At 42.7% G+C, this 279,523-nt stretch overlaps 3 protein-coding genes across 5 annotated transcripts; 1 reads left to right on the forward strand and 2 right to left on the reverse strand.

The window, feature by feature from the left end:
• The first annotated feature begins 24,728 nt into the window (after positions 1-24,728).
• On the forward strand, positions 24,729-32,913 carry MFSD4B (major facilitator superfamily domain containing 4B). Its single transcript, XM_060238194.1, has 4 exons — positions 24,729-25,129; positions 26,295-26,463; positions 28,305-28,421; positions 31,203-32,913. The coding sequence occupies exons 1-4, from the start codon at positions 24,806-24,808 to the stop codon at positions 32,426-32,428; spliced, it is 1,836 nt and encodes a 611-aa protein (XP_060094177.1). The 5' UTR covers positions 24,729-24,805; the 3' UTR covers positions 32,429-32,913.
• A 9,504-nt stretch (positions 32,914-42,417) lies between these two features.
• On the reverse strand, positions 42,418-197,038 carry REV3L (REV3 like, DNA directed polymerase zeta catalytic subunit). The gene is made up of 32 exons (XM_060238202.1): positions 196,443-197,038; positions 164,070-164,259; positions 160,693-160,767; positions 157,790-157,950; positions 152,695-152,791; positions 143,103-143,197; positions 141,499-141,603; positions 136,840-136,924; positions 136,611-136,759; positions 132,181-132,306; positions 122,443-122,680; positions 118,978-119,114; positions 114,684-118,722; positions 113,104-114,020; positions 112,568-112,650; positions 110,964-111,089; positions 107,555-107,753; positions 104,595-104,706; positions 95,788-95,903; positions 94,329-94,447; positions 93,499-93,617; positions 76,178-76,319; positions 75,592-75,836; positions 74,759-74,867; positions 69,672-69,878; positions 67,547-67,656; positions 66,129-66,243; positions 53,483-53,620; positions 53,117-53,307; positions 51,533-51,779; positions 50,631-50,840; positions 42,418-43,494 (listed from the first exon to the last, which is right to left on the reverse strand). Exons 1-32 carry the CDS (start codon positions 196,579-196,581, stop codon positions 43,354-43,356), a joined length of 9,282 nt encoding a protein of 3,093 aa, XP_060094185.1. The 5' UTR covers positions 196,582-197,038; the 3' UTR covers positions 42,418-43,353.
• A 29,371-nt stretch (positions 197,039-226,409) lies between these two features.
• TRAF3IP2 (TRAF3 interacting protein 2) lies at positions 226,410-266,107 on the reverse strand. 3 transcript variants are annotated; one of them, XM_060238221.1, is made up of 11 exons: positions 265,914-266,107; positions 257,617-257,761; positions 256,165-256,218; positions 255,221-255,979; positions 248,893-249,082; positions 240,869-241,065; positions 239,248-239,336; positions 237,446-237,514; positions 231,151-231,267; positions 228,507-228,581; positions 226,410-227,014 (listed from the first exon to the last, which is right to left on the reverse strand). In XM_060238221.1, exons 3-11 carry the CDS (start codon positions 256,178-256,180, stop codon positions 226,868-226,870), a joined length of 1,659 nt encoding a protein of 552 aa, XP_060094204.1. In that variant the 5' UTR covers positions 256,181-256,218; positions 257,617-257,761; positions 265,914-266,107; the 3' UTR covers positions 226,410-226,867. The 3 variants fall into 3 exon arrangements, with proteins under 3 accessions (XP_060094204.1, XP_060094211.1, XP_060094218.1); XM_060238228.1 differs by lacking the exon at positions 257,617-257,761; XM_060238235.1 differs by lacking the exons at positions 256,165-256,218; positions 257,617-257,761.
• Between the last annotated feature and the right edge of the window lie 13,416 nt (positions 266,108-279,523).

Here is a 279,523-nt window from a genome sequence, read left to right on the forward strand (position 1 = left end):
CAGCAACAGGATGCTTTTTTTTTGGAGTTCCAATTGCTGCGACGGGAATCGGAAGTAGCCCTGAAGCAAGAGGTGCTGCGGAGCAACTGGTGGGGAATCGATGGCTTGTGCCAAAGCAAGGAGAAGTGTGGGGGTGGAGCAATTACTCCATATCTTCAACAGCTTAATTCTGCAATGGGCTTATCCATCTATATATCTTCACATTTTCAAGGTGGACATTGGGGAAATATTATAGTATGCTTCTTTGAATGTATTACAATGAAGTGCTTATTCATGTATGTATGTGTGTATGTGTATATATATATATATATATATATATATGGAAAGGAATATACTCCTCCCTCAAAGTCTATTCCTGTATCTTATTTTAGTACCTAGGTATTACATTTCAAGCACTTGTTTTTAATAAGCTGCCTGTAATGTTAAACCATATCTAATATGAATGGTTCAGTGAAATGAGTTTTTTTTTTTTAAATTGATATATTTCCATTTGGCCCACAGTACTGTAAAGTTAAATTTTAATTTCAATTCTAAGGGTATACTCAAGTTTACATTAAAATTATTCCGGTTTCAAGCCTAAACCGTGTATACAGGTCCTGCAGTAGCACAGCCCAAGGAAATAAGATAGTCTGGCTCTTTCTCTATCCTCCATGTGCACAGTAGCACATCTGAAGATGAAGGAATAGACTCAAGATAAATGCTGAGGCCAATATAGGAATATTCATATTTTGCTCATCTTTTCTCCTAGGGAACCTGTATTTTGGTAAATGCTCCATTACCTGTCTTTTTAAAATTATTTTTGTCCTGTGCACCTCTTTTTAAAATGCTTCCCTCATTATCTGTGGGGTAGAAGTAGCACCCTTTCTATTGCAAAAAGCTTCAGCTTCCACTCAGTGGTCTGAAAACATCCTGCCACAGGAGCTTTCAAAAGAGGAGCTTTCTAGCTCCTACTCAGTAAATACACAATCCACGTAGGTGTGTGAGACAGAAACATACCCTATGGATAGGGTTGCCAGTCATGATATGACAATCAGTGGGTGATGGGGGAAGGTAGATACTTACTGTGAAGGAGGGCAGTCTTCATTGCCACATGATGATGTGATTTCCAGTGTGACCTAGAAACACTCTCATTGCACTGGGGTGATGCTCTAGCACTTTCCTCAAAACTCTATGGAGTTTCTGGGAAAATGGCTAGTGTCACAGTGGTGTGATGCTGGTTCTTCTGGGTTGTACCAGAAGTGATGTCATTTTGTGGTGACAAAGATCTCTGCCAGTCCCTAATTGCTGGCTGGCTTCTGCCCCAGGCTGTAGCCACGGAGGGGAGGGGCTGTGGACCCTGCCTCTGACTTCCAGTCAGAGCCCCCCAACTCAGGGGCCCCAATCTGGGCCTATGCTCTCTGCCACTTTTGTGGCCTGTGCTATGGCCGCCTCCCTCCCCATGATTCAGATTGCATGGGAGGAGTGTGCAGAAGCAGCTTTGGCCTCCCCACACCATTTAAAAAGCCCACCAACCAGCTGATCAGCAGGCCCTTTAAATCATGCAGGGAAGCCAGTGACTGGTCCTGCTGCCCCCCTCCAAATTTTAATTGTGGGGGAGGGAGGGGGCTGCCCTCAGGTGAAGGTGGGGAGGGAGAAAGTTTTGGGCCAGCTGTAAGTTTCTGGCCAGCTGCAAGAAGCAGGAGGACTGGGCCTGCTAGCCCCACCTCTCTCTCTTTCCCCTCCTGCTCAACAAGCAGGAAAGGAAAGCAAGAAGGGACAATGATCTCTGCTTCTCACAGCCAGCTGGAGTTGTCTCCGACCAGCTGCAAGAAACAGGACCATTAGACTTGCTGGCCCACCTCTCTTTCAAGCAGGAGGGGAAAGCATAGGGTTGCCAGGTCTGTGTTGGAAAATACCTGGAGACTTTGGGGGTGGATCCAGGAGAGTGTGGAGTTTGGGGAGGGGAGGGACCTTAGCATGGTACAATGCCATAGAGTCCACCCTTCAGAGCAGCAATTTTCTCCAAGGGAGATGATCTCTGCCAGCTGGAGATCATCTGTAAAAGTGGGAGATCTCCAGGCCACATCCTAGTGGGAGATCTCCAGGCTGGCAACCCTAGGAAAGCAAGAGGCACAGGGTCTCCATGCTTCTGGCAGCCTGCCAGTAGCCAGAAGCAGTTAGGCCTGGTCTGCTGGCTCTGCCTTTTTAGTAGGGTTGCCAATCCCCAATCCCCAGTTTAGGGGGTCGTCAGAAAGCGGGGGGAGGGGAGGGAAATGTCTGCTGGGAACTCTATTATTCCCTATGGAGATTTATTCCCATAGAAAATCATGGAGAATTGATCTGTGGGTATCTGGGGCTCTGGGGGGGCTGTTTTTTGGGGTAGAGGCACCAAATTTTCAGTATAGCATCTAGTGACTCTCCCCAAAATACCTCCCAAGTTTCAAAAAGATTGGACCAGGGGGTCCAATTCTATGAGCCCCAACAGAAGGTGCCCTTATCCTTCATTATTTCCTATGGAAGGAAGGAATTGAAAAGGTGTGCCGTCCCTTTAAATGTGATGGCCAGAACTCCTTTTGGAGTTCAATTATGCTTGTCACAGCCTTGATCTTGGCTCCACACCTAATGTCTCCTGGCTCCACCCCCAAATTCCCCAGATATTTCTTGAATTGGACTTAGCAACCCTACTCTTTAGGTTGGGCTGTTTAAAACTTCAGGTGCCCCCTGAATTTTTAAAAAAGTTCCCCCCTACCTAAAAACTCCTGGCTACACCCCTGATCTGCCTGCTGATCAGACTAGGTCAGTGGACATCGGCAGCGATTACCAGGAATTTGCACACTATTAGTGAGCACCTGGTAAGCCTACTGTTGAAAGATCTTGTTTTGAGAAACAGTTGGGAGAGAAAGTGGCCTAGTCAACCCTATAAAGCAACAGTATGGTAAAAATGCAGAATGTTGGGTACAGTAACTTGGAAAATGTTTTGTTGAAAACCATTTAAAATTCATTGAGGCATTATAACATCTCTTTCATTTTTTCATATCTTCAGTAGTTAGTATCTTGTTCCTACTGTAATCCTAACATGGTTTACTTCATAAAAGAAATTATGCAGAAATATGATCTAGTAAAACAACATTTTTATTTGCATGGGAAAGAATCCTTGACATTCCCATTTGCAGAGCAGAAACAGCTGAAATATCTCAGCTACTCTGCCAGTTTGACAGAAGAAACTAAACAGATGCTTTTCACTGCTTGCCATAAAATATTAGAATCCTGTTTGGATTTAAAAATGAACAAGACATTAAAAGAGGCACAGGACTAAGGCTGGATTTATATTCAGGCAAAACGAGAATTGGCTTTGAATTTCTATATTTCAGTTTACTGGGTGAGATAGAAAAATAAACTATAAGAATCAGGAAACAAGAATACTAAACTTAGATTGATTCACATTAGTTTTGTAGCATGGCAACCACAGCAGGAAACAGGTGTGTGCTATTTGTTTGATATGATTCCCCATACTTTTGTGCCTGTTCTGTTTCACACAAATGGCATCCCAGTTTGAACTATGCCCATGCTACTCTGCCAACCATAACACAAAAAAACCAAACCAATCTTTGTAGCAGGCAATCTAGTTTAGGACATGTGTAGCTGAAGTGTTTAAACTGTTTAAGGGTAGCTGAAGTGTTTAAACTTGTGTTCTGACTACTGTAGTAATTAAATTCTTGCAAAAATAATCTGATTTTCAGACTTTGAAAATCTGCAGTATTAGGAACCTATTAAATTAATATGTAAATATTTTTGTTCATGGTGCTAAAATTATTACAATTTGAGCTTCAAATTAGTAATTTTTATGGATTTCCTAGGACAAAAGGTGATAACAAAGAGTAAGCAATCCATACTTGGTATAACAACATTTTTCTAAGCATATTTGTTCACATAGTTGTCCTCTTGTTTAGAGTGGGTGTTTCAATGTTATACTTTTATAGTGTAAAATCATTTGGATTGAAATCCTTTCTATTTCTATACTGAATTGTGGCTTCTCTGTGTTAAAGTTATGGTTTGTTTTGAATGATTATCTGAAAGTGATGGGGTGACAGCAGAATTTCAGCTAGCACAAATGATAACTTGAGCAATGGACTATTAAATTTATGGACAAGATCTTAATCAATTCTACATACTTTGCCAATTCTTATAATTTTTGAAAATCTTTAATCTCTGTTTGATCAATATTTAGAATGTTTTACAAAAGCTTTGTTAATTATAAAAATAATTGAGAATGCTTATATTTATATATTTATATTTAACTTCAATAAATGCATTATCTTGGGATAAAGTTTATATGTTAAAATTATACTTACTGAGAGAGTTGTGCATACAGAACACAAAGTAAACATATTAACCATGTCAGCCAATGCCCAATCGATTCTACAAATAAATACATAATAGCGTAGAACTTGTGTGACATTTGAGGGTAAAATATACTTTTTCAATGTAAAATTGTAATACTATGAAAAGCTTCAATTTATAAAACAGAAAATGAATAAAAAATAAACATGCAGCTTATTTTGTACCTCCTCTTTCTAAAGGCATTGTTTTATTTTATTTACAATATTTATATCCTGAGTTTCTGCCCTCATAAGGGCCACAAAAGTGGCTAACAATTTAAAACTGGGATATTGAATTCATTTGTTATGAGGGCCATATCTGACATAAATGAGACCTTGTCTGGCCAGATAATGTGTGTCATAAAATGTAATGCCAGGTAGCAGAGATATAAACTTTATAAAGGGCATAGACAAACACGATTAAATTAATTATTTTTAAACTTAAGATATGCTTAAAAAATTAGCACACTTGCAATATTTTGTTTAACAGTCTCTGATAACTGATACCTCTTGCTCTGAATTATTGCATCAAAAACTGGAGACAATGTCTGTGCTGTAGCAATCCTGAGTATGCTGTTCAGTTGTTCAAGTGTGTATCTGTGAGTTGCAAACCTACTTTTGTTTATTGATTTAGCAGGGCATAAATTTTCTTCTGACACTGATAAGTTGGTTTTCTTATTATCAGATATTGATCCATTTGTCACCTATAGTGTCTTTTTGCCTCGGCTGCAAAAAAAATTAGAGCCAAAATTGCCTTCTCAGATTATTTGGCTTTATTCTAGCTATCTATAATTTTATAGTATATTGATACTTACCACAAGTTGGCTTATCAGATTTATGAAGCTTTTTACTTAATAGTTTAGCTATTATCTTAGTATTATGGCATTTTAATATTTTAGAGACTTAAACATAACTGCTTTTAATTTAGTATTTTAGCAATGTACTTAAGGTTGTAATTGTTGCATTATAACATGCTTAACCAGTTATTCATATAGCACTACAGCAAACACAGAAAATGTTTTATTAAGTAAACTTACAGCAAGAGCAAGTATAATTTGGCAAGTGATTATTTCAGCAAACAGTTTAGTAAATCCAACTCCCAACAATTTCCAGTACCAGTCTGGCAAGTGCATTTGAAGTAGAAACAGGAATGCCCACTCTCTATTTGTGGCCACGTTGCTACTCTTTTATGTGTGGGGGTTACAACAGAGGAAACCGCAGGTTGAAACAACAACCAAAAACACTGCATAATAGTAATTTAAATTAGCACTTTTACATTCAACAATTGTGTTATTGTTTCACAAAAACTGAACAATTACACTATTATTTCACAGACCACTTACACTGAAATAAATTCCACAACCATAATCTCTATCACATATACAACATATTATATTCAATACATTGAATTGCAGTAATGATGCAGCAACATGCACCCTAGGTTTTAGTGCATGCTTCCATTGTGAAATCTTCCTCTCCCCGCAATGTAAAATGGAACTAACAACATTCAAAATGTCATTACAAAGAAATAATAACAAAATCCTAAACAATATATACATTACATGCAATTCACTCCGTGCTCCAGGCTACAGCTCACATACTTTTACAAGGTTCTATGTTTTCCAATGGCACACTCAGCTCTCAAAGTATTATCATGCAGCATGATTCCTTAAAATACACTGTAATTGTCAATGCCAAACACCCATGTACAATTAAAGATAACTCACATGTTTTGTCAGCCTTTTTCTTATGCAAGGATACAGAACAAAATTTTACTTGGACTTTTTATATAAACATTGACAGATCCAGAGTAGCATTTAAACCCACTGGGGCTGATGTCCAAAATTTATGAATAAAGAACACTTCTTTCTGCAGCAATATCTTAAGATGAATTTTCCTGACTGAAATGATGTCCTTTAAAAACATATACCACAGTGTATTGTATATCTTCATATGAATGATTAAACTCTGTATAATGTGTAACAATGGTGCTTCCTGCACACCCAGCCTAAAGCATGACCTATGTTCCAAGAAATGGACCCTAAGACTCCGCATGCTCAAACCAATGTAAAATTTATCACAAGGACATCTGAGGGCATATATTATTTTTTTAGTTTCACTCTCTTTGAGATCAGATGGCATAGGACAAAAGAATGGTAGTACCAATTCTTGTGTAAAATCAGAGCTTTTCCTTGGGGGGAATGCAGCAGAACAGTTTTGGAACCTTTTTGTGGAAACAAAATTATCAAAAAATGTTTAAAAGTTAATATGGCATCCATGTGTTTCTCCTTCATTTCCCTCTTGAGAGTTCCAGCATCTCTTTTTCCAGAAAAAAAAGAGTCCTAGTTAAAATAATAAGGGGACAACACCTTTGGCATAAAGGAAGGATCCATTCTGAGTAACACCGAGGCCTTGTGAAATATACACAATTTCTTCCTGGCCAATATAGCTCTTAATTCAGAAATCCTTGCAGAAGACATTTCTGCAAGAAAAAAAGACATCTTCTGAGAAGTAAAATTTAGATTCTGACCATCTGAAAGGCTCAAATGGTGGCTTGCTCAAGGCCTGTAACACTTTAGAAAGGTTCCCAGGAGGAAACCTATGCCTAATGCAAAGCACCAACTGCTTTGAGAAAATGCCTAATGTACCTATGAGAAGAAAAAATTAGTCTTTTGTGGTCCAACATAGTGGCCAGTGCTGCAACCTGTCATTTAAGGTATCTGGTCTTAGCACCTGATTTCAACCTTTGTGCAGAAAGGGAATTAGTTTTTGTAAGTAGGTTTCAGTGGATCCAGTTTTTTAGTACTGGCTCAGCTTTTGAACATCAGCCACATATGACTATAGAGACAACTGGAAGCAGGTTTTCTGGACTGCATCATGATGTCAAGTACTTAACCTGGAAGGCCTGATCTTTCCAAATCCACCCAATCTTTAAACTGTCAGCTGGAGTCAAATAAGGTCTGAGTGGTGAATTGATTCTTGCACAAGAAGAACCCATCTGCTTGGCAATCTCCACAGTGGAGCTACTGACCCCTTCACTACTTCTGAAGCCCAAAAAACTTATGCTAGAAGGGAGTTATGAAAATCACCACCACTGCCTCTTTTGACACCTTGTTCATGCCTCTGCTGATCAGCATGGTTGGAGGGAAGGCATACAGCCGCCCTAAGCCTGCCTTGGCGGGGAGGGTGGGATATAAATAAAAAATTATTATTTATTATTATTATTACAGCTGACCACTGGATCAATGGCAAGTGTGTGCATCCTTGTTCTCTGCCCTAGGATTACAGAAACTGGTTAGAAACCTGTTAACTTTATTTTTGTTCAATGTTGGAAAAAGAAACTAAGACAGATTTCGCACTACACTTGTTCCAGGTGGAGAGCCCTTTTGCTGCCAGGGCTTCTCTCAAATTGCCTTGGAGCTGTGAGTTGAAGTGCCGCTATTCCAAAGCAAGCAAGATCCTCTGACAAGCGGTTTCCCCTTGCTGCAGAATAGCGGCATGCCAACTCGCAGCTCTGGGGCAACTTGTGCAAAAATTGAGAGAAGCCCTGGTAGCAAAAGGGCTTTCCACCCGGACCAAGCGTAGTGCGAAATCGGTCTAAGTGTGATTTCGCCAGGAGATCTTTTTGTTTAGATTCCATTCTCCTGAATCTAAATCCTTCCCACTCAACCAGTTGGCTAGGAGGTTTGTAAGACCTTATAGGTGTTTCTCTTTCAGGCCTCCTTGCTGACTGATGTCAGGGCAGCTAACAACAAATAAAAGCAACATAAAATATTAAAAAACAAAATATACAATAAAATTATTTCCATACATTTTATAGTCATTAAAAGTCCAAGATGCATGTTGATGTTCTGGTTATTCTGATGTTTCTGATTTCAGTTATGAGATTGCCAGTCCTGTGGAACCTCCCCTTAACCATTGAAGGCAAGTTTTGAACAGTTTGGTCTTACAGGCCCTGTGGATGTGTGCCTTTGCCATAGTATTAGAATAACAGAATCACAGAGTTGGAAGGGGATCTCTAGGGCCATCTAGTCCAACCCCCTGCACAATGCAGGAAATTCATAAATACCACCACCCCCACTAAATTCACAGGATCCGCATTGCTGTCAGATGGCCATCCAGCCTCTGTTTAAAAACCTCCGAAGGAGAGCCCACCACCTCCCAAGGAAGCTTGTTCAGGAGCGGCACTGGGGGTTTTGCCGCCCCAGGTCACCCACATGGCTGTGCTCCCCCATGGGGGGGGCGGGGTCTGAGTAAGGCTGCACAGTTCCTTTCCTCCACCCTGCTGCCAGGTGGGGGGAAGGGGCCGCGGGACTGCCCTGCCTCACTGAAGCTGTTTCCCTTTACAAAGGAGGCAGCTTCAAGGCAAAGCTATGCCTCCTCCTTTCTTCTCCTGGCTGCCGGGTGGGGGGGAAGGGGCCGTGGGACTGCCCTGCCTCATGAAGCCACACCTCCTTCTTCCGACCGGCTGCCAGGCAGGGGAAAGGGGCTGTGGGACTGCCCTGCCTTACTCTGAAGCTGTTTCCCCTGCAGAGGAGGCAGCTTCAAGGCGATGCTGCGCCTCATTCCTTTGGCCAAAGCCATGCTTTCTCCTTCCTCTGGCCAGCTGCCGGGCAAGGGAAAGGGGCTGCGGGACTGCCCTGACTCACTCTGAAGCTGTTTCCCCTTGCAGGGGAGGCAGCTTCAAGGCGACACCACTCTCCTCCAAGCCCAGCTAAGAAGCTGGGCTCGGAGGACAGCACAAACTGGCGTGCAGTTATGCCGCTCTCAGCTTCTGGGGAAGCTGAGAGTGGTGGAGAGGACGCCCAAAGGCACCCTGTAGGTGAGGTGCCATCCAAGGCCACTGCCTACTTCACCAACTCCCATGCACTGCCTCTGAGCTTGTTCCACTGAGGGACTGCTCTGTCAGGAAGTTCTTCCCAATGTTGAGCTGGAAGCTCTTTTGATGTAATTTCAACCCATTGGTTCTGGTCCTACCTTTTGGGGCCACAGAAAACAATTCTGCACCATCCTCTATATGACTTCAAGTACTTTAGGTACCGTACTTTAAGATGGTGATCATATTACCTCTCAACCACCTCCTCTCCGGGCTAAACATGCCCAGCTCCTTCAATCTTTCTTCATAGGACTTGGTCTCCAGACCCCTTATCATCTTTGTTGTCCTCTGGATCCGTTCCAGCTTGTCCTACTTAAAATGTGATGCCCAAAACTGGACACAATACTCAGGTGAGGTCTAAGCAGAGCAGAGTAAAGTGATACCATCACTTCACGTGATCTGGACACTATACTTCTGCTGATACAGCCCAATCTTGCATTTGCCTTTTTAGCCACCGCATCACACTATTGACTCATGTTCAGCATATGGTTCACTAAGACCCCTAGATCCTTTTCTCACATACTACTGCCCAGACAGTATACTGCATATTTCAATTCACCCACCTTCCAAGCAGTTCTTCCCTTTTTGATGTTCAGGGCCAGCATTTCCAATACAATGCCTTACTCTTTGGGCTGGCATAATCTATGAGGGAGTTTACCAGGGTCCTGGTAGTTCTAATCGCCTACCTATGACCTGGATGATATCCTCTGCAGAGCCAAGGATGCAGTATACTTGTTCCTTGATAGGTTCTAGAAGGCAATCAGTGCTAGTCCGATTGCTGCAGGTTCCAGTCAGTTCATTTCTTCCAGTGAGCTCCATCTGCCTTGGCCAATCTGGTCCTAGCAGCATACTCCCTGACCTCTTCTGCTGTCATCTGTAATTACCATCAGGTAAGAAGGCTAGAGGGAACTGACTCCCCTTGTCAGATTGGGTCACGAAAACCACCAGCTTAATTATTACTTTGCGGGGGGGGGGGCAGTATCTTGATGTATTTGTGGTATTTTTTAACGTCCTTCTTGTAAGGAAGAAGAGTCTATTGTAAAAGGTCTACCATAGAAGTTGGCCCAAGGAACTAGATCTATGGATTCAATCATCAGCCTCAATACTGCTGACCAGCACATGAGGTTCTTCAACCTCTGCCAGATTTCTTTCACTATTTCCAACAATTTTACCTGCTTCTTTGCAGGTAGAAACACTTTGGTCATCCTCATCTGAATCCTAGCCCCTAAGTGGATTGTGTCCCTGAAGAATGTAAGATTACTTTAAAAAAAAAAAACATTGATCAGGCAGACATGTGCCTGAAGAGACAGCATAGTGGACTTTGTATCCTTGCTCACCTCATCTGCATACTTAGCTCTGCAGAGGATATCGTCCAGGTCGGTTCTAGACAAAGGCTAAATGCAGCAAGAGATTTCAGTGTAATTTTTATGTTTATATTAGTTTCATATTCAGTCTTCAAGTCAACACTGTTGATTTTCCTAATGAGATTCTGACACAGGTGAAAATAACACCCTTTGACCTCAGTGTGTGGAAAGGCAATCCTCACTGCATTCATAAAAGCCTTCTCAAAATCCACTAAAACCTTTTGAGGTGACAGATCTGGAATCAATTCCATTATTTCAAACATTCTTTTATAGGTGTCCATGTTTTTTTGAAGTAAAATGTAGATACATGGTGGATATGAATCATGCAGGTAAGCATCTCCAAAGTTTAAGGACATCACGTAATCATCCTGCTGAATACTCTTCAGAATGCATAGTGATTCCATCTGGAACTTGTACTTCTTTACCACCAGTTCAACTCTTTTTTATTTAGAATTTCTCTCTAGTTCCTGAATCTTTTTGGAACTACAAATAGGATGGAATTACCATGGAAATTATGTTCTAAGAACAATGGTTCCACTGCCTTTGTGTGCACTAAATGTTGAATATGTTGTGCCAAAAGAAAAGCGTCTCTGTTCTGTCTTGGGACGTGAGAAAGCACAGAAGCGATGGAGGGAGAGGTAAATTCTATCCTATGTCACTTCCAGATGATGGAGAATGCCCACTGATCAGTCATTTACTCCATCCAGATGTACGGAAACTTCTGGTCAACCCTCAACCATATAGTCAGGTGGTTTTGTTTTGTTGGTTTCTGTCCTATTTGTTAGGAGGGAACTGTCTCTGCTGGAATCTGGACCTATAGCTGAAAGGTGAAGGAGCCTCTAAAATCCTTTTCCACCCTTTTTAAAAAGTCGATAAATCTGAATTAGACAGTGGGTCCGCCTTCCAATGCTTTAGCCAGAGTATCCTACTAGCTACTATATTGGTGGCCTGTGTACTGGCACAGAACTGCATGGCCTCTTGGGATCTGTCTGCTGCAAAATATGCAGTCCTTTTAATCTTTAGGATGGATCTCATAAGTGACAAGGAGTCAGTGTCTGGCTCCTGAAGGAGTTTATCAACCCAAAGTATGACGGCCCTGGTAAAATTTGAGAGCACAGCCAGGGTGGGGCTCTAGTTGTCCCTTTTTTGCCACTTTCTTTTCCAGACTAGTAGTGGGGCCTTTCTTCATGGATTTTCTGTCTTCCATACCAATAAAGTAAGAGTCTGGAGCAGCAGGGCTATTGAAACTGGAGGGTCAACCTTGCTCTGAGGCAATACAATCTACACAAATTTACATTAGGATTTCCAGGTCTGTGTTGGAAAATACCTAGAAACTTCTGGGGGTGGATCTGGAAGAGGGGGGTTTGGGGAGGGGCCTCAGCATGGCACAATACCATAGAATCCACCCTCCAAAGCAGCTGCTTTCTCCAGGGGACTGTTGGTATGATAAATGCACACATCCCCAGAGGTCAGTGCTCGTTGGCATGTATTAGCTCCTGTTTCCTTGGATAACTGAGGTAATTCTAGAGCTAATTTTCTCCAAGGGAGCTGATTTCTGCCAGCTGGAGATCAGATGTAAAAGCGGGAGATCTCCAGGCTGGTAAGCCTAACTGCATAGTTCTGCACGGAGCAAGAGGAACCAGTTTGGATGTGTTCCCCCCTACTGAAGGAGAAATGTTTCTACAATTTTGAATTATATTCTATTTTATGGATTAGCAAATAACTGTTTGGGACCATTTATTACTTCAGTTCATAAACAAGTACATCCTGCCTCTTGGAACCAAAATACTAATCATTGCATCATATAACATTTTTCCTTATCAGTGGAATGTAATCTATTATAAGCAGTGGCTTGAATAGTTCCCAGCAGTAATTCTTATCAAAATTCATGCCTTCTTTACATATTCCTAGTTAAACATCTTTTGCTGGTAAAATAGTTATTAATTTTAACTGATCTTTATTAGGAAGAAACTGGGATCCAATCCATGAATATATAGAAACTCTATCTTAATTATTTGCTCGGATTACCAGCCACCTAAATCAGAGGTCCTTTTCTTTTAATTTGAATTATGTTTCTCTGTATGTTCTATATATTCTGCATGTTCTATGGCCGAGGACCTGCCTACCTTAGGAACCACCTCTCTCCACATGTTCCCCAGAGAGCACTGAGATCCAGCTCCCAAAGTCTTCTAAAAATCCCTGGACCAAAGGAGGCCAAACTGAAAGTAACGAGGCAGCAGGCCTTCTTGGTAATGGGTCCCCACTGGTGGAATCAGATACCGGAGGAGGTGCGAGCCCTGCGGGACTTTAACCAGTTCCGCAGGGCTTGCAAAACCACCCTCTTCCAACAAGCCTATAAGGAACCATGATATCTAGCCATCTGGATACACACCTTATTGAATGTAGCACCTTTAATTTATTGTAGTTTTAAAAAAATTTATGTAACTGTTTTAATTGTATTTATTAACTGTATTTTATAATTGACTTGTATAATAATCATGGTACATACCATGTCTTGTTAGCCACCCTGAGCCTGCTTCGGCGGGGAGGGCGGGATATAAATAAAATTTATTATTATTATTATTATTATTATTATTATTATTATTATTATTGTTGTTGTTGTTGTTGTTGTTGTTGTTATTATTATTATTATGTTCTATATTTATGTAGGAATGTGACAATGGAATTAGTTATTCTCTAGCACAGGCATATGCAACACAAAAACTATCAGTCAACTATAGTTCCTATATCATTTCACACAGACAGTCTGTAGAAGGGTTGTCAGGCCCCTGCCAGAGTGAAATCCCTGGCCTCTGGTTCTCTTTTCCCACCACCACTAGGAGCAACAGTGAGATAATGTATTAAAAATGCTAGGGTGGGGAATGGGGAAATGGGGGTGACTGTTGGCATGACGTTACGCGTACGTAATGGCAGTCCTCTCTAAGAATCACTGGAAACTTTATGTGTTTATCAGACTTTCCAGTGATTCTTAGAGAGGTGTGACATCATTTCCAGGTTTTCATATAAGTAATATCACACCAACAGCTACTCCCACAGATCCCTGCTCCTTCTTTTCCCACTGTCTATAGGGGCAAAATAAACAGGAGAACAGTAGTATCTGAGAAACCAACAAAACTTATTTAAGAAAATCAATCAATCTGCAGTGAGTGAGAAATCCCAGGACCTTGTTATGACCCCTGCAGGGGGTAAAGGTAGTAATGAACTTTTTTCATGAATTCTAGTTCAGTAGTTTCATGCTTGATTCTCATACTGAAGTTTATTTAGAGAAACTTTTTGATCTGTAACACAATGCCCAGGCTTGGAAGATTAAACTGCTCACAGATTTCTGAATATTGTGATATTTAATGTCAGTTGTATGTCTATTTATTCTTTTGTGTTGGGGTTGATCTGTTTGTTCAATGTACATAGTAGATGGGCACTGTGGATATGTGGTAGCATATATTGCATTGGAGGGTGAACCAGTGAATGAGCCCAAGATGATGTACCTGCTGGTACTAGGCTTTGTGATTATGCTGCATGAGTCTATCTGAGGGTAAAAATTGGCATCTAGGTTTATTGTGTGACGTGGTTCTTAAGTTAATGCCTCTTTTTGGTGATCCACTATTGTAGATGAGAACTTGTTTTAGATTACAGGGCTGTCTATATGCAAGAAAAGGCCTGCACCCAAGGCTTGTGAAAAGAAATATTATCTATGGTAGTTTGCAGGTCATTAATGATGTATTAGAGTGGTTTGAGCTATACTGGTTGTCACCTACACCTTGTAACAGGCAATTTCTGGGTACCATGCTTTGTCAGTATATTTCTTTATTTAATTGGATATGCATTATAATCGCAGGCAGGGCTGGCTCTAGGATATGTGGTAGCCTAGGTAGGCTGCCCCTCCACCCTTCTCCACAGTGCTGCCTCTCTCCTCAGTGACACCACGCCCCACCACCCACAAAGGGAGGGAGGAGAGATGGAGGTGGGGAAGGTGGCAGGAGAGTGGGAAAGCTAGCACAAGAATAAGAAAGCCAGTGTGAGAGCAGGGAAGGCAGCAGGAGAGTGCGGAAGGTGGCGTGAGAGCGAGAAAGCTGGACCGAGAGTGGGGAAACTGGCACAAAAGCGGGGAAGGTGGTGTGAGAGCGAGAAAGCTGGTGTGAGGGTGGAGGAACTGGTGCAAGAGTGGGGAAGCTGGTGTGAGAGCGGAGAAGGCGGTGCGAGTGCGAGAAAGGTGGCGGAATAGCGAGAAAGGTAGCAGGAGAGCGAGAAGGCCAGTGTGAGAGTGGGGAAGGCAGTGCAAAAGCAAGGAAGGCCTCTGTGAGTCAAGTGGGAGACGTCCAATTCGACACCCCCCAGGACCAGCACCCTAGGCAAATGTCTAATTAGCTACATCAGAGGTGTGTAGCCTAATATGCAAAGAGTTCCTGCTACAAATAAAGCCCTGGTGACCAGACAATGTATTTGTTACGTAGCCTAGTCAGGCTGATAGTGAGATGAAAGCTGTTAAAACTTGGTAGAATTTCTCAGCAGCTTACTGCTCATGTGTCCAGATGATGAAAATGTCATCTATCGATTTCAAGGAGAGGGATTAATGGTTAGTGCCTGAGGACCTAGTGCACTAACTCAGTCATGAAAACATACTATGGTGCCATTAATCTGAAGGTACAAGTGGTTGCCAGGTCTGAAATAATTGTGTGTGAAGAGGATGTGGAGAAGTCTGGTAGCATGGTCTACTGTGGTATTATTAGGGACTAGAAGTAAGGCTTGTGGGGGGAAATACAACAGGCTCTAGAAAGAAGCTCTGGGTGAGTGCCCCTACCCATGCTTGCTGTCTTCCCACCCACCCAAGTGAAGATATTCATTCCCCACCCAGCTCCAGGGAAATTGATGTCTGTCATCTGGAAAGCAGTTGTAATTCTGAGTGATCTCCAGCCCTCACCTGGAGACTGGCAACAGTGGTTCCCTGGGAGGAAATACCTGGTTTGGAGGGTGGAGTCTATGGCACTGTACCTGTCTCAGGGCCCACCCTTTCTCAAACCCACCCTCTCCACCCTCAAATCTCCAGGAATTTCCCAACCTGGAGTTGGCAACTGCTAAGTCACACTTGCTGTCATAGGGGCAGCTGCTGCTGAACAGGATCAAGCAGTCAGGCCTAGTTAAGTCATGCCGGTCAGGTGGCATCAAGTCACCCAGAGGGTGCTGCCAGGCCTAAGGTGGCCAACTTCCAGGTGGAGCCTAAAGATCTCCTGGAATCACAACTGAACTCCAGACAATAGCTCTCTCTCCATCTTGGATAAAATCACTGCTTTAGAGGGTGGACTGGTTCCACTCTATTCACCTGAGGCTCCTCCCTTTACCAACAGAAGTTGGTTGCCTAGCAACAGCCTCTGGCTAGGGGTGAGGCTGAGGGGAGAAGGGAGAGAGGGAGTGACAGGAAAGAGCAATGGCCTTAGAGGACCAGGCTTTGCCACCTAGTCACATTACAGTGGCGGCAGTTCTCTGGCTATTTCTGTGGCCTTTGGAGGCTGCATGTGCTGGGAGGCTGTCTGTGTGGGCTGTTGACAGGACAGCAGAGGTCTGCTGCTGGCAATGATTTTTGTGAGGCCAGCTAACAGAAGAGACGGCTAAGGGTCAAGGGTTGTGTCTACACAGATTTGTGTCTGTACAGTTATGGGTAATTCTTTCATAATTCTTTTTACTTCTTTTTGATACTCTTTAAGGGAATTAAAAAAAAAAGTGAATTAATTCCTTATGGCTTCTTCAGGGAATTCCAGAACATAATGTTTGTGGCTCATTCCTACCTCTTTCTGAGTGGGAGCTCCTACAGCCTGCCATGCCCACAGGGTCAGTGCTGGGCTTTTTGGCACCCTAGGCAAGATCCCCACCCCATCACCTCCCCTTCCACTGACAGCCTCCCCTGTGGCAGCTCCTGTGTAATGTACTGAATGACGAGACGTGTGGAAGGCAACATGCTTTATTTGCGAGTATACCACAAGGCAAGGCAACGTGGGCCAGGTCCCGATTATATACATACCCCGGAACAACCCTCAGTCTGGCCAGGTCCAATCCTGGCCAGTTAAACTTCCCGCCACAGATCTTGATTGGCGGAGCGTATTTGCGGAGCTACATCCGGGGACCAGTGAACTTCCACTGGTCACCTCCGTAGCGTCTGCTGTGTTGTAATTTCAGGACTGAAATGCAAGACATAACACTCCTCCCCCCCTAGTTCAAGACACAAAGTCTTTCAAGTAGGCTGGCGCCCTGCATTCCTGGGTCGACCTCCTTGGGGTTATTTGGGGAGTTGGAGCGGCTGCCGTGGCTGGAGGAGCGACTGGTTCCTCGTGGTGGGGTGACGCCGGAAAAGGGCTGTCCGTCGCCTGTTGCTCTTCCGGAATCTCCTCTCTGGGGGGGGGTGCTCCCTCCGTTGTGGTGCTCTTTCGTCCGCATAGTCGGTGCGGCTGGAATAGGCTGGGCAGCTTCCGGGGGTGTTGCTGTTAGTACTCCCCCACTTCCCGCTCCCCCGATCGCTGTCGGTTCTTCCTTAGGATCTGGCCCCCCTCCGACGAGACCTCATAGGAGAAGGACCCGGTGACCTGCAGCACCCGGGCGGCTAACCACTCCTGCCCGCTTGCAAAGTTCTTTGTGTATATCGGATCCCCTGGAAAGAATCCCCTAGTGGCTTCCCTGGTTTTGGGGGAACTGCGGAGGTCTATAGCCCGGTCAGGATGCAACCTGTCTAGCCTCGTGATCAACTTCCTCCCCATTAGTAACTCAGCAGGGCTTAACCCGGTGATGGGGTTGGGGGTAATTCTGTTATCAAATAGGAAGGCTGCCAGGCGGTTATCCCAATCTTCCTGTACAATGTGACCTAGGGCCTCTTTAGTGGTGTGCACCGTGCACTCTGCTTGGCCATTGGTGGCTGGATGGAAAGGGGCGGACCGAATGTGCTGGATGAGGTACCGATTCAAGAACTTCTGGAATTCCCGGGAGGTGAAAGCGGTCCCATTGTCTGTGATGAGGGTCTCGGGAATCCCATGAGTGCAAAAGACCCTTCGCAAGGCTCTGACCGCCGCCGCGGTGGAGGCTGAAGCTACGGGAATCACTTCCAACCACTTGGTGTATGCATCGACTAAGATAAAGAATAGTTGGCCCTGGTATGGCCCCGCAAAGTCTAGGTGTAACCAGGACCACGGCCTCCTGTTGGACTCCCAGTGGTGGATAGGGATGTGCAAAAAAAAAAATTCGGAATTACACGGATTCGGAAGTACACGGGGGGGGGGGGAATTCGGATTCCCCATGCACTACTGAATACCGTATTCGGAATAGCCGCATATACGGTAGATGCACGGCTATTACCGAATATACGGCCCTATTATACCCTATGGGCCATTGAAATCAATGGCAAATAGGGTATATTTGAAGCCGCCTGGAGGGGGGAGGGTTTGAGGGAGAGCCCCCAAATTTGCAGGGGACCTGCAGGGGACTCTCCCCTCCAACCCCCCCAAGTCCCAAAAAGATTGGGCCAGGGGATCCCATTCCAGGTGCACCCAAAGAGGGTGCCCCTATTCCATCATTATACCCTATGGGCCATTGAAATCAATGGCAAATAGGGTATAATTGAAGCCACCTGGAGGGGAGGGGGTTTGAGGGAGAGCCCCCAAATTTGCAGGGGACCTGAAGGGGACTCTCCCCTCCAACCCCCCCAAGTCCCAAAAAGATTGGGCCAGGGGGTCCCTGTCTTTGGGCTCCCCAAAAGGCCCATTGCCAACAATGATGGGGAAAGCCCAATTAGCCACTTCCTCCACTACAATTGCTGTGGGGAAAGTGGCTCTGGCCAGAGCGGGGTTTGAGGGAGAGGCCCCAAAACTGCAGGGCAGCTTCAGGGGACTCCCCAGCATGCAACCCCCCTGGCCCCAAAAGACAGCACCCATCTGTGGGCACCCCAAAAGGAACACTGCTCCCAATGGTGAGAAAAAACCAATTAGAGCCACTTCCTCACTGCAATTGTCATGGGAAGTGTGGCTCTGGGGAGCAGGAGGTTTTGAGGAGAGCCCCCCAAACTGCTGTGCAGCTTCAGGGCACTGTCCCACACAAAACCCACAAGGCCAAAAAAAAATTGGACCAGGGGGTCCAATTCCAGGGGCACCCAAAGCCAAACCTAACTTCACACCAGAGAATCTCTATAGGCCCCAAATGCACTACATCCCTCTATCTAATCTATGAACCCTGGGCCTGCAGGCCTGGCACCAATATAAACCCAGTTACCAACATCACTGCCACACAAAACACAATCTGCTCAAGGTCTGCTCTGCAGACCTGGCTGCAGCAAACCCAGATGCCAGCTCTCCAGCCCTGCCCCAAACAACACGGGGAGAGCTGGCCAACCACAAAAAGAGTAACAGCAGCAGCACAACACAGCACAGCAGCAACAAATCAAACACTGAATACTTTTAAAACAGTAAAAAATTAACTTTTAACAATACAGGAACTTTGCCACCCCCTCCCCCCCAAAAAAAACCTTCACCCTAACCCCAAGAAATCCAAGCCACCCAAATCAGGAGAAGTAAAAGGACACTGCACTTTTAAAAGTCCTCTCACTAAATTAAGATATGGGCAAATTGGCAAAACCCCCCCACCCCAGGCCCCCTCCCCAAGCAGAAACCCCCAAATAAGCTACCCCACCATCACCCAAATCTGGATAAGTAAAGGGACTCTAAGTCTTTAAAAAAAGTCCTTTTACCAACAATAAATAAAAACAAGAACCCAAGAGAGTGTCTTACCTTGTCTTCTCTAGTCCAGGGAAGTATGAGTGAGAGAGGCAGCAGCTTAAGTGAAGGGCCAGCCAGCCACTGCCAGCCCTTTGCACAATCTCTCACACACAGCATGGAGGAGTCAGCCAGGAAGGGAAGACTCCTTAGAAAGCCCTTCAAAGCATGCATTTGCAATGCATTTTGCAAATGCATGCTTTGGATTGGCTGCTGGGGCTCCTCTTCCCCCTCCCTGATCCCAGGGAGGTTAAGGCAGAGGCGGGAAGAAGCCACTAAAGGCGCCAAAGCAGCTCCTTTGAAGCTCCAGAAGCTAATTGCTGCCTTTTGAATTGACAGCTGTGTGCTTACGAATAGCTATTCGTAACTACACAGTGAGCCTATTCAGCTGCCGTATAATGGGCGCTTATGGAAGTCGGCTGCAGGCTATTCCGTATGCGGCCGAATCAGCACTGATTCGGCCGTAAATACGGCTCGGCCGAGCCGAATGCACATCCCTAGTGGTGGACAGGGGCACTGGGCGGATCAGGTCGGGACTCTTGGCAGGGTTGGCACCTTCGAACCCACCCTTCTATCTCCTCGTCCATCCCCGGCCACCATACATAGCTACGTGCCAGGGACTTCATGCGCACTATCCCCAGGTGTGTTTTGTGTAGGGCTTCCAGCACTTGCTTCCGCAATGGGGGGGGGGGGGAACCACCACCCTGCTACCCCAGAGAAGGCACCCCTTGTGCATGGACAGTTCTTCTCTGAGTGATGCGAATGCCCTGAATTCTGCGTCCAGTTTGCCCGTGGGCCACCCCCTTCCCACCCAGTCTAAAACGCGTGTGAGGATGTGGTCTCTACCCGTGGCCCCTAGCTACCTCGGCGGCGTGGAGGGGCCTCTGGTAGAGTCTCTATAAGCATCACATGGTGGGCGGGGGTGGGATCTGGGTCCATAGAGGGCAGCTTTGCCAGGGCAGTGAACCAGGGCATATGTGTACGAGTTGAGGAACTGGTTTCACCACAGAACGCGCTGTGACAGAATTTGCAGTGTCTGGCGGTCTGGGGTGAGGAGGCCCAGTAGCAGCTTATGGTCTGTGGCGATCATGAAACGCCTACCGTACAGGTAGTCGTTGAATTTATGCACACCCGCCACTATTGCCAAGGCCTCCTTGTCTATCTGGGCATAGTTGTGCTCCGCAGGGGTCAGGGTCCTTGAATAATAGGCCATGGGAACCTCCCTCTTGTCTGGGAGTTGGTGCCCCAGAACGGCGCCCACCCCGTACGGAGAAGCATCACAAGCCAGAATCACTGGTAAGGATTCGTCAAATGGTGGAGCACATCATTGGAAACTAGGAGGTCCTTGATTGCCTGAAAAGCGGCGGCCTGCTTCTTTTCCCAGACCCACGGGGTGTTTTTATTGAGGAGCCTATGAAGGGGTTCTGCAATGGTCACTTAGTGGGGCAAAAATGAATGATAAAAATTTAATAATCCCAAGAAACTTTGTAACTCCATCTTGCACGTGGGGGCCGGGGCGTGGACAATAGCCCTGGTCTTGTCGGCCGTTGGGTGGATTCCCACGTTGTCTACTGCAAACCCCAAGAACTCTACCCTTGACACCCCGAGGAAACACTTCTCCCGCTTTACTTTAAGTCCTGCCGCCTGGAAATGGCGGAGTACCTCATGCAGACGGCTGCTGAACTCCTCAGCATCTGGGGCGGCGATCAAAACGTCATCAAAAAACGGTTGCATTCCGGGGATCCCTTTGAGAAGAGCATCCATTATGCTCTGAAGAATCCCCGGAGCCACACTAACCCCAAATTGCAACCGCTGCACCCGAAAAGCTCCCCTGTGGGTCACAATGGTCTGGGCTTCTGCTGTCTCTGCGTCCACTGGGAGTTGCTGGTCCGCCTGGGCCAAGTCCAGTTTCCCAAAAACCTTAGAGCCTGCTAGGGCTGACAGTACGTGGCTGACCACCGGAACGGGGTATGGGTTGTCCTGAAGTGCCTTATTTATTGTAATCAGTGCATATGCGCACATCTCCATTCGGCTTCACTGGAGTGACTATGGGTGTTTCCCATGCAGCATAGAATACCGGTTCTAGCACTCCCTGGGTTGTGAGGCAGTCCAGCTCTGCTTCTGTTTTTGGTTTAAGAGCAAACGGAACTCACCTGGCCTTCAGCCTTATCGGTCTCACGTGGGGATCGAGGGGTAAGGTAATGGGAGGCCCCTTGTAGCACTCCAGGGACCCATCAAACACTTCCGGGAATTCCCAGCACACGTGCTCGAAATTTTGCGTTCGCATCTGCTGCACCCCCACTATTTGAATACCCAGCAGTCGAAACCAGGCCAGTCCCAGTAATGTGGTGAGCTGGCGTTTGACCACGAGAATGTCCAGCTTGCCCTTAAAGTTCTTAAACTCTACCCTTACAGTGGCCCAACCCAAAATCTGTACAGGGTTTTTTTGGAAGTCCCGCAGTATGAAGTCCGCTGGTCGCAGCCGGGGCCCGCCACGGGGACAAAGTTTTCTTAGAGACTCCTCTGAAATTATGGAGATGGAGGAGCCCTAATCCAGCTCCATCAGGCATGGAGCGCCCTCGATTAGGACTGACACCCTGACCTTATCGGGGGTGGTGAGGGGCAAGTTCATTACCTGCAGGCTAGTCGATGCGGTCGAGTAGGCATTGGTCGAGTCGTGGTTGGTGGACTGGTGTCTGCGGGTGGCCTTGGCCCGGCAAGCCCGCGCTATGTGGCCCATTCTTCCACAGTTTCTGCAGTCCACGTTGCGGTAGGGGCAGTCCCGGCGCTCCTGTGGATCTGCACAGCTGGCGCACTTGGTGTTGGCTGGTTTCTCTGTTGCTCGTGGCCGTGTGGGCGCTCTCGGCCCCATTCCTGGTTGGCGATGTAGCTGGTTTGCCTCCTCCTCCTCTGGGTTGCCCGGTGCTATCTCCTCCTGGTGGACAGCTTCCACTCGTGGGTTACTGTAAGGTTTGGTTGCTCTCTTGAATGCGGTGGCTTCGTTGAAGGCAAGATGGAGGGTGAGCTCTTCCTTTGCGAAGTGCTTTTGCTGCATCTTTCGTCTCGGAGGCCCCAGATGAAGCGATCCCTCAGGGCTTCATCCAGCTTGTCGAAGCTGCAGTTCCCTGCAATTTGGTGGAGGGCGGCCAGGTAGACGGCGGCTGTCTCTCCCGCCCCTTGATCCCTCTTGTGGAAGAGGAATTGGCAGGCGATGATGGAAGGCTGGGACAAGAAGTGCCCAGTCAGGAGTTGGACTATCTCCTCCTACTTTTTGTCCGTGATCTTCGCAGGGGCCGAGAGACCCTTTGCGATCTCGAATGTGGCCTCCCCGCAGACACTCAGGAGCACATCTCTCTTACGGCTGTCGTCTGTAATCATGTTCGCTCGTGGGTAGCAGTCGACCCGCTCTGTGTAGGTCTCCCACCTATCGGGTTTGGCAAGGTCGAACTCTGCAAGGTGGCCTATCGTCCCACTCGGGTTAGCCATGGCGGCAGCAGGTGCTTCCTTCCCCCTCGAATGCGTGCCTTCCTTGTCTCCGGCCAGATCAGCGAAGTCCCGCTTGGGGAGTTACCTGGCTAGAATCCCACCTTCGTCGCCACTGTAATGTACTGAGTGACGAGCCGTCTGGAAGGCAACATGCTTTATTAGCGAGTACATCACAGGGCAAGGCAACGCGGGCCGGGTCCCGATTATATACATACCCCAGAACAACCCTCAGTCTGGCCAGGTCCAATCCTGGCCAGTTAAACTTCCCGCCACAGATCTTGATAGGCGGAGCGTATTTGCGGAGCTACATCCGGGGACCAGTGGTCACCTCTGTAGCGTCCGCTGTGTTGTAATTTCGGGACTGAAATGCAAGACACAACATCCTGGCACTGCAGATGTCATCCAGTGTGCCTCCTCCCCTGGTTGCCAACGCCACTGCACTGGCAAGGGAGCCAAATGGGGCTGGGTGGATGGAGAGGCTGATTGTGCGCTCCCTTCCCCCCTTGCCCACCCTGGCCCAGGAAAGACAAACTCCCATGGAGCTGCAGTGATCCAGGAGCAGCTCTGGACTAGGATGTTCCTGCTGGGCAGCTCTTCAGGGCCCAGGGAGGCAGGGAGCCTGTACCAGGAAAGGTGCCACAGACCCATTGGCCCTTCTCCCATGTGGACGACGTGGGGCCGTTTGCATGCGCTCGGGAAGGTGCCCCCCCATCCCAGAAGCACCTGTTCCAGCGGACCAGCAGGCGTCTCACCAGCTGAGGTTGCTGCAGCTGCTGCTGGCCTGGAGGAGGAGGCGGCTGCTGCTGCCCAGCAGGAGCAACAGCAGCACAGCGGGCGGAAGGAGGCTGCAGGCATGGCTGGTGCCCTTTGTTTCTGCGGCACAGCAGGCCCGGCAACAAGGCCAGCTCCCTCCAGCTAGCTGTCGCCGTCACCCCCTGCCCTTCCCCCCACCGCCATGAATCACGTGCAGCCGCACCTGAGGACCGCTGCCCCAGGGCGACAGTCTAAGGTCTCCTAGCAGGTGCGCCAACCTTGCACGCCCATCTACTAAATAAATGCTTCTATACCGGTTGTTCACTTCCTGGCAGGCTCGTAGCTATGCCCCTGACTTCTGGCCAGGGGTCCCCTAACTCGGGGCCCCCAACCAGCCCCAGGGACTCCTGCCGCCTTTCTCGTGCTCCTGCAGCCCTTCTCGCCCTCCCACGCTATGCGAGTGGTGAGAAAGGGAGGGCTGCGGCCCCAAGAGCAGCTGGGAGGGAAGGCCGCGCAGCCAGTGTGAGAGCGGCTATGGGATGGGGCCAGTGAGTGTCCCCCCCCCCCCAAAAAAAATTAAGTGCCCCCTGACCTTCCAAATCCTGACTAGGAGGCTGCTTCCTGGATTCCGAGGCAGAGTGACAGAACACGTAGACATCTCTAGTGCTGCACTGCATGAGCTGTCTCGTGGCAGTTGGGCGAGATCCAGGCGCAACTGAAGTTACTGTTTCTCCACTCCCGCTCCATTCCCTGCCCCCTCTGAAGAAGTGAGCAGTGACTCACGAAAGCTCACACCCCACCACATTTTTTTTTAGTCGTTAAGGTGCTACTGGACTCTTGCTCTTTTCTACTGCTACAGACTAACAGGCTACATCTTGATTTCTCACCCCCGGTCAGGTTTTCAGCGGCTGCTTTCTGGCTGTGCCGAAACGTAACTATATAACGCTCCCCATCCGAAGCGACAATCGGGAAGGTAGCTTATATTTCCCTGCTGGGCCGTGAGATCGAAACAGTAACCTCATCCCCGCGTAACCAAGGCCGGCTTAACGAGGGAGGTTGCACACTGCCGTAGTCAGTCGCAAGGCCTTTCGGGGACTGTAGTCTTCATAGAGACCGTCTCTTCAGGCGGAAAGATGCCGTGGGCCGGCGAGTTGTAAGGTCAGGGGGCTGGGAGGAGTCATTGTGGCAGCTCCTCCGGTGGAGATGGCGGGGGCCTTAGAAAAGAAGAAGCGGGTGCGCTTCGCCCGCCTGGAAGAGGAGCGAGACGACGAGGAGGAGGAGGAGGAAGAGTTGGTGGCGGCGGCGGCGGCGGCGGCCTCTGCGAAGGCGCGGGGCTCAGGCGCAAGCTCTGTTAGGGAAGCCCTTCAGCCGGGGGTGATCGTGGCTGACAGGAGCGGCCGAAGAAGCTGGGCAGGAGGCGGTGGGCTCACCAAGCAGCAGCTCCCGGAAGCGGCGGTGGCGGCGGCTTCGGCTCGCGCGCTGAAATGGTGCATTTCAGCGGTTCTTTGTGCCGCTTTCCTAGGCCTGGTAAGGAGCCGGCAGGGTGACGCACGTGTCTCTGCCTGCACACAGGTGGAAGTGCCCCCGTCTGCTGTCCCTTCTTCCCATTTTGCCCGCTGCCATCTGCAGAGTGCAGCCGGGAGCGGCGAGCTGGCCCAGTCGCCTCTTAGCTGGGACTTGCTTCTTTCAGAAGCCTCGAAATGAAGCGATTGACTGTCAGCAGGTGTCCTGCCCACTCTGTAGATAGGAGGGAGCTACAGAACTTCTTTTCTCAAGTGGAATAATATGGGCGCCTCTCCTAAAATAAGACACTTTCACCCCTCCCTCCTCCTTGCAAAATCAAATGATGATCAAGTCTGAGACTGAAACGACTTTATGCACAGAAAACAACTAGGAGGTACTTTAGTGTGTGGCCTCTCCTTCCCGTCCAACTGCTTGAACCTTGAGAACGTGCTCTTGCTTGTATTGCTTTAGCTGCACTTCTCTCAAAATGTTTCATGACAAACTATTTTTGAGTGAATTGGCCTTGAAGATCACTTGGGCCTCCAGGGTGACTAGTTGGCCGTTATGTGAAATGGGGTGGTGGTTTGCGAGATGGTCCGCTAGTGTAATTTGACAGGGCTCTTCTTATATTCTCTCTTAAAACATCATCACCACTTGCTCAGGGATCCAGAAAGTGAATTAAACTAACAGAACTTTTGTACTCCTTAAGCAACACCCAAATTGCTGCAGAAAGTTAGAATGAAACTTTTAATCTGAGTATTTCCAATTTCTTTTTCAAAAGTGGTCTTAAATAGTGTATAGCAGAAAAAAGGAATATAATTTTCCTGGCTCTAGACAAATGTAGTCTAAAATGTATTTTTGATCATGATCATGAAAAGTGAAGAGATTCTCTGAGGTAAATAGAGATGTGGGAAGGAAGCAAGTTTTGAGAAAATATTTTACTATTGCCCCTCTCCTTTCCCAGATCTGCACCTACACAAAGAATAAGGCTTTGTTTTTTTCTAGCCAGTTTTGTCATTTGTTACACAGAGTGTAGTCCTGTATTGTCCCAGTTATTTCAGTAGGACTTGCTTTCGGTTAACTGGGATTCTAAGCTGCATATTGACTGCTGAGCTGTAGGTTGGTCTTTAAATCTTTAATAGTGACAGGTAAGTTGGATGTACCATAAATTGTAGTTTTATTTTTCCAGGGTATGGCCATTGCTGTCTTAGGCCCTACCTTTCAAGACCTGGCTACAAACGTCAACAGAAATGTTAGTCAAATATCTTACATCTTCGTGGGCCGTTCAGCGGGCTATTTTGGTGGTTCTCTGATTGGTGGGGTACTCTTTGACTATATGGATGCTCAGCTTCTCTTGGGTAAGTAGTACAAAGGAAAGTGCATGCCTCTTATATATGGTGATCTTCAATAGCTAGGGATATACTTACGCTCTTGGAAGCCAGCTTTACTACATTCCTATCTGGGATGCAAATGGGTGTTCTGTTGGAGAGTAATGCCACAGCCAAGGAAGTATTTCTTTTAATTTTTCTCCTCAATTCTCAGGTCTTTATAAAAACAGTCTCCTTTTCTAAGATTCATTCTTAATGTATAGTTGATACAGTACATTTTTGCTTAAGAGTTTTATGTATTCAAGCAGCTTTATTTAAACATGTACATTAGCTGGGGTCTAAATTGTTAGGTTTGGTTTTCTTCTTATGTCCTGTTGCTTGTTGACTCCCCTTTCACTAGCAGCTCTCTGCACATCCTGTGAGTATTAGGGTGGTTCTCTAGAGTAGCGTGAGTGGCTACTGCCAGAAGGACGGCCCCACCCGCATGTATAAGTGCTTTCCAGTTACACATAGAGGGGCTTGAGTCATGGTCATTGTAGGTTTATGATGTCAAATATACTGACAAAAGCAGCATTTTGTGTAGCTTTGTCATGTTAGTAGTGAGGCTGTTTATTTGTATATTGCCTTTCAACTAAAAGTTCCTGAAGTGGTTTACAACATATTAAATTCAACATAATTAATAAAAAACCCATTTAGATACAGTAAAAGTTCAGTTAAAGCTGCATAATCAATAAAACTGAAATCCATAAAATCAATGAAATATAATATTTTAATAGTGCTACTCCACCTGCATAAATGGCTATAAATCAGATTGCAACTTGTGACATTTCTGGTGTAGTGGTTAGAATGTTACACTAGGAACCCAAATAGCTGGGTCCAAACTCCTTTGGAATCATGATGCTTACTGGGTGATTTGGGTTAATTGTTCTGTGTCAGCCTCATCTGCTTCTCGGGGCTGTTGTGTCCTTAGGCAGGACTAAAGAGTCAGTACAATAAATTCCAACTGTATAGCACTATAATAAATTTTTTTAATCACCCTCATGTACAATATGTCTGTGTTATTATTCACATCATAATCATAATCATTACAGGAAATAATAACAATAATCAACACAGAGAGTATCTGTTGAGCTTCTACACTACATCCATAGGGCTGAATTCCAGTGCCCTACATGTGGAAAAAGTTCCAGTAGTACCAAAAACTGCAGTGAAGTCTATCCTCGAATGACAATGATGGGTCACACTACTCCCAGATCTAGCCAGTGTTTCCAGCCTTCTTCGGCAACAGAAATGTTTGAACTATTGCCAACTTTATTTTTGACTGGTGCCTTGTAATATTAATTCCCAGGCCTTGAATTCAGCAGGAGCTCACAGGAGTGCAGCTCCTGAACCTTTCTGACAGCTCCTCCTCCTTCTCCCCACCTACCTTGTCCATTGAGTAGTAGGTGCAGCTGCATAACAATCCCTGGAGTAGGAGAGCAGAAGCCAGCCAGCCACCAGGAGCTTTGCCACACCCCCAGCAGCCCCCATTAACCTCTGGAGAAGCACATGCCACCCTTTTCCCACTTATGTGATTTTGGGCAGCGGTTGGCTTGCTGGCCTTTTGACTGTGGAGGGGGGCAGCCAAAGAGAGCTTATGGTAATGAGCTCCACCATCTATTTTTCTACAAAATGACCCCTGCTAATTCCAGTTAATGTAATGATGTTTCAGGTTCTTTACTGTATTGGCTCTTAGACAGGGCTGGCAGGGTAAAAGCATGATGAAGTATAACATTGTTTTAGAAATTAAAATGAGACTTTTTAAAATTTAAAATGTGCAATGCCAAACTTTTGTGAGTTTTCCCCCTCTTAAACCTTTTTCTGCTTTGTAGGATTGTCTATGCTGGGTACAGCCTTAGGTCTTTGTGTCATTCCATGGTGTAAGAAAGCACTTTTGTTGACAGCAATGATGTCTGTCATTGGCTCTGCAATGGGAGTCCTAGATACAGGTAAAAACCCAGCTATCAGTGTACTACTACTGCATCTTTATATGTGCTGTTCGGTTTCTTAACTCTTCAGTTTTTAGGCACATTCTCTGCCCTGTCTCTTTCAAATGTAATGTGTACTTTGGGTCTGAGCAGATTTGTGTGCACCAAGAGATGCATTTCCAAATTAGCTGCATCTATTGAAGTGAAGAGGGTATCCTTTGCTAGTGGGAACTGGTTGCTTGGGAGTTGCCACTCCCTCCCACAATTGGATTGTTGAAAGAGGAAAGTCCTGTAGATGTATATTTGGTCTTCTGATTGGGAGAGCATTCTTTGCTTAGCTAGGAAGATGGCAGGTGAGAAATAAGAAACTTGAAGTTCTGAGCTGCATAAGAGTACAAATAGAGAAATGATCCAGAAATGGGGACAGAAGGGAAAATGGTTGGGAGAACACTCCAAACTATTTTTGTAGTGAACCTGGTTTTCTGGTAAAGGCAGAAGAAGCAGGTAAGGGACAGGAGAGCTCCCTGGCTGAATGCTGAAGCTGCTAAAGAGAGAATTTAGAATTTTGCTGGAAGAAAAACAAGCCAAGGCCTGAAATGGGAGGGGGAAGGGCAATATGTGGGGTAGATACAGGAATAACACTGTACAGGAAATGAACTTCCGAGAGTGAGAAGCAGGGATTGAGTATGGTGGTTGGCAGGGGCTAGAACTGTCAGGATTTGTAGTGGTCAGTGCTGCTAGGGTTGGCAGGTATTCCCTGGCCACCAGTGGGGCTGGTGTGTGTGGGGGTATAGTTGCTCATTCCAGGTTGGGAAACTTCTGGCGATTGAGGTGGAGCCTGGGAAGGACAGGGACCTTAATGGGGTACAGTACCACAGTGTCAATCCTCCAAAGCATCTTTTTCCTCTAGGGGAACTGCTGTCTCTGTAAGATGAGCTGTAATTCCTGGCACCCCTAAATGTTGCTATGCTGCCTTTTGGAGTGAGATGTGTAGGAAATGGCACTATGCGTCCCAGAATTTGGTAAAGAGAAGAAACTAAAAGGAGGATAATAAACAGCTCTCTGGGCGAGGAATTAGCAGTTCTGGTGTTACCGCATGTGGTTGAGAAGTATTTTGCTTGGGCCCATATGAATTAGGCTTGTTGGCCAATTGTGTTCAGATTTACTCTGGGACAGCAAAGTGTGAGAATGAAACCTCTTTTCAGTAGCATCTCACACCTGTTCTAAAGGAGCTGCAGGTTTAGGTTTTGGCATTCAAGGCTGTATGTGTAAGACACACAAGGCATTCTTCCTCAGGGATGTTAACTTTTCTTAGAAGGCTTGTGACAGGACATGGGGAATTATTCTAAGCTGATTTTGCCAGAGTTCAAATATTTTGAACAATAATTTAAAAGCTTTTAATGAAAGTATACTTTTCTCTGCAATTTTGTTATGTCGATTCATATTTCTCTTTACTTAGCAGATTGTTTGCTTTGGCTTGTTATTATGCCTTTGTGCCTAAAATGTGACCAGGGTGGATGTTTCACTCTGGCCTATTCTTCTGTCAACTCACGTCCTTTAATTATGGCAATGAACATTAACTATTATTATTTTGGTCTCCATGTGTGTTCAAGTACTGATCATCATGAACCAAAGACAGAATGTGATAGAGAAAGAGGCCACAAAATGGAGGACTAATGAACCCAGTTAATGCTGGAAAGGACACTAAGTAGAGTAAATATTGGAAGGTGGATGCCATGATGTTAGAGGAACCCACCAGGGACTGATAATATAAATATCATGTTGAATAGGTAGAAGCCCCTGAGAAGAAGCAGTGCCATGAGTGAGAGAGAGGGGAACATGATGGCATGAGCTCTGGGTTTTGTAAGGTAACCTACCACAGCATGTAGGACCTCATCATGGCTGTCTGAGAGCGGTGTTGGTGTTGAGTTTTAAGTTATCAATAGGAACTAGCAAGGCTTTTTTTGTAGCAGGAACTCCTTTGCATATTAGGCCACACACACTGATGTAGCCAATCCTCCTAGAGCTTACAGTAGGCCCTGTACTAAGAACCCTGTAAGCTCTTCGAGGATTGGCTACATCAGGGGTGTGTGACCTAATATGCAAAGGAGTTTCTGCTACAAAAAAAAGCCCTGGGAACTAGTAAGCCTACTGGAACAAAAGCTGGAAGTGACCTTCTGCCTAACAATGAATCTGCAGCTTTTCTGCAGCAAATGCAGTGCTTTCCATTGAAAGTGAGCTCTTTCCCAGTAGCACTTGGGACCAAGGAATAAGGGTACAATCTGTCAAAAAGCAGATGGGAGGGGGGATGCTATTTAAAAGTGCTTGTGTATTCATCCTGGCACTGTTCAGTACACACCCATTCTCCCTTTGGCTTGGTTGTGCAGTGTATGGTGCTTCAGTGGCTACCATCTTCCTCAGTGGCATTGTAACTCTGGAGGATTCAGTTCAGCAGAATGTAAAGAATAAATGGATGTAAGTATTGATGTTAGAAACCACCACATTCAGTTGCTGACCTAAGAGTAGCAGTGCTATTACAAAGGAGTTTCAAAAGAAGACTTGAAAGAGAGACTGTTGAATTGCAATTGATAATGAAGCTAGCTGCTAAAGAAAAAGAACTTATCCAGTGGCAGCTCCTTTTCTGTGTTTAACTGCTGTCTTCTCCAGCTTTCTGCATGTACTCCAGAACCTTCAGATTTTTTTTGAGCAGAGACAGCTCTTGTATAGTGGCATGTAGCTGGGATCTAAGAAACTATTCTATTTTTGAGAATTTGACCCTGCATCTTTTTCTTTCCTTTTCAGGTGGCAACGTTCTTGCCTTGGCCACATGGAAGGAGGAGGTTGGTCCTCATATGCAGGCTTTACACTTCAGTTTTGCCCTGGGTGCCTTTGTGGCTCCCATCCTGGCCAAGATGGCACTGAGTGGCTCTCCTACAGATTCTGAGGTCCATCTAAACAACAGTGCTGACAATCAGACTTCTTTGAATTCAAGTTCTTCTGATCTTTTGGGGCTGAAGCTGCATTTAAACATGAACTTTGTGTGGTCTTATGTTGTTATAGCCTTTTATCTCTTCATTGTTGCATTGATTTTCTTCATCTTATACTTGAAGAAAAGTTATATTCGAGACAGAACAAAAGTTTCTGTGCAGAAATACCGGTCTACCAAATATCATTATGCCCTCGTAATTCTGCTTTCCATATTTTTTTTCTGCTACGTAGGAGCAGAAGTAACCTATGGTTCCTATATTTTTACATATGCAAAAACCTTCATTAATATGAAAGAGAGTGAAGCTGCTGGTTTGAATTCTCTATTTTGGGGAGCTTTTGCAGCTTGCAGGGGACTGGCAATCTGTTGTGCCACATGCTTCTTCCCTGGAACTATGATCTTGCTGAGTATCACAGGCACTACAATATCCTCTTTGTTCCTGGCACTATTCAGTACACACCCATTCTCCCTTTGGTTTGGCTCTGCAGTGTATGGTGCTTCAATGGCTACCATCTTCCCCAGTGGCATTTCTTGGCTTGAACAGTATACCACCATTGAAGGGAAATCTGCATCCATGTTTGTGATTGGTGCTGCTATGGGGGAAATGTGCATTCCTGCAGTGGTTGGCTTCCTTCAAGGACACTTTTCTTCTTTCCCTGTTCTTATGTATGCTTCTTTGGGAGCAGCGGCCATGACAGCAGTACTGTTTCCTGTGATGTATAAATTAGCCACATCATCCATTGATGCTAAGCTAAATGATCCTGGAGACAGTGAAGTCCAGGAAGCCTTGTTGTCCAGTTCTCATCTTGAGGAAGATGAAGATGGCAGAGAATGGAATGAAGTAGACTTTGAAGTAATTGAGATGAATGACACTCTGAGGAACTCTGTCATAGAAACATCCAAGAAGATCCAAGGGGAGTCTTCAGCTGCCAGATCTGGCCACCCTTCTTTAGGAAACACAACATTAAATTCTTCTCCTATGACTGCTTTGAGCACCTCAAGACTAAAGAAGTCCAGTACAGACCAGGATAAAAATGATTAAGGTGGTCTTCTATAAAATGAGAATTTTAGTAGGAACTTTATTCTAAAATGTTTCAGCAAGTTAGTAGTTATTGTTAAACTTGCCAAATCCCAGTTAAGGTTCTTGGATGTGTGTGAAAGCAAGTACCAAAGAGTAATCATGCAGTGGAGGGCATTATGGTGAAATGCAGGGTTTTGCAATGTTTCCCAAATATCACATTGAAATGAAGAAACAGGAAACTTTGAAAAGATCACACTTGTCATTGTATAGGCAGTTTCATATGTGGAGCTTGTTGCAGGCTTTTTGATCTATGGCAACCAGAACAATCTTTACTTAGTAAGCATCACACCATAGTTTAAATCAGAATTGTGGCTATGATAACGTTTCAGAACATTGTGAATGGTGTTCCTAAGACACCGAGTGCCATTATTATCAAAATATACTTGCTGAGATTAATTTAGCTTGAACAACAGTCTCCAATAAAAAGTTCTCTTATTTTAAAAGTCCTTGGGGTTTGAAAAAACTGCTTCTGTTACCTTTCATCTTTTGAAACTTCTTGATTCTTGCTAATATAGGCCATTCCTGTTGTATGCAATGCTTGGAATCAATAGCATTATGGCTGAATTGCAAAGGTTGGTTGTTCTTTAGCCAAGGTTTATTAAAGTGGTACCTTCTGTGAGAGCAAGAGGGACCCATATGTATATAATTTCTCTTCTAAGGTGGGGGATACTTTTTTTTTTTCTTCAGCTGAACAGCTTTTACTTCCATATTATTTTCTTACTATCTGCCAGCACAGTGTGATAGCGCTATGCTAGGCTGTACTAGAAGAGAAGTGCCATAATTTAAATTGCTGCAGGGAAATGTCATGGCATTCTCTCTACAGGATACTGCTTTTACTGTCAGTTGTGCTGTGGTCAGGACACATTTTTGATAGAACATGCAGAATGTGAAAGTGTTTTTAAAAATGTAGAAGGATGAGGGTGTACTTCCACATGCCTGCACTCAGAACTATAATGCTAAAGTCAGGATCTTGTGCAGCAATTTCTGTCAGATAGCATAAGTTTCCACAAGCTTGTTTTTTATCTTTTGCAACAAGTGGGATTTTGTAAGTGAACAAGTTTTGGAGATGGAGAGCTACCTTGATGCCCTAGCACTAATAAGGAAAAAAACATGCTATTTAAAAGTGCTTGTGTATTCATTTATTCAAATGGATGTGATCCAAAGGGGTTTGCTGTGTTGAATTGGGAGCTCTTTGTCCTTGCTGTGGAACAGAAAACTTGCCTAAAATGCTAAGAGAAACTAGAGTTGATGCCAGTGGAGATATACTTGGCAACAGGTTGAGGGTGTGGATGTGCAGGGAGGTGAATTGCCCCTATGCAGATGTGCACTGTTGTTTCTTTAATCAGCAGCACTACTAGGTAAGTGACCTTAAGTTTAAGTGGCAAGATACTGTGGAACTTTGTTGAGACATATTGGAGGAACTGGGGGTTGTAAGATGAGCATTACTTTTTGCTGGAAAGTACTGTCAAATTAATATAAAGAACCTACCTCATAAGCATGTTGAAAATAGAGCAAAGTATTTTGGTATTAAAAAGCTGGTGAAAGATTCAACTTTTAAACAGGATAAATTTGTACAATTATATGATTAAAATGATAACATTTCACAGTGGCTGTAAAGAGCAATGTCTAAATACAGTAAAATTCAATTTATGTAACTTGTGAATTAATGTCTAGAATTTTAGAACTGATTCCTGAAGTACATCATGACTCTGGATTTGATGTATTGGAGCCTAGATTTGGTTTTGCTCACACAAGCAGCACTTTTCCTTTTGTGAGGTTGTTGCTGATCCTGTTGCCCCTCCCCACATATTGCCTCCTTTTCTCCCTAGGGTCTGCTATGAACCCCTCAGGTAAAGTATAGCAGGCTGCAATGTGAAAAGGGAGATAGGAAAGTTCTCTTCTGTGAGCCCTGCTTATAATATATAGTATCTGCCCCCCTCAATCCAAAGAGCTATTTTAGCAATCAGAACGCTGTAGCTATGCTCAGTGGAACTTCTCATTCTCCCTGCCTTTGAGTGGCAGATGCCAATATCATCACAAACTGATGTTCCTGTTCCAAAAGTTGGTTGCAGTGCAGCATGGGGAAACTCACTGAGAGTTCCTTCGGATATGTTGAATTAGTTGTTTGGATTCAGGCTGAAGTACTTTAGATGTGGCCGTTTAATTCAAGAGCATTTTAATTGAAAAGTTCTGATGGGAGTAAAACTAGGATCTTGATAGCTTAGTCATGTCACTACCAACTTAGCAATAACCTCAAGTTTTATACTGAGCTACTTGCATTGTTCATATCCTCGTTTTGAGGATTATTCTTCCTACATGGTATGTAAGTATAAATACTGCAACCACAAATTCTGTTCACCTTAGGAAATTTGTTTCTCTCTCCAGTGAAAATGAATTCCTGGTATTTGCACTTTCTTTTGTAACAACATAACTGTGGCAGGTCACAGCTCTGCACTTTGATTTGTGATGGTGTAATTTAATTGTAGGAAATGTGACTTGCCTTAAATGTAACAGCAGTTATTTGGGTGTAACGTGTATCTGTTTTTAGGGGTTTCTTCAGTAACATGGTAGCTTCATAATGTACCTGCAGATAGTGGTCATACGTGCTTGTGTTGACGGGGGCTGCAGGAAGAGTGATTTTCTTGAATAAAAAAAAATACTGCTGAGAACTTTATATGTTTAAAACATTTATTAGCTGTCTTCCATATGGAGCTCAAGGCAGCTTAAACATGGATAAAAACACATAAATATATTAAAAACAAAAACCACAATTTAAAACCACAACTCAGGGACTGCTAGTAAATTTAACCACTTTCGCCTAAAGGATCCCTTAATTGTCAGAGGGAAGTCTGTTCAAGTTTCATGAGGGAAGTATTAACCGTGGAAGTTAGTGAAATGTGTTTTAAAAGTCAATAATTTTTTTTACAAAAGTAATTTAACTGTGCCTTTGGTTTATAAATGTTCTTCATTATGGCAGAATGGGGGAGGCTGAAAACTAGGGGGACAATATTTAACTGCTGTGTAACTCAGATTGTTTGGGTAAATTAAAACAATGGTGGTTCCAGGTACAGCATTTTGCAGCCAATAACCTATTTACCAAGGCTTCCCTGTGTGGCAGTAACACTGCCTTAGAAGGCAAACAAGTTAAGGTGCAGTCTTTTGGGCCTGGTTGTGCTTTTAAGGAGTGGTGCTTTATCTTGTGAACACCCATATATTCCTGTCCAAAAAGGAATTAGTTACAAAAAGGCAACTCTTAAGTAAGCTTTACTGTAGTCATGCATGAAAGGAACAAGCATGAACAGATCAATGTGAATCCATTTGGAAATGAAGGGGAGGAGAAATTCCCATTCTGGCCTTCAGTTTCCCTTCTCTCTTGCTGTTTCCACTCCACCCCCCTCAGTTTCCCTCCCTCTGTCAATAATTCCACAGAGGTAGTAATCTTTGTCTGTAGTAGCAGAAGAAAGAAAGCAGAATTTATTTCAGCATAATCTTTGTTAGTCAGAGCTCACTTCATTATATGTGTAGATATATACAGCAATAGGCTCGGTTAGATATGTAGTGGTTGGGAATGGTGGATGTTTACAAAGAGGGGCTAATGTAAAACAAATACCAAATAAGAGAAAACAGGACTTACCTGTAACTTAGTCATTGATGTATCCTCTGTGCAGGCACATACTGGACTATGCGTGCACAGGCCAGCCATGAATAGAATTTTTTACTCCACTGTATCCAGGATGATGCCTCCCCCTAAAGCAATCACTTTGTTTTTTCTCCACCTAAACTGTCTGGAGGAACATAAGAAAAGCCCTGCTGGATCAGACCAATAGTCCATCTAGTCCAGCATCCTGTCACAGTGGCCAACCAGTCCCTCTGGATGGCCAACAACAGGCTGAGGCCTTCCCCTGATGTTGCCTCCTGGCTCTGGGATTCAGAGGCTCAGTGCCTCTCAGTGTGGAGGTTCCCCTCAACCACTACGGCTAGTAGCCATTTGTAGACTTGTCCTCCATGAATCAGTTTCATTGGATGCTCTCGAGCTCTAGTATTTTAGGAGAGAGAGAAAAATTTATCTGTGTCAACTCCATTCTATGCATAATTTTATAGACTATCATGTCCTCCTTTTAGTCATCTTTGTTTTTAAACTGAAAAGTTTCAGATTTTTCAGCCTTTCCTCATAGGGAAGGTGCTCCAGCCCCCTGATTATCTTGATTGCCTTCCTCTGCACTTTTCCCCAACCTTTTGAGATATGGGGACCAGAACTGTACACAGTATTTCAAATGGGCTCCACCACAGATCTATACAAGGGCATTACAGTATTGACCATTTCCTGTTCAGTCCCTTTCCTAATAATCACAAACATAGTTTGCCCTCTTCACTGCTATAGCACAGTACATTGACACTTTCAATTAGTTATCCTCTACGACCCCAAGATCTTTCCCCCCCTCGGGCTCAGCAAGTTCACACCCCATTAGCCTATACTTGAAGTTGGGATTTTTTCACTTTACATTTACATTGAACTCCATTTGCCACATTGTTGCCCACTCACCCAGTTTGTGGAGGTCTTCTTGGAGCTCTTCACAGTCAGCCTTGGGTTTCACTATCCTAGGAGCTGTGTCCCCTTCCTTCAGTTTGTGCACCATGAAACTCCAGTACAAACTCAAGGAAAACAAGAGAACTGTCAGTGGTGCAGGAGAGAGAAATTATGTGTCTGCACAGAAGACACTTTGTTTGAACAACAAGGTAAGTGCAACACTTTTCATCTCTGGTCTTTAGTGCAGTCCCAGATTGGTAGCCTAGCAAGCTACTCATCATAAGGAAGCAGGGTGATGCTCCCACTGGAGCAATGCCTGGAGAATGGCTTGATTGACCTGTGTGGTTCAGGGTCTTGCCCTGAGCCCTTTCCCTCTGCAATTGGAGCTGCTCAAGATTCCAGGCTAACAAAGTCCAGTCTATTTTGACTACAAGGGGTTGCTTCTTCAGAAAATCCACCCCTTCTAATCTAGGGTTCGATTCCAGGGGCAAAAGGCACTTGCAAATAATGATTTTCCGCACTTCAGTTTTCAATTAAAGTCCTACAAGAATTCATTACAAAAGAGAAATTAGATTTTAAAAAAACACAACTTCCATTGCGACAGACAGTAAGCCCTATGAGCAAACAGTCAAGTCATTAAAACTCCATACTGGCTTGGTGATTAGGGAGGAACATTCATTAAGCATCAGAGTCTTTAAGTCAGGCTGCGGGACAACGCCCCCGGAACAGACACAACAAAAGGAGCGTGTACAACTCAATAAATTCAAACAGTCAAATGTCCGAGGAGTGAAAATTGCTATTCTTACTCTTCCGCCAACAGCCTTCACCAACAAGAAGAGAAAACTTCCTCTAGCTTCCTCCTTTTGCTACCAGGCCCGGTGCATGGGAGTAGGTCATGTAGGTGGCTGCCGAGGGTGCTGCATGGCCTACATGCGCCCCCTCCCCACATACCAGCTAGTGCAGTTGTCTCTTTCCCCTGCCCAAAACTCAGGTAGAGGAAAGAGGCAGTTCAACCTCACCTTCAGGCTGCCTCCCCTGCAGGGAAGACACCCCAAGAGCGAGGACAGACCCCTGTGCTGGCAATTTTCCCTGCCTGAGATTCGGGTGGAGGAAAGAGGTGACTCAGCTTCGCTCTTGGGCTGCCTCCCCTGCAGGAAGAGGAGGCCCCATGCTGGCTCTTTCCCCCACCTGAGATTAGGGCAGGAAAAGGTGGCTCAGCCTCGTTCCTGTGCTGCCTCCTCTGCAGGAAAGGCAGCCTGAGAACGAAGAGGAGGCCCCGCACTGGCTCTTTCCCCTGCCCGAGACTCGAGCGGAGGAAAGAGGAGGCTTGGCAATTTGCATGGAGGGCTCCTCTCAAGGAGCTCTCTATGCAAATGGGGTGATCTGGCCCCACTTAGCCTTCCCACACTGTGGGATGGTTGGGTGTGTGTGTTTGCATAGAGTGCTGGGGTAAACGGTGCTGGGGGACCTCCCCACTGGAGGGGGGTGGAGCCTGCTGCTCTCCGCACTGGAGGGCGGAGCCTGCTGCCCTTCCAGGCTTTGCCGGGGTCTCCTGAGGCTTGGGAGGCCTCGGTAATGTCTGGGGTGTGTGTGTTTGACAGTGATGTCGTGATGTCACCAGCAAGCGCGTCATGCACAATAAATATGCTTGGAGGGGGCAGACTGCGATCTTCTGCCCCCTCCAAGCATATTTATCCGGGCCTGTTTGCTACACTGCTGCTAGTTGAGCTGTGGCTATTTAAACCACCCCGTAAAAAGCCTGCTGTGAAAACGTTGGCCGTTTTCGCACTTAGCGTTTGCTACCAATATTCCACGGAGGAATTCTGTCCGGACCATTTCCCTCGTTTTCGCACTATTGTCTCTTTTCCATGCAGCCCCGGTTCAAATCGTTTTCGCACTAGCATCAACTTGACTTCGATGCCCTGTCAATCATTTTTTTTTAAAGCGCAAGTCTAGTTGCGTTACTGCGTAACAACGAAACGTTGAGACGTCACCGCTGTTCCTCCCCCTTTTTTTCGCGGGCAAACCGCATCACCTTAGAGTCAAAAATGACTGATGCTTGCACAGTGGACTATCTTTACCTTTTACCTACCAAATTTCCAGCTTGCTCTAAAGATCTGGGCTAACAACATTTCCATACATGACCTTTGCACGTTTTCTTGCCTGAAAGCATAAGGCACAGTGTAAAGGTGTCCTGAGAAGACCAGATTGCTGCCTTGCAGATGTCCACCAATAGTTCTTTGTGATGGAATGCAGCCAAAGAACTCTGTGCTTTGGTGGAGTGCATGTATATCGCAAGGTGCAAGGCATACAAGTACTCATAACACAATTTTTATTGTGGATGTCATCCATCTTGACGGGTTGAGCAGACACAGATCTACCCTTTTCAGGACCAGAGTAACAGAGCCATGACAAGTGAATGTAGTACTCATACAGCTTGTGATGTGGGACAGGGAAGGAAAACAAGATGCACAATTTCCTGTATCAATTGAAATTTGGACACAACTTTCAGTGAAAACTGTGAACTAGGGTATAACAACTTTTTCATTAAATACCTTGAGAAAAGGAGGGTCCAGCCCTTCCTACCAGAGGTAATGCCTACCAGAAAAGTAACTGTGTTTAATAAAGCTAACGAGCAAAAAAGCATGTAGTTCAAACAACTTCAGCATCAGCTGAGAAAGCACTAAAGATAGCAGCCATCACATCTGCATTAAGTAGATATTTTAGGAACCTGTGTGAGAGCAAACAGAACTATCCACCAGGTTGTGGAAAGCAAATATAGCTGCTAGATGGACCTTGCCAAGGAGGTATCTAGTGCCCTTGCATTTAGAGAAAGCAAATAATCAAGGAGCAGGCGTGAGACAGGAGATAGCTCCTTTGACCTAATCCAAGACAGAAAGTGCTTATTAGAATAAGGGTATCATGTTGAGGGCTTCTTTGACTGAGTCAAGACTTCCCAAACTCATGTTAAAAAAATTAAGCTAGTAGGGGGGATTCCCTATGCTGTCTGGTTATATCATGATGCAAGAATGTAGCCCTGAAGATTCCATGCTTATGGAAAGTGAACATATTTCTCTTTCGCCAGCTGGTATAGCTATGAGAACCGGACCTGGTGGGGCCAAAAAGGTGTTACAAGGATACAATTCAAGTTGCCTGCCTGGTTCTTTCCCAGGACCTTCCCAGTGGGAAAGGTGGGAATGCATATAAAAAGGACCTCCTTCCAAGGAAATTAGACATCCCCTACTGAATGGGGGTTGCTGCTCACTACAAGATGAAAGGTTGGGGCCTTTGCCATCACTTGTGCAGTGAACAGGTCTATCTGTGATGTACCCAAATGTAAAAAAATGGAACACAAGTATTGGTCCCTTATGCACCATTTGTGATGAAAAAGTCTGCTGAACTTGTCTGCTCTTGTATTGAGATACCCTTCTGTACAAATAACTATGGGCCATATGATGGTAAAGTGCTGTGGTCCATGTGGTGAGAGCCTCTGAACATAAAGCCAGTGAACCAGTATTCTCTGGCTTGTTCACATAAAATGTAATGATATTGTCAGTCTATATCAATACCCTCTTTCTCTGCAAGGTACCTGTGAATGAGGTAAGCAGAGCTGGCGTGTCCATTAGGCAGCCTGAGGCAGCTGCCTGCAGTGCAGCCCTGAGGGGAGGGCACTGGTTAGCCCCTCCCACCTGCCCTTGTCTCTGAGGCGAGGGGAATTGTGAGCTCAGCGGCAACTGCCACAGGGCTTCCGGCCTCAGTGTGCATGCTCACTGCTCACTTACCGGTCACTCTGTCCCTCATCTCTGTGCTTCCAAATTACTCAGAGAAGATCAAGAAGGATCCTGAGTTAGGGAAGTGGGAAGCTTAGCCCATCCCTAACAAGCAGGGGTGGCCAAACAATGTAAGAGCCACATGCAATAAACATCAGATGGTTGAGGGCCGCTGGATGGATGGAAGGAAAATAGATGGGGAGAGAAGGATGGAAAGAAAATAACTTTAAATTGCCAACTGCTGGCTTGGCAAAATGATTTAATGAGACAAATGCCTTCTCCAAGCTGGCTGACAGGGCAATGGGGGCTTCGAGAGCTGCACAATATATGTAAAAGAGCCACATGTGGCTCCCAAGCCGCAGTTTGGCCACCCCTGCTAACAAGTCTGAGGGAAACAGTTTTTAAAAGACAGGGGTGATCCCTAGCTTGTGGTTAAAAAAGGAAATTGGAATTTATTTGTATGTTCCTGCCTTCACCAACAAACATCATGAGCAGCTGTACTTGTGTATTTATGCAGATACTGCCAAAAAAATCTCTCAAATTTTAAAGATTTGTCTGAATAACTGTTTGTGACAAATTATCTGGCATTTATTTGTATACAAAGTTACTTCATTCTTGTTGTCTGTTCACCTCATAAGTCCTACACCTGATTCCATACTATTTCTTCCCCATAAAGTGACAAATTATCTGGCATTTATTTGTATACAAAGTTACTTCATTCTTGTTGTCTGTTCACCTCATAAGTCCTACACCTGATTCCATACTATTTCTTCCCCATAAAGTTAAATAAAAGTTTGTTATTTTTGAACTACCATCAGCCTCTCATGTGCCATTTTCAAAACAGAACGATTTTAGTCTCTCCCTCAGCCTACCTGAGGGACCGTCTCTCCCCGTATGAACCCCAGAGAGCACTGAGGTCAGTAGGAAAGAACAGACTGACTACCCCTGGGCCAAGACAAATTAAACTACAGAATACTCGCTCTCGGGCCTTTTCGGCCGCAGCCCCACATCTCTGGAACCAACTCCCAGAGGAGGTGCGGGCCCTGCGGAACCTTGATCAGTTCCGCAGGGCCTGCAAGACCACCCTTTTTAAATTAGCTTATGAATAACTGAAAATCCGCCATCAGCATCAACTAGAAGAGTGTCAAGGATAGCGTCATAAAATGTTTTAGTTAATTGTTTTAATTCAGGCTTTTAAGGTTAGTTTAATGTTAATTTAATGTTTCTAGTGTAACTGTTTTATTGTTGGTGCACCATTGGTCACCGTATTGTTAGCCGCCCTGAGCCTGCTTCGGCGGGGGAGGGCGGGGTACAAATAAAATTTATTATTATTATTATTATTATTTCCTAGGCTGGGCCAACATATATCTAAATGCATTCAAATAACTGGGTAGGATAGCCAGAGAAAAATGAAGAAAAAGGGGCTGCTCAGATGAAAAAAGATAATGGGAAATCCCCCTGTGAGAGGGGGCAAAATCATAGTACTGCACAGACATAAGCTGTTCTCAAATATTATTACTGCCTGTGTATTTGGTCTCTGTGCAGGCAGCAATTCAACAGGGCTTTAGAAGATGCCATTCATTGTATGGTAGAAATCACTTGCTGAGCTTACAGCATGACTACTAACTGTAGTGACCAGCATACCTCTCACATTTACATTTACCATTTTATTTTATTCAATTTTACTATGGTTTCCATTAATTAAACAAAATGATTTCCAATTAAAAAAAAACTGCACCGTGACCACATAATTCCTTTTCTTTTTTTTACAGTTATACAAATGTTCTAAATACACATTTTGTCAAGATAATGGCAAATAAGATTTAACTGTACAGTACATAATGAAATATTAAGCATATTTAGAAGCAGTAGAAATGTCTATACAAAAGCAAAAATGGAATAAAGTTATTAAAGTATTGCAACAGTCCCACAGGTTTGTAACAAAAATGTCTTTGCACAGATCCTCACAATGCCCGATTAATAGCTAAAGCATGACAGTGATTTTTAGAAAGTATTTCAAAAATGCTACACGTACTACTGTTTGCACCGTCTGGTCAAAACAACAAATCTACTTGGAATCAAGCAAAACTTAAGAGGAAATACCCCATCCAACTTTAAAATTGTTTGTATAAAATTCATTGCACATTATTTTACTCAGTTTGAAAAGTAAAAAAGTGTATTTACAAAATATTCTGCAGTCAAAATTATAAAGTGAATTAAATACAAGTAACATGTCCTGATACTGACAGTCTGATAAAACACAATGGTATTTTTCCTAAGAAGTTTTCAGAACTTCTTTCTCAGAGGCCCATAAATGGATTTACAAGATGTTAACACAGCTATTTCAACATCTGCATTATAAAACAGTATGTTAAAAAGGCAGGAAAATGAAGATTGTACATCTTAAAAAAGAGAATTCACAATTAACAAATGTCTTAATTTACTTAGGGACAAACATTCATTATTCTTCAGAATAAACCATCAGTTAATGAAAATCCTGGACAAAATGAAATCGAAGGACCATGCATGATAGTCAAGAGTGGTAAACATTGAAAAAATAGCACCAGAAATCCTGTGAAAAAGGTAATCTAAAACTGGTCAAGTAGTTGGTGAAGATAGGATGCCTTAGATAATTCTCTGTTCACTCTGGACACCTTGAAAAGTATTGGACAGTTCAGAGAAACACATGGTATTTGTCGATCCAAGCAACCTGTACAGTTCTTGCATATCTAGAAGTGTATAAAATAAGGAAGTGTAAAATACATGCAAGTGGGTAACATTATCAAGTATAAGACTACAGCTGCATACTAATTTCTAAATACAGAACATTCTAAAAATAATTATGTAAGCATACTGTCTAAATTTTTGTAGCTTCCTTCCTAAGAAGTACAAAGTTCCATATGTTAGCATCCTTTCATTTACAGGCCAAGTTCTACTGAGAACTACTACAGTATTTCTCAAATCTCTAAACACAGTCTTATGACTATTTAGTGATACCCAATCTCTATGTTTAAGATGCAAATCACAGCAAGATGCCTCCTCAGGATAAGAAGTTGTATATACTGAGAACATGAATGCAATGGTGTATGTTATTTTAAAATAAACAGAAAACTGAACTTAAGCCAATGCACTTTCTACTTGGGAGATTCTGAACGCATCCCAATTGATGACTGATTTCTCTCCAGCTTTCTGCCTCACCAAAAGGTGGTAATTCCTCCTTCAGTTCAATTCTTCCACAACAAAATAAATCAAAGTAGCCCCTATGACTCTGAAAACTGTAGTGACAACTATAAAAACTAAAGAACTGTGAGTGATAACATCTTGTACTATGTAGGCAATATCATATTAATGAGTACAAGAGCAAACTCTAGAGCCTCTACGCTATCTGCTGATTCCCCAGCCTTCAGCTAAGAATAGGGCAGGGAGCTCTATTTACTTCAGAGTAGAACAAACACCCATGGCAAGTTCAGTGTTTCATTCTCACTTGGAGGACAGCATCCTTACTGAAGAGATGTCCAAATATAATAACTCATAACTCATCAGGTGAGATTCTATAGCTGCTCAAACAACTGATAAAGTGCTATTCCATCAGCTGGAGCATCTGAACCAAAAGCTACATTGGCTGAGGCGAAGGTATCCACCTTACAGCAAATGAACACCGAAGGTGACATCTGTGTTGCCACTCTACAGACGTCTTCAACTGGAGTGCTGAAGGCTGCTGAGGTGACTACTTTCTTTAACTGGGAGTATTGTGATACCTATTAATAGTACTCTGCCTTATACTGAGTAATATAACCATCTTTTAACCATTTGTTCAGTAATGACATAGAAACTTTCCCCCCGTCAGTGGGGTGAAATGCTGTGACTGTGACCTTCTGAAGGCTGCTATTCTTTTTATCTCCACCCTGTGAATTCTACACATATTCAGAGTGTACCACTCCCTCCCTTTCTCCTTAAGGTGCTGAGACCTGGGGCAAATCGAATGCAAATCCTTGACTGCAATGAAATAACAATTCACTTTTGGTTGTTTCTTTGTGGGGATGGGGAAAAAATCAGTGAATGGGATAGATGCATTTTGGAGATGGCATCTGCACACCCTGTCATCCCACCACTCACTGGTGCATTGGTACAAAAGTGCTGACTGAACAAGTGACTGCTGGGTCCCCCTGAAGTCTGACATTTTCCCCTTCCTCAACAGCTGAGTTATGGATGAGCTAGTGGGCCCTACAAACTGAGGCTGAAAAGAGCATGATGTTATGTGGAAGTTCCCTGTGCTGTGCTCCACCTAGGGGCTCCACCTTCCTCCATGAGGAAGCAGCCTTAGAAGGCAGAATCCATTCACAGTGCTACTTTATCTCTGTGGATGATGTGTAGTCTGAAGCAAACTGATGCTGCTGTCATTAGAAGAAAACATCTTCAGTGCTAAGAGGCTCAAAGGGAAGAACTGAGAATTCCATGATGAATACATCATGTTGGCTATAATGGTGGGTAGATTCAAAAGGGAGCCCCCCCCCTCAAATGGTTTGTGTGGGGTGAGAGAGCAGCATATCAATTGTCATGCCCACTACAGCTACCAGTTGCCTGCACAATGTATTTGGTTACAGACCCTGATTCAAGCATGACTACAAATGACAGCCACTATCTACATTGTACTGTAAATGTTTTGCACACAATAAGCACAACTCCTATGTAGCCCCTTTTAAAAAATTCTGCTTAATTTCCAGGTGGCCAGGTGACAAGTAGGTGCCTGTGACAACCTCCACAGAAATCTTGCAAAAACAGTTAACTGACAGAACTATGAGGCTGGAAAACAATGGCCTCCAGTTCCAGTAAGAGGTAGGGATGGACACAAACCAACTTACAAACCCCAGTTCAGCATGAACAAGGGGTTCTGGAGCCTGGTTCGTCCCTTGAACCTGCCCATGAACCTTCTCATAGAGGTTTGCGGGAGAGTTTGGAAGTGAGCTCTGAAGGAATTTAAATGGTGTCAGAGCCCACCACCCCAACCCAAGCTCCAAAGGCATTTAAATGCCTCCAGAGCCCACCTCTGGATCAGGCTGGCCCAACTGTGCTCTGGGAATGGCCTTGATGCTGAGAGTCGGGTGGCCTGACTTGACTGAGCACTCAGAGTGAGCTCTGAAGGCTTCTATAAGCTTTTAGAGCCCACTTCTGGGTGGGGCCTGCCCATATGTGGGCATATAAGGCCTATAAAAATCTTCAGAGCTCACTCTCAGAGCTCAGTTGAGTTGGGCCTCCTGACTCACCTGAGCTCCTGGAAGTGAGCTCTGAAGGCACTTAAATGCTTTCAGGGTTTCCATGAACTTCCTGAAGCATGAATCAATTTTGTGCCATGGAGAAGTTCATGCTTTGAGGTTTGTGAAAACCCCCAAAGCACAAACCTCCACTTTTCTGGTTCATGTCCATCCCTAGAAAGGGGTCATGCACATAAGAATTACTTTCTCTGGTTTGAGATTTTTAAGGAGATTCTGGGAGTCTACTAGAATCACCTGAGTATCCATAATGTAGACTCTTTCCTTTTTTGGTATTCCAAATCTGCATTATCTGCTTGAACAGAACTTGTCTCCTCTTGACTAACTGGAGACATAGCTGGTCAATTTGAACACTGTGCGATCTGGGGTTGGAGTACAGATGGCGCTCCACCCATTTTAGCAATCTGGTTGCCTCCCATTACCAGGATCTGGTTCTACTCTGTTGGCTGGGTCTTTTACTATGCTATTGTCAGTTTTTATCAAGACTTGTAGAAGTTGGGGGAAAGCAGACAGGAGATGAAATGTCTCTGGTTTGGGAGGACTCATCTCAAAGAGATGAAGGGTTAGCTGTTACTTTTCTACCGGGTAATGGATCAGAGTTGTCCACTGATATGGTGACAAACAGAATGGACTGCCTGCCAGAGTCTCGAGGTGGCAGGAGGAAGGTGGCGGGCCTAGCTTGCCTGGGAAATTATAGATGTTTGTACACAAATGCTAGAAGTGTTCAAAGTAAAATTGATGAGTTGGAATGTTTACTGTTGGGAGAAAACATAGACATTGTGGGAATTTCAGAAACTTGGTGGAATGAGGAGAATCAGTGGGACACGATGATTCCTGGATATAAGTTATATTGGAAGGATAAGGAGGGAAGGGTTGGAGGTAAGGTGACTCTGTATGTCAGAGAGGGCATATGGTCCAGTAAGACTGAGGTCAGAGAATTAGATTCCCTTCTAGAAATGCTTTGGGTTGAAATAGAGGGCCCAAAAGGAAATTTAACTATGGGAGTTTGTTATCGCCCACCAAATCAAAAGATAGAGGACGAATATAATATGATGGAAAGCTTAAAGATAGTAGCTAGATGTAAAAATTGTGTCGTCATAAGTGATTTTACCTACCTGCAGATTGTTTGGGTCAATATATGTTCTGGTTGAGAGAAAGAGATTGAGTTTCTAGATGCTCTCAATGACTGTGCTATGGAGCAGATGGTCTCTGAACCTACCAGGGGTGGGGCGATCCTGGATTTGGTCCTAAGTAATGCCCAAGACTTGGTGAGAAATGTAAAAATGATCGCACCGCTTGGGAGCAGTGACCATAACGTTATTGATTTCCCCATTTGTATAAACAGAGAGTTGCCCCAAAAGACCGGCACAACCACGTTTAACTTTAAAAGGGGTAAATTCTCAGATGAGGAGGCATGTGAAGAGGAAACTGAAAGGAAAGGTAAATACAGTCAAAACCCTTGGGGAAGCTTGGAGGCTATTTAAAACTACAATCCCAGAAGCTTAGATAAAATATATACCACAAGTTAGGAAAGGCACAAACAGGTATAAGAGAAGGCCTGCATGGTTAACAAACAAAGTAATGGAAGCTATAAAAGGTAAGAAGGACTCCTTTAAGCGGTGGAAAGCTAGTCCAAGTGAGACTAATAAAAAGGAACACAGGCAGTGGCAAATCAAATGCAAGACTGTGAACAGGCAGGCAAAAAGGGACTATGAGGAGCATATTGCAAAAAACATAAAGACCAACAATAAAAATTTCTTCAAATATATTAGAAGCAGGAAACCAGCCAGGGAGGCAGTGGGGCCCTTGGATGACCAAGGGATCAAAGGATTACTGAAGGAGGATAGGGAAATGGCTGAGAAGCTGAATGCATTTTTTGCCTCCGTCTTCACCGTGGAAGATGAGAAATGTTTGCCTGCTCCAGAACCACTTATATTGGAAGGAGTGTTGAAAGACCTGAGTCAGATTGAGGTGACAAGAGAGGAAGTCGTACAACTGATAGACGAATTAAAAACCAATAAGCCACCAGGTCCAGATGGCATACATCCAAGAGTTCTGAAAGAACTCAAAGTTGAACTTGTGGATCTTCTGACAAAAATATGTAATCTTTCATTGAAATCTGCCTCCGTTCCTGAGGACTGGAAGGTAGCAAATGTTACGTCCATCTTTAAAAAGAGTTCTATAGGAGATCCGGGAAATTACAGGCCAGTCAGTCTGACTTCAATACCGGGAAAGTTGGTAGAAACCATTATCAAGGACAGAATGAGTAGGCACATTGATGAACACGAGTTATTGAGGAAGACTCAGTATGGGTTCTGTAAGGGAAGATCTTGCCTCACTAACCTGTTACATTTCTTTGAGGGGGTGAACAAACATGTGGACAAAGGAGACCCGATAGATATTGTTTACCTTGACTTCCAGACAGCTTTTGATAAAGTTCCTCATCAAAGTCTCCTTAGTAAGCTCAAGAGTCATGGAGTAAAAGGACAGGTCCTCTTGTGGATCAAAAACTGGCTAATTAATAGGAAGCAGAGAGTGAGTATAAATGGGCAGTCTTCGCAGTGGAGGACGGTAAGCAGTGGAGTGCTGCAGGGCTCAGTACTGGGTCCCATGCTCTTTAACTTGTTCATAAATGATTTGGAGTTGAGAGTAAGCAGTGAAGTGGCCAAGTTTACAGATGACACTAAATTGTTCAGAGTTGTGAGAACCAGAGAGGATTGTGAGGAACTCCAAAGGGAGCTGTTGAGGCTGGGTGAGTGGGTGTCAACGTGGCAGATGAGGTTCAATGTGGCCAAGTGCAAAGTAATGCACATTGGGGCCAAGAATCCCAGCTACAAATACAAGTTGATGGGGTGTGAATGGGCAGAGACTGACCAGGAAAGAGATCTTGGGGTTGTGGTAGATAACTCACTGAAAATGTCAAGACAGTGTGCGATTGCAATAAAAAAGGCCAACGCCATGCTGGGAATTATTAGGAAGGGAATTGAAAACAAATCAGCCAGTATCATAATGCCAGTTTGGAGAGCCAGTTTGGTGTAGTGGTTAAGTGTGCGGACTCTTATCTGGGAGAACCGGGTTTGATTCCCCACTCCTCCACTTGCACCTGCTAGCATAGCCTTGGGTCAGCCATAGCTCTGGCAGAAGTTGTCCTTGAAAAGGCAGTTGCTGTGAGAGCCCTCTCCAGTCCCACCCACCTCACAGGGTGTTTGTTGTGGAGGAGGAAGGTAAAGGAGACTGTGAGCCGCTCTGAGACTCTTCGGAGTGGAGGGCGGGATATAAATCCAATATCTTCTTCTTCATCATAATGCCCCTGTATAAATCGATGGTGCGGTCTCATTTGGAATACTGTATGCAATTCTGGTCACCACACCTCAAAAAGGATATTATAGCATTGGAAAAAGTGCAGAAAAGGGCAACTAGAATGATTAAAGGGTTGGAACACTTTCCCTAAGAAGAAAGGTTAAAACCCTTGGGACTCTTTAGCTTGGAGAAATGTCGACTGTGGGGTGACATGATAGAGGTTTACAAGATTATGCATGGGATAGAGAAGGTAGGGAAAGAACTACTTTTCTCCCTTTCTCACAATACAAGAACTTGTGGACACTCAATGAAATTGCTGAGCAGTCGGATTAGAACGGATAAAAGGAGGTACTGCTTCACCCAAAGGGTGATTAACATGTGGAATTCACTGCCACAGGAGGTGGTGGCAGCTACAAGCATAGCCAGCTTCAAGAGCGGGTTAGATAAAAATATGGAGCAGAGGTCCATCAGCGGCTATTAGCCACAGTGTGTGTGTGTGTATATATATATATGTGTGTGTGTGTGTGTGTGTATTTTGGCCACTGTGTGACACAGAGTGTTGGACTGGATGGGCCATTGGCCTGATCCAACATGGCTTCTCTTATGTTCTTAAGTTAAATCCTGGAGAGGGAAGTTATTGCTTATCTGCTAAAAACAACTATAAAGGTACTATTTTTTAAAATCTCCTCTCTCTAGTAGGATATTACAAAAGGTCTGTCTGAATATTATTATTATTGTTAATAATCAAATGTATGAATCACCCAATTCCTGCTACTGCAGGACTCTGGTCAATATACAACATATATAGGGATACAGATCCTTGTTGAGTCTTCCCTTATAGGGAGAAACAGGTCTAGAAAAGGCCCTGCCACTCCCTTGCCTTTTACTAACAGAAACCAAAGGCCTGAAGGTTGTTATTGTGGTTGCCAAGCAACCCTCACAATGGGTACTGTAGAGGGCATTTGATCCTAAAACTACACGCGCTGCTTCTATTGTTTTAAAGTTTTTAAACACCACCCCCCCCCCCCAAAAAAAAATAGTGTATTTTTTTTAGATTACAGATTTTCCTGCAAACCTGGGGTTTTTCTTTTCTGTTCATGGCTTCAGCCTCTGGACTTCAGTATCTATATATGGGGCCATGTTGGGAATTAGATATATTGATAATAAACTACTACAAATAAAGAAGAAATTGCTGGGATTTGAAATATTTTACCCTCAGAAGATGTTAGTAATCCTCCAATCTTATTGTTTAGTAAAAGTGCTAGAGATCATGACTCTACTGTTTTTCTTCATACCTTGGTCAGGTGTTCATGTTTACGCTCCAGCTCTCGGATTTCTTGATTAAGAATCACCACTACATGCTGTGGCTGACTCCTACATTTACTGCAGATCCCATGCTGAGTCAGTTCATCACAAACTGGACAATGTAAAGTACTGAAATACTGGGAAATTGTTCCTTTACGGCTTTCTTGCTCACTATGCGAAGTAGTGGCAGCTTTCTGGATCTGTAGAAAAAAATTATATGGTAGAATACATCTGAACGATAGCTTTTTCTTACGCTAAAGAAATTTTAGCCAAGGTAGTTTATCAAATTTGACAATTCCCCAAATCACTATTTTCAGTGTTTTAGCAATGTATGTCATCAAGAAATACAAACCCTGCCCCCCGCAAATCTTACCCTTGACTTTTTTGAATATATTCTGCACATACCAAGAAGCCCACTGGCACAAAAACTTCTACATATCAAGGAAGGGAACAGCGGGTGCTTATAATGCTATTTAGGTGGCTCTACTCAACTTTGGACAAGGACAGGCACCTGGGATAGAGCTACACTGGTGTATTGATAGAGGGAGGAGACATGGGAAGCAGGCAAAATGGGTTAACCCATTCTGCAGAAATCTGCATGGGAAAGAAAGAAAGAAAGAAAGAAAGAAAGAAAGAAAGAAAGAAAGAAAGAAAGAAAGAAAGAAAGAAAGAAAGAAAGAAAGAAAGAAAGAAAGAAAGAAAGAAAGAAAGAAAGAAAGAAAGAAAGAAAGAAAGAAAGAGAAAGAAAGAAAGAAAGGCAGTCCTCCACTCCTCTAGATTCATGTGTCTGTGTATTTTAACTATTTTACAAAAGGTACCCATTTCAATTCTATCATGGCATATACTATCAGTTCTATCAGTCATGTACTGGACAACTGTTTCCTGTACTTACCCTGGGTAATTCATGATACCAGCTAAAAACATCGATGCCAACAAGTGACAAGATTCTAGCCAATGGAGGAAGAATTTGCTTGGTGATGTAGTAAGTTGCATTGAGCCTTAGATTAGAATCTTGCAGAACCTCAATGGGTCGTCTTACTAACTGTATGAGAGGTAATCCTGGAATGCCATACACAATGACATAAGGTACTCTTTCACCAACTCGTGGCTCAGACCGCCGGTCATATGCAAGCATCCTCCTATTTAGAGAGGGGAAAAATTAATCTTAGAATATATTTCTTACATATGAAGAGATGAACTGCATTCAAAGTTGGCCACATCTAAACACTTTATTATATCCTCTGTATTCAGAACAAGTTTACTATGAGCAGATACTGCATGTTGTCCAGTTTGAAGAATGCTTGCTGCTCTTCCTTATCATTGTTAACACAACTGATTTATGCTTTGAATGGTTTTAGGGGAAAACGGTCATTGTTACACTTAGCATTACTCTTTAGAGCTGGTTCCCAATAAACTTTTCCTACATGCAAATACCCAAATACAAAACATGTAAGCAATGAATGAAATATGAATTATCCCTGAATGTAATATAACAAAATGTAACAAATGTAATGAAAGTGGTGTATGTAACAAAAGTGGCAGCATATTAAGACACATGGATTCTTCATAATCCTACCATTACAATGCCCTGAAAATTCAGTTAGTTATGAAATCAACAGAGTTTCCTCATCATGCGGAAATTTAGAAAGAAGAATCAAAGCCTATTTGCAAAACAAATCTGAGAACAATTTAGCTCAAGTCTTACGTGAGTACACAGTATCCCACTGTACATCTAATATCTTTGTTCTCAGAGTATGTGTAAAATTTAAGCTACTGTCATAAATGGAAGCTTGATAAAAACAGAATTATATTTCTAACACACATAATCACAGTTTGATTATGGTCCAAATATGAAACCTCTAATAGTAGACCTATATGAAAAGCAGACCTATATCACTGATAATGTAAAGGTCCAAAAATAGCCTAACTACCAATCAAAGGAGAGGAAAATATCCAGAGGAAGAGAGTTCCCCCATGAAGGTTGAGAATGAGCCATTCCTATCATTATTCCCATTCCAAAAATTATGGTGATATGTGTTTCCCAAGTATATTTGCATTTTGGCTAGCTTCTTCAAGTCAAGTAATATAATTTTTCAAAGGTTCTCAGCATTTACCTGCAGCATTTAAGCTGGAAGTCCCATTTCTGTTGCCATATTATGATGAGTAGTATGATGAGTGGACAAAGCTGCAACTGGAATAATCCCTCTCCCCATTAGGTAGACTGAAAAATGTACAGGGTCCTTCTTAGTGTTGGCTAGTCACCTAGCCCAGTCAGAAAGCCTCTTGATTATGTTTTCCTGTCTACTCTCTTGCTGACAATAACTTTTTAATGCTTACTGTAAATAAGAGCATTTGACATCCTTAACTGAAGATGTCCTGCTTTAACAGGCATTAAACTCACTCTTGATAGTGACAGTGATCATAATAGTTATTTAATAGCATTAAAATCTTTCAGTGCTATTATGTGCCTTATTACCTTGTGATTTCTAGGGCTGGTACACAGGCTCCAGGTCTGTAAGCAGAGCTTCCTCTGTACTCTTTTGCAAAGATGAAGTCTTGCATGCTGGCTTTTCCTTCAAATAGTTTCATGCACTGATTTTGTACAAACTGCTTGATCTGACTTATATCTCGTGTTTCAAACAGTAGTTTAATAGAACGCTCAAGTATCTAAAAAGCAAACACAAAGTCTGACAATTCCTTTCTGGAAATAACTATTCAAAAAACAACTTAAGAATAAAATTTTGCCCTTCTGCATCCTGCAACGTGCATTTTTCCTCTGTGGAGGAGGTTCCCATGCAATCAATCAAGAATTAATTTAAACAAAATGCCCAAGTCATTTTACCTTGGAAACAGCAGGGCAAGAATCTCTTCTGACAGTTTCTATGCCTTTGGCATCAAATACTGGGTCCTTCTGGTCCAGTGTTTCATACATATAACCAACATATCTCTTCTTGGTTTGTAGAATGCATGGCAAATAAACCTGTAGGATTACAACACACTTAAGTTTGACTAGATATGAAGAAATGCAAGAAAAAAAGATTGTTTACTTATAACTGATGATCTTCAAGTGGTCATCTGTACAAATTCATGCATAGTGGGTAGTGCACCTGCGCTGGATCCCAAGTTGGAAAATTCTACAGCTAGTCTCAAGCCTTTTTGGCATGCTTTCTCTTCAGCTCTGGGGAGCAGGCTGCAACTACGCATGCCTGGAGCTGAGGAGACAGCATCCTTCCTCTCAGTTCCTTTGGACTGCTGCCGTTAACTCCCATAAACACCAGTTAAATGAATGAGAGATGCCAGAAATGGTGAAGGCTGAGCAGGCATGTGACTGCACAGATGACCATTCAAAGATCATCAGTTATATGTAAGCAACTTGTTTATCTTATTTGTGGTCTCTGTGCAGTCCCACACATGGATGATTAGTGAGCTAAGTAAAAAAAACAGCATGGAGGATGCTGACAAAGAGTGAATCAAATAATAAATAGGTATTTACCTTTACAGGTCTACCTGATTGAAAACAGGATGGAGATCAGTGGAAAATGGACTTCAAAACTGCCTGCCCAAAGGAAGTGTCCCCATGGGATCTCACATCAAGGGCATAGTGAATCACAAATGTTGAGAGGACCAAGAAGCAGGCATACAAATGTCCTCCAGGGAGACACCTCTGACTAAGGCAGCAGAAGCCAATACAGCATTGGTTGAGTGGGCTTGTAGGCAGGTAGGTATAGGTTTTTGACCAACTCATAACAGAGAGTAGTGGTAGCTGTCACCCATTCTGCCAGTCATTGAGGGGAAATTTTCTGTCCCTTCTTGGGTTCCCCATAAGTGATGAATAGCTGAATGTTGTGATGAAACACCTGAGTTCTGTTGAAATAAAATAGAAGCGCCCTGCAGACGCTGAAAGAGTGCAGTGCTTGCTGAGCTGCATCTTACAGGTGTGGATAAAACATTGGAAGTACCGTAGGTCACGAGAGTTAGAAGGCAGACATTACTTTTAGCAAAAAAGAGGAGTCAGGATGCAGTACAAACTTGTCAGAATGAAAAATAATGTATGGAGGATCAGCCCAAAGAGCACAAAAATCACTTCTGAGCTTAGCAGAGGTGATCATCACTAAGAAGATTGTCTACAAGTTCAGAAGGCGTAAATTAGTGGTTGCTAATAGCTCTAAGGGCTTTCCCAAGCTTTCTCATTAGTTTTTCCTAAGACCAGCAAAAGACTCCAGTCTGACAGGAATTTCTTTTGATGTGGGTTGAGCTTCATGAATCCCCTCAGAAAGGATTGGGTTGTCAATGGGAGAAAAGGGTTGTACCTTCAACTGGAACATGGTAGGCAGAAATAACTGACAGGTGAACTTTGAGGGAAGAGAAGCCTAAACCTGTTTCTTGAAGGGAGACAATATAAAATAAAACATCTGGCAATGGAGCCACCGTTGGAACTATGCTCCTAGAGGCAGCATACAAACAGAAACATTTTGCTCCATATGTCTGGCATATGGATGGTTTTCTGGCATTCAACAGTATATGTTGAACTTTCAGAGAGAAAATTGCCATGCTTTGAGTTTAAAGAATGCTGGGTTGTGGTGGACTGTTCTGTGTTGTTGGGCAGAGGAAGATGGAAGTACTTCCTGTTGGATAGGAGAAGCAAATGTGGAAACCACAAGGCCACAATAGGGTCACTTAGGATGCAATGTGTGTGGTCTTGAATAATTTTCCGAAGCACTCTCTGGGTCAGTTGGAAGGAAGGGAATATGTGGAATGGTCTTCCCCAAGTGAAGGAATGCATCCCCACAAGACATCCTGGAGCAGACCCCCTCATGAAGAAAATGCAGACTTTGGAATTCTCTACTGCAGCAAAAACACTGACTTCTGGTGACTGAAGGCTGAGAAAATTGGGTCCAAGAATAGTGGATTCAGGGACCATTTGTTGTTGGACACTGTGGCTGGGCAGGTCCACCTGAGTATTCTGGAAACCTGGAACATGCACAGCTAGGAGAAATATGTTGTGCTCTATGCACCAGTGCCAAAAAAAACATCACCCATGTACAAAGCTGTCTCAAAGTGGTCCCTCCTTGTTTGTTGGATTGGATGAACATATGGAGCAGAGGTCCATCAGTGGCTATTAGCCACATGGTATAGATGGAACTCTGTCTGGGGCACATGATGCTCTTTATTTTTGGAGCTTGAGGGGCAGTAGTGGGAGGTCTTTTAGTGTCCTGGTCCCACTGGGGGTCCTCCTGATAGCAGCTGGGGTTTTTTTGGCCACTGTGTGACAGAGTGTTGGACTGGATGGGCCACTGGCCTGATCCAACATGGCTTCTCTTATATTCTTATGTTAATGTCCGTGGCAACGCTGTCCGTGGCAACCTGTACTGTGTGGTACTGGAGTGCTGGGAGGAACATGGTAGGCAGAACATGGCATAGGAACATAAGAGAAGCCATGTTGGATCAGGCCAATGGTCCATCCAGTCCAACACTCTGTGTCACATGGTGGCAACCCCCCCGCCCAAGTGCCATCAGGAGGTTCACAAGTGGGGCTAGAAGCCCTTCCACTTTGCTCCCCACCCAAGCACCAAGAATACAGAGCATCACTGCTCCAGACAGTTCCAACAATATGCTGTGGCTAATAGCCACTGACGGACCTCTGCTTAATATGCTTATCCAATTCCCTCTTGAAGCTTAAGCTTGTAGCCGCCACCACCTCCTGTGGCAATGAATTCCACATGTTAATCACCCTTTGGGTGAAGAAGTACCTCCTTTTATCCATTCTAACTGCTCAGCAATTTCATTGAATGCCCATGACTTCTTGTATTGTGAGAAAGGGAGAAAGGTACTTCTTTCTCTACTTTCTCCATCCCATGCATAATCTTGTAAACCACTATCATGTCACCCCACAGTTGACGTTTTTCCAATCTAAAGAGCCCTAAGCGTTTTAACCTTTTTTCATAGGGAAAATGTTCCAAACCTTTAATCATTCTAGTTGCCCTTTTCTGCACTTTTTCCAATGCTATAATATCCTTTTTGAGGTGCGGTGACCAGAATTGTACACAGTATTCCAAATGAGACCGCACCATCGATTTATACAGGGGCGTTATGATACTGGCTGATTTGTTTTCAATTCCCTTCCTAATAATTCCCACCATGGCGTTGGCCTTTTTTATTTCAATCGCACACTGTCTTGACATTTTCAGTGAGTTATCTACCACGACCCCCAAATCTCTTTCCTGGTCAGTCTCTGCCCGTTCACACCCCATCAACTTGTATTTGTAGCTGGGATTTTTGGCTCCAATGTGCATTACTTTGCACTTGGCCACATTGAACCTCATCTGCCACGTTGACATCCACTCCCCCAGCCTCAACAGATCCCTTTGGAGTGCCTCACAATCCTCTCTGGTTCTCACCACCCTGAACAATTTAGTGTCATCTGCAGATTTAGCCACTTCACTGCTTACTCTCAAACTCCAAATCAATTACGAATAAGTTAAAGAGCATGGGACCCAGTACTGAGCCCTGAGGCACCCCACTGCTTACCATCTTCCACTGCGAAGATTGCCCATTTATACTCACTCTCTTTTTCTATTACTCCATGACTCTTGAGCTTATTAAGGAGCCTTTGATGAGGAACTTTATCAAAAGCTTTCTGGAAGTCAAGGTAAACAACATCACATGTTTGTTCACTCCCTCAAAGAAGTGTAACAGGTTAGTGAGGCAAGATCTTCTCTTACAGAACCCATGCTAAGTCTTCCTCAATAACTTGTGTTCATCAGAGTGCCTACTCATTCTGTCTTTGATAATGGTTTCTACCAACTTTCCCGGTATTGAAGTCAGACTGACTGGCCTGTAATATCCTGGATCTCCTCTGGAACCCTTTTTAAAGATGAGGGTGACATTTGCTATCCTCCTTCAGTAATCCTTTTACCCCTTGGTCATCCAAAGGGCCCCACTGCCTCCCTGGCTGGTTTCCTGCTTCTAATATATTTGAAGAAATTTTTATTGTTGGTATTTTTGTTTTTTGCAATATGCCCCTCATAGTCCCTTTTTGCCTGCCTGTTCACAGTCTTGCATTTGATTTGCCACAGCCTGTGTTCCCTTTTATTAATCTCACTTGGACTAGCTTTCCACCGCTTAAAGGAATCCTTCTTACCTTTTACAGCTTCCATAACTTTGCTTGTTAACCATGCAGGCTTTATCTCCTACCTGTTTGTGCCTTTCCTATCTTGTGGTATATATTTTATCTGAGTTCTAGGATTGTAGTTTTAAATAGCCACCAAGCTTCCCCAAGGGTTTTGACTGTATTTACCTTTCCTTTCAGTTTCCTCTACACATGCCTCGTCATCTCAGAGAATTTACCCCTTTTAAAGTTAAAAGTGGTCTTTTGGAGCAACTCCCTATTTATACAAATGGTGAAATCAATAACGTTATGGTCACTGCTCCCAAGAGATGCAATCACTTTTACATCTCTCACCAGATCTTGGGCATTACTTAGGACCAAATCCAGGATCGCCCCACCCCTGAGGTTCTGTGACCATCTGCTCCATAGCACAGTCATTGAGAGTGTCTAGAAACTCAATCTCTTTCTCCCGACCAGAACACATACTGGAGAGCAACTTGAGAGTTATGGAAATATCTTCTGTCAGATAATGCTGGGACCGGGCAACCAATGGCCAATCTATGTATGAATATATTGTGATCCCTTTGACCCTCAGAGATGCAGCCACTATTGCCATAAACTTCTTGAAGACTTGAGGCGCAGCCTGTCAGCGGACAGGCCAAAGGGAAGCACTTGATATTGGTAGTGCTGATCACCAAATTGTGAAGCCAAGCTACTGCTGTTGAGGCCAAATAGTTATGTGGAAAATGGAAATAAGCATCTTGCAGGTTGAGGGATGTTAGCCACACTGGGATCAAAGGGAGGATCTTTTGCAACATTATCATCTTGACTTTGGAGCGTCTGATATGACCTGGCGATTAGCCTTCCGTAGGGCCTGTAAGATGGAGCTTTCCCGCCAGGCTTTTAGTTGAGGCTGTGGGCGTCTATTTCTTGATCTGGTTGGCCTCCCCTGTTGACACTGTCATCTGTGCTATAAAATGAAATAATATCTGCCATCTTTATAGGATAACATCTTGTCGTGATGTGAGACAGCCAGGCTGGGCAATATTGTGATGATATGGAAATTTTCTGAATGCTGTTGAGTTGTCTATTCATAAAATGTTTTTATTGTATTTTATTGTTTTATTATATGTTGTGCTCCGCCCTGAGCCCTACAGGGAATGGGCAGAATAGAAATATACTAAAATAAATAAATAAAATAAATGACATAAATATAATAAAATAATAACAATTGAGAGATTATTATTAGTTATTACATTGGAGATCCATGATTGGATGCTTTCCTCTGTCCAGTTTCAGGAATGACGAAGTATTGAGAATAAAACCCCTTGTGATGGTAAGTCTGAGACACTTCCTCTATAGCATCCTTGGAGAGAAAGACCTTCTCTTTATCCAGTAGAAAGCAGGATGGAAGACTGGAAACAAAATTGAGAGTAGGGTAAATGCAAGCAAACTCTATGGTGTACCCCACCCAAATGACGGTGAGTACTCAATCAATTGGTAGTGATTGTGTCCCAGGTTGGAAGAAAGGGACAAAGCCTGGTGCCCATGGATGGAGTTGTGAGCATGGGTGTCTATGAGACAAAAAAGTCAAAGAGACTGCTTAGCTGACTGAGACACCCATTTGAAAGGTTGCTGATTTCTGTTGGTAGAAGTACTTGGAAGATGTTTGCTTCCTCTTCCAGTTCTCTGTTGGTGGAGGGGAGCGTTGGGCCTTCTGGTATGGAGTCTTCTATTGATGAGGTTTAAAACGTCACAGTGGGGGTTGCAAGATCCCAAAGTTCTTCACTTGCTTCTGGCTGTCATCAATGTTAGTCAACATTTTAATGTACTTATTCTAACTAATATATTACTTATACTGTATTTCTTATGCGTATTGTATTTAGCTCCAATTTTAATTCTAATGTGCTTTAAATAAGAATTTTTGACATGTGACTGATCTTTAATCATAATAAACCTTTGATTGGAAAAAAGTTAGTCACATCTTGTCCATGGTGGCATGAAACAGTCCATCACCATCAAAGGGCAAGTCTTCTATTTTTGCTTTCATGTCAGGCAACAGTGAAGTTGAGTGGAAGAAGAAGAAGATGATGATATTGGATTTATATCCCGCCCTCCACTTCGAAGAGTCTCAGAGCGGCTCACAATCTCCTTTACCTTCCTCCCCCACAACAGACACCCTGTGAGATGTGTGGGGCTGGAGAGGGTTCTCACAGCAGCTGTTCTTTCAAGGACAACCTCTGCCAGAGCTATGGCTGACTCAAGGCCATGCTAATAGGTGCAAGTGGAGGAGTGGGGAATCAAACCCGGTTCTCCCAGATAAGAGTCCACACGCTTAACCACTACACCAAACTGGAGTCAAGCATGTCACTGAAGGGCAATGGCTGTGGCCTCTTAAGTCTTAGAGGCACAGAAAACAGAATGCTTTATGGGATTAATCTGTTGTTTTGAAACATGGCAGATCTCCAAGGCAACAATGGAAGCTACTTGTTGAGTGGTTTCAGGGACATCTGGTAGAGTTGGGAGAAGTTGGCTTGTCAGGTGATGGCTATATGCCGACATGTAAGACATATAAGTCTACATTTTAGCACATAAGTAAATATACCTTGCATGCTAGATTGTCTACCTTCCAACCCTCTCGATGTGTTGGGGTTGAGTGATGAACTTGCTCGATCTTGTCTGATGAATGGACATTTACAGAATTTGAAGGCAGATGAAGAAGAGAGAAAACTGTTTTATTCTGGGCTTCTTGTTTTGCTGGATAAATATGGACACAATTGCATTTAGCTGCTGAAAGAATAGTTGCAGCAACGGTATAGGAATCATTTGAAACAAAAATAATAGTCTTGGCAGGACATTCATCTTTATCTTCACTATTCTTCCTAATAATGAAATTTGCATGTCTTGCCACTTCTCAAGGTCCACTTTAATCTCCTTTAATAGCGTGTCATAATTTTCAGTTTTCAACTTTCTTATCCCAGTCGTTATATAGATTCCTAGATACCTCACTTTTTTCATATCTGAAGCCCGATTTATTTTGTTCTTTTGTCATATTTTTTGCCAGAAACTTTGTTTTCTTATATTTTCAAACCAGTCATCTTACCATATTGTATCAGCTTTTCTTTGAGTTTATCAATTGAAGTAGTTGGATCTTCAAGTATAAAGAAGTCTAATATTACAGGACGTCAAAGAGTGAGGAGGTGTTGGACTGGCAGATGTATTACAAGGCCTGCACATTGGTGTAGGCGAGAGACTGGATTCAACTGACAAATAAAAGGCTCTTGGTTATAGAAGGAGCTGACCTCTCTAGAGGATTGCACTCGTACATCTGGTACCAGGCTCCTAAGAAAAATAGTGTGCTTCTTAGACATGAAATTAGAAAGGCTATCTATAGAACATTGCAATGGATCAGACCACAAATATACACAAAGGTGCCAAGGTGGATATCACTGGAAGAAGCACCGATACACCCAAATCTATTCAAATGGGATGAAATATATAATTATCAATCATTGTTAGAACAGCAGGGAAATGTGAAGATAGAAGAAAATCTGCAACTAGACTGGTGGACTAAGATGCAAATTCAATCAAGATATAAGAGAGATAAAGAACTTGGTTTTGGAAAAAAAATGAGCTAGATGAAATACTGACTGGTACTGATAAAATTAATAAAAATATATATAATTTATTATTAGGAATGAAAATGCAAGATGAAATTATTAAAGAAAGTATTGTGAAGTGGATGCAAAACATTGGGCATGTGATAGAGTTTACAGATTAGGAAAGATTATGGAAAATGACTATTAAAATGACCAATCATCCACCTTTAAAGAGAATATATATAAGATGCTGTAGAGATGGTATACTATCCCAGAAAAACTATCAAAGATATATGTGAACACTTCTAATAGATGCTGGAAATGTCAAAAGGCAGTTGGATTTTTCTACCATATGTGGTGGCAATGTGAAAAAGCAAAGAGATATTGGATCCAAATCCACAGTTGGTTACAAAAAATATTAAAAACAAACATAAAACATCTACCTGAATTATATCTATTGAACATATATCAAACCTCCGTATCTAAATTAATAGCTAGATTCTGAGTACACACAACTACAGTCACAAGTATTGTCTATGCAAGACATTGGAAATCACCAGAGATATCTAAGAAAAAAGAATTTGTTCAAAAGTTATTTGAAACAGCAGAAATGGACTTTCTTTCAGTGAAATTGAAGGAAGGAAATATATGAGAGTGTAAAAAAACCTGGCTGAAAAAGATATAATGAGATATAGTAGATAAGAATGTTGTAGGAACCAGAAATAAATGAAATAGGTCAAGGAAAAGTAATAAATGGGAATACTAATGATGTGACTTGTTGTAAATAACAGACTTTAACCCTTACTCTTCAGTTTATTGTTTATTAGTTTATTGTTTGTTTGTTTGTTTTAGTTGGTGTACATCTTTATTTTCTTTGTAATATATATGCTGGAAAATAAAAAAAATTGAATGCCAAGAAAAAAGAAAACTGGCATTTGATTGTTGAATCCTATACATGGCTTCATATTTTTTTTAAGAAGATGGCTTGTTCCAAAACTCCGAGATCTTTGAGGTAGAGTGGAAGAATCGCAGTGGTCAGAAAACATCTGATTGTACTAACTTATGTATGATGTTTGTAACCTGTATTTGTAAAGCTTCCGCCACACGGGTGATCAGTTCTAAATAAGACTTAGAGCCTTCATTGGGGAGAACAAACCCTGTCAGGTTATCACAGCCTCAAGAGTTCTTTATTATCCAGCTTCAAATGGTTGGATTCAATGTTCAATGGCTCTGATGTAGAGATCTGAACCTCTGATTGTTGACCACTGGTGCAGTGTTTGGTTTCAGGGAGGCTGGAGCTGAAGGTCTAGGAACTGTCACTTCTGATTCTGAAGTTCTTTAACTGGTTGTGAGTGACTCAAAAGTAAGTGTGGAGGGTCAGGTCAACACTTTGGGTGATGGCAATCATGCCTCAAACTTGAACTGTGAGTCTGCATAAGAGGAGTTGGGTGTCACGGGCTGGGGCGAAGCCCAGGGGCAGTCCAAGGCCGGTAGCTGGTGAGCAAAGAGGGTCCGATGTGCCAAAGCCAAATCACAGGTATCGCAGGTCAAGGGTTCAGAAGCCGAAGTCAGGGGTTCCAGAAGTCAAGCCAAAGTCAGGGAGTCCAGAAGCCAAAGTCAGAAGCCGAAGTGGATGCTAGAACGTCAGGTAAGTGACTAGTTGCTTCCACAAAGCCTTCTCCCAAAGCCCACAGCTATATAGCCCTCTGCTGTCTGTTGCTCATTTGGGCTAAGTGCTGACTCAGAGGGCGGCCAGGATCCTGCTAAGACTCACGCATCCTTACTCCTAGAAGAGCCAAGATCCTTTCAAAACTCAGGGCTCAGGAAGCATCCTGCTCGTGAGCATGCCTCCATCCTTCGATCCCTGAGGTGCTGGCGAAGGCGGTCACACACCCGAGCCACCCGAGAGGGCGAAGAAGGGGGGCTTGGGTCTTCTCCCGCAGGGGGCAGGGGCACTGGTGCAGGTGGCAGGGGCACAGTTTCTCCTGCAGGCTCAGCTTCTTCCACATGGTCCCCAGCACCCATGACATTGGGCTACAAAGTTGGTGCACAAAAACCAGCAATTCCAGGGAAAAGACCGGCTGCAATGGCAATGATGAGACCTGTAAGCATGAGCTTATAGAACACTAGAGTGTCTCAGGGGCAATCAATCATAAGGATCATAGGAACAGGCCTGAGCTGTGGCCTCAGTCTGTGCACTGAGGAAGACCTCGACATGAATCTGTAGTACTGATGGTAGGCATTGCGGCAATGTATGAAAGAAGGTGGCAACTGCTGGTGATTGAACCCATGGGATTGGGACCAACTACGAGACTGACAGGCCTGTTCCTGTTGAGGGAAAATCTCAAAGGAAACATTGAGTGTCACGCCAATCTCTTGATCTTGACAAGAAGGAGTGATCAGAAGCATTCCCATGGGAATGCACTTTGAGGTACTTTTGTATTTCGTGTGTACCTGCACCTGGAAGTCATGGTGACTTCTGGTGACTGGAGGATATTCAGAAGTGGCTGAATAAAGCCTGCCCCTGTCCTCCCGATTGATATTTCAAATACTGATATTTCAAAGAGGTCTCCCATCCAGGTATTTACCAGAGTAAACCCTGCTTAGATCTGATGAGATTCGGCTTGCCTGGGCTATCCAGGTCAGGGCAGGTGAGCACTGTTGAAAGGCAACTTTGTGCCATTGGGTTATGAGACAACACAATGACCATGGTTCGGCCCAGTGGAAGGTGCTTGGAAGCCACTGAGAGAAGTTTGGACTGTGCACTATTTTGTGCAGGGGCCACCGAAGCCTCAGTCAGTTGATAACAGGCAGTACAGCCGGGCGGGTGATCAGTGTAGAAGTAGATAGCTCAGTAATCAACAATAGTTCAACTGACTGATGTCAAGGCTAATACAGGTTTTGATTTCTTTGAGTTCAAGATGGTTGGAGACAAAATCAACAAGCTCTTAATGGGCTTATCTTTTTGTCTTTTTAGTGCAGAAGTGTCAGAATCTGCTGGCAGCCCAGAATCTTCTTTAGGAGGAGGTGGCGTTGAGTGATGAGAAGACTTTGGAGAGTGGAGTACTGACTTGATCAATTGAGTTGTCAATTGGAGCGGCTTGTTTTTGTGAAGCGTGTGCAATGAAGGCTAGTGTCAACTTGATGTTCTCCGCCCATCCCCCCCCCCCCAAAAAAAACCTGAGGTCATGTCTGTCTGTGGAAGGGAGCTTGTATTCACAACACTTTTTGAAAAATGTAGTACATTGCATACACCAATGCCCCACAGGAAAAGAGAAAGGAGGAGGGTGGAAATCAGGGAAGGAACAGAGTGAATGGTGAGGAAAAACTCCAAAGAGAAAAATGTGAAAAACAGTAGAAAAAGGGCCAACTGAGAGAAGCTCTGAGAAAGAGGTGAGATCAGCAAGGCAGCTGAAAAGGAACAGACAGGAGGGTGCTCTCTTCTCAGATTGAGGCATGCACAGTTGCAGCCTGCTCCTGAGAGCTGAAAAAAAAGTGCACCAAAAAGGCTTAAGGCTAGCTCTAGAATTTTCTGACTTGGGATCCAGTGCAATCACAGTATCCATGTGTGGGACTGCACAGAAACCATTAAGAAAATTAACATATGAACATATGAAGCTGCCTTATACTGAATCAGACCCTTGGTCCATCAAAGTCAGTATTGTCTTCTCAGACTGGCAGCGGCTCTCCAGGGTCTCAAGCTGAGGTTTTTCAAACCTATTTGCCTGGACCCTTTTTTGGAGATGCCAGGGATTGAACCTGGGACCTTCTGCTTCCCAAGCAGATGCTCTACCACTGAGCCACCGTGCCTCCCCAAATCTACAGGACTAAACATTTTTCTTGTTCTCACATTTCAGAAAATATTTTTAAAATATAAATAAGATACATTTGAACAGTAGTTAGCTTTCAGGACACTTTTGATTTAAAACTTAGGTCTTAAGCCGAAAAGCCAGGTGATGTTTCTTTCTGTATGCTCAGCTGGACATCTGAATATTGCATCTGTGCTGCGTATGCATATACATTGTCTTCAGTAATGACATGAAGGGAAATTCTGCTTGTCCAAAGTTATTGTGTGTATAGAGTGCCCACTGAGCTTTAAGGCAGTAATAAAAAGACTTCACTCTTGTTCTTTTTCTATTTGAAAAACCCAATAAGACTGAAAAAAACAATGTATGAAATAAAAAAACAAAGGAATAACAGAAAACAGAAGACAAACATTTGTTCATTTTTCTATAAAACAACCATGGTTGTTCAATAAAGATTTCGCCAGTCAAGGTGCCATTTAAATAAACAGAATAGATTACAAAAATCATAACAGGAATAATATGCAGCCCTAGGACAACATACAATTGGCAGAAGAGCTGAACTCTAACTTTAGAAATAAATTTATAAATCAATATACATTGAAATCAATCACAATAGTGTGACTACTGAAAATACATTAATGATGTTTAGCACATTCATGAAATAGGACTTCACTGCATCCATTTACCAATTTTTAAATAAAAGATAAGTCGTTTCTGAAGACATGTTCTTTGTAAGAGAGGACACTGAGACAGATATCTGCTTTAAAGAATTAATACCTTAATACTGCTTTTTAAAAATCTACTGCTATATATATCCATTATGTTCTCTCTGAAAACACATTAATATGTTGTAGTTGAGCAACAATATAAGAATTAATGCCTTACAAATAATGCCCAATTTCTGTATATTCCTAAAAAAATGCAGATTAAAAATACTAGCTTAGCCTTTTTGTGTAAAAATGCAAATTCTCTTACCTTCTCAAACTTCAGTTTTACTGGCTTAGGGTTGGTAGCTGTTACAGCTTCAGCAATTTCTTGACCAATCTTAAAAGACTGTTCCTTAGTAGCGCCTTTCAGAAGTACAAACATGCTGGAAAAAAAAGGCTGAAAAGTCAGAAATCTATTTCAAAAATTTCCCAGCCATTAAAGCTACAAATAATGAGGTCACATAAAATCATTGCTTTGATCTCTCTGCCTTTTGCAATTGTGGGTGACTACTCTCATAAAAAGATCATTTGCATATAACCATTCACAGCTTTTGTACGAGTGCTGATGACTGTGCGTTATGCTGACGCGAAAGCTCTCTTACAGCAGAGCCTGGCATCAAGTGACTGTTTTATTTAAGTGTCTGTTTTGTTCATATAGAACCATGTGAATGAGAGCATAATGTGCATTGCCTCAAAATGCTCAAGTGGCAGAAACTGCTTGAGAGTCATTCCTCTCTCTGTAAAAACCAGGACTATGCAACTGATAATTAGAAAATGCCAAAGGATAACTTTTAAAACATTTGAGGACCCTATCAATTTTAAATACAATTTGAACATTTGAAGGCCCTATCAATTGTTAACACAATTCAATTGTAAATTCAGGTCTTCTTCCCTCAAGCATTTCCACTGCAGGAAAAGTTAATTTTACCATCATTCAAAATGCAACAACTGACTGATAAAAAAATGTGTTTTCCTCCAAAATAAGCCATCTACTGCAATTTAAGTTTGGATTGTTGTTGCTTGAGAGTCCAAGAGAAAGACATATACCTTTTGAATAAGACAATTGTTTTAGAGAGAAGGGGAAATTCTTGCTCATCAATGTAAATAGCCAACCTCAAAGACTCAATAATGGTTATTACTTTCTGAAAGACAAGGAGGAATAGAAGAGAGGAAAAAACTTGATCTTCGACTTCTCCACAATCTGGCTTCCCGGCCCTGATTATTTCTCTTTCTCTAATGAAACCTCTGGGGTTAAAGAAACAGATTCTTCCTTTCCTTTCTACTGTATGTGTTGATTGATAGTGATTTAGACACTTGATACTGGTATGCTTAGGCTATCAGTGTATCTCCTCCAATCCTACCTAAGGGGAGGAAAAGAGATTCTGGATTGATTCAGAGTATGCGTTAATACTGGAGCACCAGAAAAAACTGCACAGCAGCAGCCACATGCCCCAAGCTGGTGACAGGGGGTACGAAAGAAGTCTATTACATAATTCTGTTTAGATGATGGGTAGCTGTATTAGTCTGCCTGGAACAGTAGGAAGGAGTAAGAGTCCAGCAGCACCTTAAAGACTAACAAAATTGGTGGTAGGGTATGAGCTACTGTGAGTCACTGCTCCCTTCTTCAGATACTTATAATGCTGTTTAATAAGTCTCCCAAATGAAAGTTTTTTTAAAAAAAATTACCTGTCTGTATCCCCATACACAACTCGTGCTCCCCATTTTTTTGTATCATTCACCAGTTTTATTGCACGCTCCAAAGTCTCTCTGGCTTTGTGAACAATACTGTCACCAATCTGTAGATTAAAGATAGAAAATAATGTTTACAAAAATTCTCTTTCTGGATTAATCATGAGTCTCCTGGGAGAAAGGCAAGCTAGAAATAACAAATAAATTTATGGTATTCCCGTAACAATCCACACAGAATTGTATCAACCAATCTGTATACATCTCATGGAATCTTCTGACTTTAAAAACCTGAACGTATTTTTTTTATCACACTCTTCCTTAAAGGAGTTTTTGATATTGTACCCTCCTCCATTTTATCATCACAAATTGTGATGCCTAAATTTAACAAGTAAGTTTCATGGCTATTCTTATATGTTTTATGGGTTTTACTGTAACCAGCCCTGAGCCTGCTTATGGGGGAGGGTGGAATAGAAATCTCAACAAACAAATGAAGATCTGAATATGGTCCTAGTCCAACACCATAACCCCCTAAACTACACTGGCTCTCCCTTCTATTAATTTATTTAAAACATTTTTGTCTTTCCTCCCTGATCAATTTCCATGGTAGAGAACATAATATTTTTTTTTAAAAAAATTGAGCAATTAAAAATACAACCATAAATAGAGGGGAAGAGAAACTAAACCAACCAAGCAAAAATCTCCAAAGGAAGTTTAGAATACTAGTAAGGGGCCAAAAGTTAAAAACAATTAAAAATATACCTAACACTATAAAATAATTCAATTAACAACACAAACAACACCAGAAGGAGGGCCAGTAATTGTTATTAATGAAACAAAGAAACAAAAAGCCTTTACCTGTTGGTGAAAGATATCAATAGAGGGAGACAGACAAATCCCCCTAGAGAGGGAGTTCTAAAGTTTTGGTGCCATTACTGAGAAGATCCTTTTTTGGATTGTCACCTATCTAGCTTCAGATAATGGGGAACCCAAAACAGGATCTCCAGAGTGTACAAGTAGGTTCATGCAGGAGACGAAGGGCCTTAAGGTATCTCAGTTCCAGGTCATACAAAGCTTTAAAGGTAAATACCAGCACCCTGAATTGAGCTGGAAGCCAGTGAAGATCGCACAAGACTAGTGTGATATGCTTCCTACAACCCACTCCAGTCACTCTGTCAGCAGCATTCAGCTTGTTAGCCTTCAACTGTTTCAAAACTGCTCATGCTTTCTACAGTCTCTCTGGAGTCTGCTGGTAGCCTGAGATAGATCCGAGTGTCATCTGCATATTGATGGCAACAGTCCAAATCTCTGGATGACTTCTCCCAGCGGCTTTACATAGAGGCTGAAAAGCATTAGGGACAAGATGGAATCTTGGGAAACACTGTAGGCCAAAGGCCAAGAGGAGCAGCAGTCTCACAGCAACACACTCTGAAAGCAACCCTCAAGGTAGGACCAGAACCACTGCACAACAGTGCCTCACTCTCAAAAGGTGATCCAGGAGGATAATATGATTGACAGTATTGAGAACTAACAAAAGGTCCAGGAGAATTAAGAGGGCCATACTCCCTGTTTATCTCCCAGCGCAAGCCATCCACCAAGACAACCAATATCATTTCAGTCTCATAAGCAGGCCTGAAACCAGACTGGACCTAAACGATCCGCTTCATTCAGGAATATCTGAAACTGGCCTTCAACCAGCTCGCTCAAGAAAGGTACATTTGAAACAAGACAGCAATTATTCAACTTTCCTAGGTCCAAAGTAGATTTCTTTAGGAGTGGCCACACACTCACAAAACACAACACTCCTTTCCTACATAAACTGAAGCTCAAATGAACAAAGGTCTTAAGTCTGCTGATGCACTCTGGGTACACTTAAAGTAGCCTGACAATACTGAACAATTTAAGTTAATGAACGAAAATAATTGTTTAGAATTTCTTTCCAAACAATTAACAAAATATACAGCTATTTCACCGTACAAGGAATTTAAAATCTTTAATAAAATGGCCTCCTCAGAATACTTTGAAGTGGGTTATTTTTGGTTGGCAAGTCTAAGAATTAGCAATTACATTACATTTAAATTGCTTTGTTTCCTTTCCCCTAAATCTTAGCATTTGAATTACTCACCTCTACGCATGGCATCCTTCCAGAAAAATTAGCAGCAGTATAACCGTAAGTGACATTAGATATAAGTTTAAGACCAAGCTGTCGTGCCTCAAGCATTCGAGTGATAGCTTTGTCATGCTTGTAAGTTTTCACTGACTGCTTCACCATTATTCTAGTCTTCAGAATTTCTTCTAGCATTCTTGGCAATACACCCTTTCTTACAGAAGGCTGCCACAAAAACATGGACAAAAACATTAGATACTTCCTTTCCTCTCGTTGGTTACACAATTACTGCTTACCATACAAATACAGCAAAAAGCTTTGAGCGTTTTCACACTGACCTTACTCGGGAGCGACGTCCCTCTTCACCGTGCAGCATCTGCGTGGATTTCGCACTAATTGCTCCGCAGAACCTGGAAGAGCCACAAAGTCCCGCGGCTTTTGCGTCGCAAATGTAAACTTGGCCAGTTTACATTTGCGATGCAAAAGCTGCGGGACTTTGCGGCTCTTCCGGGTTCTGCGGAGCAATTAGTGCGAAATCCACGCAGACGCTGCGCGGTGAAGAGGGACGTCGCTCCCGAATAAGGTCAGTGCGAAAATGCCCTTTGTTATCTGGCACTTAATTATCCAGATAACCAGCACAGCCCACAGGGCAAGCTCCTCTTCCTTAGCCACCACATGCCTATTGCTTACAGCTTGATGCACCTAGCTGTTGGACCTCTGACAACTGGTGCTGCTAACAAACATCAGAGTTGCCCTTTTGCCCCTCAGACTGCCTTGAGCTTTCAGGAGGTAGCAGACTCTGCTCCAGTGATGAAGTGTTCCAGCTCCAGTGACAAAGCATTTTGGAACAAGGGTGAATATAGCAGACAAGCAAAGAGAGGCTAAGTGGCATATATGTATGTGTGTGTGTATATACTCCCCCAAGTTTTAATATAAAATTCTATTAAGATAGGCTAAGTGAAAAGTTTTAAGATAGTAGGGAGGGCAAATAGTTAAAAAAATAACTCTAGGTACCAAAATGTTGTAATATCAGGGTTGTAGCTCCTCAGATGTGGTTTATTCAAGGGAATAAATTTTAGTTCTGTTCTAATTTTCTGGTCTAGTTCTAATTCTGTTCTAACTGCTCAAGCTACTCAGGTGTAGCTAATTTTAGTTTTAAACAAACTCAGAGGTTTTTCCGCAGCATGGGAAGGGTTTAACGGGGGTAAACAAAGAATGACGATTAAAACTGAGGTCACAGGGATAGCTTATGCTCTAATACAATTTTTAAACTTTATTACACCTATAGATTAAAGTACTAATCCCAGACACTAGGGATAGTGAGTTCACAAATAAGGCTAAACCTTAGACAGGTTTTTGTAGTAGAATGAGAAAAACAAAAAAACAAATTAAAGCAAACTGCAGCTAGATTAGGTTGATTAAGGAAATCACAGGAGTTCCTGACACCGTGCAATTTAGCAGTCATTGAATCACCGTAACTAACTGCCAATGGTTAGAAATTACGTCTAGAGTCCTTAGAGCCTTCTGATGGTGACAAATTACATGGACAGACAATGTTCATGTAATCCTAACTACCAATGCTTCCTCATGAAGCTGAGCACCACAGACTTAAGGCCTTAGCTCTATTCTTGAGTAAAAAGGCTCTCCCTGCATCCACATCCAGGCAGGATTTTTCCCAGGTCACCACTAAACCTAGTTGGGTGCAGGTGGAAACAATTAGTCAAACATGGTTCTTCAGGAAACCACAGCTGGGGGTGAATCATCTAAGTACGGGAAGATAACACAACCCTGTGTGGGCAAGTGAGCCACTACTATAGTCACACACTTGGTAAAAATCCTCAGTGCAGTAGCAAGGCTGAAGGGAGGGATGTGTGCTGAAACACCCCTGAGCCTTGCTGGAACCATAAGTACCTTATGTGAATGGTGGATAGCCACATGAAAGTAGGTGTCCTTCAGATTGAGCAAACCATACTCCAGGGGTAAGAAACTCAATGAAAAAAAGGGACATTCTAAACTTTGAAATATTTAAGAACTTGTTTAATTTTCTGATGTCAAGTATGGGCCTGTGCCTACCATGCATCTTATTAACAAGAAAAAAATCTAAAGTGGAAAGGATTGGAGCCCATACAGGACCCTCTCTACTATAGGCTTCCACACGAGTTCTGCTAATTATACCTGGAGCTCTGAGTAGGGATTATCTATCATGGTAAGGGCCAAGTGGGAGGGTGGGAGAGGAATTTTAACTTGCAACCATCACAAACTATGAACAAAACTCAATTGCCAGAACAAACAGAAAACCAAGCTTCTGCAAACTCTGCTAACCTATCCCTGTAATTAGGTACATATAACCACTGGAGCTGATAGTCAGAATTTTGCTGGGTGTTGATCCTGCTCCCTCTGGGGATTCTGCTGGCTGGATGTGGGCTGTGGGGTATGTATCTGCTTTGGAAAAGGGGAATGCTGGAAGGGGCAATGAGGATACAAATATGGCATTTGAGCCTGCTGTTGCCTTTGACCCCTATAGAAGGGGATAGTGAAGCCGTGTTGCCTCTGAGGGAAGTGCTGCATCTGGGCAGAGGCCGAAGAGAAGATACTCAATGATCTGGTCATTTGGCAAGTCTTCTTCATTGCTGACAGGAATTAGTGATTTCTGAGAAAAGGGTCAACTCTTTGACGGGAAGATCCTCGACTTTGCTGTGTGTCTCCAACAGGATGCACAACCAAAAGTTTCCAGAGGACTATGGCAGAGGCCATGAACTTGGCCTATATGCCTGCATTAATCTCGTTTAGAGAGCCGAATTGCCTCCAATTGAATAAGTTTGGCCACTGTCTTGGAGACATCAGGCAGCTTTTCTAAATATTGGGACAGGCTTTCTTAGAAGAAATTTTGGTAAACTTGCCTCCCCCCCGCCCCCGCGCATTTAATAACTTGGTAGTTTGCCATGCAGAAACTGAGGGCAGAAGCATAGAACTTTGGCACCAAGGTGTCAAGGTAATAACTTTCTCTGTCTCTGTCTGCCACATCTCTGATATGTCTGCATATCTTCTGTAACCAAAATGATGGAAGTGGATTGGTGGTCAGGAACTTGCTGGAGTCTTGCTTCACCCTGTAAAAGTTTTCAATCTTGTGAGGGGTTACTGGAGTCAAGGACGGTTTGTGCCAAATAGGCACTGTAAGGTCAGAGAGACCTTCCAGGATCAGGAATGCCACTATACCTGGGGAGTCAGAGTACAGAAAGCTCAAGATTCTGTCCTTTGGTCAGTTGTCCAAATTGGCAATATCTATTTTGAGGGCTTTCACCATCCTCAGCATTTGCTTTTGGTAAAGGTGAAGATCTTTGTTAGCAACACCAATGTCAGATCCCCAACTGTATCATCAGGTGATGGGTCTGAGGCTGTCAGGATGCCACTGACTCCTCTTCATCTGGCACATGTTATGGGAAACCAGAATAGGATCATGCTGGAATGAGCATCCATATACCCTCATGTATTGGAGTCATGTTCAGCTTCCAACTTCAGGGTTTATGATGCAGTAGGAATGGCACTGGGGAGTACAATGGAGGATCCGGTTCTGAAAGAACAAGCTGACTTGCAGGAATACTAAGTTAGTCCTTCTTAGCATATGAAAAAGGGCCTACCAAGGAGACTAGATGTGGTGATGGGGTGCATGAGGGTACCAAAATGATGTCCTGATCTTCAGTGGGCCGTTTCGAGAAACTTGTCCCATCCCAGTTTGGAAATGGAATTGGCCTCCTTGTACTTGGATTTTTAATGTTTCTTTGCCAGAGGTTCTGACTGGGAATGGGTTGGAGCCAATGCATCCAGCGATTGAGACCACATGTGCCTAGATTCCAATGCCATGGCTATTTAGGAGGCTCTTTTTGGAGGATTCAGAACCATCTTAATGGTTGGGCCTACAGGAACTGAGCAAACAGAGGGAGGTCTGGAGCAGGGCTCCAGGGCTGAAGCTGAGGTTGCACAATCCAAATTGGTGGGGTCTGAGCTTGGAATAGACTTGGAAGGAATCAAGGTGGATAACACCTTCTCCCAAAGTGCCACTTTAAGCCAGGACACTCTATCTGATTGAGCTTTAAGTGTGAAGTGCTGACAGTTGGGGCAAGCACTAACATGATGGGACTCTCCCAAGCACATGAGGCAGAGCTCATGTTTGTCACTGTGTCATCTTGGTCCCACAGCCTTGGTCTCCATGATGGGGCATCACAAGCAGCCAAAAGAGAAAAAAATCAGGGTATGCTAGTGGGATTTCACCTCCCTTAAAGGACTCCAGCTGGAGTCACCAAACATGTCCAAAAAGGATGAAAAATCTTTTGCAGGTCAAAAGGGCAAAGGCAGTGGAGCATGCTAGAGTGTTTTCTATACATACGGCAGCAAAAAAAGAAACTGAGGGAAAGGGGCACCCACCATTGCAGCATGTGATGCCCTGGTGGGAGAATCCACACACACATTGGCTTTGTAAGAAACACGGCCTCTCCTTTAGGAGTTTCTGGCTATAAGAAAATATGCCCACAGCTGACTTGCATAAGTGCAGTCCCAAATTGGGGTTGCACTGAAGACTGAAGATGAAAATCTCTCAAATATTTATCTTTCTTCCATTTTTTGTAATGTAGCTGCTTGTTTCCACCATTTTAAACAAGCACAGTCTTACGTTACATCTTTCCTCTCTTCAACTCGTAGTTTGTATTGGGACTCCCGAAAACATGAGTAATTTTTCCTGCTCTTACTATGATTTGGCTATGTGACAACATGACACAACCAATTCAAAGTAAAAGCAGACAATATTGGCTTCATTTGCAGTAGGTGTCAAGGAAAAGAGAGTGTGGCTGCTGGGAACTGGGCTGCAAAGTCAGGGTGTGGTTTCAGTTCAGCCTTAATTTAAATGTTATGACAACATGCTCTAAGATTAAAAGTAGACTGGAAGCTTCAACTGGTCCAGAATGTGGTAGCTCTTGCTGCCACTAATGGTTTAAAGTTTTTACATTATAATAAATGCAAATGTCAAAAGAATCAATAGAATGGAGGCAACAAAACCCAATGACTATTGCATCATTGCCAATGCAACATAACCATTCTTAATAAAGTATTACCTTGACAAAAGCGATTCCACTAGGTGATACTGTAATATCATGCCGAAGCTGATACAGTAAATCTGGAGTTATTCTCAGAGATGTGCAGCCAAATTTACATTCCTCATATCTACAAAATTAGAGGAAAATGAACAAACATGGAGTAACAATACATACCAACTGTTGAAATTCTACTGTAACACAGATCGGAATTCTTTCCATTGTATAATGCTGTTTAGATAAACTATAGCTATAAAATGAATATTTTACTTTCTCTGCATGCCTTCCTCATCCCAGCTGCATTGTTTAACACACTACAGCAATGATCCTGAGGCCACTTTGGGATTCTCACTCTCCCTTCCATTCCTCCCTCCCTCTTGAATACATCTAGGAAAACACTTTTGTGGCAAACTATAGACAGATGTTTTGTCCAAATCACAAATTATTAGTCTGTCCTCTGAACTTGGAACATAAACTGTAGTTAGAATCCTGGTCTGGGGAATAAAGAATAAACTAGTTTGGAATTCAGACAAAAAGGCAAACTATGACCTCTACAGAATAATTTAACTTCCTCGCTACAAATTAGGTGAGGGAAGAAAGGATTAGTACCTGACAAGTTCAACAATTCTCCAGGTTCATTCCCATAACAACAGCTGTTTATTGTAACATGTGAATCTCACTAGCCTCTCTCATGCTCCAGATCCAGTCTCAGAGTCTTCATTGTGGGGCTCTCTATGCCATCTATCATTTCCTTTTCTGGCTTGCCTGTCTCATCTCTCTTTTCAGTTCTATTCTCCTCCACATGAATAGATTATGGCTTGTAGTTTGATGTTAAGGTTTATATTATTACTTACTTTCCCAAGTTCTCAACATGTCCCAAGCATGTAGAATAACAGTAGTTGTATGCTATTATTATAGATGGATACAAAGACTGGAAGTCTAGTACGAGGACAGCATTACTGTAGAAACGAGACTCTGGCTCCATTATTAGAGGAATGCATAGTGGGGCTCTCATCTGAGCCCGCTGCTGAGCACTAGGAGTCACAGCAATGTAATTCATTGGTTTAGCAATGCGTAACATCATTGACTCTACACGGTACTACAAAAGAAAACAAGAACATGTAAGAATCACTGGTCAAACTTAAATGCTTCTTGTATTTTTCAGACACTGGGCTAAAACTGCTATAAATGTGATGTTGTTCAACCAGTAGCTCAGCCCTACTCAATAATAAAAGATGGATTTGTATCCAAGAGTGATGGCCTGTTACAGAGCTGTTCCTTCACATACAGATCTTGGCTACAATCCAAAAGAAAAGGGTATGACCCTTTTGGTCAGACAATCTTTTAAACAGATTAGAATCAAATTTACCAAACTTTCTCCTAAAAGTAAAAAGGGTCATTTAGTTATGTTGACTATTCAAAAAGTAATGAATAATTTACCTGTGATCCCCTTGTTAACACATGCAAGAACTGAATGCCAAACAGCCTTGCCATTTCACTTGTTCTGCCAATCAAGTCCAGTTGATCTAACAGCTGGAGATTCCCACGAACACGGCTAATGTAATAATCAACCAGTTTCCACCTTTAAATTTGAAGCAAAGGGGAAAAACCTTCAGAATCTGAAAACAAGAGATAGTCTCAAGCAGAACAAACTTTTCATTTTGAATTGCAGTACACAAGTGACGTCAATTCTTCCACTATCATTTCTAGAATGACTTCTAGCTTAAGTGGTAACTTAATTTTAAGACCTGTCATTTCAAGAAACAAGGGTCTGTGAAGTCAGCACACATTTCCTACTTGGATTCTAATTCCACTCTTTCTTGATGTGGCAGAATGGGAGAACACAATAATCTTCTTGGCCACTTTAGAAATTTGGAATATATTGCCATGGTAAACCAAACTTCGGGACTGCTGAAGTATAATATGCTTCCATTGTATGTGGGGAGACAAATGTCATTACAGGAGTTTTGAAGTAATGAACCATAAGTTCAAAGTTGTTTACATTGAATGACATTAATCAGGAGGCCTCTACCCTCTCAAATGGGATTGCATTGTATCATTAGAGTTTTCTTATAGATAGATATTTACTCTCCCACCAGCTTAAAAAGGTGACAAGGTGAATACATTATATATACTGATTTTTCTGCTATTATGAATAAATAGGAGACAGAAGTGTGTCTATGGTATGATCCTAATACTTTTAACTATGGATCTGTGAAGGATGAAGATTCCAAATGATCTTGATCAGACGCCAGTCTAGATCCCTGTCTCAAAACAGAACAGCCTTGTGTACCACTGAGTATATGGTCACTCCAGATGTTGTATGATTCTTGGAAAGGATTCTTTCACTTGGTCAATAAAACTCAAGTGAAGCAACTGGACAACGGGTAACTCTGCAAAATCTATGGTGGAATCTTTGGAGATTTCATCAACTATTTTCTTAGGTGAGGAAAAAGAGTACGTAAGCTTCAATTTTCCCTATCTTAAGGAGTCTCAAAATGGCTTATAATCTGCTTCTCTTTCTCTCCCCACAATAGGCACTTTGTGAGATAGGTGGGGCTGAGAGTTCTGAGAGAACTGTGGCTGCCCCAAAAGGTCACCCAGCAGGCTTAGTATGGAGATGTGGGGAACAGGGGTTTACATTCAAATCTACCTGAGTTGAAAATATAGCTAGAAAATACTTTATCAGTATTTTTCAGATATATTTGAGCATCCAAATGTATCCAGGTTTTGGGGGGATTTTTTAAAAAAATCCATCCCCACCCCCAAATCCTGGATATATTTGGGAATTACCAGGTAGATCCCAAAACAGCAGAGAGGCAGTAGCAGATTGGTCTCACTTCTTACCTTTGTTGGGCTTCTACTGCAGTTGGGCTTCTACAGTTGGGCTACCTTTGTTGGGCTTCTACTGCAGTCCCTTTAAAGTTTAAAGGGACTGCAGAAGACAGCCCAAGGATCAGCTGTGCAAAAGGGACTGGACTGTTCCCACTGGCTCGGCTTGGAGCTGGCTTCTTGTGCAGCCCTGTTTTAACTAGACTGTAGGAGAAGCCATTCCAGCCAGGACCTGCATGCCATGGGGAGAAATCTTCCTGCAGCAGTTCCTGGGGCCGGCTTTTCGTGCAGCACAGTTTAAACCAGACTGCAGCTGTCCCAGCCAGGATCTGTATGCCAAGAGAATCTTTCATACGGTTGGAAATTAGAAAGCTGATCTGACTGGGAACTAAATCTGAAATCTCAGTTTTTCAGATGTTACCTAGTAGATATAAAACTAGAATTCAGTATAGCCAAATGCAGAGACCTTTCTAAGAAAGACTTAGGTATGATATTATGGCCAAAACTAGAGCTAAAACTAGAATTTGGTATAGCCAAATGCAGAGACCTTTGTTTGGTGTAAGAAAGACAAGTGTGATATTATGGCCAAAACTTGGATATAAAGTCTCTCAAGCCCCGAGCCTGACATCTGCATGGTATGTCACTATGAATGAACATGTTTAGGAGAAGTGTTAGTATGGGATATTTATCTTTTTCCTATTCAGATTAATAAGGTTTTGACAAAATAAAAGTGTGCCACTAAAGCATTTAGGCTAGGGTCTCAAAATACTCTCAGTTCTGTAATCTGTAAAGAACTCTGGTTAGACTTCCCCTTCTGGAGGTGGTGCGTGGTCACAGTACAGAACTGTAGTATACATTTTAAATACAGGGAACATGCTTTGTGTATTCTGTGAGAAGAGGTACAGCTTGTGATTTGATAAACTGACTCAATTCTTGAGAATGTCAGATGTCTAAGAGCTGCAAAACATGCAAGGAAGAAAGGCAGGCAGACAACTAGATGGGGAGGGAAAGGTGGAAAGAAAGCTAATTTAATTTTAAATGCATTATTTAAGTCTGGCTTGGCTTGGAGAAGCGATTTAAAGAGAGAAATGACTTTTTCAAGCCAGCTGACAGGGCAGTGAGAGCTTTGAGAACCACACTATATGTGTGAAGGAGCCAAAGGTAATATTGAGGATAATGTCTATGTATTAGAGAAAGGTGCAATGGGAGCAAAATTAGTATTAAACAAAAAGCCTCACCACAGGTGTATCCACCAGCTACATAGGCGTTTGGGGCATGCAAGCTTTAACACCATAAACAAAACCTTGGCTATCTTAACAGGGGAAAAGGTTATGCCCTGTGATTCATATTTAGACTAATATACATAAGCAAGCTAAACCAAAAGCATATCCTTTGGCAAAGAAAAGTAACAGGATATCAACAAGGCCATTGCAATTAATTCATGCAGATGTAATCGGCCCATTTCCCCCTAGTGTGTCAAAGAATCGGTTTGGCCTAATTCTGGTTGATGATAAATGCCGTTTTGCCTGGGTCTATGCAATGAAAAACAAATCAGATGTGTTTAGTACATTCAAGTATTGGGCAAACAGGGTGCAAAAGCAGCTAAGTTGCAACATTGGTGCTTTACAGACGGACATGGGGGGTGGGATTTATTGGGCATCAATTTGAGTCCTGGTTGAGAGAACAAGGGATAGAGCATAGAATAGCCAACGTGTCAGTGCCATCTGAAAACGGAATAGCTGAAAGAAAAGGCGGCATATTACAGACTATGGTGCATGCTATGCTCAAAGACAGTGATTTGAAAATCTCATATTGGTGTGAGGCATTAAAAACCTCCTGTTTTGTAGTGAACAGACTGTGGACACAGGCCATAAATGATATTCCCTACAAAGCACTGTATGGCAAAAATCCCAGTCTAGAGTACCTAAGGATTTTTGGTACAAAAGCCTGGGTAAACATACCTGTAAACAAAAGGAAAAAAGGGTAGAACCAGAGCTAAAAAGTTATTGTTTCTTGGTTACCAAAATGGTATGAAGGCCTATCGGTTTGCAGATGAACATAATATGTTAAGTTTCAGTCGCTCTGTGAGGATCAGAATTGGCAGAGAGTTCATGCAAACGAAGTGCCTTCTACTGCACTTCTCTGTCTCAACAAGCAGAGGAGGGGGGTGTAACTATAAAACAAGAAGTGTCTTCACCAAAGGCAATTCAGAGGTCACAGTCCTCTGAGAATGCACAAAGTGCAGAACAGAAAATAAGGTGTCTGATAGATCTAATAAAGGAGTGCCTCCGGTACGGTACGGTTTTAGTGCTGCTATAAATCATGTGTACTTGAAAGAGCCGAGAGCTATGAGGAAGTACTAACCTTGGACTGGGAGGAACGGGAGGGATGGATGCTTGCAATGCAAAAGGAAGTTAACTCCCTAAGCGATAATAGAGTGTTCACACCTGCAACTCTACCAGCTGGTAAATCAGTCATTGGATGTAAATGGTTGTTCAAACTAAAATGACTGACAGATGGGTCCTTTCAGAAAAAGGCTAGGCTGGTTGCCAGGGGTTTTATGCAGCTGGAGGGCAGGGACTTTGATGAGAGTTTTGCCCCCACTGTACGAATAGAAACCCTAAAAGCAACATTGTGTAAAGCAGGGGTGAGTGGCATGGCAGTGCATCACTTTGATATCACCACCGCCTATCTAAATGCCACAATTAAAGAGGAATTGTATTTGCAACAAATCCCTGGGTTTCCTAATGCTATTGATCTACCAGTCCTAAGGATCAACAGAGCACTGTATGGTCTTAAACAGTCAGCAAACGAATGGAATAAGTGTTTGAGCAATGCACTGGAAAGTCTGGGTTTTACTCAAAGTGTGGCTGATCCTTGCTTATTCTGTCATAAAGTATATGAACAGGAATGTTATATTCTGTTTCATGTTGATGATCTGTGTTTGCTATGCAAAAGTACTAAGCAACTTGAGTGGTTTATTAGAGAAGCTCAAGCTCTGTTCAACATAAAACACCTGGGAGAGATACAACATTATCTCGGTATGGAGGTCACTAAAAGTGCTGAAGGTCATTTCCAGTTATGCCAGGAGGAAAAAATCCAGACTCTCTTAAAGGTATATGGGATGGCTGAGGCTAAAGTTGTACAGAGTCCTATGACAACTGGTTTCATTCAAGAAGAGGATGATACTGTGCCACAGAATAAAAGTATGTATCAATCCTTGGTGGGATCTCTGTTATATTTGGCATGCTGGACCAGGCCTGACATTTGCATGGCTGTACATCTACTGAGTCAAAAGTGTGCAGAGCCACGACAAACAGACTGGGTTGCAGCCAAATGTGTACTTAGGTACCTTAAAGGCACATCAGGGCACAAACTGGTAATGAGCACTAATAGTGAGCAGGTTTTGATGGCTTATTGTGACGCAAGTTGGGGGGAAAGACAGGATGGCAGGTCTACCTCTGGAAGTGCAATATTTATGTTTGGTGCTCTGATCATCTGGAAATCACTAAAGCAAACGCACATATCTATGAGCAGTTGCGAGGCAGAATCTTCTGCGATAAGAGATACTGTTATTCAGATTGAGTAGTTGAAACAGTTATTAAGTGATCTGGGAATAAAGAATTCAACACCTGTAAATGTGTACTGTGACAGTATGGCTGCCCAACATCTCGCCAATGATAGAGGAATAAAGAGCAGGCGCAAACATATTAACATCCGATACCAGAATGTAAGGGAGGCTGTTAATAAAGGTTTGGTAATTCTAAAGCAATGTACATCTTCTGAAAATGTTGCTGATGTGTTTACAAAAAATGTAACAATTGACAGGTTCCTGATGTTAAGGGAAATGTTAATGCTGATGGTCTGAGACCTGAGGAGGGGTGTCAGTATATCCAGTCTACAGGCCACAGCTAGATCTAGATGATTTAAATGACAGCTGAACAAGCTGGCATTGCTCCAGGTTGCATCAGCCAAGATGATGTAATAGGGTAGTGCTTAGTGACTCAGCACTAAGCTTATTGGGTACTGAATTGTATAAATGTACTATATGCTTGTGCTGAGTACAGTGTGTGTATAGTGGATGTGTTGGCGGAGCACTTTGTCAGTCTGTATAAATATTTTAAATAAGCTTTGTATATAGTTAGCTTAACAGCTACTGTGTACAGTCTTCCTTCTGCAACTCTCGAGAAGACCCCACACTAAGCGCAAACATAGAAGGCGGGATATAAATGTAAAGCAATAAATAAATTATAAATAAATCTCTGGTAAAGTTCAAAGCAGAATTATTTAGTAGTTTTAGTGCACTACATTGAATCTGAAAGATATGCCCAAACAACAAAGGCAGAAACAGTTGGCACTGTGCACTATGTGAGGGGGAAATGGCAGCTGTGCAGAGAGAATGCTGTGATACCAGCCTTAGAAAAAATCTGGTAATCACTGGCTTTGGGGAAAGAGACATGACTACAAAGGACTCATCCTTTCAAGGTGCTCCTGATATATGTATGAATCTTTTATCTAGGTAATTTTGCTGCTAGCTCTATAGAACTGATGAGAAAAACAATGAGAGAAGCATGCCACTTTCTCGCTGGCAGCAGTATCTCATCTTCTTAGAGGCAGTCTCCAGACAATTTCTGACATATAGGCTTGAAATCAGCAATGCACAAGCAGCACCAAACTTGCAGTGCTGCTTGTGCAAGATCTCGTGCAACACTTAGTACTTCCCTCCCAACGTATCACAGAACCCAGAAACTGGCTGGATAATATCAAGTGGAAATATAGGAAGGCTGACCTAGTCAAAGGCTACCACAGTCATTTTCTTGCATTTCCACCTGCACAAGAGCTATTTTTTTTTTATTTTTGTTAATTTGTATTCTGCTCTTTCCCACAAGCAGACTCAGGGCGGATAACAACAAAAGTTAAAACAATTAAAAACTACAAGCTAAAACCATAAAATACAAAGATAGCTATAGTGCATCTTGAAATTTTCCACTGAATACAACTCATACTCTGTTTCCAAATGGCCTAACAGCTCTATGGCATAGCAAGAGACAAGACCTGGAGAAAATGCACCTAGTCTATGAAAGCTTATACCAAAAATAGATCTATTAGCCGCCTTGTGGCACCTTAAAGACTCCTACTTCGAGATGATATTACATTTTTAAAAATGTTGAATCCATAAGCTACATTATATCAAAAGGTAAGTGACTTACAATATCACAGGTTGGACAGAACCACTACTTTATATTCAATGTGATTGTTTTATAAATCATTGTACTTTCACTCATAATTCCTGTTGCTAGTTTTTCCCTCCTTTATACCACCATCATATATTCTATGATGAATGGAATGAGCCCTGACTATGTCTTCTGTTAACAGAAAGTAGTGGAGGCAGGAAAGTTCAGATCCCCTGATGAAATGCTTTCCATGAAAAGAAATTCAACTTTGGAGCCAACCCAATACATTTAACTTCCCTGGATAATGAAATGGAACTGCAATTGTTTTAATTAATGCCTGATGTAAGAAAGAAGCAGAAAGGAGTCTACACCATAAACTTCTGTAATATTTAAACAGGGGCAGCATCAAGACTTAGTTTATATACTTCTTTTGTGGCATAGCTGTTATTAGTGTAGTCAGCTCCAATATTATTTAGGTAATGCCTTACGTGTAGAATCAAATGCATAATGTCTCACACTGTTCCACTTTTCTGAGTATGTTGAAGTGGCCATTGATCCAAATTACTTATGCAATGTCGAATTGGCTATACATTAATGATAACTACACTGCAAAGAAGAAGAAGAGGAGGAAGGTTTGGATTTATGCCCCACACTTCACTCAGAGTCTCAGAGTAGCTTACAATCACCTTCCCTTCCTCTCCCCACAACAGACACCATGTGATGTAGGTGGGGCTGAGAGAGCTCTTTTTGAGAACTGCTCTTGAGAGAACAGCTGTGAGAGAACTGTGACTGATCCAAGGTCACCTAGCAGCTGCATGTTGAGAAGTGGAGAATCAAACCTGTTTCTCCCAGATCAGAGCCCACACACTTAACCGCTACACCAAACTGGGTCTCAACATCAAAGACAACATCAATGTATCCAATTCTCAATATAGTCCCATCTGCATATATTTAAATGCAAGGACTAGGGCCATGTAGAGATAAGGGAGAGATTTCTGGAAATTTGGGAGACTCTCAGGTTTGGAGAAAAATATGAAAAAAGTAAAAAAGGAGGTTGTTTAATCCCCAAAATGCAGGAGCATTATCTATGATTTTGCCTTGGAAGATGAAAAGAGGAGAGCTGCTGCAGCAAGGGCACAACAGATGGTGATAGCACTGAAAATGGGCAGGGGAAGGTGGAAAAGCAAGAATCACCAGTGCCTCTGTACAGAGAAAAGTGGGGGGAGGGTGGGTGGTCAGGGAAGGCAGAGCAGCAGCCAGGCAAGTAGAGGGGTGGAAGGAGGGGGGTAAGCAAAGTTATCCCTCCTCCATAAGTTTCTCAGGGGTCCGTGTTTGTATGTGTTGGCAGGAGCCTGAGGGCAGATGGGAGAACAAGTGAAAGGGGCAAGGATGGGATTCCTCACCCACACTGTGAATGAACAAGCGTCTCCCCCATCATTTATATTTCAAGTGACTGATCTGAGAAAATGGATATGAATACTAATTATGTATCTAGTGTTGGAAATACGTATCTGTTTTGTATGTCCTTTGCAATGTTCTAAAGTTCCAGTCATTATAGGGTTAACACTGTGCCTGATTCCCTATTGTCTTCATGACCTGGGAAGAAGATACTGACTGCTGTCAATCAAGGTCTAGAAGTGGGAAAACCTGTTTTGTCTGTTTGGTCAGTTAGTTAAGTGACTTTCTTTGTTCAGGCAGAGAGTTCAAGAAGGAGGAGGAAGTGGTCTTCCATTAAGCACATGATCTTCTAGTGCAAGCATGTAGCTCTATGGTGTTTGTTATTTTCACCTCACAGTACCCTTTCCCTGTAGAAATAAATGTTTTTGCTTTTTCATGTTAAATGCCTCTCAATGATTATTTGATCCAGTGATCCATCACACTGTTAGAGATAAAGAAACAGAATTTCAAACAGAATTCCCTAACAAAATTGATAGCAGATGGTTCTTGGTTTTTACCATCAAGCCAATAGCTTATAGCATGGACTGTTTTTTGAACTCTAAATGACCAGATATGTTGGGCTGTGCTGATTCAGGCAAAGTCCACAAACTTTTAAATGACACTTGCGCTGAGGTAACTTTAATGGTGGCTAGATTTCTCCAACAGGCCATGGAAATACGTCAGAGAATGGTTCTGGAATGACCACATTTTATCTTTTAATTATTTAATTTGGCTAAACTCGACTCATATATTTTACTTATTTTATGTATTTTAGCTCCCTATGTACTTTATAATCTAGGATTTTATATTATTTATATTGCTATTTTACTGCTAAATCTGTTTTATGCCAATAAAGGCTTGCTATTTGCTATTAACGCTAAATGATTTTTTAAAATCTGGATCGCCTTTGAGAGCATTTAGAAAGCAAAAGGCAAAAAAGACAGGTTGCTTACCTGTAACTGTAGATCTTTGAGTGGTCATCTGTGCATTCACACTCATGGGATAGAGCGGCTGCGCCGATCCCCGAATCGGTACCTAAAAAGCCCGGGATTTTTTCGCGCTCGGCACCAACAGGCATGGGCAGGCGTCCCAATGCGCATACTCGCCGGTGCCAGAGCGAGGATCCCGCCAGTTCCTTCCTGACCGCTGGAAGCCCCTACTAGAGGGAGACCGTCAGCAGTGGGGAAGGAGGGTGGGTAGTGTGAATGCACAGATGACCACTCGAAGATCTACAGTTACAGGTAAGCAACCTGTCTATCTTCTTCGTGGTCTCTGTGCTTCACACTTATGGGAGATTAGCAAGCAAAACATACCTGGAGGCGGGAAGACGGTCAACCGGAAGAAACAGCTTGCAGCACCGCAGCTCCCAAACAAGTCCTCTGCTGAGCATGCACGTCCAGCGCGTAGTGCTTCATAAAGGCATGCGGAAAGGACAAGGTGTCAGTCTTGCAAACATCCATCAGGGAAACGCCTTTCAGGAACGCCACCGATGTCGCCATTGCTCTTGTAGAGTGTTCGCTAATAGACCCAGGTAACGGCTTCTTTGCCAACAAATAACACAGTTTAATAGTCTCAGTGAGCCATTTTGAAAGCCGCTGAGATGAGATCCTGGAACTTAACTTAGGAGCAGCATAAAAAACAAAAAGCTGCTGGTCCTTACAAAAACTCTTGAAGCGACTTAAATAAAACAATAAAGCACGCTTCACACCTAGAACATGCAACCTACGTTCCTCATCCGAGGAAGGTGTAGGATGAAAAGTGGGCAACCAAACTTCTCAGTTGCAGTGGAACTGAGAAACCACCTTGGGGAGAAAAGAAATATCAGCAGCTAACAACACTCCAGCCTCCTGAAAAACTAGATATGGGTAGTCACAACGCATAGCCGTGAGCTCCCCTGCACGGCGTGCTGATGTGATGGCTACCAAAAAAACAGTCTTCCAAGATAGAAGCTGTAACGAACATGTGGCCATTGGCTCAAAAAAACCTCGAGTCAGCCTGTCCAACACTAAAGTCAAATCGCACAACTATGGGGGTGATCTCGATGGAGGATAAAGCCTAAGCAAACCCTTCAAAAACCTCTTAGAATGAGGGTGTGCAAAACCTGAGTGCCCCTCAACTGGTTCATGGAATGCAGAAATTGCTGCCAAATAAACCTTGATGGAAGAAAAAACAAGGCCAGCATCCACCAGAGATAACAAAAACTCAAAAATTACCGACAATCCCACCCTTTGGGGTGAAACTGAGGGATCAACTAAGAACTGAAGAAACCTCCGCCACTTCCTATCATAGGAAGCGCTGGTAGAAAGTTTCCTGCTGTTCAAGAAAACATGTTGGATTCTGCTAGAGAACCCATAGGGTCGATGAACCATGCTGCCAGCTTCAGGTGGGGCACATTGTGATGGAGTACATGACCGTCCTGAGCTGACAGAAGGTCTGGTTCCGCCGGAAACTAGTAGAAGACCCCCCTCGCCAGTTGGAGCAGGATCGGGAACCAGTTCTGGCGAGGCCACCAAGGAGTCACCAGGATACAGCATGGTCTCTCTCTTGCGATCTTGTTGACCACCCTTGTCAGTAGTGGCAGAGATGGGAACAGATAAAGGAATCGACCTTCCCATGGAAACAGCAGACCGTCTCCCAACGACTCTGGATCTGAGCCCCCTCTGGAGCAAAACAGAGGACACGTCCGGTTTTCGGCTGTGGCAAAGACATCCACCTGAGGATACCCCCAGAGCTGAAACATGGGTTGAAGGAAGCGCCACTGTAACTCCCACCATGTGGGGGAAGCCACACCCCTGCTGAGGGAGTCTGCTTGCAAGTTGAGGACCCGTGGGAGTTGCGCTGCCTTCACAAAGATGTTGTGGTCCAGGCACTCCGATCACAGATCCAGCGCCAGCGCACAAAGCCGTCAAGAGACTGTCCCTCCCTGTCTGTTGATGTAACACAGGGCAGTGGTATTGTCTGTTAGCAGAGCAACAATCTTCCCCGCCACCATGGGGCGGAAAGACCGAAGAGCAAAATGAACTGCCAGCAATTTCAAGTAATTTATGCGGCAGTGAGTCAATTTCAAAGGCCAAGGACCCCCCCACACGCACAGATCGTCCATGTGGGCACCCCAACCCCATAAAGACGCATCTGTTGTGATAGTCACAGTTGGTGCAGGTAGATGGAAGGGAGCTCCCTGACAAATGTTGTCCTTTGACTTCCACCATTGCAGTGTTTGAAGTGTCACAGGTGGAATTACAAACCTCTTTCGAGGTGAGTCCCTTAACGGGCGAAACTGACGAAGAAACCAAAGCTGTAGGCCTCTCATCCTCAGCTTCGCAAAGAGCAGCACGCTTGTAGTCGCCGCCATCAGCCCCAGCATCCGCTGCAGCTGCTGCGCCGTGCCGCACTTTCGACTCTGCAGAAGTTCAACAAGGTTGGTAATGTCCATCGCTCTCTGCTGAGGCAGAAACGCGCGATGAAGGTTCGTATCCAGCAAAGCCCCTATGAACTGAACTGTCCTTGATGGAGTAAGGTGTGATTTCTCCAAATTGACCTGCAGACCCAAGGTGTCGAGAAGACGAAGAGTGATGGCAATGTGGGATAACAAACTCTCTTTCGACTCCGCCACAAGGAGCCAGTCGTCGATGTATGGAAAGATGACTATCCCTTGAAGCCGGAGATGGGCAGCCACAACGCTCATCATCTCGTGAACACCCAAGGTGCAGTGGACAGACCGAACGGAAGAGCCTTGAACTGGAAGTTCTGAGAACCAACTGCAAACCGAAGGAAATGTCTGAACGCAGGATAGATGTTGACGTGGAAGTATGCATCCTTGAGGTTCAGCGTTGCCATCCAATTCCCTTGGTTGATGAGGGGCAGAATTGTTTGCAGAGTGGACATTCTGAACTTCTGGTACAAAATGAATTTGTTCAGATTCTGAAGATCCATGATTGGTCTTAGACCCCCGTCCCGCTTGGGAACCAGGAAGTAACCAGAGTCGGGACCCTCTCTATGGCTTGTTTCTGTAAGAGGCTGCTCACCTCCACCAGCAGAAGTGGGGAAGGGGAAGTGGTAATTACCACAGATTGGTTCGGAATCTGAGCAAAACCTATTTTGTAGCATTCCGCTATGATGGAAAGCGCCCACCTGTCCATAGTGATGGACTCCCAGGCTGACAGGAATGGGCAGAGGCGGATAGATGAAGAGGAAGAGGGAATGGTGACGTGTGCTGCCAGAAAGTCAAAGGCCCTGCTTTTGAGGGCGAGTGCTCTTGGACTTGCCAGTGGTCTATGCTGAAGCATAACGGTTTCTGTTGATCCCCGTTTGGGGACCTACTCTCAGGTTGAGCAGAGCGAGGTCTCCACTGCTGTTCTGGGGAGAACTTTTGGTACGGCTTCTTTGCCCAAGGCTTGTGCCACTGTTTCTGTTTTGCAGCTCTGGAAGATGCCGGTATGCCCAGGTTCCTGGCAGTTTTTATATTTTTATCCATTTCCTGGAGCGCATTGTCGGTGGTAGAGCTGAACAGGCCTTCGCCCTCGAAGGGCAGATCTTCAACGAAGGCCCTAGTGTCCTGCTGGAGAGCCGTGGATCTGAGCCAGGAGTGGCGGCGGAGGCAGACGGCAGAAGTGATGGTCCTTGCTGAGACGTCAACCATGTGCTTTGCTGCAGCCAGTTGTTGTTTGGCTACAGCAAAGCCTTCCTTCTGCAACTTCTTTGCAGCCGACCTCTTCTCCTCACTCAGGGAAGACAGGAGAGGGGTAAGTTGTTCCCACACTGAGTATTGGTATAATAATAATAATTTTATTTGTATCCCGCCCTCCCCGCCAGGGCAGGCTCAGGGCGGCTCACAGCATAGGAATACAATATACAGCAACAGTTATAATTATAAAATCATCATTAAAACAATTTACAAGTTATATTAAAATTAACCTTATGGTGCTATAAACATTAGGTCTTCAGTAAGGTTCAGTAGCTAAAAACATCCAGCGGCACTTTCGTGGCTTGGCATTAGGTGAAGGCTATTTTGAAGAGGTAGGTCTTACAGGCCCTGTGGAATTGATCTAAACATCATATCTAGCCATGCAGGCGGCATAGTTAGATACCTTTACTCCCAGCGACCCAGCAGAGTAGAACTTCCTCCCGACCTTATCCAGCTTCTTTCCCTCCTTGTCTGGTGGAGAGGAGTGCGTCTTGTGGGCCTTCGACGAGGAGGAAATGACCACCGAATTGGGCTTTGGGTGTGTAAAGAGGAACTCAGCCCCAGACTCTTGGACACGGTACATATGGTCCAACCTTCTCGAAGACACGGGTGTAGAAGCAGGCTTCCCCCAGGGCTCCTTCACTGCCTGTAAGATGACCTTCGTCACTGGCAGGGCAACCGCTGTAGACGTATCCCGCTTTATGATGTCGAACACGGTAACGTCTACAATGGGTTGCGGCTGTGTCGCTGGAAGCGAGAGGGAGAGTGCCATCCTCTTCACCAGGTTCCCATACGACTTCAGATCCTCCGACAGTGAGATGGGGAGATCCTCAGCCGTATGAGACACTGGTGAAGGTTCCAAAGCCCGGTCCGGATTGTCGGTACCGACCTCTGAGTCCGATGATGAAGACTCTCTGCGTAGAGAATGTTCTGAGAGTGCCGGCGTTGACTCTCTGATGGGCAACCGGATCGACACCGACGACCGAGGTTGGACTTCCTCCACCACCACGCCGCGTCTGTCAGGCGGGACAGAGATCGATGCCGAAGGACGTCGTCTAGAGTGTCGAGACAGCTTGGACATATGGGATGCCTTGGACTGCTGGTCCCAGTCTGCGAACTCGCGAGGAGGGTACCATTGGTACAGTGGGTAGGGATAAGCGTAAGGAGGCCATTGGCGCTGCTCCCATGGTGGAAGCGGTGGGAAGCAACGAGCTACTGTAGTTGGTTCCAGAGCTCTCCGACCTCTCGCCTGATCCATCGGTGCCGAAGGCTCCCTTTGGCATCGACACCTCCACCTCCGAGACCGAGTCGCTCTCACTGCGACGCCTGGACCCTGAAGAGTGGGAGCGCTGAGTCAGGTTGATCTCTTGCTCCAATGCCGATAGGCGCAGCTGCAAAGCACTGTCTCTCGACACTGAAGGGCTACGACGCGGGGACGCCAAGATCTTTCTCGGTAGAGCTGTCAATGTTGAAGTGTTATGCGAAGGCGAAGGGGTGCAGGATGGTCTCTTCTTCTGCTTCTCCTTCAATTTCACCTTCTTCGGTGCAGATGATCGGGTCCCCGAGTCATCCCAACGCTTCTTAGCTGGGGTGTCCACTGACCCTTCAGAAGGCCGTTTCGTGGAACGCCCACGCTCGACTGGCATCTCGGTCCTGATCGGTGAAGCCTCAGCCAATGTGACCATCGGGGCCGCAACCTCACCCATTGGTACCGACGGGCCCGATGCCATCTTTTGAGGACAAAGTGCCGACTCAACCAAAGCCGCCAAAAGCCTCGCCGCTCGATTCTTACGAGGAAAACATGGGGGAAAAACCGAGCCACGAAGGGCAAGTCCAACAAACTTTTTTTTTTTAAACACTAACTATCTAACAACTAACTAACTACACTAAGAAAATAACAAACGGGCTATATACAACAGGAAAAAAGCAATCTAAGATTACTTTACCGACCGGGGACACGAAAGGAGATCCTCTCAGCGCAGTGGTCAGAAAGGAACTGGCGGGATCCTTGCTCTGGCGCCAGCGAGCATGCGCATTGGGACGCCTGTGCATGCCCGTAGGTGCCGAGCACGAAAAAATCCCGGGCTTTTTAGGTACTGATTTGGGGATCAACGCAGGCGCTCTATCCCATGAGTGTGACGCACAGAGACCACGAAGAACATGCTGCTATACTGTGCAGACAAGCCTCAATTTTAAAACGACGCCTTTTTTTTCTCTTGCCATTACTGAGAGTGTTCTGACTTAAATGAGCATTGAATTCAGATTGTCTCAATCTGGAAACGTTGCTACTTTTGTCTAAAAGCCTCAGATGTGCTAGAAAGATAATTTTTGGAGCTTTTTAACTTTTTTTCTGTAGATTACGTCCAAGACCTTGGAATAGCCTTGCTGCAACCACGCGCGCACATTCAGCTGCATTTTCTCTCCAGTGAGGAATTAACTCTGTCCTGCCTGATTGTTGTGAAAAATGTTGAGCCCAGAGAGAGGAGCCACTGGACCTTCTGTTTCCACGTCTTCAGGAACAGCTACTGAAAATCTTGGTTTTGGTACCGTGAGTAACCTACCAGTGATAGGATTTAGTACCCTGAAGTTAACTAAGAATAATTAACTAAGAATAATTTCATTCTGGCTCTTGCTCCTAACGCAAAGACCTGAGATTTATGGAGCTGAAAGAGTTTTGTCTGAAAATCCCCCTGAGAATGAGCAAGACAAATCAAATTTTAAATGGCTAGATGGTTTTGCAAAAACTCTCATTTTAGAATCTATTGAGGAATATGAAATTCCTGAATAGCACACTCTTAAAACTGTAAAACAAATGCTTGAATGCCTTAAAGATAACTATAACAAAACTCCCATAAGCACTAATCATGATTTAAAGGGCAAAATATTTGGTTTTCAAGTGCAAGAAGGGGAGAAGGTGAGTAAACGTCTGAAGGAACTTATGTGCATGCAATCCAGACTACAGGACCTTGGTGAGGCTATTGTAGAACAAGACTTAATCTCAACTATATTAAAAGCTCTACCAAACAGCTACAAGCCAATTAAGATGATTTTGAGACTGCAAAAGGATTTGAGTCTGGAAGGCCTGTTAAATGCTATCAAGGAGGAAGCAGCCTCCAGGTCTGGGGACAAGGACACTGAACTGTCTGATTCTATGTCTGCTTTAAACCTGAAACCACAGCATAGGAATAAGTCAAGAAGAGATATAATATGCCATAGATGTGGGCAAAAAGGCCGTATCGCAAGATATTGTAATAATTGTGATGCTTCTGCTGAACAAAGGAATAGCAATTTTAAATCACATGTTTCAAATGAGGGAACATGGGTGATATCTTGTGGCCATAAAAATAATAGCAGCCAGAAATTTTTAAAGCAGAAATTTTCCAAGCCACATGGTCAGGTGGGAACAAAGAAAAGAAGAGAGAAAGTACTATGCATGTTAATAATGTGAATTTTATTAGTGAAAGAGGAAGATTTTGGATTGATAGTGAAGAAGAAGATATTGGATTTATATCCCGCCCTCCACTCCGAAGAGTCTCAGAGCGGCTCACAATCTCCTTTACCTTCCTCCCCCACAACAGTCACCCTGTGAGGTGGGTGGGGCTGGAGAGGGCTCTCACAGCAGCTGCCCTGTCAAGGACAACCTCTGCCAGAGCTATGGCTGACCCAAGGCCATGCTAGCAGGTGCAAGTGGAGGAGTGGGGAATCAAACCCGGTTCTCCCAGATAAGAGTCCGCACACTTAACCACTACACCAAACTAGCTCTTCTAGCTCTTCCAAACTAGTGGATCTTCTATGTCGATATAAGGGCATGTTTTCAGAGTTGTCGATATAAGGGCATGTTTTCAGAGTTGGATGAAAATCAGAGACTTGAAATGATAGGTGCCAACCAGAAACCCTTGCAAGTTTGTGGTGTGGGTGAGATCAAAATGAAATTGCTTACCACTGATGGAGATTTAATGCCAATAAGACTGAAAAATGTAGCTTATGCATCTGAATCAATTGAGAATTTACTTTCAAGCCAAGTGCTTATAAGAAATAATTATGCTGTATATCTTGATAAAGGAGATGATGGTGAAATATGTGTCTGTTTTGTATGTCCTTTGCAATGTTCTAAAGTTCCAGTCATTAAAGGGTTAACACTGTGCCTGATTCCCTATTGTCTGCATGACCTGGGAAGAAGATTACTGACTGCCGTCAATCAAGGTCTAGAAGGAGGAAACCCTGTTTTGTCTGTTTGGTTAGTTAGTCAGGTGACTTCCTTTGTTCAGGCAGAGAGTTCAAGAAGGAGGAGGAAGTGGTCTTCCATTAAGCACAAGATCTTCTAGTGTAAGCATGTAGTTCTATAGTGTTTGTTATTTTCACCTCCCAGTACCCTTTTTCCTGTAGAAATAAATATGTTTTTGCTTTTTCATGTTAAATGCCTCTCAATGATTATTTGATCAAGGGATCCATCACGCTGTTTGAGATAAACAGAATTTCAAACAGAATTCCCTAACAGAAGACCTTAACCTTGCTTTAGGAACCAGTTCTAGTTGTTTTTAAATCCTGCTTATTAAATTGTCATCCCTGTTGATACATACAGACTAGATTTTGAACCAGAAAAATACTTTAAAATACTTGTAAGATATAATTACCTATGGATGTCTGACTTGTTGTCAAACCAATCAGACAAAATGCGAGAGGTAAACAGTGGAAAACGCTGGTGAAGTACATGGAAGCCAACATTTTCAAAGGTATAATTAGTTAGAGACACCTAGAATAAGAGCAGACATGATTTTGTGTGCAATAAAATATTTCAGTGAATATAAGAATCCCAATGCCTTCTTAATATTGAGTAAGGCAAAAAGAACAGTTGCATAAACTTGTAGGTCACAATCCACATTACAAATGTGCCGCTTTACATCTGATGATGTGGGGCTCTAGTCTACTGTCATAAACTGGTTAAAGTTTTAATGGTACAATCCTATGCATTGTTACTCCAGTCTAAACTCACTGAAATCAGCTGATTTAAACTGAAATAACTCTGCACACAATTGCATTGTATGCTACCATTATTACTACCAGTTGCAACAGAAATGTGTAAATAATGTATTTATGCTAATGAAAAATGAAGTTACAGTTGCAGATTGCAGGCACTAGTTTCGGTCAGGAAACAGAAAAGTTGGTTGATTGAAATATGTTAACACAGAAACACACTTTTCAAAAATGCAAAACTATGATTTTTCAAACCATTTAAAAAGATTTTACATCTCCTGTACTGACAAAATTTTGTAAGATTTTATGATAGAAGGGAGACAGAAAATTTGCAAATTACATGAATAAAAAATTGTTCTTCTGTTACTGAAAATATAAGGAAACAGTTAACAGCTATTTTGTCAGTATATACAAAGTGAAAGAAGTATAGATTTAGAATATTATAAAGCAGTTTCTTTACCATCTTCAATATAGTTTTGCTAGACTTTACCTCATTTCTCATAATTCTCCAAATATTTAAGATAATTCGTCCAACAACGTTTATTTCACTCATTGTATCAGACCCATATTCATCTTGCTCTGCAGCAAATCTATTTTCTTTTTTATCATCTAAAACATTAAAAGAATATTTTAATACCTCAATCAACATAACTTTAAAACTGAAATGTAAGATTAATCAAAAGAAAACAGCCATGCCAGGATATGTCCTGAAGGTACATGATGTAGTAACTGTGCTGAAGCTAAGCAAGCCTGGTCAGTGCTTCAATGGAAACTTACCTGGGAACATACATACAAACATATCAAATTCCATGGAAGATTGGTAAGATATAAATTCTCAGCACCTATACAACTAGGTGGCCAACATCCTTGGAAAGAATGCCATATCTCAAGTCTATAATAGGAGATGCCATGGTTAAGTGCTTCAGTGCCACTGAGCAAGAGCACACAGTAGTGTAAAGCAAGAGGGGGAGGAAGGACTGCAGGTCTGACCCTGAAGAATGAGGAGTGGGGAGGGTGAAGAAAATAAAACTACCATATTAGGAACTGGTATAACTGATTCATGGTATTTCAAAAATAGGATCTATTTGTAACTGGTCTAGAGAAATCACATTCAGGCCCTGTTATGCCATAGCCACGTTTACAGACTCTCCATTCTTTTCTACACGTCAGAAAAACCATTGCCTAATATACCTGGGGAACACATGCACCATTATAAAATCAGATGTATTCATGTGAATTTATTTGGATCCTTATACTCTTTGCTTATATAACAGTCTTCATAACATAAATATTTCACAACTCTTTTACATTTTCTTTAAACACACTGATTATGAGTACTTCCCTATCTCAAATGTATTACTGATAATTTTTTCACAAGTGGTTGCTGTCACAATTCTTTGAACTTCTAAGTTTCAGTTTTTAAGTCTACAGTATTTTGGATCTTGGAAGATTAACAAGCTGATAGGCTATGGATCAGCTTTAAAAACTAGCAAAACTAAATGGATACAAACACAGAGCCTCAAGGTGAACAATGAACTAGTAGTCATGTGGGTCCAGAGACATGAACAAATAGAACCAAGGAGTTTACAAAAAGTTCCAATGAGCCTGAAAAGAAATTTGGACTCCAATGAAAACATACTCTACAAGGGCAACTTTCCTGCAATCAGTGCCCTGTATACTACACTTCAGTTTTGCATGGCTACCTTCTTCCCCTAATGTTACCCTCCCCATCTACTCAAACAGAGGATAGACAGTTATAACATAAGGGAACAAATGGTAAGGATTCCTGATCATTCTTTATCAAGCTGATGAACAGAAGCAGTGTACATGTATGCTCATTTTTGGGGGAAAAAGATGACTGGGCAGGAGTCAGGATATTATATTTCCATGACACTACACAAAATCAGTTTCTCAATCATTGAGGAGGACAGAAAATTAAACACACACACCTGGAATACGCGAGATCATCTGGCATAAATCAACACCTAAGGCAGCAGCCCTCTGTAAGAGGTATCCCCAAGAATGCATCTGGACTTCATAGCCTAATAAAATATCCGGATCATACCTAAAAACAGAAAAGTTGTTTGGTTCACAGAATAAAGTTCTCTAATAATTTTTAGTGAATTTAAAGGCAGCACATTAAGATAAATTTGAACTGCTGGTTCAATCCCAGAAATATAAAACAAATACACAAATTTATCTAGAAAATACAATAGGTGCTTGGCAACCACATAAATAAGTGGTACAGCATATAGCATTGGAAAAAGTACAGAAAAGGACAACTAGAATGATTAAAGGGTTGGAACACTTTCCCTATTAAGAAAGGTTAAAACACTTGGGACTCTTTAGATTGGAGAAACTTTGACTGCAGGGTGACATGATAGAGGTTTACAAGATTATGCATGGGGCAGAGAAGATAGAGAAAGTACTTTTCTCCCTTTCTCACAATACGAGAACTTGTGGACATTCAATGAAATTCCTGAGCAGTCAGGTTAGAACTGATAAAAGGAAGTACTTCTTCACCCAAAGGGTGATTAACATGTGGAATTCACTGTCACAGGAGGTGGCGGCGGCTACAAGCATAAGCTTCAAGAGGGAATTGGATAAGCATATGGCGCAGAGGTCCATCAGTGGCTATTAGCCACAGCGTATTATTGGAACTCTCTGTCTGGGACAGTGATGCTCTGTATTCTTGGTGCTTGGGGGGGGGGGCACAGTGGGAGGGCTTCTAGTCCCACTAGCTGACCTCCTGATGGCACATGGGGTTTTTTTTTTGCCCCTGTGTGACACAGAGCGTTGGACTGGATAGGCCATTGGCCTGATGCAACATGGCTTCTCTTATGTTCTTATGCAAAATCTGCTAAGGCAGGTGGTCACAATGAGTTCAGCCATCCAGTAACATATGTGTAATACAAATCTCATGTGAAAATCTATATACAAGTTTGGGTATGACATTCATATCTTAGTAACTGTGCACAGCTCCCATGGTAGCTCACTTTACTGGCACAAATGCTTGCAAATTTTGGAATTTTGGAAATTACAAGCATCTAGTTGTAAAGAACTAGGCAGGGATGGCAATAATAAGCCACTGAAGGGACATGGTGGAAAGTCTTGGATAATGCCAGAATTTCCCCAGTCCTTTCAGAGGCAAAGAGGGATAGAAGGCATGAACTGGGAACAGAAGATGTAAGTACACTGTATTATAAATATGAAGAATGCTTCAGAAAAAGAGAAAATAATTCAGCAAAAAAACCAACAAAACCACTGTGGGGAGATTCATTAATTTCATAATGGGTTCAGTAGACAAATACATTTTTAAGCTAAGAAAGGCTTTCTTATTCTTGGCCAATATTCTCTTGTTGGAAATATTACTACTAAATATTATTGGAAACTGACTGACATACAGGTCACTGTCTAGATTCAGAAAAAGCTTTCGTGCTGATGGGATAGAACTTAAGGCGGCCCTTATAAAATCGAGCAACTCTTGTATATAGAGTTACTCCAAGAACTTTTCTGTTTCCCTGCTTTCCACAGATACTGTGAAAAATGTTTATTACTAGGTCCACGAAAATGTATATACCATTTTAAACATGCATTCAACATTCTGAATGTCTTCAACCAAGCGGGCAATCCAGGACAAAAATAGGTATATATCATTTTAAAACAAATGCTGCTTTTAACTGCTTTTGGTTAACTGTACTTATTTGATGTTTTTAAACTTTATTGTAATCTGTTCCTGAGCCTGTTTGGGGACAGTGGAATATAAATTGAAATAGCAGCAGCAACAAAAACCTACAATGTACATCCAACATTCTGCTGTTTTCAACCAAGCAGACAATCCAATGCCATTATTATTCACACTTTATAGACAAGACCACCGAGGGGATAAGAACATCTGTTTCTTCAGTAGTTCTTGATCTGGTTCATAAGAAATGTTGGCTCAAAACCCAACTGGGGGTAATATACAGGTTTGTCACTTGGGCACATTTATGCTAAAAAGACCGTAAACATTATTTTATTTAGAAAACTTCTGCACCATGTTTCCAGAGAATCTGCTTGAGGCAGCGTTTTGAAGTCTTGATCTCATCAAGCTGGATGCCCTATGATTTTGCTGAGTTTTCTAAGTGGAAAGCATCCTTTGTATGGAGAAGTATGCATTCATGTAAGCCTCCACTTGCAGTTAGTTATGATACAACCCAGATACAGGTTTGTCACCTCAGTGAGAATAAGTTCTAAATCATATGTATGAGTATAGAAAGAATATATAGAATTTCATCATGTGAGAAAAGGAAGCATTCCTACTATGCATTCTGCGAAGTAAATATAATGTGTATTGATTTTTAGGTACTTCATGCTTGTTCTTTCAACATATGGTAGCCAAAGAAACTGATTTCAAAACAGTAGATTTAAAGCAGTAAGAACTGAACAGAAAATTCAAATTTAAGTTAGGACCTATATAAAAGTGTTAGGTTTTCATACTGCAAAGCAGCATAATCAAACAAAGTAGACCACCCACTCCCCACAAGCTTTCATGAGAGAGGGCAACTCCCTGCATAATGCAGGAAATTTATAAATATCTCCCAAGTTCACAGAATCAGCATTGCTGTCAGATGACCATCTAGCCTCTATTTAAAAACCTCCTAAGGAGAGCCCACAACCTCCCGAGGAAGCCTGTTTCACTGAGGAACCGCTCTGTCAGGAAGTTCTTAGAAACTCTTTTGATTAAATTTCAACCCACTGGTTCTGGTCCGACCTTCTGGGGCAACAGAAAACATACCATCCTCTATATCAGGGATCCCCAACCCCAGGCTGTGGACCGGTACCAGGCCGCGGCGTGTTAGCAACCGGGCCATGAGTTGTACAATTAGTTAATTATATATTACAATGTAGGAAGAAGAAACTGGATTTATATACCACCATCTACTCCAAATTTCAGAGTCTTAGAGTGGCTCACAATCTCCTTTACCTTCCTCCCACACAACAGACACCCTGTGAGGTGGGTGGGGCTGAGAGAGCTCTCAAAGAAGCTGCCCTTTCAAGGACAACTCTGTGAGAGCTATGGCTGACCCAAGGAAATTCCAGCAGCTGCAAGTGGAGGAGTGGGAGCGCAAACCCGGTTCTCCCAGATAAGAGTCTGCACACTTAATCACCACACCAAATTAATAGAAATAAGTGCACAACTGTTTCATCCCAAAACCATCAACCCCACCCCCCGGGTCTGTGGAAAAACTGTCTTCCACAAAACTGGTCCCTGGTGCTAAAAAAGTTGGTGACTGCTGCTCTATGAGACAGCTCTTCAAGCACTTGAAAGTGGTGATCATATCACTTCTCAGTTGTCTCCTCTCCAGGCTAAACAACCCAGCTCCTTCAACCTTTCCTCATAGCACTTGGTCTCCAGATCCCTCACCATCTTTGCTGCCCCCCTCTGAACATGTTCCAGCTTCTCCATATCCTTCTAAATTGTGGTGCCCAAAACTGAACACAGTACTCTAGGTGAGGTCTAACCAGAGCAAAGCGATATCATCACTTTGCGTGATCTGGACACTATACTTCTGTTGATACAGCCCAACATCACATTTGCCTATTTAGCTTTTGCATCAAATATCTGACTCATGTTCAGTGTATGGTCCATTAAGGCCTCTAGATCCTTTTCACACATACTACTGCCAAGACAAGTCTCCCCCATCCTATAATGATGAATTGGATTTTTCCTAGCTAAATGCAGAACTTTACGTTTATCCCTGTTAAAATTCATTTTATTTGTTCAGTCCAGTTTTCCAGGTTGTCAAAATCATCCTGTATTCTGATTTTGTTTTCCATCATATTTGATACTAGGGGTGAGCAAAACAAAAAATTCACGAAAATTTGGATTCAGGGCTTAAAAATTCAAGGGGCTGAATATTGCCTTACAGTAGATTTGGTAGCCAAATCTGATTCAGGAGATATTTGGCTATTCCTAAATATATGGCACCATTATATCCTATGGGGCATGGAAGTCAATGTTAAAATAGGGTAAATTGAATGGCTGCTGGGGGGAAGGGGGTTTGAGGTAGAGGGTCCAAATTTGCAGGGCAGCTGCAGGAGCCTCTCCCCCACAGAATCACCAAATTTCAAAAAGATTGGACCAGAAGGTCCATTTCTAGCAGCACCCAAAGAGGGTGCCCCCCATTCCACCATTGTTCCCTATGGGACATTGAAGTCAATGGCAAAACATATTTATTTATTATGGGGGTTCCTTGGGGGAGAGGCTATCCCTCAAACCCCTCCTCCCCAGTGTCAATTTTCCCAACATGAGGAAACTGACCCCTTTTACCCCTGCCATAGGAAAACATGGGAAATGGGGGCACCCTTTTAAGTGCCCCTAGAATTGGACCTTCTGGTCCAACCTTTTTGAAATATAGGAGTTCTGTGCGGAAGAGGCTCTTGCTCTGCCCTGCAAATTTGGACCCTCTACCTCAACTGTCCCTCCACCAGCAGCCATTTAATTTACCCTATTTTGCAATTGACTTTAATGGCCCATAGGGTATAATGGGACAGAATAGCTGCTAAATAGCTGCTATTCAGGACTGCTATATTCAGCAGCCAAATCAGATCAGATAATCTGATTCTGCTGTATACTGCCCGAATACAGCTGAATCAGCTGTTTTGGGGGGTTGTATTCAGTTTAGCTGAACCGAATGCATACTCCTATTTGCTACCCCTCCCAATCTAGTATCATCTACAAATTTAATAAGCATTCCCTCTATTCCTTCATCCAAATCATTTATAAAGATATTAAACAAAACACATCCCAGGAGAGATCCTTGAGGCATTCCACTTGTCACTGCTCTCCAAGATGAGAAAGCATTAACAAGCACTCTCTGATGTGATCTGTCAACCAGTTACAGTCATGTTGTACTCTCATCTCCAGGTGCCAAACAGAAATCACCCCAAAGATACCTGCAATGTAGCAGGCATCTTTGAAGCAATCTTTCATTCCTGGTGGGGACACACAGATCAAACATCTCTGGTTGATGGTCAGGCCGTGACCAGGTTGATCCTTATAACAGTTTGCTTGAATACCTTACTTTCCTCGTCTACTTTGTGGGTGAAAAGGGAAAACTCTTGTCACTTGTGAATCAATGACTGATTTCTCTGCATGAAAAGTATTAAATAGTTTGAAGTATTTTTGCAGAGATACTACTAACTTTTTTCAGTAACCTAATCTATCTCATTTCAGCAGTTTTATTAGAATTCCAAAAAAATCTGTTGTTTCCTCACCACATCTTCTGACAGAGGGGCTGCAGAATCAGCAACTTTATGCATCACTAATTTAACAGTTGTGATGGCAAAGGCAATTCAATAGCATGTGTAAAAAACAACATCCAATCAAAAAAATAAAAAATCCAATTAGAGTAGATGTTTACCCAAATGATGATAAACCGATGAAGTAAGATTAATAGTCAACTTATAGTAACAATCACTTTCTGTATGGAGTGAGCATTTCTGTGACCTATAGAGACTGAGTCCAATAGTACCAAAATTTGAAACAAATTCCAGCTCAGCAGGTTCACTTAACAGAACTGACTCACTATGTAATAACATTTCCCTTCCTTTTCTTTAGTTTGTATGTGTGCACACTTGTGTTTCAGTGTAGGAGTCCCCAACCCCTGGGTCATGGACTGGTATGGGCCTGTTAGAAACCAGGCCATAAGTTGTATAATTATTTCATTATATATCACAATGTAATAATAATAATAATACGACACTGGATTTATATCCTGCCCTCCACTCCGAATGTCAGTCTCAGAGCGGCTTACAATCTATTTTATCTCCCTCCCACAACAGACACCCTGTGAGGTAGGTGGGGCTGAGAGAGCTCTCACAGAAGCTGCCCTTTCAAGGACAACTCTGCAAGAGCTATGCCTGACCCAAGGCCATTCCAGCAGCTGCAAGTGGAGGAGTGGGGAATCAAACCCGGTTCTCCCAGATAAGAGTCTGCACACTTAACCACTACACCAAACTAATAGAAATAAAGTGCACAATTGTACCATCCCAAAACCACTGCACGCCCCCGCCCCCGAGGTCTGTGGAAAAATTGTCTTCCACAAAACCAGTCCCTGATGCCAAAAAGATTGGGGACCGCTGTTTTAGTGGAAGGTGCGACAACATGGATGTTTGAGCTGCAACAGAGCTATTACAGTTATTGACTGTGTAACTGCCAATATATTTAATTCTCAATGCAGCTGCAGTCTTTGGATACTTAAATCCAGAGACTGGAACAATGAACAAGCAAGACACCTGTACCTTTAAGAAATGGATACCCAATATTTCAGTGGCCATTAATATTGCCAGCCTAGTCTTAAAATCAATCACAAAGGCTATTCAAGTATTGAAGATTCTGAGGACCTAACTACATGATACACTGGGAATCCAATGTATGAAGCACTCCATTGTATCTAAACTCATTTAATAAGTGACCTGAACTGGGACACAGTGTGAATTTTCCCAGGGGAATAGTATTTGTTCCACTGTGAAGCTGTACTGCAAATACTACTCCTCTGGGGTCATTTTTTGGTATACAGAATCCCCCAAAAAGAAATACACTGCCAATACCCAGGATTTTGTCCAATTAGTAGTCTCATCACTAAAAACCTAGGGAAATATATCTGTGATGAAGACAGACAGCAAGAGACATTTTAGATTTCGCCCAGCATAATCTTTATCAAGATCAATATCCTCATAACTGAATCTTGAGTGGATTTACTTGGAAGTAAAGATTTCACAGGAAATGCTGGTACAGAATTTGGCCTAACACAGTCCTTTTAACATTAACTAAGAACTCATCTAGTAGTGGCGGCAGAAACTGTCAGTTTTCAAAACAGCTATGTAGAATTTTTAAATATTTGATTTCTGAATACCACACCTTGTAATTTGGTTGTAAAAAACAAAGATTGTCCCAGAAAGGATCAGTGTTGGTGGAAATTAGCTAAGAATGAAAAGGGGTTTACAAAATTACAAGATTACAAATGGATAGAGGAAGTAGAGAAATAAGTACTTTTCTGCCTTTCTCACAATACAAGAACTGATGGGCACTCAATGAAATTGCTGAGCATTCAGATTAGAACGGATAAAAGGAAGTACTTCTTCACCCAAAGGGTGATTAACACATGGAATTCACTGCCACAGGAGGCGGTGGCGGTTGCAAGCATCGACAGCTTCAAGAGGGTACTGGATAAACATATGGAGCAGAGGTCCATCAGTGGCTATTAGCCACAGGTATAGATGGAATTCTGTTCCTGGGGCACATGATGTTCCTTATTCTTGGTGCTTAGGGAGCAGCAGTGGCAGGGCTTCTAGTGTCCTGATACCACTGGTGGACCTCCTGATGGCACTTGGGGTTTTTGGCCACTTTGTGACAGAGCATTGGAGTGGATGGGCCATTGGCCTGATCCAACATGGCTTCTGTTATGTTCTTATGTTCTCTCATGAGTGGATACCACCATTATTGTGGTGAGTGGAAAAATTGATGTTTCCTGCCAATTTCTGTAGAGGGGTTAGAAACCTCCCAGTTCAGAGGTAAAAATGCCCTGATGATAATCTTTGTAGTACAAACTGCACTCTAGCAGTTGCACAGACATGGAAAGCATACGTATAACATCTCAACTTATAGCAACCTTGTTGCTATTACTTTTCTACCATGTTAAACCTGTTACTTTCTTCATCCAGTGAAAGCTTCAGCAGTCCAGTCTTCTCTGGTGATCTTCAGAAATAGAAACAAATTGAAGTGTGATATTCTTTAGCATGTTTTTATGTGTATTCAAATGTTTGCCCTTACTCTTCCCAAATGGTTGAAGATTTTACAAAAATAAAATAAAAGCAGCAGCTTGTTACTTCCTAGTTGTTTCCCAAGCCAGACGGAGCAGCGGATTCCCAAAAAAGAGAAAGATAAAATTAATTTCCTTACCTGTAATTTTGTCTTCTCTGAACAGGAATCCGCTGCTTCGTCAGGACCCACCCTGTGTTGGTTGCTCTCAGCAACTTTTTTGTATTCTGGCTTCCTGGGTTTTGTCAATGCCATTCTCATCAGAAGTTTTCTAGTTGGAGAGAGAGAGAATTGCAAATGTACTCTGCCTAGTACACATTTTCCTTGAGAATGTATTCCAGCCAGATGTTTTCAAAGTTTAATTTTCTTGGTAAAATTAAGTACATTGAAGCTTTGGCAATTGACCAAGAAGAAAGATGCATCTTTACTTCCACAGATGCATGACTACAGCGTTCTTAAAAACAGGTCAGAAACTTGGTAAAGGTAGACCAAGCAGTTTTCCATACCTGAGGAAGCACGAGTTTCCCACTGAGAGAAGACAAATATATGCAAGGATGATACCTTCAGACCTAGGAATGTCTTTATCTGTACTAGTGCAAGGAATATTTTTGTTACAGTCTGATAGAAGACATCTACCTGCTTTTTAGAGGGTTTTTTCACCTAACATAGGAAGACGAAAATTTTTAAAAGTCTTCTAGTTCTATGATTCATTGTATTCCAGATATTGATAAGGGATATTACAAGTTAGTAAGACTGATGTGAAAGATGTTTGGAGACTTACGTTAAATACTTTCAGGAATTAAATATATTTGTTGTCAGCAGGAAAACAGACTTTTTCAAGAAATTTACACTTGGGGAGAGAAAAAGAAGGGAGACAAGGAGTTCAAAAAACTTAAATTAACAGTTCCAAAAGTTAAAAAAGCCACAAAAATGAGAACACAGATGCACTACCTTTTAACAATATTCACTACCTCCTGGAAAAGTGTTCTCTCATCAGTAGCGTAGGTGACTTCCAATCCTGAGATACCAGATCTTGTAAGCAAAGGCGCATGTTCTCTGTTACCTAAAAAGAAAATTAAGACATATTTATTTCTAGAAAAAGTCAGTATGAGAAATAACCTACACTGAAACCCTATTTGTCATTACACATCCTAACTGCAGTACTCAAGGTGTATAACGATTTATGGAAATCTCATTTTATCAAATTCTATTGGAAAACATAATAAACTGTTGACATTTACAGAGGTCTCTTTTACTGGAAGAATATATCAGTAACATTGACTTGACCTTTCAACCAATCAAGTGTTCATATAGTTTCACAAGCAGAAGTCTGGCACAGTAAGATACGTCACCTATCTAAGCTTCTCTAACTTTAATGGTCAGTGTAGTCAAGATAAGGAAATGGCCAACCTCAATTTAGAAAGTGTTCTTAATTTTCTATATTTTCAATACTGTTGATATTTGAAAACATACACCCTTTCAACTTCTTTAATTTCTAATTTGTGTGAGCCAAACAAAAGAAAAGTACAACCATAGCAGTGAGATCTGCAAATTTAAAGACTACAAGCTAAACTATCACCTGTATCATTATGCAGTTATGGTTCCATTAACTTCCTCATCTTACAGAAAGTTACAAAATTAAACAAAAGTGAATCTTGCTTGCTTCATATGCAAAGAACAGGCTACAGAAAGATTTCATCAGATGTTAATAAAGCTCTGTCTTACCTATATTCCTGCTGCCTTGGACTCCAGCCACTACAGCTCCTGTGCAAATTCCATCCCAATGTGAGTGTTCACTTCAAAAAGACAATTCCAGTCTCTTACGCTGAGGCATTTAGGCAAAAGCTTTCTGATCAGGCTCCTAGCATGTAAGTAGGAAAAGAGCAGCAAGCTGCAACCTGTGCCAGAAGCTATTACTCAGTGCTCTAGCGTCTTTGAAGTGAATGTTCACATTATGATGGGGCACAGAGTGTAACAATATCCAGAAATTGAGGAGATCTGTTGAACAAGGGGCTGGCTATGCTAGACTAAGGAAGCTGCTCTACACCCTTCTCCCTGCACATGGAGTAAGCAGGACTGAACCTACTATTCAGAACATTTAAAAAGTGTTAGTTTTTCAACCAAAAGAAGGCTAAAGTACTTACACTAAAGCTAAGTTATGCTGCTATAAAGACTCCCCTTTTGTTTACCTTGAGTCATTTATTTTGTTATGGCAAAACATGAACAGTCATGTGTGCTTTCAAAATTTAAATAGTCACATGGTAGGGATTTTAAAAAGTAGATCTAACTTTGCTATTCAGTTATTCCACCCCTCCCCCCCAAAAAACCCATACAAAGGCAAAAACAAAACCTTGAACAAATTCTACAGTGAAAAAGTGGCAAGAAAGCTTATCAATAATACAAAGAATTCTACAGCATTTAATATTACTGTACTCTATATAGAAAACAGTAATATTATGGTGACTTTATATTTACCGATTTATAAATTATTTATTTAGAGTTTATCAAACTGGGCCTGCAGAATGTCAGGATGGTTTAGTTATGTTACCCTTTACCACCTATAAAGGACAACTCAAATACAGTGCAGTAAAAATAACTGCAAAGCTTCTAAACCTTTCTTATGGTTGTGCTACACAGTCCTACATGCTAGGCTCTTAAGTGGACAGTACCTAGTGCCACAGGAATGCACTCCACTGTGGAGGACCATGCTGAACAAGAAGAAGGAAAATACAGGATCTAAAGTAGTGGGGTTTTTTAAATATGTTGAGATAAAATTGAATGAAAGACAAAGGATTTGTCAATAATGCAAAGTTTCTTATTTTGCTCAAAAACTTAATTACATGCAATATCCAGAAGTTTAATGATAAATCACCTCACACAAGTTACCATTTTACTCAGCATCACATTTAACATTTTAAGTAGACTAAACCAGTGGTACTCAACCTTTAACAGCTGGAGAGCCACTTCAACCGTTAACCATTGCAGAACATATCAAATATCAACACTGCAGCTTTGCATCATATTGCTAGTGTGATGTGTAATGGTGTTATGCCACCACATACCATCACACAGTAAAAATTACATGATTATAATCTTCCTGAGCCACTATTTTAACGTCCTATTGGCTGCTGGGAAAAAGAGGAAGACTTCCCCGTTCTCCCCCCATTGCTGCTGGGTTTGAGGTGATTTCTATTCTTACCTGTGGGGGGGATCCCAGCAGCTCCTTCGTTTTCCTCCTATGGGAGGAGGTACTTCAGCGACTCCCACACTGCCGGTCCTTTGGTCAGTGCTCCCCGCGCTGCCTGATACAGTGGAGCGCCGATCAGATGCCTACACTGCGAAAGCCGCCTGTAGGGCCTCAAGAGCATCCGGCTCTAGAGCCACAGGTTGAGTATCACTGGTCTAAACAAAGCCAAAAAGGTACAATACAATAAGGGCCCTGTTTAGACCCTACAAAGATCAGAAAACCAAAAACAACCCTGACATTTAATATAATTAAATTTGTGTTATCAATTTAAACCAATGTTGACAAATTACCATAGCTGCAATTCTTGAACAGACCATTGGAAGACTAAGAGAGCATTCCAGAAAAGGGCTTTGAGGACTGAATCTAAGATACACTTTCCTCTTTACAACTTCACAACTTCTGTAGGAGCATGCCATCTATTGCCTAAATGAAGGTTTAATATTTAACTGAACCTTGAGGATTACAGCCTTTGCAAAAGTTCATAGGAAGATGTAAGGTGGAAACCTCGACTATACCTCCTATGGACCTTTTATTTGGCAAGAGGACATCAATTTAACACTAGCAAAAACACTTCAACCACGTTCTATCATATTGTTTCTTAATACCTGGGAGTGATAAAATGAACACGTTGATGAAAATTTCTAAAGAAAAAAAAGAGAAGAACCTTGGCTTATGATTGTTCGTGCTCTGTCTTTATCAATCACTATAGCACCAGTAATTTCCATTTTATCAGTATTTGGTCTTGGTGTGTCAGATGAGATGCAGTAGAATAAAGCGCAGATAGGATCAAACTCAGGATCTGCCTCCAAGTCTCTTCTCGTTCGAGCATGTAATTCTATACTGAAGAGTGTAAGGTGCTGAACCTATACAATAAAGTATACATATGTTAGTACTACAAATGAAAGCATTATAAACAATAATAAATTGCATACAGAATGATTTGTTTTACACAGCTTAATAAAGATTGTAAGACTCATTTGATTATGAAAATGGAATGACTACACATACATGTACTCTGATCATTTTAATAAGCTAGGTAAGAAGAAGGAAAAAGATTACCTGAAGTCACACTGCTTTTCATTGTGAACCACAGAAAATTTACTGGCATGCAACTTGTTTTAAAAGGCTTTAAGCTATACTGATATTGCAGAAAATATCTGATAAGAATAAAACTTATTTGTCACATTACTTGGTGCATTACATTAAATTAAAGCTTGTGCAATATACTTGCCTACTAAGAAGCTGCTGGCAGAATTACAACACTGAACAATGAGAGATTTAAATATCATTTAACAAATGTCCATACAAGGAACTGTAATTAAGGAAACTGTACTTATATGGACATATGAAGCTGCCTTATACTGAATCAGACCCTCGGTCCATCAAAGTCAGTATTGTCTACTCAGACTGGCAGCGGCTCTTCAGAGTCTCAAGCTGAGGTTTTTCACGCCTATTTGCCTGGACCCGTTTTAGTTGGAGATGCCAGGGATTGAACCTGGGACCTTCTGCTTACCATGCAGATGCTCTAACCACTGAGCCACTGTCCCTCCCTAAGTAAACCTTAAGTAAACCTCTCTCATTGTCTTAATTAACTGTGTGATAATGGTTGGTCACAATTTGTATATTATTTTTAGTAAGTAAAACTGAGAGACAAGATTTAAATTATCCGTTGTTCTATTGATATATCTATTTCTAATTAATTCAGGGTAAATAAATACTAAAGACGACAAGAATGAAGATGCACAAAAGTCTACTCTGACATGGGGAAAAGTATATCTGCACCTGGGAATGTCTTTGGGGTGTTAAGAGTAAATGTGTGTCCTCCCCACACACCCTGGGAAATCACCATCCACCTCTTTTGCCCCCTGACACCATGGGAAGGTGCAAAGCCACCACCCACCCTCTTTACCTCCCCCACAGCATGGGAAACTACAGCCTGCCCTCTTTACCACAACAAAAAATCCTCCTTACCATAGTCAGTAAACCATGGCCCATTCTCCTTGCCCTCCACTCCATATAGTGGCATTGCAGAACGCCAGTGCACACCCTCAGGGGCCTGCACAGTATATGACGGAATGAGAGAGGGCCTGCCCCAATGGAGGGAAGCAACAGGATCTTTGGGGGGCACCACTGGGGCCAGGAGGGTCCTTCCCATGGCTGTTATTTGCTGTGGCAGACCTCAATACCACCAGGACTGCCAGCAACTAAGTGTGACTAGTGAATGGACTGCCAGCCCTGCATTCAGAAGGGAACAGCTATGAATTTAGTTTCAGTCCATTGCTCTGTCTGTGGTTCAAATAAGAGACAAATAAATAACCTTTTATATGGCTACTACTGATACCTGAAAACGTTTAAGTGAACTGAGGGATTTTGCACTGATAACAAAACTGACCAATTTCATAAGTATCACAGGAAAAAGATAAAGTGAATTTTTTTTAAATGGTTTCCATATATTAAGCACTCTGCAGAAACAACAATTCTTATTTAACAAATGGTTTAAAAATTACCTAGAAACTATATTGGCTTAAAGTTTCTGGGACAGCTTACATTTTAACTAATTTTAATTGTAATACTAGTTTAATTGTTCTATTATTATACACTACAGAATTAATGTGCATTTTGGGTTTTTTTCTCATTAATATTTGAATGCTATTTAACATTTACACTTACGTGGTTAAGTTCCTATTTTCTACTGAGTCTTAATTTTTTAAAAAATTGCTCATAAACGTACAAACAAAAATCAAACACAGACACATGATTATCAAACTATTAACTATAACTCAACAATTTTGGTTTGAATACAATTAATGATCCTTAACCACTTGGCCCTAAATTGTTCAAGTTTTTCATTCCCTTGAAATGATGTGAGTTTAATAATCAGATAGATCTACTTTACCTTTTCTAACCACTGGTTTACATCAGGCATATCTTTCAATTTCTAGTGCTGTGCAAAAACCAAGTGTGCAGCCATTATTAAATTCAGAGTAATAGAATATTTCCATAATAATAGATGACAAAATGTTGAAGGGGTGGTAGAGCTTGCTTGCTTAATGAATTTATCTGGAAAGTTAGAAGACCTAAAATAAAATGGTCTATTGCTCAATCTAAATGGTTCTTGGGATGGCTAGGTTTTCTGAATATTAAAACATACATAGCTAAATTAGCATGGTTGTCAGCATGGATTAATGAGGGGAATTCCTCATCAGAATCAATAACTGAGCAAAGTGTGATTAGAATGCTACTTAGAATCTTATTATGGGCCACTAACACTATGGAAGAGAATATATAAAAAACTGAATGTAACTGTTGATCATCTGATGAAGATTTGGGATAAATATAGGAAAAACTTTTCTCCTTGGATTCAACAACTTGCTTCTGCTTTGGCTTTGAATGTATTCAAAAAATATTTTTTCTAGCTGAATAATAAAAAAAATATAAGCTAGTTATTATGCTTTGAAAGTTTATAGTTCTATTATCCCATATGAAGAAGTGGAGAGAAAAGTAATCATCAGGTTACTTGGTTTGAATTATATTCAAATGAAGAGTTTTCTTATTAATCTAATCTGCAATAGAGTCTTTGCTAAGCAAAAAAAAGCAAATTTGAATTTGAACAAATGATTGCTCAGCATTCAAAACATTTGTTTTCTAAACTTTATGGATTATCTCATAAGAATCAACAGTGGTTTTCAAATTTTATATCTTTTGTATCTTTTGACATTTTTTAATGTTTGCTTGTTTTGTCAACTTTGTGCTTTTGTCCTCTTCACTTAAGTTTGATGGTTCAGTTTCATTAATTGATATCTGAATTTTATCATATTTTAGTGTTTATACTAATACCATTAATGCTTACTAATATTTATCAATTTCTTGATATCCTTAATGTATTATTTTAATTATCAGTAAATAAAATTGAAGGAAGTTCAAGACTTCACCATTTTTTGTTTTAAAGACAAAACTTGAACACTACCACAGGATTTCTTGAACCAATGAAACCCTAAATACTAAAAATCACCCCCCCCCAAAAAAAACCCAAATGTAAGAGTAAAGTATTTTCAGCGATAAGAATATGTTACCTCATGTAAAGCTTTTGCATCCTGAAGATTTTGTATACTTATTTTAAAACCATAGGAGTTGTTTAAAGATGGTCCTTCAATCTGAGATGTCTCTTTCTTTGGGACATTTCTGGCAGTGAATTGATTCTGTCAAAAGAAAACATGCACAAAAAAATTAATTTTCCATTAAGATATTACTCATTTAACCACTTCATTATTCAAATTCATGTTCATTAAATTACCAAATGTAAGTAGTTTGCTTATACCAGTTTCCAGAAAGAGAAGCACATTATATAATAAAACTTTCCAATTTCTTCTCAAATCCCTTTCAAATCACATGAGTCTCTCCCACTCAACTACTGCTATTCTTTGTACACGGGTAACAAAGAACTGCACAACTTATTTGTGGTATTAAGATCTGTAACACAACCACATGATGTGTACTTATTATTTATTTCAATTTATAGCCTGCCCTTTCCCAAATGGGCTCTGAGTGGGTAACAACAGTCAACAATACAAGGTTAAAATCAGATACATATAATAAAACAATATACAATCTAAAAACAATATAACAATCTAAAAACTAACTCCGATTCTGCATTTGGTGGTATCAGTTGCCTCCACTCTTTCCATACATCCTTCCATACAGCTGGTATAAGATAAATGAGTTGACAGAGTTATTTCACTGGGTCCCCTATAGCAGGGAGGCCACAGAATAACAAAATGTCCACTGCCTCAGCTGAATGCCTGGTGGAACAGCTCTGTCTCACAGGCCCTGTGGAACTGCAACAGTCCTTCAGTGTATTACCTCAGAGAAATAAATCCTATGATGATGTGCACAAGGAAAACCTGTACTCTAACAAGAGCAGTTTTGGCATGAAAATTACACTAATTTTGACACGACAGTTTTGGCAATGAAAATGATGCTACCATCTCTTAGTGCCATTATATAACAGTGCACAGCTGCATTTATCTGCTAGCTCTTTCAATGTTGTCCTCAAATTCTGCATCTAGTAATAATACTAGATGCAAAGGATTTTTCCACTCATGGAAATACTGTTTTATATCCAAAAATGTTCTTCTGCTTGTCCAAACAGAACACACAAGCTTCTATAGAAGCTATTATAGCTCTGCTCAAACTATTCTCCTAGCTTTTGTGCAAGTATTCCCCTTCCAATTATTGTTAATTGAATCCACTGTTTAATACACATCAACTGACTTTCCTCCTTAAATAGAAACAGGACTTTCTTGTGGTGATACTCACTGGTACTGAACACCAGTACCTTTAGGAAGGGCTCTCCCAAGTCCTGATGGGGAACTGTGGGAATCGGCCCAACTTTATATATGAGTATCAGCAATTATATTTAAAAAAAAAACATAAAGCACTGGATACTTGGTAGAATTCTACCATGTCAACAGAACATTTTGTTTTTTTCTATTTCTTTCAAGAACTATTCAAATTCACACGTGTTTGGGTATGTGTATTTATTTTTAACAACATGCAAAATTTCCAAGAAAAAGTGCATAAGAGCTGACGAACAGAAAATTTAAACCAGAAGAATTGTTGTACAAAACACAAACTAGGGAACCTAAGAAAAATGTAAATGTTCCCATTCTATTTTTACCTTAACTTGTGTGGTTAAAAGTACTTTTCGAAGAGCATCAACATTACTTCCTCTTCTATGATTCAACTTCTGGGCTTTTGGTCCTGGACATGGGGTAAGAAATAGGTAATTAGTAATATAAAATAACAAACTATGTTTATAAAGTGAACTACTGAAATATTAATTTTTTTAAAAAAAATTGCACTATTAATCCGTTACTGTTAAGCATAATCTTGATGCATGGCATGCTCTCACACTACAGCATCTTATACTGCTGGTCTTAAAAGAATGCATGTATTGAAAATTACGGATAATTATTCTAAGCCTGGTTATTTTTCTTCCTTGACTTAGCCATTCTAAGTACCCACTAAATTTATTTTGGAAAACTTAACATATTCTAATAGGAATGGTCACTTTACACAAATAACGATTTGTCATTTGCTGATCATGCTCTCACACTGCTCATTTCACAGAACAGGTATCTTCCGTATTTTGAAATTAAATTTCTTAAAGTTTTTATTTTCCGTCTGTGCATGCCACTCAATTTTTAACCTTACCTGGTAATAATGGCGTAAATGCAAGTGCTTCTGATATTCCTTCTCGACACATTTTCTCCCTAATCGGTGTGCTGTGGAAGCAAATGGTTTCAAAATTGCCATCACATTCTCTTGATGGAGACACACTGAAGGGTGCCTTGCTTTTCTCTCTGACAAGCTTCTGTACTCTCTTGGCTACTGTTTCACTTTCTTCCACAGACAACAATATATCTTCTGAGTCCTCTGAAGAGGACTGTTTGGAATCTGGGGATGCTACTTGTTGCCAAGGAGGAAGAACTGGCGAATCAGGGGAGCTAAAATTATCATAATCCCCTTCCTCCTTTTTCTCGGACTCTATTGCTGTAGCGACAAGTGGCAGAGGCCTGTTTTGGGGCACAGCCTTACTCAGTTCTGCATTATTTGTATCACAGTTTCCCATTGTTTGTGGTGGTATAGGATTTGATGAAATACAAAAAGTTTCTGAATGCACAGCAGATTTGCTGGCTTCAACACTGGGTAAATCAGAACACTCATTAATTGCCTTGGCCATTTCATAGCAGAGATTTTCAGGTACAGACATACATTTCAAGCTGTCAGTTGTTACTATCTCAGTCCCTTTAATGACAGTTCTTTTCCTGAAGAGTTCATAATCTTCTTTGGCCTGAAGCCACGATTCAACTTGTTGGGAAGTTGGTGCACATTTACAAGGCATAATCACTATTTTTTTTTCTTCACTAGTTGTTTTATGGCTATTTCTTTGTTTTTTATCTGCAGTGGATTGGCTATTGCGAAGGGGAGAACCAGGTCTAGGGCTCTGAGCCATTGCAAGAAAAGCAGTCTTCCACAGTCGTAGTCCTTCCAGTGAGAAGTCTCCCTCAAATTCAAGCAGATCATTTGCAAGTCTTGTTTCGACAGTGAGCAGCCTTCCTCCAATCTCTCTGTAAAGATAAGGCATGTAAAGTCATTTTTCTTTAAAGATGGAATAAAAAAAAAATCACTACTCTTTTGCAAGTAGTTTTGGAAAAAAATCAACATTGAAAAGAAAACATGCATGTAACGTTTGTTTTTACTTCAGTAGCCTCCTCAATAAAGCCTAAACTTTATACACAAGATCCCCACAGTTACCCAAACTTAAGAACCTGCAAAAATGAAGCAAAAAAAAAAAACCAATACTATACAGCAAACGTGTGGCACAGGAAGAGAATATATGAATATATATGAAGAGAATAAATGAAACGTATGCATAAATTTTGCTTTATTGTTAAAATTTAAGAGGCATGAGATGTGTGTGTGTGGGAAGTGCTATCCTTTTATCATGACACCCCGCCCCCAGCCTTTCCCTTTCTTTTTTACTGTGTGTTTCTTATGTTTTTCCTGCCTACCTTCCTTCCCTACTCCTGTTCTGGTCACTGACACATGCAAGCACCCACCTGCCTGCTCATCTGGCAGCAACTTTCCTATACTTCCCACCCGTTCTTTGTCATCTCTGTACATGGCCCCAAGTGCATGGGTTTTCTGATCTGCACCCAGAGGTCTAAGTTTAACCTTAGATATACAATAATTATATAAAGACTGATAAAGCTCCTCCATAACCACATTACCTGGGCTTTTCTGGTGCATCACAAGGATTGCTGCAAAATGGTTCCTGATATATTGTTTCTGCAAGATCATGATCCACTAAAGTTGACATGATTTCTTCGCGACTTGGAGGTGACATCAGAGGTTTAAGGATGTGCGCAGCACGAGAACTTCCATTTTTTGACTGCGAGGGTGAATTTGTAGATCTTGGTGAACTATCTGGGGTTGGTGTTAATCCATTATTTCTTGAAATATATAACTCTAAATCTTCAGAAGCTGCATCCATAAGTTCAGCATCTGGTGAAGATAATATAGAAGAAAAAGAGATGCTAGCTGAGTCAAGTGGCTGGCTTGATTCAAAAGCAGCTTCCTTTCTGAAGTGATTTTGACTCCAATCGTTATTTGGTGATGAAAGATTAAGAAAAATCCCTTTTTTAACAGCATTTCTGTCCAACTGGAATTGTTCCTTCTGGTATATTTCTGCCTGTTGTACATCTCCTGGTGAGCTAGGATGAGATGCTGATGAAAGAACATTATTTTTCCACACACTGTGAAGATGGTTTTCATTGTTATCCAAAAGCCTTTTATCAAATACTTGAGGACTTAGTGGACCAGATCTTAACCATGTTGTTGGATCTGAATAATGATTTTCTTCTTTAGACATTTTGCTATTATGACTCAAAAATTCAGTTTCTGCCATTTGTCCAGGAAAAAGATCCTGAGCAGCATCACTCAGAAATTTCTGTGGCAGATTTTGATCAGCTGGAACAAACTGACTTGCGGAATATAAACTACCAAATCCAGTCTGCCCTATGGTGTTAATATCAAAGTTATAATTATGATCAGGAGACAGACTGTCTTCTAGTGAGTAACAGCTTTCAAAACCTGGGTCTGAATAAAAAACAGGACTATCAGATATATGGACAATCTTACTATTGTTTTGCTGCTTCACAGGCTCTTTTAGAAGTTTGAGTGGTTTCTCTTTAGATTTCTTATCTTTAGGAGCTCGAGGTTTTCTTGGCGTTATGACTGAACGTGATCTTTTGATTAATTTATTTTGATCAAGGGGATAAGAAACACTAGTTAATTGAGGTTTAACTGGCATTTGTTCATGCATGTTGTGAACAAGTGCTTTTTGCTGCCTCTTTTGGAGCAATTCCTTTAGAACAGCTAACCCAGAATGTCCTTCAGTAAATGCGGAAGGAGTTACCAGAGTTTTACTTATGCACTGGGAATCCATTTTGGTTTGAGAGACTGTTTCTGATAGAACATGCTGCTTAATATTTTTTTCAGGGTTAAAATGTGACATATCCAAAATGAATCCTCTCTGTTTCTGCTCCCATCCTAGTTTTTTCCCTGGACTTCTTAAAGAAGCTACAAAGCATTTTTTGGGCAACTGAAAAGGTCCATGGCTATCCTCAGAAGTTTTAAAAAAAGAAATATGATCGGAATTTTTCGTTGCTTCTGGAAGGTAAACAATCTGCTGCTGACTATCCTTACAGTGCAAAAAATTACTGGAATGAATCTGATCAGTTTTTATTGTGTCTGAAGTACTGACATTTTCGATTGCCTTTCCAGCAGAACACAAAAGTCTGTTTTGTGTATTTGTAATCTCTTCTGCTTTTTTGGACATGTCTTTAGAATTGTATGCATTCAGTGTTACCTGGGATATATGGTTCGACTGGTTATTTTGAACTAAGGTGGATTCTTTTGTTCTATATAAACAGCTCTGACTATTAGATCTTTGGAAGTTTATTTTGGCTTTTTCTCTTCCAGAAACCACAGAAGCTATGGCTGGATGAAGGTTCTCCTGTGTCAGAGGGGAACCCTGGCACCCTACAGGTTTTTCATTTTCTAACAGCGCATGGAAATAAATCAATGGATTTCCTTCAGCATTAGCTGTCAATGGGAGCTGTGTTGATGGTAGATGTCCTGTTGAATATCCAGTGGAAATAATATCTTTCTGTGTAAAGAGTGGCTGAAAATTTCCCATGCTCTGAATGTTCTCAGGTAAATCATGGTGCTTCAGTACACGTTTAACTTCTGCTCCTGGAGGATTACTATTTTTTTCATCTATTATGGACTTTGAGACTTTTTCTATTTTTTGTTTCAGTTTTGCTCTGGGCTTCTTCTTAACTTCATTTCCTGGTTTATGAGTTAGATTGCTCTTGTTCTTTTTATTAGTTCGTACAGCAGCACCAACAAATTGCTTTTTACATTTCTTAACCTGAGTTTTTGATTGGCTATGTCTTCTGTGCACAGAAATAACAGTCTTACTGCTGTAAACATTAGCATCTTTAAACACCAAAGTTTCTTTTTCTATATTAGTCGTAATGTCTTCTGCATTTGGATCAGTGGGAGACCAGCAGCGAGGTGGAGAAACATTAACTGGACTTGCACTTCTTTCAGAGAGAAAACCAAGTTTAGACATAACATCAGTATAGTTCAAATCACAGTCTTCAGCTTCAGTACTATATGATGGGAGAGGGGGAGAAAGAAAAGCATATGTTCTTTTTCTGAAATACAGAGTTCTCTTAATATTCTTACTACTGGTATTTTGTAGTTTCCCAATTTTCTTCTTAACAGACTTACATTTTGCTTTCCTCTTGTGACTTTTCTTTGGTGTTAATGGATAAATAGGATATTTGGTTGCAGGAGAATCAGGAACTTTTGGCCAAAAGTCTTTTAAAGGCGCAAGCTTTTTATATAGAGTCATCTTTTCCTCTGTAAGTATAACTTGCTCTTCACTAGAATCTATTTTCCCTAGTTTAACAAGCATATTTTTTCTCCCTCTAAATCTATTAATAATTATATATTTTATAATAACAGGTGGTAACTTTTTAGAAAGTTTTCTTCGTTTTTGAGACTTTTTAGACCCATCTACATTTTCATCATTTTCTATGCAATGAGGTAGGCTAATTTTTGAACTGTGCATGCCAAAGCTAGATTCACTGTCTTCAGTCTCATAATTTATTTTACGTTTAGCACGGAGTGTATATTTATTTCCACACAGCCCAAATGATTGTTCAGATTCTTGAGTTCCAGCTCCAAAGTGGCAGTCAGCACAGTTACTAGTATCCATAGACATTTTGTTTACAAAAGCACTTTCAGGAACTTGAATGATATCATTTGGTAGTAGACTGAACTTCTCAGGAATATCATTATTGGCACTACCTTGTATATAGCAGCTCTCTTTTGTGGATGCATTGGGATTTGCAGACTCCTGTGGATTGCTAGGACTCAGTTTCTTTTTATTTAGTTTTAATCTAGTTTGCTTTTTGCCTTGTTGCAGCTTATATGTCACAGGACCTAACTTCTGTGGCTGACTGAGACAATTAGAAAGAACAACACTAGGAAAGAACATGTAATGTGGTGTTTGTTGGCTAAGGTTTGGTTTTTCTGCTTTATGTTCCTGAAATTCTTCATATCTAATTTTAAGATTATTAAGGCTATCTTCATCAGTGTTATTTGCAGCAGAATGAATAATAGTTCTATTAACCTCTGAGCAAGACACTAAATCACCATTTTCTGGTGCTGAAAAAAGGCTATTTATAGTTGTGCTATGGACATTTTTAACCAAACTGCCTTCACCAGTTTGGTGGTTTGCATGCAAAGAGATGTCCTTTGTAGCCTTTCTGATGCCAGTGTACTTCCTGCTGGGCAGGTGTCTGCTTGCTGAGGAGAGGTCTTCATATGCAGTTTCACACAAATCTTGGAGTGTTTCACTTTTATTACTTTCCTTGTGTAAATTCTCTGAATGGAGGATACTGTTGAAGGGTGTTGGATACTTTACACTGTAAGTGCTTTCTTTTGTAAAAGAACTGATTGAAAAGTCAGGTCTTATGTCCATCTTGTTTGGCTGAGAAAGCCCTTCCAAGTCATTGCTGTTCAAAATATGAGAAGAAAGGGCACTTGTGTGTTCACACTGAAAAGTAATCTTAGCTGAAGATGGGGGCTCCAGAGTATCATCATCTTTGTGAAAAATCGAAGACTTTACAGAAGTTTTGCTTGCTGCGATTACAGATGTGTGTGTTTGAGAACTTTCATCATTCAAAGGATTGTCTAAAACAGAACAGATGGAAGAAATTATTTTTACTGTTTTTCTCAGATATCACACTAACCATTTTAAAAATGCATTGGGTCAAATAATGATATCAGGATGAAGGAGAAAAGACACAGGTAAGAGCAGCCAGGAGTACAATGACAGAATTACAAAAATACAGATGAAACTTCATACAGAATAAATGTAGGGACAAACACACACACACATTACTGTCTCATGGAGGAAATAAATTGCAAAGATTTTTAAAATCTTACCACTGTTTTCATCTGCTGTTCCATCTAACTGAGGTATAGACAGACTTGCCAAAAGTAAATCATTACCACTCCAATCCATCTCTTCTTCTGAAGAGCTGTCTTCAGTTGAGCTCTGATTCTTACTTCTGTCAGCTGACCTAAAAATGAAACCTATTTTAGACATACAACATATTTTGGCCAGTCACCTGATAGGAAAGTTCTTCCTTTACTATTCTGAGAATAAGTTTTCTAATACTCACATATCCTCTCATTTATATCATGCCCTTTTACTGTGCAGAAATACAGAGTCCAGTTAGATTTAGATTAACTTAATATTTACGAACACAAATTGCAGTGGTCTGTTAATTTATATGAACAGATGTGTGAAATAATTTTATATTCTAAATCACTCTCATTCCTACTGTAACTTTAATTCCTCATTACCTACTGAGCATCATTGTATGTACATTTTTTTCACTTCCCCTTCTTACTATAGCCTCCAGTGCCTTCTGAAACGCTGCACTTCGAGGAATATTTTGGGCTGCAGAAGGAGAGAGTAAGCTAGTCATGCTCCACAGCTAGAAATTCTCTGCCCATGGAAATACCCTAGCGCAGCGGTCCCCAATTTTTTTGGTACTAGGAACCAGTTTTGTGGAAAACAATTTTTCCACCGGGGGGGGGGGGGTGATTTGGGATGATACAATTGTGCATTTTATTTTGATGTGGTGGTGAAGTGTCCTTGAATGTGCAGCTTCTGGAAAGAGCTCTCTCAGCCCCACCTACCTCACAGGGTGTCTGTTGTGGAGGAGGAAGATAAAAGAGATTGTGAGCCATTCTGAGATTTTGAGTGCAGGGCAGGATATAAATCCAATGTAATCGTCTTATTATTATTGTTACTACATTGTAATATATAATGAAATAATTATACAACTCACAGCCCGGTTGCTAACAGGCCATGGACTGGTACTGGTCCACGGACAGGGGGTTGGGGACCCCTACCCTAGTAGATCCAAACCCATATTTCCTAATCTCCAAGCAAGAGTTTAGAAAATGGGAACACTTCATATGCTCATGCACTCTTTTTGCATACTATCTTTCCCCTTCAGTTTTCTGTGACACTCGCATCAGGACTAAATTATAGTCAAAGCTAACAAATCCCACTTTGCACCATTGTTTCCATGCAGTACAGGAAATGAAGATTTTTACTAATGAATTTTTTTTTCAACTGCTTGTGAATTTTATTGAAACTCTTGGCATACATAAAAAGTAAAACGTAGCACAGTTCTGTTACTATAGAACATAAATTCAAAAATAATCTTAAGTAATATCATCCAATAGAGAGAGCAATTCTATCAAATTGGTGGTGATGATGATGATAATCACAATAATGTAGTATACAATGCGCATGAGAGATCTCAATAAAATAACTTATTAGGAACAATATCTTGTTGGATTAAATGATCCACAACTGGAAACCTTACAGCTTGGAACTTTTCTTGATATTGTTCCAAGTTAGGTATAAATGGATGGCTAGTGATTTTGCTGTGAAGAAAGTATTCCCATACTTTGTTTTGCCACATTAACAGAGATTGGGGGGGGGGGGATTTAACCCTCCATTTTGTAGCAATTCTCATGATAGCTAACAGGATTGAAATCAAAATTTGTTTACTTTTATTTCCAGTAATAGATGTCAGTAAGGATAAAAGGACAATTTCAGGTAAAGCCAGAATATTAATCCCTGTAATAATAAAGATTTGCAGCAAAATTTGCTGCCAAAATTTGTTTATGTAAGGGCAGTAGATAATGTAGATAATCACTCAATTGCCCGCAATTTTTCCAATAGCTGGGACTGACTTGAACATGAATTTGATATAACCGGCTGGGGAAAGATACCATCTGTGCAAAATTTTGATGAATTAAACCAAATATTAAAAATCTTAGATGTGATGCTTGGAATATTGTAGATTGAAGGCCAATCATCTTCCTGAATATTTTGTTTAAGATTTTCTTGACAGTAAATCTGAATTTGTTTAACTTCCAGATTTGATACAGAAATAAGAAATGTTATAAATATGTGATATAAGACCTTTGATTTCCCCCTTACTATTGAACTATTTAAAAGGAAAAAAGCAACATACAGAACCAGCCCAAGACTATGTGGTGCCCTAAGCAAAGTTAGGTTCTGCCTGCCCTCAACCAATTTTCAAAAACAGATGAATTGTCACCATGACTTCTAGGTGCTCTTATGGTAGAAGAGGCAGCCTCCAGTAGCATTCTGTGCAACTGTCCCCCCTTCCCCCATTAAAAACACCAAGGCAGGCAAAAAATGGGAAAAGCCAGGGGGATTCTGTTGCTAAGGCTTATAAACACCTGTATAATTGTACTTAAAGTTAAACCATGATTTGACAATTGCTATACAATTGGGAAGCATTTTCATGATTTCATTACCAGGCATCTGAAAAAGTGAACTATTCCACTTGTAGATCTTGATAAGTGAACACTATCAATTTACCAATGATCACAAGATACAGTAAATGCTACTCATTTCTGATCAATCAATCCAAGTCAGCCTGAATCATCTGAATCAAAATACCTTCCCTGTGGACAACAGAGGTATAGGGCTGCCAGGTCCAACTCAAAAATATCTGGGGACTTTGGGGATGCAGCCAGGAGACTTTCCCATTCCCTAAAATAAATAAAAAATTCCTCATCCCCCCCAGAGCTGGCTTCTCTCTCTCTATCACACACACACACACATAGAGCAGCAAAAATAAAGAGTTTGCAAGTCCACACACTTGTGGATCTCACTGGGGCAGTTTACTAACAGGAACTGGTGAATGTAACCATATTTATTTTCATTAACTTCTCAGGAAAACAAAGAGCAGCCAAGGGGGGGGTGGAATTTTACTCCAAACCAGCACTTTTCTTCCTCTCTCACACATGCTTCACAGAGCCACATTGCTCTGCCTGCTTGCTCCAGTAAGATTTAAAGGCACCCCCCCCCCCAAGAAAAAGGGATAGGAGGGAAGCATCAATTTGGGGCCCCCCAAGGGCTGGTGGCCTAGGCAAATGCCTGTTTTGCCTAGTGGCAGGGTTGGCCATGGCAACATAGCATACAAAAAAATCCTGAATCATATATATGCATAATCTGTTATTTTTTTTGTCAGCATGTACTCATTTAGCAAATATTCTGCTATAGCAGTACAGGCTGGGTGAAAGGATTCTAGCATTGTCTCTGAATATTAATGAAGAAGCTACCTTCCTCCAAGGAAGGTCAGATTAGCTACTAGTACTTGGGTTTTTTCATTGACCTACTTGTCTGAGCCATCTAGATTCAGGTAACTGATTATATTTCTAATCCTAGATTCCTATCCTCATAGCATGATTGAATCTGACCTTCCAGACAGATTTCTCTTAGAAATACTGGTTAATTCAGTAATCAGAAATTAGTACTTTCCAACATAATCGAACAAATAAAGGATGTACCTTCTTTTTTCACTGGCATCATTAATGTTGCTGTCCCACCGTTGAGACATAAGCAAACTTAGCTCCATTTCTTCCTTTTCAATTTGTGGCTCATTTTCTTCATCATCGCTGTTGTGTAGATTCCTACAGCTTCCAGGAGAAAAATGTTGCAATAAAGTTCTTTGCTCTCCAATTTCATAGCCTTCATCCTCCAAACCATCCAAGAGACGCACCATTGCTTGATCAGCACTACCATCCACTGCAGTAAACACAAGAATAAGTTCAGGCATGTGTCTTATCAGTTTAAGCAAAATCTGGATTTGTGTATTTTTTTCACTTTAATGTTCATTTACTACTTCTGTGATCTGAGTCATACTGCTACAACGCTGTCATTTTTCTTAACTTGTCTAAATGCATTCAATTTACAAGGTGAAAGCTAAGATAAGATACCACATCAAACCACTGTTTATTTTACATGTTTAGTTTGTGAACTCAGTCCACAGATCATAACTGAAGCCCTGGTTTACTTTGACAAGTGCTGGTTTCATTCCCTTGTTTCCATAGCCTGTTATTACATCACTGGGGAACAAATCAAGGTTATGTCATCTGCACTCTTACATCATACAAATCCACAGTTAAAATTAACTGCAGTTCTTAGTTTATATTGTGGATATGGCCAATGTCTAAGCTGAGTCAATATTAGAGAAAAAAATCAACACAAGCTGTTTTCTGAGGAGGTTGACTTCACTGACCACTGAAATAGAAACAAAGCACTTTTAAAATATTAGAAACACTGTATATAATGTTAATGTTTTAATCTTGGTATGTGGTTTTTAATCTTAATATGTTGTTTTTATTGTTGTAAGCCAAGCTGAGCCCGTTTGTGGGATAGGGCGGAATATAAATCGAAAAATTAAATTAAATTATGGATTGCATCACTGCTTTGAGATTTCACCAGAAAAAAAACCCTGGACATCAATGAAGGTTTTTTTCTTGTCATGGAAGTGGGTGACCTTGGGCCAGTCACAGCTCTATCAGCCCCACCTACCACACAGGTGCCTGCTGTGGGGAGAGGAAGGGAAGGAGATAGCAGGTAGTTTTGAGACTCCTTAAGGTAGAGAAAAGTGGATTATAAAACCCAACTCTTGTTATTTTTCTTCTGATAGCAATATCTTTGTAGAAAACAGGGGTGCACTTACCTGTAACCTTTGTTCATCCAGTGGTCTGTGCAGACACACATGGGATGGCATTTCTGCAGGCCTGCCACCAAGAGAAGCTAGCGAGCTTATAGGAAAATTACAGTATCTCAAGAGTGCTATCTTCCTCGTCACACACAGAACTTCCTACCCAAAAGTCACATGATGTGGGAGGAGCCAGCACCCTTCCCTCAGTTATCCACCAGCTGCCACCAGGGAGTGTGAGACACTCACAGCAGGGAAGGAGGGAGGGATGTGTGCCTGCACAGAAGACCACTCGATGAACCAAGGTTACAGGTAAGTGAAACCCCTGTTTTCATCTTCGTGATTTCTGTGCAGTCCCACATGGGAGATTAGTAAATTCACCTACTTTGGAGGTGGGTTTGGGATGTCTCAGTGAAACATTAATTGCAGTACTGCTTTTCCCACAGCCGCATCTCTCCAAGAATTCACATCTACCACATAACTGTATATAAAGGTGGACGGAGACCCCAAGGGTGCTGCTTGGCAAATGTCGAGAAGAGGGAGACCTGAAGCAAATGCTGCAGATGAACCTGAGCCTGTGTAGAATGTGTTGAGTCCATTACAAGACATCAGGCATTTGCAGCTGAATAAGCCAGCATTATGGCTAAACAAATCCATCTAGATATCGTTTGAGCAGAAGCACCATGCCCTTGGTGGTGTCTTCGAAAGCAATGAAGAGGTGTCTTACAAAGCTCCTTTGTTCTGTCTAGATAAAATAAGGAGTGCTCTCTGCACCTCTAGGGTGTGTACTGTTTCTACTCTTGGTTGAGAGCATAGAGTAGTAAGCTCACCACTCTCATGGCTGATATGATGGTTACGAGGAAAGCAACCTTGGATGAGAGAAAAGCAAATCATACAAGGGGATTGATTCAAGCAGTTTATGTACCATTTTTGCAAAACTTGTAATTAGATCCACCGAGGGACGGCAAGACAGCAAATGGATCTAAAGTATTGAGACCCCTTATGACAAGTTTTGAATCAGGAAATGCAAAATAACAAAACAAAACAAAAAACAGATGTACCTCAAACGTGCTCATGAGAGGCAGAAATAGCTGTTACATACACCTTATACACCAAAGTATTAGGTAGGCCTTTTTTCAAAATTGAGGTCAAATATGTGAAAAATGTCACTTAGGATATATACAGTCCGAAGGTACCTAACTCCAGACTGTTCCCACCTGATCTATAAGAATGTCCTGCAGGACCACCAGTACCCTTCCAGGAAGCAGTCCAAGGGTCAAATTAACTACACTGCCACTCTCAGGGAAGGAACGGACAGGTGAGGATCAAAATGGAAATTTACTAGATCTAGTTATCTGGGAAACACAGTGATGTACTCCCCTGTTTAGGGCCCAAAGTATGAGGAACCATGGTTTCTTTTTTTTCTTTTTTTTTGTTCCCTTTTTTTTTTTATGTCCAAAAACTTTTTTATTGAATTTAGTAAACATACAAATAAAGCAATCAATGACTGTATCTGCAATCATTCTTTGTGTATAAGCATAGCATACCAGCAGAAAACAGAATATATATATATACACAAAATACAAACAAAACAACACGTACATACATTCACACATACATACATACTTGGCAGCTGAATTAAAAAATAAGTACTCTGTCCATATGTTAATTACATCAAATTAATAATGTCATAATATCTACCAGGAATACATGTACGCATCTGATCTACAGGACTAAAAGAAAATTTAAGAAATGGAAGCCACTTGTACATCAGAGAATCGTTACCATCTGAATTATTTATATTGCATAAACTATCTGCTATCTTGTCCATAGCATAGACCTCCCAGATTTTAGCATACCAGGCTTTAACTGGAGGAATATTGGGAGATTTCCAAAATTGGGCTAACACCATTTTAGCAGCAGCTAGTAAAAGGGATATCAGGGATTTATTGAGAGAAGTAATAGAAATACCTTTCCAACAGTCAAGCAAAATGAGTTCCAATCTTAAGGGTAAACTATAGCCCGTGATATCCTTGATTTTTACCACAATTACTGCCCAAAACGACTGCACCCTCGGGCAAGACCACCAGCAGTGTATAAATGTGCCCACCTCTCCACAATTTTTCCAACATTTGGAGGATTGATTTATCGCCATATGGCTTAATCTCTGAGGTGTTAAATACCACCGGAACAAAATTTTTTGAGTTTGTAATTGTATATTCAATGATTTTGAAACAAACGAAGGAGATGACCAGATTTGTTGCCAAACATCCTCCTGAAAATTAATTGAACTATTCCTTTGCCAAATTTCTTGATAGGATAACAAATCAACAGCATCAATGTCTAGCAAACCCTTATAGATAAATGAAATCAGTCCCTTCCGCTTTAAAAAAGGAGATTGTAGCAAGGATTCAAAGAAAGTAAGAGGTCGATTGAAATTGTATTTCTTTGAGAGTGATGTCACCAAGTTGTTAATTTGCAAGTATTCAAACCATGGGATTTTTGTCCCACCAGTTTTCTCTTCTAAAGATTTTTTGTCGAGCACTTTTCCATTGGACAAAATATCCACAAACCTATAAAGATTATATTTTTTCCAAATTGGAAAAGACTTGTAAAAAAACCCCGGTTGAAACCAAGAAACATCCATAAAATGAGATAGTGGAGACATAGGAGGGGCTAAAAAGAGGCGGCGTTTGTCCCAAATCTGAAAAATGGCTTTAAGGAAAAGGTTGGAGGAGACATTAGGAGGTCTCTTCTTTGGAAATTCCCATAATGTAGATTGAAACGATTTGTTATTTAGATAGGTATCTTCTAGGACCTTCCAGCCTGAATTTAAATCAGCATCATGGTATCTGACAAGGCCTCCTAAAATGGCAGCTTCATAAAATTTATGCAGATCCGGAAGAGCCAGACCACCTGAGGATTTAGAACGAATAAGAGTTGCATACCCTATTCTAGATAAGCCCTTGTTCCAAATGTATCTTAAGAACGAACGACGCCAACCCACAAATAAGTCCTCAGGAATAAGAATAGGAATGGCTCGAAATAAAAACAGAAATTTGGGAAAAATAAAAGATTTAATAATCTGAATTTTTTCATTCCAGGGAATGAGTGAAGAATTTTTATTCTTTTGCATAGTAAGAATGTCCTTAATCAATAAATGATGATTGACTTTAAAAATATCTCCCAATTTTAAAGGTATATTGATCCCCAAATATGTCCAATATCTATCCATTTTTTTGAAGTGATAATTTGAGTAGATGGAATCTTGGAGAGCATCTGAAATTGTGATGGGATAAAGAATGGTTTTAGATGGGTTTACTCGAAGACCCGATATAGAAGAAAATACAGATAATAAATCAAAGACAGCTGGTAAAGAAGTCTTAGGTTTTGTAACAAAAAGCACTAGGTCATCTGCAAACAAAGACACCTTAATTTGTTTCTTTCTAATAGGGATACCAGCAATAATATTGGTATTACGGATAGCATTAGCAAGAGGAGGAACCATGGTTTCATGGCCAGAAAGAAGCCACCAGAATGGCTGTCATTTTGGCCCTGCAAAGTTTGGCTACCACCTTGTTGTAGCAGGCTACAGAAAGGAAGCCTGCTGCAACAAGGTTAGCTGCTACAACAAGGTCCATACAGGTAGACCTTCCAGGTTAACTGGAAGGCATCCCCTCGGAAGTGCTCCCAGATTGCTGGTTTTGAGCAAAAACATAGTGCCTTTGGTGTTCACCTGAAGTGCTAATAGGTCTATTTGGTGAAGACTCCGCTGTCAGGACACCAGTTGTTAGCAGCAGTCTAAAGGAGACCATTCATGGGTGGTGTCAAAAGTTCTGCTTAGCATGTCTGCCTACCGATTCAGTTCGCATGCTATGAGAATGGCTGGTGATTGCTCAATACCAAAGAAGATTTGCTTCCCAGTAGAGGAAGTAGCATTCTACTGTGGTATTGTCAGTGTGCAGAAGGGGGGGGGGGGGAGAGAGAGAAAGAGAGAGAGAACGAACACTCTCTATTTTATGGAACTCCAGCATCTTAATGTGTACAATGGATTTGCCAGTGAAGATGTGAATGTCATGGTGTCAACCTCTAAAATCAACACCTGTCGTGAAATTGGACATGTCAGACCACCAAGTTAGAGATCTCAGCATAGATCTAGGGATGGAAAGCTGACAATGTTATGAGTGTGGGTGGAAACTCCAAGGAACCAATTTTGGGGTGGTCTCATATACAATCTTGGGTGTCATATGTCCCAGCAGAGGATGTATGAATCTAGGTTGTCTCAGGCAATGTGTCTGCGGAGCTCCAACTAATGAGGAAATCTTGGTCACCCTCCTGGAAGGCATAGAAATTTTGCCCTGCACCAGCCCAAACAGTGCTCCAATGAAGTCAATGGACTGTGAGGGGCAGAAGTTATGACTGCCTGGATCCCAAGACCAGGACTCCGTTGATTTCTGTTCCTAAGGTCTAGTTTTAAAGCTGACACAGCAGTCTCAATCCACCACTTTGCTGCAGTCTCTCAGCACTGATAGTATTGCCATCTCTGTGGAAAATTCAGAAGCGATTGTCAAATATGCTTTTGGAAGAAATCCTAAGTAGTTCAAAGAATTCTATGCTTCTTTGAAGGTTCTGCAAGACCTCTGCTACGCACAGGCATTCCTCAAGATATAGACTATACACATTTGTCAATGTAAGTAAGATATTGCTACTGACCTGCATCTGGGAAAAAACCCTTTGGGGCAGAAACAAGCCCAGAAGGTAAAACTGAGTAGTCACAGGTCTGGCCAGCCTGGGTAAACCTCAATAAACTTCCTGCAGACGTTGTGTACAGAAATATAGATATATGCATCCTTAAGATCTGGCACAACAGCTGTTGCGGTACAGAAGCCAGATAACATCCAGTAAGGCTAGCCTTCTAACGTAAGGTTAGCCAGAAATTTGATTAACTTATGCAGGTCAAGAAGAGGCCGTTTCCCCCCATATGTCCTGGGGATGTAGCTGTATCATGAACTACTGCATCTTCTTAAGGATGGAATGAGTCTAGGGAGAGACAGTGCCAGCTGAAGGTAGGACAGCAGGTGCATACTGATAACATATACGGTAGGTAACTCAGAATTCAAGATCCTAACCAGCTGAATTAAGCAAGAGGGGTCATTACCCCTGCCAGCATTGTCCATGCAGGACTCACTTCCTGGCCCGTTTCCCTCTGGAAACATGCCACCATTAGCACAGGGTAAGAAGGTCTACCTGATCCCTGGAAGGATTGTAATCATCCTCTACCATCAAAATAAGGAAAGGGCGTGTTATCGTACAGAATCAATCTTCTATCATATGTGGTGGCCCTGGAGCCCATGGCCCTGCTATGGCAGTCAGCCACATAGTGAGCAACATAGATCTGCTGCTTGCTGAGGCATACTCCACTCTCTACTAATGCATTTGCCAGGATTTACTTATCCTGAGGTAACTCTGTCATGTGAGGGAGCATCTTCTGGCACAGGAGTCTATTATGAAGATCCACCAAAGTAATGAAATTGACCACTATTAATCCCATGGCACCAAAGAAAAGCTGACCTCTTTTGGCCTCGGTGTCTAATTTTCACACCTCCCCATATTAGGAGAACTACAGAAGCCATTTTGGCCCCTAGGTGGAATCAGTTCAGATGCAAAAGAACTGGCTGTAGGGTGCTGAAATAGAAACCACAGTTAGGCACAGAGTCTTTAGGCATCCAGCTGTAGGTGCAGTAGAAGCTGGCTTGCGCCAAGCCAAGAGCATCACCTCCTGAATGCCCTAAGTAATGGAAAGGCTACTGGAAGTAAATAAGGCTTGCATGAATGGATCCATGTTGTTAGGCTCTAAAGATGAAAGCTGTAGCTTTAACGCTTTAGCCATTCATAAAATCTGGACTGCCAGATGGAGAAGGGGCTAGTCATCTTCTTTGGCACCACCAGGCCAAAACAGAACTGCATTGGCACCAGGATGATCAGTGCCCTGATCCCTCATGATGTCCCCATGGAAAAGAGAGCGACATGGGGCGACAGTACCATCTTTGAATGGGAGAGCATCTGCAAGAACAGAAGTACAATCAATAATCACACCCTGTGGGTGCGCTACTATTTTCATGGTGCTCCACTGGTTCCCCATCTGATGATGAGGGCACTCTCTGAGGCACCAGTGGGGAACAAAGTACTCATTTGGAACGTTTTGGTGTGGATGGAAATGACAGAGATTGATGCCGAGGCGAATCATGACCTGTGGTTCCAGAGTGACGGCTGGAACCAGCTAATGTCACATGGCGCCATGGCAACAGTGATTGACCTGTGGTTCCGACAGGGATTGGTGCTGAGGCAGTGAATGACCTGTGGTTCCAGAGCGACGGAACCAGCTACTGGTGCCACATGATGCCAAGGCGACGGTGATCGATCTCTGGTTCCAACAGGTATTGGTGCCAAAGCAGTGGTTCCAAAGCAACGGTTCCAGAATGATGGTTGGAATTGGGTGATGACATCACATGGCGATTGATGGCACCACACAGCTGCTGAAAACACCAGCCAATCAAGGGTCTGTTGAGGTGGGGAAGGCAGGGAGCACTGTGAACAGTCATGGGATTTTTTCTTCCCTTTCGGCCTCCATACTGAGGTTTAAACCCCAACCTGGATGCCAAAGCATCAGTCAGTTTAGGGGCTTGTATTGCTGACTGATGTAATATGAGAGTGCCATACATATGGAACGCTGACAGAAATTTGCATCTGTATCATCCCCCTGCCGAAGTGAGCACCCATTCTTTTTTATTCCAGGAGTGCCTTCTGAGGTATCAGTTACCATCAGAGCCAGCTCCACAGGGGAGCCTTCACCTGAGCCCTGGGAGTTATTCCAGTACATGTCTGGCCTGAGGAGCCAAAGCAGAGAAATACAATGGACAGTCGTCAGTTTTTTTGCCATCTTCACCTCACATTCATGACAGCATTTGAATAAAGGAATGTTAAAACTGTAGCATCTGAGGTAAATCCTCTCACAAAGTGAACAGCTCGCTGGAACTAGTTCTCTCTCTGTGGCAGCAAAAAAGAAAACTGAGGGACGAGTGCTGGCTCCTTCCACATCACGTGACTTTTGGCCGGGAAGCTAGCACTCTTGGGATACTAGAATTTTCCTATAGGCTCGCTAGCTCCTTCTGGTAGCAGGCCTGTGGAAACACAGTCCCATGTGTGCCTGCACAGAAACCATGAAGATGAACCTGAGTATTCCATTTTCTTAGCTTCTGAACAAACACTTCCAGAAAGGGAATACTGAGATTTGAATGTGAAACCCTGAAAAGCTTAATTCATCCCCTTAAGGTTTATTTGCATCTAATTTAGCTTCTGTTCCAGCTTTTTAAATTATATTGGAATATTCTGTGAACAGGAAGTTAAATGGTAGCAGTGGCTGCTCCTTCTTCTAGGTTTAAATTAGAAAAGGATATTATGACCCAGGTCAGAGTAAAAAGTACCATTTAGGGACACATGCTCTAAAGTTTCTATCTCTGGACATGCACAAGTGCATAGTCTGTTAGCATAAGGAGTTTTATGGAATTTCTAAGAAGTATCGCAGAGGGTAGCACATTCAGGCCACACAACAACCTTTTATTTGTCCATCACATGCATAAACATATACACCTCATTTATCATACTTGAATGCTCCCTTCTTCCTTCCCCTCTAAACAGAGAGCCAAATTGTATGTTCATGTTTTTAAAGCACTGGGACAGAGCTTCCTGGACTGAACTCATGTTTACCAACAGCCGCAAAGCAGCTGCAAAGAATGGATTTTTAAAAATAAAAGAGCGCCTAAATGGGCTCAGAATGCTACCACAGGGGGATGAAGGGCTCCTGTCTCCTCCCCTAGCTGTTTTCCCATGCCAAAACAGTGCTGGGTGTGTATGTGTGTGTGTGTTATTACCCTATTTTTATTGCTTCATGTACACAGAACACAGCATGTGGAGCAGCAAAAACATCTGTTTTCAGCATGGGAAAACAGCTGGAGGGGGACGACAGGAGCTCTTGCTTCCCTGCAGTGGTATTTTGAGCCTGTCTGGGTTCTACCTGATTTTCCAAAAGCCATTATCCTCAGCTGCTGTGTGGCTACAGGTAACCAGATACAACTCTTTAAAACACAAATGTGTAGTATGGCCCAAAGCATGAAGGAAAACTTCATCTGGGAAGCCTTTGAATTCCAAATTGCCATGGCATCTGAATGAATTCAAATGGGTGTCATGTCTTTCATACAAAGAGTGATTCTTAACTTCCATTAAACTGTGGTTTAAAATCCAGGTTTGTGAAGAGGCAAAAGGCTTTCCAAATTAGAAAATTTTAATCACACTCTGTGCTCAAGGAACTGTGGGAGGGAATGCATGAACATAAGAAGAAGCTATCTCTATGCCTATCATGGACAAACAGAGGTTTGTTTTGATGCATAAAGGTGACCATACTTTTAAGTGAAGGCAGAATATACAGGATATTAATGACTGAACAGCCAGTATCGTAAACAGTAACTTTTCTTACTAAAGGGAAAGGCTACAATGGCTTTGTGCAATACTGAATGCTTACTGAAAACTGGAGTTTTAGTTAATCTTCGAGATGAAGGTTGGAAGTGCTGACTATTTTCCATGACACTCAGAATAGCTTCTTCATTAATAAGAGCATCTTCTTCTTTATACTTCTCAGTAGTTTCCTCTAAAAATTACATAAAACACTATGTACATGAAGTGAGAACATAATTTTTAAAAACACAGGTTGTGCTTATTCACACTTTAGCATATTCAAATTATTTAAACAGGATTTTAAAAATAAATGGTTAAAGATTTAGCGGAGATAAGATTGACTTCATATATTTAAGGCTGATCACAGAAGATAAGAAATGACAATGGAAATACTTTTTGTAGTGATTGATGTTTACTATAACTCCTCTTAGTAAGGCTTGGCAACTATGAGTTCTTAGAAACAATCCATCACCTTGAAAGTTGCCATCTACCACTATAAGTTGCCAACTGTCTTCCCATGACTTCTTTCTTAATGTGAGATGGCAGTATGAGAAAGTTAATTGTTATTTACACGCTTTTTTGTTCCTGCTTCACTATGACCACTTCCGTCTAAGAAAGACAACAGAAGGGGATAAAAAAGTATGAGGAAAGTTCTCTCTCACACTTGCTTACTTTTAAGCTGGGTCTGCACATGCAGGAGGTGGTGGCAGAATGGACTGTGCCACTGCAGACAATAGATATTTGTGGACACTGCCTCCAGATGCAGATAGTACAGACTACTCTACCACATCTTGACTAACTCCTCATTCTGCTCCATGTGTAGACTAGGCTTTAGTCTCTTCCCTTGCCTTTCCCAACTATTTTTATTTGAAAAAGTAAACAAGTGTGTGGGGGGTAGGGTTACCAGCCTCCAAGTGGAGCCTAGAGATTTCCTGTTTTTACAACTGACCTCCGGTTGGCAGAGACCAGCTCCCCAGGAGAAAATGGCTGCTTTGAAGGGTGGATTCTATGGCATTGTACCATGCTGAGGTGCCTCCCCTCCCCATACCCTGCCCTCTCCCAGATCCACCCCCAAAATCTTTTCCAACACACCTTGCACCCCTAGTGGAGGGGAAAGTAAAGATACAAAAGAAACAGGACTTCTTCTGAAATGTTTCTCTCTTCCCTTTTGTTTTCTCAGCTGGAAAAGTGCCAAAAAAAGAAAAGGAGAGGCAGGGAGAAACTGAAGGACCCTGGAGTCCAAACTAGGTGAGATAGATACCCATAGGTTTTCCTTATCAGAGAAACAGCAGCTGAAGGGGGCAGGGCCACAATAAAATGGCATAGGCAGGGGTAGGGTGGCCAGACCGTCCTGGGCACCCGGGAATGTCCCAGTTCTGGCCCCCTATTCCCGCCTCCCGGGCTGGCTATACCGGGACCATTAGAGGTCCTGGTTTAGCCAGCCCTGGAGGCGGTGGGCCGCGTGCGCCGGCGAGGAAGGCGGCGAGGGAGGGAGGGAGGGAGCGTCCCTGCGCACGCGCAGGGACGCTCCCTCCCTCACCGCCTTCCCCGCCCGCGCGTGGGGCCCGGCGGCGGTGGCGGAGGCCGGGGAGGCGGCGGAGAGGCCGGCGCTGGTCCCTGGAGGCCCTCCAGAGACTCTGGAGGGCATCCAGCGACCAGCGCCGACCAGCGGAGGCCACGGAGAGGCCGGCGCTGATCCCTGAAGGCCCTCCAGAGACTCTGGAGGGCTTCCAGCGACCAGCGCCGACCAGCGGAGGCCGCGGAGAGGCCGGCGCTGGTCGCTGGAGGCCCTCCAGAGACTCTGGAGGGCCACCAGCGACCAGCGCCGACCAGCGGAGGCCGCGGAGAGGCCTGCGCAGGTTCCTGGAGGCCCTCCAGAGACCAGCGGAGGCCCTCCCCGGCCTCCGCAGCCGCCGCCAGCAGCAGCAGCCGCCGGGAGGAGAGGCCGCCACCCGCCCTGTATGAAGGTAAGCAGGGAGGGAGGGGGTCGAAAGCGGGGGGGGGCGGCTGGCGGGGGGGGCGGCCAGCCTTCCTTCCTTCCCTTCCTCCTCCCTTCCTTCCTTCCCTCCCTCCTCCCTCCCTTCCCTCCCCCCTCCTTCCTTTCTTCCTTCCTCGCTCCTTCCTTCCTTCCCTCCTTCCTTTCTTCCTTCCCTCCCTCCTCCCTTCTCTCCCTCCTTCCTTCCCTCCTTTCTTCCTTCCTTCCCTCCTCCCTTCCTTCCCTCCCTCCTTCCTTCCTCCTTCCTTCCCTCCTCCCCTCCTTCCTTCCCTCCCTCCCTCCTTCCTTCCCTCCCTCCTTCCTCCCTCCCTGTTTTGGTGGTTTGGTATATGGTTACTTTTGCATTTATTGGCATTTGCATTTATTGGCAATAGCTTGTGTAATACAGCATTTTGACTTTTTTTTTTTGCCATATAGATAGGGTGATCATTTTCCTATACTACTTGTGCTTTGCGTATTTTTCAAGTGCTTGTGTATTTATGTACATTGTTTTCATTGACTAAGGGAGGTATCTGGTGTTTTCTGGTTGCTGACCTAGCCAGACAGGACAGGAGACCAGCAGAGAATATCTCCCCTGTTTCCCTCCCTCCCTTCCTTCCTTCCTTCCTTGGCTCTCAAATATCCGATGTTCATGTCTTGCGGCTCTCAAACATCTGACCTTTATTCTGTGTTGCTCTTTTGTTAAGCAACTCTGGCCACCCCTGGAGTAGACAATACTGACTTTGGTGGACCCAAGCACTGATTCAGTGTAAGGGAGCTTTGAGTTTGTGTCTTCTGGTGCAATTTTGTTCTCAAATCCTGTATTTACTTCATCAGTATATGGGATAAGGCACTTTCTCAACTGTGCTGCATAATGCAGCCTATTTATTTTGTTCTGTTTGCTCTGTTGGCTCTATCTGTGCCACCTTCATCACTTTCGGGGTGTGGATCCCCCAGTGGGGTGGTCTCCCGACTCCCTCCGCCGGCTGTTTCTGATAGCCCTGCGCCCCCTCTTTCATTCGATATGTGTCCCGTGCGGGTGCCACCCTCCTGCCGGGAGATGCCGCAAAATGAGCCCCCTTGAGGCTTATGGCGGCAGGGCTCGGGGGAAGCGAGCTAGACTGCTGTTCTTTTGAGGGGTTATAGAGTGTTTCGAGCCCGTCCCTGTGGCATCGGTCCCATCGTTGTGGGGCCCAGGGGGCCGGCGCAGCGGCACGCTGAAGCAGCCTGTCGGTCACTTCCGGGTTCCTGTCCTGCATCTCGACCTGTGTTATTAGTGACAGGCTGCTTCGGCGTGCCGCTGCGCCGGCCCCCTGGGTCCCACAACGATGGGACCGATGCCACAGGGACGGGCTCGAAACACTCTATAACCCCTCAAAAGAACAGCAGTCTAGCTCGCTTCCCCCGAGCCCTGCCGCCATAAGCCTCAAGGGGGCTCATTTTGCGGCATCTCCCGGCGGGAGGGTGGCACCCGCACGGGACACATATCAAATGAAAGAGGGGGCGCAGGGCTATCAGAAACAGCCGGCGGAGGGAGTCGGGAGACCACCCCACTGGGGGATCCACACCCCGAAAGTGATGAAGGTGGCGCAGATAGAGCCAACAGGACAAAATAAATAGGCTGCATTATGCAGCACAGTCTCACTGGAATCTCACTGGAATCTGACTGGCTTCTCAGCGTGGAACCCGTTCTCTCTAGTCTTCTCACTTTGAAAAAAGTAAAAAAAGAGTTTCATTTAACTTTACTTCCCCCTTTCCCTCTCTATAAATAATCTTGGTGTTTCTGGCCGTGATATTTGGGGGATTTTTGGGGACGTCACAGGAAGTGCTGTGAAGTCACTTCCTGTTTCCGGCAGTGGCATTTGGGGGAAATGATGTCACAGGAAGTGATGTCACTTCCTGCTTCCGGCAGGTGGCGCACGGGGGGGGGAATGATGTCACAGGAAGTGATGTCACTTCCTGCTTCCGGCAGGTGGCGTGGGGGAAATGATGTCACAGGAAGTGATGTCACTTCCTGTTTCCGGCGGTGGCATGATGTCACTGGAAGTGACGTCACTTCCTGTTTCCGGCGGCGCGGCGCGAAGCGCGCGCACACCCCTGCCTTCCCCCCCCAAAAGGTGTCCCTGGCTGGCCTTCAGACATTATGGCCACCCTAGGCAGGGGAGATGGCCACAGTCCATATCTCTCTGTACTTCTAACAGAAATGTAAAGCGTTATATAGAAGAACCAATGTTTTTCTTTGTGCTCCCTCTGCAGCCTTTCTTCCCCTAACGTGGGCAGAGGGAGAGTGGAATGTCAGGGGCTAGACATCTTTTGTACTTTGATTTTGTTCTTTTGACTTCCCAACTGTTTTCTGGCTCAGAAAAACAGGCACAAGATTACAAAGGTAAGAGATTATTTCTTCTTTCTCTTCCCCATTTCACTTTCCCTAGCTGGAAACAGACATAAAAACAGTATTTTTCCTCAGCTTCTTCATAAAAATAATTACAGCTAAAAAATTAAACAGTATTAACAATACTAACCTTTGTTTAGTTCTTTATCACTATGCACTTCTACCATACTGGCAGGTGAACATGGAACAACTGTTGGAGATTCTACCTCAGAATGTAGTGTCAATTCAGCAGAGAATTCTGGTGATCCACTGCCGTAGTTTACTGATCCAGAAAATGTCCTAATTAATAAAATAGAAAATGGTCAACATGACAGTAAAACTCATAAATAAACATGATAAATATTCAGAAAAATGCTTACACAGAGAGATCACTTTGCTTGAGGATTTCTTTAAGTTGCTTCTGAAAGATTTTTTCACTCTCTGTAGCAGTCACAAATCCACGATCTTCAGAGAAAAAATTAATGTTATGCTGAATGTTTAATGAAGCAATACAGAAAGACTGCTGAGAATTCATAAATAAGGAAATGAAACTTCACTGGACAGTCTATTAACAGTTGAGTAGGTTCTCAGGTGTGGCAACACAGAAATTTTCTAAATAAATAAAATTAACAACTATTCTTCTTCTTTATGGAATTTCTTTAATAATGTAAGTTCAAGCATGCAATTCATAGTCTGTGAGTTTCAAGCAGTCCACAGCCGATTCCAAAAGGGGCTGTATTTCTTTTAGAACATTTCTATACATTTAATAATGTATTCTGTAGTCCCGCAAAACTATTAAATGCATTCTCCAGATCAATAACTCATTTGGAGACAAACTTCAAAGATAAAACCAATAGAAAAAGAAAGTGTGAGGAGTTATGTCTCATTGCTAGCTTCAAAACTCTAAACCAGTCAACCAAAGGACCATCTATTCCCCTATGAACCTGCCTGGGAACTGCTGTTAAGGAATTTTCCATGTCTTATAATTATGAGCCTATGTTGGTTTGCCAAATTTTAGAAATGTTGTATCCCTGCCTGGCCTTTCCTCTTGAATCTGTTCATTTTTTTTTAATCTGTTCATTTTGACCTTTGTTCCCTTAGCAACTATTTCAGTCAACGGTTGGAGCCATGCTATCTCTCAAGGAAGAGTTTCATGGTTTGGAACATAGAATCTGAACAGAGTGAAAATTATGTCTGGGAACAGAATTGATGAACTCTCTTCAAAATTCTAGATTGTGATCTTTTGCTTACTTTACCCTATAAAGGAAGGACTCAGTATCATGTTCAGTGTGCTTGTATGACTTGCTCTTGTAGGCACCAGGATGATTATCCTTAATAAAGACTGTATGCTCTGTTAGCCAAAAAAGCTTACAGTGTTTCTCCCTAGACACATCCTCAGAAGGGGGTGGCCTGCCTATTCTAGGTCCTCCCACAACAGTTCCACATCTTGAAGAGCATCCCACCCATGGAACTACTGGAAAATGACACGTATGGATCACCGTTCAGTCACAGTGGCTCCCAAGGCAATTTACAATAAAAACCTAACAAGTATTACATGCATTTATTTATTTATTTATATCTATTTAATAGGCTTATATTCCGCCTTTTCCCATTATGGGCTCAAGGCGGATCACAACATATAAAAACAGCAATAAAAACCTACATATCAAAGTTAAAAAACCAGTTTAAAATTAACAGTAAAAGCAATAAATAAAACGCACCATCAGCAGACAGGGCACAGCATATCAATAACCAGTTGCACTGTAATAAGCACGATGTTACCACAAGGGAGGCCAAATGATGGAATAATAGGACGCCCGCTGCCTCAACCATAGGCCTAGCAGAACAGCTCCATCTTGCAGGCCCTACGAAATGGCAGTAATTCAGGTAGGGCCTGGATCTCCACAGGGAGCTGATTCCACCAGGCAGGGACCAGGGTCGAAAAGGCCCTGGCTGAGGCAAGTCGGACATCCTTAGGGCCGGGGTGGTCAGGAGGTGTTGCGTAGCCGATCGCACCAACCTCTGGGGTGTATATGGGGAAAGGCGATCCCTCAGATATGTTGGTCCCAGACTGTGTAAGGCTTTAAATGTCAGTACCAAAACCTTGAAGTGGATCCGGTACTCAATAGGTAGCCAGTGCAGTTGGTGCAGCACTGGCTGAATGCTTGCTTGTAAAGGCAATGCAGTTAACAGCTGTGCTGCTGCATTCTGCACTAGCTGGAGTTTCTGGATCAGCTGCAAGGGTAAACCTGCATAGAGCGAGTTACAGTAATCCAACCTGGAAGTGATCGTTGCATCGATCACAGTAGCTAAATCCTGGGGGGATAGGCAGGGTGCCAGCTGCCTGGCCTGCCAAAGGTGGTGAAAGGCAGATCAAACAACTGCTGTGACCTGGGCCTCCATGGTAAATGAGGCATCCAGTATCACTCCCAGACTCCTCCCCTTTTGAACCGGCGCAAGAGATGCACCGTCCAGGATTGGAAGTCGGAGGCCCAACTCTAATCCCCCACGGTTCAGGTACAGGACCTCCGTCTTGGTTGGATTGAGTTTCAGCTGCGTTTTGTTGCAACCATCCAGCCACAGCTTCCAAGGCCCTGGTCAAATGCTCCAGAGTGGTGTCTGAATGGCTGTCCATCAACAGATAGAGCTGGGTGTTATCCGCATATTGGTGACAGCCCAGCCTAAAACCTCGAGCAATATGGGCGGGGGGCGCATATAGATGTTAAACAACATTGGTGAGAGAATAGCTCCCTGCGGTACACCACACTCTAGTGGGTGTCACAAAGAGGTCTGCTCACCAAGGGCCACCCTTTGTCCCTGATCACGGAGAAAGGAGGAAAACCACTGTAAGGCAATCCCCTGGACTCCTACGTCGGCAAGGCGGTAGGTCATTAGATCGTAGTCGACTATGTCAAATGCTGCTGAAAGATCTAGCAATAGTAGCAGTGCTGACCCGCCTTGATCCAGATGCCTTCTGAGGTCATCTGTGAGGGCAATGAAGACAGTCTCTGTGCCATGCCCAGGGCGGAAGCCGGACTGGAAAGGGTTGAGGATAGAGGTGTCCTCCAGGAAAGCTTGAAACTGCTCCGCCACTGCTTTCTCAATTACCTTACACAAAAATGGAAGATTCGAGACTGGGCAGTAATTGGCCGGATCATAGGGTCCAAAGATGGCTTCTTCAAAAGTGGACATACCCACTGCCTCTTTGAGCCTAACTGGGAAAGTCCCTGAAGACAGGGACAGATTAATAATATCAACCAGAGGGCTCCAGACTTCAGCACCACCTGCTTTAACAAGCCAGGATGGGCATGGCTCTAGAGGACAAGTGTTAGGCTTCACTGCGGCCAAGATCCTGTCCACAGCTTCCAGAGAAAGCTAGCTGAAGTGGTCCAAAGAAGGGCCCAAAGACGAACAATGGGCTTCCAGTTCACGTACTGTATCATCTGTGGCTGGAAGATCTCAGCAGAGAGCCAAGACTTTGTCTGCGAAGTAAGTCGCAAAAGCCTCACAGCCAATATCCAATTCCCTAATCTTTTGGTTGCCTATCAGCACTGTAGTTAATGATTGAATTGTCCTAACCAACTGGGCTGGGCGCAACTTCGCAGACGCAATGGAGGCTGCATAGAATTCCTTCTTAGCGGACTTCACTGCCTTCTCATAGAGCTTCATAAACGTGTAAGAAGTTCTTGACTCCTCGTCGTAAGAGCGCCGCCACACTCGTTCTAGCCATCTAAGTTGCCATTTCATCCTCTGCAGCTCCAGGGTATACTATGGAGCTGCTTTGGTACAGCAGCGCAGAGGATGCCAGGAGGCGATGTCATCGATGGCTGTAGTGAGCCGGGAGTACTGGTCCTCCACTTGCTCATCCAATGACCCGCCAGGGGGCATCAGGTCCTGCAGAGCTTCCCGAAGCTGCTCAGGGTTCAGTTGGCTCCGCGGGTGAGCATAAATTTGTTCGCCGCCTAAACAGGAGGAGGGCTGCAAGTCCAGTCCAACTTTCAGGGCATCGTGATCTGACCATGGAACTGTATCTACAGCTATCAGATCCAGCGTTATCCCCACCCCAAAAACCAAATCCAACATGTGACCAGCCCAGTGAGTGGGAGCTGATATAATCTGGATGAGTCCTAGTGTCTCCATGGATGACACTAGGTCCTGAGCCTGCACGGATGCTGCATCATCAACATGGACATTGAAATCCCCCAGGACCAACAGCCTGAGGAAGTTCAAAGCCCAGGTCGATACAGCATCCAGCAGGGCAGGCAGACTATCTGGGTGTGTGTTAGACATTTGGTACACTGCCCAGATAGCCAAACTCCTCAGCCTCCCACACTAGGCCGACACACTCAATGCCGAGTATGTTTGGGGCAGGGAGTGCCCTGAAAGAAAGAGTCATGAATAACACTGCAAAACCCCACCCTCCTGCCCAGTCATCCGAGACTGGTGAAGAACCGAGAACCCAGGTGGGGTAAGCTGGTTCAGGGCAACAGTTACGCCCTCCTGTACCCAGGTCTTGGTTATACATGCCAGATCTACCTGTTGCTCTACGATATAGTCACATAAAGTATAGATCTTATTTTATTAATAGATCTGGCATTAAACACCAATGTCAAAGCTGGGTAAACATTCCTAGCCCCACAACCAACATGCCGAGGGATGGGACGTAGGTGGGAAGAAGTCCAAGCATTTCCATATCTCTGGCCTCTTTTAAAACGCTAAGACCTAGTCCCACCACCATACTTCCACCGCCCTGTTATGGCCGGGATCCCTGACCCTGACATGGCCTCTCCTGCACAGTGCTATTCAGCCAAGTTGAACCAACTAGCATGTGTCACCACTGTATTCCACTCTACAACTTCCCAGCCAATTTTACAGGCCACTCTATTGCTAAACCCACTATTTCCCAGTCTAAATACCCAACAGTTAAATTGTTCCCAACTACCAATATAATCCCATCTACATAGCCAATTAATTCAAGAACAATGCTTAAATTATCCAATGACTGCATCAACAAAGGAAAAAACTTTCTTCCTGCTTGCCTTGTGAATTAGGAGGACTAATCTGAGAGGACTCCTTGTTCTCTCTACGACGTTGTTTCTCGTCTTCCCATATGGCTTGTAAACCTGGATTCTGACCAATCTGGGCTAGAAAAGTTTTAAAAAGGACAGAACACAGCAGCATTAGCAGAAATATCAGGCTGATTAAAAATGAATATTAATTTTTGCCAATATGTTCTCTGCTGTTCGCAAGAATTACCTCCTTCTTTGCAAATAACACAGAGTAAAAAATTATAAGCATTCATTTTTTTGAACGCAGAGAATTTATAAAAGTTAATTTATCTAGCACATGAAGCCAGTTTTATACAAATACCATGCTGCCAGGAATGGTTAAATTATCAATACTGCATTTATTTTTCCATAACATTAAGCAACAAGAACATGAGTGGCATTATCAACATTTTCTACTCTGATTTCTATAATGTTAAGTCTTTCTTTAATTGCATTTGCAATTCTGTTTATTTACTGCTTATGTAACTTTTATTATAATATTTATATTACTTATTAGACTGAGGATTTACTTGAATAAGCACTGGAGAAATGTTCCACTTGGGAAATTCCTCCTCTGTTTTCCCCACCTTTACTGGGAATGTCTCAGTATCACCTGCTATTTTAACACTACACTCAAATTCTTTTTGTGACCTCATTTCCATGGTTTTCAGTGCCACCTAAAATATATACAATACACAGCTGAACTCTACTCAGATATTTTATACTGTTTGTCTATCCCTGCATCTTCAACCATCTTCTAATATAGTCACTTGTATTTGTTTCACTACCATCTCAAATTCAACATATCCAAAACTGAACTAACTACTCTCAAGAAGTCTCACATTCAGATACTAACAAGATACGTACCTGTTTAGCTCCCCCCAACCATACCCTTCGCCCCCTTCCCCTTTTTTGTCACCTTCAATTAGGTGCTTGAATCTTGATATAAATTATACTACATTCTGTTGGCTAAAATTTTCATTCACACTCCTATCATCTTCTGCCTTGAATACTGTAACTTTTCCTCTTCCGTCTTCTTTTCAGTCCTCAACCTAAATCTCTACTTTGAAAAAAATTAGTATCTCCCATTACTCATTCTGTGCAGCACCACTCATTGTATCCCTTCATTAGCTTTTATTCCGCTTCCATGTCCAGCAAGAATTCTCACCTCTAAGAATTTCCACAGCCTCATTCAATTCTCCCTCTTCATAGCCACTCTTCCTCATTCTGTCTCCGCCCAGTTTTCATTTCTCCAGTTTTACTACGCTCAACTTGATCAGTATTTTTTACTTTTTTAAACAAGTTAACCTGTTCTCATGGCCTAAAATACAGAACTCTTTTACTGAACACATATATGATAAGGCTCTCTCCTTTCCTTCAAATCCCTGCTTAACACCCAAGCTTGGCATCTGGCTTCTCTCTTCATTCCTAGCTGCAACTAAGCCTTAAGAACATAAATTGCATCTGGCCACATTCACCACCTTCCCTGTTTTTCCCAATACCTAATTTATCGTTTACATTAATTGTGCTGTATAAACAATGAAATATGAACCTGTCACCATCCTGAAGAATTAAAACAAAAAAATATTTTTTACCTTCAATATCCAATCTATTTAAAATATCTGCAGCTACCGCATCCACCTCCAACTCACAGGTACTTTGTGGTTCAACGTCCTCTAGTACTAAAGAGCTGCAGTTAAATTAGAATTGGAGGATTAGTATAGTATTTCTTATGAAAATTCTCTTCCTTTAAACTCATTAGAAAAAAGCTGCACATAATGAAATGTGATTTATTACTGACCATCATGGATTTTAAAATCAGAACATTTTAAATCAACAGTCAATAATTTCAGGTTCAATAATTTTAAGCCATATATATATATATATATATATATATATATATATATATATATATATATATGAATGAAACTCTCTCTCTCTCAATATATATATATGGCGAAAGATTTATGCGATCTGAAGAGAAACCAGAGTGTGTGTATATTTGTGTATATGTGTGTGTATATATATGTATATAGTTTCTTACTTAGAAATCAAGGTTCTACACCAGGATTAAAGCCTTGCTTCAAATTCTGGTTTACAAATTCTGGTTTACAAGCAAAAAACATATTGCAATTTGGATGTTATAACAAACTGCAGTTAAAAACTTCCTAATTTAGGAAAACTTCAATCTTGTCTCTGCATGTAAGTGAAAAATGAAGGCGAATCTGAGAGTCATTATAAACCAGGCATTATCTCATCAAATTCTAGTTTGTTTGTCATCAAGATCTATGTGTGAGAGAAGAGAAGGAATACAAGAAGTACATCCTGCTCTTCACTCAGAGCATCTTATAATCTCCTTCCCTTCGTCTCCCCACAACAGATAGCCTGAGAGAACAGCTCACAGAGAACTGTGGCTGACCCAAGTCACACCAACTGCTGCATATGGAGGAGTGTGGAATCAAACCCAGTCCTCCCAGATTAGAGTGCACATAATTAACCACTACACCAAACTGGCTCTAAAGGAAGCTAAACAGTATCATGTCACATTGGCGAAGTTGAAGAATCAAGTCAAGATCCTGTCACAATCAGGATGAAGAGCATGTTAATATACTCAGAGGGCACATATACTGATGCACATGATTATGCAAGAAAGACTGGCTGCAAAGGCAGAGACATTTGTGGTTCACTTAAACACAGGACTTGTATTTTATTTATTTCTGCACAATTATATCCTGCTCCTCCTGAAACAGCTCAGAGCGGCTATATGGGAAAGCTGGTGTTTAAAGAACCTTGAATGTGTCTTTTTTGACATAAATTACAAAAATCTACAAGTTATAAACATAAAATATTAGGTTTTGCAACAGGAACCACTAATTTTAAATACCTATTCTAAGTTTCATACTTATTTATTTATTAGTGCAAGGACAGTGCGCATTATATCACAGGTGTTAAGTTTTGTCTACTGCTTCTAGGGGGGCTGTTTGACACACACTCCTGAACCAGCAGCAGTGATTTCCTTAGAGAGCACTTTCCAATGGGTACCTGTTTTCGAGGGCTGTAATTCTGCTCCCCTAAATCAAATCCTCACCAAACCTGGAGAGTGCATAGAGGAGAGTCATCTGGAGACTCATTATGATTTTGGTGTCTCTAGCCTGCTAGGGGGGCCTTGGTTCATGAAGACTTCATGAATCTTCCTTTTCCAGGTTTGTGCCTATCCTTAGCAATGTTTTTCACTTATTTCCCCTCCAACTACACTGTGATTAGCAATGTTTCAGGGAATGAGGTGGAATGCAGCAGAAGGGAGAGGCAGGAAAGTTTCTCTCTGCTGGGCAAACAGTTGGATACAATCTGCATTTGGCCCTCATAATTTCTGCTGGCTCAGATTTAGAATTATCCTTCTCTAGTGGAAAAACAGGCATCCTTAATAATTCATGTGTAGTTTTATCTAACAGCCTTTTTTCACTTTAGTAAGAAAGCTTCATGGTTAAGCTTGGGAACATTTTAAACAAATAGTACCTAATTTATGATTATTGGAAAAAGTGCCCTATTTTTGTACACACAATATAAAACATCAGCCACTGACTGAAATCACTCAAGCTTCTATAACAATAAAATAGGGATTAAATATTATCAGTTCCATTGAAGATGCGTCTGTGCTGAGCATATTTTAATAACTCAGTATTTAGAACACACTTTTCAGAATAGATTTGTTTTTCTTTGAGCTGCCTTCACTGGGTTAAATCCAGAGAAATTAATTGGTAATGATTAGGGAAATTTTCTGAGTAGGCTTACTTCTGTGAACAAGTGTGTATTGCTGATTTCCCCCAAGGAAATTTGGAGGACAAATTTCTAAGTATTTTATACAAGCAGCTTTCCATAGTACACTGAAGTATTCATTTATTGCTAATGCTTCTCTTTACTTTTCACAGAATACATAGAAGCATTATTGCAACATGGTATTATGCTTTGTGGTGTGAGTTAACAGAAACCACAATAAGCTAAAACATCGACCGATTTCGCACTAGGGTTTGTTCCAGGTGGAGAACCGTTTTGCCCCCGTCACTACTCTTAGTTTTCGTACGAGCTGCGAGTTGGTGCGCCACTTTTCCACAGCAAGAAGATCTCACTTGCTGAGGAAAAGCAGCTCTGGGGCAGCTTGTGCGAAAAAAACAGGTTGCTTACCTGTAACTGATGATCTTCGAGGGGTCATCTGTGCAGTCACACACATGGGTCTTGCCGCAGGCAACGGATCCATACCTCGGAGCTCCAATAGCTCGCCTATAGCGCTTTTTGGCACGCTTCCCTCCCGCTCTGGGGAGCAGGCACCGACTGCGCATGCCTGGAGCGGGGGGGGGAGCGCCCATCCCACTCAGTTTCTTCCAGCCGCCACTGACACTATACAAAGTTAAACAACAATCACAGGAGGCCAGCAGCGGGGAAGGCTGGGTGGGCGTGTGTGACTGCACAGATGACCACTTGAAGATCATCAGTTACAGGTAAGCAACCTGTTTATCTTCTTCGTGGTCTCCGTGCAGTCCCACACATGGGTGACTAGCCAGCTGAATGTCCTGGAGGAGGGTGCTGGTAAAAGAAAAGAGTTAGTCACATAATCAAATCACATCACACCATATAGGTTATAGATGGAAGCGGATGCACTCACCCGTGGCTTCAATGGAAGATGGATCTGAGGACCGCTTGGCCAAAGGAGGTGTCTCGTCTCGCACGAACGTCTAAGGCATAATGGGAGACGAACGTGGATGGTGAGGACCAGGATGCAGCAGCACAGATGTCCTCTAAGGAGACGCCCTGTAGAAAAGCCAAAGACGTTGAGACCGCTCTGGTAGAGTGAGCCTTAAGGCCTTTGGGTAGGGGCTGCTTAGCCAGTTCGTAACACAACTTGATGGCACTAACTACCCATTTAGATAGTCTCTGGGTAGAAATTTTGTGTCCTCTGTGAGGTTTACCGTAGGCCACAAACAAGTTAGGGTCCTTACGGAAAGGTTGTGTACGAGCAAGGTAGAAGGACAGAGCCCTTCTGACTTCTAGGGAATGCAGAGCTCTTTGTCCTGGGTCGGTTGGGTTAGAGAAAAACATTGGCAAAGAAGTTGATGTCGATAAGTGGAACTGGGAGACAACTTTGGGAAGGAAGGCAGGGTCCGGTCGCAGGACAACCTTGTCCTTATGGAAAATTGTGTAGGGAGCATCATGACGGAAAGCACATAAATCACTTGCGCGTTTCCCTGAAGTACGGGCAACTAACAATGCAGTCTTCCATGACAGAAGGTTGAGATCTATGGTAGCCATTGGTTCAAAAGGAGCTTTCATTAGGCAAGAAAGCACTAAGGATAAACTCCAAGCTGGAACGAAGGGTTTAATGGGTGGATGCAGGTGCAACATGCCCTTGAGGAAGGATTTGGACAACTTGTGGGAAAAAACCGTTCTGCCGTCAACAGGGTCATGGAACGCAGAAATGGCAGAAAGGTGAACTTTTAACGAGGAATAGCAGAGTCCTGATCTCTGTAGGGATAGTAGATAATCCAAAACCAGATTCAGAAGTGCAGATTCTGCTTGTAGATGATTGGAAGTTGCGAATGAGCAGAAACGCTTCCATTTACGTTGATAAGAAAGTCTGGTGGAAGGCTTTCTTGCGTTAAGAATGATGTTAGCTACTTCTGTAGAGAGGAAGGAGGGCGGATTCTCCACGCTGTCAGGGCCAGAACCTGTGGGTTGTGATGCAGTACCTGGCCGTTGGCTTGAGACAGAAGATCGCCCACAAGAGGCAGACGGCGATAAGTGTGGCAGGACATTTGCAGAAGCCTCGTGAACCGCGGTTAACGTGGCCACCATGGAGCAATGAGAATGCAGTCCGTGCCGTCTCGTGTGATCTTTATCAGCACCCGTGTTAAGAGAGGGGTTGGAGGGAATAGGTAATGTAAAGGGCCTTTCCAAACCTGCAGAAAGGCGTCGTTGCCTCTTCTGGTATAGAAGCGGTGACATTTTGCATTGTCCCTGGAGGCAAAGACATCTACCTTGGGCGTTCCGAAGCACAGAAAGATGCGACGGAGGTAGACCTGATTGATGGACCATTCATGGTCGTCTATCCGGACCCTGCTGAGAGAGTCGGCCAGAACATTCTCCACACCTGGAAGGTGGATGGCAGTCAAATAGATGTTGTGCTTGACACACCATTCCCAGAGCAGTATGGCTATACGGCACAGCCGAAGGGATCTGGTGCCTCCCTGTTTGTTTATGTAGAACACTGTCGCCATATTGTCTGTAGAGATCTGAACATGCCGACCCCTGATCAGCGGGAGGAACGAATGGAGAGCCCTGTGCACAGCAATCAGTTCTAAGCAGTTTATATGCATGGCCCTCTCGGAGGGAGTCCAAAGCCCTCTGACAGTCTTGTCCTCTAAGTGGGCTCCCCATCCCCACTTGGAGGCGTCTGAGGTCACAATAGCTGTCGGAGGAGTCGGAAGAACGGCATGCCGGAGGTTGTTGGGTACAGTCCACCAGGTAAGAGAGAGAAGTGCTCTCTGGGGAACGGTGAGCAGAGTGCTCTGCGGTTGTACGTGAGGATGGTAGGCACACACAAACCAAAGCTGCAGTTGCCTCATCTGGAGCCTGGCAAAGCGTAGGGCTGATGTAGTGGCTGCCATTAGGCCCAGAAGACGTTGGATGGTGAAGGCAGATTGAAGGGGTTCTCGTTGAACTGATTTGGCAAGAGCAATGATGGTCAGTGCTCGGTCCTCCGGGAGGAAAGCACAATGAAGAGAAGTGCATAGACGGGCCCCTATGAATTGCAAGTCCTGGGTCGGTGTGAGGTGTGATTTGGTGGTATTCACACGCAGGCCCAGAGAAGCTAGGAGAGAAAGAGCTGTATGAAGATTCATCTCTAGTTGATGCTGAGTTGGTGCAATGAGGAGCCAGTCGTCGATATATGGGAAGACCGGGATGTTCCGGATGCGGAGAGCAGCTGCCACTACTGCCATGCATTTGGTGAACACCCTGGGTGCAGTAGAGAGTCTGAATGGCAGGGATATATATTGGAAATGATCGTGGCCCATGGCGAATCGAAGGTACTTTCGATGCTGAGGTCGGATTGTCACATGGAAGTAAGCGTCCTGAAGATCTAGGGAAGCCATCCAAGAATTCTTGGGGATCAGGGGCAGGATGGATTGCAGAGAAATCATTCTGAATTTCTTGTATTCGATGTGTTTGTTCAGCTTCCGAAGATCTAGAATAGGACGCTTGCCTCCATCCCTCTTGGGCACCAGGAAGTACCTCGAGTAGAAGCCCGTCCCTCGGTGTTGAGGAGGAACAGGTTCTATGGCATTTTTCTGGAGCAAGTCCAGAATCTCCTGTCGGAGGTGTGGAGGGGGGGGGGTAGCTGTAAAGTAGTGGTGGTGAGGTGGTGAAATGAACTCGAATGACGCACGATGGTCAGCACCCAGGAGTCGGTTGTGATCGAGTTCCAATTCGGAAGGAATGGGGAAAGCGGGTGGAGTCCGAAGAGAGTCAAAGAGACTGCTTGGCAGGAAGGGAAGCTTTCTTGGTTTGTTGAGACCGAGGTCTCTGTTGGAACTGAGGCTTTTGCTGCACGCTCTTCCTCTTCCAGTAATCATTCTGCTTAGGTGACCTCTGGCGTTTCTGGAACGATGGACTCCAGGGTTTTCCACGACTAAACTGCTGGAGGATGGTTGGGAAACTCCCAGGCGTTTCGCACGTTTACGGCCATCATCGACTGAGGTCAGTACTTCGTCGGTGGAAGCATGAAAGAGGCCTAGACCATCAAAGGGAAGGTCTTCAATTTTTTGCTTGATGTCTGGCTGCAAATTGGTGGATCTTAGCCAGGCATGGCGACGTAAGGCAACAGAAGAAGCAAAGACCCTCGATGAACATGAAACAGCATGGCGTATAGAATTGATCTGTTGCTTGGACACTGTGGACAATTCGGATACCAAGTTGGAAGCCATTCTCTTGGAGGTCTCAGGGAGGGAAGGAATGAGGGGCGTAAATTGGTTCGACAGGTTAAAGATGTAGGCAGAGAAGTAGGCCAAGTAGTTATTAAGTTTAGAGTTGGTAGAGGCTAAGTTGAATATTTTCCTTGCCAGGGTGTCCTGTTTTCTGCCTTCTCGGTCCGGTGGTGTGGGGTGTCTGGATGGCTTGGCCTTAGTGGCTGAGTGCACTATGATAGAGTTAGGTGCAGGGTGTGAGGCCAGGACCTTAGCATCAGGAGCAAGAACTCTATAGAGAGAGTCAAATCGTTTAGAGGTGGGTGGGACTGAGGCAGGTTTGTCCCATGCTTCTCGCAGGCCCTCCAAATGCACCGGCAGCATTGGTAGTAGTGACCCTGGTGGGAAGTCTGCCTGAACTAAATCGTGCACAATGTCAGACACCTTAGGTGAATCCAAAGGCAGAGCAATCTGTAAGGTCTCGGCCATGGTGGTGATCAGGTTTAAGTAGGCCTTGGAAGCGTCCGATGGGGAAAGGCGGAGCTGTGGTGTAGAGTCGGAAACTAAAAAGGCAGGGCAGTCTTCCGAATCCGAGGATGCTGAGGTCTCTCCGTCGGAGTGGGAGTCCTCTCTAGAAGGAGAATGTGGTGATACGATCAGTTCCGAAGTGGAAGTGTGAGGCTTGGTTGTCTGAGCATGCTGGTCCCTGGAAGGTCTAGGCGGAGTAGCGATGATAGGTGGAGCAATCGAAACCGTCGCGGAGGCAGTACGGGGCTTCTGCACATCCCGATACCGAGGTTGTTCTTGGACTCGAAATGATTCCATGTGCTGAGACGGAAAATACTCGAGGTCTCGAAGTCAAGCAGGCTCTCGGAGTCGATCGTAGCCACGGGGTCGAGAAGCCTCGTGACGGATTCGAGGAGTAAGAACCTCACGGCCCAAATAAGGTGCTGATTCCTGGTATCGGGAGCGGCGTGTTCCCTCTTCAGAAGGGGAGCGGGAAAGGCGATGATAAGGCCGGTTTCTAGGTGAGGGAGATCGAGAGAAGGACGAGTAATCGTATCATCCACGTGCGTAATAATCCTGGTGTTCATAATAGGTGGAATAGGAAGAGCTGGAATCGCGGCGCCTGCGTGGGGAGTGAGAACGGGCTCGAAGAGTAGAAAGATGCGTCAGCGAACGGGATCGGGTTCGATGTGCGGAGGGCTCTCGGTGTGTAGAGACCTGAGTTGCTGACTCCCTGAACAAGGGAGAGACCGCGACATCTCGAAAGGCCCCGGGTCGAAGAGATGATCTGAGATATATTTGGGTAGGGTCGGTAGATGGGTCGGGCTCGAGAAACTCGGAGGGGACCACGCTGCGCACCGAAGGTGAGCGAGATCGGATCGGAATTACTTCCACCGCCGTAGATGAATGAGGCGTTAACTGCGGCATGTCAGTGATGACATCGGACGGCGCCGACAGTTCCGGCGGAAGTAACAGCTGGGCTGAAGAGGTTGCATTGGGATCCATTATTGCCGAAGCTGAGGCCGAGTCCCGAGGTCTGTTTGGAGCCGAGTGCGACTCGTGGGGTTTCCTCGGAGCCGAATCAGCCGATTCGGAATGACGAGATTTTTTCGGCGCCGAATCCGTCGAGTCGGAATGACGCGATTTTTTAGAAGCCTTATGGCCGGTATCGGCGTGCTTCGAGGACTTCTTTCCGGACTTGTGCGACTTCTGCTTTTGCGATAGAAGCGCATCCGAAGAAGCCGAATCTCCCGCTTGTTGTGGGGGAGGCAGCGAGCCAGACGTGGGCATAGCCCTCAAAGACCGTTCAAGCAGGAAGCTCTGGAGCCTTGCTGTGCGGTTCTTACGGGCCTGCTTGCCGAAATGAGCACAGTGTGGACAGGAGTCCACTTGATGGGCTTCCCCAAGGCAGAATAAGCAGTAGCTGTGGCCGTCAGAAGTGGGGATTTTCGCTCCACAGTGCCTGCACTTTTTAAACGTAACTTTCCCTTCCATACGCTCCAGACAGGGGAGGGGAGGGAGGGAAAGAAAAGGGAAAAGAAAGCGCAGAAACGGACCTTCTTTTTTAAAAAAAAATTTTCTAGGGACGAAAGATAGTAAGAATAATGAAGAAGTATGAAAAAATAGAAGAGGAATACGATACCAGACGAGGAGAAGAACGAGGAGAAGAACGAGCTAAGGAGGGAACGCAGCGAGGTAGGTGTTGTCCGGGCGGTGGTAGGGAAGAAACTGAGTGGGATGGGCGCTCCCCCCCCCCCGCTCCAGGCATGCGCAGTCGGTGCCTGCTCCCCAGAGCGGGAGGGAAGCGCGCCAAAAAGCGCTATAGGCGAGCTATTGGAGCTCCGAGGTATGGATCCGTTGCCTGCGGCAAGACCCATGTGTGGGACTGCACAGAGACCACGAAGAAGATCCAAGAGAAGCACTGGGAGCAAAAGGGCCCTCTACCCTGAACAAACCTAGTGAGAAATCCACCATCATCTTCTGTATACAGTTGTGCAGTTTTTGTACTGTATTTGTTCTTTGCATGCCCTCCCTCTCTACATAACCACAGTAAAAGGCTTTGCCAAGGGACTTCTGATCACTGATGATCAAAATGTTGAGTACTTTTCTTTCTTTTTATTTTGCCAGAATATTACTGCAGAAGCAGAAACTTGTTGCTCAGAATCTTTCACAACAAAAAGAGCAATTCTAGGCAGATCCACTCAGAATCCCACCTAGTCAGTTGGCCTTATTCCCAGGAATGTGTTCATAGTACTGCACTAGAAAAGATCATGAGTAGGCCCACAGAACTGTGTGTACCTCCATTAAATCCTTTTCTAAATCCAATTTCTAAAAAAATGCTCAACATTGGTTTATACAGTATGGCAAATTTGTTCCAGAAAAGGGAGGATGAGGGCAATCCTCTTTCTGTTAATTGATATTAAGTACAGTATACTAGTCCACTGTAAGAAAAAAGGGTTACTTTAAGTATTAATTACCTTTTGTATTTTATAGTTTTATTACAGAATCACAGCAGAGCCAATATGGCTTCAAAAATGAAGTATATATTTTAATATTATTCCCACTGTTTAAGATTTGTTTCCTTAATTAACCAATCAATAAAAGCTTTTGATTAAAGTAAACAACAGGCATGTTTAAGAATGATAATCAAATTTGTATCATTTAATTTAATACAAATCTGTATTTACAACTCTGATTTTTTTAAAAAGTCTCCGGATATGCCAACCTTGGTATTTGATTATCTTCCCATCGAAGAATGGCACTAGTAGTTGAACGTCCTGATAAATGATCTCTAACACATTCAGTGTCATCCAATGAATAACCTACAAAGAAAAAAACAAAAACACTTTCCAGTACTTCTAATTATATTAATTTACGATACTACTTTAAATACTGCAGTTTTGTAATAGCATTCTTGTATCATTCCTTGAACTACACATTCAATATATAATAGCTTTAGGTGCATGACAGAAAAAGTATATATTTTAAATAAAGAAATAAATTCCACTTGCAGAGTAAGAATGAAGGTAGTATTATGTTATAAAAGTAAACACTGTCTAGCCTAGAGAAGAAAATACAGTGTTCTTTAGAAATCTGTTCATGGAGACGTGCTTGAAGTCATGAAAGGAACTATACCAATGGATCTGTTTACTTCTTGTTATCTTCATTAAAAAAATTTTTTTTAACATTAAGGAATACAGGAAGCAGCATAAGAATAACATAATCCAGCATCACCAACACACACATGCTTGTACACAGAGAAAATACTTTTGAGGTTCAGGCTCCCAAATTTTATTGCCTTGTATAGTAACACATGCTTATTCCTGACACCTAACCTAGTTCATTCATCCTTCAGTTATGCAGATATGTCGATTAGACCCTAGTGAAGTAACTATCAGTATTTCAAGTTGCATTCCCCTCCCCCCCACAGAATAGGAGGTTAATCTTTGCTCACACTGACACTAAGGACCCAGCAACAGGAGCAAGATGCAATTTTCTCCTAACTGTGGATTTGCCCCAAAAACCTCAAAGGAAGCTTTCAACTTTATGAGAAAAAGAGAAGGCTGATGAGGAACAGTGATTTAATTTTTGTGTAGCACTTCCAAAGTCCAATGTTCAAACCGCTCTACATAAAATAATTATCGCAGTAATTCTTACAACAGTCCTGCAAACTAAGCCAGTAATTTCTCCATTTTGCAGATGACAGTTTTGAAGTGAAGAAGGTATGGTGTAAAGGCCACAGAGGATTTGTGACAGATCAGGTGATCTTCCAGGTGATCTTTTATGTGGGCACAAAATGTGGTTTTCCCACCTCTCTCCTTACATGGCAGCTTGGACTAGCTTTCTCTCGACCCAAAAATGTTAATCATGAGAGAGGGCTAGTCACATGGTTCTGTGGTCTCAGGCTCACAGCACTGCCTTCTCAGAGATGATCAGAACTCACCAGCAGTGTCCAAAGAACAAGCAGGCAGGAGAAGAGTGGAAACAAAATTCTCCACTATCTTGTAAATATAAAAACATGACGCAAAGAGCAGTGATGGCTAACTCTTTGTCAATGTAAGATATGCTGCATTCCAGTCACCTGTCATGCTGGAAGGGCGGAAGAAGCCAGTGAGTTGCATTTTCAAGCCACAAGTTCTAGTGTTTGCTTCAGCATGAGTACACCTCTACTCCTATAGACTGCCTCTGGTTCACTGTGGACAGGGGATTCATACTACTGGAACATACAAGGGACACAGCAAAAGCTGCAGTGTAATCCTTTCCACTTGGTAGAATACTGGTAGAACAGAACCGGAGTTAAAAGGCAGGCATTAGGATATAGAATAAGATTTTAAAAGCTGACTATGAAATTAAAATTTAGTGACTTTTCTGCTCCTCCTGGTCTCTGAATTGTACTTCATTGATTGGATCATACAATGTTTCAAATAAGATAGATAGTTTAAACCATCTAAGCTTAAATCAGCTTAAACTACCTAAGCTTAAGGGACACAGTGATCATGGGAGATTTCAATCACCTGGACATCTGCTGGAAGTCCAATTCTGCTAAATACAAAAGGTCAAATTTCTGACTTATCTTGCTGACAACTTCCTTGTCCAGAAAGTGGAGAAGGAAACAAGGATTTGCTATTTTGGACTTGATTCTCACCAACAAGGAAGAATTGGTTGATGAGGTGGAAACTGTGTACACCCTGGGAGGTAGTGACCATGTGATTTTGGAATTTACAGTCTTAGGGAAGCAAAAAGCTATATGTAGTCAGACATAGAGGTTGAACTTCAGAAAGGCAAACTTTGACAAACTTAGAACTATGCTAGGTAAAATCCCATGGTCAGAAATACTTCAGAAGAAGGAGGTTCTCATGAGGGGTGGGAGTTTCTTAAAAATTAAATATTGAAAGCACAATCACAGATGATTCCTATGAGACGAAAAAATGAGAGAAGACTAAAGAAGCCAAGGTGGCTCCATAAACAGCTCTCTAAAGACTTGAGAAATTAAAAAGACTCCTTTAGAAAATGGGAGGGCCTTATAACCAAGGATGAATATAAATGAAAAACCAGTGCTTGTAGAGAGTTAGAAAAGCTAAAGCTCAGTATGAGGCTAGCCAAAGACGCTAAAATCAACAAAAAAGGGTTATTTTCTTATGTTCAGAGTAAGAAAAAGAGCAAGAAATTGGTAGACCCACTACATGGACAGGAAAGTGAAATTGTAATAGGTAATGAAGAGAGGAAACTGCTCAATTCCTAATTTTCCTCAGTCCTCTCTTCTGAGGGAAACAGTGCTCAACATGGCAAAAACAGAACATATAGTGAAGAAGAAGAAGAAGAGAAGAGAAGATATTGGATTTATATCCCGCCCTCCACTCCGAAGAGTCTCAGAGCGGCTCACAATCTCCTTTACCTTCCTCCCCCACAACAGAAACCCTGTGAGGTGGGTGGGGCTGCAGAGGGCTCTCACAGCAGCTGCCCTTTCAAGGACAACCTCTGCCAGAGCTATGGCTGACCCAAGGCCATTCCAGCAGGTACAAGTGGAGGAGTGGGGAATCAAACCCGGTTCTCCCAGATAAGAGTCCGCACACTTAACCACTACACCAAACTGGCTCTAGTGAGAGAAGGGAGTTGCAACCTAAGATCAGCATAGGGGTAGTACATAAACACATAGTTTCTTTAAACGAAACAAAGTCCTCAGGGCCAGATGAACTGCATCCAAGGGTACTAAAAGCTTGCAGTTGTAATTTCTGAGCCTCTGCCAATTATTTTCGAGAATTCTTGGAGAACAGGAAAAGTGCCAGAAGATTGGAGGCGGGCAAATGTTGTCCCCATTTACAAGGGGGGGGAAGAAGGATCCAGGTAACCATCAACCCGCCAGCTTGGCGTCTATACCTGGAAAAATTTTTAGAACATATCATCAAACAGTCAATCCTGGAACATTTAAGAAGAATTACTGTGATTATTGAGAGCCAGCATGGGTTTCGCAAGAACAAGTCATGTCAGACTAGCCTTATCTCTCTTTTTTAGAAAGTTACTACCTTGCTGATCAGGGAAACGCTGTAGATATAGTTTATCTTGATTTCAGTAAATTTTGATAAAAGTTTCACATACTATCCTTGTTGACAAGTTGGTAAAATGTGGTTTGATTCCTGCTGTCGTTAGGTGGATCTATAACTAGTTGACAGATCGTATCCAAAGTGTGTTTGTGAATGGTTTCTCATCTTCTTGGAGAGGAGTGTCAATTGGAGTGCCTCAAGGATCTGTCCTGGGGTCTGTTTTGTTCAACATCTTTATCAATGATTTGGATGAAGGAATAGAGGGAATGCTTATTAAATCTGCCAATGATACTAGATTGGGTGGGGTTGCTAACACAGTAGAAGACAAAAACAAGATACAGAATGATTTTGACAGGCTGGAAAACTGGGCTGAAACCAATAAAATGAATTTTAACAGGGATAAATGTAAAGTTCTGCATTTAGGTAGGAAAAATCCAATGCATAGTTGCAGGATGGGAGAGATTTGTCTAGGCAGTAGCGTGTGTGAAAAGGATATAGGGGTCTTAGTGGACCATACGCTGAACATTAGTTAACAGTGTGATGTGGTAGCTAAAAAGACAAATGTAATTTTGGGCTGTATCAACAGAAGTATATTGTCCAGATCACGTGAAGTGATGGTATCGTTTTGCTCTGATCTGGTAAGACCTCACCTGGAGTATTGTGTTCTGTTTTGGGTACTACATTTTAAGAAGGATATAGACAAGCTGGAACGGGTCCAGAGGAGAGTGATGAAGACGGTGATGGGGTTGGAAACCAAGTCCTATGAGGAAAGGCTGAAAGAGCTGGGGATGTTTAGCCTGGAGAGGAGGCAGCTGAGAGGTGATATGATCACCATCTTCAACTACTTGAAGAACTGTCATATAGAGGATGGTGCCAGAAAATAGGACCAGAACCAATGGGTTGAAATTACATCAAAAGAGTTTCTGGCTCAACATTAGGAAGAACTCTCCTTCTTTGGAGGTTTTTAAACAGAGGCTAGATGGCCATCTGACAGCAATGCAGATCCTGTGAATTTAGGGGGAGGTATCTGTGAATTTCCTGCATTGTGCAGGGGGAGGGGATTAGATGGCCCTGGGTGTCCCCTTCTAACTCTTTGATTCTAAGTTGATTTCACTCCTCTGCTGTATATGTTGCTAGAAGTCCCCCAGGAACTGTTCATTGAAGGAAGGGGGTCTGGAATCAATATTTTGCCCTCCTCTATTTTGCACAAATACAACTTTGAAAAAGCTTTTTTCCACAACAGATCATTAAGCATACTTTTGTGCTTCACAAAATGGGCTTAAACCCATGGTACATTTTATGAAGCAGAGGAGCAACATTTTCTGGGAAGCAGAAAGGAGAATGGCTGCAGAGCCAGCATGGTGTAAAGTTAAGAGTACTAGACTAGGATCCAGGAGAACCAGATTTGAATTCCCACTCTGCCATCTTTGGGTCCCCACTTTGGAGAAAGGTGGGGTATAAATAAAGTAAATAGTATGATCCACTACCTGCTTTGTTAGATCTAGTTTTATGTCTTTCACACCTTAGAGAAATGACACTAACAGAATTCAAGTGGTGCATATTTGTTTTCAATTTTGTGATGCTCCCCCCGCCCCACAAAAGCCCCAAGTGCTCCTTTTCATCTGTTTTCACATCAAATGATATTAACTATAAATAACAGTATGGAATATACATCAGTTATTACAAAGGCAGAGGTTATTAGCCTCAGTAGTTTATATGAAGTAAAGTCTATAGAAGAGATGTTTAAAATGTTCTTTACCAATTGGACTTCATACATACCTTTTTTCTTTGTCTTTCTGAACTTCACAGCAGCCAAGTTTATTAAATTCATTCCATACAAGTTGTAATCTATAAACAGCTGGAGGAGGTAGGGAATATGAGCTTCATGAGGTTGGTAAAATTTATTCATTATGGCTCCGCCTTGCAGAAGATCGCATACTCTATAACCATAATAAAACAGTGAGAAATAAGTTACCATGTTAGTTGGGAGTAAGCAGTAAAGTGGCTAAGTTTGCAGATGAAACTAAATTGTTCATGGTGTTGAGAACCAGAGAGGATTGTGAGGGACTCCAAAGGGATCTGTTGAGGCTGGGCGAGTGGGCATCAACATGGCAAATGAGGTTCAACATGACCAAATGCAAAGTAATGCACACACTGGAGCCAAAAATCCTAACTATAAATACAAGCTGATGGGTTGTGAACTGGCGGAGACTGACCAAAAGAGAGATCTTGGAGTTGTGGTAGATAGCTCACTAAAAATGTCGAGACAGTGCATAATCTTGTAAACCTCTATCATGTTACCTCGCAGTCAACGTTTCTCCAAGCTAAAGAGCCCCAAATGTTTAAACCTTTCTTCATAGGGAAAGTGTTCCAAACCTTTAATCATTCTAGTTGCCCTTTTCTGCACTTTTTCCAATGCTATAATATCCTTTTTGAGGTGCGGTGACCAGAATTGTACACAGTATTCCAAATGAGACTGCACCATCGATTTATACAGGGCATTATGATACTGGCTGATTTGTTTTCAATTCCCTTCCTAATAATTCCCAGCATGGCATTGGCCTTTTTTATTGCTATCGCACACTGTCTTTACATTTTCAGTGAGTTATCTACCACGACCCCAAGATCTCTCTCTTGGTCAGTCTCTGCCAGTTCACACCCCCAACAACTTGTATTTGTAGCTGGGATTCTTGGCCCCAATGTGCATTACTTTGCACTTGGCCACACTGAACCTCATCTGCCATGTTGAACCTCATCAGCCTCAGCAGATCCCTTGGGAGTGCCTCACAATCCTCTCTGGTTCTCACCACCCTGAACAATTTAGTGTCATCTGCAAACTTGGCCACAAAATTCTGGCCACTAAAGCTAAAATTAAGATCACTAACATATATAAATAAGAGGTTTCATTATTTTAAAGAGATTGTGTCCACAGAACTGAATACTGTTGCTGCTCTGGAAAGAACTATGGCAATCTTGTACAGATATCCAAATGTATAAAAACAAAATCCTTAAAACTACACACTAGAAAACCCCCCACAAACTAATCACAATGTTGGAAAATCTGCAAATTAGGTATTTAAGTGGAAATTGCAATCACTAGTTTAGATCTACTGGAGCATTTACCGGGGGTAACATGCCCATGGAATGTGGTTTTCTCTCTTCCTCCCACTGCAGCCCAAAATGCCTCTGAAAATGCTGCTCCTGGAGGGTTCACCTGTTCCCCAATAAGGAAATTTTAGGCTGCAGTGGTGGGGGGAGGCAAGAAAATTGTAACCCCTGGCTGGAAATCCTCTGGTCCACTTAAATGCTCTGGTGGGTCCAGGCCAAGGAGATAAGTTTCCCCATACTATCTTCCTGACTGCCTTCAATCTTTTGGAGGCAGAATAAGCGAATACTTCTTTTCTTTGACTTAACAGACCTCTGCCACATTTGCTCACACTGATCATACATACATATAATTAAAGCTAAACAAATTCAAAAGCGGTATTGGCAAATGAGGTTTGAAAGTGTGAGTACAAAGGAAAAAGGCACCAACAGCACCTGCCAGAAGAAGAAATGCAAATTTTTGACAAAATAAGTATTTTTCCCCCTGCAATATAAGTATTTTTTTCATCAAATGTGCTATGTTGGAGTGAATATCTAAACTCACAATCAGAGAACATTTGGCGCAATTCTATCTATTCAGTTTTACCCAAACATCTATAGATGTATAGGTATAATCTATAAGTTAACATTCTTTGAGAGATACACCTATTAAAGTATACTCTTACCCTCCTGAGAGAGATTTTTTACTATGTTGCTTCCCTAATAAACAGCAAGTCTTAGCAGTACCAGTTTATTTGCCCATACTATAGATATGTAACTATACTGTCATCCCACAATCTTGTCTCCCATTTGAACATAAATAATGCTTTATCAGTTTGTTTACATGTATTAAAAGCATTTTTACCCCAATTCCCACAATAACTCAAGACATCTGCAGCATAGTTAAAAACATATATACAAAATCAAAACAACAAATCTACTATGCATCAAATATTCCTTCAATGACCCTGAGTGACCCTCCTTCCTGTTTTGTGAAACTGTTTTTTATATATGCATTTTCAAATTTTATTTGAATGCTTTGACATTTCCTCACCTTGGGGACCCTTAACTGGGTGGAAAGGTGACATTAAAAATTTTTAAATAAGTAAAAATAATCAATAAAATATAAGAGTCATTCAGAGTCCAACAACAGGTTCCTCTCAGCCCCAAAACAAAGGTTTTTAAACATAAATTAGACTGGCATAAGAGTATAAAAACCAGAAGGGAAAACAACAAAAACAAATCTTGAGGGAAATAATTTCAGAGAACTCACTAAGTATTCTAGCTTCCTTAGGGGAAGGTAGCTACGCTACAGCAGACTCTTGAATTCTCTACTTTAAAGGTGAATCGCTTCATATTGCAAGAGGCACTCTCTAAATATATACCGGCTTAAGACACTAAGGATTCGATCATTAATTTGGAAGTTCACCAGCATCCAGCAGAGTTGGTGCTGAACTGGCTGTATATATATTTCCACCTACCTATCAGCAGATAGGCTACAGCATTCTGAACAGCTCTTAAAAGCAGCCTCTAATAAAGTCTATTACAGTAGTCTATAGGAAAATGTTCTTCATTAACAAAAACAGGTGTTTGATTACCTTTTCACCATAGCAGGATTGTAAAGGTAGATCTTCATGAACTGTCTTTCCTTTTCATGGTAACCATAAAAAGGCCTGGAAAACAAATATCCAACAAGCATTGATATATGCTTTTGATAGAAAGTTATTATGAGCGATGGGTACATATGCGCATACAGTTAACCACATGTATGGGAATCCTGCACATTAGAACTTCCATTGAGTTTTGGTTCTAGATGCTTCCTTGTCCACTATAATTAGTCACTTGCTAGTTAATCTAAGGGCCAAGTAACAGAATACTACCGATTACTATACAGACTATAAGAGTAGAAGAGCTTAAAATGATCTTCAGACAGATTAGGTTAAATGAAGTTTATTTTAAAAACTGAGTAAGATTTCTGTTTTACAGCCAAATTAGAAAATAATTAGGTCTAAAGTTTATAATGCTTTTAAGATCCCACTATATTCACTTGCAGCCTTCTCAGGGTAGTTTCATGTTTTGCCAAAATAATGAGCATGTCCCATATGGTATTACTAGAGATGTAAAATTTCCAAAAATTCTGAAGCTCAGAAAAAACAGAAATTGTCAGAAAAATTGAAAAAAAAATGCTAAATTAGCACTTTTTTTCCTTTTCCAGATTGAAAGTCATTCTGTTACTTTAGGAACATAAAATATGACTATGGACAATTTTACTTGGCATGAAATTATCACAACTAGCATATTAAAAATATAATGTATACAAACAATTATTACAAACAGAATTTACTTTTAAAATAATATTTATTTGTAACTGGAACAAATGGAGCAACAATCTCCTGTTTACTAGTTTATATGGAACAGACAAAAAAACCTCCACAAAACAATTTTTAAAAATTCAGAAGTAACAATTATTTATATTTCCTCTCAATAGTATTAAATAAAAATAAAAAACTCATTCTCATAAAAAGAATTGAAGAGGGGGGAGTGTATAGAAAGGAGTGTAGGACTAAGTTTCAATGAATGGTCATGACTTGTTTGTCCTCAGTGCATAGAAATTAGAATAATCTGATATACATATTTTTTAGAAATGATTTGAAAAAATATCTGAACACCTTGTCTTAAAATATTTCATTCATCATGTTAAAATAAAACGCCCCATAATCAATTTATTTTATTTTAAAAAAAAATTTGAAAAAAAAAAGGCTTCAGGAAAAAAACGGAAGAAAGCAGGTTTTTTTTCCAAATTTTTCCGGTTTTTTTCCGGGCCTTCACATCTCTAAGTATTTCTAGTGAAAGAGAAATTAGGTCCTGTTAATCCAATGCATAGTTGCAATTGATGCATTCATAAGCAAGATGAAGCTGCAGTTAATACAACTCTTCAAAATATACACATCTAATTTTTAAAAAGCAGAAAAAGCTTTTGTGCTGATGGGATAGAACTTAAAACAGCCCTTATAAAACCAAGCATGTCTTGCAGCACTAAAAAGGGAAAAAGGTAAAAGTCGGATCTACACGGATCTTCATGAATTCATATGATTTTTATATTGAAATGAAATCAAACCACTTTAATCCTATAGATCCTGTCTTAGACTATAGGCAGGACCACAAAAATCATGCCTCCACGAATTCGTGGCGCCTCAGCAATGCAAAAACTGGCTTCCAAAGCACGGATCCTCATGAATTCATATGATTTTTATGGAGAAATGAAATCAAACCACCATTATGTTGTAGATCCTGTCTTAGACCATAGGCAGCACCAGAAAAATCATGCCTCCACGAATTGGTGGCGCCACAGCACTGAAAAAACATGTTTCCAAACCACGGATCCTCATGGATCCTCATGATTTTTGCTTTGGCCCACCCCAAGATAACCAGCCAATCACATATCATGTCCATGGGCAGATGTTGCACCACAGAAATCGTGGATCCATGTGTTCGTGGCAGCGCCAGGGACCAAAAACTTGCTTTTGGACCACGGATCCTCATGGATCCACGTGATTTTTGCCTTGGATCCCCCCAAGCCATCCATCCAGTCATATATCATGTCCATGGGCACAGTTTACACCACAGAAATCATGGATCCACGGCTTCGTGGTAGCGCCAGGGACCAAAAACTTGCTTTTGGACCACGGATCCTCATGGATCCACATGATTTTTGCCTTGGATCCCCCCAAGCCATCCATCCAGTCATATATCATGTCCATGGGCACAGCTTACACCACAGAAATCATGGATCCACGGCTTCGTGGCAGCGCCAGGGACCAAAAACTTGCTTTTGGACCACGGATCCTCATGATTTCATGTGGATCCATGAGGATCCGTGGTCCAAAAGCACGTTTTTGGTCCCTGGCGCTGCCACGAAGCCGTGGATCCATGATTTCTGTGGTGTAAGCTGTGCCCATGGACATGATATATGACTGGATGGATGGCTTGGAGGGATCCAAGGCAAAAATCATGTGGATCCATGAGGATCCGTGGTCCAAAAGCAAGTTTTTGGTCCCTGGCGCTACCACGAAGCCGTGGATCCATGATTTCTGTGGTGTAAACTGTGCCCATGGACATGATATATGACTGGATGGATGGCTTGGGGGGATCCAAGGCAAAAATCACGTGGATCCATGAGGATCCGTGGTCCAAAAGCAAGTTTTTGGTCCCTGGCGCTGCAACGAAACGGTGGATCCATGATTTCTGTGGTGTAAACTGTGCCCATGGACATGATATGTGACTGGATGGAGGGCTTGGGGGGATCCGAAGCAAAAATCACATAGATCCATGAGGATCCGTGGTCCAAAAGTAAGTTTTTGGTCCCTGGTGCTGCTACGAAGCCGTGGATCCATGATTTCTGTGGTCCAACATCTGCCCATGGACATGATATGTGATTGGCTGGTTATCTTGTGGTGGCCCAAAGCAAAAATCATGAGGATCCATGAGGATCCGTGGTTTGGAAACATGTTTTTTCAGTGCTGTGGCGCCACCAATTCGTGGAGGCATGATTTTTCTGGTGCTGCCTATAGTCTAAGAGAGGATCTACAACATGATGGTGGTTTGATTTCATTTCACCATAAAAATCATATGAATTCATGAGGATCCGTGCTTTGGAAGCCAGTTTTTGCACTGCTGAGGCGCCACGAATTCGTGGAGGCATGATTTTTGTGGTCCTGCCTATAGTCTAAGACAGAATCTACAGGATTAAAGTGGTTTGATTTCATTTCAATGTAAAAATCATATGAATTCATGAAGATCCGTGTAGATCCGACTTTTACCCAGACCCCTAAAAAGGACACTGGATGTGCAGCCCAGCCCCCAACCCCCCTTTTCATTTAACAATGTTTTAAACCTTGAACAGCAAATATGTTTTTCAAAGTTAGTATAAAAAAAGACAGATCAAGTCAAAGAGTTGTAACAAAATAGTACTTACATCCCATATACTAGAGACACTTTGAACACATGCTGAATAGAAGAGGACGGGTTTCCTAAGGCTATATTGAGTGCTCTGTCAATGCTGAATGCCAAGTGACGAAGAAAATGTTCTGGTTGTTCCCCATAGCCATCATAGGGAACATATAGATAAGGAAAGATACCATGTAAGTGAAGACAAGTCTTCTGACCTACAAGAGGAAAGAAGTTCGATATTTCAGTCAAAGAGAAAGGCCCAGAAAGTCATCTCCTCTTACAAGTTGCTAAGGAAAATCTATAATAGTAATTGCCAAACAATAAGGAATTTTTTCTATTCTTCAGATGGAAAAATTAGGAAATTTCAAGGAGCACTAAAATAAATGAAGCATTTTCTCTTTTCAAATGAGTGAACTGAAAGACAGTTTTATTTAAAATGTGTATTATGATTTTTTCTAAGACATTTCTACAGCATTAGAAAACTTCTATATAAACTGCAAACCTATACAACACTTTCAAGATTTTTTAATATGTAAACTAGGAATACGTTCCAGAACACCTGTGCTAGTCCCAGGGGCCGGCAATTCACCCTGCTCACTGGCAATCCCATCCCATAACACCTGTGCTAGTCTCAGGGGCTGGCAATCCACTCTGCCCTGTGGCAATCCAGTCCCAGAACACCTGTGATAGTCCCAGAAGTTGGCAATCCACTCTGCCCCCTGGCAATTCAGTCCCAGGACAATTGTGCTTGTCCCAGAGGCTGGTAATTCACTCTGTCCCCTGGCAATCCAGTTCCAGAACACCTGTAGTCAGGGTGGATAAAAATCAATGATTTTTTTTAAATTGTTTTTTTAAATATTTAAATTGGATTTTTTTAAAATAAAATGCTTTTTGAGGAAAAATATTATCATCCAAAAGTTATTCCATCATCAAATAAGAACTTTTAATTCTGAAGCATAAGGCTGTATATTCATGCCATGTTTAAATTTTTGGGTAATAAATTCTATTAATCCATTCACAATGTCATGCTCTTCCCGAGGTTTCTGTAAGATTACTAGGCAGTTTCTCTGTCTACAAGATATTATCACAGAACACAGATGCTTGGTTTTGCAGTTCTCAAAACTGTAACTTGTGTCTGCAGAGATCATATGCCTCTTCTACACAGCAAAAATGTTATAAAATGAACAGAGTTGAGAAAAATACCTTAATCTCATTGTTCTACAAACCTATGTACACAAAATCAACCCGTTAAAGAAGATATTGGATTTATATCCCGCCCTCCACTCCGAAAAGTCTCAGACTGGCTCACAATCTCCTTTACCTTCCTCCCCCACAACAGAAACCCTGTGAGGTGGGTGGGGCTGGAGAGGGCTCTCACAGCAGCTGCCCTTTCAAGGACAACCTCTGCCAGAGCTATGGCTGACCCAAGGCCATGCAGGTGGAAGTGGAAGAGTGGGGAATCAAACCCGGTTCTCCCAGATAAGAGTCCGCACACTTAACCACTACACAAAACTGGCTCTCCAGTGCTAAGTTTCAGAAAATTCAATGAATAGAAAAAGATTGCTTGGAGTGGAATAGATCTGTACAAGAAGAAACTTAAGTGTGAGGAGGGAGGGGCAAGCACTAAAAATGAAAGTGAAACTTTTTGAGCTACTCCACAAGAGCTACTTGTGAAACTACTCCACAAGACTTTGGAACTTTTGTATGTATAACCCGAGGTTTATCACATTATTCTTTCCCTGGAGGAGAAAACCTATAATGGCAGCAAGCCGTAAAAGAGACCCAGTTTGGGAATATTTTAATGAAGTTCCTCTACCTATTGGTAAGGCAGGCATGCGTGCAAAATGCAAACACTCCAACAAAGAAATGCAAGGCCTGGAAGCCCGAATGAGGCAACATCATGAGAAGTGCTATGATAAAGTTGACAACAGAAACACGTTTGAACAGGCAGCATCTTCAGGTTGGTAAACATTTTTCTTTGATCATATTTCTTAAAGAGTGCCTTGAATTGTCATGTTTGAGCAAAATTATATTTCTTATTATTACAGCATGCTACTGTCATTTTGATAGTTATGAAGAAAAGCAAATATTCCTTTTTGGGCAGTGCTGCATGGCAAAGGTTACAATAAGCAGAAATTGTATAAATAAGAAAATAACAGCACTGATTTTTTTTTTGTTTAGGGGAATTCATCATCAGCACGAAGGATTCTGGAAGCTATCCACCTTCAAGATCACCATCCTCCTGTTCTACAGTTTCAGAGTTATCTATCCAGGATAGCATTTCAGTTGCACCTTATACATCATCATCATACATCCGCAGTATATCACCTAAAAGAAAGAAAAAAACCTTCCCACCTGGAACCACCATAGGTTTTTGATAAAAACCAGCAGATTAGAAAAAGAGTTAATTGACGAAAAAATTGCCCAGTTTGTTTATGCAACAAACTCCTCTTTCCATCTGACTGAGAACCCACACTTAATTAATATGGTTCAATCACTGAGACCAGGATACAGTCCACCCAGCAAAACAGATGTTGCAGGGAAACTGCTGGATAAAGTGTATGATAGAGAAATCAAGCAATGTGCAACAGCTCTGGAGGGTAAAACTGTTAACTTAAGTCTTGATGGGTGGAGTAATGTCCACAATGATCCAGTTGTATGTGCTTGTATAACAACACAAGAAGGGAAAGTTTTCCTTGCACAAACAACTGATACGTCAGGAAATGCACACACAGCAGAATACTTACAAGAAGTGGCAGCAAAAGCTATAATAACATGTGAACGAAAATTCAAATGTCTAGTACGCAGTTTGGTCACCGACAATGCTGCAAATGTATCCCAGATGAGAAGAAATTTAGAAGAGCAGGAATGGAATACAAAGCTGATAACATACGGCTGCAGTGCTCATTTGCTGCACCTTCTAGCCAAAGGCTTCAGTGCTCCTGAAATAAAAACGAATCTTATTGATATTGCTAAATACTTCCATAACAATCATTTTGCTGCAGCAGCTCTGAAAAGAATGGGTGGAACCAAGCTAACACTCCCACAAGATGTTAGATGGAACTCTGTGGTGGACTGTTTTGAGCAGTGTATCAAGAACTGGCCTATTCTGACAACAATTTGTGAACAAAATCGAGATAAAATAGATGGCACTGTCACGGCCAAAATCCTCAACTTTGGGCCTAAGAGAAATGTTGAACATATGCTGAGCATCCTGAAACCCATTTAAGTGTTCACTTGGTTCCTTCCAAATTTCAACAGCGTCAGCAATAAAACAGCTATTTTCCTGTATTCTGAAGCTTTGGCTAGAAGGTGCAGAACAGAAATCAGGGATCCACAGTTTGGTGATGCCACAATACTGATAAAAACATGCTTCCAAAGCACAGATCCTCATGGATCCTGAGGTTTTTGCATTGGGTCACCCCAATATCACTTGTCAGAACTGGAAAACCCATGGGGGGCAGGGGTTTGCCCAAGTAACTAGAAGGCCCCATGGATCCCAGGGGAAAGGCAGTCTCTTGCCCAAGGAAGGCAGGTAGGATGGAATCAAACACATCTCAGAATTGGAACACCCATGGGGGAGGGAGGAGGCAGGTTTTGCCCAAGTAAAAACAGGTTGCTTACCTGTAACTGATGATCTTCGAGTGGTCATCTGTGCAGTCACACACATGGGTCTTGCCGCAGGCAACGGATCCATACCTCGGAGCTCCAATAGCTCGTTTATAACGTCTTTTGGCGCGCTTTCCTCCCGCCCTGGGGAGCAGGCAGCGACTGCGCATGCCTGGAGCGGGGGGAGAGCGCCCATTCCACTCAGTTTCTTCCAGCCGCCACTGGCAGTGAGACTAGAAAGGTTTAAGCAAGAAGTACCAAAGGCCAGCAGCGGGGAAGGCTGGGTGGGCGTGTGTGACTGCACAGATGACCACTCGAAGATCATCAGTTACAGGTAAGCAACCTGTTTATCTTCTTCGTGGTCTCTGTGCAGTCCCACACATGGGTGACTAGCCAGCTAAGTGTCCTGGAGAAGGGGCTGGAAAAGAAAGAAGTTAGTCACGTGGCCAATACCAAAGATTGTACGACATAGGAGCATAAGCGGATGCACTCACCCCTCATTTCAGTGAAAGATGGATCTGAGGACCGCTTGGCCGAAGGAGGCATCACGTCTCGCACGAACGTCCAACGCATAATGGGAGACGAACGTGGAAGGAGAGGACCACGATGCAGCAGCACAGATGTCCTCTAGGGAGACGCCGTGCAGGAAAGCCGAAGACGTCGAGACCGCTCTAGTAGAGTGAGCCTTAAGGCCTTCGGGCAGAGGCTGTTTAGCCAGTTCGTAGCACAGCCTAATGGCACTGACTACCCATTTAGATAGTCTCTGGGTAGAGATTTTGTGTCCCTTGCAAGGGTTTCCGTATGCCACAAACAGATTAGGGTCCTTACGGAAGGGCCGTGTACGATCAAGGTAGAAAGATAAAGCCCTTCTTGCATCCAGAGAATGCAAGGCCCGTTGTCCGTGGTCGGTTGGGTTGGGGAAAAAGGTTGGTAGAGAGGTTGAAGTCGATAAGTGGAACTGGGAGACAACTTTAGGAAGGAATGCAGGGTCCAGTCTCAGGACAACCTTTTCCTTGTGGAAAATGGTGTAAGGAGGATCGTGGCGGAAGGCGCATAAGTCACTTGCCCGTTTGCCAGAGGTAAGGGCAATCAGCAATGCTGTCTTCCAGGAAAGAAGGCTGAGGTCTATGGTAGCCATAGGTTCAAATGGTGCTTTCATAAGCGAGGAAAGAACTAGGGATAAACTCCAAGTTGGGACAAGGGGTTTAACGGGTGGATTGAGGTGCAACATGCCCTTGAGAAAGGACTTGGACAAGGAATGAGAAAAAACTGTTTTGCCCTCTACCGGATTGTGGAACGCAGAGATGGCAGACAGATGAACTTTCAGGGATGAGTAACAGAGTCCTGATTTCTGTAGAGAAAGTAAATACTCTAGGATCATATTGAGAGGTACTGACTCTGGAAGTAGATGGTTAGCAGTCGCGAATGAACAGAAGCGCTTCCATTTACGTTGGTACGAAAGCCTTGTGGAGGGCTTCCTTGCGTTGAGAATAACGTGGGCTACCTCTGCGGAGAGGTAGGAGGTCGAATTCTCCAGGCCGTTAAGGCCAGTACCTGAGGATTGTGGTGCAATATCTGACCATTGGCTTGGGACAGGAGGTCGCTCACAAGAGGGAGGCGACGGTAAGTGTGATGAGATAACTGGAGAAGTCTCGTGAACCACGGTTGCCGTGGCCACCAAGGGGCTACCAGGATGCAGTCCGTGCCGTCTCGTGCGATCTTCATCAGTACCCGAGTCAGTAGAGGGGTTGGTGGGAAGATGTAGTGAAGAGGGCCCGTCCAGCTGTGTAGGAAGGCGTCGTTCCCCCTTCTCGAAAAATAGTGTGGGCATTTGGCATTGTCCCTGGAAGCAAAGGCATCCACCATGGGTGTTCCGAAACATCTGAAAATGCGTCGAAGGTAGGTCGGATTGAGGGACCACTCGTGGTCGTCCAAACGAAACCTGCTCAGAGAGTCGGCCAGAACATTGTCGACACCTGGGAGGTGAACGGCGGTCAAGTAAATGTTGTGCTCCAGACACCATTCCCAGAGCGAAACGGCTATACGGCAAAGCCGGAGAGACCTGGTTCCTCCCTGCTTGTTGATATAGTAGACGGTTGCCATGTTGTCCGTTGAAATCTGAACATGCCTTCCGTTGATCAGTGGGAGAAAGGATAAAAGGGCCCTGTGCACGGCAATCAGTTCTAAGCAGTTTATGTGCATGGCCCTCTCGGAGGGAGTCCAAAGGCCTCTGACGGTCTTGTCCTCTAAGTGGGCTCCCCATCCCCACTTTGAGGCGTCCGTTGTCACAACAGCCACTGGAGGCGCCGGTAGAAACGGCATGCCCGCAAGGAGATTGCTGGGCACCGTCCACCACGTGAGGGATGAAAGTGCTCTCTGGGGAACCGTGAGTAAGACACTCTGCGGTTGCAACTGAGGATGGTAGGCTCTTACAAACCAAAGCTGTAGTTGTCGCATCCTTAGCTTGGCAAAGTGGATGACGGAAGTCGTGGCGGCCATGAGGCCCAGCAAGCGTTGGATTGTGAATGCAGACTGGCAAGGTTGTCGTTGAATTGACCTGGCTAAGGTGATGATAGTAATTGCTCGATCCTCGGGGAGGAAAGCACGGTGGAGAGAAGTGCGGAGGAGAGCCCCTATAAACTTGATGTCCTGAGTAGGCTCGAGATGGGATTTGGATGTGTTCACACAAAGCCCCAGGGAATTGAGAAGAGAGAGCGTTGTGTTGATATTGCTCTGCAAACGACGCTGAGTCGGTGCTATGAGAAGCCAGTCGTCGATATATGGGAAGACTGTGATGTCTCGAAGCCTGAGGGCCGCTGCCACCACCGCCATACACTTGGTGAATACCCTTGGCGCGGTGGAGAGGCCAAAGGGTAGGGATACGTACTGGAAGTGGTCTTGTCCCATGGTGAATCGCAGATACTTCCGATGATGAGGTCGGATTGTCACATGGAAGTAAGCGTCCTGAAGATCTAGGGAAGCCATCCAGGAATTCCTGGGAATAAGAGGCAGGATGGCCTGTAGGGAGATCATTCTGAACTTCCTGTATTCAATGAACTTGTTCAGCTTCCGAAGATCTAGGATAGGGCGCTTTCCTCCATCCCTTTTGGGGACCAGGAAGTATCTTGAGTAGAATCCCGTCCCTCGATGTTGGGGAGGAACGGGTTCTATGGCATTCTTCTGGAGCAGGTCCAGAATTTCCTGATGGAGGAGTGCAGATGGAGGGGTAGCTATGAAGTGGTGGTGGTGTGGTGGCGAAACGAACTCTATTGCGTAACCTAGACGCACGATGGTAAGGACCCAGGAGTCGGTGGTGATGGAACTCCAACTTGGGTAAAAGGGAGATAGTCTGGTATGCCTGTTGGGAGAGTCAAAGAGGCTGCTTGCCTGTCTGGGATTGCTTCTTAGAAGGTTGAGCCCGTGGCCTCTGATGAAAAGGCTGCTTTGGGAGAGGTTTCCTTTTCCAGAAATCTTGAGATTTAGGAGACCGTTGACGGCGCTGAAAGGATGGCTTCCACGGTCTTTGCCTATTAGAGGGCAGTGAGGTTGGTTGTGTGACCCCAAGACGTTTCGCTCTTTTGCGGCCGTCATCGACCGATGCGAGGACCTCATCCGTGGACGCATGGAATAGTCCCAGACCATTGAAAGGAAGGTCTTCTATACGCTGCTTGATGTCTGGCTGTAAGTTCGTTGAGCGCAGCCAGGCGTGGCGACGTAAAGCCACCGAGGTTGCGAAGACTCGGGAGGAACAGGAAACCGCATGGCGGATAGAGTTGATTTGTTGTTTTGAGACACGGGAGAGCTCAGAGACGAGAGCCGAGACAGCTTTTTGAGATGAGTCAGGCATGGATGTGATGTGTGGGGTGATCTGGTTTGCCAAGTTGAAGGAGTAAGCCGCAAAATAGGCTAAGTAATTGTTCAACTTAGAGTTGGTTGAAGAGAAGCTATAGATTTTCTTAGCCAGAGTGTCCAATTTTCGGCCCTCGCGGTCCGGAGGAACGGGGTGGCGAGATTGTTTGTTCTTGGTGGCGGAATGGACAACAATAGAGTTGGGTGCCGGGTGGGAGTCGAGGAATTTGCAGTCAGCTGCGTGCACCCTATAAAGAGAATCCAGGCGTCGAGAAAGAGTAGGGATCGAGGCCGGCTTCTCCCAGGCTTCCTGGAGACCTTCAAGGTGTACAGGAAGCATAGGAAGCGTAGAGCTATCCGGGAAGTCTGTGCGAACCAGGTCGTGTACCACATCCGAGACCTTAGGTGAATCAGAGGACATGGGGATGTTAAGTGCGGAAGCCATAGTTGTGATCAAATTAAGGTAAGCCTTAGAGCTATCGGATGGTGAAAGCCTAGGAGGTTGGTCCGATGAAGGCGAGGCTGGAGCCTCCTCGGAGTCAGAGTGGTCAGAGGTGTCTCTATCTGAAGTCGAGACGGGATGTTGAGGTGACTTGGGCTCGACGGGTGAAGGGTCCGAGGACGTTTTAGCGGTGAAGTAGGCGGTTTGGAAACCGATGCGGATGCTGCCCTGGGAGAATCTCGGTTCCGAGTAAGAACAGGAGGCTGCACAACGTTGTGGGATCCCGTTGCAGTATGGGAGCCGAAATCGTCTCGGGTCCGAGGGGCTGCTGCATCATCTCGGGTGCGAGGGGTTGCTTCTTCTCGGGGAGAGTAGTAGTGATGCTGATAATCATCATAGCAACCGGGAGACAGATGGCGGTAGTAAGGAGATCGCTGGTCACGTGAACGATAGTAGTCACGGGGTCCGGGAGAATAATATTCCCTGAGTCGAGGTACATAGACATCTCTGGAGAGAGACTCAGGGTCGAAGTCGGAGAGATGCTTGTAGCTGTGGCGTGATGGCGAACGCAAGTACCGATGGTAGCGTGAGTGAAGTGAAGGGGACGGAGACCGGGATGGGGAACGGTCCCGTCGATAGCCGCGATGGTAGTCACCATACCGGGACCGAGAGCAATCACGGCGACGGTCACGGTGGTCATCTCGATGCGGAGAGTTGAGGCGATCTCGGATCGGAGATCTTGGATGGAGCGGAGACCGCGAGCGAGAGCGGAGCCGCGGGGATCGAGATCGGAGTCGATGAGACGAGACCTGGGTAGAAGACTCCTTAAGCAATGGAGTTGTAATGTCCTTAAGCAATGGAGTTGTAATGTCCTTAAGCACTGGTGTTGTAATGTCGAGGAAGGATTCTGGTCTGAGAGGTGGAGGCTCGGAGTCGAGAATATCGATAGGAGGGAGACTGTGTACCGAGGGCGATCTAGAGCCAATCGGGATCACTTCAATAGAAGGCTGAGTGAGGCGGGGCATTTCCGAGATGACATCGGAAGGATCCGAGAGTTCGATTGGTAAGATCGGATTCGAGTGAGAAATCACGGAAGGAGCCGACTGCGCAGAAGCCGTTTGCGCAGCCGTAGCAAAGGCGGAAGTGCTGGAAGCCGCGGAGTTAGAAGCCGACGGGTCGTGGTGCTTCTTAGGCGCCGAAGTGGTCGGGCTGCAAGTTTCCGGACTCGAGTGGTGCGGCTTCGACAGGCTCGATTCGCCCTGACGGGCCTGTTTAGGCGTCTTATGCCCCTCAGAGTGCTTAGAAGCCTTTCTGTCGGACTTATGCTTCCTAGGTACGATAGGAAGGGCCGAAGCTGCCGAATCTCCCGCTCTTAATGGGGGAGGCGGCGGATCTGAGGTAGACATCGCGCGGAGAGAAGACTCGATGAGGAAACTACGAAGACGAGCTGCTCTGTTTTTGCGCGCCTGCTTACCGAAGCAAGCGCAGTGGTGGCAGTTATCAACTCTGTGGGATTCCCCCAAGCAAAATAGGCAGAGCGAGTGACCGTCAGAGGACGGAATTTTAGAAGCACACTGCCTACACCTTTTAAAGGTGATTTTCCCTTCCATCCGTTCCGGACAGGGGAAGAGAGGGAAGGGAGAGACGGGGTTGGGGGGGGGGAAGTAGAAAGAAAGCGAAAGCGCAGAAGCGGGTTCTACTTTTTTTTTTTTTATATATATATAGAGTATTAGGACGAAGGAAAGAGCAAGTAGTAAGAAAAAGAGAGATAGTACGATACCAAGAGACGAGCCAGAGGAGGAACGCAACGAGGTAGGTGTTGTCCGGGCGGCGGAAGGGAAGAAACTGAGTGGAATGGGCGCTCTCCCCCCGCTCAAGGCATGCGCAGTCGCTGCCTGCTCCCCAGGGCGGGAGGAAAGCGCGCCAAAAGACGTTATAAACGAGCTATTGGAGCTCCGAGGTATGGATCCGTTGCCTGCGGCAAGACCCATGTGTGGGACTGCACAGAGACCACGAAGAAGATCTAAAAGGCCCCCCAGATCCCCAGGGGAAAGGCAGTCTCTCGCCCAAGGAAGACTGGTAGGATGGAATCAAACACTTGTTGGATTGCAAAATGAACCCAGCTGGCTCAGGGTGGGGGTTGTAAGTAGCATCTACTCCTATGGAGCGGAATAGAAGCTCCGCGATTAGCTCTTAGACCTGCCAATCATACTCAGTAGAACTGCTATGGGTGTTTGTATGACACTAAGAAGTCCTCTAGTGTTGCCTGGAACTTTATTTCATCAGCGCCAGGATGTCTGCAAAAAAGAACCATTAATGACACAAAATGATCTGCCCCCAAAATTAGCTGTTTTGTTTTCCATTTCGTCAGCAGAGTCATTTGATGATCCAATTTGGGACGGCCCACGAATCCACCATTTTAAGCATGAATTGCAATCTGTGCTTTGTTTTGTGCCAATCCCTAGTTCTCAGTTAACACACCTTTATGATGTAAATCAAATAAGATCCTTTATTCAGACATGTTACAGCCAAGATACGTCTTGGAAGAACCTACCCTGAAAGGTCAGCCCATACAATTATACTATCATCTTAACTGTTACTTCGTAAGCAAGTTTGGGTGGGTTCGCGAAGTGGGAATCAAGGTTCAAAGTATTTTCCCAGAAGAGCAAAGCCCCCTCCCAGGGCAGTTTTCTAAAAATGAAACTTGGGAGACTCTGGAACAACAGATAACAGATAACCTTCACAGATAGGAAGGAATGCAAGCTATCTGAGTTGTCTAGGGGAGAATGGCTGCATACACATTACACAGTCAAAACAGAGCAAGAGTTACAGTTGCACAGCACAGCATCACTCGAATATTCATGGCAACATCTGCTCTTGACAGACTCCAATCTATCCTATGGACCCTTGGAGAGAATGTAGGGATCGGGCCACCTCTGCAGGGGACACCAGAAGTTAGCCCTGCCTAGGGTGCCAAATAGTCTAGGGCTGGCCCTGCTAATGGAACACCCAGGCCTCAGATTCAGCAGAAGCTCATAGGAGCACAGCTCCTGAACCTTTCTGAGGGTTCCCCCTCCTCCTCCCCACCTTGTTCACTGAATAGTAGGTGCAGTTGCATAACAATCACTGGATGAGCTCCGCCACCTACAAAACAACTCCTGAACCTTTACTATATCACTGAATCTTTACTATAGCACCGTGTCTTATAACTTTAAGAGATATCAAAGACACAGCTGCATGGAACTTCCTAGAGTTAGTTTTCAAGTTTTTTGGAGACAGCATTTTGCTAGTAAAATTCAAAAGGCTTTTGAATCTAGTTAGGAATTTTTACTTTACTTTTACCTTTACCTTTAGGGAACAGGTTTAGGTCTGGCTTCCTCCTAGTATAAATATAAACACTTAAGTGGGGTTGAGAGGTAAGTTCTTGATAATATATATATTTATATATATATTTAAAACTCATTTATTTAAATTTTTTAAAAGATATCCTCTTCTATCCAGCTTTGTGTTTTATCTTGTTATAATCACCATGGTTTATTCCAGGATGAGAAATTCTGAATAAAGAGGTTGCAGAAAGCATTTTGCCAGCCAAATTCAGAAAGCTTTTGCAACTGTTTAGAGAAGATGTTAAGGCCTGGCTGTCTCCCAATATTAACACTGAATTGTAATAAGCTGGTAACTTTTAAGAAAATAGAAATTCTCCTGAGAAAGACTTTCGATGAAATGAGCCTACATCCAGGTGCTCATTGGATGGACTTTTCTTTGCAATCTTGTAAAGCTGAACTTCTTTATAAGGTGCTTAAAAGGATTTATATAACTTTTAAAAATGTTTCACTAAATGTTGTTAGCCAGTATATCACAGTGGGGGTTTTTTGTGTTTTGTGAACAGGAGCAAGCAGCCAGGCCTAGTTAAGTCATGCCAATCAGGTGGCATCAAGTCTAGGCTGCCAGGCCTAGAGTAGGAAATCTCCAGAAGGAGGCTGAAGATATTCTGGGTATCACAACTGAACGCCAGATGACAGATCTCTTTCCTCATGGAGAAAATAACTACTTTGGAGGGAGGACCCTATGGCATTATATTTAGCTGGGGCCTTTCCCCTCCCCAAAGTCTGGCTTCCATAGACTCCACCACAAAATCTCCAGGAATCTCCCACCAACCTGGAACTGGCAGGATCGGCCCCAATGAGTTCTCTCCCAAAAGCCAAAATAGACCTAGAATGGGCTTTTACTGACAGAATCAAGTGTGGCTGTAGGGTTGCCAGGTCCAACTCAGAAAATACCTGGGGACTTTAGGGGTGGAGCCAGAAGACTTTCCCATCCCCCCCAAATAAAAATACAACAATGCCATCCCCCTAAATACAGTCTTCATTTCCTCTTTCCCCAGCAGCTGACTGCACTTCTACAAAACGAAAGTAAACAAACACACATTCTCTCATAAAGAAGACAAATAACACAGTTTGCAAGCACAGTTTTGTGAACTCACTGGGGCAATTTACTCACTAGAGCAATTTACTCACCAGAACTGCTGAGTGTAACCATCTGCTGTATTTCAATCAACTTCTTAAGACCTATTGGTGGCCCATACAATGTTAACTACAAAATGGAGATCACACACTTTACCTACAATACCTGAATGGCAACACCGACTTCGGGAATATTCTGTAATAATCAAAATTTCAAATAATATCTTAACATCTTTGGAAAAACACGAATCTAAGTTTGTGACAGTCTCGTTTCCAATAGTAGAATACTTAGCAAAATATGTAGTACCGCAAAATTCACTTTATGCACAAATGCTGTATTTTTAGTAATTTTGCTCTTATTTCTTTGTTTTAAGAAACTGATTTTTTAGTATAATTTGTAAGGAAAAAATATTGTACTTATGCTACAAACTATGTCTAATTGTAAATAAGTTTGACAAGTTAATAAAATTGAATGGTTGCCAAACCCCCCAAAAAACTTAAAACTAACAGGAAAAGCAGAGCAGCTCCAAACAGAGGGATTCTGCTCACTTCTCTTCCTTTTACACGCTAACCAGGAAGACCCAGGATCCTTCAGCCAATTGGGGGAAGGCTTTTTGTAGCTCCCACCTCCTCCAACCCTCAGCCAATTGAGAGATGGCTTTCTTTCTCTCCTCAGTGAAGCAGAGCCTCAATCCTCAGTTAATGGAATGCAACAGACCTTGATTGATGGTTTGACAGGCCAAAGGTTGATGCAGCACAGTCCCAACCAATCAGTGTGCTCCATTTTGCCACCATGAAAGGCCTTTATATATATAGGATCGGTTTGGCAACAAGCAATATGCTATCAGTTACTTTATTATTTATAAGATCCGTGTTTTCAGTGCTATAAAGTTTAATATTTAATATTCAAATATGCTGGTAGTTCTACCTACAGTGAGCATATGTAAAGGTTCCTGTCTCAATAATATAGTATTTATTTATGACATAATTTGTTTTCTACCTTAAGTTTTCATTTTTTTTCTATGTCTCAGTTGGCAAAAATATTTTCTCTTTATTAACACAGTTAATACAAAGCTTGGTCAGTCTACAAATTATCTTATTTTATTTAATATTGTAGTAGGATAGAATTTTACAATTTGATGTTATTGTTCAGTCGCACAGTCGAGTGCGACTCTTTGCGACCCCATGGACAAAGTCACCACATGCCCTCCTGTCTTCCACCATCCTCCAAAGTCTGCTTAAATTCGTGTTTGTTGTATCAGTAACGCTGTCCAGCCATCTCATCTTTTGCCATCCCCTTCTTCTTTTGCCTTCTGTCTTTCCCAGCATCAGGATCTTCAGGGAGTACGCCCTTCTCATTTGGTGGCCAAAGTATTTGAGCTTCAGCATCTGACTTTCCAGGGAACAGTCTGGGTTGATTTCCCTTAGGACTGACTGATTTGATCTTCTTGCACTCCAAGGGACTCTCAAGATTCTTCTCCAGCATCACAGCTCAAAAGCATCTATTCTTCTGCGCTCGGCCTTCCTCATGGTCCAGCTCTCACAGTCATACATTACTACAGGGAATACCATCACTTTGGCTATATGGATTTTGCAGGCAGGGTGATGTCTCTACTTTTTATTATACTGCCCAGGTTCACCATAGCTGTCCTCCCAAGGAGCAAACGACTTTTAATTTCATGGCTACAGTCACCATCTGCAGTGATCTTGGATTCCAGAAATGTGAAGTCTGTCACTACTCCCATATCTTCCCCTTTTTGTAGGAATGATCACTTGACACGGGTGTTTGGGAGAAGAAGAGAAGAATCCTGCTGCTCTGAGCAAGGTTCCTTTTTATTAATCTCCATATGCTGTACTAAAAATACACCAGCTCACAGCATTGCAACGGACAGGAAACATCTGCCCCATATAAGGAGTGGCTTTTACATTTATCAAAATTAATACAATCAGCAGTATATAAAAATACATTTGTCAAGAAAGGGAAACAAGAACATATATAAGAGGAACCAAGAATATTTGGATGTCTGCTTGTTTGGGCATTACGCCAGATATATCATTCTCCCACACTTCTGCTTCTCATACTTGTGGGGTGCAGACAATCAAACAACATTCCAACTATATATGATCACATTTCACTCATTTTTTTTTGAAAGCTTAACGCGTATTGCGATTTTAAATGATTGTTTGCAAAAGCAGTTAAATGACAATTTGGTTTTGACATTCCCAGAAAGGGAGTGAAATGACACTACAATGGGGTAAGGATGGACAAAGACAGGGTAAAGATGAACCACAGGAGGAGAGAGACAGTGATGGGATTATTCACTTACACTGGCACAGCTCAGGATCGTTTCATCTAGAGAAGATGTGTGTGTGGAGGGGAAATGTCACTGAGAGGCATGCCTTGGCTGTGCAGCCCAGCCTTCCAGTGTGGAGTTTTCCTGGTCTCCATCATGAGGCTTTACTGAGCACACAGGTTAGCTTGAGAGGGCCCCCCCATGTAAGACTACCCTCTTTATTTAGCAGTACCTGGGTATCAATTCTCCTCCTTTCTGCTGCCTAATCCTTGGAAGGTGTGTGCTACATTTATGATGTGTTGCCATTCAGACTTCATACAACCAGGATTGAGACACACTTGGGACAAAAGTAAAAGGGCTTAGGAATGTCAACCACCAAAAAGTAAGCTCTTCATGTATATAAAAAAAACCTCTGTGTCTTAGTACTGACAATTCTTTATCAATAATCACTACTAGCTATGTTGCAAAAATACAAGATGAATATCTTAACTTCTAGGCACATAAACAGTAGGAATGGGCATATACAAGTGACATGCTAGTTAATATTCTTTCGCCAATTCGATCATTATTGTAGCATAATCAATGTCTTCAGCCAATTCAATCTCTCTTTCTTCTGGGGAGGGGGGATCCGGGAGATTATGTCTCACGGCCTGCAAGTGCAAGAGCTTAACAGGATCCTGGTTTCCTATGGCTGCCTCCACAGCCTTGGTAATCATAGATCGAATTACTGGAATCAGACAAGGCAACATCATTAAACCGCCTAAAATTAACAGTCCCATTAGCAGAGCCTGTTTCCAATTTGCAAATAAACCCCATAACCTCCCCCCTTCACCCAATGCTCCAGTCCAAGTGTGGACCAGCACATGAGCAACTTTGCAAATTTCTGATGCAATATCCTGTACAACCTTTCCATTATCATTGATATTAAGACAACAGTTTGTGAGATTACATTTTCCACAGACACCACCTTCTTCAGCTAGTAAATAATCTAAATCCAAGCGGTTTTGATATATGGCAGCACACATCTGAGTCTGCTGTTTAGCCAACAGATTCAAGGCCATGGCTGTCTGATTAGTTATCACTTCCACCAGTCGGTAGTCTAATAATACGGCTAAGCTTATATACTGGGGTTCTATATCCCCAAGACCCATCCTGTGCCCAAGTAGCCGGACCATAATACTCAATAATTCGCTGTGGGGGCCATTCATTCCCCCACTGTCTTCCTCCAGTATCTATGGAGCGTTTTGATCTAACATAATCATCAAACAGTGGAGTTCCCAAGGCAGCTCCAACACTGGAGGGCAAAAGAAAGAAGCTGGGACGTATCGTTCCAATAATACAAGTCCCTTGCCATTTCCTGGGTAGAAAGGTATAAGTCCTTTTTCCACAAATCCAATACAATCCTTCAGGAGCCCTCCACTGTTCAGAGGGGTTTGAGAAATCCTGCAAATATTTATTTGTACTGCTAACATTTTCCCATGGTTGAAAATCCTTTGTCATATTATCAGTCTCCACCCCCGCCCATGCTGGTTCTTTGCTAGTGCTGTTAGCTAGCAGCATTCAGTGACATGAGGAGTGCCCAACCTCTCTCCCGCTTGCCCACAACCCCTGTCAGGAGATACACAATTCTCCACTTGCAACCGTCTACAACTCCCAGATCCTTTTCTCTACTGGCCTTGATTCCGGCCCGGGCAAATGCCACTGAACTAGGTCAGTGGGCAGGACTTCAAAGCCAATCCAAGGCCATCTTTCACTCATGAGTGGGCCTCCGCATATCCAGCAGTCTGAAATGTTAAGGGAGGAGGCTATTTGTTCTGCTAGGGCTATAAAAAGATTGCTGCCAGGCTCTGGGATGACAAACTTTTCATTTCGAGCCTCATTAAATTCAATCAGTTTAGGCTTTGGGATGGACGATTTTTCCAAACTTGACTTTGAATCAGCAGACCCACAATGACCTTGGGCAGCTGACCCTGCCTTGACCAATCATTGTTCCAATTGAACCAGGGTTTTGTATTTTTGCTTGGTAATAGGTTACTCCACGTTCCACACAAACTGTTCGGGAATTAGGTTTTATGCATCTCTCAGATACTTTTGTTGTGCGTGTACGCAGCAATGTTTTCAATCCCTGCATTTCCCAACATTTATTACATCTGGCTATCGGGGCACAACATATTGGCACACTGGTAAAAGCACAAAGCACAAGAATAAGAACTTTAAAAACATGCATGTTTAAATCTTGTTAAGGTTGATAGCTAATTTTCAAACAATTCGCACTGTCTCCACTATAATAATAGCCTGCAGAGTTAGCAGGGCTATTCTCGTCTTCAGAGGAATCGGAGGTATCTCCATGTAGGGGCACAGGGGCACACTTGACACACCACTGACTGTGCCAAAATTCAGGATCAGCAAGGTTTCCTAGGGGTACTGTTTCAGAAAAAGCCAAAGTGTTTTGAGAGTGTTCCCACACACGAAACCACCCACCAGAGTTAGGCCGGACTTGAAAGTAGTAGCGAGTTTTCCACATCTGATCCTTGAAGGGGTCAGAATGTTGAAAACACACTTTTCCCCAGCCCTCAATTGTCCACTCGAAATCACAATACCACCAAAACTGCCAGTTATAGTTTTCACAAAAATGCCCAGCGGTTAGCATAAGGATACTGCAGTGGATCTTCAAACTGCAGGGCAAACAGGTTAAAACGGTGTGTGTCACTCCACTCTGGGTTGTCTTCTTGATAATAATTCTGCAGAGGAAAGGCTTGCATGAGCACATCAGGGAGAAGGCAGGGAGCTAAATAAAGAAGCACACACACTATGAGAGGCCAAGTGGCAGTAATAACCACAAAGGTGGCAGCACACGGGTTCTTGGGAATTTCCGGCCGATGGCTGGTTTTCAGCACCTGCCAAGCCCTGATGGTCATTCATTTCATCGCCCCTCAGGTCACTGGAGGGGCCCAAAGGGGTCGAGGACTCATTGGAGGCAGCGCCAGGCTGACTCTCTCCATCTTGGGAACTGGGTTGAGGGTCACCTGAAGCCACGCCATGAGCAGGTCGCACACACTTCGCCGGCACCCACAAGGGACCTGCAGGGGTGAGAACAGAAGCAAACCCCCACCCCCAGGTAATGAGCTGTGCTGGCCCCAGCCAGGTCCGATCAGGCAAGGTTCTGTAGTACACCAGAGGCTGCGGCAAGACTGGTCAAGCACGGAAATGTCAATCATAAGGCGAAGCCATCCCTGAAAGAGAAGAGGTGCCTACACCTGGGATCGAAGAAAAATTTAATTATAGTTAAAACTCTATGAACTTGTTGTGTTATGGAAGCCAAATTAGGGGTCCGGAATTTCCCCTGTATTAATTGTTTTTCCAGGAGCGCCTTAAAGGAGCGATTGGTGCATTCCACAATCGCTTGACCTGTGGAATTGTAAGGTATGCCATGACGAAGATTGATGTCCCATTGCCTGCAAAAGTCAGCAAAAGCAGCAGAGCAATAGGCAGGGCCATTATCGGTCTTGAGTTGTTGAGGCTTTTCCAAGACCATGATGGCAGCCATCAAGTGAGCGATAGCATGGGTTGCTGATTCTCCTTGAGGAGTAGCCCAAAGTACACCTGAATAGGTGTCTACAGACACATGAACAAATTTCCAAGGGGCCAGGGAGGGAACGTGTGTGACATCCATCTGCCACAGTTCATTAGACTCGAGACCTCGAGGATTCACCCCACCTTCGGAGTGGTGGGAGAACCCTGCACAATGTGGGCAGGCGGAAACAATGGCCTGAGCCTGGGAAAGGGGAATACCAAAACCTTTAGCCAATGCTTTGACATTCTAATAGAAAAATTGGTGACTAGAAACAGGGTCAGAAAAAAGAGAATGCACAGCTGCATCAGCACGCTGGTTGCCCTCAGCCACAGCCCCAGGCAAAGAATAGTGACTGCAAATGTGAACAATAAAAAATTCATGGGTGCGTTGTTCTAAGAGCATTTGGAGGGTAAGAAACAATGCCATTAAATTAGAGTCAATGCGGGGGGGCAAGGTAGGCACCCGGTAAATTGCTAACCAGCCGACAAGACATAATGGGAGTCAGAAATAATATTGAGGGGTTGATTAAAAAACAAACGAAAAGCCAAAATGACAGCAGCCAATAAAGAAATGTGGGGATCATATATAGTTGGAATGTTGTTTGTCTGCACCCCACAAGTATGAAAAGCAGAAGTGTGGGAGAATGATATATCTGGCATAACGCCCAGCCAAGCAGACATCCATTAGTATGGGAACACCAAACCAAATATTCTTGGTTCCTCTTATATATGTTCTTGTTTCTCTTTCTTGACAAATGTATTTTATATACTGCTGATTGTATTAATTTTGATAAATGTAAAAGCCACCTCCTTATATGGGGCAGATGTTTCCTGTCCGTTGCAATGCTGCGGGCTGGTGTATTTTTAGTACAGCATGTGGAGATTAATAAAAAGGAACCTTGCTCAGAGCAGCAGGATTCGTCTCTTCTTCTCCCAAACACCCATGATAAGTCATCATTCCTACACCTTCTATTTGCCAAGGTATGATGGGGCCAGATGCCATGATCTTAGTTTTTTTGATGTTTGAGTTTCAAGCCTACTTTTGTGCTCTCCTCTTTCACCCTCAACAAGAGGTTCTCTAGGTCCTTCTCTCTTTCTGCCATTAGAGTGGTGTCATCTGCATATCTGAGGTTGTTGATGTTTTTCCCGGCAATCTTAATTCTGGCTTGTGCTTCATCCAGGCCAGCATTCTGTATGTACTCTGGATATAAATTAAATAAGCAGGGTGACAATATACATCCTTGTCGAACTCCTTTTCCTATTCTAAACCAATCAGTTGGTTCCATATCCCGTTCTGACAGTTGCTTCTTGACCCTTCTCAGGAGACATGTGAGGTGGTCTGGTACTCCCATCTCTTTAAGGACTTGCCACTGTTTGTTGTGATCCACATAATCAAAGGCTTTAGCATAGTCAATGAAACAGAAATAGACGTTTTTCTGATACTCCCGTGCTTTTTCCATAATCCAGCAAATGTTGGCAATTTGATCTCTAATTCCTCTACCTCTCCAAAACCCAGCTTGAACTTCTGGTAGTTCCCGATGGACATACTGCTGAAGCCTAGCTTGTAGGATCTTTAACATGATCTTGCTGGCATGTGAAATGAGTGCAATGGTGCGATAGTTTAAACATTCCTTTTACAATTGAACATTTTACAATTACCTAGTATAAAATTATTATTGGCTAGGAAGCCCAGACAGAAATTATAGATGCTTGCACATATGAACACGATAGGACACATTGCATGTTTCCCATTTGCTTTGTTTTAACAGGAAAAAGAAAGCACATGTGAACCAGACTGTGGCATTATAGCAATGCATCAACAGAGAACAACAACATGCAATTCTCCATCTGTTTTTAATGTCTGACTGCCCCTGTATGTAAGAACATCAAATACACTGACAGAGTGCAATACATAGTTGGTGGACTGCCTTCATATCACAAATAGTAGAGTACTGGAGGATAAAAGTAGTGAGCGCTGCAAAGGTGGTGAGTGCCTGCCAGCTTGTTGCTATAAAGGGAAAAGATGTTCCACCTGCTATGCCCCTTCCCCCACCCCATGGATTAGTCTGTTGATGGCAGTTGGAATGGTTAAGCAATCCAAGTTTAAATATTTGTGGTATTGATCATTTTCAGCTGTTTTTTTAAATGTTCATTTGCACTGAGCTGAAAAAATAGGTTTAAAATGCCCAAATGAAATAGTTATTATGAAGTAGGTAATGCCATATGACTCATAAAGCAGTCTAAACACATATATTACATAGTATACCATAACTCAGCTCCATAACTGATTGAGGGATGGGGGGAATACTGTTAAAAACTGGTAATTGGATACAATTATAACTATCTGAAAAGGTAGTACAAGGGGATTTGCAAGGGTAACCAAAACAAAAACAGCACTGGGGCCAGCAGAAATCCCATCTGTGGACTAAAGCAACTTAATGAGAGGTGTCAAATGTCCAATTCGCAGGCCAGAACCAGCTCACCCAGGGATTTAATCAGGCCCACAGGCTGATGAAGTTCCCAGCTCCTTCTGCCTTATCTTTGCTGGTGGCGGCAGCAGGAAGGAAAGCTGCAAGGAAAACATGGAACGGATTCTCTATTAAGTTATCTGTGCCCAGATAGATAGGCCCGGAAACCTTAATGGAAAACCCATTCCACATTTTCCTTGCAACTTTGTCTGTGCTGCAGTGTGTTTCAATGGAGTGGTGATCAGTTTCACTTTCACTGTTCCTTGCAAATAAAGAGTTGAGGCTTCAAGCCAGCTTGTCTCTGCTGAATTGACCTGACCTAGTAAATACTCTAACCTGGAAACTCACAGTCAAAGAGGGATATTATACTGCAGAGCCATTGCCAATCTAAGTAGACCCTGGGGGGGGGAGGGGGAAGGGAGAAGCTTGCAATGCCATTTTCTTGTTTTCCCAGGCTCAGATTTTATATTTTTAGTTTCTGCTGTGATCCTTGTTTGATTTTTTAAATGGCATTGCAAAATCCTACTGTTCCCCTACCTTTCCATTTTAAACAAAATATTGCAAGAGTTTAAGCATGTTTGAACTTTAAGTTAAAAAGAATATTTTACATAAGAACATAAGAGAAGCCATGTTAGATCAGGCCAATGGCCCATCCAATCCAACACTCTGTGTCACACAGTAGCAAAAATTTTTTTTTCATATATATATATATATACACACACACACACACACTGTGGCTAATAGCCACTGATGGACCTCTCCTCCATATTTTTATCTAAACCCCTCTTGAAGGTGGCTATGCTTGTGGCCACCACCACCTCCTGTGGCAGTGAATTCCACATGTTAATCACCCTTTGGGTGAAGAAGTACTTCCTTTTATCCATTTTAACCTGTCTGCTCAGCAGTTTCATCAAATGCCCATGAGTTCTTGTATTGTGAGAAAGGGAGAAAAGTACTTCTTTCTCTACTTTCTCCATCCCATGCATTATCTTGTAAACCTCTATCATGTCACCCTGCAGTCGACATTTCTCCAAGCTAAAGAGTCCCAAGCGTTTCAACCTTTCTTCATAGGGAAAGTGTTCCAGCCCTTTAATCATTCTAGTTGCCCTTTTCTGGACTTTCTCCAATGCTATAATATCCTTTTTGAGGTGCAGCGACCAGAACTGCACACAGTACTCCAAATGAGACCGCGCCATCGATTCATACAGGGGCATTATGATACTGGCTGATTTGTTTTCAATTCCCTTCCTAATAATTCCCAGCATGGCGTTGGCCTTTTTTATTGCAAACGCACACACAATTTTAATTGTGTTTTCATTACATTTTATTACACACATGGCCCAGCCCCGCAAAGTCCCATTTGTGTCAGATTTGGCCCTCCTAATAAATGAGTTCAACACCCCTGACTTAATGGGTTTGTCTTTTCTATGTAAGACAGCTGCCATTTCTTGCATTCCCATGTAGCCAGGAAAAAAAAACCTAATTCTGAGTCCCCCCCCCCCCATATTTATATTCTTGAACCCAAGAAAATATTAAAAGTGGGGAAATAAATGTTACTGACATAATGTATGTTTATTTTGTGCCTGAATGCTGATTTTTAAATGCACAAAAGATGTGTTCCACCCAGAACTGCTATTATTTTAATTCTGATTAATAATCAAATGGCCACCATAGAAACTGAAACCAAGCAGCATGTAAATATTTAGCAAGAGATAATGCTCTTTTGTTTTTATAAATGGTGTTTAGAGAGACTATTCAAAATAGAAGAATCTAGAAATCAGTTAGGTGACAGTAGTTTAAAATGGCAAAATAGGACCAATGAAAGTTGCTGGAGGCAGCATTTATAATCTACAGAAGCCATCCATTCACTGCACTAGTTGCTATCTTGTTCCATTATTATTATTATTATTTGTTTATTTATATTCTCCCCATTCCCCCATAGGGGCTCAGCACGGAGCACAACATAAATAATAAAATCACAATAAAATCATAGCAGCATAATAATAAAAAAGCCAATTACAATATTCAATACAACAGAATAGTACGGCACAACAATATGATAAGATGGTGTAGCAGGACAGTGCAGCAAATCAGCGCAGTAGGATAGCACAGTAGTGTGACTTCTTTTACTCCTCGGCTTCAAAACTTGCAAATGAACTGAGTGATGCATTAGAGCACTCGGTATTTCTCTTAATATAAGATTATAATGCGTTTCCCTGAAATGGCTGCTAGTTAATATCAAGGGAACAAATTTTGCTGAGCAAACAACAATTAAAGCAGGACTCCCAGAGGGGGGGGAAATCAAAGTAAATACTAACAGTTTTGATTCTCTTGAACACTGCAACCCAGAGTGTACACAGACAGGAGCCAAGCATTCAGCTGAGAACCTCTAGAAATTCTGCTGCAGCAACTCCTACAACCAGGGACAAATCAAAATTCAGTTTAAACACCTCTGCAGCAAAAATATTAAATAAGTCTTAATGACAGAGTCATGAAGCCTGAGGTGTGATGAGCAAGTCACTGTCTCTTTACCTGCCCTAAGACAGCTGTTGTGGGAAGGAGAAAAAAGATATCCCCATGTACATTGACCTTAGCTCCCCAAAGCAAAGGAGAATTATAAATATGACAAAATAATACTATCTGGTTCCTTTGGAATATGCCTTAAATTTGTTAAAAACAGTTTTTAGTCTATTTAGTCTATTGTAACTTTGTACTGTATCATTTGGAAGAAAGCTGCTGGAGGCAGCATTTATAAGCTACATAAAAAACACAAACAGCAAACTATACAAAATGAACACAGAAAATTTAGTATTATTAATTTGTTCTGTATACAAGTTTTATGTACTTGTCTATTTTCTAATTACTGGGCTAGTGAAGCTGAAATTAAAAACCCACTAAGATATAGTAGAATGGTTAGGAATAAAACGTTTCCCCTCTCCTCTTATGAGATAAGGATACTAAACTGTAATAAGGGTTATACAGAAGTAGAGTCTGTTTACTGGGGGGGGGGGAGGGGGGGAGGAGACCAGCTGAGGCCAATCCCAGTTCCCTGGTGTATGAACATGTATACACATGCAGTCAGAAGCATGCATTTGCAAAATCAATAATTATATAATATATAATTATATATATGAATGTTAAGATTGTAGTCTTAACTATTTGTTGCTTGTAGTCTTATGATCTCATTTTTCCTCTGATACAAAGGAGAACTGCTGGGATAAGGCCCGGCGCTAGCGGTCCTGGCACCCCAGGCCAAACCCCTCCCCCTCCCAGGGTCTTCTCATGCACGCTTTGAGCCCGCGGCCCGATGACATCACTACTCAGCCCCTTGGCCAGCAACTGTGCCTGCCGCCCCCACTGCTGGTCAGGTGCGCCTGGGCCAGGCAGCTTGGCAGCCCCCTCCCCTCTCCCCCCCAGGTTGCGGGCGGGCTGAAGTGCACTGTGCTAGGGTGCAGGTCTGGCTTGGTCCTCCAAGGCCCCACCGCCTGAGGAAGGAAGGCTGCTGCCTGAGCTCTCCACCACCACGCCTCTCCTGTTCTCTTGCAAAGCGGGAGAGGGCTGGGCTGTGCGTTTGGGTCGGTGTCAGCGGGGAGGGCGTGCCCGCCCCTGCAGTGAGGTGGTGCCCCAGGCAGCTGCCTACTTCGCCGACTCTACCTGCCGGCTCTGGCTGGGGTGAAAATCCAACAGTTTCCAAAAACAAACAAACGAGTACTTAACCTTCCAAAAGGAAATTACAAACACAGTAGCATATAACCTTTCCTTTATTCTTCAGTATTTTTAAAGACTATATAAGCTACTCCAGATGTTAACAAACAAGCTCCAGTTTATTTGTTAGGAGAAACCTCATTTATATTCAGGCTTACTACTAGGGCTGTGTATTCAGTTCAGTTGAACCAATAAAACCCTTTTAAAAAGCTGATTCAGCTGTACTGGGGCTGTATAGAGACATAAGAGTCTCTGATCTGATCTGGGTGCCGAATACAGCAGTTGCAAATAGCTACCAAAATTGGCGGCCACTTGGCTCCATTATACCCTATGAGCCACTAACATCAATGACAAAATAGGATATAATGATTGAACTTATCCTGTAAGCACCATGGCTTTAAGGAAGAACAGTAGCAAGAGTTGCAGAAACAGAAAGATTTGGGAATCAGACAGAAGTTACTGAAACACCACCACCACAAAATAAATATTGTCACAAGCTGGGTGCAGGTGTGAGCAAAGTCTGAGTTCAGTCCAGGGTCAAGCCAAAAGTTCAAATGAAAGCAGAGTCAAAAAGTCAAGTCAGAGAGCGGAAAGCGAGGTCATCTAGAGTTGGGAGTCAGGAAACCGAAGAGTCTATGTGAGAGTGCAGGAGCCGAGGTGGACGTGCATTGTGCCAAAATGACTTGTTGCTTCCACGGAGAGCCCAGCCCCAAGTAAGGGGCTAAATGGGCCTCTGGTGCTGCTCCAATTAACAGCAGGGAAGCTCCTGATAATACTCAGGGCTTAACAACCATCTTCCCCGTAGGCGTGCATCCTTCTGCCAGGCTGCTAAGTTATGGAATAGCTGCTCCCTTAATCATGCCACTAGTGGGGGGGGGGGGGTCAGGTGGGCTTCCTGCTTGCAGCTGTGCCTCCTCCTCCTCTGCTGCTGGTTCAGGTGCGGGGCCTGCTGGTGGCAAGCTGTCAACCTCAGGGATACTAGAGGGGTTGGCTACAAGTTCAGAAGCCAGCTTGTCCTCATCACCCATGACAAATATTATCAAAAATATATTTTTATTTATAGCGTACACAATGGCAAAGATTAAAAAATTAAAAACAAACATGAGAATCAGACTGCACAGAACATCAACATGAACTTTACATAAGCTATAATAATTTTACATACAGAGTTGATGAATATATCAAATGACCAATAGGACTATACATGTTTCAGCCTCAAGGGCCTTCCTCAGTAATCAATATTATAAAGACATGCACATCTAGAAGTAAATATATATAAACCAAAGTCAGGTGTTGCTTTCTTGTGTGTTGTGCAGTTGCGGAAAATTTATGAAGTAGGCTATGGATAACTTTTCATGGCGACTGTACAAGCACAACACAATCTTCAATTATATAGTAATCTGATATGAAATTTCCTAAGTCTCTGGATGTGTGTGTCATCAACAAAGGCTGGGTACAGATGGGAAGCTTTGCGCGCACCAGAGGTGTCCCAAACTATGCCGCCCAAACTGATATGGCCAAATCCTGATCAGACGCTCCTGCATGATGTGCCTATATATCGCACAGGGGGCACTTTGGCATGTTCACACAGTTGTTGCATGCCATCCCCTTAGCACAGTTTGGGTTTCTTTTTTTGCCTTACATTTTTAGTAGCCATGCGCTCATGTGCACATACGTTCATGTGCTCTGGGCAGTGAATGCCTAGAGCAGATTGGTGGGTTCACATCACCAATCCACCTCACTTGCACACTTGCGCATCAAGACGCTCAGAAAGATGGATGGAGTGCAGCAGAAGAATTTGCAGCCTCTTCCCAAGTGGCAGCTATTTCATCCATCTCAGAGACATTGGAGGACAGGGTGAGTGCAAGAGCAGGACAGGTGGCAACTGTGTCTGTCTGACCTTGCTTTTTTAATCCATCTGGGGGCCATGCCTTCGTCAGTTCAAATTGGCTGTCTGAATTCAGCCTAAGAGTTTCAGACTGTTTTAATCTTTGCCATCGTGTACACCATATATATCAATACACCATATAAATCAGATTGGGGGGAAGGGGAAACTGCCAGGCCTCTAAGCCTGTTTGATGCTCAGTGCAAATACGAACAACAATGAACATAAAAGGTAGTTCCTTTACAGTTCTGGACCCAACTCCCAATTTTTCCAAAGGATAGTAAGACTTTCAATGTATCACCAAAAATGAACAATTCAGAATACATTACTAAAATACAGTGTACCACTTCTGTTTACATTTAATCATTAGTATAAGGCTGAACACTGCTTCAAACCTTCTTATAAAGACTAGAAGATCTCCAGGTAAATGGCAATTTTGCAGTCTGACATTGGAAAATAGCCTAGAACCAGTTTTTGGATTCAACTTTGGCTCAATTCAGTATTTGCTTAGAAATATGATCATTGCTAAGCCATTCCCACCCATCTCACTGCATTTCAGTATCAATACTGAGCTTAATAGGGAAGGGTGGGATAGAAATGTGAATAAATACTTTTTCTCTTTAACTATCTAGGAATGGGCCAACATGCAAACAACCAATGATCCTTGGTTAACACATTCCTGTGTATTATTACGGTGATTCAGATGAAGATGGGTTAGTCTGTCTGCAGCAGTAGAAAAGAGTTAAGAGTCCAGTTGTACCCTAAAGACTAACAAAACTTATGGTAGGTATGAGCTTTTGTGAGTCACTGCTCACTCAGCTGTATCTAAAGAAGGGAGCGAAGACTTACAGAAAGCTCATACCTACCTCAAATTTTGTTAGACTTTAAGGTGCTACTGGACTCTTTTCTATAGTGATTCCAAACAATGAATTCCAGTGGTCAGTGTCATTATTTTTAATATAACATATGAAAACAGCCATGATATATTTCCCACATATATATTGAACAATACTGCAGAACTCCACCATAAATAGAATGGATGGAAGTTCAGTCACTATTATATGATGGGTAAATGGAGAAGAAAGCAGAAGCATCTCCATTTGCTATTCTACTCAAACCACTTTCTGCAAAAGTGCCAAGGACCCCGGAAAAACTTTTATCACTATGAAGAACAATTAGCAGCAAAAGCAAGGCATCAACACTGTGGGGAGCCTGATAAAATGCCTAATATAGATTTAAGCCTTTCCCTTCTGTAAAAGCAGGAGGGATTTTTCCAAGAACACAAGACAAGCTTGCTTGCACTGAAAGAGAACAATTTGGAAATCCAACGCACTGAGGATTGTATATGATTTGGGGGGCTTGAGTGCGTTAATCTCTCCTCCCCACTTTTTATTCCTCTCTCACCTGCTCTCAACTTTCTGTACTCCCAAAGCATATTTAGTCCTCAACAGTCAAGATTCCTTTTGGGGTGGGTGGATGACAAATCTTTTGGTTTCTGCATGCCTAGGATGTGCTCTCCATAAATATGCACAAACCCCTACCTTGTCTGCAGGCCTGGGGGTTTGCTGTTTTTATTCTTGGCAATATTATCTATAGTGATTCCTTTGAAAGGCAACAGAGTTCACCAAAGGAAAATCATCCAATGTCAGTTTGCAAATATTCTCCACACCAGAATATCCCCCTTAATTTGGGAAAAAGTTCCCAGCTAGTGGAGGAGATTCAATATTAGCAGAAATGAATTTGGTAGAATGTAGATGAGCTGTTTTATGTAGAAGTTTCTGACTTTGTTCACACAAGTATTATTTCAGACAGTGTAACAATTAACTTCACTGTGGGATTATTTGTATACCGCATTTGACAGAAAATCAGTTACAACAGGGAAGATGTCATAAAGAAGCTTCTAGGCTGACATTTCCCATTTACCGGGTCCTGACCCGGTACTGGGCCCTGGACACCTTGCCACGCTGCCCATGCCCTCCCTCATGTTGCTGCATCCCTCTCCCCCTAGGCCTTTGTCCCAACCCTGAATCAGCCCTCCTCCTGCTATCCTTTTGCTCCGGCGAGTGCAGGCTGCTGGCGACGTTGGGGCTGCTTCTGCTTCAGCAGTTCAGGCCTGGGTGTCACTCTTCTACCCCACCATCATGGAGACCATCAGGGCTGACCGCAGCTCTCCTGGCGGCACCCTCATTGGGCGCAGCCAAGTCCAGCCAAGAAGGCTGTGCTGGAAGGACATGTTGGGTGGGACCGCCCCCGCTGCTGCTCCACACACCATCCCTGTCCCTCGCTGTTGGCAGCGAGCCCAGTGGGGCCCCAATGCAGCAACGAGGAGCAGCAGAGGGGGCAGTCCCACCCAACATGTCCTTCTGGCACAGCTGCGGCCAGCCCCAACGGTCTCTGCAATGGCCGGGGGGAGAGGAGCGACACCCAGGCCCGAGTGGCTGAAGCGGCAGCAGCCCCGATGTCACCAGCAGCCTGCGCCTGCCGGAGCAAAAGGATAGCAGGAGGAGGGCTGGCCTGGGGGTGGGGCAAACGCCAAGGGGGAGAGGAATGCAGCAACGGGAGTGCTGAGAGATAGGCAGAGGGGTGAATGGGGAAGGGAGAAGGCACATGAGACGGAGGTGTGGGGCAATAAAGGAGAAAAGAGGCTGGCCAGACTGAAGCTTTATTTCCCACTCCCCCCCCCCTCAGTCAGTCAGTCTTTTCTCTTTCTTTCTCTCTTTCTGTCAGCCAGTGCAGTTCATGCAGCACAGGATGGATGCATGCTGTACACAGAGCTACCATAAGGATCCATGCAGCTGCATTCTGTACCAGCTGGAACTTCCAGGTCAGCCACAAGGGTAGGCCCAGGCAGAGCAAGTTACAGTACTCCAGCATGGAAGTGACCATTGCATGGATTACTGTGATTTGACTGGGTCAAGCCAGTTGCCTGTCCTGGCACAGCTGGAAGAATGTCAGTATGGCAACATTAGTGACATTAGCCTTCATTGTTAGGAAAGCATCCAGAATCACACCCATCTTGATAGTTGGTGCCAGTCACAATAGCATGCCATCAAGAGCTGGGAGTTGCCACCCCAAACCAGAATTTCCCTGCCCCAGCTACAGAACCTCCGACAGAAGGATTCAGTCTCAATTGGCTCTGTTTCAAACATTCCACCACAGCCTCCAACACCTCAGCCAGATTTTCTGGGGCAGTATCTGACTGACTGCCCTTCAGTAGATAAAGCTGGGTGTCATCAGTGTACAGGTGACATTCCAGCCCAAATCTCCACAACAGCTGGGCTAGGGAGCACATATAGATGTCGACTAACGCTAGGGAGAGGACTGCCCCCAATAAATCCCCCATACCAAGGGGTACCAAGGTGATATCCTCTCTCTGTCCTTATTAGGGCTTTTTTTTTGAGCAGGATTGCAGTTCTGGGAGGCTTGGTGTCAAGGGGTGTGGCCTAATATGCAAATAAGTTCCTGCTGGGCTTTTTCTACAAAAAACCCCCTGCTCCTCATCCTTGGAGAAATATACAATGTTAAATACCACATGAACACAACCTATGTTGACTAAGTTGATCAGGCATGAAGCTTATTTCTTAATGCACCAGCTGGAAAATTTATTTTGAAAGAGAAAAAATGAGAAGAGAACAAATTAAAATTGTTTAATGAGATGTCACAGTCATACATGGGACACCAACACATTTTTGTTCAGTCCAATCCTAAAGACTGTTCTGATTCATTTCAGAGAGAAATATAACGTACTCTCCATGCTTCTTTTACTAAAAAGCAAATCTTACTGAATTCCATTATGCTTATCCCAAGTAACTTTACACATGTTGTGGGTGCAAAAATGTGTCCACCTTGTTACAAGCATAGTGAAGCTCTTTTTATTCCACAAGGCATTTGCGAGTGGTTAAGATGTACTGAGGGCTTTGCTAGTAGTTTTTTATACTATTATTACTACTTTTACCTTACTAGTGTTTCTATACTTTAGTGGGATGTTTTAATATTGTGTCATCTTTAATTTGCATTGTGATTTGCCTCACACATCAGAAAAACACGATGTAAATTTATCAGTCAGTAGACACAGATAAACATTATTTATGGTTTACACTAACCCCTCTCTCAATACCTGTGATATGTGCTGAGAACTAGGATGCTTTCTCTGCTTTTACAGTAGTCTTTCACAGAAAGAAGAGTAGCACTGTTCCTTCCTTTCGTAAAAGTCCAGTGAGAATGGAGAACACATCCCTCTCCTTATTTATTCATGAACTAAAGTAAAGAAGGCATGATTCTCTGCTTTTATATTGGGCTTTGCAGAAGGCAAAGCAAAAACCTTTCATCTTTTCCTTGCAAGTTCCCTGTAGTTCATGACTCAATAGAGGGCTTTTTTGTGTGTGTGTTAGGCATTTAGAGCAGTTCGGGGGGGGGGGGGGGAGGCAGGAGATACTTGCTTCTAGTAATTAAATATTAAATATATACATATATCAAAATATGTCACTATTTATTATAATTTAAAATAATCCCCTCATGAGATGCAACATTTATGATCAACAAAAACCACCAAATTTCAAGCTCATCAAATATGTGAACAATTGAGCGGAGCATTAAATAAACTCAAATACTATCCCTTCACAAAAGTAGCTGAAAAACTACTGAAATATGATATATGTACAATTATAAGAACAGGTATAATACTAAATATGGGCAAAATATAACCAAAAGGCTATGTTCAGATATCTTGGGTTGAACAGCTACATATGAGTTCAGTAACCAAGAATTTTGGGGTGTAATCTTTCAAGAGTAAAAGCTTCCTTTATTAGATACAGCATATCTGATGAGGGAAGCTTACACCCCAAAATTCTTGTTGGTCTCCGAAGTGCTACTGGACTCATACCTAGCTGGTCTACTGCAGACCAATACCGCTTCTCTCTGAAGATCTCATCACTTTTAAAAGTAGCCACTCTCACTTTCAAAAGTTGCCCTTTTTTGTATGATTCCTAAGTTCTTCATCAATATTACCATATATATAAACATATTACTTGGTCCAGCTAGACACGGTGGTTCCTTAAGTCACTTTACACTTACTGTAAGTTAACTAGATTGTTAAAATAACAGATCAATATCATAAGGAAAAACCAAAAAGACACAGGTGTTGACTAGAGGGAAGTGTAACCAGTAACAGGTGTTCAGAGGGTGGGGAGCATACTAAGGAGAATGCAAGTCCATGAAAGCTTAAAAGAAGATTTTAAAAACACACAATACAGCAAAGCCCAAGATATTAACATGCATCTAGGGCTCAGGGTAGTTCTTCTGGAGATCTTTCAGGACTGACTGAAATGCAGGGTAGAAACCAATTAATTGGAAATAAATGTATATATAAAGTTTCGAGAATGCCAATTTAAAAGAGATTTTGCTAGTAATAGATATCACTGTTGTATAGCCTCAATATAACCTTCAAGTATAGCTCACAAGCCTGGTACACCTGAGTTCGTTATATGCTCAAAACAATAAACAAGAAGAGTTATGGCTCTGCACAGCCACTAGGACAAAAGCAGGGTTTATACAGCTGCATTTCATTATGGCTTATAATATACGGGGGCGGGGTGGGGGAGAGAAGTGAAGGGTGATCGTCCGCTTCCAGCAGTGTATGCACAAGGAGTACACACTTCAGGCACAGGAACACAGACAAGTACAGACAACCTGATATCCTCTTTGCACTTACTCGTTTATGCTACACTAAGGGGGCAGCGGTCCGGCCCCTTTCAAAGCAAAACCACTCTCCCTTTGCTTATACCCGTTCACAAACATAGCACAGACACACTGGTGGTTGCATATGCCTTCCCCGTTACCGACAGGCGGGGCCCCACCGGGCACGGACCAGTTCGCTCAACCGCAGCGGCCGGGGAAGGGGGGCAGCGGGCAGGGGAGGCACGCGCGCCAACACCACAGGGAGGAAGGGCGAGGGCAGTGTCTGCTTGTCTGTCTGTCAAAGGACAGTCAGCCCTGAGGAAAAGGCTGGGGGTCTCTACAGGATGCCGGCGCCCAAAAGACCAGCAGCGAATTGAAAAGAGGACCTTCGGCGCGATAAGCCCCTCGCATGGGCGGGTCTCCGCGTCTCTTACCTGACGGGGTGGCTCCGAAGACTCTCACCACTGGCACCCTCTTGACCGGGGCCTCCCTGAAGTGGGACTGGCAGGGGTCCAGGCCGGGCAGAGGGCTGCTCATGTAGTAATCGGCGGTCACGACCCTCACTGAGAACATGTTCGCCGTCGCTACAGCAAGCGCCGGTGAGGGCGGCCGTTGGGTATACCCCGGGGCCGGGGCTTCCCTCCTCCGCCTGCCCCAGCTGCTGTTGCTGCTCCTGCCGCTGCAGCACGAGCGCAGACCCCTCCCCGTCCTCACCCGCCGCGTCTCGCGCTCGCGCGCATGGACAAGAGCGGACGGAGCACGTAGGGGGGCGGGAGGAGGCGGTAGAAGGGGCGGCTAAGAGAGAGAGAGCGCGCGTGCCGTTGAAACAGCAACTGCCGCGGCAAGGCCCTAAAACCAGGCACGTTGCGTGCACTTCACGGTCAAAAACCTCCCTCTTCCCTCAGCGCGGGAGCACCAACGCAGTAGTTTCTCGACTGCGGCGGTTGTTGCCATGATGATGTCGTCACAGACCCAACTACAAGCATTGAGCAATGGAAGGGGGCGGTTGGTTGAGAACAGTAGCAAAGGATTTCTTCCTTCTCTTCGCTCCTACCCTTACACGAGGAAATGTTTAAACTCCTATTGGTGCTTCGAACGATGTTATCGATAGCTCAGCTTTCAGTTTCTTGGGTCTAGGGAAAGACAAGGCTGAAGAACGCCCAATTACCGATGGCCTAAGGGTTGTTACCCCCCCCCCCCCGGTCTGTTTAGGCGCCATTTCAGAGGCATGGAAAGGTGAGTCATTAAGTCGCGGGGGAGGGTGATCAAAGGGAAATATCGTGCTGTCAACGAGGAAATGGGGAGGAGCTGGGGAGGGGACCGTGGGAGTGGGGAAAGGAGAAGATGAATGAAGAGCTGGGTCCAGCCTTCAAAAGGGCGGCGGCTCTTGCCGTTGCTAAATATACTGCTGCCTGAGGCTTGCGCTGCTCTGACGTGTGCTGCAGAAGAAGGAGGATTCTCGCGCATTCTCTTCCCCTCCCCTTTCTTCTCTGAGTTTCACGTGTTCTCGCGGGAGCTGTAGCTTGGCGCGTGTTATGTCAAAGGTTAGCCCGGCCAGAATATTCAGTGTTTCTGACGTTATGCATAGCTTGTTGGGCTTTAGGTTGACTTTGGGCCTAGAGAGCAGGTTGATTCCTCTCCCCTCCCCCACCCATCCCCCGGTTTTGTAGCCTGTCTGATTTTATTTCTATTGTCACGTGCGTTGCACCAAAATACCCGAGAGAGACCTCGCTGTGACTGTTGCATTACATCCAAGTCTTTTCTTCCTACTGTGTATTTTGTGAAGTCCTTCCTCAGGTTTCCCAGATGGTGACTTTAATTCAGACATCTCAGTTTTAAATCAGGTATGGCATTGTAATGTGTTTCCTCTTTCAGCCTCAGACCTGCAAAACAGTTACATGGCTTGTGCCGATGCCAGTATTCCAGTTTAGGCTACAGTACTGCAGATTGATTTGTCTGGGACAATAAATATAAATCTGTTATAAAGTTTGAGTCCAGTAGCACTTTGAAGACCAACAAAGTTTTATTTAAAGTATAGGTTTTTGTGTGCATGCACAAATCTTCAGATACAAAGAAATAAAAGTTACCAGTCCATACATATAGGTAGAGAATGAGCAGTAAATTAGCATGCATACGACATAGTGAAAATGTTTAACAGATTCAAGGACCAAGCAGAAATAATAAGCTTATTTTGTATGGGTTACCATTTGTTTGGGTTTGGTTATGTGTGTGTGTGGTGGGGGGAAACATAGTGAAGGAAATATATCAAAGTTAGAAACTGATGGGCACATGTGCCCATCTTAATTGTGGAATGCTGGGAATAATGAACTGAGGTCCTGCCATTATGTTCCATTTTACCTCCTCTTGAGTGCAGTGGTGACCTTACAGCATCCTCTTCTTTGAGGTGGGGCAATTGGCTGTGTAGTGTACCTTCTCTGTCCCTAGACTGGAAAAATGCATTCCAATCTACCATTCCAAATTACATTACATTATACTAATCATTACATTACAGTCTATCGGACTGGTAACTTCCAATTAAGTGTATCTGAAGAAGTGTGCATACTCATGAAAACTTATACTTTGAATAAAACTTCGTTGGACTTAAAGGTGCCACTGGACTTAAACTTTGTTCTGCTGCTTCAGACCAACATGGCTACCCACCTGAATCTGTAAAGCTATTACATAAAGATGCGTTATGGTTTTTATACTCTGTTTTCCTCCAAACCAAAGTAAGATTTAGACTCTTCTCTATAAAACAGGGCCCCCCAGCTTGATGTATGTGGGCTCCAGGGCACCCACCAACACCTTTTCTGTTACCTGCAAAGTCTTTTTAGAAAGTGGGCTGGGTCAGGTGAGGCTTTTGCCCAATAGAGCAGGGGTGGCCAATGTTTTTTGCCTACAACTCCCATCAGCCCCAGCCAGCATGGTCAATGGCTGGGGCTGATGGGAGTTGTAGGCAAAAAACATCTGGAGAGCTACTGTTGGCCATTCCTGTAATAGAGCTTCTGACTGACTATTGCAGATCTGATTGGCTAAGTAGATTTTTTTAAAGTTGCTTCAGCAACAGGCACCACCATAACACAAGGATCTTCTGTGTAACTGAAGGTAAGTTGTGTGTATTCAAGAAAATGTTTTTAAATATATGTTCATTTTCAAAGGAATCCTGTTAAAGGGAGCTTCTGCCTGAAATATCGAAGTTACTATTAGAGTTATACATGATCTTTCTGCATGATACTTGGGGATTGGCTCTCTCTCTGGTAGCAGTTATTCTGTGGTTGGCTGTGCTTCCTGTGGCAGCCATTTTGTGACTATCCACCACCCTGTTTCAGAATTCCAGAAGTCACCGCAGGATTGAAAAGGTTGGGGACCTTTGTTCTAAAGCAGAGGTGGGAAACCTTTTTTCTGCCAAGGGCCATATGGATATTTATAACATCATTTGCAGGCCATTACAAATTATCAACTTAAAAAACAGTGCTCTGCCAAGGGAGAATGATTCAGACCAGCAAAATTAATGCCAAGAATTGTTTCTTCTATTTGAAGTCATGTGGGGAAAGCCTAATCTGCCCCCCCCCCACACACACACACTGCCCGCTGCCCTAAGCAAATGCATAGGTTCAGGGCTTTTTTGTAGAAAAGCCCAGCAGGAACTCAGCATATTAGAACACATCCCCTAATATTAGCATATTAGGCCATACCATCTAGGATAATCAAGTGCAAACTGAACTGAGACAGTAACTTTTCCAAGCCCTGTAGCAATTCTGGCTGGCCAGCCAGGCCCCAGGGAGGCTGCTGTACAGTACACCTAGGCCCTGTGATCCCTGCCTGGCCCTGAGGAGGCTGCTGCACAGTGCAGCTAGGCCCCACGATCCTCACTGGCCAGCCAGGCCCCAGGGAGGCTGCCACATGGCTCAGTTTGGTCCAGCAATCCCCGAGGGCCACACCAAGTGACTTCGAGGGCCGTATACAGTGCTCTAAAGTTATAAGTAATGAAATTAACACTGCTCAATACTTCCTGCATTGCTTCAACTTTAGTTTGTTTTGTGCCTTTCCTTACACTATAGATGTGGTATAAATACCAGTTTATATAATAAGGTGATATTGCTATGATATTTGGTATTTGCATTGCTAACAGGCTTATACAGCTTTATTCTGTTATCACTGAATTGGTGGTGACAAGCTTCTAAGGTTTTTTAACTTTTAGGACATGGGCACCAATTATTTTTCTGTCTCTAATAGGGAGAGAGAATGCTATTTTAGGATGGTTCATTTGATTCTTTTTAGGCCATAAGAGTAGACCAGAGTCCCTAGCCTTTTCAAGCCAGCTGTGAGTACAATCACAAAAATGGCTGCTGCAGGAGGCAGAGCCAACCACAAAATGTCAGGGATTAAGGCTATATATAAGTCTAATAACTCTTCAACATTTGTCAGAAGCACTGTTTAACAGAATGCCTTTTAATCTGCAAATCAGAAACCCTGCTGAGAAAAAGCTGCACCTAGCCCTGCACCTAACCCACTTTCTAAAAGTACTTGGTAGGCAACAGGAAAGTTGTTTGCAGGTGCACATGGGCACCATGTTGGGGACCCATGGAGAAGACCCACTAAGTAAAGGAGAAGCTGAGTCTTGGTGATGGCAGCTATACTTTACATGCAGTATCCTATACATTGATTTCCTGGCATTTCCAGCAACAGGTGACCTTTCTGTGCCTGAGACCTGGGGAGCTGCTGTCTACTAAAGTAAACGTAGTCCCCTGTGTAAGCACCAGTCGTTTCTGACTCTGGGGTGATGTCACATCATGACATTTCACAGCAGACTTTTTACGGGACGGTTTGCCATTATCTTTCCCAGTCTTCTACATTTTCCCCCTAGCAAGCTGGGTACTCATTTTACCACCCTCAGAAGGATGGAAGGCTGAGTCAACCTTGAGCCAGCTACCTGAACCCAGCTTCTGCCAGGTTCAAACTCAGGTAATGAGCAGAGTTTAGGACTGCAGTACTTCAGCTTTACCACTCTGCACCATGGGGCTAGTGACTATCTATTAGACTAGACTATAAGTCTGAACTAGATGGACTAACGGTGTGACTCAATATAAAACTGCTTCATGTTGGCTGTTAGCTTCATGGTGACCATATTTTGGGAGTTACGTGACTTAGTTGTGGTTGGAATAGCAGCTGAAGACCAAAGATAAGAATTTTTGTGCATGCAGTCAAACAAGGAAGAAAGTAAGACAACAGAGTTTAGTAGAGATTGGTTAATTTGAGATACAGCCTGCTAAGTGCTTTCTGTTCTCACCAAGCTTTGGAGAAGTGGGCAGATAGTAGTGATGCAGCAAGTGACCAGGAAAGATCAGATGACAGTGCTGCTCTAAAGGACCCTTTCCATAGCATCAGACCATGAAGAGTAAGGCAGGGGGAGGAACCTAGGAACAGTAGGGTGAAAAACCTAGTGGATCTTACCTTGACCCCCAGCAAATGCTTTTGTTTTTTACCAGTGCAGAAGCTAGACTCTGGGAAAAGGTGGAAGGAGAGCCTTAAGAAATATTTTTTTTCTTGTGGAATGAGTTGAATGTTCACAATGCTCTCTGAGGACTGAATACTATGGCAGATTTTGTGTAAGAAAAGAATCTAAGAAATTTCTGTGTACTCTAGACATACTTTCCCAGAATAAGTGTATTGTTTAAATGTTATTAATTTTGTTCACAATTAATTTCATACTGTATGTGTGATGAAATATACTATTTAAAATGGTCAGAATTTTGTGTAGTGTTAACAGGACCCAAAAGTGCTGATAGTCATTAATGCTGTGACTGTGTGAAGGCTGCTTCTAAATCAATATAATAAAATTTCTTGGTTTGTTTTTTAAAAAATTTTGGTTTCTCTTTTCAAATTGTTACCTTTCCTGCTTCATAAAACGAAGATTTATGTTTGCTGCTGCCAGTAGAAGGTACACCACACTCCACCTTAACTGCAGTGAAAACCTTGTGATGCTGAAAAACGGATGCTGGGAGATCTCAGTATCCTTGTAAATAAAGGCTATAAAAGTTGGGGAAGCTGTATGGAAGGGGGGGAAACGATAATCATTTCACTTCAGTCCACAGAATGTTGCTTGGATACAGCCCTGTGTACTTACATAGCATAGAATGTAAAAGCTTGAATCTCTTTGAAAGGCCAGTATTATAATATTCTGTAGTCATTAATGAATTGTGTGTTTATAACTCAGTAAAATAGGTTCAATGAGAAAATATTATATTTCATTACCCCCAAATTTTTATTTTCTTTTAAGAAAATAGGGATGGTGGAGGATTTTTTTTTTACCCATGGCTTCAGCATTTCTGGAAAATATACATTACTGCAGTGGCCAATAGACAATGTGGGCTGGCATTGTCGAGGATACCTTGCTGTTAACACACTAATGGGATGGTGATTGGACACCTCCCCCACAACAAGACTCTTCCTTCCAGATTAAATTGATTAGTTTGTTTGAGCTGGCAGTTCAATTTTAACTGTAAACACAGAGGGACTTTCAGGTCAGTTAGCAAGACGGCAAATGAGTTTCAACTGAATTACTTTGATATTAGTAATCACAAAGATCAAATCAGAGAGGTGTGAGCACATTTTTTCCTTTTATACAGAACAGTCATTGCACATACTGCATATTTACTGCTCAGTGGACATGTGATCCTAGATAAGAAGGTAACAGGGTGGCATTATACATTGTGTCTTATGTTGTGACACTGAAGTATCCTCTTCCATGGTGGCACAGTTATTAGAGTGGGTGTACCCCTTTCTGCAGAGTATATAAGTAATTTTGGTAATGGAAGAGTGTGTGTGGGACTTAGTTTATCAGAAAAAGAAACTTGCTATTTAGACTGCTTTCATCACACTTTTTTTTAGTCTGTTGTACAGTTATGTCTGTTTTGATAGTCACAAAAGTTTTTTCTTTGTGTTACTACAATCAGGGATCAAAAACTGTATCTATTGGTGAAAAAACAGGCAGTAATTAAAATTGTTTGGGCATCAACTGCTTGAGAGAATAAAAATGCTTTGTTAGACCCTATTTTGTAGTGATTAAATTGCTGTGGAAAATCTGATGAACAGGACACCTTTAAGATATGCGAGTTCTAGGCTATGACAGGGTTTAAAGATCATAACCAGGACCTTGGGCAGCCAGTGAATCTATTTTAAGATAGGCAAGGTTGGTTTCTATCAGGTAGCACCTGACAGTCATGGTAATACTCATGGGCAGAATGGCTGGTACTAAGTGAGGCACTATATGAATGAGTTAGCATGTCAGTAGGCTTTAATCCAATAAAAACAGATGCTGCTCAGAACTTATATAGATCTGAAATATGTTTTGATTTTTAAACATTGAACAAGACTGTCCAGGGACCTGCTGATATCCTACATATGATCATTAAATTGTGTACAATGCTTGCTGTTTGAGTTTTATGCTCTTTAGACAACTTTTTGTTTCCTTCTCTAGCTCAATTCCTTTTCATCATCCCATTTTCTTACAACAGGACTGCTATGAAGACTATATTATTTCCATTTTTAGATGTCCCGTCCATATCAGAACAACAACATGTATCCAGTGACTTATGGGTATTTAAGTCTTTGGAAATGAAATAGTGAGTTTCTCTTCAGCTGCTGTAGATCCCACTTTGCTCTCTTTGCATTTTTAAAGGTCCACTGACCTTGAAGAACAAAATGGGAGTGGTCAGTGGTCTGGTATGGAAGGAGGAAAGGAGAATTCCTGTTCTGCTAGGTCTGAAGATCATTGGACAAATGCCAACAATTTATTATTTATATTCCACTTTCTCCCCAGTGTGTATGCAAAGTGGTTTATGTCATTCTCCTTGCCTCCATTTTATCCTCAAAACAACCATGTTAGATAAATTAGGCTGAGTGTATGTGGATTTCAGTGTCACCCAGCAGGCTTCCGTGACAGAGTGAAGACCAGTGTTCCCTCTAAGCTGTGGAGTCTTGTGAGCAGAAATTCTACTTTGTGAGCTACTAGAATTAAAGTTGTGAGCTACAGCTTAAATTAGTTTGCTCTGGGGCCATTTTTTGTGAGCTAAGACAAAAATGTGTGAGTCAGAAGCTAAAAAACTGTGAGCTAGCTCACACTAACTCAGCTTACAGGGAACATTGGTGGGGACTGAATCTTGGTGTCTCAGATCTGACATTCTAACCACTATACCACACCGATTCTCCAAATATGTTTCCATTATATAAGACTTGGCTTTATTGCAAGAAAAATTGGTTTTATTTCACAGTACTATAAACATGAACAGTAAAGCTTCGTGATTATTTGCGGGAAGCTTTTTTGTACTGTTCTTATGAAAAACAAGAGAAAGACCACTGGAATGCACAATAATGCTAAGAGAAGTTGAAGGCAGAAGGAAAAGTAGAAAACCTAACATGAAATTGATTTACTCAATAAGGGAAACCATGTCCTTCAGTTTGCAAGACCTGACCAAAGCTGTTAATTATAGAATGTTTGAGTGGTCATTAATTTATAAATTTTATAGGGTTGCCATAAGTCAGAGGCAGCTCAACAGTACAGAACACACAACACATTCTTATTAAATAGGAAGACAACAGTACATTGAGTTATCCAGATCATGATGATATTGGATTTATATCCCGCCCTATACTCTGAATCTCAGAGTCTCAGAACGGTCACAATCTCCTTTATCTCCCCCCTCCCCCACAACAGACACCCTGTGAAGAAGGTGGGGCTGAGAGAGTTCTTGCAGCAGCTGCCCTTTCAAGGACAACCTCTGCCAGAGCTATGGCTGACCCAAGGCCATTCCAGCAGGTGCAAGTGGAGGAGTGGGGAATTATGCCTGGTTCTCCCAGATAAGAGTCCGCACACTTAACCGCTACACCAAACTGGCTTTTCAGCAAAAAGTCTTTTCAGCAAGTATAAGGATGGAAGGAACAGATCTGGTCTTTCAAGCAGTTTTTTAATGGGTGTAGGCAAGACAAAATAAGCCACGGAGGAAAAAATATCTCTCTGCCACTGACTGGCATTTTAGGGTTATAGCTGTAGGCAGATGTTTTACTAGAACTGGAACTTCACAGACCTTCAGTTTCCGAGAGATGAAGATTCCCAGCAATAAAGGCTCAGATATGTGTATAAACAAAATGAAATACTTAAAGTTTTGGGAGGAATTGTAATGGGACTGTACTGGCTTTGATGTAACCACGGAAGTCTTGTGAATCTTAGAACAGGATGTCTTTCATAGGCTTTTTCTGAACCTGATGAGGCAGTAGAACCCCTTGGTCCTCATTAATAGAGACAGCAAACAGGAATGTAAAGGATGTTTTATTTTCTTCTCTTTTTTGTAATTAATATTTTATTAAAGTTTTATAAATAATAAATAACACAAATAAAATATACATATACAAATAATAAATAAATGACAAACGTATAACACATATTGGAATGTATAGATATTGCATGTAAAAGCAAAGCACTGTATGGAGGGTGGATTAGAGAACAATTTAGCCAATATAAAAGATTTACCATAAACATTAGTCATCAGTTACTTTTGGAATTTCCTGTTGAGAGGACCCATCTAAAATGGGGAACCAAACAGAAGTAATTCAAGAAGTATACAAAGAATGTGCATAATGTAGTACTGATCAAACTTTGTCTCCAGTCTATGGCACCTCCTAGGTTGTTTTTGGTCAGGGAAACAAAAGTCCATTAGCACCTTAATGACTGACAACATGTATTTATGGTGCATGTTGGGCATGCATATTAAAGCAGATGATTAATCCCATCATGGACCCTTGAAGCCCTTACACTCTGATCTTCTAACAAAGAAAACCTCACCTGGGAGCCAAGAAGTCTGTTTTCTTTTATATGTTCCTAGCCATTCAGAGTAACTGTGGTTCACAAGGCAGTCACCTTTCCAAGATAAAAGACATTTTCATTAGACTACACTTACATCCCAGGAAGTCCAGCATGGTGAATGCAGGCTAACTTTATGCGACTATACATTCAATTGTCTATCCCAGATTTCAGATGCTAGCCTTAAAGCATTTTATGTCCATGAGGTGATTTCTCTCATTATATTCTACTCTGTTTAGCTAACATTTAGCAGCAGCTCATGTAATTGAGTCTCCATCCTGGTTGCTTTCCTGTTTAACAGCTTGCATTTTATTTTATTACAAGTGAGATTCATGAATGAGGGATGGTATGGCACACTAATCTGAAATCAACATGAGAACATGAAAGTGTCATTTACATAGACTGTTGAGAATTTCCTTACGGCAAGACTCAGATGGGTTTGGATTCAATAATTCCTGCTGTTCACTTCCCCCTTCAAAAAAATTTAAAAAAAAAGTAGAAAAGCTTTTGCAGTTTTCAGACATGATAGAGACTCCATTGCAGGAGTCTGGATCATGATAAATATGTGTTACAGTGAAGACATTCAGTCAATGTCAAAGTTCTTGTGGCTAGATTTTGCCAGGATTGTTGTTTTATGGGTCATACATTGGCCTAATTAAAATCCTTAATTCTTCGTGATTTCTGATATTGATCAATTAAATCTAGAAGAGAAGTGATTTTTAAAAAAGAAATTGTTAGGACTTGTGTGTGTGGGTTTATTTGAGTGTGATAACTACTCAGCTTAAGCCTGCATATTTAATTTATTTTTATTTATTTTATTTGCATTATTTATAGTCTGCCATAAATGAACTCTAGGCAGATTACACAAAGTAAATCAGTGCTATCAATAGAACAAGGCATCTAGTAAAAAGATTAATAAGACTAGGATTACAGAAATCTGAAAACAAAGCATAAATATTAAATGTGTTACATTAACAATGCCCTAGCTAGATAATGTTGAGAGAGCAAATACATACATAGTATAGCTTTCATATAATCCCTAGATAATAAATATAGATTTTTCTTGCCAGCTACTGTATAACAAGTAATGAAAAGGTGTTGATAAATAAGGAAAAGAAGGAACTTTTCAGATTGCAGTACCCAAACTACCTCATCCATACTTCTGTCTTAAAATAATGGACTTATTTGCCCTTTCAGAACTTCCAACATCAGCAACAATGTGTTGGTAGGTGACATATTGTTCCCAGTGAGCAGCTGCAGATTTGAATGTACATCTGGTACCAATAAAAGAAAATTAAATAGCTCAGCCCTCTGTCCATACACAACCTTAAGGGGCCACCTGTGTCTCTATGTGCCCTTAAGGCAGCTCCCGTTAATAACAGTAGTTCCTCTATGTGGGTCAGTGAGAGCTTTTTCAGCTTGCGCTTTCTCAGCCTCTCCTGCTCTATGAAGCAAGCTTCCTGAGTAAGTGAGAAAAGGCTCCAAACTTGCAAAGATTTTAAAGACTTTAGAAGATAGAGCTTTTCAGGTGGTGGCCGATGACAGGAAGTCAGATATTGTGTGATGGGTAACAGCTTGCTTCCTTCGTTGTAGTTGTATCATATTTCTGTGAATTGAAACAGTTTTAGTAATGCAAGTAACTTTGAGTTGTAACTATTTGGAGAAAAGTGGGATATAACTTATTTCAGGTAATTATTTAGGCATTCATTTGTCACCTAGATAATGTTGAGAGAGCAAATACATACATAGTATAGCTTTCAGATAATCCCTAGATTTTAAATATAGATTTTTCTTGCCAGCTATTTTAAATATAGATTTTTCTGCTTCATTGACTACGCTAAAGCCTTTGGTTGTATGGCTCACAACAAACTATGGCAAGTCCTTAAAGAGATGGGAGAACCAGACGACCTCACATGTCTCCTGAGAAACTTGTGTAAGGGTCAGGAAGCAACTGTCAGAACAAGATATGGAACAACTGATTGGTTTAGAATAGGAAAAGGAGTTCGACAAGGATGTATATTGTCACCCTGCTTATTTAATTTATATGCAGAGTGCATCATGCAGAATGCTGGCCTGGATGAAGCACAAGCCGGAATTAAGACTGCCGGGAAAAACAACAATCTCAGATATGCAGATGATACCACTAATGGCAGAAAGTGAAGAGGACCTAAAGAACCTCTTGTTGAGGGTGAAAGAGGAGAGTGCAAAAGTAGGCTTGAAACTCAATATCAAAAAAACTAAGATCATGGCATCTTGCCCCATCACACCTTGGCAAATAGAAGAAGACATGGAAGGAGTGGCAGACTACATTTCTGGGATCCAAGATCACTGCAGATGGTGATTGTAGCCATGAAATTAGAAGACGTTTGCTCCTTGGGAGGGCAGCTATGGCGAACCTGGGCAGTATAATAAAAAGTAGAGACATCACCCTGCCTACAAAAGTGTATAGTCAAAGTGATGGTATTCCTAGTAGTAATGTATGGCTGTGAGAGTTGGACCATGGGAAAGGCCGAGTGCAGAAGAATAGAGGCTTTTGAGCTGTGGTGCTGGAGAAGAATCTTGAGAATCCCTTGGACTGCAAGAAGATCAAATCAGTCCGTCCTAAGGGAAATCAACCCAGACTGTTCCCTAGAAGGTCAGATGCTGAAGCTCAAATACTTTGGCCACCAAATGAGAGGGGAGCACTCCCTGGAGAAGATCCTGATGCTGGGAAAGATAGAAGGCAAAAGAAGAAGGGAATGGCAAAAGATGAGATGGTCGGACAGTGTTACTGATATAACTAACATAAATTTAAGCAGACTTCGGAGGATGGTGGAAGAAAGGAGGGCCTGGCATGACTTTGTCCATGGGGTCACAAAGAGTCAGACTCGACTGTGTGAATGAACAACAACAACAGTTTAAAATTAACATGAAGTGAGCTGGAGTCAGCAGCAAATCCGCTTGTTATGTTTTAAAACTATTTGCTGAAATATACAGGACTGGTATTAACTAACCAGCCAAAATCACAGTTAAAATTGAAACACTGTTTCATGAAAGATTAACTCTGTTCTACCAGTTTACCAGACCTTATCATATACACCACCAAGAGCAGTTATGCATTTATGTATTTACACATGTATATGGAGTTAAATCCTATGAGCCACAAGCAGAAGGCTCACATCATGATTGCTCTTTCCCTGATTCCCCTTTCTCCAGCAACTCCATAAGGTTTCCCCCCCTCCAAAAAAAAGTTAATGCCAGGGATCAGGGGAGCCTCATGGATACAACAGCTTGGATCCACTGGAGGTTTCTGCTGACGGGAGGGTATTTCCATCCATGTAGTATGACTTCTTTCCTCCTCTTCCAGCTGTAGTCCAAACTGCCCCTGAAATGCTGCTTTTTGGAGACAGAAGATCCTCAGGGACAGTGTGAGGAGGGAGTTAGCCACATGATGGTGGAATCTGCAAAAACAGCCCCCCTTGTATTCACAGGAATTGTCTGATGAATCCATGCCAATGTCATGGGGCCCTGTGTACTCCCTCGGGGGGGGGAGTAGACATAACCAGCTATTTTCCTTTGTGTACTAGAAAATTTCCTTTATTCACGTGTCTCATCAGCAAAAGAATGGATTGTTAATTTCCCATGATTAATCCTCCTTATATATATGAAAGAAACTATAAAACTGGTGTTAAACTTATGGTTTGTGGGCTGCAACCAGCCTGCTTAGGGATTTAATCAGGCCCACTGCTCTCTTCTCCCCCTCCTTCCCCTTTGAAGCTCAGAGGCTGCTGAAGTTTCCAGCTCCTTCTGCTTTTTCTTTGCCAGCTTTAGCAGTAAGCTCTTCTGGGCTTCGAAAGCTGCAAAAAAAATGTGGGATGGATTTTCCATTGAGATCTGGGCCTAGAGACTTTAATGGAAAATCCATTCCATGTTTTCCTTGCAACTTTGTCTATGCTGCAATGTATTGCAGTGGAGTAGGGCTGAAGTAGTTTCACTTTCCAGTATTTGTATAGCCAGTTGAAGTTGTTGCTTGTTGGAGTTGTCTCCTTACAAATAAAGGATAGATGCTTTGAGCCAGCTTGCCTTTGCTGAGTGGGCCTGAGAACTGGTGCCTAGTGACTACTTTAACCTGGGAACCCACAGCCAAAGGGGCATATTACATTAGAGAGTCATTGCCAATCTGAGTAGACAGGGGGGGGGGAGCTTGCAATGCCTAGCCATTTCATATTTTCCTAGGCTCAGAGCATTATATATTTTAGTTTATAGATTTTTATTTTCTGCTGTGATCCTTGTATTTTTTCTTGATATTTTATTTTTAAAATTGTGTTGCCAAATCTTACTATTCCCCCATCTTTCAATTTTAAACAAAATATCACCAGAGTTTGAAGTATGTTTGTATTTTAAGTAAAAATAATATCTTTAATTGTGTTTATCTATATCCTTTATAAAGTTTATATTTCTGCTACCTGGCATTACATTTTATGACACGTATGGCTCAGCCTCACAGTCCCATTTGTGTCAAATCCGGCCTTCATAACAAATGAGTTCAATACCCCTGCCCCAAGATCATGGATCCCAAATATAATGTATGATTTGATTCTTAGGTTTTATTGAAGCAGTCTTGCTTTCAAGCTTATACTAGCTACAGTGAAATCCACTTTGGCTCAAATCACAACTGATGTATTATGCACAGAATCCATTGTTTTACACATGCTGCTTGGGAATTGTGTGAATATGAGGCAGAGAAGACTGTGCATTGCCTCATGTAGGCAATTGTGTGATGCTCTGTACATTTTATCTGCTCTTTTTAAAGGTCACATTTACATTGTGCATACTCTGCCTTGGGGCATGTCTGAATTTTTTCCATCTAACTTCTCAATTCTCACTTAAATTGATTACTCAAGTCATGAGCCACTATACTGTTTTGTAAGTTACATTCCCATTTTTAAAGGTTCAAGTCATTTCAGCAATCAGCCAATTTGTGGCAACACAGCAGGTGTCTTTTTTGAGCACCTAAGTCTGACAGATATAATCTGCACAAACCTAAAATCAGAACATAAGATTGCAGCATTCTCAATTTAAATGATAATCAGTAGACTACTTTAAGCCCTAAAGGAGTTCACCTTGAAATACAATCTGGCTTTGTGAACTGGATAAATGCATGTACTAAGCTTGTTATTCATTAATTTTGGTGGGGTCGCTAAAAGGGATGGGCACGTCAGGAAAATGGAGGTTTGTAGTTCGTGGGGTCTCTCAAACTGGTTTGCGAACCTCCACAAACTTTTCCATTTCAGTTCACAACTCTGGAGAGGGAAGGAAGGGGATTTTTAAATGCCTCCCCTTCCCTTCCTGAGTCATACCACAGTGACTCTTCTAGAAGTGACACGGCACACTTCTAGGAGTGAAGGGAAAGCAATTTGTCTTTCCTTCACTTGTGGAGGCATACCACCCTTCCTTGAGTTGCGGTACGGCAGCAGTATGCCTCCAGGATTGAAGGGAAGGCAAATTGCAGAGGCAGCATGACTCCAGAGAGGGTGTCTTCTCCCTTTCACAAGTCATGCCACACTTCCAAGAGTGAAGGGAAGGCAATTTGCTGAGCTTGTTATTCATAACAAGCGTGGCGTGACTCTGGAGATAGTCATATGCTGCCACAAAAACCATGGCAGTTCATGGGCAGATCACGAATCAGGTGGATTCATGAACTAAGAGTTTGTAAACAACAAACTGGCCTGGTTTGTGACAAATTCATTTTGTTTGTGCCCACTCCTAGTTGCTAATTCTACTTTGACATACCTTTGATAGCATTCTGCAACCCTTATCATTGGGATTAGGATTCATTTATTTTTTGTATTAGCAAGATAAAATGATTGAATTCCTATACAAATTTATGCTTCTCTTTGAAGTCCTTCATGGCTTTGCTCCAGGATGGATTTTCTACATAGTTTTTTACATAAAGACTCATTTTTGCTGGTATAACCTTAATGTTCACAATTAGATGAAGATTTCAGTTTTAGAATAACAACTGTTCATATTAGTTTTACAGTTATTTAAAAATATTGATTTTTAATACTATTAGAAACACATTATAGCTAGGTAATTATGAAATTATTGTGAGGTGAATTATCTCCATTAATAGATTAATCATTCATATTTGGACAACTTTTTTGCTGTACTTTATTGGAAGGAGAAAAATAATCGGTACCTTAATAATAATAATTTAAATCATTTTATTCAACTAAAACAATAACGTAGCATATGTTTGCGTAAACATCCATGTTTGTTAACTGATGTAGTTAAACAATATATATATATATATTTGAAATTTAAACTGTTAGTTCAGCCTACACATGAAAAACTTAAATACTGTCCTCTTTAGCTCACTCATCATCTTCATCTTCTTCTTTGTTCATAATCTGAAAAAGAAAAACAAGCTTTCATGCTTTGTTGGGTCCCAAACGATTTCTCAATTTAGAATGAATGAGTCCAAAGGAAGAAAATATTCTTTCTACGCCTGCAGAAGAAGCTACTGCTGTTAAAAGTGAAATCATTATTTGAATAGTCTCTAAATCCAAGTGCTTAAGTGACTTCCACCAGTCGACTGGTGTGACTTTCTTTAAAACCTCTTCAGCAAACATATTTCTTGAATGGTTCCCCCTTAGCTCTAAAGTTTATTAAAGTTGGCATTACAGATGGATGATTGCTGGATACCCATGTCATCGGTAACTCCTCTTCCTCAGCACTTAAGTTTTGACCATGGTACTAGATATTGGCAATATTTGCCAGAAAATGAGCTGGAGACAGTGCTTGTCCCATTCGTTTTTTTAATGCTTGTAATTTAATTCTGTCAATGTGTAGTTCTGTTTTTAAGTGCTCACTCAGTTCCTTCCAAATTTCAACAGCATCAGCAATAAAACAGCTACGTTTCGGTATTTTGTTTAAAGCTTCAGAAATAGGTTTCAGGATGCTCACCATATGTTCAGCATTTCTCTTAAGCCCGATGTTGAGGATTTTGGCCGTAACAGTGCCAAAATCTTGATTTTGTTCACAAATTGTCATCAGAAGAGGCCAGTTCTTGATATACTGCTCAAAACAGTCCACCACAGAGTTCCATCTAACATCTTGTGGGAGCGTTAGCTTGGTTCCACCCATTCTTTTCAGAGCTGCTTCAGCAAAATGATTGTTATGGAAGTATTTAGCAATATCAACAACATTAGTTTTTATTTCAGGAGCACTGAAGTCTTTGGCTTGGAGGTGCAGCAAATGAGCACTGCAACCATATGATATTAGCTTTGTATTCCATTCCTGCATTTCTAAATTTCTTCTCATCTTGGATACATTTGCAGCATTGTCGGTGACCAAACTGCGTACTAGACATTTGAATTTTTGTTCACATGTTATTATAGCTTTTGCTGCCACTTCTTGTAAGCTGCTGTGTGTGCAGTTGTTTGTGCTAGGAAAACTTTCCCTTCTTGTGTTGTTATACAAGCACATACAACTGGATCATTGTGGACATTACTCCACCCATCAAGACTTAAGTTAACAGTTTTACCCTCCAGAGCTGTTGCACATTGCTCGATTTCTCTATCATACACTTTATCCAGCAGTTTCCCTGCAACATCTGTTTTGCTGGGTGGACTGTATCCTGGTCTCAGTGATTGAACCATATTAATGAAGTGTGGGTTCTCAGTCAGATGGAAAGAGGAGTTTGTTGCATAAACAAACTGGGCAATTTTTTCGTCAATTAACTCTTTTTCTAATCTGCTGGTTTTTATCAAAAACCTATGGTGGTTCCAGGTGGGAAGGTTTTTTTCTTTCTTTTAGGTGATATACTGCGGATGTCTGATGATGATGTATAAGGTGCAACTGAAATGCTATCCTGGATAGATAACTCTGAAACTGTAGAACAGGAGGATGGTGATCTTGAAGGTGGATAACTTCCAGAATCCTTCGTGCTGATGATGAATTCCCCTAAACAAAAAAAAAATCAGTGTTGTTATTTTCTTATTTATACAATTTTTGCTTATTGGAACCTTTGCCATGCAGCACTGCCCAAAAAGGAATATTTGCTTTTCTTCATAACTGTATCAAAATGACAGTAGCATGCTGTAATAATAAGAAATATAATTTTGCTCAAACATGACAATTCAAGGCACTCTTTAAGAAATATGATCAAAGAAAAATGTTTACCAACCTGAAGATGCTGCCTGTTCAAACGTGTTTCTGTTGTCAACTTTATCATAGCACTTCTCATGATGTTGCCTCATTCGGGCTTCCAGGCCTTGCATTTCTTTGTTGGAGTGCTTGCATTTTGCACGCATGCCTGCCTTACCAATAGGTAGAGGAACTTCATTAAAATATTCCCAAACTGGGTCTCTTTTACGGCTTGCTGCCATTATAGGTTTTCTCCAGGGAAAGAATAATGTGATAAACCTCGGGTTATACATACAAAAGTTCCAAAGTCTTGTGGAGTAGTTTCACAAGTAGCTCTTGTGGAGTAGCTCAAAAAGTTTCACTTTCATTTTTAGTGCTTGCCCCTCCCTCCTCACACTTTAGTTTCTTCTTGTACAGATCTATTCCACTCCAAGCAATCTTTTTCTATTCATTGAATTTTCTGAAACTTAGCACTGGAGAGCCAGTTTTGTGTAGTGGTTAAGTGTGCGGACTCTTATCAGCCAAGATTGCATCTGCAAATTCGCGCCCAGCACAATTATTTAGGGTAGTTGGAGATCTTATAACACTGCCACAAGGCAAACCAAACGTTAGAGAATTGGAGATAGGCTGTGAGGCATTTGCGAAATATTTTGTAGATAAAATCTCATCACTCCGCCAAGACCTGCCTATCACATTAGATACAGTAAGTCAGACTGAGGCTCCGCGCCTGTCTTCGGATCTATTGCTGGACCACTTCGACCCACTCAGCCTGGAAGAAGTTGATGGAATTCTCTCCGCTGCTCGCCCAACAACATGCGATCTGGACCCTTGCCCCTCCTGGCTGATTAAATCTTGCCAGAGGGAGCTTAGATGTCCTTTACGGGACATCATAAATAGATCCCTCCTAGAGGGGCGTTTTCCAACGCCTCTGAAAGAGGCCTTGGTCCGCCCCCTCTTGAAAAAATCAACAGCAGACCCGGCCGAATTGGCGAACTATCGACCGGTGTCTAATTTACCATTTTTAGGTAAAATCATCCAGAGGGCAGTGGCGTTGCAGCTACAGAGATTTCTAGATGACGCTTCTGTCCTAGACCCGTGCCAGTCTGGCTTCCGACCGGGCCACGGGAAGGAGATGGTCTTGGTCGCCTTAGCAGATGACCTCCAACGGCAACTGGATCGAGGCGGTGTAGCAGTGCTGATGTTATTAGATCTGTCGGCTGCATTTGATACGGTCGACCATCGGCTACTGATCCACCGCCTCGCCGACATTGGGGTTAAGGGGTCTGCTTTACAATGGCTCTCCTCTTTCCTCACGGGTCGGGGACAAAGGGTGGCGATCGGGGGTGAACGATCCCAGAGGCGCACACTAGATTGTGGGGTGCCTCAGGGAGCAGTCCTCTCCCCGATGTTATTTAACATCTATATGCGCCCCCTTGCCCAGATTGCCAGGAGGTTTGGGCTGGGCTGCCACCAATATGCAGATGACACCCAGCTCTATCTGCTGATGGACGGCCGGCCCGCCTCCCCCCCGGAAGGCCTGGATCGGGCGTTACAGGCTATCGCAACGTGGCTTAGACTGAGTGGGCTGAAGCTGAATCCGGCAAAGACAGAGGTTCTCTGTGTGGGTCGCGGCGCTCCAGGGGGGGAAATATCCCTCCCGACCTTCGATGGTGTGCAGCTAAAGGCGGCGCAGCAGGTGAAGAGTCTGGGTGTTTTACTGGAGCCTTCATTATCAATGGAGGCCCAGATAACAGCCACTGCCAAGTCAGCATTTTTCCATCTGAGGCGGGCAAAGCAGTTGGCCCCTTTCCTGGAGCGTCGGGACCTAGCAACGGTGATCCATGCGACGGTCACCTCACGATTGGACTACTGTAACGCCCTCTACATGGGGCTGCCTCTGTGCCGGACCCGGAAGTTACAGCTAGTGCAGAACGCGGCGGCCAGGCTGTTGCTTGGTCTCCCAAGATGGGAACATGTACGGCCGGGGCTACGCGAACTGCACTGGTTACCGATTGTATACCGGGTCCAGTACAAAGTGCTGGTTATCACCTTTAAAGCCCTATATGGCCGAGGACCAGCCTACCTGAAGGACCGTCTCTCCCCGTATGAACCCCAGAGAGCACTGAGGTCAGTAGGAAAGAACAGACTGACTACCCCTGGGCCAAGACAAATCAAACTACAGAATACTCGCTCTCGGGCCTTTTCGGCCGCAGCCCCATATCTCTGGAACCAACTTCCAGAGGAGGTGCGGGCCCTGCGGAACCTTGATCAGTTCCGCAGGGCCTGCAAGACCACCCTTTTTAAATTCGCTTATGAATAACTGAATTATACTGATAACGAAGAAAATCCGCCATCAGCATCAACTAGAAGAGCGTCAAGGATAGCGTTATAATATATTTTAGTTAATTGTTTTAATCAGGTTTTTAAGGTCAATTAATGTTTAATGTTTCTAATGTAACTGTTTTATTGTTGGTGCACCATTGGTCACCGTATTGTTAGCCGCCCTGAGCCTGCTTCGGCAGGGGAGGGCGGGGTACAAATAAAATTTATTATTATTATTATTATCTGGGAGAACCGGGTTTGATTCCCCACTCCTCCACTTGCACCTGCTAGCATGGCCTTAGGTCAGCCATAACTCTGGCAGAGGTTGTCCTTGAAAGGGCAGCTGCTGTGGGAGCCCTCTCCAGCCCCACCCACCTCACAGGGTGTCTGTTGTGGGGGAGGAAGGAAAAGGAGATTGTGAGCCGGTATGAGACTTTTCGGAGTGGAGGCCGGAATATAAATCCAATATCTTCTTTAAGGGGTTTATTCTGTGTACATAGGTTTGTAGAACAATGAGATTAAGGTATTTTTCTCAACTCTGTTCACTTTATAACATTTTTGCTGTGTAGAAGAGGCATGTGATCTCTGCATACACAAATTACAGTTTTGAGAACTGCAAAACCAAGCATCTGTGTTCTGTGATAAAATCTTGTGGACAGAGAAACTGCCCAGTAATTTTACAGAAACCTCGGGAAGAGCATGACATTGTGAATGGATTAATAGAATTTATTACCAAAACATTTAAACATTGCATGAATATACAGCCTTATGCTTCAGAATTAAAAACTAATCCTTATTTCATGATGGAATAACCTTTGGATGATAATACATTTTCCTCAAAAAGCATTTTAAAAGTCCCATTTAAATAAAAAAAAAAATCCAGTTTAAATTTAAAAAGTATCATTTTTTAAAAAAAATCACTGATTTTTATCTACCCTGCCTTGTTCAACCTTACCTCTCATAGCTTCATGCAGCGTGCCTGCCACCTTTGGTCTTGTGGCACCACTATTAGCAGGCCTCTGCTATCTCAACCAACTCTGTGCTTCTTTCTACCTTCCTACCCCTTATGCATGAAACTGTCTTCATGATGATGCTTCTTCCTTTAAGTCCCTCCTGAAACCTCCACCTCTCCACAAACTCTTTGGCACAACTCTTCAGTATGTGAAAATTATATGTACCCATACATTTGGGGGGCAGGACCCTGTGAAGGCAGCACCAAATGACCAGTCTTACCTGGGTGCTGGTGGCCAACAAAAAGCCAGGGGAGCCTTGAGCTGCTGCCTAGCTTAGCCTAGCAACCTGCAAGTTAGCAGACTCCAGGGGCAGCACACAGGAATCAGCATGTGGCCCAGTCCAGGAGAGGTGCTTCTGCTCAGGCCTCAGCTTCAGACCCATCCTTGGGGATGTGGCTATAGATGCACTAGAGAGCCTTAATTAGTTACAAGACAGTAGCCTAGGAAGTAGGGGTGGACTGGGATGGGAAAATGACCCTCAAGAAGGGCCCTGTCCTGTGGTATGCCCTGACCTTGCCCTCCCAAGAAGGGAGGAAGAGGCAGCCTGCTTGCCAAGTCAGCCTTTGGGGCTTGGGCAGTCCAGGTGCTGCCTCTTCTGGCCATGTGGGGAGCCAGGCACCTCCTTTTGTGGGTTGACCTCCTTGCCACTGTGTTGGCTCAGCCTAAGTAAAGAAGGGTCTATAATAGTAATTTTGCCCGTGCTGGGAAGCACAGGGCAGCATGCTAAAGCAGCACCAGGTTATAAAAACCGTGTGTGTGTGTGTGTGTTTATGTGTGTGCAGATAACAAGAGTATGGCACAGTAGAAAGAGGGAAGAGGGCCAGAGATGGAAATGAAAGTAGAAGCAGCCCAGAAAGAAGCCCAAGAAGTCTGGGATGAGGTGGGGTGAGGTAGAGCCTGTGTGAAGAAGGCTATAGGTAGCTGTACTTGGTGTATGCCAAGTAAAAGTATTTGCATGGACTTCTCTGCTTGGCAGTTTGTGATACTACAGAAGATGCCTGTAATGTTCCCCTTCCACTAGGAGAAATGTCTGTGGGTTGAGGATACTAATACTGAAAGTATTAAATACAGTGATGCTGCAGGTCCTTTCAATGTTATATTTCCCCCAAAATGGATATTTGGTAAAATACTGTACAAGCAAATTACTTGGATTTTTATGCATGTGAGAGGCTTTTTCAGGTATTAGGTACCCAAAGCTGCCAATAGATGTTTGTGCAATACACAAATAGCTTTTATGATGTGCCATCATTGATTCATTAGTGTCCCACTTGTTCTCTTTACATTGAATCATAGAGTTGGAAGGGGCATCTAATCATCTAATCCAATCCCCCTGCGCAATAGAAGAAATTCACAAATATTTTCCCCCACACTCCCAGTGACCTTTGCTTCATGCCCAGAAGATGGCAAAAAACCTCCAAGATTCCTAGCCAAATGTGCCTGGAGAAAAATTGCTGACTGACCTCAAAGTGGTGATCAGCTTTTTCCTGGGTGTGTAAGATGAGGCCATTAGACTTAAGCACTGAAGCAACCCTTCTTGCCCTCCCTTTCATGATCTGCCTAAGCTCACATGATGTCATGAACTTATTTATAAATGTCCTTATAGTCAATAAGAGATTGAATTTCACCTGTGAGTTAGGAATCCTTTATATTTGCTTTGCTGCTGATATAGAGAAGCACTTCAAAGCTGGAAGTACCTTTTTAAAATCTCATTTCAGCCATGAGGTCCTTAGATGACCTTAGGCAGCTACCCATCCCTTTGTATGCCTACTTTTAAAGCTATATGATGTATTCAGGTAATATTATGTGAAGTTCTTTGATCACTTGGGAGATAGTTCTGTGTATATGCTATGCATTGTATGATTCAGCACTGTACAATCTCATTGAAAGCCAAGCCAATAGGTATTACTTACTGAACTTATAGTTTTCAAACTTAAAGAACTTTTTTTGCTAAAGTGACTTCTTATTTAGTACATATGATTCATCATCAGTATTATATCTGTAGAATCATAATCAGTGTATCAGTTTGTTAATGAAGCCCCATCTGTGGATACTTAAATTCAGAGACTGGGGCCATGGACAGGCAAGACAGATCTTTCTGCAAACCTGAGAAAAGCTCCAAGTTTGCAGAAAAATCTAAAATCTTTTTTTTTTTTAAATTCTGGAGTTAACATCTTCCAAAATGATAGAAGCAGCCCCTGTAGCTTTCAGAAACAAATAATCTCTTGATGGCTATTGTTAGGCAACCACAATAATACTGCCAACCTTCAAACTTTGGGTTTCTGTCAGTAAAAGAGTGCGTGGAGGAGCCTTTCCAGGGCTATTTTGGCCTTTGAGGAAGAACTTGGGCCTGGCCTGGCAACAGTCACCAGGTGACTTGCTTCCACTCAGCCAGAGTTTTTGCAGAGGGAGGAAAGGAGGGAGAATAGTGGGGGAAGATATTGGTAGGTTAGCTGGTAGGTGGGAAGGAAAGCAGGAAAAGTGTAGGGGGGCTTTCAGGGAAGGAAAAGGGAAAATAGTGGAGGAGGGGAAATAAGATGCCTCCTGCAAATCCTTCTGGGTCCCCTGCTTGTTCTGTTGGAATAGGGCCTATTCAAAAATCTCCCCTATAAAACCATTGTAGGTAAACTACAAAAGTAAGCTTGTACAAAAGTAAACATCGTAGGTAAACTTACAAAAGTAAGCTTGAAACTCAACATAAAAAAAAACTAAGATCATGGCATCTTGCCTCATCACACCTTGGCAAATAGAAGGGGAAGACATGGAAAGAGTGACAGACATCACATTCTGGGATCCAAGATCACTGCAGATGGTGACTGTAGCCATGAAATTAGAAGACGTTTGCTCCTTGGGAGGACAGCTATGGCGAACCTGGGCAGTATAATAAAAAGTAGAAACATCACCCTGCCAACAAAAGTCCGTATAGTCAAAGCGATGGTATTCCCAGTAGTAATGGCTGTGAGAGCTGGACCAAAAGGAAGGCCGAGTGCAGAAGAATAGATGCTTTTGAGCTGTGGTGCTGGAGAAGAATCTTGAGAGTCCCTTGGACTGCAAGAAGATCAAATCAGTCAGTCCTAAGGGAAATCAACCCAGATTGCTCCCTGGGTCAGATGCTGAAGCTCAAATACTTTGGCCACCAAATGAGAAGGGAGCACTCTCTGGAAAAGATCCTGATGCTGGTAAAGATGGATGGCAAAAGATGAGATGGCTGGACAGCATTACTGATGTAACAAACATGAATTTGAGCAGACTTCGGAGGATGGTGGAAGACAGGAGGGCCTGGCTTGACTTTGTCCATAGGTCGCAAAGAGTCAGACTCAACTGTGCGGCTAAACAACAAAAAAGGTAGTGCATAGGGGGTATTGATTTTTTGGGGGGGGGGGAGGAGACCAAAAGATAGGAGAGAACAAATTCTGCAGGCTGTAAGAATCAAGATGCTATGATCAATTTCTAGAACACTGCATTTACTTGAAAACTAAATGCCCTTGTGAGAAACTAAATGCCCTTGTTAGCCTTGAGGACCTGTATTCAGCAGTTAGCATGGCCTTGTGTTCACTTTAGTGAGTCTCTTTTTCTCAGTCTCAGTGCCCATCACTGAAGGGTGCACATAGGAGTTATCAAACAATCCTGTGAAGTAAGCTAGGCTTATGGTTGTCAGCCCCCAGGTCCCACTGGTTTCAAGGGCTCATTGCCACTGCGGACCAGCTGCCTGGCAGGGGAAACCCCTCCGCTAAACAGGGATGTTGTGCAGGGACACTATGGTTTTTGGGCAAACTCTATGGTTTTGAGTGCAAAAAACCCTTAGAGTTTCACCAAAATTCCAGAGTGGCCCTACGTAACATCCCCACCCACCCCTGGAATGCTCCACAAATCCCCCCGCTGAATGGGTGAGGGGATCTGGCAACCCTAGCTAGGCTGAAGACTGACCTTGGCTAAGAACATGGCTCTATTCTTCCTCACAATAGAATTAAAGTCTATCTTTTAGGTAGCTATCTAAACTGAAACCGTTTTTAAAAACACCCACAGTGCATTTTGCATTGAGTGACAAAAATATTTTGGTAACTTTTTTTTAATTGTTAGAAGCCCTCCAGTTTTCCACTATGCTGAGTTATTTATTTAGCTGGAAATTCCTTTCTTAACTGGTTGTGCAATGTAACATGAAGGGTCTGGATGTTCATTAACAATTCTGCCCATATGTATGTTTTTTTCATAACAGTGGTTAAGTAGTTGAAAACCATCTGGAATTAATTACTGTTCAGTTTTTATAAATTGTCTGCATGTGGTTTTCCAGAATGTCTTTCCCCTGAAGTTGCATGTTGCTTAAAGTCTGAAAAAGTTATATATTGTTTCACCAAACACCAAACAACCTTTTGTTCTGTCAGAACTAAATAAGGAGTCTCTTCACTTCTACAGTGCTAAAAATAGCTGCTCATATTGGTCTAATTACAGAATGAATTATAATCCTTTACAGATTTGCAAGGTCTGCAGGTTCAAATGGGGACGCACAAGCAGAGGATCAAATTTACATTTGATTTGGTCTGTTTCTAAGAAGCAAATTTCATTTAGTTATTTGGGTCTTATTTGCTCATTTCCAGGAGCTAAAAACTTTCATTTGCTGTTTAGCTGAACTTTTTACTTTTTGACTCTTAAAGCAAATTTATAGTCTTATAAATGGAGAAGTTTGAGGACCCATGAGGAATCATGGGACTGGAGAAATAAATCCTTCTACGCTCTTAATTTCTGTTCTAGTCTAAGGGGTTTGAGCAGGCTAATTTCACCATCTCCTCCCCTATCCCTTTACTGACTTTTGACTACTCATAATATCCCATGCTTTCTGAAGTATTTGCAGTGCTAATCAGGCCAGTTCCATTATTTTTTCTCTTTTTAATTTTTTTCTGTTAATTTCATTACACTTTGAAGAGAACCTGTTGGAGTTGCTTTTTTTAAAAAATACAATCTGCCTTGAATTTGCAATTTGAGTAATTAGTATGTTAAATGAGGTGTTAATATATGTTTTGGTACCTGTTTTTTTTTTTTGTTGTTGCATTGTGGAGCTATATGTATGTAAGATAGTGTAAACTTTTCTCTGTTTCTGTTTCAAATTTTAAGAGGAATAAAACCAATCTGCATTATATTCTCTGGCCGTATTCATTTGGTTTGCAAACATGGCTACTTCACAGTTCACTGCTGTCTCCAGATCCTTTATGAATGTTATTTATTTTATTTAATCTCAGAGTTGAAAAGGACCATTAGGGTCATCTTGTTCAACCTTCTGCCAGTGCTGGAACTTTGATTTTCTGACAAGTAGGTATCCAGTTGACAATTTAAAATCTCCCAATGATGAAGAATCCACCACCTCATGAGGGAGACCATTCCAGTGTCAAGCACACTGGATCCCACCCCTCTCCATTAGCATACAAAGGAGGCATTGTGGGTTGGGTATGTGTGTATATTTGTTTCCCTACCCCACCATATATCTTTGGCATCTTGAAACCTCTATGCATAATTTAATTACTTGTACCAAAAGCTTGCTTTATATGCCTCATGGTAGCAATTGTTACCGGGTCACTAGTTTTCCTAGGTAAGGGGCGGTGACTTGTTTTTCCTAAAGGATCAGTCTAGATGTCCATCGAATGTGGCATTATGGAAGATGGTGAATTCTGCTGTGTTTGTACAAAGGGTCTTTTTCCCCCCTTGGGTGTTTGGATAGGTGATACAAAAGCAAATTGTACAGAGGGGACATTTATTCTACCATGTAAGCTCACAAGAGAATTTGAGCATTAGTATTGTGGTCCTTTTCTGCTCATACTTCGCAAATGGAACATGTAGCCTTAACTTATTCTATACATTTCTCCCTGTCTCAGATTTGTTTCTATCCTCCCCATTCCCCCTTAGATAATACCAGCAATGTCTCAAAGGAAAGATGTCTCTCAAAGCCTCACTGAATACCCGCATAGGGAAGGGTGCATGTACTTGGGAAATATGTCTAACAAATAGTAATGTTGGAAAACAAACCAATTTTTTTGTTAACTCTTTTTAAGAAAAGGGAGTATTTGTTGAATGAGTTGGCCTCTGTATGATTAGCTTGTTATGCATATAGCGATGCCTGTGAGATGCAACATTTCATCTGCTAAGCAACTGAGAAAATTCATTATGCACATTTATCACAGGATCCACTTCATTAGACAAAGTGGATCTGGGAGAATAAGCTATTCTCTACGAGGAGTTGAGCTCCAGCACAAACTGTTACTGATGTACAATCATTTTGGTTATACAATGAGCTCCTTTATAGCAAAGTGAATGATGCAGGAAGTTCATTCTCCTCCATCCTAATTCAGAAGAACAGAGAGGAAGCTCCTGGAGAAACAAGAACTGTACAAAGAAGCTACAGTGAACTTAAGAAGGCACTTGTAAGGAAGTGTATACTAGAAATCCATGCATCGTTTTCTGAAAGTCTTAACATTTGTAGCATCTATGTAGTGCTGTGCTTTGTGATGTTATTGTGGTGCAACAATTGGTACATTGTATCTTAAACATATTTGTGTAGCAAGTTTCACTACTGGGTTGTAATTCACATATTGGTTCATGCACTGACATTCCTCAAAGTAGCATGATGCTGTGTAAGTAATTACTCATTTCATAAAGCAATTGATGAGACAGTTTTTTATCATGGTAAAAATTAGAAACATTATAGTAATATAAAACAAAAGGTGCCTAATGTGAGTTTGGATACAAGTAGTGCCAAGAAGGTTCTGTGCTCCTATAGACTAAGTAAACTATAGCCCACCCAATTGCCTTTAGCATAGTTCTAGTTTGAGCTAAGGTAGTTCATCTGACCAATCAGTGAAATTATGAAATAAGGAACAGAATAAATGGGAGAAAACAAATCAAATTACAGAGTCTCCCCTGGATAGGTGTTTTCCTGTGGAAGGGAGTAAGCAGAGGCTGAGGGAAAGTTAGTGCTTTTGACTGATGTAGGACAGTATTGTGTTCTAGAAGCATAACTTTACACAAAAATGAGAAGCATACGAAGGCATATATTTACAGGAAGTCTAAATTCCTAGCTAAAAACACTGATGTGGATCATAACCATTTCAGCTGTAATCACAGTTTAATGCAGTAAGTTTTCCCTTTCAAGTCAATGTCCATGTTAATAAACTTTTTGTTGATATCTAACTCTGGTTTCAGAAAGTTTCTTCCAGGCTATATTATCATCATGCATGTAGGTTAGAACAGACTAAGAAAAATACCCAAGAATTTATAGAGAAGATTATGATTATTATGAAGTCTCAGACAAGATGATCTATTCTCTCTGGAGCAGAGAAACTGGAATGATGGAGAAGGTCTGGGTGCAGCTGTGCTGCACGATTGTAAGGGTGAAACTCAGCTGCAGATGTGGCACAAAACAGATCTAGCCCAAATACCAATTATCACAGTAACGATTACAGTAGCAGCAAAGTAGCAATAACAGACCAGGTTGCTCACCTGGTTTAAACACAATTTTGTTATGCACTGATGGTGAAAGTGACCTTTCTTGCTGAACAGCCAGTGGGAGCTTTTTATCTGTGTGGATAATCTTAATTGTGTCACTGCTTCTAGACTGTACAGATACTACTTAAAACAGGTGTGCAGTTCATAACTTCTGCAGTGGTAGAAAGTGAATAGAAATGGCACAGGCACAATAAAAGAAAAATATACATTTAACTTTGCTGCTTTTCCTTTTCCCATTCAATTCAAGGGAACCCAACAGCAGCAGATGGGGACAATTTCTGGTTTTGGTTCTAGCTATTCTGTGTATAGAACCAGTGTATAGTTTATTGATACCTGGGAGAAATTTCCAGCCCTCCTTCCCCACACCCAGATGTAACCCCATAAAAAAGCAACATGGACAGCAGTACCATCTGCAGGTATTTAAGACAAGAATTTTGGTCCTCCTGACAATATCAGAAAAATAAACCCCAAGGCAGCCTGCTGCTTGCTACAAAGAACAATCTTGGAATAAATAAATGGTGCCTGACGAGAAGGGAGGACAATATGAGTATTACTTCTTCCATAGTCCCACAGGATTTGAATACATTAATATTTACTGTTTGTTAAAACAAACTTGCTCTCTCTCTACAAAGACAGACAGCTGAGAGAGGTTAGTTGCTGTCTGTTGCCATGGTAAAAATTGTTGTACAAGGATATATAGCTTTGTTTCTTTTAAAACTAGGTAGTCACCCAAGCTTCATTAATGTGAATATGTGATAAATTATAGTAATTATCTTTCCCTTCAACAGCCTGTCTCATCTTTATGTTGCACAGCTACAGACTATTTCTCCCTTTGAACTTTGCTGTGGTTAGTAATAGTCCTCTTATTAACATTCCAGATTCTGCTTTACCCTCACAGTCCTGCTCACCAGAGATAAGGCAGTCTAGACCTTGAACAATGGTCCTTTTCAATTAAGCTACACTTTGGGCAAGCCTTCATTGTTTATCTTGCTGTCTGTACAGTAACAGGTCTTGGCTTTCTTATTTAAAGGGTGCCAGACTTAGCTTTAAAAAGGAACCTACACAGTGGGAAGCTGACAGCCATCAGCAAAGGTACATCATTACAGTAGTTTTAAATGATTAATAGGGTAGACATACCTTTCTGAAAGCTTGCCACCTGCTTCTGCATGTGAAGTCTAAGGTCCTGGGATGTCTTGCATACAAACTATGCTCTACCACTGAGCCATGGCCCCTTTCCATATGCTACATTCACATCACAGGGTTAAAGAGCCTAGGTTGCAAGCAGAAACTTAGTATGGGGGGTGCCACTTCTGGCAGCAACTTCTGGCCAAATCTACTGTGAATTTCTATCCTAAGAAGGATTAAGCGGTAGAATACCCAACTAGAACAGTCTTATGTCAATGCAGTCCAGATTATTTAAAAAATGTCCACACCATGCTTTCAAACAGCACCTGTAAGAAGCCTGTTTCAAGTACAAGAAAGCTTACAAATGTGCACAGCCAAACATTAACCTTGAAGTTCAGTTTATCTACAAAGGAACTGTTAAACCCTCATGTATTTCTCAACAGTGATAAAGACAGCAGCCAACATGAAAGGCAAATACTTTATTGTGAACATAAAGTGACTGTTGGAGATCATCATAGAATGCAAGAACATCTGGCTGGCAACAAAAGAAACTCAAAGCAAACAACAGTGCAGTTTTTTGCTTACTGCAATATCATTTACAATATTTGCTCACTCTGCTGCAGACTTGGAAAACTGTTTGCTAGAAACAGAAGAGAAATGACTGGACATTCTTTCCATTTGCAGTTTGTTTAAACACAGAGAGAAGTAGCGTGCCTGATAAGTCACAGAAGGAAACATTCAGGACAAGGGAAAACACATGGACTTGCATTACCCAGGACAATTCTATTAGCAGGGGTGGGGAGGGAGAGGGAGAGAAAGAAAGCATATGCTTTTCATCACTTAGAAGAGGAAGCCAGGAAAATCTTGGCTGCCAGCCATCAAAGCAATACACAAATTGTTTCATGTGTACTTTAATGTACATTCATAATGGCACAACCTGGAGTGTCGGCAAAGGTCCTATCGGAGGTGCAACATATTCCTCTTCCCTCAGTAACCGCAACAGAATGTTCTTTTTCTTTTGGGGCCAGTTGTATATGTGAGTATTCCGAAGCCAGGTTGGGACGTGTTCCTGGGAAGGATGTGGGATTTAAAATTCCTTTATTTTGGTACCACCATTTTTTAGCAACATCCAGGCCTTCCCAGTCAGAGACTCATCCTCTCTCATTAGCCTTTACCTGAACACAACATGAAATTAAGCATGCTCTAGATTGCCTGTCCACACTTAATCTGAATAATTCATTGTGGAAATTTGAGTATACTGTTTTGTCAGGACATCATAGTATTAACCATCACTCACATTTTATTCCTTTTAAAACTTCTATTGGTTAAAATGGACCAATCAACCCTACCATCTAAATGTAGCAGAAACTATGTGGCACCATATTTCCATGGTTCTCAAAGTACAGGGATTTTGGAGAAAGGTGACATTTCAGGGTAGGATAGGATCCTGAGTGGATGGTGCCAACCAAGAACTGGAATGGTAGAATACCTCCTGACACTCATTGGTTTAACATTGGCTGAATGGTATCCATGGATTTCACCAGCAGAAATTTACCAGTGCAGTCCTAAACAAAGTTGCACCCTTCTATGTCCTTTGAAATCAGTGGGCTTAGGAAGGTGTAACTCTACTCAGGACTGTACTGTAAAGCATGTGCTTAAATGTTATTGAATCTTAGAAGTGCTTAGTTACATTAGGACACCCTGATTTAAATAACATACTTTCATAGAGTTTATGAGAAGACAGATATTTAAGCAAGGCATATGGTAGACAGACTGATGTTTTTTAGTAGCCATTTTGGACAAAACATAGAAAAGGCGAAGTAGAATTTCCAGGTATAGTAATGGCAGCTATAAAAGGCTCTTCTACTTTACCAACAGTCATCTTGGACTGTGAGGAATGCAAAACCCTAGCTGGGCCACAGAGATCCCTGGCTGACTATCCTTTAACTCTGCAATAAGGAAAGACTGTGCCAAGTTCTTTCCTTCACTAGTATTAGTCTCTGAACTGTAATATTTTTAAACCAAATGTAAAAGTATATGGGGAAGCACAACTAAATATATTGCTCAATTCCAATTTTATCCAATAGCTTGTGAAAATCAGTACTAGCTCTTAAAGTGTCAGCACCTAAAAGGCTTTAGTACATCCATATGCTTGATGCAAACTAGACTTTGATCTAAAAATTCTGTACAGCATTTCTGGCAGATATTGTTCTGAAAACTAGCATAATTTTCCCTGAGTGATAGTCAGAAAAGGTGTTTGAAAGCTTTCTGTATGTATATCAGTTTGTGTGTTCATCAAAAATAAAACAAGATTGGGCCCAGGCAAGCCCAATCTCATCAGAGCCAACTCTAAGAAGGGCCAACCCTGGCAGGGCTTCCAGAGAATACCAGGGTCGGGAGGCAGAGGTAGGCTATCAAGTCACTTCTCTGAACATCCTCCATGCCCCAGTTGTAGTCACCAGCGGTCACCATGACTTACAGACACAGGCATCTACACCCATACATGCAAGTGAACACACACACACACAAATAAAACAAGATTAATTCAGGTTTTGTTTTACCTTTTTTGCATTTGGAAAAAGCACAGGAATGAATCGAAAATTCATGCTTCCTTGCTGTATAAACTCAATCTGCATCTAAAAAAGCAAAATTCTTACAACTAAGTGTTTTATATGCAGAATCAGAATTCTGTGCTGTTGTGCTAGATTTATGATGCCAGCCTTCAGGTGGGATGTGGGGATCTCCCTGGAATTACAGCTTATCTCCAGACTACAGAAATCAGTTCCCCTGGAGAAAATGGATGCTTTGGAGGGAGGGCTCTATAGCATTGTACCCTACTGAGGTCCCTGTCCTCCCCAGGCTCCATCCCCAAATCTCCAGGAGTTTCCCAGCCTGGAACTGGCAGCCATACCCCCTCATTCCCTGCTGTTGGTTATGGAAGACCTGGCAATCCTAACTGGGTTGTCCTAGATTAGTGATGGCTGTACAATATTCTGGATTGTGAACTGCACAAGCATCTTGGTGATATATGCTTACATGACACTGGATCAAAAGCCACATGCCCTGCCCTTATCCAATGGTCATCACAGTCAGTTTTGAGAAGACCAATCAGTTGTTTGGAAATTTGAGTACTGGATGCTGGACTGTTCAGATGTATTAAATACCATCTACAAAGATATTTTTTTTAAATCCATTTAAAAGAACAAATTGCTCACTATGAAATTGTGCTTTGTTGCACTTGAATACAAAACTAACCCAGACTGGGTTTGGTAGATTCCCCCCCACCCCGCAAAAAAAAATTAAATTTATAACAGGCTTATACTATAAGAGTCACTGGCCAATCTGAAATTAATTCAAATTAGTGGCACACACCAAGTCTCAGATGTAACATCTATGCACAGGAGCTCCTAGGCCTTGGTGAAACATGTAGTCTGAAGTGGGCCTTCACAACCTTTCCATCTGTTTCAGGGAGGGGCAGCAAGGGCCTGATATACAGCCTTGAGCTTGCAGTAGTACCTGAGATCTCCAGACTCCTTTGTACAGGAATGACAACCTAGAGATCTGCAAGGCTTGGCATAGAACTAAGCATGATGGACATAGGATGGAGCCTGGAGATCTCCCAGAATTACAACTGATCTCCAGACTACAGAAATCAGTTCCCCTGGAGACAATGGCATCTTTGGAGTATGGGCTCTATGACATTATACTAGGATTGCCAGTTCCATACCTTGCACCATGGATGGGGTGGGAGGGGGCTTCTTGGAGGAGGGCAGGGTGAAGTCACTGCACGTGACATTCCTAATGTCACACAGAAGTGACATCATCACACTGGGGATATTGTGTGGCAGCGCTCTAGTTTATGGGCAAATTTGATGGTAAAATCAGAGTTTTGCCCAAAAACCAGAGCATCACCGCACAACATCCCCAGTCTGATGATGTCACTTCTATCTGATGTCATCACATTGGGGATGTCACATGAGGATGTGGCTGTTGAAGGTGGGGCTTCCCCCTTCCAGACAACTGACCAGCAGTGGGCAGAAGTCTAAATTGGGGGGGGGGGTCCCCCACTCCCACCTGGAGACTGGCAACTCTGCACTATACCCCACTGAGATTCCTCCCCTCCGCAAACCCTACTGTCCCCAGGCTCCACCCTCAAATCACCAGGACTTTTCTAACTCAAAGTTAGCAACCCAAGATGGAGGATATTTCAGTGCAGTCCCAAGAGTTACACCCTTCTAACCCCTTTTATTTCAAGGGATTTTGAGCACTGTGAATCTAAACAGATTGTACTGTGAAAATACTAATCAGGATTTAGAATGAACATCTGAGTCTACAGTCCAGTTCATTTGAGATTATCAACAAAAGTTAGTTACTAAATCAAACTGAAGTCAGTGGAATGGGGCAATTCCAAATACATTGTTCTGGATTGTGCCTTTTGCATCTGTCCAATACAACCTTGGATTGTTAATAAATACTTCCAGTCCTGGCATGGGCCAGACAGTCTTTTTCCCCTCTAAGGTCTTTGTAACTAACCACCCTTCTTAGAGCTCTTCAGCCTTCTTACAGTGTGGCCTAGCTCTCTCTGCTTGTAAAACTTTAAAGAGTGTTGCATAAAGAATTCAAATTCACCTGAACTGGCATAGTATTGTGCTGATCTCCCAACTGCAGAAAGAACCAGCTTTGTGCCAGCTTGTTAGGTCTGATCAAAAGAGAAACTCCAGAGAGAATTCTTTAAAGTATTAGCAAGCTGAGTTTCTGTGGCAATCAGCAGGCCAGAGGGAGACACAATCAAATACACCAGCCCAGAGGTTCCTGAAACTACACAGATGTGAATTTCCCCCCTTCTATGCCTCATGTTTAATTTCTTAGGTCTTACAGATTTATTATTGTCTGTGGGTTCTACTATCTTTTTGGAGTGAGTCAGTGTGAGGAAGTACAGACATGAGATAATATTAAAGGCCTTGAGAATGGTTTAAAAGTGAAGAAAGTGAAGCAGCAAAGTTATACACAGTCACTTTCAACCTGAACTTTGGTGCAAGCAAATAGAACTGCTTATAAAACACATTCAACACTAACAAAGTCGGAACACTGACAGATCAGGGCTTAACTGTTGGATTTACTGAGGACAAGACACAAAGGGCATTTATTTGGGAGAGGAAAAGCTGCGGACCTCTTTTGAAATGGCACGCACATATCCCCACTCACCATCCTGTGGATGTACTTAGTATGTAAGCCATGTTCATCCTTGTCCAGCTGGGATTCAGCCCCTTCTACATCCCGTTTGTATTTTGGACTGATTGCTATGATTATCATCACTGTCTTCTGTCAAGGAAAAAATGCTTTTATGAAATTGTAAAATGCAGTCTGGTTAGGCAAAGCAGCTTGGAAACCTGCCAGTCTGTATTTTGATGTGATCTGATGTTCTCTGGCAGCATCAAACGAACCAGTTCATTTTGGCAATCAGGCATCACTAATCTCTGTTCATCGTATGTCACAAATGCTATGCTACTCAAAAGTAAAGGACAGAAAATGTATTTCATTGTTGAGCCAGTTATTGCCAAAAGTTTACTAATTAACGATGCAAAGCATTTCAAAATGTACGTGCAAAATCACACCAGCACAAGCTACTCTTTGTAGCTTGCACTAGTGTGATTTTGTATACCTGTTGTTATTAACTGAAAGTCTGGCCGGTTCTTCAACATGCCCTAATTTATTGAGAGCTTCCACATAATGCCTTCCAAGCTCAACTTGTGGAGTTCCCAGGGCTGCCCTCTTAAACTGGAACACAGGAAAAAAAACCTCCTTTGCTTCAACTTAAAAGAGGAAATGGCATACCAGCTGCAGGCAGAGCCTCCGTGTGAAAACTGTACCTGTAGGCCATCTGGAAGGGGTGGGAAGTAGAGCTTGGCACCACCTTAGAAATGGCAACACTAAACTCCAGTGTTTCCCCCTCCATTTTTAGCCTTTGTACAGATTTTTTACTCCCTTTAATAACTATGCTGCTGCCCAGCTGTTGGAGGGAGGGACGATTGCCAGGCTGGAGGGGATTCAGCAGGATCTTCTCAAGTCAGTGCTTTTGTGATAAGGAAAAGCGGGGGTGGGGGGGACCAACAGGAAGTGGTGTAGAGATGGAGCGTGTGAATGTTGGCACCCACAGCTCCATCCTGCTTGCTGATGCTTGCACAGGAGGGGCAGCATTTCCTGCCCAACCTGCAGTGGAACCAGCCCATGTCCCTGCCTTAGGTGGACACAGCAATTCTAGTCAGGGTGGCACATCCTCTAGGTTAAAAAACTACGTTGAATTTTCTGGTAAAGTAAACCTGTGATGGATAACAATTATGCAAATAAATATGCATACTTTGTCTTCTTTTGTATACTTTAGTTTGTTCCTACTAATCATTATGGAAGTGGCAGAACTTGAAGGAGGGTCCTGCTAAGCTGCTGTTCATCTTCTGAGACATCAACAACAACAACAACAAATTTTATTTGTATCCCGCCCTCCCCGCCGGAGCAGGCTCAGGGCGGCTAACAACATGGTTCAGGGTTGAATTATACAAATGGATAAAATTACATTAAACATTATAAGCATTTAATTAAAATCTGGTTAAGTTTTAAAATTAAATTAATTAATTTTTAAAAGTGCTAGTGTTATGTTTACTTTTTCTGATGGCGGTTTCCTTCGCAATTTCCCTTTTCGTCAGGGAAAGCCAGTCTGAAGAGGAAGGTCTTGCAGGCCCTGCGGAACTGTTCTAGGTCCCGCAGGGCCCGCATTTCCTCTGGAAGTTGGTTCCATAGGCTCGGGGCTATAGAGGAGAAGGCCCGGTTACGGGTGCTTTGCAACTTCACCTCTCTCGGTCCGGGGATAGTCAGCAGGTTTTTCCTGGCTGACCTCAGTGCTCTCTGGGGTTCATATGAGGAGAGACGGTCCCTAAGGTAGACAGGTCCTCGACCATATAGGGCTTTAAAGGTAATGACCAGCACTTTGTAACGAACCCGGTATGTAACTGGCAGCCAGTGCAGTTCGCGCAGCCCAGGCTGTATGTGCTCCCATTTAGGGAGTCCCAGCAACAGTCTAGCCGCTGTGTTCTGCACCAGCTGCAGCTTCCGGGTTCGGTACAGAGGCAGCCCCATGTAGAGGGCATTACAGTAATCCAGTCTCGAGGTGACCGTTGCATGAAGCACCATTGCCAGATCTTGGCGCTCTAGGAAGGGAGCCAACTGCTTTGCCCGCCTTAGATGAAAAAAGGCTGACTTGGCAGTGGCTGCAATCTGGGCCTCCATTGATAATGCAGGCTCCAGTAAAACTCCCAGGCTCTTAACCCGGTGCGCCGCTTTCAACGGCGCCCCGTCGAAGACCGGGAGAGGTATTTCCCCTCCCCGAGCGCCCCGACCCAGACAAAGGACTTCTGTCTTCGCTGGATTCAGTTTCAGCCCGCTCTTCCTCAACCAGGTTGCCAAATCCTGCAGGGCCCGGTCTAAATTCTCTGGGACGCAGTCAGGCCGGCCGTCCATTAGCAGATAGAGTTGGGTGTCATCTGCATATTGATGGCACCCAAGTCCATGTCTCCTGGCAATCTGGGCAACGGGGCGCATATAGATATTAAATAGCATTGGTGAGAGAACTGCCCCCTGAGGCACTCCACAATCCAGTGTGCGCCTCTGGGACAGCTCGCCCCCAATTGCCACCCTTTGTCCCCGGTCCTCGAGGAAGGAGGCAAGCCATTGTAAGGCAGACCCCCTCACCCCTACATCGGCGAGGCGGCGGGTCAGTAGCCGATGGTCAACCGTGTCGAACGCAGCCGACAGGTCCAACAACTTCAGCACCGCCACACCCCCCCGATCCAGGTGCCGTTGGAGATCATCTACCAGGGCGACCAGTACTGTCTCCGTCCCGTAACCCGGGCGAAAGCCAGACTGGCAAGGGTTGCAGATATATACTTTCAAGCCTCTTTCCAGAACCAGAAGGTCTAGAGATATACTACTTATGAAAATGAAAGAATATTGTCAGGATGCCTGATTCTGTGTTCAGAACAAATTCAGTGCCTACCCAGTGCCACTCCAGAACACACACGCATAGAGGTGATTCATTTTATACAGACCCCTTAGAAACTTTAGTCTGGGATCCTAACATAGCTTATAGCAATGCTTTTTTTTGTAGAAAAAGCCCAGCAAGAACTCATTTGCATATTAGGCCACACCCCCTGACATCACCAATGTTTCACACAGGGCTTTTCTGTAGAAAAAGCCCAGCAAGAACTTATTTGCATATTAGGCCACATACCCCTGACACCAAGCCTGCTGGAACTGCATTCCTGCTCAAAAAAAGCCCTGGCTTATAGACTAGACTGTTCCACACAATTCAGTGACTCTCTCTGAAAGCACATGCATTCCAGTTGTGGCATATCCACAGTACTTCTAGCATCTTGATTTGGTTGGCCTCCCCTGCTGGCACTGTCATCTGTGCTATAAAATGGAATAATATCTGCCATCTCTATGGGATAACATCTTGTTATGATGTGAGACAGCCAGGCTGGGCAATATTGTGATGATATGGAAAATTTTCTGAGTGCTGTTGAGTTGTTCATTTATAAAATGTTTTACCGTAATTGCATTTAATTGTTTTATTGTACTCTGCCCTGAGCCCTATGGGGAATGGGCGGAATAGAAGTATACTAAATAAATAAAATAAATAAAGGTATCATGCCACTAGCTAGGAGACGTACAAGATAAGGAACAATTGAATAATACTGCTTTTGCTGGGCATTCCTTCTGTGGGAGTGGCAGCATCTAAACCTCCCTTCACTTCTTGACAAGTAAAAGGTACCAGCAGTATATGGGTTTATTTATTACATTTCTTACAGCTACAATGAGAATGAAATACAGTAGCCTATTAATGATATTCATGGATGCAGAGGTTTAGGGATTTTAAACTCCTAAATCTGTGACAAAATAACTTTTAGATGTTTTAAATAAGTGGTTTCACTTTTTAACATATTTAGAATGATAACTCTCTCTCTCACACACACACACACACACACACACACACACACCCAAGTTCTGCTTTCTCTCCATTGTCTCTAGGGAGTGAAACAGTGAAAGGTTCAGGATATGTTAGCAGTATTGAAATATGATACAGCTGCTCTAGCTGGCTGAGAAGTGTGCACAACAAATGTATGTTAACATCTCAGCCTACTTCCTCAGGTTACTAAAACAGATTTTAATAGTAATATAAATTTGAATGCTGTGTGTTTCTTCATAATGCTTTGGCTTTTTAAAAAGCTGGCTAGACTCTCATATCTATTACCAACTGGGGATAGGAGAAGAGAGTTTTTTTCTTCAACTGGGACTTCACAACAAGCTTGCAAAAGGTGATACTACATAATCAGGGGTTCTGAGTGGTTGCTAGTGAGAGGTAGATTAAGGGGTCGGGGTCAGTGAAGCACCTTCCTGGGATGCAGTACCAGGCAAATAAGTGGTTGCACAGCAGGGTGCTTCTGGCCTATTTTGCCACAGCATTCATTCTAAAATGAATTGGGCGGGTGGGGGGAGGGAGATTTCATTAGTTTGAACAATGAAGGGGAATAATGAAGAACAAAGAAATGTCATTTGTAAATGCATTGTTACTCCTCCTTTCTCTTTCCTTCCTTTTTTCTTTCCCTTTCCCCAGCACAATGGTAGGCCAGCTGGCAGATGTTCTCTCCCTCCTTTGTTTATAGCGGCACTCTGACACACCCTGAGGATGGTATTATGTCAGATGCCCCCTGAAGACTACTTTTCCCCAGGTGCATTGAGGTGCCAGAAGAAGACAGAGGATAGGAGATGGTGCATTGGGGGTGGGGGTGGGGAAGATACAGATCCTTTGCCCTCCTGAGAGCTGGGCAGCCTGCCACTATCTGGGCAGCCACTGCTTTGCATCTCAGTTGCTTTGCTGCTGCAGCAAGACTAATCACAACCTTTGCTGCAGCACAGTGAGTACAATGAAGAGGGGAGGGGGGAGAGAAGTAATGTAATTAGATTTAATTACACATTAAACATTGTCCAAGCAGTACTAGTGGGGCATCTAGTATCCCTTTGTAAATTCTACTTTGCTACTTACTATAGACATTAAACGTTATATGACAAGTTGATATCCAGAAAGACACCTGGTTGAGGTAACAAAGTGACATAATCTTCTTAGATAATTTGTCAGCAAAATCAATCCCAATGATCCTAATATTTCTCATCCAGCAACACTACATAATCAGTTTGCCCCTGCTTTTGTGCTAGGTAAAAGTACAAGGGTAAACTGAAATAGATTTTTTACTGATCTACTTACTAAAGATTATTGTGACGTGAAGTTTGTGTGAACAAGAGCCCACTTCATCAGATATAAGAAGTGTATCCTATATTGGTATACATATATATGTGTTGTACAATATACAATTACAAAATTAGAAATGTGTATAATTAAATCATATTTTTAAATTTTACATGTTTCTAATTTTGTAATTATATATTTGTACAACACATATATGTGTACCAATATAGGATATACTTCATACATCTGATGAAGTGGGCTCTTGTTCATACAACCAAAATTAGAAATGTGTATAATTAGATCAGCAGCCCCGTGGCGCAGAGTGGTAAAACTGCAGTACTGCAGTCCAAACTCTCTGCTCATGACCTGAGTTCGATCCCAGCAGAAGCTGGGTTCAGGTAGGCAGCTCGAGGTTGACTCAGCCTTCCATCCTTCTGAGGTCAGTAAAATGAGTACCCAGCTTGCTGGGGGGAAAGTGTAGATGACTGGGGAAGGCAATGGTGCAAGCCACCCCATAAAAAGTCTGCCGTGGAAATGGTAGAAAAAGACTGGTGCTTGCACAGGGGACTACCTTTACCTTTTATAATTAGATCAGGGTCATGGGGGGGGGGAGTGGAATCAAGTCTCTCCAGTTAGGCTTTTGTTTTCAACAGTGGTCAGTCCACATGTTCCTGATGGGGCAGAGCATTTGTTTGGGGATGGTTTCCCTTCCTCTACAGATGACTTGCTAGAGTTAACACTGATAGTGCTAACTAAATGGCTGAGAAGTCGGTATCATCATACAGCATTTTGGGATTGGGGCCAAAATTATATACTGTTCGTGGATGTATTTATTCATATGCAGGGCTTTTTTTGAGTAGGAATGCAGTTCCAGCTGGGTTGGTGTCAGGGTGTGTGGCCTAATATGCAAATGAGTTCCTGCTGAGCTTTTTTTAAAAAAAGCCCATGTGTAACTTATTCTGTTTTTGAGCAGACACACTAGTGTTTTACTGACATAAGAAAGCTGTGTCTCTCTCAAAGCCTCAAATTTTAAATTAGAAAGGGGGGAGAAGATAAGGGCAGGAAAAACATGAATAATTAACCCACAGGGAAGGGTAGTTTCTATTTTAGTCCATGGCATTCTAGTTGACAACCTTACAGATTTTCTTTCAGCTGCCAGTGTGGGAAAATAATCATGCAAAATTATATTTCATCTTTACTTACATCACTCAAGTATCGTTCCATCCATTTAATAATATCAATACCTCGAACCGTGTCCTCAAATATATCGATCTATAAGAAAACAAGCGTGATTTTTCCCTTGCTAGCATTTAGCTTTAAATTGACTCAAGTCTTTATTTAAGCTGTAGCAAACTAACAAGGGTAGCCCTAGATGTTTGTCACAATATTAAGGTGTTGGGTTCTGATGTGCCCTCCAGTTAGGGCCATGTTAAACATTATGGCCTGGGGGGGGGGGAGTCCAAGCGTATTTCTTCATGTGTCTTAATATTCAAGTACGAAATGGGGAAAGGAAGTAGGTGTTTTGTTTTTAATCACAGGTGAAAAGAGCTAAACTCTGCTGTATCATTATGTCATTGTCTTTTGTTGCTGAAAATGTTTTTCTTTCAATCTGTTTCAGTTATGGTATTGGAGGTGGCTGATAGAAAAAAAATGCTTCAAAGCAGGTAGGGGCCATCACTCAGTGGTAGAGCATCTGCTTGCCATGAAGAAAGTTCTAGGTTCAATCCCCAGCATCTCTACCTAAAAGAACCAGGCAGTATTATGTAAACAGAGCTCTGTCTGAAACTGTGGAGAACTGTTGCAACTCTGAGTAGACAATACTGACCTTGATATTGTTTAATTAAATATATGGAAACTTCATGTGTGTTAAATGGACAGCAAAATTGTAAGGAAGGAGAATAGGCAGGGTTTAACTCCCCTTGCACATGCACTCCACTTTCCATGAAACAATTAGACCCCTGGCTACCATTTTAAAGGTGAACAGGTTGGTCAAGTAATAATGTGAGCCAGTTTGGTGTAGTGGTTAGGAGTATGGACTCTAATCTGGGAGAATCCGGTTTGATTCCCCATTCCTTCACACACAGCTGCTGTTCTCTCAAGAGCAATTCTGAAAAGAACTCTCTCAGCCCCACCTACTTTACAGGGTGTCTGTTGTAAGGAGAGGAAGGGAAAGGAGATTGTAAGCTGCTCTGAGACGCTGAGTGAAGGGCAGGGTATAAATCCAACCTCTTCCTCCCCCATAACCACTGGTTTAGCCCTTAGAGTTCAAATGTTGATAATCCTGTGTAAAAACTAGCAATGCTGTCCTTTCTCTTATTAGTAAAAGTGAGTAATTTTCAGCAGCTTAATTTGTCTTTGAAACTACTGCAGCTGACAAGGAACATTAAGGGTAATTTTTTCTCCCCCCTCTTGTCACCTGAGACTCCGCAGTGGGTGGAAATACTCTTGGCAACAGAGGTTAGGCCACTGTTGCCATGGAATGAGCAAAATGCATGATCAGCATTGCATTGATAGCATCCAAGCATCTCTTGGTAATTGCAGGACCTTCCAGTAGGTATGGATAGCCAAGGGACCAACTAGTTTTAATATTCAGGTTAGTCTGGAAGGAATGGTTCTAGATTTGTACCTGTGTACCAGAATTCAGAGTTGCCTCTCCCTCTCACCCTCTGTCAGTGGTAGATAGCTGTGATCCTTGCACAACAAACTGCATAGCATGCTGTGCATTTATAGTGCTCCAGAAATAATTTGGTGCAGTTAAGAGTTGTCAATTCAACCTCTTTCCATAAGAGTTGCAAGACATCTATTTAAAATGGAGATTGCAATAATGGAATTTCAACATCCTATTCAAAGGAATTCCTCTCCACATTTAAATACGACACTCAGCAATGTAGGCAGAAACATTAACCGGAATGAACTTTCAACGTGAAGTGGCATATCTTTTTCCCCAACTCCCATCCCACCATTTCCCTTGGTTGCAATTCATTCTTTCAGAATGGACTACTTACTGCAGTCTGAAATCCATTTATAGACAGAAAGTTCACAAATTTCATGACCTCCAAAGCTGTGTCCATAGAATAGGTTATAAAGACTTTACCTAGGAGAGATGTTCACATGAATATGATGAGTCAAAACTGGCAACTCTAGGAGAGAAAAAAAGAAATAGACCTCCAACTTTCCTTTGACTGTGAAGTCCATAAGTTCTACCTTATTTGATTATGTATATCAGGGCTTTTTAAAAAGAAAAGCCCAGCAGAAACCCATTTGCATATCAGGCCACACACCCCGACCGCCATTGTTTCACACAGAGCTTTTTTTTTAGAGAAAGCCCAGCAGGAACTCATTTGCATATTAGGCCACAGCCCTGATGCCAAACCAGCCAGAACTGCATTCTTGTGCATTCCTGCTTAAAAAAAAAAGCCCTGATTTATATAAAGAAACTGAACTGGCTTGGTGGTCTTAAGATCATCACAAGGCACCTTCCCAGGGATCCTTTGAATTACTCTTTAATTTGTCCCACAGCCTCTTCACATGAGTCTTGGGAATGCAAAAGCACATTTGGTAGTCGAGTACTGCTGCTTCTCTAACCAGCTAAATGATTCTTAGATCTGGCAACTAAAGCAATTTCTACAAGAGAGTTATTATGGTCTGGAGGAATAACAAAGATACTTAATCCTTCAGACTCTCATTTGTTCCTCAAAGAGATGTATGGTCAAAACTCCATTATGGATGACATGATCCAATTCTGCTTAAGACCTCAGCATTGGTTCTTGCCTCCCCCCTGCTTTTTCATGGGCTGAAATGGCTGCATTTTGGAGCTGCATGTGCAAGTTGTTATATTGCCGCATCTTCCGCAGGAAAATCTGGTGCAGTACAGTGGCTGAGAAAACAAACAAAGATCTAGGGTGCCCTCATTCAAACTGTGTCTCTCCATAGATTATTGATAGCCATTCTCTGACGCAGATCCTGATCTTCTACATAAGAATATTACCAGCCTACCTTATAGGACTGAAACCTCTATATAAATGCAAACTTTTATTATTAAAAGTGAGGGATCAGCCAGTTGGCAAGCTTGCAGTAGACAAGAAAGGCCCTGTAGATTATTTTGTAGACCACACTTATCTCTCCATCCCTCAAGGTCAGCATACACGGGATGTTTTTCCTCAAAAATCTGGGGAGTAGCAGGACACTCCAACCGAAAAGATTTGCTTCTAAGTAGTTCCCACCTGGGACAATGCCCCAAGTGAGAATCACGAAAACTCTCATTTGATTTGGACTTGACCCCACCGTGTAAGTTTACTTTCAAGAAAAAGACACCTGGAGGATCAAACCACATGACACGGGGCAGACATCAGCTTTAGATGACCACAAATGATGTCCCACTATTAAAAGAAGTTGTGATGAGGCATGCCTGGAAGAACCACAACTAACATAAGGGGTCAGCAGGGTGTGGTTCAGATGTGTTTCACTTTCCTACCAGGAGGATGAAATTCCTTCCTTCCTTCCTTCCTTCCTTCCTTCCTTCCTTCCTTCCTTCCTTCCTTCCTTCCTTCCTATTCTATGACTTCATGTGCAGTTCTCAGAGGTAAAAAATAACAAAACTTGTAGAAAAAACTGGCAACAACTTACGCAATTCATCTGGCAAAGTACTTGTTCTCAATGTTCCCCTGATTGCAGAATTACTTGGAGGTCTTGGGACAACGGCTGGGTATGGAGGTTTAGTAACCTGAGCCATGCAATTGGGCAGGTACCTATTCATATCTTCACAGGGACCATATGTATTGGATGACACTCTTCCATCTAGTAGCTGATTCTGTAATTGGTCACTGAGAAGAAAGAATGGTCAGCTGAAAAATACTGAAAGCTGAGGATGCTAAAGAAGTGTATTTTTTTAAATTAGCTTTTTAGAAAAAGACACTTTAGCGATGAGACAGATTTCAAGGGGGGGGAAGCAAACAAAATAGTTTAACACATGATCAACAGGGAAGTACCATCATGAAATTATTGCAAAAAATAACATGCAAACAAGATCTGTTTATTTAAAATATTTTATCCCACCTTTCCACAGTACCCAAGGTGGCTTACAAAATATAAACATACACAATTGAAAAGACAAACAGGTGATTTAAAATACATTATGTTCAAACTGCAACTTCAGTGTGATAGAGTGTGTAATTCAGTGTGATATGCTTAAATCTAGGTCGGTCCAATCCCATATAAAGTGGAAGTGGCAGTCCAAGCAGTAGAGGAAAACATGGGGGTTAAAGAGGTTATGCAATCTCCTTGTTGCTGAGGACAGACATGTCAGAAGGGACAGACTGCTGAGACAAGCTGTGGATAAGGAGAGGGCTCAAATCCCTCTTCTGTGAGCAGATTTCTACTCTTAAAAAAAATAAAATAAAACCAGACTCCCACATATGGCTGCCAACCTCCAGGTGGTGCTTGGAGATCTCCCACTATTACAATTGATTTCCAGGCAACCAAGATCCATTCCCCTTGGGAAAAAATGGCTGCTTTGGAGAGTGGAGTCCATGGTATTGGACCTTATTTAACTCCCTCTCCTCACCATCCCCAGGCTCCAACCCTCAGAAATCTCAAAGTATTTCCAGACCCAGAGCTGGCAACCCTATTTATACATGACTGAGGCAGACCAGACTGAGGCAGCTGACACCATCACATACAGGTAATAATAATAATAAAATTTTATTTATATCCCGCCCTCCCCCGCCAAAGCAGGCTCAGGGCGGCTAACAACATTCATAAAAACACGATACAATAGATAATAAGACATTAAATTAACATTATTTAAAAACCAGTTAATACGTAATTACACTTAACTTATTCTGACAGCACCATGGTGTTTCTGACGCTATTTCTGTCAGTTTACATAATGACAGGGTCCCTCGACAGGACCATATTGGCGGTTTCCTTTATTAAACGCCATGGATCAGCAGTCCGTGAACGCCAGCTTGAAGAGGGTGGTCTTGCAGGCCCTGCGGAACTGATCAAGGCTCCGCAGGGCCCGCACCTCTTCCGGGAGCTGATTCCATAGGCATGGGGCCGCGATGGAAAAGGCCCGTGCACGGGTGTTCTGAAGTTTAACCTCTTTTGGCCCAGGGATAGTCAGTTTGTTTTTTCCTACTGACCTCAGTGCTCTCTGGGGTTCATACGGGGAGAGACGGTCCCTCAGGTAGGCCGGTCCTTGGCCATATAGGGCTTTAAAGGTGATGACCAGCACTTTGTACTGGACCCGGTACGTAATTGGCAGCCAGTGCAGTCCGCGTAGCCCCGGCCGTATGTGCTCCCATTTCGGGAGACCTAACAACAGCCTGGCTGCCGCGTTCTGCACTAGCTGCAACCTCCGGGTCCAGCATAAAGGCAGCCCCATGTAGAGGGCATTACAGTAGTCCAATCTTGAGGTGACCGTCGCATGGATCACTGTTGCTAGGTCCCAACGCTCTAGGAAAGGGGCCAACTGCCTCGCCTGCCTCAGATGGAAGAATGCTGACTTGGCAGTGGCTGTTATCTGGGCCTCCATTGATAATGAAGGCTCCAGTAAAACACCCAGGCTCTTTACCTGGCGCGCTGGTTTCAATGGCGCACCGTCGAAGGCTGGGAGAGATATTTCCTTCCCCAGAGCGCCGGCGACCCACGCAAAGGACCTCTGTCTTCGTTGGGTTCAACTTCAGCCCACTCAGCCTAAGCCACGTTGCAGCAGCCTGTAAAGTGTCATGGGTGCTGGGGGCCCTGCAGAAGAAGCCGAGCCTGCTGAAGAAACTGTGCCCCTGCCACCTGCACCAGTGCCCCTGCCTCCTGCTGGAGAAGATCCAAGCCCCCCTGCCTCGCCCTCTCGGGTGGCTCGTGTGCGTGACCGCCTTCGTCAGGACCTCAGGGATCGGAGGAAGGTGGCACGCTCACAAGCAAGACGCTCCCTGAGCCCTGAGTTTTGAAAGGATTCTGGCCCTTCTAGGAGTGAGGGTGCTTGAGTCTCAGCAGGATCCTGGCTGCCCTCTGAGTCAGCAATTAGCCCAAATGGGCAACAGACAGCAGAGGGCTATATAGCTGTAGGCTTTGAGAGAAGGCTTTGTGGAAGCGACTAGTCATCTACCTGATGTCCTAGCATCCACTTCGGCTTTTGACTTTGGACCTCCTGACCTTGGCTTGACTTCTGGACCCCCTGACTACAGCTTCTGAACCTCTGACCTACGACACCTGAACGACGATTTGGCTTTGGCACCTTGGACACTCTTGCTCACCGGTTACAGACCTTGGACTGCCCCTGGACTTCGCCTGGCCTGGCCCCAGCTCGTGACATAAAGCCTGATCCAGATTCCCTGGGACGGTGCCGGGCCGGCCATCCATTAGCAGATAGAGCTGAGTGTCATCTGCATATTGATGGCAACCCAGCCCAAACCTCCGGGCAATCTGGGCAACGGGGCGCATATAGATGTTAAATAACATCGGGGAGAGAACTGCTCCCTGAGGCACCCCACAATTTAGTGTGCGCCTCTGGGACCACTCACCCCCAATCGCCACCCTTTGTCCCCGACCCATAAGGAAGGAGGAAAGCCATTGTAAGGCCAACCCCCTAACCCCTATGTCGGCGAGGCGGTGGATCAGTAGCTGATGGTCGACTGTATCAAATGCCGCCGACAGGTCTAGTAACATCAGCACTGCAACGCCGCCTCGATCCAGTTGCTGCTGGAGGTCATCTACCAAGGCGACCAAGACCGTCTCCGTCCCATGGCCTGGCCAGAAACCAGACTGGCACGGGTCTAGGACGGAAGCGTCATCTAGAAACCTCTGTAGCTGCAGCGCCACTGCCCTCTCAATAATTTTACCTAAAAACGGTAAAACTCAAGAAGTTGAGAAACCCTCAGTTAAAATGAAAGTGAAATACAAATACTCTCTGTATCTCTCTCTCATGCCATCAGATCCAGAAGAGTCAACTAGACAGAGTAACACACCATCTCTGGGGTCACCTATGTGACCTAAGGGGAAGGCAGCAGAGAAAAGGCCCAGCCTAAAGAGCTTATGCCAGGGGTGGCCAACGGTAGCTCTCCAGATGTTTTTCTCTACAACTCCCATCAGCCCCAGCCAGCATGGCCAATGACTGGGGTTGATGGGAGTTGTAGGCAAAAAGCAACTGGAGATCTACTGTTGGCCACCCCTTATGCCATCAGTTCCAGAAGAGACTACTAGTGCCTGAAAGAAATCTTCTGTTTTGCTGTATCTTTGTTGCTGACATTGGCAGGGCAGGGCAGGCTTTATGTTTCCAGGAGCTACTGCATTTATGAGCTACCAGTTACAACATGGCAGCTTAGAGAAGAGCCAGTTGCAAAATGGCACCTTGTACACAAATTACAGCATTTCAGGACAGATCTGCACTGCAGTTTGCCCAGTCCAAATTGTAGCTTCCTCTGCAGGGGAGTAATATACAGTTACCTCTATGCTTTCCCTAGAAGAGGCACATAGCTGCAGTGATGCAGGGAGAAAGAGTCAATAGCATGCTTCTTTTTCCAATTAAAGAAAGGGTGTGTGGGCATGCATGAAGGAGGAGAAAGAGAGGTGGATGGGAAAAGGTACTGGTGCTATTCTTCTCCCATCCAGTGCAAAGGTTCATGTGTGTACCACTTTCTCCTTTGCCTGAAGTGCAAAAAAAAAAGTGATTATAACAGTATTGGAGAAGATATTTAATATTTTGAATTGTAAAGTGCATTAGGAGAAAGCCAGTATATAAATATCATGAGTAAATAAATACACACAATCCCTTTTATGTGGTATAAAACAATAATCTATCAATTCATTACTCTCTTAGTCCTTGAGATCTACTTTAACCGCACTGGCATATGTAGATGCAAATATAACATCATGTGGCTCAAAAAAGAGGACAGAGCTAACTTGTTCGCTGCAAATTTGCTGAGCACTGTTGTAAATTAAGATTTCATTGTAAATTAATGCAGCTGCAAAAATAGCTTTCTACCTTAAGTCCAGATCATGCACCCCTATCTTGCCTTGGCTGATGTTTCCACATTGATCCATGGTATGGTTACTTTGAGCTCAGACTATTGCAATGCACTCAACATCAGTATGCACTTAACATCACTTGGAAATTCCAGTGGGTACAAAATGCTGCAGCCCCAGTTACTACAGGGCACTAGGCAGAGTATGAATGTCCCACTCATTCTGCAGTAATTCCATTACCAATCAGTTGTTCAGTTCAGTTCAGGGTATTGGTTATCACCTATAGAATAGTTCATCACCCTTAGACTAGAGTTGTCAGTCAAGGGCAAACAGTGGGAATTGGTTGGGAACCAGGGGCTACCAGGGGAAGGTTCTTCACCAAAGCAGAAAATCAGGCACACCTACCTTAGACCCACCTACCTGTAGTCTCTCTTGCTATGCTCTGCTGTGACAGCTTTGCTCATCTGAGGGCAAAACTATAAATCTGGGTTTTTTTAAGAGTTGGGTCTGGGTTCCCCACAGCCACACAGCAGCTGAGAATAATGGTTTTCAAAACATAAAGAAGCGCCCAAATGGGCTCAGAATGCCACCATAGGTGAAGGAGGGGTTCCTGCCTCCCCCCGCCTCTGTTTCCAGTGTTGAAACAGCAATGGCAGGGGAGAGTTATTTCTCTGTTTATGCTGTTCCAGAGTATTGTATGCATGCAAAGCAGCAAAAATGGGCAAATAACCCCCCCTTCCTTTTTTTTTGACAGCCATGCTCTGCAAGTGCTGTACGGCTGCAGGGAACCCAGACCCAACTCATTAAAAATCTGATAGTGTAGTTTGCCTTGAGCAAAGCCTTCTGAAGATACCACCCTGACCCTACAAATGGGTAAGATCAGAAACTGCTGGTTCACATGAAGTCTCTGTGGTGGCACCCACCTTGTGGAATGCCCTATTGGACAATGTCAGGAAGGCTCCCACACACCTATCATTCTACAGAATGTGCAATACAGAAATGTTCTGGGGGGTATTTTGAAAAAGGTATTAGGACTGTAGTAGAATGGAATAGTCCAGGCAGGGACCTTTAGAATGGAAGAGGATTGTAGTCCATTGCAATTATTACTACACATATTGTCATGTTTTTACTGCATTTCTTATAGTGTTGTAATTTCCCTTTCTACACTGTTTATAGTATACCTTGCCTCTGGCAAATTGTTGGTCACACTGTTTTCTAATCCTATAAACCTAGCCATATTGCATTGTTCATTAGTTCTCATGCTGTCTGGATGCATTGCTTTATATTCTATTGTCTGTCTTGAGTCTCAGAAATGATGGCTTTAAATAAATAATAAATAAATACCCTGCCTCTCCCACTGTCCAGTTATTTTGTATTATTTATGCTTTGTTATTACCAATACATAATGTTATATTTTTTGCTTTCTAATGCTTTTGTGCTTTGTTCTATTCCAGATTCATCTGTTGAACAATGTTAGAGGAGAAGCAGGCTGGGACCAAAGGACCCTGCCCACAAGCTGTGCCCTTGTAACCAGCAATGCACTACTGTTCTGATAGAGCAGGGAATAGAAATCAGGAATTTAAAACAATATCTGACCCTCAAGAGATTTTCCTTAATGACCTTCAGTCCTGGAATGAATGGATGGACAAGACATTTAACATCTGTAAGAAAATGGTTTTGATTTAAAACTTATTACCACCCAAAATTTCTTATGTGTATCTTTAGCATTCAGTGGATAAATAATTCTGCGCATGAACACTTTTGTGAAAAGGAAGATGTAAACTGAACAGGCACATGAGCCTCATAAGGCCCCTCATCAGAACACCTAGAGATCCTCTCCCATGCATAAGAAGCTGCTGGTCTGAGGGCTGTGTGTTTGTTCCCTGACATGCAACTGGGTGAGTCTAGCTGGCATCTTCCTTACAGGACCAAAGCTCCCTGAAAGGGTTAGTCTTTTGGAGACAAACAGCAAGGTAAAACACAAAGTATACACCAGCTTCACCAAGGGAAACGATCAGGCAGCATTCTGAAGGGCAAAGGCATGTTGGTGATGCAGCCAGCAGGCAGGTTTTTTCAGTGTGAGAAGTCTAAGACGGTGTGGTAAGAGAAAAGCACCAGAGGAGACCAGCCCAGGGACCTGACAGAAGAAAAGGAACAAATGGGAGCAAGATGGAAAGTGATCAAGACAAACTGAGTTGAAGAGACATACAGAAGTTGTTGGCTGGAAGAGCAAACAATAAGAGCAAGGGTAGCTAGAAGGGAAGAGAAGGAAGGCATGGGGGTGACAGGGCTACACTGCCTGCCTACAAGGGAGAAGCTGCGGCTCTCAAGACAAGGTCCCAGTCCATCTTTTAGTTTTAAAGAGACAGACAGACACTCTTTTCCAACACAGCTGGTGAGCTGACACATCATGTATAGTTGCAGGGCCATAGCCAGGATTTCATGTTTGGTGGGGCCCTCAGCAGCATTTTTTGTTTGGGGGGGGGTCAAGGAGCCACCCAGTTTGGCCCTAAACACTATCTCTGCTTCTCAAGTAAAGCGACAGCCCCCGCCTCTCATTTGTCTAACTCAGTAAACCTTCCAGGGGCATTTGGCTGAAAGTAAGCTTCTCCCCACCCTTCCGATCCGAAGCCCCTACAGTAGCAATGCTGCACTTGTTCAGAGTGGAGGCAAGTGGTGGTGAGCAAAGGGGGCAGATTGGATGCTCTCCAATGGAGGGACCATACAGATGGAGGGGGGGGGTTGAATAGAGTGGCCTGATCCCACCTGGGCCCCACTGTAGCTACGGGCCTGTATAGTTGCCAGCCTCCAGGTGGTAGCTGCATATGTCCTGGGATGACAACTGATCTCCAGGTGACAGTTCCCCTAGAGCAAATGGCTGTTTTAGAGGGTGGACTCCATGGCATTATACTTTGCTGATGTCACTTCCCTCCCCAGGCTCCATCCCCCAAATATCCAGGTATTTCCAAACCCAGAGCTGGCAACTCTAGACATATGCCTATTTCAAAGTACAATTACACTACAAAAAGCATTTCAGAAGAATGTCTAAGATATTCTAATACTATTCAGAGACAGAAAAGTTTGAAATTTAAAAAAAACCAATACCCCTGAAATTCTTTGACAAATCTCTTCATGCAAACTGGGCTGAATTTTAAAAAATTTACCCAAATAACTGGGAGAAAAGTGACTTCACACACTACTTAAACAGGTATCTAATTTTGATAGATTTATTTGCTTCACTATATTTTCCCCTGGAATTAAATCCAAACAAATGGTGACCATATAAACTAAACTTGTGATTCCTGTTTGGTTCTTGTATCTCTTAAAGTATCTTCATTATGCTATATGCTAATTTGCTGCTCACCCTCTACCTATAAGTAAGGACTGGTAACTTCCATTTCACTGTATCTGAAGAAGTGTGTGTGCACACAAAAGCTTGTACCTTAAATAAAACTTTGTTGGTCTTAAACGTGTCACTGGACTGAAACTTTGTTCTACTGCTTCAGACCAACATGGCTACCAACCTGAAGGTATCTAATAGGACAGTCTTATCACTCCTAGGCTGCATGCTAATAGCAGGCAATTGTACAGATGATTACTTCAGTCATCATTCCCTGCTTGCAATATGTGGAATTGTAGCTCCAACCTTCCCAAAGATTACTGCTTGATTTTCCATAGTGCAAACTTACTGTAACCTGTGAACTTCTGGAGAAGAGATTTCTCTTTGGGGAAGTCCTTCTTCATTGCATTTGAGAGAATAAGGACTGGAATAATTTGGGATTATTTGCCAAGCAGGATGGACACCTCTCATGCAAGAGCCAGGGATAGGATGCTGTTGTTGAGGTTGATGTACAAAGTGCTGATAGGGTGTTTGCTCATCTAGGATAAAATTAAGAACAAATAAACCCAATTTTTAGAAACTCCTCAAGTGACCACCTAGTTAAACCACTTTTGCACAAAAGATTTCAGTACACTACAAAACAGCTGTGAGTCAATACAGAGTTAAGCACACTTATTAAGCCCAGGGGTTTTTTTTTAGCAGGAACGCACAGGAACACAGTTGCGGCTGGCTTGGCATCAGGGGGCATAGCCTAATATGCAAATGAGTCCCTGCTGGGCTTTTTCTACAAACAAAGCTCTGTCTGAAACAATGGTAATGTCAGGGGGAGTGGCCTAATATGCAGATGAGTTCCTGCTGGGCTTTTCCTACAAAAGCCCTGTTTAAGCCCATAGAAATCAAACCTAAAGCAACTCTATGTTGGATTGTGACCAAGGACATTTGTAGGATGCACTGTGTGCTATGGCAGGATAAAAGATTTCATCATCTGAGTAAATGGAAAAAGTTTACAATACATTTAAATAGTCCAGGGTAACTTCCACAGAGTGACACCAATGTTTCACTTTGCACTCAAATATATAATGATTTTAGAATTCAGAGACACTTGAAAATTAAGAACATTGGAATTTGAGTTCAAAATACTACCAGATATTTAACATCAGCTGCAATACTAAAAGATTTTTTTTTAAAAGCTCACATTACAATCAGGTTTCTCTTCATGATAAGTTGTCTTTTTTAATTAAGACCAGCCAAAACCAAAGCAGATCTTGTTTTCACAGGCAAAAGCACATGTTTAATGATTCCATTCAGATCAGTGATGCCCTACATGTCTCATGGTTTGTGCCCTACGTGTCTCTATTTTTTTTTAAAGTCAAGAAACCCTTATTGGTATGATACAGACAGTTAAACACTTTTCAGTCCAGCTGATTATAATAGGAGAGAGTTTAGCACATACATAATTCCATGTTGAAATCACTGGGACTCAAAGTGCTTAACTTGGGCTAGATTACATACTTAAAAAGTTACAAGACTCATGACCCATTTCAATCTGGCTTTCACATGGGATGGAAACGGTTCTGGTTGCCCTCATGGATGACCTCCAGAGGCATCTGGGTCGAGGTGGTTTGGTGGTGCTGTTGTTAGATCTATCGGCTGCATTTGACACAATCAACCATCAACTACTGGCCAGCTACCTCGCCAATATGGGGATTCAGGGGTCTGCCTTGCAGTGGCTCTCCTCTTTTCTCCAGGGTCAGACACAAAGGGTGGCTACAGGGAAGCAATCGTCCTGGAGACACCCACTTGTATGTGGTGTTGAAAGCGCTACACTGGTTGCCTGTTGCATACTGGATCCGCTTCAAGATGCTGGTGTTAACCTTTAATGCCCTATATGGCCTGGGATCTGCCTGCCTGAGGGACCACCTTTCCCTGCATGCACCCCAGAGAGTACTTTGTTCAGGGGCCCTGAATCTTTTATGAATCCCTCGGATGAAGGAGGCTAGATTGAATATTGATATAAATGGAATGAAATAAATTAAAAAAAAAAATGATAAGAGCACAAGAGGTTATAATGCTACACTTCCACAATCATAATATTTTAATGGGAGTAAACATTGGTTTTTCTCCCTCCGTTGCTCCAGTACTCACATATCAGAGAGTTTGATATCAGGAATCCCTTTGCAACCGTAATGCTCATTTCCAATGAAGTACTGTTGAGAGAATGTCTTTGAAATTCAGCTGTGAGTCTATTATAAATATCGGAGAGCAGGCACCCACCGCTAGATTGCAGACTGTGAGCACTGCATACTAGATTGCTTCTGTCTAGAAGGTACATATTAGAACACACTAAGTGCAAAACCCTATTGTGAGTGATGATTGCCCAGTAATCATTGGAAATGTGAAAAGCTGTCAGGGAGCAATTTTATGCCTCACTGTAGATAGTGGGACGTTTGCAAGCAATATGCCTCCAGTTCTGAACAAATCATCTGGTTTATTTTGGGGTCTTGTGAAATGTGGCTCAGATTATATATTGGTTTTAAATGAAGCTTTGTTGGAGCAGTGCTGTTAAATTAGGAAAAGTTAAAAGGGGTGGAAAAAAGCAAGTGGGGAGTTATATGAATTTACATACATCTGATTTAGTAATGTTTGTTTTTATGTTGTAAATTTCACTAGCTAGCATGACAAAGCAATTAGTTCAAGTCTATGCTGCAAATGGGCTGTCCTCAGAAGTCACAAAAAGTCATGATTTCTAAAACATGGTTTGATCAAATTCTAGATCAGAAGTAGGAAACTCACATATAGTTGCCAACCTCCAGGCGATTAGCCTGGAGAAAACCATGTGAAAAATAACTATAACACTCAGTTACTATTATGCAATTCAGTGTGAAAATTTAATAACAATTTAACAATTGATTCCACAATTAATAAAGAAACACTAAAGAACAAACTGATCTATGCATCATACTCCACATAAATAATTTACAAAACCAGTTGCTCCAAAGAAGAACAGAGTTCATGAAGCTGAAGAGCAAGGCTCTATAGGTGTGCGAAAAGTTGCTGGTCAATTTCTTTCACAGCAGAAGTTTGTTTCGGCCACTCTTCATCTGACACAACTTATTTATACTTGGAACCAATGCTCAATGAATACTTGTGCATTAGTCTAATCGGTTTCCCCAAGGCATTTGTGGTTCACCCGGAAACACACGTATTTACCGGAAGTGTGGCACAATCAACTATTGTTTTGAAAACTCACATCTGTGAAAGAAATTGACCAGCGACTTTTTGCCCACCTATGAAAGCCTTGCTCTTCAGCTTAATGAACTCTGTTCTTTGGAGCAACTGGTTTTGTAAATTATTTGTGTGGAGTATGGTGCAAAGATAGATCAGTTTGTTTTTTACTATTTCTTTTTAAATTGTGGAATCAATTGTTAAATTGTTATTAGATTTCATTACAATGCTGAATTGAAGTGCATAATAATAACTGAGTGTTATGGTTATTTTTCACACGTTTTTCTCCAGGCCATCAACCTTGCCATGTTATCCCGTTGGTTTGCCAAACCTCCAGGTCGTGGCTGGAGATCTCCTGATGACAGAGATCCGTTCATCTGATGTAAATGGCTGCTTTGGAAGGTGGACTCTATGTCATTATGCCCCAAACCCCACCCTCCCCAGGCTCCACCCCCAGGTATTTCCCAACCCTAAACACACAGCATGCATGGCAACAGCAGCCCACCAGACCATTCTGCAGTGCACCAAGGCCTGAGGCCTGACTTGCGTTTGTCATCTCCCAGACATGCACAGCCACCAGCTGAGTCCAAAAGAAAACCCTGAGATGCCGGCAGTGCCACTGGAGCATAGTTTACTCTGAATGTGCAGCTTGCCAACTTCCAGGTAGCACCTGGAGATTTACAACTGTTATAATAAATCTCCAGAAAACTCAGATCAGTTCCCCCTGAAGAAAATGGCTGTGGACTGGAGGGTGATGTCTATGGTATTATACCTTGCTGAGATCCATTCCCTCCTCAAATCTAACACCTCCGCCCCATCTCTAGGTATTTCCCAACTCAGAGCTGCCAATCATAATGTCTGGCCAAGTACAACCCCCATTTTCTCTCTCCCCCCCCACCTTGTGTTTCCCAGTATCTTCACAAGTAGATGTTACACTTTTTGGCACTGGGGTCACAAAAGGTTGGCTACTTCTTCTTAGTTGTGGTGCCTGACTGCAAATAAAACAACAAACTGAAATTTGTTGGCACCAAACCTGTAGCTGATTTGTCAGCCACAGTTTGAACTGAACACAGTTTATTGTTTTTTAAAATCAGAGTTTGTTGGATAGCACTGCCTCTGGTAGCTGCTCAGCCACAATACATTAATATTCAGAGGACATCTTCCTTGTTGCGAGGTAGAGGAGAGGTGATGTACATACCAACCAGGATTTGTTATTTATATATGGCTGGCTAACTAGATTTTGTTACATAAATAATGGTTTAACACATTGTTTGAACATAGTTGAGCTGTCTGGTTGATGTGGGCCTAACTTTCCAGTACTCCTATTCTGTTCGCATATACTGGATGGACCAAATTGTTCAGGCCTAGGAATTTAAAAGACGTTAGGTGCTCCTGCATGGCAATACAGGATTGTACTAATTTACAAATTTTGGTATTACTTACTCATACCTTTTCAAAGATACCTGTCTGAATTAGCATCTGTATAACTTTTTCCATGCAATTGTAAAGTAATCTGGATTACATTACTAATCATTGTGCACAGGCTAGGATTGCTTTTAGCCAGAAGCAACATGCTCAAGGAATCCAGCAACCAGGAGAGACAAACCAAGAGCTCTGCTGGATCAGAAAAGTAGTCCATCCAGTCCAGCATCCTGTTTCACACCATGGTAACGTTACCCTAGAAGGTCAGCAAGCACCAAGGATATGATATCCTCAGGTGGAAAGCAAGCAGACAGATATTGTTCTGCCCCACAAGGGAGCAGAGGGTTAACTCAGCTAGAAGAAAATAATGCTGTACCTTTAAGTGCAGGGGGTTCATGGAAAATGCAGGTTAGAATGCTCCCAAGCCTTTATTGCTACCATAGAGGGCCTTTCCTGTTTTAGTTAAGCCCGTGAAACTTTGCTGCCTTCTTCCCGCTTGCTTTACAACCCTTTGTTTAATCACTCATTGGCCAAGAGATGTGCCACAGCACCTTTTTCCACTGTGGTTACCCAGATGATTAGGATGATATACAAAGATGCTTTGTATCGTTCTACCCCCCCGGAGGGACACGAGTCGTTAATCTGTGTTACTTCCTATGGTAGAATAAATAGTCTTTCATTAAGAGCATATTGCCTTGAACTGTGTGTTGGACCACTCTGGGAAGAAAGACCCAGCCAGCATCGGTCTGTTGATCCAGAATAATATCACCTCTGGAATCTCCTTACTTCCCCTCCCCCTCAGGTCAATTTGTGATGACCCCTTAGGGTTTTCGTGGCAAGAGATGTTCAGATGTGGCTTGCCATCACCTGCCCCTGCACAGCAGCTCTGGGCTTAGTTGGTGATTTCCCACTCAAAGACTAATCAGAGCTCATGCTGCTTAGCTTTTGAGATCTGACAACACTCGGTTAGCCTTCCTAGATTGCTACAAAAATCATGAGATCCACATGGTCTAAGCAAGATGAGGCACAGAAGTATGGGAAACTGAAAGGCCATGTTCTGTTAGGAAATATTCAAAGACTGAAAAGATTCCTCCCTTCTGTGAGATGAGGTTCTTTTCCATAGCATTTCTTAACATACATGGTGAGATGGGAGCATTAGAGAAGAAGAGATACCATTGTTCTCTTCCCACAGAAATAATGAAGTTCAAATGAACCAAGTTCATCAGGGCAAATCAAAACTCCTTTTCACCTCCAGCAGGGAAAAACCTCTAGTATAGCAAAGCTTGGACAATAATCACTTTATCAATATGCATGTTAGCAAAATATGACAGATATCACAAAAATCTATTTTAATAGCACTCAGTCATAAGTAATAGATACCCCTGCACAGAAAAAGGATGAATTACAATAACTGAATTGTTAAAACCGTAGGGTTCCCAGGTCCTCCCTAGCCACTGGCGGGGGGTGGGCTGCTAGTTCAGGTTGAGGAACTCATGGAGAATTGGGGGTGCAGCCTGGAGAAGACAGGGATCTCAGTGGGGTACAATGCCATAGAGTCCCATTCCCACCCTCCAAAGTATCCATTTTTTCCAGGGGGAACTGAACTCTGTAGTTTGGAGATGAGTTGCAATTCCAGGCGATCCCCAGGTCCCATCTGGAGTCTGGCATCCCTATTGCCACATACTAGTACTTATGTACTTCTTAATGGATTGATTATACTGAGAGGATACAAACTACTGAATTCATGTTAGCAGGAAAAGAAGTCCTAAGAGAGGAAGCCAATTCCTGCAGAACCAAATGGCAAGACTATGTATATTAGCAGAGGGTCTTGGCCTTGCTTTGAGACCTGGCACTGATTTATTGAACTGAATGTTCTGCCTCAGTGACATAGTGAAGATCTGGGACCATATGATGGCCAGAAACACATAATGGAAATCAGCAACACACGGTGCCTATGACAAAATACAGTAAGGATCTTTTGCAAGAGCCTGAGCTAAATAGAAAAAAAAAATACTGACAAATCAACTTACATGGATTCTGGCAGCATACGTCATCTGGAATGTATCTAGAATGCCACTGAGCTTGTGGGGAAGCATTAGGATGAGGCATTAGTTGGAACACAGGATATGGCTGATGGCCTGTCTGTGGAAATTCTCTCGGCATCAATGGTCCTGGAAAGTCTTGCAGATTAAACCCAGATCTAAGTGACAGTGGATGTTCTAGCTGCCTGATCCCCATTACATCCAGAGACTGAGAGTCATATCCTGCATCTTTTGTTGGTAGCTCTCGTGGCGGTCTATTGTCCTGGGTATGACTTGGTTTTGCTGTCTCTCGACTTTCATCAAATGAATTCTGACAAATTTCAGATGAACCTCTGTGCATGCTACTAGAATTGTGCCCAGTATCAGGAGACATTGATGATGATTGGGACCTTAGCAGCTTGTTTGTTTTGTCTACAGATAAAATATTAAAATCTGATGAGGCAGCTGATTCACTGGATGCACCAGGGGGCATTCCCCTTCCAGAATCCTGGCATTGTTTTTGAAGATCATAGCCACACTCTTCTAGTGCAACATTGTGATAATCTACGTGGCTAGGAAACCTGTACAAATTTTTCTGCCCAGCTACTGAATGACAAGACACTTGCAATGGGTAAGAGTTCATGGGCACCAAGTACTCTGTATTTTCACCAGAAGATTCCAGTCTCTCTTCTAAATAGCGTTCTGGAAATGGGGACCAAGTTTCAGTTTCATCAACTTCAACAGGTATGCTTCGACCTATCACAGTGCCTAAAAACAGAAAAGAAATATGGTATGATATAATGTTCTGATTTGCTTCCTAAGGCTTTATATCTGACTAGTTATGCAATTCAAGATAGACAAGATGTATAAAAAGGTGATGTGTTCAATCATCACCAGTTGAATGACTTTTGAAAAAAAGAAACATTTCAAAATGCCGGCACAAAAGAGCTCACCTTTTAAAGAGGCCATTTCAGTATTCTGAAGAAATCCTGGGAAGTCTGTACAAACTGCAAAAGGGCAGGAGGAGACAGGCAATAAGATTATCACTGAGGATGACAACAAAAATCGTAGGGGAAAATGGAACATCAGGTTTTTATCACAATCAAATTTTCAGTGTAGTGGCTTGGATCTAAAAGTTCCACGTGCTAAGAGGGGAACTGAACATTCTGCTGGTATAGGAAGCTTTCTAACAGAGGAAGATGTGTTCCCCAAGTATTAGGCTCTAATGATAGCAGAACAGAATCCACTCTGGACCAAACCTAATAGGAGTATGCTTTTTTAGAGTGTGGAACCAGGGGACCAGTAATTTCAGTTCAGCTAAGCATTCTTTCTTTGACTGTATCCGTAGAAATTGTGCTCAAATGGATACAGTAGACAACCTTTTTGTTGTTTCAATTACAGAGAAATGCTAATTTGAGAAAGTACTGTATTAATGTATGTTCCACTATAAGCTGTTGTAGACAGTAGTGTTGAAGAAACACGACAATACCAAAAATTGGCGCAGTACACAGTGTGATAAACAACAAAACCACAAGAAAGCAATTCACAACACTCCAGTAAAAAAATTAAGCATCAGGTAAAAAATAGCGCTTTTGAAACTAGAAGAGATAGGGACCTACCTCCCCCCCCCCCAACAAAAAACCCTCAACAACAACAGGGAAACAATCAGCCAAATTAATGAAAACCCAACCGAAAGTTAAAAAAAAAAATCAATGTTCATTAAAGGTGTGAGGTGCAGAATGAATGGTAGGGAGGGGCAGCTCCAAAGCTCCCTTCCAAAAGAGGAGGGGCAGTTCATAGAGGACTCATTCTTTATGACCAGCTACCTAATTTCTGAAAGGAAATATACAAAAATGAGAGGGAAGATATGAAATGGATGGAAACTTTAAAAAAAAACCCTACACTTTGGTTGAATTTGAGAAGGTGGTGGCAGAAGGTGAATTTGAGAAGGTGGGGAAAGTACACAGGTGTGGAAAACAGCTTGGTGGGAAGTGTAACATGAGATTGGAATACCTGGAGATGGATTAGCAACTGGAAAGTTCTGAAAATTCATTAGAGCATTAAAAGCAGTAGAGATCCTTCTTGTGTGCTTTTTTTGTGCTTCTCCACAGCCAGAATGGAAGAAGAATCATAATATATGAAAGAGAGGTATGTGCGAGAGATGTCTCCCATTGAAGTCTAGAAACTTTTGGCACCCAAAGCAATCGCCTGTGTCACCTCATCAAATTAGAATCAGCTCTGGAAAAAATATTCTGAATTTCACAGCCCATCTACATAAGAGTTGTTAATTTAACAACATAATCTGAATCAACAATTTCCAATTCAGCCTTTCACATCCTTGATTGAGTAGGCAAATCCATAAAGCTATATTTCTGACAAATGAATGTTTGTTTCTCCGTTCTGACCTGTTCAGCTCTCTGGTCCAACAACCCGTGCATTTAATTTGAGAAAATGCATGTTCTTCATGGCTAATTTTCTTGCCAAGTTTAGAAGAATAACAATGTGTTCCAGCACAGATGACTTGATGTGTCCCTTCAAGCCTTGCTCATTCTGCAGTCGCACAAAGAAAAAGTTCAACATAATCACAACAGATTTAACTTTGCAGTTTCTGCAAAGGAGAAACTGCTGAAAAATGTTTGCATATATCAAGATTTCAACTGTAAAAACCTCCACATCTTTAGAATTAGTCAGTTCTAAATGTATTTGACTCCATTAGAACTCACAAAGGTATGGTAAAAACTATTCCCTACGTAAAATCTTACAGGAAACATGATGACTAGCTTGGAAAATGTAGACAGTGCTTTATAAAGTACTGGCCTGAATGTCACCCTTTCACAAAAGGTTCCAGGACTAAACCCATCTCCAGCCTCTAAGGAAAACATTGGTTACAGTAGATAGCATGATCAGATAACACTGTGACAAGACCTTCAAATGGCACATTCTTTAAGTTTGTTTCCTTTGTCTGAAGGGAGTTCTGGCAATCACGTTTAAAGGGACTGCACACGTTTAAAGGGACTGCATGCCTTTCCTCCCTTTGGAATAATGAAGGATAGGGGCACCTTCTTTGGGGGCTCATAGAATTGGACCCCCTGGTCCGATCTTTTTCAAACTTGAGATGTGTTTTGAGGAGAGGCATTGGATGCTATGCAGAAAATTTGGCACCTCTACCTCAAAAAGCAGTCCCCCAAATACCCACGGATCAATTCTCTATTATACCTTATGGGAATCAGTCTCCATAGGTTATAATGGAATGCCTAGAGACATTTCCTCCCCCTCCCCCAGTTTTCTGATGACCCTGAAGCAGGGGGAGGGCCTTCAAACCAGGGGATCCTCTGACCCCTCCAGAGGATTGGCAACCCTAAGCTCCTTAGAACCTCTAATGGGCAGGTAAAGTTGGGGGGAGACCCAAGAGCACCAGACTGCTTGCTGTCCTCAACCAAAGGTCTGGTAGACCATCTCTGCTTTACAGGCCCTGTAGAAAGGTAGTAAATCCGGAAGGCCCCTATGTTTTCTAGCAGAGAATACTACAAGGTGAGAGCCAGGGCCGAGAAGGCCTTGGCCCTGGTTGAGGACAGCTGGATCTCTCTTGGGTCAGGGACCACCAGGAGAATTTTAGTACCTGACTATAACACTCTGTTAGGGGCATGTTGAGAGAGTAGGTTTCAAAGGTATGTGGGTCCCTGACCATGAAGGCCCCAAAGGTGAAAACCAACACCTTGAATTTGATCCGGTGCTTCACTGGAAGCCAGTGCAGCTTGCACAGCACAGGATGGATATGTTTCATCTGAGGGGTCCCTGTCAGGACCCACTCAACTGCATTCTGGACCAGCTGGATCTACGGGAAGGCCCATATAGAACAAGTTACAGTAGTCTATCTTGGAGGTAGCTGTTGCATGGATTACCATGTCTAGGTCAAAGCAGGACAGGTAGGGGGTCAGTTGCCAAGCCTAGTACAGTTGGAAGAAAGCCAGCATGGCAACCTTCAAAGGTTGATGTCCAGAGTCATGCCCAGGCTCCAGATGATTGGTGCCGGTGACAGGGACACTCTGTCAAGGGTTAAAGAGGCTATCAGCCCAACATAACAACATGAGAGAAGCCATGTTAGATCAGGCCAATGGCCCATCCAGTCCAACACCCTGTGTCACACAGTGGCCAAAAATTTTTTATATATGTTTATACACACACACACACACACACACATATATACACACTGTGGCTAATAGCCACTGATGGACCTCTGCTCCATATTTTTATCTAACCCCCTCTTGAAGCTGGATATGCTTGTAGCTGCTACCACCTCCTGTGACAATGAATTCCACATGTTAATTACCCTTTGGGTGAAGAAGTACCTCCTTTTATCCATTCTAACTTGACTGCTCAGCAATTTCATTGAATGCCCATGAGTTCTTGTATTGTGAGAAAGGGAGAAAAGTACTTCTTTCTCTACCTTCTCCATCCCATGCATAATCTTGTAAACCTCTATCATGTCACCCCGCAGTCGACGTTTCTCCAAGCTAAAGAGCCTCAAGCGTTTTAACCTTTCTTTATAAGGAAAGTGTTCCAAACCTTTAATCATTCTAGTTGCCCTTTTCTGCACTTTTTCCAATGCTATAATATCCTTTTTGAGGTACGGTGACCAGAATTGCACACAGTATTCCAAATGAGACCGCACCATCGATTTATTCGGGCATTATGATACTGGCTGATTTGTTTTCAATTCCCTTCCTAATAATTCCCAGCATGGCGTTGGCCTTTTTTATTGCAATCGCACATTGTCTTGACATTTTCAGTGAGTTATCTACCACGACCCCAAGATCTCTCTCTTGGTCAGTCTCTGCCAGTTCACACCCCATCAGCTTGTATTTGTAGCTGGAATTCTTGGCCCCAATGTGTATTACTTTGCACTTGGCCACATTGAACCTCATCTGCCACATTGATGCCCATTCACCCAGCCTCAACAGATCCCTTTGGAGTTTCTCACAATCCTCTCTGGTTCTCACCACCCTGAACAACAGAAGCTATTCTCTCACTGCATTCATACTACTTGAGAAAAGCGTATTCTGGATTTTTTTTTTTTTTTTGCTGGGGCAACTGGAAGGGAGGTAATTGAATTTTGGCTGAAAACAAGCCTCAGTCTCCAAAACAATCTTCAGCACCCTCTCAAGTCAAGTGAAACGTGTGCTTCTGATCTTAAACTATTGAAGAAGCTTAAATGTCTCCATCCCAAACTTTTGTGTGGTATATGTGAATACAGCTGCATAGGAATTTTATTATAGTGCCAAGATAATATCACATATTGCCTTGTGGCACAGCAGTCAATCATCCCAGCCCAGCAAGGGAAATCCATATACAGAAGTTGGCATATGGATCTTATTCTGGAAGGATCCCAATAAACAAGAAAGAATCTTGTAAGTCATTTAAAAAAAATGTAATACATTTTATCACAAGAGTAACTTGTTTTCTTTTATCACCAGACTCTTATTTGTGCTGCTTCAACAGATGAACACAGCTACATTTTGGGAATCTGAAAGGAAGTTGTCTACATCGTCCCTTTGCTATTTCTGTGCAACTAACATACAAGGCAGTGATCAGGGTCATCATGCTCATCAGTACCAGTTATGCTTTTTGTTGGGAATGTGACAGGGATTGTAAACCAGTATATTCACCTGAACTCCAGTCATGCCTCTCTAGGAATTGCCAGAAACTATAGTAAACCCATAACATTTCAAGTGATTCTTTGAGAGGACTAGTGGCACTTCTCATTTTCCCCAGTAAGTGATGTCAGCACAATGGCCATGTTTTACAATTTTTTCTTTTGCTACCACTTGGAGCAGTGATGAGAAACATGAACCAAGGCAGGGAATCCCCTGCTTCTAGCAGAGGCCTGACACCCCTGGTTGTATTTTTGTTTTCAAACTTTAAAACACAGATAGGCCACCATTTAAATGTCACAGCAAATCTCTGTTTGTGTCTTGCAGTCAGGAATGCAACACCATCTTGACTGCAATCCAAAATTTCCCAAACCAGGGAGCTTTTAGTCAAGCCCCAGTTTTCCATCATAGCTAAACGCTAGTGTTTTTGACTCAGTGCCAAGGCTGAGATTATGGGATATGTTGAAGAAATCATCTATTGACAAGTGTCTTCTACTTTTGATTTAATAATTATATGATCAGCCTACAGCTCCAGTAAGATGTGGTCTATCTGCTGAACTGACTACAGCTATTGTATTGAACAAAGAAGTGAAAAAAGGATGTATCTTCACACCTCCATTGTTTGTATTTTGTATTTTTGTTTGTAATTTGTATTTTTAATTTATATATTAATTATCTAAACCAGGGGTAGCCAAACTGCAGCTCGGGAGCCACATGTGGCTCTTTCACACACATTGTGTGGCTCTCAAAGCACCCACCGCCTCATTGGTTGGCCTGGAGAAGGCATTTGTCTCTTTAAATCACTTCTCCAAGCCAATGTTAAAATTGCTTTCTTTCCACCTCTCCACCTATCCCATGTATTTTCCTTCCTTCCTTCCTTCCTTCCTTCCTTCCTTCCTTCCTTCCTTCCTTCCTTCCTTCCTTCCTTCCTTCCTTCCTTCCTTGTGGCTTTCAAACATCTGACATTTATTCTATATGGCTCTTACATTTAAGCAAGTTTGGCCACCCCTGATCAACTCTTATATTTCCAGAGTTGAATTTAATCTGCCTTATTTAGCTCATGTAAAGTTATCATGTCTTTTGTATGTGGATTATACAGTTCTTCTCTCAAGATCTGTGGTTGGCCTAAGTAAATGTTTAGTTTCCTTTTCAGAGTATTGCTCCAAAGAGGCCATAACTATTAATGTTTTTAAGTTAAAGGTCCTTCTCTTTAGTAGAAAATGATGGACAAGCAGGTTAGTCTATGGAGCAAACAGCAATTTAAGTATTTAGGAATTACTTTTCAAGTGGATCTTTCTTGGAAGGTGCTTCTTAACTCAGCTATGAACTGAGAAAGCTATTTTGAGATTGGTGAACAATATGTCCTGAAGCAGTTAAAGCATGTAATGCTAAAATTTCCAGGCATTTATTATATGCGCTAGGGGTTTGGATTAATTGGTAACTCAGTGGACTGTTATTTTTACCGTGCAAACTCTTAGATGTGTGGCAGGAATAGCTTTGAGAAGATGTCTGGGGAGATGTCTTTTGAAGCAAAGTCTTGGTGGAAAGCATTTAATCTGAAAATTAGGATGTTTACATCATTTTCAGAATCAGGTCTTCTTGGATCAGTCATGCTGGATCATCATACAAATGATTGGGACAAATACTTGGAATTTAAATTATTATGTCTAGGCATCACCATTGATATGATAGAAACTGTAAGGTTGTGAATTGAGTCAGTCAGTTAAAAGATGTTTGAAGGATCTCGACTGTAAGAGTATGCTAGTTAAAGCTCACAGGGTATGTTCATTCTTTTTAGTTGGTAGTCTTCCCCTGATGAGGGGCCCCATGGCGCAGAGTGATAAAGCAGCAGTACTGCAGTATTGTGGGTCTGAACTCTCTGCTCACGACCTGAGTTTGATTCCAGCGGAAGCTGGATTCAGGTAACCAGCCCAAGGTTGACTCAGCCTTCCATCCTTCCGAGGTCAGTAAAATGAGTACCCAGCTTACTGGGGGTGGGGGGGAGTGTAAAAGACTGAAGGCAATGGCAAACCACCCCGTAAAAAGTCTGCTGCGAAAACGTTGTGAAAGCAACGTCACCCCAGAGTCGGAAGCGACTGGTGCCTGCACAGGAGACCTTTCCTTTCCTTCCTTCCCCTGACACAAATACTAAACTACCTGTTTAAATTATCTCTTCCAAGATATAGAAGGGCATTTAAGCTTGTTTGTTTGAACACCTTGCCATCAGCAGTGCTGTTAGGGAGGTTTAATGGTATTCCATGCTCCAATGGACTCTGTGGATGTGATACTAACCAAATTATAGAGCATATTCTTTTGGATTGGCCTGAATTTTCAGATTTGAGAGCTCAATTGATTCTTCTTTGTTGAATCAGAACTCTTATCTCTTTAGAAGCTATGTATTTTTGGTTACTAGAAGCTAAGTTCTCTTGGTTAATAAGAGATAAAGATAAACCAGTAACTTTGCATATAGCTACATTTTTGGTGGCTGTAGTAAAATGACATTGTAATTCAGGTAGCAAATTGTATGCTTTCTTTTTAGTGTATGATGGCTCTCTGTCACATCAACAAACAATTAGTAACAAACTAATTAACAGAGTTGCCAGGTCCCCCCTGGCAACCGGTGGGGAATGATGGGGTCTAGGGTTCCAGATCCAGATTGGGAAACTCTAGATTTGTGGGTGGAACATGAGCAGGACAGGGACCTCAGTGAGATACAATGCCATAGAGTCCACCCTCCAAGACATTCATTTTCTCCATGAGAACTGATATCTGTAGTTTGGAGATGAGCTGTAATTCTGCAGGATCCCCAGGCCCCACCTGGAGGCTGGCATCCCTAGTAATTAAGAAGAAGAAACTAGGATTGTAAATTGTATTTTTTATTAATTTAGAATACTTCTATGCTGCCTCTTCAGAGTCATGCTTGTGGTGATTTACAAATAAAAACCATAGTACAAAAAATCCTAAAAAACAAGCAACACAAAAACTGTCCATAAAACAGAAGCAGACCACTAATTAAAAACCTGGGTAAAAAACTGGTGCCTAAAAGAAAGTAAAATAGAGAGGGCAAGCCTCAGGCAAACCTCAAGGGGGAAGGCATTCTAAAGGTGAGGTGCAACCACAGTAAACACCCTGTCTCTAGTCACTACCTGTTTTACCTCTGAAGGTGAGGGCACAGGAAGCTGGATCTGAGAGGCTGATCTTAACAGGCGGGCTTGATAATGGTTCTTCAGGTACCCCAGCCATAAGCTGTCTAGGGCTTCAGTGGTAAGAACCAGAACATGAAGCGCACCCAGTGCAGATATGTAGCATTGGGGGAGTGATCCTGGCCACTGCATTTTGGACCAATTGATGTTTCTAAGCTATTTTCAAAGGCAGCCAAATGTAGAATTCATTACAGTTATTTAGACTGGATATAATCAGAGCATGGATCACACAGTAACCTCTGCCAGATCATGCATGGTTGTAGCTGTTGAACCAGCTGGAGCTGATAAAAGGCTCCGCAAGCCATGGTGGAGACCTAAACCTCCAGCTGTAGGCCAGGATCTAGGAGTACCCCCAAGCTACAAATCTGTAGTGTGATATAGAACTAATTTTTTCGGAATGAGTTTTCCTGAATGAAGTTCAACATCTAATATGTTTAGGATTCAAGAAAACTTAAAATTAACCCCTATGCTGAAACAATTTTTTAGATTTTAACAGATTTTAGATTGGCTATGAAGAATCCTAGGCAGATTCCCATTTAAAAGACTTGTGTCAACATATTGATCTTTAAATAATAAGTCTAACTAAACTAGGCTGACTAAACTCCTTCTGACAGCAGACAAACAGAAAGAATGTACAGTGAAGAATGGCATTCTAGATAAATTCCAGCTTCAAAGGGTTTATATGTCATGCCATTTAACAGTGGTATGAGGCAGGCTCACAGCTAGGATACTGGCTCAGGAGAAAGGCAGGGAACAGACTAAATGAGGTCTCGGGTGGGGAGGAAGTGTTTGTGGCATTCAGAGGTTTTCATGAAAGCCATTTTCTAACAGTCCTACTGATCTCCTATTCTGTTTGCTGCCAAACAGTTTTGGATACTTTATACAGTTTAGAAACAGCACAAAACACTAAAGTCCAACTGCAGATCACTCTGACTAAAAAAATGTAACACCCACATACACTGCCCCCAATGAAGGGACAGACCATCCATATCTATGAACACAAGTGGGTATTTCCGTTTGCCAAACTTTTAAAATCCTGTAGCAATAAAATCTTGAGCTATGTAAAAATGCACCTTTAAATGGTTTTTTAAACACTCTGAAAGCCATACAAACTTCATATTTTCGATCTCTTTATGTCAGAGATTCACAGAAATGATAACTGGCAGAATAAGTCCCACGAAGTTCAACAGGACTGAACTTGCTTGGGACCACAGCCTAAACATACGTACTTTTTAATTTTATCTGATACAGAATTCTCAAGAAAGGAAAAGCAAGCATGCACTTTGCCAAGTCAATAAGTTTTTGTCTTCCTAGTAACCCCCTGATAATAGAGTTCACTCTGTTGATTTCTGTAACATCACTAAAACATCAGTTTTAAGTACTACGTCAAGACATTTTAATTCAGGGCAACTTCAGAGGTTTGTTATAATAACTTTTGACTCTGATTACCATGTGCTTGTGAGCCCAGCAAAGTTGCACACGGGTGCCTCGGTGCCAATCTAAAGCAAATGAGAGCATGAGAACAAGTAATCCAGACTAGGTCTCATCTCCTAAAAGGCCCAGCTAGGCCTCTTCTTGGCATGTTTCAGATTACAACATAAATGCTTTGAAGGGCAGAAACCTACTTTCTCTGCATTTGAACTGTCTGAATTTCTACACAGATAATCTGATAGAAGTGCAAAATGATAAAGGGGTGAGACTAAGATTTTAAATTCAAGCACTTCAATGCTGGATAGAATAAGTAATCAAAAAGGAAACACACCCAGGCAGAGAAAAACAAAACCACGCAAGAGAAAGTGGGTCAGCAGCCAGTTAGAGGAGTGAATAGAAATTCCTTTAGCAGCTTACCTTGACCCCCAAAGCAGACCAGGTAGGCAAAGAAGATAGTTTGACTTTTTGGGGTTGGCCTCTCCTCTTCTCCTGGAGTTGTCACTCCCTTTTTGGGGTTTCTCCTCCTTCCTCTCTCTGCCTGTCAGGTAAGTTGCTGAACAGGCTCTGTACCAGGAAGTAGAACTCATATGCAAATCACACCAATACAGATTTGGTCTCTGTTTGAAAAGCCAACAGGGCAGTCTGGAGAATGCAATGGATACCAAAGGAGAACTAGTCTAAAAGTTTAAAATTAACTGGGAATTGTCTCAGGAGGCAAAGCTGTTATCTTTTCATGTGAAGGAGAAACAGAAACCCACTTCAAATTCTGGAACCTCAAAAAGTATATAGAAATGCCTCCACCTTTGAAATAAATATGAGAGAAGTAAAGCAAGTACATTGAACAACAATAATAACATTTATCGTTATATTGCACAATCCTAAACATCTGTATGTAAGATTTTAAGGCCAGGATCCAGTGGACATGTATTGTATTTTTAAAGTTCTTGTTTTGTATATGTGACCCTGGCTTTAAATGCTACAGGACAGGAGTATAGTAAAAACAAACAAACGAACAACCAAAAAGCCCTCCAGAAGAATAAACAAATCCTTTGTTGCTGTATATGCCTAATTTTCCTCTGACAAAGAGTTTATAAATTTGTCCCTGGAATGGGGAACAGTCGATGGGGGAGAGAAGGACAACACAGACCACTATGCTGGGAAGAATCAGCCACAGCTTTATTGATTACAGGTTCTGGTGGAAATAACACAGAGCAGATGACAATCCATCTGCTGTCAGTAGGTTTGTCAGTCCCCAGATCCCACTGGGGGATCCCCTGGTTTTGCAGGCTCCTCCCTGCCACCAGCCAGCTGGCCAGAGGGGGAAAGCCACGCCTCAACAGTGATCATGTGCCTTTAAACCTCAGCAGGCTTAGAAGATGCTTGGAACCAGTGATGGTGCTGGGGTTTTTGCCGCCCCAGGCCACCGGAATGGCTGCACCCCCTCCATGGGGGGAGAGGGAGTCTGAGCGAGGCTGCGCAGTTCCTTTCACTACCAGGTGGGGGAGAGGGCAGCAGGACTGCCATGCCTTGCTCTGAGGCTGTCTCCCCTTGCAGGGGAGGCAGCTTCAGAGTGTGGCCACTCTCCTCTGAGCCTGGCTAGGAAGCTGGGCTTGCAGGAGAGCACAAACTGGCACGCAGTTCCACTGCTCTCAGCTTCCGAGGTCTGCGACTGGGGAAGCTGAGAGCAGTGGAGTGGTGGGAGAGGGTGCCTGAAGGTGTCCTGTAGGTGAGGTGGTGCCCAAGGCGGCCACCTACCTCGCCAACTCCTACGTGCTGGCCCTGTTTGCAACTCTTTGTGTGTGTCTTTAAATCTCAGCAGCAGGAAAGCAGGGGGCAGGGTAAGCATGCAGAGCCACAAGTGTGTGAAGCTGCAGCCATTTCCACACTAGACCTTTAATCCTGGTCCAGCTCTATTCCCACACTGACATTCTACACTTAAGCATGGAATCATAAAACCAACTCTATGAGTTTATAATTCTATGATTCCAGTGTAGAAAATCAGTTTGAGGACAGAGCAGAACCAGAATTAAAAGTCTAGTGCGGAATTAGCCACAGTGTGAGAAAGGCAAAGGGCAGAGTCATTTCTTTAGTAAAATAGATAGGAAAGAGTTAGATAGAACCTGGTTATGAGATGGAGGAAAACTCCACTCCCTAGGCTGCTCTCTTTTCCTGTTCCTGTCTGAAGAAGCTGGTTGAAATACAGCAGATTGTTACATTCAGCAACTCCCAAGAGTAAATTGCCACGGTGAGATCACAAAAGTGTGGGCTTGCAAGCTCTGTTTATTTTGTCTGCTTTGTGTGTGTGTGTCCCTTTAAAAAGTCATGCTTTAAAAGCTTGACAAGGGGACTTGGAAATGCATCTGCCAGGGTAGGGGGGTGGGTGGGAAGAGGACAAGGAAATCAAGACCGTATTCAGGGGAACTGCACTCCTGTATTTTTATTTATTAATTTATGGAATGGGAAAGTCTCCTGACTCCACCCCCCAAAATCCCCATATATTTCCTGAGTTGGACCTGGCAACCCTAGCTGTCAGCATCTTCCCCAACTGATGTCAGAGAGCTGTTGTTAAGTCTGGAAGCTGTGGAAATGCTATTCCTAGCCATCACCATCCTCCTGGGGGTGTGGCCAATATGTCAGCCCCAAGGTTGGCTGTCCTGCACTCCACTCTCCAAAGCCTAGGGTTGCAAGGGGGTGGGGGACATACCTGGAGAAAGAGAAAGGCTCAGGCCTCATGACCAGCATCACACTGGAAATGACATCATCACACCACTGACATCTAAGCAATGCTCTGGTATTTGGGGGAAAACTCTGTGGTAGAACTGGCTTCTATCACAGAATTTTTGCACAAATACCAGAGCATCACCTGGACGTTGCTGGTATGATGATGTCACTTCCTGTGTGATGCCAGCAACAAGGCCTGGGCCTTTCTCTTTCTCCAGGTAAGCCCCCTCTCACCAGCCAACAGATTGGCAGCTTGGGGGCAGGGCCTGGCAGTGGAGGACCATCACCTCCACTGAAGGGTCTGGCAATCCTACCAGAGCCCCAGAAGGGGACTCTCCTTTAGTCATGCAGGTAGCCCCCTCCCAGAAACTGTACTATGTTCCCCAGCTAATGCCTCAACACCAGCACCCAGTTGTGATGGTTATTTTCAATATAGGGCAGGGGTGGCTAAACTTGCTTAATGTAAGACCCACATAGAATAAACATCGGATATCTGAGAGCTGTAAGACATGAACATTAGATGTTTGAGAGCTGCAAGACAGGAAGGAAGGAAGGAAAATAGATGGGGATGGAGGAGGGAGGAAGAAGTGGAAATAAAGCAACTGTAAATGCATTCTACAAGCTGCTGGCTGGCTTGGCTTGGAGAAGAGACAAATGCCTTCTCCAAGCAGCTGACGGGGTGGGGGTTTGAGAGCCACACAATTTGCGTAAAAGAGCCACATTTGGTTCCCGAGCCACAGTTTGGCCACCCTTGCAATAGTGCAATCAAGGATACAGTGTGTGTGTGTGTGTGTATGTACTTTGCTATGGGATAGGGTTGCCAAGTCTAATTCAAAAAATATCTGGGGACTTTGGGGTGGAGCCAGGAGACTTTGGGGGTGGAACCAGGAGACATTGGGGGCAGAGCCAGGAACAAGGGTGTGACAAGCATAATTGAATACCAAGGGAGTTCTGGCCATCACATTTAAAGGGACAGCACACCTTTTTTAAATGTCTTCCTTCCATAGGAAATAATGAAGGATAGGGGCACCTTCTTTTGGGGCTCATAGAATTGGACCCCCTGGTCCAATCCTTTTGAAACTTGGAGGGTACTTTGGGGAGAGGCACTAGATACTATATTGAAAATTTGGTGCCTCTAACTCAAAAAACAGCTCCCCCAGAGCCCCCGAAACCTCCAGATCAATTCCCCATTATACCCTATGAGAATCGATCTCCACATAGGGAATAATGAAGTGCTCAGCAGATGTTTCCCTCCCCCACCCCGTTTCTGACGACTCACAAGTTGCTGCCAACTTCTTCAAAGTAACACAGACACACCATCCCAAGAGGAAGCCTTTCCAATCGGAGACTGAAGCCTCCGGAGATGGAAAGGCACATGGTCCTCTGGGGCCGGGGTTTCCCTCCACCGGCCAGCTGACTGGGGGCGGGAAGGAGCCTGGGAAAGCGGAAGAACCCCCGCTGGTACCTGGGGATTGGGAAGGGCAAAATTCCATTTAATTTCATGAGCTTGAACTTCTTAAACCATGCTGCTAAATATTATGAAAATATGATAACAATAACATTAATTAATAAAATAATCTCAAAACACTTTTTAAATCCCATTAATTACAATCAGAGCTAAATTTCCCTCTTCTTCTGAAACTGGGAAAATTTGCTGATTCTAGAGCTGAAAATGCTCTCAGGTTTTTGCATACGTTGCATGTTTATTTCTCAGGCAATCTCCCAAACAATAAAAATGAATATGATACAAGACAGAGTTCACACTATGAGCTGACAGCTGCCTGCTGCTTCCCTGATAGTTCCCAGAAGCTTTCCAGACTCTGTGGGAAAGAATATACCAGCCAAAGAGGAATGCTGTTCACTGTTGTTGGCCTTGTGACCGTTTCATGGCTCCATAGTCTTTTAATGGGAAATATCATAGACTGGGAGAACACAGGCTTCACTTGCAAGGTAGAGCCCAAACTTGACAATATATTTATTTATTGTGAATATTCTGCCAGAGATTTGAGAGTATGAGCTGTTGAAACCAACACAGGGAACATGTCTCTTGATGGATTCATTGTGGGTTTGGAGTCTGGTTTAGATTGTGTGTCTGTGTGCGAAGAAAGGAAGAATGATTAGATTATGAAAGAGACTGAGAGAAAAGCTTAGCAGACAGACACTTCTGGGACTTGGTGGAAATACTATGGGTGGGATCATCATCCTCCCAGAATTACAGCTGATCTCCAGACTACAGAGAGCAGTTCCCCTGGAGATAGGGATGCCAGCCTCCAGGTAGAACCTGGGGATCCCTTGGAATTACAGCTCATCTCTAGACTGCAGAGATCAGTTCCCTTGGAGAAAATGGCTGCTGGGGGAGGGGCGGGGTAAGACTGTATGGCATTGTACCTCATTGAGATCCGTGTCCTCCCCAGGCTCTGTCCCCAAATCTCTAGGAGTTTCCCAACGTAGACCTTGCAACCCTACCCCTCACCCTCCTAATTCCCCACCAATGGCCTGGGAAACCTGGCAACCCTACTGGAGGAAATGGCTGCTTGCGGGGGAGGAAGGGTGGACTCTGTGGCATAATTTCCCTGCTGAACTCCCCTCAGGCTCTGTCCCCAAATCTCTGGGAATTTCCATAACTGAGAGTGCATGACCTCTCTGGAATCTGATGCGAACTGGTGGATCTGCATTGCTACCTCATAAGAATGTCCACAGTCATGCAGAGAAACTAATTGTATGTGTTCAGCAGCAGTTGCAGATGCACATGTAACACATCATGACTTGTTCATACAATCTGATCACATTTGGGTTAGACTGTGTTTTAGGAAAATCCTGATAATTAGGTGTTAAAGGTAAATACTATTCATTGAGCTTTACTCTGTTCTGCTGCTCTTACAGTGTTCACTTTTTAATGCTTATCTGTATATTTCTGTATTTTCTATAAACTGCTTTGAGATTATTAGGGTTTGTAGAATCTTTCGGGATCAAGTGCCGTGTTCTCAATGCACAGCAGCCAAGAAGGTCTGAGCGCCTGTTCCGGCTGCAACGCCACTGAGGATGTTCTCCGCAGCTGAGAACGAAACGTCTGGAAGGAAAACTTTCTCCAGTAGAACACGGCACTTGATCCCGAAAGATTCTACAAACCCTAATGATGTTACCAGCCGTGAAAACCTGAAATGCTTTGAGATTATCAGGGCTTTTTTGTAGAAAAAGCCCATTGGGAACTCATTTGCATATTAGGCCACACCCCTTGACACCAAGCCAGCTGGACCTGCGTTCCTATGTGTTCTTGCTCAAAAAAAGCCCCGGAGATCATCGTTAGACACCCTAGGCAGTCCATTGACTGAAACTGCAAAATAAACATACTTTAAACAAACTACCTGTGAAAGTGTTCCTTCAGTTTCTTGTTTTCTTTATAGAATGTCTGAAGCCATATTAGTGGAAGAAAGAAGCATTACACATGCATACTCAGAGGCCCTGTCTCTTTATTATTTCACATATTTCCTGGTACTGGAAATAATTTTTCTTTTTCAGCTCTGATAAAACCCTCACGGAGTGCCCTTGTTAATATAAGTAAACAGTGTCAGGATCCCCTAGGAGGATTGCCTGGGGGAAAAGCGCAAGCTCTCCTCTGTTCCCTTCAGTGACTTTTGCTGAAATAATGAACTATTAACCAGCTTCATCTCTGGGCAGTTTTACGTCAGCAGGAGTAGTTTATTTTTTTTAACTGTGAGCTGGCTGATCACATGCTAGCTAGTTTCTAATACCCAGAAGGTAATGAATGAAGCAGAAAATGCGTTCCAACAAAGCAAAGGCTGACAGTTTCTGTTACAATCTGAAATACCACTGGGACAAGGAATATACTGAATTTACACTAGCTGCAGGCAACAAACCAGCAACCAGACTGATTGATGACTACCCCAGCATGCAGATTTCATAATGGTGTTTAAAAGTGTGCTCAAGCAGAATTGAAATTAAAATATGGATACATATTGCAACTGAAAGCCATACTCTTAAATGGTGTTCAAAATGGAAGACAAAGTATGGAAACAGTAAAAGGAGGGCAAATTATGAATATGCAAATTGGGCATGTTATATTAGCATGCTTCACTTTTGCTTGTATTCATACCAACTTCTCTTACCTCTTTAATTTGCAAGTTGTGATCATGGTTCTAGAACTCAGCTTTGTATCATAACTGCACAAATAGAAAGATGAGATAAGGAAGGTGGAAGGGTAGTTGTGGTGGAAAAGAAAAAAAAATTGAGAAAGAAATTGCAATGAATCTACTACTTGGAGCTTTTTCTGAGCAGGAACACACAGGAATGCAGTTCTGGCTGGCTTGGTGTTAGGGGTGTGGCCTAATATGCAAATGAGTTCATGCTGGGCTTTTCCTACAGAAAAAAGCAATGCTAGTACTTATAAAATGGTTGAGGTGATTTGGCATTGCAATATATCCATACATCCTCTGTAGTTCTGACATGCCTAATTTGGAAATATTTAATATGCAGCAGTAGAATAGTCTATGGGTTTAGAGTCTATCTGAAACCACTGATAAAAAAACCCAGACATTTGAGAGAAAGCTTTTAGTTATTCTGTGTGTGAGATTAGGGCACTCTGTACAGTCTTTACTATGACTGACTCCTTTCGCACAATTCACTCAGTGCCACGGGAACAAGTCTATGGTGTGATCTCACGCACAGTAGTATTTATACACAAATTAAGGGAACTACAATTTAGGTCCTAAGATTACGAGGGGCCCTTAAATGCAAAAAATTTGCTACGATGACTGAATCATCATTTTCTTGGTAATGCTATGGGCCTCTTAAATTTATAGTCTAGAGCATGGGTGTCAAACATGCGGCCCAAGGGCCCCTATCAGGCCCACGAGCAACTCACTGCCATCTGCTTTCTTCTCTCTCTCTTGCTTCTTTCTACATCACAGCTTGCTTTGCCAGGCTTGCTCAATCACACAGGAGCTACAGAACAAAGCCTCTATTTTCTCCACTGGCTGACCAGCACATGAAGTAACTGATGTACAAAAGCTCACAATGCCCAGCCATTTCATGTTTCCCCTTAGGTCTAAGACTGAAAGCATTGACCATGAGGTTTCTGTAATGAATGGTAATAAATCAAATGTGGGTTTTGCAACTTACCATCAAGATCCCTTGCTATTCTGCTGCATTTTTTCCCCTGCTTTGTATTAAAACACCTGCTGTGCTTACTGGGAAAAAATAAAGAATGCTATCCGATTTCGGGACTCTACCTGTTATGGCAGGAGGAGCACCAGATAATGGCAACATTCCCAAGGCTCCTACAAAGGAGACACACAAGAAAGTTTCGGGCTTGGGGGCAGTACCGAAACCCCCTTGGCACGAATTAGGTCAACACCGACCTTGAGACAGCAACTCGCCTCTCTACATGGAGCATCTGTTCATCACTCCTTGGGTGTGGAACCCTCGCAAATCCACCAACATCATGGAGGCTGGACAAGCTCAAAGGATAATCATCCTGGCAGGGAGAAGCAAGGATAAGTATGAGGCCAAAAGGTAGAAGAAAAGATTCCTGAGGGGGAAGACAATGGTATGCAATCTCCAGTGAGAGCACCCTCCCTGGACAAGACCCTAAGACAACCCTAAGACAAGTGTTGACCACCGACTTTCCAGTGCAGTAGATCCACCAACAAATCACCCAAGCCTTGGCCTAACAGAACCCACCCACTCGAGATGAGGATGGAAGGAGGAGAAATCCACCCCCAGCTCTGAGACGTCCACTAGAAAGAACCAGGTCTCAATGCGAAATTTGACGGGGATCCAGAGAACATTGACTATTTTATGATTCAGGCCAATAGCTACCTGCTACTGGGGAAACACCTTTCCCAATGAACCTACTCAAGTGGATTATCTGGGCTCCCATTTGGAAGGTCCGGTGGCTCGATGGTACATCAGCCTCTATGAAGGCAGAGCACCGGCGCTAGACTCAGTACAAGACTTCCTGCAAGCCCTGCTGGAACAAGTCTAGGACCCCTTGCAAGAGACAAGGGCCGAAACAACCCTTCAGAACCTAAAACAGAGCAGGCGGTCAGTATGCAAGTATGTCACCGAGTTCCGAGAAAATGCTGCCAAAGCAAAAGACTGGAATGAGGCTATGAAAATACACCAATTTCACGCAGGCCTCAACACCAGACTTCTGGATAGAGTGCTAGGGCAAGCTAACCCTGACACCTTGGTGAGTTGGATCCAACTTGCAAGTGAAGTTGAGACTGTTAGACAATGCATAGCACTCCAACGGCAACAGCAGCAAGGAGGCAAGGGGAGACGTGAGCCTTGGTCAGGGCATCAGGGCACAAAGAAGAACTTTAAAAACCTTCCAGCTCGGCAACCACCAACAAGAAGCTGGGAGGGCGCCGTTGTTACCAATTTAATGCAATGGATCACCTCGCTAACAAATGCCCAGGAGACCTCGGGGCCCCCCTTGCTCTGAAAACGACCAGCGCTCCCAAAACCAAGAAGGATCAACCAGGTGGGAAGAAACTGACCCAAGTGAAGCCTGCAGTTGCAAAAGAGTGGGAGGAAAACCTAACCCTACTACTGACAGAATTGGGACATTCCTCTGCTGAGTCCAGGGCCGAATCAGAAGGCGACCTTCCCAGAAGGGAAACTACCACGACCTATTGTAGATGATGTCCATCAACAGGTCAGGAATACAGTGGTGTCACTGAGGATGAGCTTTACTGAAACTTTGTTTTTTGTACCACTGACTTTGCTGAACCCGAAGCTTAAACGTTTCATGCACATGCGAGCCCTACTTGATTTGGGCTGCACCAAGGATTTAATGGCCCCCAAGGTGGTGGAAGCTTTAGGCTTATCCACTTTTCAACTACCCCAACCAATCCAGTTAGAACAGATGGACGGGACCCCCATGAGGGGCGACACGTGCACCCATGAGATGGAGCCCATTCCACGGGTGGGTTTGCACTGGGAAACTGAGACTTTTGTAGTAGCTCCCTCTTGCTCATTTGAACTGGTATTAGGTGTGTCATGGCTAGCCAAACACGAACCCCACATACAATGGAGTGACCACATAATTAGTTTCGTATATCACGCCTGTGAGGAACACGTGTGGAAAGCGGAGTGGGGCCCCAACCTCCCTCCCCTGAATGAGAGACTTTGTTTAACTGTAGCCGAGGTGCATAGTATCCCTAAGCAGTACAGAGACCTTAAGGCTGTTTTTGAAGAAAGGGAGGTGGACAAACGCCTACCCCATAGAGACACCAATTGCACCATAGAACTGATCCCAGGGCAGCAGTTACCTAAAGCAAAGGTGTACTTGATGGGGAAAGAGGAAAGGGAAGAGCTCCACAAATTCTTGGAGAGAAATCTGGCCCGAGGTTTCATATGGCCAGCCACCTCCCCCCATGCCGTCCCTGTGCTTTTCAGGAAAAAGAAAGATGGGGGCCTGAGACTTTGCATGAACTACTGCAGCATAAATGCGTTATCTATAACAAATGCCTACCCATTACCCCTGATCAAGGATCTACTTAACACCATGGCCCAAAGGAAAATATTTTCTAAATTAGATCTCAGAGATGCCTACTTCCGAGTTTGCATCAGGGAGGGGAGCAAGTGGAAAACAGCTTTCACTGCACCATTGGGACAATTCAAGTATTTGGTGATGCCATTTGGCTGACAAAGGCCCCCAGAGTGTTTATGAATTTTAGAAATGAAGCGCTGAGAAAAATAATGAACTGAAAAAATTCATAGTCCAACGTGACATGGCCACGGGCAAGATCCTATTCAAGTACGATGTTGTCCCAAACTGACCATTTCCACTCAGCGGAAGTGAATTTCTTTGAAATATAAGCTCAAGGGTGGAGCAAAATGGATTCACTAGTGAATTGTTTTTTAAGTATGTCAAACGCTTGCTGGAACTTTTCTGTCCAATTTAATTTTGCCCCGGGCCGCTTCACTTCCGGTTCCTTCCCTTTCGTTTTCAATAAGTCCGTTAACTGTAGGACTGTTTGTGAAAAGTTCTGGATGAAATTTCTGTAAAAATTTGCAAACCTGAAAAAACTTCACAATTGTTTCCTAGTTTTGGGGGCCTCCCACCCTACTTTGTGAGCTACTGGCATTAAAGTTGTGAGCTACGCATACATTAACTTGCTTGGGGGCCATTTTTCCTGAGCTAAGACAAAAATGTGTGAGCCAGAGGCTAAACAACTGTGAGCTAGCTCACACTAACTCAGCTTAGAAGGAACACTGCCATTAACTCCTGTGACTCAGAATGCTCAGATTGTTGTAATTAAAGCTGATGTGGAAAAGATGGAAGTATCCCTGAAAGAGACATTCTACTCAGATTTTTGATAAGAAAATTAAGGAATTTAGGAGTAGTTTATATGATTTTGAGAATAAGATCAAAGAGGTTAAGGTTAAGAAGTTCAACAGGGACCTAAAAGGCTACACAGATGGGAGCATTTATAATTGGACTGTAGACTGTCCTAAAAAACCAAAAGCTAATGAGAAACCCATTACATGGGCACGCCCAATGAGGGTGTACTCTGATGTGGACTCCTCTGATGTTGATTCTGGATCCACATCAGGGGAGGATAAAGCCCCAGTAAAACCAAAGAGAATTTTTAGGAGCTACAATAGGAAGGATGGGGATAAGAGAACTGGTGATTTTTAAAGACAGAGCCAGGACCAAAGAACTGCAAGAAGACTTAGTTGTAAATTTGTCTAACCGGCTACTGACAGCTGAGGAGCATAGGGTGCTTAATAAAGGGCTGGGTTTTGTGCCTGTACCTGATTACAACAGTTTTCAGACAAGAATTGATCTTTTTAAATTAATCCGAATGATCAAGCTTAAAAAATTGCTCAGCAATGATGAGGGCAACAGGGAAATGTTCTGCCCCAAATGCACATTTAATCCCTCTATTCAGGATCCAACAATTGTAACTTTTCAACGTTTAGTTTTGAGAGATGTTAAAAGTCTGGAAAGCAATTTAGAGCGACCTTGGAGTAATCTGCCTCGAGAGGAGGCTTTAGCTCTTAAAGGGCTGATACAGGATGATTCTATCACAGTGAAGCCTGCTAAAAAGGGCGGGGCCATTGTGGTTTTGAACAGTAATGACTATCATCAAGAGATTGAAAAGCAACTAGCTGTTACCACACATTATAAGTGCTTGATCCAACAAGGAACATTCAGAGATTGATTAAAATTGTCCCGAATGAAGCGGAAATGATGGGCATAATCTCCAACAAGTTACATAAATACTTATACAATGAATTTCCCAGGACTCCTTGCCTTTACATCTTGCCTAAGATACATAAACAGATACTCCCACCACCAGGGAGACCAATTTTATCAGGCACAAACTCAGTGTTAGAACCCTTAGCAAAGTATTTAGATTATTTTCTACAATGCTTTGTCCTCAGAATGAGGTCTTTTATTAAAGACACAACTCAGTTTATTAACAACATTGAAGGTTTATTGGTTCCTGAAGAGGTTGTCTTGATCACAGCAGATGTAAAATCACTCTATACAATTATACCACATGAAGATGCAAGGCTGATGGTTGAAGAAACTTTGGAGTTGAGGGAAATTAAAGAGTCCCCTACATATTTCCTTATGGAACTGCTAGACATAATCCTGGCTAAGAATTATTTCCAATATAGAGATTCTTCTTATTTGCAAGTTGTGCCCCTAGCACAGCAAATCTCTTTATGAACAAACTTGAGATGGAAAATTTTTTCAATGAAAATTGCAATCCTCTTTTGAAAGAGATGATTTTTTACACCAGATTTATAGATGATGGTTTCTTTGTGATAAGCTGCACAAAATATGTGGCAGATGAACTGGATGAACACAATGCATGACAAGGTGGAATTTACTTACCAGGAAAGCACTAATGATGTACTTTTTTTAGATACAGTTGTGTACAAAACTACTGAGAATAAGTTGGCAGGCAACTAAAACCTACAGAAAGCCAACAGGAATACTTTTTTTCAGTATTCATCATACCATCAACATGCCTTGAAAAAGAATACACCATATGGCCAGTTTGTAAGGTTGAGAAGAAATAGTACCCTAATGTCTGATTATCTTGAGGATAGTGATAAGTTGGCATCTCATTTTGTTGGTAGAGGCTATCCAGAAAAAGATGTTAGGATGGCTAGAAAAAGGGCTGCTAATCTAGATAGAATAGAGTTACTAAAACAGAATCCCAGAATTAGAAGTACTAGATTACAATGGGGACTAGAATTTAGCAGATTGGTTAGCAGAATTTGTAATGTGGTAAGGAAGCATTGGCACATTGTAAGTGATATTGGAGGTTGTGAAATGCCACCACAAATAGGATTGTATTGCACTTATTCCATTAGGAACAAATTGGTAAGATCTAAAGAATACCAATCGGTCAATCATACTCTTAAAGGGCACTTTGCTTTTAAAAGGTGTGCAATTTGTTATTTATCTATGAATGTCAAAGAGTATTATTTTGCTGAAAAGTCTAGACCATTTGTTCTAAATCATTACTCTACATGTGCTACCCGCTGTGTTGTGTATCTGATCATCTGTGGGTGTGGCCTATGGTACATTGGCAGCACTACTCGAGCCCTTAGAGTACGTATTCTGGAACACAGGAGCAGCCTTAGGAACCATGTGATTGAAGCTCCTATGGTCAGCCATTTTATGCAAAAGCATCATGACTGTGAAGATTTTTGTTTTTTCACCTTATACAAATATGAACAAACAGATAGAAATGAAGACGTGCACAAGATCCTGCTGCAAAAAGAGGCATACTGGATACACTAGTTGAATTGCATTTCTCCATATGGACTGAATATGCCCAATGATTTGACATGTTTTTTATGAATGGTCTTCTTTATAATATTATGAGTGCTGTGCATAATTTGCCTGTGTGATAACATATTTTTGTATAAATTATGGGATTTGACATTCTTTGTATGGAATATTTTGTATGTTGTATCTGCTGTGATATAGTTTGTGGTGTTTGTGTCTTTTAACATGTTGCATTAGAAATATGTTACTTCATCTTTAAGAGGTTTGTGTAATGGCAGCTGTAAATGAGATGTTTGCCTTTTTAAACATGTTAGTTGCACCATTAGAGTGCACAAGAAGCCACATACTGAGCAGTAGCCGATGTGAAATTACTGCTGGAGATGCTCTGCGTCCCTCTTTTTTGAAAATTGTGTAAAAAATCTATATGATTGAATCAATATGTAAGTATGATATATTTTTCCCTGGAAGAGAGTTGGTGGTGTCTGAATGTCCTTCTAATATTTTTGCATAATATTTTCTTTTG

Source organism: Heteronotia binoei, chromosome 1, assembly GCF_032191835.1.
Source record: "Heteronotia binoei isolate CCM8104 ecotype False Entrance Well chromosome 1, APGP_CSIRO_Hbin_v1, whole genome shotgun sequence".
Lineage (NCBI taxonomy): Eukaryota > Metazoa > Chordata > Lepidosauria > Squamata > Gekkonidae > Heteronotia > Heteronotia binoei.

Excerpts from the sequence above, each read along its gene's own strand:
- REV3L (XM_060238202.1), bottom strand. The coding sequence starts at position 196,581 with ATGTTCTCAGTGAGGGTCGTGACCGCCGATTACTACATGAGCAGCCCT. Across the intron at positions 94,448-95,787 it reads GATGATCTCGCGTATTCCAG|ATGATAAAAAAGAAAATAGA; the intron begins GTGTGTGTGTTT and ends TTAATGTTTTAG. Across the intron at positions 69,879-74,758 it reads GTGGAATCGCTTTTGTCAAG|CCTTCTGTAAGAAAGGGTGT; the intron begins GTAATACTTTAT and ends TTTTTGTGGCAG.
- MFSD4B (XM_060238194.1), top strand. The coding sequence starts at position 24,806 with ATGGCGGGGGCCTTAGAAAAGAAGAAGCGGGTGCGCTTCGCCCGCCTG. Across the intron at positions 25,130-26,294 it reads GTGCCGCTTTCCTAGGCCTG|GGTATGGCCATTGCTGTCTT; the intron begins GTAAGGAGCCGG and ends TTATTTTTCCAG. Across the intron at positions 26,464-28,304 it reads GGATGCTCAGCTTCTCTTGG|GATTGTCTATGCTGGGTACA; the intron begins GTAAGTAGTACA and ends TCTGCTTTGTAG.
- TRAF3IP2 (XM_060238228.1), bottom strand. Across the intron at positions 241,066-248,892 it reads CCAGAAGTTCACAGGTTACA|TGACCAATTACAGAATCAGC; the intron begins GTAAGTTTGCAC and ends CTTTCTTCTCAG. Across the intron at positions 239,337-240,868 it reads TACTTTGCCAGATGAATTGC|GTAAAGTCTTTATAACCTAT; the intron begins GTAAGTTGTTGC and ends CATCTCTCCTAG.